Source organism: Mytilus edulis, chromosome 13, assembly GCF_963676685.1.
Source record: "Mytilus edulis chromosome 13, xbMytEdul2.2, whole genome shotgun sequence".
Classification (NCBI taxonomy): Eukaryota; Metazoa; Mollusca; class Bivalvia; order Mytilida; family Mytilidae; genus Mytilus; species Mytilus edulis.
This window is the reverse complement of record NC_092356.1, coordinates 19,998,652-20,234,853: the sequence shown is the minus strand read 5'-3', so window position 1 is coordinate 20,234,853 and position 236,202 is coordinate 19,998,652. Positions and strand designations below refer to the sequence as shown.

General features: G+C 31.8%; 9 protein-coding genes across 12 annotated transcripts; 4 read left to right on the top strand and 5 right to left on the bottom strand.

Annotated features, from left to right (window-relative positions):
• Nucleotides 1–19,862: 19,862 nt before the first annotated feature.
• LOC139500050 (GDP-fucose transporter 1-like) lies at nucleotides 19,863–39,975 on the top strand. 4 transcript variants are annotated; one of them, XR_011658294.1, is made up of 3 exons: nucleotides 19,863–19,975; nucleotides 33,586–37,421; nucleotides 39,189–39,975. XR_011658294.1 is itself a non-coding variant. In XM_071288760.1 (3 exons), exon 3 carries the CDS (start codon nucleotides 33,640–33,642, stop codon nucleotides 34,645–34,647), a length of 1,008 nt encoding a protein of 335 aa, XP_071144861.1. In that variant the 5' UTR covers nucleotides 19,892–19,975; nucleotides 21,811–22,025; nucleotides 33,586–33,639; the 3' UTR covers nucleotides 34,648–34,785. The 4 variants fall into 4 exon arrangements, 3 of the variants coding, with proteins under 3 accessions (XP_071144860.1, XP_071144861.1, XP_071144862.1); XM_071288760.1 differs by lacking the exon at nucleotides 39,189–39,975 and adding an exon at nucleotides 21,811–22,025 and having other exon boundaries at nucleotides 19,892–19,975; nucleotides 33,586–34,785; XM_071288759.1 differs by lacking the exon at nucleotides 39,189–39,975 and having other exon boundaries at nucleotides 19,877–19,975; nucleotides 33,586–34,785.
• An 11,391-nt stretch (nucleotides 39,976–51,366) lies between these two features.
• LOC139500049 (uncharacterized) lies at nucleotides 51,367–74,733 on the top strand. Its single transcript, XM_071288758.1, has 6 exons — nucleotides 51,367–51,443; nucleotides 69,721–70,351; nucleotides 70,830–70,952; nucleotides 71,954–72,020; nucleotides 72,417–72,769; nucleotides 73,216–74,733. The coding sequence occupies exons 2-5, from the start codon at nucleotides 69,722–69,724 to the stop codon at nucleotides 72,761–72,763; spliced, it is 1,167 nt and encodes a 388-aa protein (XP_071144859.1). The 5' UTR covers nucleotides 51,367–51,443; nucleotide 69,721; the 3' UTR covers nucleotides 72,764–72,769; nucleotides 73,216–74,733.
• Nucleotides 74,734–79,870: 5,137 nt separating this feature from the next.
• LOC139500995 (ATP-dependent DNA/RNA helicase DHX36-like) lies at nucleotides 79,871–115,972 on the bottom strand. Its single transcript, XM_071289934.1, has 29 exons — nucleotides 115,844–115,972; nucleotides 112,145–112,216; nucleotides 110,681–110,952; nucleotides 108,395–108,507; nucleotides 106,933–107,009; nucleotides 106,440–106,526; nucleotides 105,537–105,676; nucleotides 101,746–101,820; nucleotides 100,804–100,899; nucleotides 100,222–100,301; nucleotides 99,717–99,791; nucleotides 99,070–99,236; nucleotides 98,158–98,239; nucleotides 97,203–97,322; nucleotides 96,242–96,344; nucleotides 95,293–95,380; nucleotides 93,290–93,410; nucleotides 92,406–92,549; nucleotides 91,241–91,358; nucleotides 90,599–90,697; nucleotides 89,981–90,154; nucleotides 88,381–88,467; nucleotides 87,674–87,751; nucleotides 86,563–86,662; nucleotides 85,617–85,704; nucleotides 84,444–84,567; nucleotides 83,374–83,457; nucleotides 81,043–81,123; nucleotides 79,871–80,162 (listed from the first exon to the last, which is right to left on the bottom strand). Exons 1-29 carry the CDS (start codon nucleotides 115,890–115,892, stop codon nucleotides 80,013–80,015), a joined length of 3,144 nt encoding a protein of 1,047 aa, XP_071146035.1. The 5' UTR covers nucleotides 115,893–115,972; the 3' UTR covers nucleotides 79,871–80,012.
• On the top strand, nucleotides 115,956–141,753 carry LOC139500996 (cyclin-dependent kinase 11B-like). Its single transcript, XM_071289935.1, has 17 exons — nucleotides 115,956–116,077; nucleotides 121,029–121,231; nucleotides 122,262–122,434; nucleotides 123,549–123,723; nucleotides 124,720–124,853; nucleotides 126,281–126,436; nucleotides 126,922–127,113; nucleotides 129,802–129,882; nucleotides 130,992–131,246; nucleotides 131,601–131,722; nucleotides 132,629–132,734; nucleotides 134,257–134,378; nucleotides 134,788–134,895; nucleotides 138,289–138,405; nucleotides 138,973–139,130; nucleotides 140,184–140,373; nucleotides 141,368–141,753. Exons 2-17 carry the CDS (start codon nucleotides 121,038–121,040, stop codon nucleotides 141,455–141,457), a joined length of 2,373 nt encoding a protein of 790 aa, XP_071146036.1. The 5' UTR covers nucleotides 115,956–116,077; nucleotides 121,029–121,037; the 3' UTR covers nucleotides 141,458–141,753.
• A 5,897-nt stretch (nucleotides 141,754–147,650) lies between these two features.
• Nucleotides 147,651–179,133, bottom strand: LOC139501430 (cationic amino acid transporter 2-like). Its single transcript, XM_071290512.1, has 16 exons — nucleotides 178,991–179,133; nucleotides 175,776–175,878; nucleotides 172,371–172,494; nucleotides 170,414–170,533; nucleotides 169,813–169,941; nucleotides 168,596–168,751; nucleotides 167,496–167,635; nucleotides 160,114–160,234; nucleotides 158,273–158,495; nucleotides 155,715–155,854; nucleotides 154,492–154,594; nucleotides 153,581–153,643; nucleotides 151,719–151,879; nucleotides 150,620–150,786; nucleotides 149,143–149,251; nucleotides 147,651–148,181 (listed from the first exon to the last, which is right to left on the bottom strand). Exons 3-16 carry the CDS (start codon nucleotides 172,477–172,479, stop codon nucleotides 148,075–148,077), a joined length of 1,848 nt encoding a protein of 615 aa, XP_071146613.1. The 5' UTR covers nucleotides 172,480–172,494; nucleotides 175,776–175,878; nucleotides 178,991–179,133; the 3' UTR covers nucleotides 147,651–148,074.
• A 2,108-nt stretch (nucleotides 179,134–181,241) lies between these two features.
• LOC139500166 (putative uncharacterized protein DDB_G0282133) lies at nucleotides 181,242–185,141 on the bottom strand. Its single transcript, XM_071288906.1, has 2 exons — nucleotides 185,093–185,141; nucleotides 181,242–184,621 (listed from the first exon to the last, which is right to left on the bottom strand). Exons 1-2 carry the CDS (start codon nucleotides 185,139–185,141, stop codon nucleotides 181,242–181,244), a joined length of 3,429 nt encoding a protein of 1,142 aa, XP_071145007.1.
• Nucleotides 185,142–189,634: 4,493 nt separating this feature from the next.
• Nucleotides 189,635–194,956, top strand: LOC139501429 (transmembrane emp24 domain-containing protein 6-like). The gene is made up of 4 exons (XM_071290510.1): nucleotides 189,635–189,895; nucleotides 190,564–190,681; nucleotides 193,578–193,729; nucleotides 194,493–194,956. The coding sequence occupies exons 1-4, from the start codon at nucleotides 189,680–189,682 to the stop codon at nucleotides 194,724–194,726; spliced, it is 720 nt and encodes a 239-aa protein (XP_071146611.1). The 5' UTR covers nucleotides 189,635–189,679; the 3' UTR covers nucleotides 194,727–194,956.
• Nucleotides 194,957–197,885: 2,929 nt separating this feature from the next.
• Nucleotides 197,886–203,866, bottom strand: LOC139501428 (uncharacterized). Its single transcript, XM_071290509.1, has 3 exons — nucleotides 203,190–203,866; nucleotides 201,223–202,127; nucleotides 197,886–199,272 (listed from the first exon to the last, which is right to left on the bottom strand). Exons 1-3 carry the CDS (start codon nucleotides 203,514–203,516, stop codon nucleotides 198,327–198,329), a joined length of 2,178 nt encoding a protein of 725 aa, XP_071146610.1. The 5' UTR covers nucleotides 203,517–203,866; the 3' UTR covers nucleotides 197,886–198,326.
• An 8,323-nt stretch (nucleotides 203,867–212,189) lies between these two features.
• Nucleotides 212,190–220,068, bottom strand: LOC139501677 (transmembrane emp24 domain-containing protein A-like). The gene is made up of 4 exons (XM_071290826.1): nucleotides 219,845–220,068; nucleotides 214,370–214,487; nucleotides 213,365–213,516; nucleotides 212,190–212,845 (listed from the first exon to the last, which is right to left on the bottom strand). Exons 1-4 carry the CDS (start codon nucleotides 220,058–220,060, stop codon nucleotides 212,618–212,620), a joined length of 714 nt encoding a protein of 237 aa, XP_071146927.1. The 5' UTR covers nucleotides 220,061–220,068; the 3' UTR covers nucleotides 212,190–212,617.
• Nucleotides 220,069–236,202: the final 16,134 nt, after the last annotated feature.

Here is a 236,202-nt window from a genome sequence, read left to right as displayed (position 1 = left end):
TGGCAAAATGTCTAAAATCAATCATATAAACTCTAAGTTTCACAATCCAAAATACAGGACAAAGTGTTTAAGCCCACCATAGATACCAGGATTGAATTTTTGTATTTGCGCCAGACGCGCGTTTCGTCTACAAATGACTCATGAGTGACGCTCGAATAAAAAAATGTTAAAAGGCCAACCAAGTTAGAAGTTAAAGAGCATTGAAATTTCAAAAATGTTTTTGCCAAATACGGCTAAGTTAATTTATTCTTGAGGTATAAAAGCCTGAGTATGTCAATAATTCAAAGTTTTGTTAACAGTTTTTTTACACTAAAGACATATCTTGATTCCATTCGGGTGGGTTCTGGTTCTGTGTTTGCGGCTCCATATATAGTGCTAGAGATTTTTTACAAAATGTTATCTAGCTTCGAATGAAGCAGATTTTTGACACCTATTTATTTTTGACATTCGAAGGCACAACTAGTGTCTTAAAGATATTTTGAAATTTCATTTAAGGGAAACATCTTCAGTCCACATTTAGTCAATTTGAATACGTCAATAATTCATATCAATGTATTTTTAGATACGAAATAATGGATCAGTTCGTTTTATATTATCTATGATATGCCAATGATACCCGTTTAGGGGGTATTTTCGCGGGGTGTACAGTTTTGCTTATTTTCGCAGATAGAACAAAATCGCCAACAATAAATTTCGCCAACTTAAAATTGCACATGCAATGGTATTAATAAAGTTTTGAATCCGCAAAAGAAATAACCGCAATACTATTTTGTGCAACTAATTCTATGAAAATCGCGAAATTGTATACCAGCGAAAATAATCCACTATACGGTAGAATATTGCAAACCTTTGCATCTGTCCAGTTCTTCTTATCCTCACTAAAATAGAAGCAGTAGTATTTGAATACCTTCCATCATTTTGAACATGCTAACAAAATATATATTAAACAATGAATATTTGATAGGTAAATATGTTGAGTATCTGTTTATTGGTGTACCATATAAAACATTTACTGATTACCCTTCGGGAGCACATGAAACCATCCCATTGTCAGTTTAGCTTCGACTTGACGTTAAATATCATTGCTTAGTATTTACATTCTCTTGTTAATTGCTATTATCACTCAAGGAACATTCGTTACATTCGTTTTGTATATAAATATAACAATGCATCAATGTCCATTTTTTAGCAGTTAATATTTTGTAAGTTTGGAATGTATCACGCTTTCTACATAATAATTCTCACAACAACTCCTTTGGGTTGTCCCTATCCAAAACATCCGTGGTCGTGAATCCTATCCGTTACCGTGTGAACGAAAAGATATAACAGAAAGAAAAATTGCGTTAAAAATCTACAAAAAAGTAATTTTATCTGCTCATATTTTTTTAAGTAGAACAGTAGTTATATACTACCCCATATACTTATTGAGTAATATATTTGTAGGACTCGGATATGCGATAATTTTGCGTAACGTTGGGATATTGTGACGTTTTCAAATACAACGTTACATAAAATACAACAGGTATTCAAAGGCAGATGAATAACATTTGGTATATGTTTGCATTGTCATCTGTCCGGCGTAAATATCAGTTGAATGAATCAGACAGATCTCTACAACAACATTATAGCTATAAAATGTTCATGGACTTATTTCTTTGCATTTTACTGCACATTCGGTAGGTGATCGTGCAGAAATATTAAATGTGTACATCTCATGAAAGTTCTTTTCATGTCTTAGAGTAAATCGTTGTGTATGTCCTGTTGAAAAAAATACAATATTTAAAACATTGAACACAAATGAGATTTTCATATCCATGGAAAAAACAATGTCCGATCCTATGTAGTCAGTCCTTGCTCACTATTAAAATATTGAAATATTGAGAATATGTACGGGGTATGTGTCAAAGAAACAATAACCCGACTAAAATGTATAAACCAGTTCAAGGCCATCCAATTGGTCTTCAACACATCGATAATTACCTAACCAGGAGGTGGGCTTATGATTATGTCAAAGTTTCTTAACATTTTTTTTTTTTTATTTTTATTCAGCACTTCTATCATGAATACTTTAAAATACGTTACATTAATTTCCTGAAAATCGCATGAATAATTTGAATTCAAGTAAGTTCAAAGAAAAAGTATGTCCATTACAGGAATTGAATTGATGATTGATAGGATTTAGAGAAATGTCTTCATTCTGAAGCACAGAAGCTCTTTTCATTTCAAAAAACTACAAATACCTTTGATACCTCGAAACGGCATTTCATTTTAAAAATTAGAATATTTATATAACTATTGAAGTTCCTGAAAATATTAAAACATCATCCTAGTCAGTCACACATTTATATTTGATAAAGAAGAAAAGCCCTTCATGTGGATATGGTCTTCGCTTTTGTTTAATCATGAAAGATGTATATCGTTTTCCAAATGTCACATTTTATATGCGAATTGACATGTTTGTTGATGTTATCATAGCAGGAGACGCTCACTCAAAGCTTGTCAACCCAGAACGTGTGGTCCTGCTGCAATGTGAGTTCATACGATTCCATATGTTTTTGTTTGTTTGCTTTATTTGTCTCTGAGACGTCTTAATCAATGTACGAGATTTGAACATCAGACACTTATTGTCACCTTAATTATAAGGTATTGTACTCCCTCCAGGCCAATCTTAAAATAAACGCATACGTTTTATTGATTATTAATTGATCGAGCACGATAATCGTACTAAGACGCAGAATTCAACCAATCATAATAATAGATTTCTTGTTTCAAGCACACATTTACAAATCAAGCCTGGATTCAAGACTGTCAAATTTGGTGGTGGGCACCGTCTGTTGTACATAAATACAACAAATGTCTCTATCAACTCCATAACAGCTCCACTGACCAATGAAGGTTTCTAACTAAATCACCCAAACACCACGGTACATCATCAAATATTCCCCACGTCTACAATGGAGACTTCTTTCTTTATCAACGAGCAGTTAGAAAATGGCAAACCCTCTGATTTTGGACCGAGAACATAAACAATTCCATGAATCGAAAAACAGGTCTTTACCTTTTCCAAATGCAATAAAAAAAATTCAACTTATTGTCTTGCAAAAAGTTGAGTTGAGCTGATTATCAATGTCGAATAAAACCCCTTTCAGTTAAACCTTTTATATGAACAAATATATTTTTATCTGCTTCCTCGTTATTTAGAAAAGGACCACTCATACTCACCCTGTAAACTCAATATAGTGGTAGTTAAGAATATCAGTAACACCTGCAATCAGAATAATTGGTTCTGTTTTTTTTTTCGGGCATCATATTCATGTAGGCATCAGGGAGTTCAGGTACCTTTTTAGATTTTGGTTTACCTGTATGTAATGTTATCTGATTCTTTTTAACGCCAACATATTCTGTCATCGAATGTTGAAAAATAAAAAATCTGAAATATAACTTCGATGGTGCTGAAGTGCGGTCTTTGTTGTCGACCGCAGCTGTGGTTATATAAAGTGCCGAATACCACTTTCTCATTCAAATAACATTCAACTACAGCTTCATCTAATTGGGTTGATATTTCCAGAACCTGATCATAACTGATCATAAGAGATGCATTACCCATGTTTATTTTATTACTACAATGAGTCAAATAAACTTTCAGACACCCTATCTAGTAACATTTTGAATAAATACAAGCAATGTGTACGCAGAAAGGAACCTACATTTGATGTTTTACCTAGATAGACGTCATTTTGAAAACCAAAGATGGCCGCCATGACGGGATTGATGTTTTTGAAGCTACCCCCTCTATATGATTTAATACACCAACAGGCATGTTTTTACAAAGTTTTATGCTTGTATTATCATTTGCATGATTTGTGTGGTAAGCGGTTCAACGATGCAGCACGATGACATTAATAACATAAATACTGAAATCTAAGGTAAATTGAAAGAGAAGGGAGTCGGTAAACTAAATAAACCATAGGAACGTGAGGCAAAACAGCTGTCATATTCCTAACTTGATACATGCATTCGCCAAGCAAAAAAAAAACTTTGGGTTAAATTTGGTTCTATAGCTAGCTAAACCTTCAACTTGTGTGACAGTAAATGATATGTATCGTGTGATTTTGTCAAAACTTAAGTTGCAACTCGTTCCTCAACTCTTTTTCAAATCATTTGTTTGACTTAGCAGATTTTGAGTATTTATGTATGTGCCTCTCCCAAGTCAGGAGCCTGTAAATCAGTGGTTGTCGTTTGTTTATGTGTTACATATTTGTTTTTCGTGTGCCTTTCATAGCTGACTATGCGGTATGGGCTTTGCTAATTGTTGAAGGCCGTTCGTTCGGAGGTCTGTAGCTGTTAATTACTGTGTTATTTTGGTCTTTTGTGGAGAGTTGTCTCATTGGCAATCATACCACATCTTCTTTTTTCATATTTGAGGTTTATTTACAATGATTTAATAAAAGTCGTTTCAGTGACTCATGTTGTACGCTTCCTTGTGATGATTTAATACGTTTCCTTGACTCGACAATAATAGAAAAATAACATATGAAGTTGAGGAACATTAGGAATTGATATTCCGAAAATGTTGCTATATTCAGCAAATAGCAATATAGGTTGTTGATATATGCTGATAGCAAACAAACGTTCTACATTTACGAAATCTGGTGTTATCAATATGAATTTAAAAATGTGCCAATGAACAGCTTTGCACTATGTTAAAGTACTCATCTACAAAGACCTTTCCATCCGGAAACAAAAATACCAAACTGATTATCGGTTTAAAAGTAAATATAATAAAATACCGAAAACCGAGGAATATTAAAAACACACAGTCCCTAATTAATTGGCAAGATCAAAAGATCAAACACATCAAACGAATGGATAGCTGCTGTTTTATGACGCCAACATCAATCATGTCTGTTAATGAAACACTGTCTAAAATGGATTGGTTTAATTTGACTTACCATTTGTGCTAAACTCAAGACAATGTGTGAATAATTTTATCATAGACTTATAATGACTGCTTGGATTTCTATTTTATCAATACATCAAATTCTAATTGAAAACTGAAATACGCTTCATTTGAAATAATTCGAAGGTGACAAACTCAGAAATATCAAAGCAATTAGAGTCTAGGTCAATAGGATAGACTTAATTTGATATATTCTACTTCTTATTTGTGAATTATGTAGATAGATAAACAATAAAATGGTAAATTTTCAATAACGATAAGACAGCAATGAAAATAAAAAGTAAGGTTGTAATATCATGAATATATAACAGATTAACATGTAATTTGGGATTAATACATCACTATTCAAAGAAAATTGGTTTAATGTTTGAAATTTGAAAAAAATAAGTTTTTTGTAACTTATATAGTCTGTTTATAAAACAAACCTATCCACTTGTAATGCAGTCTTTTTTCATTTTTTATTGCCAATTTCTGATCTATTACAATTGATTCTATCAAGATAAGTTTAATTTACTAAATTTGAGGATTTTCGCTTCTCTGTTTCAAAATAACACTTTTTGCAAAAAACTACTATAAAATTCAACATTAGTTAGAATATAATGAAGAAAAAAAATAACGAGGATATAATGACATTTTGAAATATCACTAAATAATTATATGTGCATTCGTTCCCAGTACTTAAAATCCATAATCCTTTATGGGTGGATTTAACATACATAAATAATATACAAAATAAGAAAGCAATTAATGAGGTTGTTAAATTTGATATATGCTTTTTTAGTGCTTCTTTGCTATAACTATAACATATATCTTGTGTACAATTTGGAAATTAGTATGGCGTTCATTATCACTGCACTAGTATATATTTGTTTAGGGGCCAGCTGAAGGACGCCTCCGGGTGCGGAAATTTCTCGCTACATTGAAGACCTGTTGGTGACCTTCTGCTGTTGTTTTTTTTTTTTTTCTATGGTCGGTTTGTTGTCTCTTTGGCACATTCCCCATTTCCATTCTCAATTTTATATATATATATTTGTTTGTTTTATTGTGATTAAGATTGTAACACAATGTTGACTGATGTACCCCTAACATTTGACGCGTGAAACAATACTGTAATAATAAAAAATACAGTTAACAGAACTTTACGAGAATATTTTGGGTAGTTAATGGTGCTTTACATTTTTATTTAGTCGATTGTTTTCTGCATGTTTACTCGATTGTGACGTTTTGTTTGGTTTGCATTTGCATGACGGTTGATTCCCGTATCAACGTGCCGTTCTTTCTCTAAGACATCTTAGACGTTCTTGCAATTCTCTTATTTTTGTTTATCTTGATTTGTCCTCTAGAACGACTTCTATGATTGGAACATCGGTAAAAAAAACAGCTGATGGCTTCATTTATACTGAAGGAGAATAAGTTAAACCGTTTGTTTAACATCTGATTTAGTCATCTTTAGACTTTTTTGACCATTTTTGTTAATGAATCCACTATAAGTTTGTTGTTTCAAAGAGTCTGGACCAACAAATCAATATCTATTTTGAATTTGAATTATTTAGAAAGTTTGTGTTATGCCAGACCTTCCATTTATGTTTTTTTACTGATAATGATTAGTAAATAGTTATAAAATGTAACAGTTATATAATTTAATACGCCAGACGCGATTTTAGTCTACATAAGACTCATCAGTGACGCTCTGATCAAAATAGTTAGAAAGCCAAACAAGTACAAAGTTGAAGAACATAAATGACCCAAATCTCCAAAAAGAAGGAATTTGTGAAACAAAATTTTCGACCAACTTTTAATTGTATGAAGTATTTAACATTAAACATTTTGTAAATCTAGTTTATATACAGTTCTATTTAAGAGCATTTCATTAAAGATATGAAAAAAGGTACACATTTGAAAATTCTTCACAAAATGACATTTATAGAAATTATATCAATTCTTATCCAACTTGGGGTTTGAGTTCGTTCAAACATTCATAACAAATGACTGGAGCTGAACATCAGTACTTTCGTCGTGAAATTTGTCACAAATGCGTTTTTTCTTGTTCATTTGTTTTAAACAAGCGCAGTTTGTAAAACAATCTTGCATGTATAAAGCTAAAATGATACAATTATATGATGATGAAGTCCTTTCTTTTGTTCGTTTGAATATTCTGTTCAACTGTTTAGAGATACCTATAATAGATAAAAAGAAACGTTATAATATTTCTATCCTGTATTTAAACACTTTTTATGGCAACATTTATTATTTCTTGATTACACAAACAACAAAGCAGAAGACTTTATGCTTACGTGTACTTTTACTGCAACACATGCATAACAAGAGGGGTGAAAGATACCAGAGAGACATTCAAACTCATAGATCGAAATTAAACTGACAACGCAATGGCTAAAAAAGAAAAAGACAGACACAATAGTACACAAGACATATTATAGAAAACAAAAGACTAAGCAACACGAACCCCACCAAAAACTAGGGGTGATATCAGGTGCCGCAGAAGAGTAAGCAGCTCATGCTCCACATGTGTCACCCGTCGTGTTGATCAGCATACCAATAATATGCTGAAATGTACGTTTCGTCTCTGTAACAATTAATGCTGACTACCATTTGAAAACAATTTATAACTTGTTCAGTATAACCCTTTGATGATCATAATCGTCGAAGGCTTTCGATGGCCGCGTGGTTTAAGTAGTCATACTCTAGCAACACTGAGGTTGTGAGTTTGAATCCTTCAAGTATCAGGTGCGCTTGACTCTAATATTAATTGACTTTGATTGTTAATCTTCCTACCGAAGGTGTGTGATTTTCTTCGAGTGTTCCGGCTCCCTTCACCAATACAAATTGACCGCCGCGAGGTAGCTCATTAGTGTTGAAAGTGGCATTAATGACCAGATAATCAATCAATTGAAAGGTATAATTTGCTGTCATGATATATAGTTAAAATACTTACGGTCTTTGACAGATGTAATTATTGGTATGGTAACATAAATTATCATTCCAAAGGAAATCAATAGATTGTCGCATTTCAAGACAATGCTCACTTTCGTCATCATTACTCGGGTTTTTGGGATGCCAGTCTGTAAATGTGAAGGGCGTTTGGCTGGTTGTCCACATCCATACACCCTCAGTCACAATGTCGGTCCCTCCCAACCATAACGCTAAAACAAAACGATAGATAATGCAACAAATAAACTCATAAAAAATATCAGGATTGAAATTTTATATTTCAACTCAAATCAAAAAATGTTAAAAAGGCCCAAAAAAGTACGAAGTGGAAGAGGACAAAAAATTCATAAAAGTTTTTCAAAAATATCATCTTTTTTTCTTCTTCAGTTTGTTCATACGAAAACGTTTTAAAATAAGTGAATCGCGAATTTGCTTGCGATGAAGAATTTGAATTTTTGTCATTCATGGGTGCATACTCTACTGGAAATAATTTGCGAAGACTTCTTAAATACATTTTTTTGTTATGCATGTATGAAAATTAATCGTCATATTTCTTTAGACATGTTTATTATTGTGCATAATAATAAAGATTGAAAATGTCAAACAGACAAAAAGACTTTATTAGTTCAGAGACAGATGCAGGGGTCCATTTTATCGCAAAAAATATTTCGATGACATTAGATATCAACATATTGTCTAAGAGGTTATATGGTGTAAATGTAAATGATATGAATCAAAGGTACAACATATCTTTCCATGTTTATCCACTTACCAGTATCATACACGCTGTGCATGCTGTGTGCTTTTTCTCTACCAAATTAGTGAAATGTTTAAACCTCGACAGATAAGATTTTTGTTAACCTTATTTTTTTATTAATATATGTTCTTTTGTTATACATACTATTTCTGTTTTCTTCAGCTTTTGTTTTCAAAAAATCTCTCTGGGTCGATGATACAACTTCTGCTAGCATACTTGCATTGCTTTGGCAACATGACTGAAATAAATCATAGAAAAAAGTAAAATCACAAAAATACTGAACTCCGATGAAAATTCAAAACGGAAAGTCCCTAATCAAATGTCAAAATTAAATGATAAAAAAACATCAAACGAATGGGCAACAACTGTCATATTTGTGACGCGATACAGGCATTTTCAAATGTAGAAAATGGTGGATTTAACCCGGTTTTATAGCGCTAAACCTCTCACTTGTATGAGAGTCGCATCAAATGTCATTATATTTTCACTCGTTCCAAAACCCTGAATGCAGGACAAAGTATATGCGTCACGATATTTACTTAAACTTACACTTCCGATAGAAAAAAGTAAATTGTACGTATTTAACAGTTTATTCAATAGAGGTATTTATTTATGGTACCAAGATCGCTGATTAACATATGAACATCACGAATAAAATACATTATCTGTAAAATAAAGCTATCAACTATCGCAAGATTGATAGTGCGAATGTTGTTTACTTGAAAATATTACATACATCTTCTGGACGATATGTAAATACTCTCTTTTTACTAGACCAAATGACCATTAGTGGCATTTTAAGATAAGTACCAATGTGATTTATGATATATGTTTGCAATGTAGTTTTCTGTTTAAGTATACTCCCCCCCCCTTTCCAACAAAACCATTAAAAAACATAGTTTCAACTGCTTCAGCATGTTCAGCAAAGTTGAAATAAGATGTTTTCAGTTAGTCTTTGATTCATATTTGATCATATATAACCCATCTTGTATTTATGCGAGTATAGTATAAACGTTACTGAAATGCGCTTCGGATGGGACCAATTCATAAAAGGTTGCGTTTATTGAAATTGCTAGCTCACACAGTTCTTGTCTTCAAAAAGACATATCAAAACAGTTTGGCTTATTACTCTGTAACCAGGTCGCCGTAGTTTGCGCTTCTCTATAGTCATTGCTAAATATGATAATCCTTTGCTTATTCGTTGCACAAATCCACGAAATCCGGTACGATATAAGAAAAGAAACGGCTGAAGCGATTCGCTGGATATAACAAAGAAAATATCACCTATGACAAAATGATAATAGCACCATCTTAAGATTAATTATTGGTAGATGTGCATTTATTATTAGACTATTTACCGGATTTGTAATGACATAAGCAACAAGACGGGTGCCACATGTGAAGCCGGATCTGCTTACCCTTCCGGAGCACCTCAGACAGCCCCCAGTTTTGTTGGGGTTGTGATGCTTAGTCTTTATATTTCTCTGTTGTTTCTTTTGTACTATTATTTGTCTGTTTGTCTTTTTATTTTAGCTATGGCGTTGTCAGTTTATTTTTCAATCTATTAGTTTGACTGTCGTTGTATCTTTCGCACTTCTTTTACACTAAAGACATCTCCTTAATCTATGCTGATGAGTTCTGGCTCTGTGTTTTCAGTTCCTGATACACATGATACAGTGCTAGTGATTTTGGGCAAGATGTTATCTCATTTCGATTCAAGCGGATTGTGACACCTATTTAATTTTTGACATTTAAAGGAATAAGTGTCTCAAAATAAACATATCTATGTTAATATTTCATAAAGAAGAAAACTCTTCAGTTCAAAATCATATGGATGAAAGCATATTAAATTATAATACGTTAAGTCATATCAAACTGTGTTTTTTTAAATGCTCTCAAAAACAATAATATATTAGTTTCTTTTATATATATGATATGACAATGCTACTATATTGCAAACCTTGGCATCTGTCCAATTCTTCTGGTTCTGACTGAAATAGTAGCAGTAGTACTTGAATATTTTCCAGCCATTTAAACAAGCTACAACATTTTTTTGTATAAATAGATATTAAAAAATGAATATTTAATATGTAGATATGTTGACTATCTCTTTATTGGTGTAAATACACTCATCATATATACCAGGATTGGAATTTTATATATACGCCAGACGCGTGTTTCATCTTCAAAAGACTCCTCAGTGACGCTTGAATCAAATGTTAAAAAGGCCAATTAAGTACGAAGATTGAGAACATTGAGGACCTGAAATTCCGTAACATATATGAAGCTTGTTTTAATTAACCTTCAGGAGCAGCCAATTGCCACTTAAATATCCCTTCGATATCTTCCACCTCTCTTTTCCTTGTGTTTTACTTATGTTCTTAACGGTTATTAATGATTATCATTACACTAGGAACATTCGTTACAGCCGTTTTGAAATATACAAATGCGCACCAATGTTCATTTTTTGGAGGTTAAATATTCTTAGTCTTGAGTTCAAAAAGTATCACGCTGTCTGAATGATAACCCTTACAACAACTCTTTTCCATGGTCTCCGATCGTCACTGATGAGTCTTTTTTTTTTTCACAAAACGGGCGTCTGTCGTACAAAATTAAAAGCGTAGAATCTATGATGGGTTCATTTAAATAACCAAACAATAAACTCAAAAATATGCTGTCAAAGCAAATTCAGCAAACTAAACATACAAAAACAAAACATTTACATGCAAAATGTTTGATTATCATGATAAGTAACGGTTTTTATTGAATCAGAAGAAGAGCATGTAAAAAATGCTACCGGTTCCGTCAACAGGAAACGCGCATGTCCTGCTATGAAGATATCACCTGCCATAAGAATTTACAGTCATGGAATAATCGGTAAAAGCAGATCTATAATATGTCTTAAGGATGTACTTAGATGATCGTAAGTGAAATTAAATAAATCAAGAATTTAAAATAGATACTATAAGCTTAAAGAGTATAAGTTAAGGATCAAAATAATCTAAAACTATTGATAGGTCATGGAGCTCCTTTTCGAGATAATTTATAAAATATGGCGGGAAAAGGTTGACTCGGACTTTTCCTTTATCATGTTTATATTTGCATTGGTATTATTTGGGTCTCAAATCAAAAGAAAGAAAATCAAGAAACTGCTTAAATTTTGTCAAATGACTTTTTATGGATAGATATATTTAGTCTTATATATTAAAAGATAAATAGGTGTTATGGAGCAAAATATTTTACCTTGTATCGTATGGAAAACTACCAAGGAGACACACTTCCAACACCTCACCTAAGTACATTCTTAACTAGTATTAAATTACATAATTTATCTGCTATCTATGTAGTATCTTTAGGCCATTAATTGTACTTTTCACAGATTTCGTAGAATTTGTATAGTGAAAAACCTTTCAATACAAAGCTTTGTCAGTAATAAATAGTTTTATTAAGTTTTCAAATACAGAAAACAGTTATCTTTACCTGGTACATTGGTTGTCTTCTCAAATCTATTTGGTGTTCAATCTATATTTTTATTAGAGGAAAAAATAAAGATTTTTAATAAATTTTAAATACATGTACCTTTATCGGGTTCATATATTCGCCATTTTGAATCTGTTTGCATTGTCATCTTCCCGATATAGATATCAGTTGAATGTATCCAACAAATCTCATCAACACCATTGTAGCTATAAAATGTACAGGAACTTATTTCGTTGCATTTTGCTGCACACTCGATAGATGATCGTGCAGATATGTTAAATTTGTACATCTCATAAAATTTCTTATCATGTCTTAGTGTAAATCGTTTTGTACTTCCTGTTGGAAATAATACAATATTTAAAACCAAGAACAAAAACGTGATTTCAAGATCCATGGCAAAACCTAGGTCTGATTTAATGAAGTTAGTGATGGCACACTTTGAAAATATTTTTAAAAATGATGATGTCAGAGCGAGCCTATAAACATTTTATTTTTATTTTATTCAGAACTACTATATTGGATAAAGAGCAGGAATTATTTGTGCTACGTTATATTAACTTTTTGATGGATAATATGAATAATTTAAATTAAATTAACTAATTAATGTAATTTCAAAGGAAAATGATGTATATTTTAGAAATTATATTTATGCATGATAGGATTTAAAGAGACGTCTTCTGTCTGAAGCACAGAAGCTCTTTTAATTAAAAAAAAAAGATTAATATCTTTGATAACTCTGCTAGAATAGACAACTCATTTTGAAATTAAAATATTTATGTAACTATCGGAATTAATTTTATTTTTCAAAATGAATAAAAAATACAATATCTTTAATATTCAGTCGTACAGTTGTTTAACAATGAAGAAATCACCTTTGTATGCACATGGTCTTATTTTTTGTTAAATCATGAAAGACGGATGCCTCTTTCTGATTTTCAAATTTTGATTATAAGTGCGGATTCACATGGTGGTTGGTGTAATCAGAGCAGAAGACGCTCACACAAGGCTTGTTGACGCACCGTATCAGTACTCGCTTCATTGTGACTTCATACGATTGCTATGTTTTTGTTTGTGTCATTGATTTGTCTCTGAGACTTCTTTATCAACATTTATCACAGTTTATTGTACTCCTTTACATTTTCAAATTAACGCGTACTTTTTCTGGAATAAAAGGGTCTAGTAATATTCTACATGTTTTTCTCCCAAAGGATAGTAGTCATATAAAAAAGAAGATGTGGTATGATTGCCAATGAGACAACTGTAGGTCACCGTACGGCTTTCAACAATAAGCAAAGCCCACACCGCATAGTCAGCTATAAAAGGCCCCGAAATGACAATGTAAAACAATTCAATGGAGAAAACTCACGGCCTTTTTTATGTAAAAAATGAACGAAAAACAAATATTTAACACATAAACAAACGACAACTTCTAGACTACCAGTTCCTTGGCCAAGTACACAGTGCTTCAACTACCCACAGTGTCAAATAATCCTTTTAAGAAGTAAAGTATGAGAGCTTCCTATGCAACGGTCTCTGGGGAGTTGTGTTCATTATTTAAGGTTTTTTTTTGAGATATTATTTTGACGTGGCTCTGTACTTGTACATCCTGTTATATATTGTTATTGTGGTATAGTAATTTTTTGTATTCTTATCTTTCATTTTTGATAACGTACTTTTTCTATGTGCATTTTTTCCTCGTTACATTTGACGTGGCTCTGAACTTTTTTATTCCGTCATTGTGTTTCAGTGCTATGGTAAATTATGTATTCTTGTCTTTCATTTTTGCTAATGTGCTTTGTCTTTATGAATTTATATGTTTCTTTGTTACATATTTGTTTGAATTTATAGGGATTAAGATTATAACACAATGTTGAATGCTGTACCTTTAGAATTTGGTGATATTTTTTTGACGTGGCTCTGTATTTATACATCCTGTTATATTGTTATTGTGCTATAATAGTAGTTTATTGTTTTCTTGTCTTTCAATTTTGCTAACGTACTTTGTCTATATTCCTTTTTGTGTTTCTTTGTTACATAAAACTTGGCTCTGTATTTTTACATGCTGTCTTTGTGTTTTAATGCTATGGTTAATTTCAGTATTCTTGTCTTTCATTTTGCTTTGTCTATGTGAATATTTATGTTTCTTTGTTAAATTTACTTGTTTGATTTTAAAGTGATTAAGATTATAAAATGTTAACTGCTGTACCCCTATTTTTGACATTTTTAACTATTATGAATGTTTATTTTGTTCACACATCGTTATCAACATAACGGAATTGTATGCGACTGTCATACAAATGAATTGTTAAGATAGCTATAAAAACCATGCTTAATCCACAATTTTTTACATGTGAAAATGTCTGTACCAAGTCAGAAATATTGCATCGTTTGATGGGTTTGAGATTTTGATTTTGCCATTTGATGACGGACTCCCCGTTTGGAATTTTCCTCGGAGTTCGGTATTGGTTTGTTTACTTTTTGTGCGCTCGAGTCCAATCTCAGTTGACTAGGACTATCAGTTTTCCTTTCGTCGGTCGGTGGTTCTCTCCGAACAATCCGGCTAGCTCCACTAATAAAAACTACTGAATCACTAGCATGTCAACACCGAGGTTGTGAGTTATAATCCCCTCCGCGGCAGGTGCGCTCGACACCAGTTTTGATGGACTAGGGTTGTCATCTTTCCTACCGGAGGTTAGTGGTTCAGTGTCATTCCGGGCACTCTGGATTCCTCCACCAATAAAAACTTACCGCCACGAAATATCATAATAGTGCTGAAAGTTGTGTGTATCGTCAATCAATCAATAAATCAATCAAACCTTGAAGGAGGTCTCATTGTGGGGGGGGGGGGGGGGGGGGGGGGGGTTCAGATCGCGGATCCCATTTACTGTTTTGTCAGATTCCCGCATCCCGTTTACACTAAGTAAGTAAGCAATTCTCATTTATTTTGTAATTTCCCGTGTCCTGCTAGACTTCAATTCCCATTTTCTCGGCACAATAGTTTGACTTTCACGTGTCACGCTTACAAAAAATCGTCAATCCCGCGTCACGCTTAGACCCCAATTCAATGAGACATACTTTAAATAGAAGTTATATTTTTGAGAAATATAGAACTTTAATTAGAAAACTGTTGAAAAGATTAAATGAACCAATTTAATCATTTGGATTAGTCAATCAAATAATACATTTTGTATACGCCCGTCAAAATTTTGACGGGACGTATTATGGTATACAAATGTCCGGTGTCCGTCCGTCTGTCCGTCCGTCCGTCCGTCTGTCTGTCCGGCGTAAACATGTCGCACCGTAACTTGAGAACGACTTATCCAAATTTCATAAAACTTAACATAGTTGTTTCTTATGATGGTCAAATGATCTGTATACTTTTTGGTGAAAATAAGATTAAAACTTTTTGAGTTACGGCACTTTGTAAGTAAAACAGGGGTGTGATTTTTTTCACATGTCGCACCGTATCTCAAAAACGATTCTTGATTATGGCTTTAAACTTTAAACACCTCTTAGTTATATTAATCTTAATATCTGTATACTTTTTGGTGATGATTCAAAATTTTATTTTTGAGTTATTGAGTATTTTGTAAAAAAAGGGGGAGGTTTTTTTTACATGTCGCACCATATCTCAAAAACGATCTATGACTATTGCTTAAAACTTTACACATGTCTTGGTTATATTAATCTGAAGATCTGTATACTTTTTGGTGATGATTCAAAATTTTATTTTTGAGTTATTGAGTATTTTGTAAAATAGGGGGAGGGTTTTTTTACATGTTGTGCCGTATCTCAAAAACAATTTATGATTATTGCTTAAAACTTTACACACTTCTTTGTTATATTAATCTAAAGATCTGTATACTTTTTGGTGATGATTCAAAACTTTATTTTGGAGTTATTGAGTATTTTGTTAAACAGGGGAGGTTTTTTTTACATGTCGCGCAGTATCTCAAAAATAATTTATGATTATTGCTTAAAACTTTACACACTTCTTTGTTATATTAATCTAAAGATCTGTATACTTTTTGGTTTTGATTCAAAATTTTATTTTAGTGATATTTAGTATTTTGTAAAAAAAAAATAGGGTTGGGGGTTTCACATGTCCCGCCGTGTCTCAAAAACAATATATGGTTATTGCTTAAAACTTTCTCAGAAACTATTTATGATTATTGCATAAAACTTCCACACAAGACGTCGGGCGTATCATGCGCTCATGGCGCAGCTGTTTATTGTTTATCACACACGTTAAAGTCAATATATGCGGTTTTAGACTATGTTGACATTTATTTGCAACATGTTACATAGAAATGTTCATATTTCCACTCATGCGTAGCTCTATTTTTATACTAAACGCACTTTCCGCAAACAAAATCTGATATAAATAAAAAAAAAAAAATGTAAAACCACTGAAACCGTTGCAGTAAACATGTGTTACATCCTATCGTTCCTTGGACCACGCAAATACTTGCGTAAATATAACAATAATATATCTCTAACAACGTGGTATCTTAAAAAAGTTTCTTTCAAAGGTACCATGCATTGTGTATTCACATAACATATTTTCCAATTGCGGTATTTTAAGAGACGTTTATACAAAGTCATGTAAGTAAAGCTATACAGTTTACATAGCAGAGGGCCCTCATGGGGTTTTTGATTATGTGATTACTTGGCCGTTTTTTTAATGATTATTTGATTATTAAGCCAAATATTTCATGATTATTTGATTACCTAGGACTGTATTTTTAGTTTATGATTATTTGATTACTAAAGATAAGCAAATATTTAATGATTATGTGATTATATTGGCAAAAAAATGGTGATTATGTGATTACTAGGACCCCCCCCCCCCCCCATGAGGGGCCTCATAGCATGTTTCTCCAACCAACCAATTTCATAATCATAATTTCATGCTACATTTCATTATACATATGACGTCCTACGCGTGTTTGAATGGTTTTGTTTTATGAACTTTTTCTCGTCTTAAGATCTCATTTTTCTGATTAAATAATATACACATATCATACAATCCTACATCGTGGTATGTTAATCTTAGGGACTGATCATTTGTAACCTGAAGCCATGATGGTGGGAGGAAAATAAGGGGGTTTGTGGCAATGAAAGTGGGGTGTTAATTGTCCAGTTTTTCAATACTTCAGATAAGGGGCATCGAATGTTTTTGTGACCTACACCCACCTGTTTCCAAAAATATGAAAAAATATATTTTTTTACATGAAAGACATATTTTTTTCGCCTTGTTCCGATTATAAAGATTCAATTCCTATAAGATTCAACATCTCCTTCCAAGAATGTACTTTAAAAAAAAGTTAATTAACCAAATTCTTAAATAAATATGGAAACCTATAATACATGAACAATCGTGTGCGAAATTGAATGAAATTGCGGAAATTGTTAATGAGACCCAGCATATAACAGTAATATTTTTTAAAAGATTATCAAAATGTTTTATACGCCATTGGTTTTCATAATTTTTATAATCATGATATTCTTGACAACATTTTAATTATATTATGCAAATATTTTAGAAAATATATTAGAAAATGTTTTAGCGATGTATAGAAAAGTTAGTTACTGGCAGCTAGTTCAAAGCCAGTTACCACTAATAAATATGTCATGTTTTTCAAGACTAAATTAAAGTATTTAACTAGAACACATCCAACGGATTAAGTGACTGTGTGAACACATCAAAACAGACCGAGAAAGTTATCTTATGCAATGCCAGAATATAACATGTATAAGTAAACAGTACATGTGTATGTACAGGATGGAGAATCAAAAAAACATATAATGTAACATATAGTCAGTTTTGTCTAAAAATAAACAAACAAATACACGATGTTAGTATAGTCATATTAAACAATATTTAAGGATTTACTTCTGTGTTAAATTGATGACCTAGCTGGCTCTAAAATACCTGTCTTTTGATTTACCAGTTATAGATATATTAAATTATGTTCATTAAAATCTAAAACTGTAATTACCAAGCGGGCATAGCGAGGAAGTTGTGAAATATATCATCACACCCCCAACAAACACAAAAAACATCTTTAAAATGTTATTAAAATGTTGTGTCTAATGTCATGAAAATATCACAAAACTTGAAACGTGAGAAAAACACAAAATGCATGGTTGGATATATCTAAGCTTACTCTCTTTTCAGTCTGTAGTACAATAGTTGTCATCTGTGCATGCAGGTCTGATTTTTTTTTTTCGTAGTAAATTGTTTTTGTTATATTTTTGGCCGTTAGTTTTTCTCGTTTTGGTTGTTTCACATTTTTCATGTCTGCCCTTTTGTTTAAACAACATTTTATTTCAAAAAGTGCACAAAATATAATTATACAATATGAAATACAGGGATTCGGAAACAAGAAAAACTTATATAAATCCGTCTCCCTTTAACAGCTGACAAAACATGTTTAGTTTTCCAGGTGGTGATGGATTTATATTGGAGGCCTATATGATTGAGTTACTACTCAGGATTATTTACTATCAATTAATTTTAACTCTTTAAGAGCTCCAGTACATTACAGCTCCCTGAAATTACTTTTTTTTCAGTTGATTTAGATAGAATAATAGATCAGTGTTATATATTAATGTAAACAACACTTTACTCAAAAGGTAAAAACAGTATCAAATCCCCTCTGAAAAGAATGCCATTTTAAAAACTTTGGTCAATTCTAAAATAAATCAGATGTTTCTATCTTTTCCTAGTTCAGATGAGAATATATTACGTAATTTAAGAAATAAAATGGGTAGGGTTCTACATTCGTATCTGGGATAATCATTGAAACAAGAAAAGGTCGTGCGAGATCGATTATACCGTGCATCATGTACATGTAAAGATTATGATAGTGATGGTTTAAAAATGCCAAATTTAAAAGTATGTATACAGGACTGAAACTTGGATAAGAAGGCTCTATAATCGCAGTCAAAGTGGGTGAGATTAGTCTCCATTGTGGCCGGAGCGATGATAACTTGAGTTTTATTGAACTAAGTTGCATTGGGCCCGGGCCATGTAAACACCATCAAATAATTGTTATGCCAGAGTTGTTTGATGCTTGGAAACCCGTAAAATATGAAAACGAAGGTGTATTGATGAAGTTCCATCTAACTAAAAAAAAAGGGTATTTTTCAAATATTAAATATTGAAAAAAAATCACAACTATGGCAAGCCGTTGTGGAATTTACTCCCTATTTATTAATATTAAAAAATCATTTAATAATATCAAAAAATCATTTTTTAATATTAAAAAATCATTTTTTAATATTAAAAAATCATTTTTTAATATTAAAAAATCATATTTTAATATTAGAAAATAAAACCTACTTAATAATATTAAAAAATATTTATTAATATCAAATATTCGAATTATTAATATTAAAAAAATAATATTTAATATTAATAAATGATTTATTAACATCAAGGAATTGTATATTATAATAAATCCCACAACGGCTTGCCCGCATACACAACCCCTTTTTTATAGTTAGATGGAAGGAACCTTCTATGCTCAGTGATTTTTGTTGTTGTTGTCAATCTTTTTATTGGGAGCAATTCATTTATAAGTTTGCTACTTTTAATCTTGTATGTATCTTGTTCATTTCAGATCATTTCAACACTTATACAAATCATTGAACCGTTAAAACAAAATCCGGAAATAAGTTTCCGTCATTTGACTCATTAACTAATATTTTAATAATATTTAGATTATCTCCCCTGACAATTTTGTTGAAACACGCTTAGTGATTATGATCATGATAACTGAATAGCAAGAAGCAAGAAATGATTCTTTGTGTTTTAGTTGTATGTAAGTGGTTCCCTCATTGCATATTGAGAAACTCATATGCATAATTTGAGTGTTTTTTCAATATGTTACTCACAGCCAACTCTCCCGTCTCATGACAGTCACTGAGTCAGTGATTCACTGACAAAATTATGCCACAGGTAATTGTTTCTATCCATTGGAAGACCCTCTATCAATGTATATTTACGAATTAGTATATGTTGATAGTAGGTGTTCTAATGGATAGATACAAGTGCCTGTGAATTATGCGTAGGGAGTCGCTAATGTGATAAACGTATCGTTATCATTTCAACCGACCGTGTGAGTGATTTAAAGACAGTCAAGATCATTAGAATACCCAATAAATATTTATTTCATCACGGAGTTGATAGTGTAAGCAATTTCACTCACAGTGCTCAGGGACTTTCTATACTTATCATGCTAATAGAATTCTAGTATAGAACAAGGTTGGCAAAAAAGCAGTCAATACTAGTATTGACCTGTCTCACTAATTAGCGTCAAGAAAACATTTTTCATTTAATTAAAATTACAAATAAATATTAAAAGAATATGCCAAAGAAAACAATTTTTGCAATAAGAAAGTTGATATTGATAGAAAAAATTGAAACATTTATTTACATGTGTTTTAGAATAATACTATGTTTTATCTTATAATTTGTTTTTTTAAAACTCTCCTTGTACACTATAAAATTAACTTGCATGATGCATTATTTGTGCATCATTGTCAAGAAAATACAGACACAAATTGTGAAATATAAAGAAGTGAAACCAAACAAGAGGAAAATTAAATTAAAATGTGAATATTTTTTATCCTTTTATTTTGTGTATTGCCTCATTAAACATGTTAAACGATATTTATCATGTTTATGCATAGTGATTGAAGATTAAAAGAAATTAGTGACAATCTTGAGAATATGAACAGGTGTTCACTATTAACAGTGACTGTATATATTCTGGCGCTTGTAATTGTACATGTATAGTCTCACGTGTGTACAAAGTTGAAGATGTTAATTGGGTGTTATTGTAGCAATAAAACAAGGAACACGCGCCTCGTTAATCTCAGTTGATGTTCCACATTGTGTGTTATGTAAGGGTGAAGCCACATCTAATGTTGTTCCTATCAAGAACAATGAATTTTACTGTTAGAAAGGAAATAATATTTCATGTTTTTGTTTCAATAAATCCTTCAAAGGAAAGTTAAAAAATCTTTGCTTTTATTTCCATTTTATAGCGTGTGTATTTCCTTTGCTCTAACAACATGAACAAACTGGCTGAAGCCATTGAACTTGTTTTAAGTTTTGTATAAAGTAAATTGTCAACATTTCAGTCTTATTCTTGCAAATGTTAAATATCTTCAACTATCAATAATATGATAAAAAATATATATTTATCAATTTATTTCTGCACATATATTAGAAAAAAATTAAATGCATATTTCTTTACATTTGATAAAAAAAAAGTTTTCTTTTCGCTAAATATTCTTCTTGTGCTTCTTGTCGCTAAAATTATTCTTCTTGATGCTTCTTGTTGCTTCTTGATGCTTCTTGTCGCTAATTAGTGAAACCCGTATTGACCATGCCAGTGGTAAATACCGCAAATACTGGTTGATTTTAATTTTGAGTGGTCATTACTATAAAAACCACTCTCCACCTGGTCAATTACTTAAATAATGAAATATAGAAAGTGTTCCAATCATTTTTAATGCTTTTATTTCTATTTTTATTGTATTTAATGCCAGGTGATAGATAAAAACACACATGTACAACATGAAGTAACCACATTTAGTTTTATTTACCTTTAATTTTTTTAGCTTTTTAAACCCAATTCCCCTATTTCAGGACCAAAAGTTTGGGATTGTCAGAGAAAGAAATTGAGAAGATGTGGTGCAGATTCATTTATAGGAACATGAACCAAACATCATCCCAAACCTACAGATAGACAAATATGTTATATAGAGTGGGGTGCGCATATTCGCCGGGGACACAATTTCGCCGTTTTATAATTTTGAGTTGTAAATACTTCAAAAGAAGGCTGAATTGGAAGAAATATGCTGGTAACTAAGATTTTTATAACAAATATGATTTTATTTTAAACTACGACAAAATTGCGGCACTTACCGCAAAGGACCGAAAAACAGATAACAATTTTCGGCCAATTTTCTGAATGAATAACACGATTTCAAAGAAGTATTTCTTAGTAAATCTTTGACTGATGCCCTAAATTTCAGTTCTGTACACCTTTAAAATGTCTGCTATTGCCATATATAATGAAATTGATTTGAAAAATATTGTTTAAAGCTGCAGTTTTTTGGGTTTAAATAGATGTATAAAAACGGTGAATATGTGTCCCCCATTGACAAAACATCATGCAATTTCAAACACCCTTTAATCTAATTTTTCAGATGATTATTTTCAAACAAACACGTTTTCAAGCTTAAGAATATTTTGCATTTGAAGTTATCTTTATATAGAAATATCAGTATACTTCAAAAACATATAGACCTGAACATAAACTGTGGAAAACATGGAAAGATATGGCGAAAATGAGCACGCCACTCAACACTGTACCTGGCAGGACACTTTCTTTTGGCAAAGCATCTGTGGCTTTTCATCAGAATGTCTAAAGCGTTCATTGGCTGACCAGTTTCAGATGGATTAATATCAGGTTCATTTTGAAGAAGGGTCTGGCATGAAAATTTGATAAATTTAATTCCAAAAGATTGCATTGTTCCAACAGTTGTGTTATTGTCATCAATCTCGGTCCAGTCATTTTTGCCGGTGGCCGAGCACAAAATTTGTGTTGTGTATTTTTTTTCATCGATGTTAGACATTGGATGAATTTCATTGCTAATGTCCAAAAATGTGTTACTTTCTGTAAAATTTAGAGAAATTTTTCTCCACGAAATGGTCACACTTTCCGCGTTGAACATTGAATAGGACGCGTTGTGTTGCCATGTTCAAACACTGACAAACGAAAATAACTACTGCGCATGCTCCCGCATATATAATTAGCCAAGAAGATTCCACTTTCCAGTACATTCTAAAAAATAAGCCTCGAGTTTAAAATTGGCGTTGTTTTCTTTTGGGGCGATAAAAAGATCGAGGGACTAAGAATTTTTTATTTTCTTTCAGAAAAAACGGTCGGTAGGTATACAAATTAATTTTTTTCCCACATCAGCTTTAAAAACTTTTGAGTAGGGGGTCTGAAGGACGGTCGGTCGGGTGACCGGAAACACAACATTTTTTTTTTAGGCCTGAGTCTTCATCATATCTCAATGAATGCAATATCATAAATCATAATAACTAAATTTTAAATCAGTAGGAATAAGTGTTATAATAAAACATATCAATTAAATTCTTAATTTTATAAGCTGACACTTGCATAAAGATTAAGGTTTAAGTATATTTGACTTTTTATCAAGTTTTTACATCCATTTACAGTAAAAACAACCATGAAAATTTCAATCGACCAGTATTTGCTAGTATTGACCACTTGGGGAATATTGTCTGTGGCGGTAAATACCGGTAAATACCACTGGTAAATACTGGGTGTGGTATTTATTATTATTGAATTCTTATGATTTCTTTGCTCTAATAGAATTTTAAATTATCTGCCCATTGCAGATGTCTTTACTTATCAATTAAGTGTAATTTCATGGATAATGAAAATCCCATTTGTCTGTTATCTGCAGAACACTGCTCATTTACAAGCTCCTGAGGAGCAATTTTTGAAGGCCTTTAGCAACTTCTTAAGATCTTTGCACAATCAGTTTCTTTGTTGAATTAATGAGATGAAAAATTGAAAGTCCTCTGATAAAAAAAAATAAGCAAACCTATGAAAAATCATTAAAGGCATGATTTTGCATCTCGAAACTTGAGGACTTTTGTGGGATTGTAAGAAAAATTTACTATGAATACAAAATCAAGGGGAGATTATTCAAACATTATTTATTTACCTATATGTGTGTATTTTCTTTTAATTCTTCAAGTCAATAAAAATAACTTGTACAAGTAGTACCCCTGACTGACTTAGTAACAATAGCAAATGATACCACGTGTGGTGAAGATTTTCTTAATAAAGTTGTTATAATTAAGTATTAATGTTTTTTATTTGATATCACATTTTTCAATGTTTTTGAACCCTTTCACCATGTTCACTTATACTAGTTTTACCTTCCAAAAGAATCGATCTCAAATAAAAAAAATAAAAAAATGACTGTCATGTGGTTAGTCATGTTAGTTGTAATACTTAAAGTTATTTTTGATACGGAAATGTGCATGATCCTTAATAATACAGCTCTTTACTGAAAAAATAAAATATCAATAAATTTTTATTTACAGAATAAAAACAGTCTGTCAGTGGAAATTACAAACATGACAGACAATACTCACCAACCGCACTTCACGATGCATTAACAAAAACATGAATGTATACAAGATCCTAGACAAGATCATGTAAGGCTTCCCGTGAATGTCTCATGTGAAACATGTACAACTTGTCAAAAAAATTTATCAAAATAAATTTTTTTTATCTTATAGTTGCATACATGTATGTAACCATATCACATGCATATAATTCATTAAGTAATAAGTTTGATTGCCTCTAACACTTTGATATTAACTTTGGCATAAAATTATAACCAATTCTAGATTTGTATGACATGTTATTTCCGACTTTTGACCCGTTTCTTAGATAGGTTGAAAACACAAGACAGTTTTTTTTTTCAACAAATGCATTGAAATGTTCCATCGATCCAATTTATACTCAAATAAAAAAATATTTAAAGATCAAAATAAATTTCAGATACAATTATTTTATGCACAAGTATACTAGTAACTCTCAAAATATTAGACATGTCTATATGACAGTATGTTCAAACATATAAAAGGGAAAATATGTTAGTAGGTCGAAAATACAATGCACAAGAATAGATATTTTGGGATGCAAATATATGCCAGTCGACTGGGGTATAATTTGCATTAGCACTATGTATTACAGTATCACTCATACCATTTTTTTTCCCATATTTCCTCCCTAAAACATCTTTGATATGGGCCCCTGTGTATCACTTTAAAGGGGGTAACACGAATGACTGAATAATATAAAAAAGAAGATGTGGTATGATTGCCAAGGAGACAACTATCCACAAAAGACCAAAATGACACAGACATTAACAAATATAGGTCACTGTACGGCCTTCAACAATGAGCAAAGCCCATACCGCATAGTCAGCTATAAAAGGCCCCGATAAGACCATGTAAAACAATTCAAACGAGAAAACTAACAGCCTTATTTATATAAAAAAATGAACGAAAAACAAATATGTAACACATAAACAAACGACAACCACTGAATTACAGGCTCCTGGCTTGGGACTGTTATTATCTGAATAACACTTGTTATGACCCAATAACACTTGAAATTTTAATGTTAGTACATACATGAAATATTGGTGACTTTAAATTACTTTAAACATTGATTATTAAATATCCTCCGTAACAGAAGGGACATATCATTTTAAACTTGTCCATCTGTTGGTTTCTTATATCACTGTTTATTATATTGTGATTAGGGAAATGAGCTTTCAATCATAAAGTTTTGAATGCCTTATAGAATTCAGACTAGAACTTCTAAATTGTAAAACAAACAAATAATTAGTTATCTCTGTCCATTATTGTAATCGAAGTTATAAATGAACACTTTAACCTTGAATGACAGAGCGAGGATTTTGACAATTCAAAACTTTTTCAATGAATTCCTTCTTTTTTTGTTTTGTTTTATTATTGATCAAACCAAGGAGGTTATATGATCTCCTAAATCAAAAAGAAATACAGGAATTACGTATCAAATTTTTTTTGTAATCAGCGATCAACGAATTTAAGTACATGTACATGTATACCATGAAAAGTCTTTTTTCTCTATCCACTAAAATTGATACCCACGAAAATAAATGAATCCACAGTAAACTAGAGCTTCCTCAAACAAAAGGCGATGCTTAATTTTAAAAAAAACCATTTTAGCATCCATTCCTTCAACATCCTCTTTACAGAGCTAGATTACTAATGGCTATCTTTAGTACATGTATTGACTTTTTCTGGAATGGCATGTTGTAAAATGCATGATTATACATGATTATACAGTCAGAGCTCAGACATAAACAAGTCGATTTTTGTTTTTGACTTAAATAAGTCGAAACATGTATTTATTATAAAAATGTAGTTTCAATTTTAGACTTATCTAAGTCAGAAAATGACAGACTTGTTTAGGTCTATTTATGTTGGTGAAAAAACTTAATGTTACTTTGTGGCCAAACTACACCACCTATGACAGCAAAAACCTGTATGAGAGTTCACAAGGACTTGAGCTATCTATATTTAATAATTTAATTGAACATCCTTACTAAACACAGATGTTTTTCCTCATTAAGTGTGATTCCAGGTGGTTGCATTGTAAGGTTAATTAACATTATCTCCGATTTTTTAGACTCTCATTCATATTTTTCTTTAGAAGACAAAGCATTGGCTTTCAATGTTGTCATTATTTGATTTAGATGCATGACCTCCTTATAAGTATGCGTGGGTCTTGAAGTTAACCAATTTCGATCACTCATCGACTTGTAGGAGTCGATATTTGCAACTTTTTTATTCTGGTCAATTATTTCTTGTTTAACAATATTGGACTTATTCAAGTCGTAATTTGTCTGACATTAAAGGGAGACAAATCCTAAAACTTACAAGTTTAGACCTCTATGAGTTAAAAGCAGATTCAGACTTATTTATGTCTGAGCTCTGACTGTTATACGTGTAATGTTCTTCCATAAATATCAAACATTGTCAAATGCATTCTGGAATATGCTCCAATATTGAAATAAAATCTTGTTGAGGAAATTTATTACATCCATTGATGTAAACTTTATTAAATTATAAAACTGTTATAAATACAAATTGAAATGCATTTAAATGTATGTATAAAACAATCAGTGTTTTCCTTTTTTCACTAAGGTAAGGTGGGTGTTTTAAAAAAATCACTTGCAACCGGGTGGGTTTTTTTTAAATGTCCAACCGTGTTTTTTTTAGCTCACCTGGCCCAAAGGGCCAAGTGAGCTTTTCTCAGCACTTGGCGTCCGGCGTCCGTCGTCCGTCGTCTGTCGTCCGTCGTCTGTCGTCCGTCGTCGTCTGGCGTCGTTAACTTTTACAAAAATCTTCTCCTCTGAAACTACTGGGCCAAATTTAACCAAACTTGGCCACAATCATCATTGGGGTATCTAGTTTAAAAAATGTGTCTGGTGACCCGGTCAACCAACCAAGATGGCCGCCATGGCTAAAAATAGAACATAGGGGTAAAATGCAGTTTTTGGCTTATAACTCAAAAACCAAAGCATTTAGAGCAAATCTGACATGGTGTAAAATTGTTCATCAGGTCAAGATCTATCTGCCCTGAAATTTTCAGATGAATCGGACAATCCGTTGTTGGGTTGCTGCCCCTGAATTGGTAATTTTAAGGAAATTTTACTGTTTTTGGTTATTATCTTGAATATTATTATAGATAGAGATAAACTGTAAACAGCAATAATGTTCAGCAAAGTAAGATTTACAAATAAGTCAACCTGACCCAAATGGTCAGTTGACCCCTTTAGGAGTTATTGCCCTTTATAGTCAATTTTTAACCATTTTTCGTAAATCTTAGTTATCTTTTAGAAAAATCTTCTCCTCTGAAACTACTGGGCCAAATTAAACCAAACTTGGCCACAATCATCATTGGGGTATCTAGTTTAAAAAATGTGTCCGGTGACCCGGCCAACTAACCAAGATGGCCACCACGGCTAAAAATAGAACATAGGGGTAAAATGCAGTTTTTGGCTTATAACTCAAAAACTAAAGCATTTAGAGCAAATCTGACATGGGGGTAAAATTGTTTATAGGGTCAAGATCTATCTGCCCTGAAATTTTCAGATGAATCGGACCTGTTGTTGGGTTGCTGCCCCTGAATTGGTAATTTTGAGGAAATTTTTGCCGTTTTTGGTTATTATCTTGAATATTATTATCGATAGAGATAAACAGTAAACAGCAATAATGTTCAGCAAAGTTAGATTTACAAATAAGTCAACATGACTGAAATGGTCAGTTGACCCCTTAAGGAGTTATTGCCCTTTATAGTCAATTTTTAACCATTTTTAGCTCACCTGGCCCAAAGGGCCAAGTGAGCTTTTCTCAGCACTTGGCGTCCGTCGTCCGTCGTCCGTCGTCTGTCGTCCGTCGTCTGGCGTCGTTAACTTTTACAAAAATCTTCTCCTCTGAAACTACTGGGCCAAATTTAACCAAACTTGGCCACAATCATCATTGGGGTATCTAGTTTAAAAAATGTGTCCGGTGACCCGGTCAACCAACCAAGATGGCCGCCATGGCTAAAAATAGAACATAGGGGTAAAATGCAGTTTTTGGCTTATAACTCAAAAACCAAAGCATTTAGAGCAAATCTGACATGGTGTAGAATTGTTAAACAGGTGAAGATCTATCTGCCCTGAAATTTTCAGATGAATCGGATAACCCGTTGTTGGGTTACTGCCCCTGAATTGGTAATTTTAAGGAAATTTTGCTGTTTTTGGTTATTATCTTGAATATTATTATAGATAGAGATAAACAGTAAACAGCAATAATGTTCAGCAAAGTAAGATTTACAAATAAGTCAACATGACTGAAATGGTCAGTTGACCCCTTTAGGAGTTATTGCCCTTTATAGTCAATTTTTAACCATTTTTCGTAAATCTTAGTAATATTTTACAAAAATCTTCTCCTCTGAAACTACTGGGCCAAATTAATCCAAACTTGGCCACAATCATCTTTTAGGTTAGTAGTTTGAAAAATGTGTCCGGTGACCCAGCCATCAAACCAAGATGGCCGCCATGGCTAAAAATAGAACATGGGGTAAAATGCAGTTTTTGGCTTATAACTCAAAACCCAAAGCATTTAGAGCAAATCTGACATGGGGTAAAATTGTTTATCAGTTCAAGATCTATCTGCCCTGAAATTTTCAGATGAATCGGACAACCCGTTGTTGGGTTGCTGGCCCTGAATTAGTAATTTTAAGGAAATTTTGCTCTTTTTGGTTATTATCTTGAATATTATTATAGATAGAGATAAACAGTAAACAGCAATAATGTTCAGCAAAGTAAGATTTACAAATAAGTCAACATGACTGAAATGGTCAGTTGACCCCTTTAGGAGTTATTGCCCTTTATAGTCAATTTTTAACCATTTTTCGTAAATCTTAGTAATATTTTACAAAAATCTTCTCCTCTGAAACTACTGGGCCAAATTAATCCAAACTTGGCCACAATCATCTTTTAGGTTAGTAGTTTGAAAAATGTGTCCGGTGACCCGGCCATCAAACCAAGATGGCCGCCATGGCTAAAAATAGAACATGGGGTAAAATGCAGTTTTTGGCTTATAACTCAAAACCCAAAGCATTTAGAGCAAATCTGACATGGGGTAAAATTGTTTATCAGTTCAAGATCTATCTGCCCTGAAATTTTCAGATGAATCGGACAACCCGTTGTTGGGTTGCTGGCCCTGAATTAGTAATTTTAAGGAAATTTTGCTCTTTTTGGTTATTATCTTGAATATTATTATAGATAGAGATAAACAGTAAACAGCAATAATGTTCAGCAAAGTAAGATTTACAAATAAGTCAACATGACTGAAATGGTCAGTTGACCCCTTTAGGAGTTATTGCCCTTTATAGTCAATTTTTAACCATTTTTCGTAAATCTTAGTAATATTTTACAAAAATCTTCTCCTCTGAAACTACTGGGCCAAATTAATCCAAACTTGGCCACAATCATCTTTTAGGTTAGTAGTTTGAAAAATGTGTCCGGTGACCCGGCCATCAAACCAAGATGGCCGCCATGGCTAAAAATAGAACATGGGGTAAAATGCAGTTTTTGGCTTATAACTCAAAACCCAAAGCATTTAGAGCAAATCTGACATGGGGTAAAATTGTTTATCAGTTCAAGATCTATCTGCCCTGAAATTTTCAGATGAATCGGACAACCCGTTGTTGGGTTGCTGGCCCTGAATTAGTAATTTTAAGGAAATTTTGCTCTTTTTGGTTATTATCTTGAATATTATGATAGATAGAGATAAACTATAAACAGCAATAATGTTCACCAAAGTAAGATTTACAAATAAGTCAATATGACTGAAATGGTCAGTTGACCCCTTTAGGAGTTATTGCCCTTTATAGTCAATTTTTAACCATTTTTCGTAAATCTTAGTAATCTTTTACAAAAATCTTCTCCTCTGAAACTACTTGGCCAAATTAATCCAAACTTGGCCACAATCATCTTTTGGGTAAGTAGTTTGAAAAATGTGTCTGGTGACCCGGCCATCCAACCAAGATGGCCGCCATGGCTAAAAATAGAACATGGGGTAAAATGCAGTTTTTGGCTTATAACTCAAAACCCAAAGCATTTAGAGCAAATCTGACATGGAGTAAAATTGTTTATCAGGTCAACATTTATCTGCTCTGAAATTTTTAGATGAATCAGACAACCCGTTGTTGGGTTGCTGACCCTGGATTGTTAGTTTTAAGGAAATTTTGCTGTTTTTGGTCATTATCTTGAATATTATTATTAATAGAGATAAACTGTAAACAACAATAATGTTCAGCAAAGTAAGATTTACAAATAAGTCAACATGACCAAAATGGTCAATTGACCCCCTTAGGAGTTATTGTTCTTTATAGTCAATTTTTAACAATTTTCATAAAATTTGTAAATTTTTACTAACATTTTCCACTGAAACTAATGGGCCAAGTTCATTATAGATAGAGATAATTTTAAGCAGCAAGAATGTTCAGTAAAGTAAGATGTACAAACACATCACCATCACCAAAACACAATTTTGTCATGAATCCATCTGCTTCCTTTAATATTCACATAGACCAAGGTGAGCGACACAGGCTCTTTAGAGCCTCTAGTTTTATTTACTGTGGGTGCACGTGCACGTGGGGGTCACAAAAATAAAGATTGGTATACTATTCACATTTAATGGAGTTAACAAACATAAATAGAAGTAGTCATATTAATTGTCAAATAATCTTTGATTTGATTTTTTTCAACAATTTATCTCTTTTTTCTCTTCTTTCATTTACAATTTTATGCATCAGCATGGATTTAACAACAACAGACAGTTCTTTGTTTCTTTGTCCATACTTTTTGATATTATTTATCAAAATATGTCTCTTTTTAGCTCACCCGGCCAACCAACCAAGATGGCCGCCATGGCTAAAAATAGAACATAGGGGTAAAATGCAGTTTTTGGCTTATAACTCAAAAACCAAAGCATTTAGAGCAAATCTGACAAGGGGTAATATTGTTCATCAGGTCAAGATCTATATGCCCTGAAATTTTTAGAGGAATCTGACATTTCGTTGTTGGGTTACTGCCCCTAAAATGGTAATTTTAAGGAAATTTTGCTGTTTTTGGTTATTATCTTGAATATTATTATAGATAGAGATAAACTCTAAACAGCAATAATGTTCAGCAAAGTAAGATCTACAAATAAGTCAACATGACCAAAATGGTCAATTGACCACTTTAGGAGTTATTGCCCTTTATAGTCAATTTTTAACCATTTTTCGTAAATCTTAGTAATCTTTTAGAAAAATCTTCTCCTCTGAAACTACTAAGCCAAATTTAACCAAACTTAGCCATAATCATCATTGGGGTATCTAGTTAAAAAAATGTGTCCGGTAACTCGGCCAACCAACCAAGATGGCCACCATGGCTAAAAATAGAACATGGGGGTAAAATGCAGTTTTTGGCTTATAACTCAAAAACCAAAGCATTAAGAGCAAATCTGACAGGAAGTAAAATTGTTGATCAGGTTACGATCTATCTGCCCTGGAATTTTCAGATGAATCGGATAATGGGTTGTTAGGTTGCTGCCCCTGAATTGGTAATTTTGAGGAAATTTTGCTGTTTTTTTGTTATCTTGAATATTATTATAGATACATGTAGAGATAAACTGTAAACAGCAATAATGTACAGCAAAGTAAGAACTAAAAATAAGTCACTATGACCAAAATAGTCAATTGACCCCCTAAGGAGTAATTGCCCTTCATAGTCAAGTTTTAACAATTTTCTTAAAATTTGAAGATTTTCAATAATATTTTCCACAGAAAGTACTGTTATAGATAGAGATAATTGTAAGCAGCAAGAATGTTTAGTAAAGTAAGATCTACAAACACATCACCATCACCAAAACACAATTTTGTCATGAATCCATCTGTGTCCATTGTTTAATATTCACATAGACCAAGGTGAGCGACACAGGCTCTTTAGAGCTTCTAGTTTAAATTTCCCCAGATTTTAAGTGCTTCCTTAAAATCAAATTCATCTTCATTAGGCCCCATGCTAGAAACAATATTTTACAAGGATTAATGATGGTGTCTCATAATGCATCCTTGTAAAATATTGTTGCTAAGTCTGTTCCTGAGTAATGTTTTTATTCTGGCCATATGGTACTAAATCCTCTTTCACATTTGAAGTCTTGTATTTATCTTCACTTGAGTGTCTTTTCTGTTGTTTGGTCGTTTTTTGTTCAATTTCCACAACTTCAACATTACTACCAATTTTATTTAACTTATTTGGTCTGGTATTTTCTTTATCATCATCGTTTCTTTTTCCCCCGATTGATAAATGAGAACATTGAAATTTGACGATTGGACGCCATCTTTGTCAATGAAAACAAATCAAGGAGGCGCGATTAGTATTCAAATTTTAACAGTAAGGAACCGAAAAAAAATCCGGAATTTGAAAAAAAAGCCGACCACCTCCTAAAATCGAAAGGTGGTTGGCTTTCAAAAGAAGGTGGTTGGCACACCCGGCTTAAATGCCGAATAGAAAACACTGAACAAGAAGATGTGGTATTATTGCCAATGAGACAACTCTTCACAAGAGACCAAATTTTAAATGACACAAAAATTAACACCTGTAAGTCACCATACCCCCTTTAACAATGAGCGAGTCCCATACAACATTTTAAGCTAGTAAAGGCCCAGAATTGACAAGCGTAAAATACTTCAAATGTGAAAACTAACAGCCTAACATATTCATTCATCATTATGGTATGAAAATTAATATCTGGTACATGTAGATATCATTTATATTTCCTGTCCTTTATTTTACTACAGGTTTGTGTGATTTGCAAACAGATCAATGAATACATGGCAAACCATAGGGGAATTTATTCCATACGAATTAATTGGTTTCAGTTATTGAAATATAGATGTAGGTATCATCAATAAATCTAAATAATTGATGAACATTTAACAAATTGTATAAATAACTTGGAACGGATTCCAACTTCTCATAAGCATGATAAGTTGTTCAAATTTTTGTGAACTGCAGTCTTAATCATGTTAATCATGTTAATAGCATGAAATGAACACTTTAAATAGACATGACAGACAAATGACAGACAACTCAAATAAATTTCTTTTCATTTCAGATTTGAATAACAGTTGCTAAAATGCTAAAGATAAATATAAGCACTTAAACATGAAACAGATAACTCAAATGGTTTATTTTAATGATATACTTTTCATTTCAGATTTGAATAGCAGTTGTTAAAGATAGCCTTTCCAGTAACTAAAGAGGCTTAATCATGGTAGAGAAAAAATCGTCAATTGGTAAAGTCTGCTCCGTTATCATCCTTTACTGGGGAGTATCGATTTCAATGGTTTTCGTAAACAAACACATTCTTAGTGGATCATTTGGCGACAACGACGTGTCCATATTTGTTGCCTGGTACCAGTGTTTCTCAGCAGTGGTCGGGATACAGTTATGTGGCTTTATTTCAAGAAAAACGAAAATTCCTGTAAAAATTCCTAAAATAGAATGGAATTTGTTACTAAAGAAAGACTTCCTCAGATTCTCATTTGCATTTGTTGCAAGTTTGACCATGAATAATTTGATGTTAAAACACATAGGTGTCGCATTTTATCAAGTAGCACGATCATGGACTTTAATATTTACGATTTTATTTTCTCAATGTCTCCTTAAGAAGGATATAACTTATAAAGCAATCATAGCCTGTTTAATTGTAACATGTGGATTTTTCATCGGAATCGACCAAGAAGATGCTTCCGGCACTTTAAGTGTCTGGGGTATAATTTATGGAATATTTGCAAGTCTCGCTACAGCTTTAGGTGGAATTTTTATAAAAAGGGTACAGCCCATAGTTGAAGGCGATAGTTTTAAACAAGCATACTACAACAATGTAAATGGCGTCATTATATTTTTCCCACTAGTGTTAAGTACGGGACAGTTACAACAGATTTTGTATTCAGAATTCATTTTTCATCCGTCATTTTGGATATGCATGACGATATCTGGTGTTCTTAGTTTATCTATAGGCTGGGTGAGCGTTTTGCAGATTAAACATACTTCACCGATAACTCACCATGTTAGTAACACTGCCAAGTCCGTCTTGATGACAGTATTAGCTATAATGTATTTTAATGAAGAGAAAACAATGCTCTGGTGGGGTGGAAATTTTCTAGTTATTTTTGGCGTTATGTTTTATACGTACAGTCGAATGAATGAGAAGATGGATCAAGAGTTACCGGACTTGACTATCGAGCCAGAGAACAAACACAGTCATATAATTTAAGTTTTTATAATGTAGTATTTATGTCAATTTTGTCTGTAGTTCTGAATGTTTTTATGCCGGGACAAACTAAACAATCTTTGTGCCATAAAATTACAATTTTTTTCTTCTTTATTAAATAAAAATTTACATATACTGTAACAACATGAACAAAACTTATTACACATTAGCGATTTTTTTAGGTGAATTCTTGAATAGAAAAATTATGCAAATTTCCTCAAACTTGAATCTTTTTTAAATCCACATGATCATCATAATGAAATTCAATAACAAAATAATATCACGAAAATGATATGATGGCTAAGTCATATATCATGTATATAGAGAGGCTTGAAAATTAAAAAAAGAATTCGTCAATATTGGTTGGTTTGCCTTACAATCATGACAATTATTGTAGCTTAATTTGGGAAAATCTTTCGTAATTTTGGTTCTACAACATGCAAATTGACATGTTCAACTTCTATATACATTGATATACATGATATACATGTATGATGCATTTAATTTTGGAATCTTAAGGTCTAGGTTACTTCGACCAATATGTCATGTATGTAATCACATCAATATAACTTTTTGTTAACCATAAAATCTGGTAAAGTTTAATTCATTCACTGATCAGCCGATGTTCAAACAAAAGTGTCAGTATTCATGGTATTAGCAATTTTTAGTGTACCTTATTTCAGGTTTTTAAAACTGTTTTGAGCATGTTGAAGAAGGGCATTCAGAACATCTAGTCTTTATATAATATTTTGTCTTTCTAAACCATGTTAATGTTATATTTTGAGAAGAAAATACTAGAGTTCACACAATTTAAAATATAACTCTTTGGTGTTGAGCCATGATTGCAGTCTTGAAAATGCATAGTGAATAAATTGTACTCAAACTAGTATATCAACTACTCAAAATACTTCATTTGGTGTTTCTAGCTTAAACATGTTAAATGTTGTACTCCAACTACTGATGAGTAAAGTTTAATGACCAAAAGGTGTTAATTTTGCTTGTAAGGGAGATACCATTTGATTTTTATGGGGGGGCTAGGATGAAAAATTTTGTCCTGCATTTTTTTTTAGCTGTAATCTCTGTCCTGCCTTTTTTTTTTAGTTTATCCTGACTTTTTTTTACCTAAATTGTCATCCTGACTTTTTTTTTTGCAAGTGTCTCATCCTGCCTTTTTTTTTACTCAAAACTCCTGTCCTGCCTATTTTTTCAAATTTCATCCTAGCCCCTCCCCCCCCCCCCATAAAAATCAAATGGTAGCTCCCTAATTGAGGCTGATCAGAGCACTTTTAATTATGACCTTGAAAAGAGAGATCTATCACAGTGAAATAACCACAATTATCAACATTCAGTATGTCATGTGTATGTGTTGAAGATACATAGGTACAAGAAAGAAACACTTGTTTTAATTTTATTGAATTGCATTTAGTCTATTTCTGAGGTACATGTATGTGCACACTGTTGAGCAACATATACAAATTACAGCTGTCTCTTATCAAAATAATCTGTCTTAATTTTAGGTACATGTAATTTGTTTACATGTTCATGATGTTTGTACATGAACATTGATTATTACAAGAATTTACAAGTATTGATAATCATTTTTATTTTATATGTAATTTTCTATTACTCCCCTGATTAACATTTAGTTATACAATTGTCAGTTTTATTATCAGTATTTTATGATCATGTCATAACCATTTAATGTAAAGAAGTTTGTGGTATAAAATATTGTGTATTGTCTTTTATACACCACAAAAAGTTTGGGGTATTTCAACATGTTCAAATGCTACATGTACATATCAAGTTTTCCTTTATTTGAAAACTCAAATGTTATTGCAACCGTTTTCTCGAAATGTTAAAAATAATAGCTAATATTATTTTTTTTACTTTTGTTCATCAACAATGAATACAAATGTGAGTTCAATAATTCAATTTGGAGATTTCAGGAAATGCAGCATACCAACATTGTTATCAAAATGTAAAATGCAATCATCTTGATATAATTTTTGCTATGATTTAATATCAGTGGCGGATCCAGAACTTTTCCTAAGGGGGGCCTGCTCCAGTCATGCTTCAATGATTCCCTATATAATCAACCAAATTTTTCCCACGAAAGGGGGGGCCCAGGCCCCCCCCCCTGGATCCGCCTATGAATATTGCAAATTTCTGAATTTACAGTATTTAAAATTATGACAATCATTTTGATAAATGTAATTGTCCAAAAAATTCTTTATGCACTAGCTATAGTATGACTAGTGAAACTACATAATGAACTAAATGAAAGCAACTGCTTTCTATTCTGTTCTTCATCTCAAAGTTACAAAATTCAACATCACTGATAAAAGAACATTAAATTGTGATATCATTGCTTCTTGCTGAATTTTGTGTGATGTACAATGTAGATGAAAAAGCTAGTATATTATGTGGAAATACAGTGGTGCATTAAATCAATGTTAGATATGCATGATATATAGATTTATGTAAAAAAAAATAATTGAAAAAATACTATTTGACATGTTTGTAATCCTCATTTGAACAAATCTATCATGACGAATAACGGTAAAAATTCTTGCCAAATGATGTTAATGGTAATTTTTGGTGCATGACAACAAAATGTACACTTTTTTATAAGATAAAGTAACAGAAACGATAATTTGACGAAGTTTGGTAAAATTTTAACCGATTTGAAGCAAAAAGTAGTCGAAAATGACCGTTTGACGACCGACGGTAAAGGGCATTCCTACCCTCCTGTATTTTCCAAATTATTTCCATTTTTAGCTCACCTGGCCGAAAGGCCAAGTGAGCTTTTCTCATCACTTGGCGTCCGGCGTCGTCGTCGTCCTGCATTAACTTTTACAAAAATCTTCTCCTCTGAAACTACTGAGCCAAATTTAACCAAACTTGGCCAGAATCATCATTGGGGTATCTAGTTTAAAAAATGTTTCCGGTGACCCGGCCAACCAACCAAGATGGCCGCCATGGCTAAAAATAGAACATAGGGGTAAAATGCAGTTTTTGGCTTATAACTCAAAAACCAAAGCATTTAGAGCAATCTGCCCGTGATAAATTGTTCATCAGGTCAAGATCTATCTGCCCTGAAATTTTCAGATGAATAGGACATTCTGTTGTTGGGTTGCTGCCCCTGAAATGGTAATTTTAAGGAAATTTTGCTGTTTTTGGTTATTACCTTGAATATTATTATAGATAGAGATAAACTGTAAACAGCAATAATGTTCAGCAAAATAAGATCTAAAAATAAGTCAACATGACCAAAATGGTCAGTTGACCACTTTAGGAGTTATTGCCCTTTATAGTCAATTTTTAACCATTTTTTGTAAATCTTAGTAATCTTTCAGAAAAATCTTCTCCTCTGAAACTACTTGGCCAAATTTAACCAAACTTAGCCATAATCATCATTGGGGTATTTAGTTTAAAAAATATGTCCGGTGACCCGGCCAACCAACCAAGATGGCCGCCATGGCTAAAAATAGAACATAGGGGTAAAATGCAGTTTTTGGCTTATAACTCAAAAACCAAAGCATTTAGAGCAAATCTGACGCAGTAAAATTGTTCATCAGGTCAAGATCTATCTGCCCTGAAATTTTCAGATGAATCGGACATTCCGTTGTTGGGTTGCTGCCCCTGAAATGGTAATTTTAAGGAAATTTTGCTGTTTTTGGTTATTACCTTGAATATTATTATAGATAGAGATAAACTGTAAACAGCAATAATGTTCAGCAAAGTAAGATCTACAAATAAGTCAACATGACCAAAATGGTCAGTTGACCACTTTAGGAGTTATTGCCCTTTATAGTCAATTTTTAACCATTTTTTGTAAATCTTAGTCATCTTTTAGAAAAATCTTCTTCTCTGAAACTACTGGGCCAAATTAAACCAAACTTAGCCATAATCATCATTGGGGTATCTAGTTTAAAAAATGTGTCCGTTAACTCGGCCAACAAAACCAAGATGGCCGCCATGGCTAAAAATAGAACATGGGGGTAAAATGCAGTTTTTGGCTTATAACTCAAAAACCAAAGCATTAAGAGCAAATCTGACAGGAAGTAAAATTGTTGATCAGGTCACGATCTATCTGCCCTGGAATTTTCAGATGAATCTGACAACCTGTTGTTAGGTTGCTGCCCCTGAATTGGTAATTTTGAGGAAATTTTGCTGTTTTTTTGTTATTATCTTGAATATTATTATAGATAGATATAAACTGTAAACAGCAATAATGTACAGCAAAGTAAGAACTAAAAATAAGTCAGTATGACCAAAATAGTCTATTGACCCCCTTAGGAGTTATTGCCCTTCATAGTCATTTTTTAACAATTTATTAAAATTTGAAGATTTTCAATAACATTTTCCACAGAAAGTACTGTTATAGATAGAGATAATTGTAAGAAGCAAGAATGTTTAGTAAAGTAAGATCTACAAACACATCACCATCACCAAAACACAATTTTGTCATGAATCCATCTGTGTTCATTGTTTAATATTCACATAGACCAAGGTGAGCGACACAGGCTCTTTAGAGCCTCTAGTTATCTTTAATTTTATTTCTACAGATCTTCACATTCCAGAATTTTAAAGTATTATATATATTGCTAGTTTAATTATATCATAAAGTTGGAGCACCAACAGTCACCCAGGTTAGTCAAATCACCAAAATATACCAAAAGCAGGAGCTGAAAGGGCATAAGCAGGAATAAAGATTTCATATAAGCTTTAGTGTATGCCAAGTCAGGTGACTTTTGTAATTTTGATAGAAAAATAAGAAATGAAATGAAAAGTGATAGTTAAAGTAAACTCGAACACCTTACTCACCCATGGTTTGATGGTAAAGAGGGTTTTAAGTGAACATTTTCAATTTTTAACAAATTTGTTTATCATATGTGTCAAGGATTATGGCCTTATAGCCTATGTGATCTTAGAAAACCAACTAAAGGCATTTTTGTGTTTATACATAGCTTACATTATAAATTTGTATTGTAATTTCTTAAGAATTTAAATTTGAAGTTCTGTTCCACCAAATAAAAGATCCTCTGTATAACCATGTTATGACAATGTATGAAAGTATGAAGAATGTACTTGTTAATTATGTCCTATATTAATTATTTTATGATGAGTAAATATTTATTTTTTCTATTTTTTGTTACTATAGAGTTTTATTTGTTTGTATGTTACAATAAGCCACAATTACATATTCCAAACAAATCAACTTTTGTTATTTATGCATATGACACATGAAGAAGTTATAAATAATTTGCAATACAGGGGACATTCAGTGCTGTAAATCAGAATAAACAGAATTTAAGTATTCACAAATATTTACATTGTTTGGTAAAACTTGATTCTTTCTTCATGCAAATGTTGTATCAAGAAAATATAAAGGGATGACGATTAAAAAATACTGTAAATCCTGCTAAATTATGATTTATTCAATTGATTTGATTTGTTTTTATCTATTATTATAAAAAAGAAGATGTGGTACGATTGCCAATGAGACAACTCTCCACAAGAGACCAAATGACACAGAAGTTAACAAAAATAGGTCACCAAATGGCCATCATCAATGAGCAAAGCTTATATTGCATAGTCAGCTATAAATGGCCCCAAAATGACAATGTAAAAAAAATCAAACAAGACCTGTTGAAGATGTCAACTTTTCAAACAAAAACAAAAATGCACAAGATTTTCCTTCATGTTAAATTAAGACCCTTTCTCATTAAATCCTAGCTTGAACTGCTGTGTATTTTATTATTATGCCCCTGCAGTGACGGAGGGGCATTAAACTTTGCCCTTGCTTTTTTGTATGCCTGTCCATCCGTGCATCCCATAGCAGGGTTGGCAAAGAAAAACCCACCCGGGAATTCCAGGGCGGTTTCCCGGGCTGGGCAATACTCCCAGAAATGGGTTATAGTGGGCATTACTGGGCAATAGGATTTTTTAAGCTTATTTTAACACAAAATAGTAAAGACTTGTTATAGTTTCATTGTATAACAGCTAAATATATACTTTTTATACAGATAACCATTGACCATGTTGACCGTCATTTCTAGAAAATTCAATTTCATTCTCGTCTCTATTAATTTTATATGTAGGCAGAATACAAGATTTGCACATTTAAAGCGGTGCATTACGTTTGCGCGCATTACCATTACATTTGCGCGCAAAAATCATTACGTTTGCGCGCAGCTTTTGATTACAATTGCGCGCATTTTTTTGACAGGTGAACTCAGGTAAATCCAGGTAATAACACTTATTTATTTATAATTTGTTCAATTATTTATAAGTATAAGTACTCAATCCTGTTAGTCATAGTCCCCTGCTCACCAACGATGAGATGGAAGTGGGATTTCGAGCAAGATAAGTCCGTTTTATTATGCACAAGCACTAAATCCTAGAAATACATATACATATACATATGAAAATGTTAAAATGTTAAAACATAGCTGTTATCTTTAATAAAGTTAAAAGTATTGATAAATTCATTACTTTACATGTCGGTACGTGCTGAAACTCCACGTTTGTACCTTGGTGTAACTTCACAAACTAATTTGAATTATTTACTAATTTTAAAAACGAACACTATAAGTTGAAACACTTTTCATCCTGAAATATTCACAATGAACAATATATATTTTTATGAAAATAAAAATAATATATAGTCAATTACAATTTGATTTAATTTTTATTTATATTTTTACCTGAGTTTACCTGTAAAATGAGTGCGCGCAAATGTAATCGAAAGCTGCGCGCAAACGTAAAACATTTTAATCCCCAAATGCGCGCAAACGTAATGCGCCCATTTAAAGATACCCTTTAATTACCAAGTATTGTTTCAATAACCCAAACTTTAAATGCATTTTATTGCAGTGTTTAAGTGAATTGTTAATTTTAATTGTTATACATTTATATTGCTAAATAAACACCCTACAGGGTCATGCCATTAACACTTATAAAATTGAAAGGACTGATTATTGTTACATAAACAAATCTGTCTTCTAATCCGAATAATTACTTATTAATTAGTGACAGTGCATATACATTATTTAAATGTGATGTTTCTTTAATACATGTAAATGTTAATTCTTAATAGGAGCTATATTCATGATATTCATTTGAAAAAAATGATTTATTTGCTTTCTATTGCCAATCTAGACAAATGCCAAACAAACAAAATAGGGTATAAATATCTTAATAAATGTATTGCATTTGTGTTTATCACTGAATCCTCTTTAAAAAATTCAGACAAATATTTTATATTACTCAGTATTGCTTAGTATTACCCACTAAAACCCAGTAAAACCCGGGTTTTCCCAGTATTTCTCACTGGGCTGGGCAATACTCATAAAACCCGGGTTTTTGCCAATCCTGTCCCATAGTTAGTTTCTGCTCTCATACTTTAGTTTGATACACACCAAATTTTATGAAACATACATGCAATGCTTATTACCACAAAACACAGATCATATTTGAATTTGAGTGGGGTCACTTAAACAGTTCTAGATTCATTCCACTTTACAAATGGAAACATTGCTGATTTTTTTTCTGTTCTCAAACTTGCCTCAAACAAATGTTATGAAACTTATACACAATGCTTATTACCAAAAAAAAAAACATGTTGTGTGTTTGAATTTTCCTGGCGAAACTTTTTTGGTTCTAGAGTAATGCCCCTTTACAAATTGCTGATATCACCACAAAACTCTGATCAAGTACAAATGTACCAATTTTGAAGTGTCACTTTCAGTTATGTCCCTTTTTAGCTTTATTAAGCAAGCAGTGCTTTATCTGTGTCCCCTGAACAGATTCCCCATTTATCTTATTATTCAAATTATCTGTTTCAGCAGGGCACCATAATCTTGCCCGATTATCAACTACCACTACATCCTTCATTTATTATTCTGTAATAAAACAAAGATAAATATTTGTAATTAAAAGAACTGCATTTACATAGCATGATCACGAATAATACACTGATGAGGTATTTTGTGAATGAAGCAGGTTGTACCAGTAACATATATATTTAATTTTCCTAAATAGGGCAGATTTTGAAGTATCTTTCTGATAGAAATAAATATCAGCTACTTTACAAATGTTAAAGTATTTTCTCATTGTTGTTAGGTACGTGCACGTGGAAATCCGTATTCACAGATGTTCTATTTCAGTCAAGTTTGTTTTTAATTACAATAATAACACATTTACTTCACACTGAAGTTTTTATCAATAAACACAAAAAAAAACCACAGCTTTTGTTTTGTATCCCACCAAACTTATGTGTTGGATTAAATGTGTTTACTAAGACTTGTTAGAAAATGTATTATACAAACAGCACAACAAAAGGTAAACCTTCCTAGAAAGAAACAGATTGCCATGGAAAACGTTTCGGTAATAAAAGTTATGCCACTAGATATCTCCTGTGAATTGTTTAACATTTGTAATTTCGGGAACTTCTATAGCTGTCTATACAGTACTGTATGGGCTTTGCTCATTGTTGAAGGCTGTTCGGTAACCTATAGTTGTTAAAATCTGTGTCATTTGGTTTCGAGTGTAAAGTTGTATGATTGGCAATCATTCCACAGCTTCTTTTTTATATGGATAGGTGTATGTTCCTGTTAAATAATTGCTCCATTAAAATAGTAAACTTGTTAACGTTCCTTATTGTGAATCACAGATTAATGGCTAAACAGGTGAAGGTCCATGTAATTTGTTTATTCTATGAATCAAACAAAATCTACAGTAACTGTTCCTGTATTGATATTTTTCAATTAAATAATCATGAACTGTTTTTTTAATTGTAATTGTACTTCTGATTTACCAAAAGGAACCTACTTAAAATAGATATAATATAAACAGCAAAAACTGTTTTCAAAATTGATGCAATTTGATTTAAAATTTACCATTTCTAATTTATCTATTTATTTAAATCGGCACAATGTTAACATGGTTAATCATACAACTGTTGAGGAGATGTGGTATCATTGCCAATGAGACAACTATCCATCAACGTTCAAATGAAGTTGATGTCATATTTTTATCCACAATCGTTACAAGAAGCCTTTACGACTTTTTCAAACCTTTGTTTCAAGAAATCTAATACTTGAGTGTGAAATTTCCTGTTTGTTTGTGTAAAACCACTGTTTAATTTTTTTATCTATGTTAAGGAAGTTTGCTGCTCAGTTTCAAAATAAATAGCTTTCCATAACACTAGTATATATTGATAAGGGATTAATTGAGGAAACAAAAAAGCTTAAAAAAATATAGGGGTCAATGTGCTTTTTTTTTAGAGATACTAGAACACACCCGCGAAATCGCGGGCATATACAGCTTGTGAACTGTTGTAGGATGATTTTTTGTAAAAGATATTATGTATAGTGAATTTCATAAAAGGTATCAAAAGCCCTCTCCCTTTTTCCAAAGTCCGATATTTGTTTCCTTTCTGTTAAATTCAATTATTTTTGTGTTTCTGGCCTCAGACCACAATTATTCTTCTCCTTTACTACCATGCTTCTTTTGGAAAAAGTCAAATCAAATTAAGAATTTGCACCGTTTCAAACATGAAATAAATGTAACTGCTTATATATATAGACCACTATTAGTCTAATAAAATATGCTTCTAGGACAATCCATCAGTGCCTTTTCGTTTGAGAGCCTTATTAACATACCAATGGTACATTGTGGTAGGATATGAATCATGTATAAATGATCAAAACCGACTTAGGCTAATTTGAGGGGTGGTCGGAGGGGTCCTGATCCCGAAATCCCGGGCTTATAATCATGAAATCCCGAGATGCAGAATTCAAAGAAATTCATATCCCGAAATCCCGAAATCGAAAAATATATTCCCGGATTCCGTAAAGATCAATCCCCAAATCCCGAGCTTAAAAACACCCGATCCCGACGCCCCGAAAAAGGTCCTGCCTCCCTCTAATCTCTACCTTACTTTCATTTTTGCCAAATCACTATTTTCCCTTTCAACCATGAATTTTTATGCCCCATTTATGGGCATTATGTTTTCTAGTCCCGCTTCAGGTTAAAGTTTTTGGTCGAGGTAGTTTTAGATGAAGTTGTGCATGTTTTACTTATTAATATATATGCAAGTGGTATGACCTCTTAAATAGTAAACATTTCAAAGAAAACAGTGGACAGAATCAGGGACTTTCTATACCAACATAGAAAGTCCCTGACAGAATACGGAGAGTCTCTATATATTAAAGTAGTATAATCGTATTTTACATGTAGATAAACACCGAAAATAATTCTCCTCTCTCAGGAGGTATAATAATTGTGGTTCTAGCAATCTAAACACCATGATATTGAGAACGCTCTGATTGGCTTATTTATTTTTCATTTTTGTTATCGATCATACGAATGCTTGTATTTGTGCATGTTTCAAACCGGAAGTCTTATCTATGACTAAAATTCAGTCAGATGACGGAATCATATCCGGATTCCTTTTTTTGTCGTTTTTCTCCCAAAATAACTCAATCTGAATAATCATAAGAATGGATGACAAATGCGACTTTGCATGTTACCTATAGGACACAGAGGCATGATGATTGATTTATTGTGGAAGGAAGAGAAGCGACACACAAAATGAGGTCTTCTCGTTTAATAGTATAGATTAGCCATTGAAATTTTGTCGGGAAAATGTTTTCTCTTGATTTTTCATAGCTTTATCATTGACCGGTTAAAGTTCTCAAAAACTATTAAAAAATAATAAGATTTTATAAGACTTTTACAAATGGCTATAATTATACATGTAAAAGATTTATAAAAATGGGGTCCATGGGCAAATGTTTTTAAGGTATTCAAATGGATTAACCCAGAGGATTTCGAAAATCTGACAAAAATTCCAAAACATGACAAGCAAACATCCTTCACGATTGAGAAATGGGCAGCCTTTATTTCTATACTAAGGCCACACCAATTTGATTTCTTGTTCGACGGACCCGCCCGCACCTATTTTTTTCAAAACAGAATTTTTTTATTTTTTTTATATTCCCGCTTCCCGCATCCGGAAATGTAATCATGTCCATTTCCCGCACCGTTTTTTTTGTTGTTGTAAATATTATAAAAAGATATCAACATTTGTTTTTAAAATCACAGTCTAACCTGTATATAACGATTTTAAACACCCCACCACACTGTGTAAATATCTGTGAGAATATTTGTTTCAGCATGAAACCTATTTATCCAAAGTGGAAGTGTTGCGATATAAATTTATAACAGCGGAAATATACCTGTAAAGAACAACAAATTGGTTTCTTTCCCCCTTACTTATATTCCCTATCAAAAAATGTTCGTTGTTAGAGAATAAAGTACAAATAACTTCTGAAGGATTTGCCTTCAACTGCAATTATATTGTATGCTGGCGAAACAAAACTATATATAGCCGCTGCATGTTTATGCACCTGTCCTGATTGATTCAGGGGCCTGTCGTTCAGCAGTTATCGTTTGTTGATGTTGTTCAGTGGTATTTTCCCTTTTGGATATATAAATTAGATCGTTGGTTTTCCTGTTTGAATTGTGTACGCTAATAATTTTTTTGATCCTTTAAAGCTTGCTGTTAGGTCTGTATCAAAGCCCTGTGTAAAAGGCCGTACTTTGATCTGTGTTTGTTATTATCAGGTTGAGAACAACCCTCCCTCAGACAAGGGGTCATTTTACTGATGTAGAAAAGAAAATAGAAATACCAAGGATTTGTATAGTTCTTCTATACAAAACCTTTGAAAACTTAGAATTTTGTCCTCAAAAAGAGGAGAGTTGCAACATATTTTAAACAACTTTTTTCTTTTTTCCACTTATTTTGAATAATATTATAGTATTAATGAATGGGTATTTTCATAATGGCCCTGTTATATGTCCAAGGTCTGTAATAATGGTCGAGGACGTCTGTAATGGCCCGAGGCAACTTGTACTTCCCCATGATCAAGCTTTAAAGATACCAAATATCCAAGATATTAAGTTGAAAGAAGTTATGTGTTGAAAAACAGGATAAATAGTGATCCCTTTATATGGTTCTTTTAATGTTTGTTACTGGTTACTAAATTAAATAAAAAACAAAAAGGTATTATACTCTTTACAGCTTAATTTTATTAACTTTATTAAAAACCCTAACCATGGGCTTAATACAGACAAGCTGGGCATTAATACCGGGCCATTACAGAAAAACAGGGCCATTACAGAAATAACAGGGCCATTACAGAAAAACAGGGCCATTACAGAAAAAAACAGGGCCATTACAGAAAATATGTTATTTTTAATAACCAGTCATTTTTGACAATAATGTACTAAGTTGGTTAATAATAAACTGTTAAAGTAAATGTGTTAATTTAACATGGTTTAAGTCCAGGAATATTACAAAAATTTAAATTCCTGGACAAGTTTTTACCATTTAATACCAGATAGATATAGATATAGATATAGATATAGATATATAGAAAATATGAGCCCTTTTGTACAAACAAATATATTATAACTTATATTGATCCCTCATAAAACATGTAAAAGGGATATTTATAACATTAAGGGGTTGTCCCCAAACTGATTATGACTTGGATGGAGAATTGTCTCATTGTCAGTCACACATACATAGACCAGATTTAAATATTTCTTGGTGAACAGAGGGAAAAAATACTTCAGAAATTAAAGAAATGTCAAAGTACAAGTGATAAATCAAGTTTTACATGTTTTAGTATTGTCAAAACCAACTATTTTATGTTTATAAAAAAAAAATCGCTCGCCTTTACTTTTCAAGCTTCGCCTAAAAAAATTGCAAATAAAATATTTTTTTATTAAAATTTTCAAATCGCTCGCTCTCTCCAAATTTTGGAGTCCAAAAATCCGTAGAACAAGAAATTAAATTGGTGTTGCCTAATTAACTATTCAAATAAGAATGCTACTGAGTTTGGTTTACTTGCCCATAAATATTCTTCAGTGCTCATTATCCCTCCAAAAACAACAAAGCATATGGTGACATACCTGTCATGTGGCATACCCATATATATGTAAAACAAATGCAAAATTTATACGATGAAATTAACGTTCAACAATCCAATCAACCATGCAATAAATTAAATTGCATGTGCCATCACATTACAATATGTTGCGAAAGATACCAGAGGAACAGTCAAACTCATAAATCGAAAATAAACTGACAACGCCATGACTTAAAATGAAAAAGACAAACAGACAAATAATAGAACACAGGAAACAACATATAAAACTTAAGACTGAGCAACACGAACCCCACTAAAAAGTGGAGGTGATAACAGGTGCTCCGGAAGGGTTAGCAGATCCTGCTTCACATGTAGCACCCATTGTGTTACTCATGTTACTACAAAACCCGGTAAATAGTCTGATTCGGTAGGTCATATTCATGAAAAGGGAAGGGGATTGTAGTCACGACGTAAGCATGGTAAGAAACATATCCGATATCATCTGTGACACAGTTATTCCATAACGGTCAAACAACTCGTGGTGGCGTCCGTAAAATTAACGAAGGGATGATTTCAACTTCACCATTTGGAACTCTTGGTTTAATACCTTCCTTGTGAGCAGCAACCCTATATCGAGGAAATCATGATAGGAAATACAAGCGCGGGAATATCGTATCAATTTGGAGATATATACTCCGTAGGCAGGTGCTGCCGGAATGTTGCTACATACAAATGGAAAGTTCACAATCGGAAAGCTGATATCATCTCGTTTGTCGTAAAGTTTTGTTTTCAACCGACCCTCATTGTTAATTTCTCAATGTAAATCAAGATATGAGGCAGACTTGATTGTATCTGTTGAACCATTTATCTCTAGTTCGATGGGATAGATGCGTTCAACATAGTCACCATTATTTCTGTTTTTCCTGTATGAAGTCAGCCTCATAATAATAATAAACAAGTCGACAAGAAGAAAGGCGCAATTAGTTCTCATTGGAATATCGACAGTCTGTTGATAAACACGTCCTCCAAACGTAACAAATATGTTGTCAATCAAGAAATCAAGCATCTTGATAATGTCAGTTTCAGAGAATTTTTTGTTTGAATCAGAGTGATCCTTTACAAAGTAGGATTTATCCCTCCCTAAGACAAGATACTTGTATCTACGTTGGAAGTTCCTTTTTTATGAAACAAAGCAATACCAACTATTTCAATTTGTCTTTTAGTTTAATTTAGAACGGGGAATACTTGTGGAAAGTGTAGAAAAGTCAAATGTTTTAATACTATTGCAAGATGAAAGAGTCTTAGATTTTTTGCACTCTAAAAGATCTTTTGAATTTTTAAGTATCCACGTCTGATTCACACCACCTTTAGTATAGGCCGTTTCACAATAACTTCTAAGCCCGGCATTGATTGCTGATAAAATAGATGTTAATAATTTAGAGAGGTTTCATGGAGCAATTGGAAGATCCAGCAATATACCGTTGTTTGTAAGGACACTTATGTAGTTTAGGTATCCAATACAGTGATGGAAAATCCAGTTCTTCATCTTTGGTTAAAATTCCAAAGGAACATAGAACAGACCTATGTTTATCCTGGATTTTCCTCTTTGGTAAGTGTCGTGAGTGTATATATTGAGTTTCCAAGTGACTTTGTCAATACCTAATTCATTTATCAAGCAGTTTATGTAATGAGTTTTACACACAAAATCGATGTTGTTTTGGGACAACAGCATATTTGTCATGGACGTAGGACAAGTGTTTTGCATCTTTAAAGGTTGATGTAGAATGGGTATTGATAGACCCATTCAGTTTCTTAATTCTGATTTGTACCAACGACATCACAGCCGTAATCCATTTGGAAAGAGTATCTACGTCTTCCTTCTTGAAAAGTTCTTCTAATACTATTTATTATAACTGTCTCTACTATAATCTGAAAAGAAAAATTTGAAGGAAATCATACCATTGATGTGACGGTAGACTTTCCATCAACCATGGTAGATTCTTCTTTTAAAAGTAATTTTGATCATTGTTACCTCTAAAGAGCTTGACACTAAACACATTAAAGTTTGGTTCAGAATTTCAAATTATTGTTAGGATAATTCGTATTATAATTAAACCAGTACCGTTCAAACATGTTGCTTCCATTCGATTCAGCACTGTTCCGTGCCGTTTCAGATAACTCAGTTCATTGGTGTTTCATACATGTAAACAAGTCGAACCTACAAATGATAATAACAATAATACTGTCTTCCAAAAGCATATGTTGTTATGTCTGACAAATTCAACATACACACACCATATCACAAAAAAAAGTCATATACAGACATAATATGGAGGTTAGTGTTTGGGAATGACAAATCTGAGCAAATCATAGAGGTGACCTTTGAATGGAGGTCCTCAATACATAGGTATTATAACATCTTAACGAGAACAGGCTAACCTGCCAGTACACTCAGTTTTTCACTTAAAATAGTAACTTTTATAGCAGGATTAACTGTAGCCATGTGTAGATTGTTGAAACGGAGTTCCCCTCATTCAATATTTTTCCTTGTCTGCAAACGGTCACCAAGTTTTCTTTGACAGAAATTCACGATTACTGTTTAAAAATAGAAAGAGTTAAAAAAACTTTATTTGATATCATTTTTAATGCCACTTACTTATTGGAATTTATTGTGTTCAACTGATCATAAATTATTAGATAAGACCTGTCGGTAACCAATTTCTAGATATTTGAATATCTTTTTAATATTATAATATCAATATGGTCATGATGTGTCTTGTAAAGAATTATTTTTTTATTTCAGAAAGTTGTATTTAATATAACAAATTGTGTGTGATTTCAGGTAACATGTTTGTGATTTCAGCCAACATGTGTGTGATTTCAGCCAACATGTTTGTCAACAGAAATTAATCCCCAAAAATGTAGAGATTTTCAGGGAACCTTGAGTTTTGTCTGCGTGAAATTACAGATATCAGATAATTAAACATGTTAAAGTATAAGGCCTGCTGTCAAAAGCAAAGTTCATTATATAAGTTAAATACATTAAATTTTGTGTTTCAAAAGATGCTACATTTTGTGTATATCTTGAGTGGGACAAAACTTCTGTCCAAGTTATGAATCTTTCAAAGTACATCAGTCACCAAATCAGGGCTCAAGAAGGCATAATTATTAGCATCTCTCTTAATCTCATTTAAGAAAAAGGGTTTTAGAAAATTTATTGGCTCTGAGCGTCTCAAAATTCATCTATCAAAATTTATAAAATCTTTAAAAGTTCAGTTGAATTGCAATTATAATAGAATTTTATCTAAACAACAAATCTCAGATTTGTAGTGATTATTTTAGATTTTTTTAAAATTTAAAGTGCCTATATAGCTTCTAAATAAATATATGTATTCATGTTATATTACTATTATATTTCAACACATCAAAATGTACACTATATATTAAGCAGTATTTATGAGGTTTATGAAGCACTTGAAAAATTCATTCACGAATATATAAACATAATAGAAATTTAAAAAGAAAAAAATCATATTTAACTACCAGACGTATATAGATTAATCTGAGTGAAATCTGAGGTTAATATAATTAGCAGTTTTATTTGTCCTAAGTCCCTATTTTATTCATATAGTTGTAAAAATTTCAATTCTTAACATAAAAAGAGAAATTCTGAATCGCATTCGAAGGTAGAATAATGCACTCAAGTAAAAGCTATAAATAGCAATGGGTATTTCCAATTAATGGCTACGGTTAAATGTGTTACTATATAAAGAGAAGAGTATTTCCAATTAATGGTTTCCATATAATGTATGCTAGCTTAAGTCAAGAACGAAATTTACAAGTTCAATATTAACGGTATGTTCCATTATAACATTATTTAATAATTTGTATAAAATAAAGGCAACAGTAGTATACCGCTGTTCAAAACTCATAAATCCATGGACAAAAAACAAAATCGGGGTAACAAACTAAAACCGAGGGAAACGCATTAACAACGATGCAAAATGAAATTATCATTGAACAAAGTTGAAACTATATTAAAGTAACATTTCTATATTTTACTTTCGCTATTAAGTTTGTGTAGTTACTAAAGGTAAGTGTGTTCCTTTTTGTAAAACATATTTATAAACTATGTGTTTGTTAATTCTACATTGGCTAGAGATATAGGGGGAGGGTTGAGATTTACCAAATCATGTTTAATTCCGCTGCATGTCTTTCGCCTGTCTAAAGTCAGCAGCCTCTGGCCTTTGTTAGTCTGGTATGGTTTTTTTTATTTTAGTTTATTTATATGTTCTGGAGTTAAGTGTAACGTCAATTTTCACTGAACTAGTATACAATAAACGGAATATCATCTTTTTGTTTAGGGGCCAGCGGAAGCTCGCCTCCGGTTGCGAGATTTAATCACTGAGTTGAATACCTATTGGGAGTCTTCTTCTGTTTTGTCGTTTGGTTGTGTTGTTGTATCTTTTACACATTCCCCATTTACTTTCTCAATTTTGTTCTTCTCTTGCTAATGAATAAAACCTAACATTGTATTGTATTTAGCTCTCTTGGATTGGCAATTCTCACCCTCAAATCTAAACATTTAAAAGTCTTACAGGACGTTATACAGAAACGAAAAATTCAGCAATTTTACCATTTGTAAAAGGGGATATCTCTAGAACAGTAAAAGTGATGCAACCAAAATTAAAACTTGATCTGTGTGTGTTGGTAACAAGCATGTATAAGTTTCATAACATTAGCATCCCAGGTAGCACAAAAACATTTTATTGATATTTTTAAAAATATATTGCAAAATGTCATAAAAATATCATTCAAAAACATGTTTTTGACGTGATATGTCTGGCTTTACTCATGTGAATAGCATATTTTCTGGAAATATTTGTTCTGAATGTTGAAAGAGCATTATTGTTAAATATCTTGATTCTTATTCAACTCGTATTACCTTCTGGTAGATCAGCAGTATTTTCACAATTGTCAACTGATTGGAGAGCAAGAAAATTCACTCGTGACAATGAACTGTTAAAGAGGTTCTTCAGATATACTGTGAAACTGTTTACTCACGTAGTGGTATTAACCATATGTGGATTCTTAAAAACTCTAAAGAACTTCTGGATAATTTTAAATCTCGGTCTTTTTCTGAAATTAGTTCTATTAAAACTTTTGATTTTTCAACCTTGTATACAACCATTCCCCATGTGAAATTGAAAAACCGTCTAAAAGAAATAATCCACAAAGCTTTTCATCATAAAATGGTAGCATACGCTATAAATTTATCACTTTGGGATACCATAAGGCATATTTTGTTAATGAGGAACAAAAGGGTAAAACATATTACACAGAGGAACAAGTGATCAGTATGCTGGAGTTTCTTATTGACAACATATTCGTTTAATTTGGAGGTAGACTGTTTCAACAAATTGTCGGCATTCCTATGGGAACGAACTGTGCGCCTCTCCTTGCCGACTTCTTTTATTTTCATATGAATCGGAGTTCCTTCAGACACTTGTCAAAAACAAGAAGATCAAAGAAACCAGGTTATTAAATTTCACTTTCAGATATATTGATGATGTTCTTTCCATTAACAATCCTAACTTTTCTGATTGGGTTCCATTAATATACCCACCAGAAATAGAAATTAAAGAGACTACAGACACGGCTTCCTCCGCCTCATTTTTAGACTTATATCTCGAATTTGACATACACAGTCATCTCAGTACCAGAATCTATGACAAACGAGACGATTTTAATTTTGAAATTATCAATTTCCCCCACCTTATATTAGTAGTAATATATCAACTTCACCTGCATATGGAATACACATTTCCCAACTTATCAGGTATTCAAGAGCATGCAGCTCCTATTCAGACTTTATAAAACGTCACCAGTGTCTGAGCAGAAAGTTGATGAACCAGGGGTATGTCAAAGAACGTCTCGTCCTTTTTCTAAAAAAGTTCATCGGAAGATACCCAGAACTTGTTGATAAATATTCCGTATCAACTTCACAAATAATACAAGATGGTCTTGAAGTATAGATTTTGCGTACTGACGTTGGTTATCATCTTAATAACGTGTTAAAGTATTATTTTATTTGTCTTTATTAATATTACTTGTACTTTTAAGTAAGTTTTTTTAGATATTCTTTTGAAGTGACTCTATGGTTATGTAAAACATCATACTTTGAACGACAAAATTATTTCATTTATTAATATTACTTTTACTTATGGATCTTGACATACTATGAATGACAAAACTATTTTATTCAATAATACTACCCCTTTTTTTTTGTTAAGTCTGTTTTTTATGATATACATTTGACGTGAAACTGTTCTTTTGTATCCCGTCATACTTTGAATCACACAATTATTTTATTCTCAGATCTGCAGTGACATCACAATATGTAACTGACCAATCAATGATTAGCATTTTTGTTATGTAAACAATGTTGATAGGTGATGCGGATAAGATTCCTCTAGATTTTCCATAGACGTATTGCAAATTAATTTAATTGATATATATCATAACCAGTTGAATATAGTAATTTTACTCTTTTAATACTGTTAAAGACACTATATACTATCTCCAATTTGATTTTTAACATACTATAACCTCTGGTTAAAAAATAATCGGCAATATAAATAATCAGTTATCCCCTTCAAATAGATGAAAAATCTAGAGGATTCCGGATTTCATCACCTCCTGACAAGTGTAAATGCCAGGATGTCCGGATCTAAGAATTTATTATTATTACTTCTACTGTTAATGATATGAGCGTCACTGATGAGTCTTATGTAGACGAAACGAGCGTCTGGCGTACTAAATTATAATCCTGGTACCTTTGATAACTATTAAGTCTGTTTTTTGTTAGGCAGTGTCACTGGAGTTTATAAAAATTAAAGAAGCAAGTAATAAATCAATTAAAACCAATTATAAAAGAATCATGTAACTGACTAGTTAAGATTTCTTCTTTGATCTGCGGCTGCTATAGACTGCGAATTTCTTTTATACAATTGTATGAAATTTAACGCCTGATAGTTCTGTACAAATCTTTCTACTTCATTATAAGTCTGAAATGTCTTCCCTACAGTTATAATATCACTCTCTTCCATTTTAAGAATATTTACTAACTGAGAAAAAACTGTTCACTTGCCTATATATATATGTGTATATTTATAAAAATTAAGAGTAGTTTTAATCAATTTATTCACTAATTGCAACAAATTCCGTATATATTTCACGTTTCATTCCCGATCCGACGGCATTTTATTATAAAACCAGATCTGGGTACGTGCAGCTATGAAAGGCATTTTGACTATTCATACCCACATGCCGGTACGCGCAGACACTGCCTTTTTGTTATATCTACTTTACGTGACTCTGCATTTATGTATGCCGTCAATCGAACGACAAAATTATTTTTATGTCTACCTGTGCGAATTTCAAACGCGCAATTTTACACCAGTACTGAAAACCTTCTATCCTTTACGGGTAGACTTTTCATAGATAAATTAAGTCGTATAAGAAAAGCAATATGAGTATGTTAAATTTTATGTATGCCTTTTTGTGCTTCTTCGTTACATTTGTTGTTTTTATAGTGATATTATATTAAGATGATAACACAATATTCATAATTGACTGCTGTATGTTTGTTTTGTTCATGCATCGTTGACAATGTAATGGAATTTGATGCGACTGTCATACAAGTGAGAGGTTTAGCTAGCTATAAAACCAGGTTCAATCCACCATTTTCTACATTAGAAAATGCCTGTACCAAGTCTGGAATATGACAGTTGTTATCCATTCGTTTGATGTGTTTGGACTTTTGATTTTGCCTTTTGATTTTGGATTTTCCTTTTTGAATTTTCCTCGGAGTTCAGTATTTTTGTGTTTTTACTTTTGATTTGTAAAGATGTGAAAAAATTGAAACTATTCTCAAATTGTATTTGTTGTTTTGGGCTGGTTTTAAATATTTTTTGTTTGTGCATAAAGTTATTCAATCATTAAGATAAATACATTTAAATGACTACACAGATTTGAAAATATTAGATAAAGAGAATGAAGAGCACATCTTTTTTGTTAGAACGTTGGAATAATATAAAAGATAAATTTTCATTTCTGTGGTATATTAAAGGGGGAGATAAGTATTTAATACGTTAGCATATTGTTGGCACAATGTTGGCTTATATTTCAATATTGGCATGAAATATCAACAAATTTGCATAAAACTTTGGTGATCGTTTATATTTATTGACGTGAGCTCCCTTTCATTTTTTAATATATTTTAGATTTAAAGTTTGAGTGCAGCAGATAGGTGCAATATATAAAAAAAAATTGTGGACTTCATGTTAAAAGCACCAAATTTTGCTCAAACATACTTCTATCTATACTCTTTAATTTTAGATATGGAGGCAAGCTGAAAAAATAGTCAATTTCCGAGTAATGGGGTTTTATGCATAAAAAAAGGCATAAAAGGGGGATTTCTCAGTTTTCGGCCAATAACTCAAAAATACTTTCAACGGTTCTCCTGAAACTTTAATTAATTGTTGATATCTATTGATGTAAGCTACCTTTAGAATTTTATAAATTTTACACTTTACATTTCCGAGTTATGGAGTTTTATTCATTAAAAAGAAGAGAATTTACCTGTTTCAGACAACAACTCAAAAATGCTTTCAGACATTCTCATGAAACTTTGGTGAATTGTTTATATCTATTGATGAAAGCTTCCTTTATAATTTTATAAATTTAAGATTTTAGATTTCTGAGTTATGGGGTTATATTCATTAAAAAAGGGGGTATTGTTAAGTTTTCAGACACAAAACTGCTGTCAGCAATTCTTTGTCCTTGTCAAATATTTAATTACAATCCAATTTCAGACCCGTATCAAGCTTAAATATAGTGTCTATTTTTGCACCAACTCTTTAGGTTTAGACCTCTGTGTGCGTATCAAGCTGCGCTCAGCGAAGCAGTTGTTTTATAATGTTACACAAAACAATTCAAACAAAAAAGAAATAACTGATGTATACAAATTTTTGCTTTTCAAAAATTTTGAATCAACAGCAGTGTTAAATATGAAATGTTGTATGTCAGCTGATTTGCTGTTCTTATCATGTTACTAAATTGTAGGCATTTGATATCCCAAGATCAATTGGCCTAAATGACTTCATTGAACAAAAGACTCTTACTCTGTAGGGCTAAACTATGGTGTAAACAAAAATATTTTAGTTCCTTTTATAAACACCAAAACAAAAACAAAAACTTAGAAACTTGACAGAAAAATAAACATTGTACTTTAAGGCTAAACTATAGCAAAACCATAATCTAGTAAATACATGTGGCACCGATATTTCTCTTTTTCATTTATTCATTTTTCAGATCACTATTTCTTCAGTATAGTATATCCACTACAAATGTCCCAAACACGTCACGAGGAATTGCAGATTTTTTCAAATGTGCATCATTTTTTGTTCTGCATACATGCCTAGTAGTATCTCAGCCATTTAAAATATTCTCCTCTTCCATAGTAATTAAGTTCTGTTATTGTATCCATAAGTACACCTTCCTTTGAACTTTTGTCCATGTTAGTAACTCCAGTTTGGGTTATTTTCTTCCTCCAAAAATTAATCCAACTGCTTTCTTAATTTCTGAGAAAGAAAAAAAAATGAGTTTTTTTAGAGGTCAAGTTTTAAGTTTTTAGTGCCAAACTGTCTGTTTTTCATGCAGGTTTCTGGTTCTTAATTATTACTCTAGCTTCCTTCACCAATTGAGAATTGCCATCATGCTAAATTTAAGAAAGCTGAAAGTTGCTTTAAATTCCAAAACCAATAACGATTACAGTACTCCCGGTTCTTCTGGTATCTGAATGGGATTAATTTGTGCCTTCATAACTGTGCTAATTTCCATATAACCTTACATTTTTAATATTAAATGAATATAATTTAACACAGATTTATAGTGAATAAAATTATCAGCATTTTAGGTACATGCATATTATTGGCACTATCTAAGATAGATTTGAGTAACTTCCCTTTAGTTGTAATTAATAAAAAAAAGTCTTATATGTTGAAATACAGTAAATTCAGAAATAATTGCGAAGTTTTTATTATTGCGAATAATGCGACAGGGTAATAATCGCAATGATAAAAACTCAAATTTTGAAAATTTGTATATGAATTAACCTGGATTTTTCTCAATCTTGCAAAAATCAAAATAGCGTGTTAGTCTAAAATGGCAAAATCGCAATAATACATACACGCAATACTTTCTGAATTTACAGTAACCTAAAATTTATTAAAAGGAAAAGAAATGTTAACTATTATTATTTAGTCTTTATAGATTGATTGATAGAAATTCTAGTTACAATCTGATGACAATACAGATCCAGTGTCGACATTTTGCTATGATCTCACAACATCCATTTCTTGTTTCCGTTGCATTTACATGTATTGTGATATAATTACAGCAGTCAATAAAAATTGTACCAACACATCATCATGACAAAACTAGAGGAATTTAAAAGGTCTTCAAACAAAAAGAAATTATCTGTATTTTAATTAAATTGTAAAAACTGGTACAGACAATCCATTGTCAAAAATATTTCAAACACATTAAACAAAACTAAAAAAAAAAATTACGCAATTACCTTTTATGTTTTGAACCTGATAATGTGTTTTTGTGTTTTTGGAGCTACATTTTTTATGAAGGGTGCCAGAATCTTACCAAACCTTTTAGCTGTTTTAAGAGTACAGGTCTTAGTGAGAAAAGACAAATACTTTCACAAGCACAGCTGTTTCAGCAGGGTACACTTTTTTATCAGATCAATTAGCTAATAATAAGTGATAAAAGAAAATTACCTTCACCAGTGCCGTTGTTTCAGCAGGGCACAAGCATCTTACCCAACTCTCAACTACCACTACATCCTTAATTTTATTATTCTGGGAAAAAAACCAGAGAAATATTTCTTAAATAAGGTGAATTTTCATTACATGTACATGCATGGTTAGGAAGAGGTTTTTTTGGAAAGAGAATGTACTAATCAAATTATTTAGCTCTTCACAAATTAAATTTTATAAAGAAAAGAATTTGAAAACTACCATCAAAATGGCAAATGTTTATTATATGTAAATTAATAACTATTTATGGAATATTAAACATGTTAAAGGATTTTTTTTCTCACTAATATGCAAGCTTTTATAACTATTTTGACTCCCTTTGCACATATATAGCCTTAATAACATTTTTTGACAACAGTAATGTGTAGTGGAACTTTTCGTTTAAAGCTTAAACATCCTTTGATGTACTAACCAATACTTATATCTGTAAAAAATAAAGAAATAAAAATGACATACAATAAACTTTTATGTCACATCAAACCAACAGGTTACACAATTTGAATAGTAAACATGTTTGTATCAGAACCTCAATGTTATGACGCCAGATTAGTAATCAACCATGATTTATTTTTCTGTATAAAGTCTGACTATTATCTAAAAAGTTGGACAAAACTTAAGAATTTACTGTCCAGTCTTTAAAGAGATGCTCAGATCAGAATGACTGTTTCAGTTTGAAAAAAAAATTACAATTGGCTAGGATCGATGCTATTTAAATATTATCTGACCTGCATATAAGACTATTATTAATGCGATATAACGCAGATTTTATAATATTATAAGTGGGGTCTTCGAAATGGTTGGTATTACAGCTGGACAACATGACAAAGCGTTTTTTATATACATTTAAAATACAAACTTTAAGATAAAGACCGAATGATAGATAAATTTATACTTGTTTTAAAAATGAATGCATCAAAACCTTTAAACGCAAAATCTTGAACCCTCAATGTCACATTTGATACTGACAGTTCATACACATATAGCTAGTGTGACAGGTAACCTTTGAAAAGATAATATCTCAAGGTTTTCAATGATCATGTGTAGATAAACTCGTTAACCTAAGATAATGTGTGTTTATTATATGTTAAACAAAACAGTAATTTATTTCTATCGTTTGTTCGGTCAAACTACCTACAAATTACTGGTCAGTATAATTGAACCTGGTGATACCTGGTGCTGAAAATGTTACTTCATAAAAAAATAAAATCAGAAATTACAATATAAAAACATAGACAGATAAAGTGTAAGAATTTTATGAATTAAGCCATTACTTATATGGTTCATCGTGTTCAACGTAAAATGAGGATGTTGGTAATGTATTAAATGCGCTGGTGGCTTTGATGCGGATAAAAGCGATACTATTAAAGTTAAGTAACTTTTTTTCTAATTTTAAGCACCAAATATTGTATTGCACGGAAGGAACCTTTTTCAAGGACAGAAAAGGAGACGGTTTCACAAACACCTCTTTCCAGTTTTTCGTGTTGCAGATTTTTTGACATCATATGCAATTATTAAGATAAATAAAAAGCTACTTTTGGCGATTTGTTCCTGTCTGATTTATATGTAAACTAATTCTAGAGATTAACTGAATGCCAGTTTCTTCATTATTTCATATGTATTGGTTTTAAAATACATTTCTTTCAAACGGATTATTATATGTCGCTCAGGCTTTCAGAGCAATAAGTACTGAAAAGCTTAAGGAAACAAATCATGTTCATGTGAAAAAGAAAATACTTTCCAGCTTCTTCTTTATTTTTTACATTTTTAACGCGCACTACTTAAAACAAGAGTGCACACGCTGAAATGTCTTTATTAACCATTGATATTATGTTATAATACTAAATATAAAGCTTAACTACAACTATCATATAAAGTTCAACTGAGGTAAAGGTCATATAAACCAACGAAAAATACATGCCAACCTTAAAATCATTCAACACACTTAATATAGTTGACCTATTGCTTATTATTTCTATGAAACAGAATTTACCGAGAAAACTGAACCTTTACCAATGAACCATTAAAATAAGGTCAAGGTCAGCTGAACAATTCCAGACAGACATGTGCAGCTTACAATCTTTCCATACAACATACAGCAAATATAGATGACCTTTTGCTTATAGTTAAAGAAAAACAGACCAAAACAGACAAAAACACTGAGCAATGAACCCCAAAAATGAGGTCAAGGTCAAATAAAACAAGTGAGACTGATTTGTTCATCATAAAATATTTCCATTCACCAGACCAATTGCATATAGTATTCGAAAAATAGAAAAAAAAATCAAAGACTTAACTATTACCACTGAGATATGGACTTGAACTGCAAAACTTATCCTTGTTCACTGATCGTTGAAATGAGGTCGAGATCAAGTGAAAACTGTCTGACGAGCATGAGTACCTTGCAAGGTACGCACACACCTAATATGCTTAGCATATTGCTCATAATAAGAGAGAGAAATTAACATTACAAAAAAATCTTCACTTTTTTTTACAAGTGGTCACTGAACCGTAAAAATTAGCTCAAGTACAATGGACATGTGATAGACGGCAACTTCGTAACATATGGCATCTATATATTACGTATGAAAGATCCAGGTCTTCTATCATCTGAAATATTAAGCTGTTAAGTAGTGAACTAACGCCGCCGCCGCCGGATCACTATCCCATTGTCAAGATTTGTGCGGCGACAAAAGTCGCAGGCTCGACAAAAACTAAACTATTAGCAAAATGAAATACCTTAGGTTTATTTATGTCATCATTTGGAATTTGTTTTTGAATTTAAAATTTTCTGATAAAATATGAATTATAGACACATCTTTACTAAGTCTTGTGTTAATAAATGCATCATACCCTTTAGACGCAAATTTTGATACCACGATCGACACATTTCATTTCGGATGAAAAATAAGATAAATAACCAATATGTTTTTACTAAAAAAAACCTGGCATTCGGTAAAATTCTATGATAGGAATTAACTTTTAAATAAATCATACGAGAAAAACTCGCTAATTTATGACTTGTAGTAGATTTCAAAAGTAGAATAAACGTGTACTACTGACGCATTGACTGATTGAGAGATAGAAATAGTTCACCTCCTAAATGTAAGTAAAACGTCAAGTTAAAAGACTTCTTTCAAACAACGTAGAATTTTACATGTTTAAGTATTATTCGATTTATACACTTTACCAACATATCAAATTTAGACTTGTCTTTAAGGGCCTGTTACTTAAAATGATTTAAAAAACACCGGGTATTTCGATAGTTAATTGACATTCACTCTTATATCATTTGATAAACTGTTCTTAATAAATAAAACTTCTACATTCTCGTTTGATAATTTTCTTTCAATATATCTGTTATCTTTTTGAATCAATAATACCTTAACAACAATATTATGTCATGTTCACGAAGATAAAAACCAAAGGGTATTTTCGTTAAATGGCTACTCAATCAAGAATGTATGCAAGGTTATTTTGAAAAAGAAAACATACACAAGTTATATATGACAGGTTTGTGACTTTATGATATTGTTTAATATTTTTAATACTTCACCAGCAACTTAAATAACACTGAAAAAACAACCAGTTATCCTTCGGAAACTTTCACTTTCACTTTCAATTATGTGTTGCTACATATTATTTGGTTAGGTTATGTAGACTTTTGAAATGTAATGCAACATTACAGGTACTTAATAATCGTAAGCATTTCTCCTGAGCTTTAAGTGATGGTATAATATGGAAAGGACGGAATGTGCACAGACCAAGAAGACACATGGTCCCCTTGGTATTGTAGGTGGTGTGTTTTGATGAGGAAAACAATTATTGGTTTGTGAAATTACCAGGTTTTTATATCAGCTGAGAAAAAGGCCCCCTAGATAGAAATATACAGTATATTTATTGTGAATGTGCATGAAATGTGTGCAAACTGAAGCCAACAAAAACAAAACTATACAACAGACTGTCTAAGAAAACAATTCACCACCCTTCAATTATTTTTTGTTATATAAAATGAAATTCTTTTAATGAATTGTTACACATATCGGTCAAAAAGATCTTATTTACAGGATGGTTGTAGAAAATACAAAATTTAATCCTGGTTTATGTAATGAGTAAATTTATTACATGTTAAACAAGACAGTTATTACTTTATATCTTTTGTTCGGTCAAACTACTTATCTGGTCACTATTATAGAACCTATATATACCTGGTGCTCAAAATGTTACTTCATGAAAAATTAAATTGACAAGTTAAAATGTAAAAACATAGACAGGAAAAGTGTAAAAAAATTATAAATTAGGTCATTACTTATATTTTTCATCGTTAACAACGTAAAATGAAGGTGCCGGAATGTATGAGACGGCTGGTGGTTTTCAAGCAGATCAAAGCGATAAAATTAAAGTTGAGTAACATGTTTTTCTAATTTTAAGCACCAAATATGTTATTGCACGGGAGGAACCTTTTTCCAATACACAAAAAGAGACGGTTTCTCAAACACAACTACCCAGTTTTTCGTGTTGCAGATTTTTGGACACCATATACAATTATTAGAATAAATAAAAAATACTTTTGGCAATTTGTTTCTTTCTGATTTATATATATAAACTAATTTCATAGTTTAACCAAATTTTAATCCCGCTGCAAATGTTTGCACCTGTCCTAAGTCAGGAATCTGATGTACAGTAGTTGTCGTTTGTTTATGTTATTTATATGTGTTTCTCGTTTCTCGTTCTTTTATATAGATTAGACCGTTGGTTTTCCCGTTTGAATGGTTTTACACTAGTCCTTTGTGGCTCTTTAAAGCTTGTTGTTCGGTGTTCGTGTTGAAGGCCGTACATTGACCTATAATGGTTTACTTTTATAAATTGTTATTTGGATGGAGAGTTGTCTCAGTGGCACTCACACCACATCTTCCTATATCTATCAGTTAAATATTTTGTTTTATACCTGCACATCATTTTTTTTCACTTACTATCATGGTCCGAAAAAGCCATGCTTATGGTCTAATGTACCACAACGTGGACCTAAATCACCGAGCAGACATCCATGAAAAGTTTTCTCCGAAGCCAACACGTGGCGATCACGTATATTCAAAGTTGGTGAAAAAATTGATTAAAAAGTTTAGGAGTCGGTGGCGTCAGGTAAATCTAAGATGGAGGTCTGCTCTGTGATTCTAGTCCATGATTTGTTGCGTTAGGTCAAAGCCATGACTTCCTCCGCGGAGACAACAATAATTACTAAAAAGGAAACAAATCATGTTTATTTGAAAAACAAAATACCTTCAAGCTTCTTCTTTATCTTTTACATTTTGAACGTACGCTACTTAAAACAAAAGTGCACACGTTGAAATGTCTTTACTGACCATTGATATTATGTTATAGTCCTAAATATAATGCCTAATGAAGTTCGCCTGTCATGTTTTGGGATTTTTGTCAGATTTTTGGAATCCTCTGGTTTTATCCATTTGAATGCATTAAAAAAATGGCCCATTGACCCCCATTTTTCTTTTTATAAATCTTTTACATGTATAATGATAATTCATCTGTAAAAGTTTTATAAATTTTAATTATTTTTTAATAGTTTTTGAAAACTTAAACTTGTCAATGATAAAGCTATTAAAAGTCAAGAGAATATTTGCCCGCCAAAATTTCAATGGCGATATCTCGAAAACAAGCTCATTGAACTATATATTTGTTTTCTCTTTTAATTCCATTATTAATTCCCTATCAATATAAGCTAGTGTTTTGAAAAGTTGATTATTTTAAAACTGAGAAGCGAACTTTCTTAACTACAACTATCATATAAACTTAACATGATCCAGAAAACTGGGGTCAAGGTCATATAAACCAAACGAGAAATACATGTCCACCTTACAACAATTCAATACACTTAATATAGTTGACCTATTGCTTATAGTTTCAATGAAACAGAATTTACCGAGAAAACGGAACATTGACCAATAAACCAAAACAATAAGATCAAGGTCAGATTAACAATGCCAGACAGACATGTAGAGCTTACATTCTTCCATACAATACAACATACAGCAAATATAGTTGACCTTTTCCTTATAGTTAGAGAAAAACAGACCAAAACACACAAAAACTAAGAACTGAACAATGACCTTAAAAATGAGGTAAGTCAAATAAAACCTATGAAACTGACTTGTTCATCAATAAATATTTCCATACACCAAATATAGTTGACTTATTGCATATAGTATTCGAAAAAAAGACAAACCATCAAAAACTTAACTTTAGCCACAGAACCATGAAAATGAGGTTAAGGTCAGATGACACCTGCCAGTTGGACATACACCAAATATATTTTACCTTTTGACCTTTAAAACTCAACCTTTTTCACTATTCAATGAAATTATGAGGTCGAGGTCAAGTAAAAACTGTCTGACGGACATTGGGACCTTGCCGGGTTATAGTCCTCAATATAAAGCTTAACTACAACTATCATATAAACTTATCATGATCAAAACAACTGAGGTAAAGGTCATATAAACCAACGAAAAATACATGCCCACCTTAAAATCATTCAACACACTTAATATAGTTGACCTATTGCTTATTATTTCTATGAAACAGAATTTACCGAGAAAACTGAACCTTTACCAATGAACCATTAAAATAAGGTCAAGGTCAGCTGAACAATGCCAGACAGACATGTGCAGCTTACAATCTTTCCATACAACATACAGCAAATAAAGATGACCTTTTGCTTATAGTTAAAGAAAAACAGACCAAAACAGACAAAAACTAAACACTGAGCAATGAACCTCAAAAATGATGTCAAGGTCAAATAAAACATGTGAGACTGATTTGTTCATCATAAAATATTTCCATTCACCAGACCAATTGCATATAGTATTCGACAAATAGAAAAAAAAATCAAAGACTTAACTATAAACACTGAATCATGAAAATAAGATCAAGGTCAGAAGACACCTGCCAGTTGGACAAACACCAATATAATAGACCTATTGCTTATAGTATCTGAGATATGGACTTGAACTGCAAAACTTATCCTTGTTCACTGATCCATGAAATGAGGTCGAGATCAAGTGAAAACTGTCTGACGAGCATGAGTACCTTGCAAGGTACGCACATACCTAACATGCTTAGCATATTGCTCATAATAAGAGAGAGAAATTAGCATTACAAAAAACTTCGTAACATATGACATCTATATATTACGTATGAAAGATCCAGGTCTTCTATCATCTGAAATATTAAGCTGTTAAGTAGTGAACTAACGGATCACTATCCCATTGTCAAGCTTTGTGCGACAAAAGTCGCAGGTTCGACAAAAACTAAAATATAAGCAAAATGAAATACCTTAGGTTTATTTATGTCATCATTTGGAATTTGTTTTTGAATTTAAAATTTTCTGATAAAATATGAATTATGGACACATCTATACTAAGTCTTGTGTTAATAAATGCATCATACCCGTTAGACGCAAATCTTGATACCACGATCGACACATTACATTTCGGATGAAAAATAAGATAAATAACCAATATTTTTTTTCTAAAAAAAACCTGGCATTCGGTAAAATTCTATGATAGGAATTAACTTTTAAATAAATCATACGAGAAAAACTCGCTTGTTTATGACTTGTAGTAGATTTCAAAAGTAGAATAAACGTGTACTACTGACGCATTGACTGATTGAGAGATAGAAATAGTTCACCTCCTAAATGTAAGTAAAACGTCTAGTTAAAAGACTTCTTTCAAACAACGTAGAATTTAACATGTTTAAGTATTATTCGATTTATACACTTTACCAACATATCAAATTTAGACTTGTCTTTAAGGGCCTGTTACTTAAAATGATTTAAAAAAACACCGGGTATTTCGATAGCTTATTGACATTCACTCTTATATCATTTGATAAACTGTTCTTAATAAATAAAACTTCTACATTCTCGTTTGATAATTTTCTTTCAATATATCTGTTATCTTTTTGAATCAATAATACCTTAACAACAATATTATGTCATGTTCACGAAGATAAAAACCAAAGGGTATTTCCGTTAAATGGCTACTCAATCAAGAATGTATGCTAGCTTATTTTGAAAAAGAAAACATACACAAGTTATATATGACAGGTTTGTGTTTTTATGATATTGTTTAATATTTTTAATACTTCACCAGCAACTTAAATAACACTGAACAAACAACCAGTTATCCTTTGGAAACTTTCACTTTCAATTATGTGTTGCTACATATTATTTGGTTAGGTTATGTAGACTTTTGAAATGTAATGCAACATTACAGGTACTTAATAATCGTAAACATTTCCCCTGAGCTTTAAGTGATGGTATAATATGGAAAGGACGGAATGCACAGACCAAGAAGACACATGGTCCCCTTGGTATTGTAGGTGGTGTGTGTTTGATGAGGAAAACAATTATTGGTTTGTGAAATTACCAGGTTTTTATATCAGCTGAAAAAAGGCCCCCATAGATAGAAATATACAGTATATTTATTGTGAATGTGCATGAAATGTGTGCAAATTGAAGCAAACAAAAACAAAACTATACAACAGACTGTCTAAGAAAACAATTCACCACCCTTCAATTAATTTTGTTTCTATAAAATGAAATTCTTTTAATGAATTGTTACACATATCGGTCAAGATGATCTTATTTACAGGATGGTTGTAGAAAATACAAAATTTAATCCGGGTTTATGTAATGAGTTAATTTAGTACATGTTAAACAAAACAGTTATTAATTTATATCGTTTGTTCGGTCAAACTACTTATCTGGTCACTATTATAGAACCTATATATACCTGGTGCTCAAAATGTTACTTCATGAAAAATTAAAATGACAAGTTAAAATGTAAAAACAGAGACAGGAAAAGTGTAAAAAATTTATAAATAAAGTCATTACTTATATGGTTCATCGTTTACAACGTAAAATGAAGGTGCCGGAATGTATGAGATGCGCTGGTGGCTTTCAAGCAGATAAAAGCGATAAAATTAAAGTTTAGTAACATTTTTTTTCTAATTTTAAGCACCAAATATGTTATTGCACGGGAGGAACCTTTTTCCAATACACAAAAAGAGACGGTTTCTCAAACACAACTACCCAGTTTTTCGTGTTGCAGATTTTTGGACACCATATACAATTATTAGGATAAATAAAAAATACTTTTGGCGACTTGTTCCTGTCTGATTTATATATATAAACTAATTCCATAGTTTAACCAAATTTTAATCCCGCTGCAAATGTTTGCACCTGTCCTAAGTCAGGAATCTGATGTACAGTAGTTGTCGTTTGTTTATGTTATTTATATGTGTTTCTCGTTTCTCGTTTTTTTATATAGATTAGACCGTTGGTTTTCCCGTTTGAATGGTTTTACACTAGTCCTTTGTGGCTCTTTAAAGCTTGTTGTTCGGTGTTCGTGTTGAAGGCCGTACATTGACCTATAATGGTTTACTTTTATAAATTGTTATTTGGATGGATTGTTGTCTCATTGGCACTCACACCACATCTTCCTATATCTATCAGTTAAATATTTTGTTTTATACCTGCACATCATTTTTTTCACTTACTATCATGGTTCGAAAAAAGCCATGCTTATGGTCTGATGTACCACAACGTGGACCTAAATCACCGAGCAGACATCCATGAAAAGTTTTCTCCGAAGCCAACACGTGGCGATCACGTATATTCAAAGTTGGTGAAAAAATTGATTAAAAAGTTAAGGAGTCGGTGGCGTCAGGTAAATCTAAGATGGAGGTCTGCTCTGTGATTCTAGTCCATGATTTGTTGCGTTAGGTCAAAGCCATGACTTCCTCCGCGGAGACAACAATAATTACTAAAAAGGAAACAAATCATGTTTATTTGAAAAACAAAATACCTTCAAGCTTCTTCTTTATCTTTTACATTTTGACCGTACGCTACTTAAAACAAGAGTGCACACGTTGAAATGTCTTTATTAACTATTGATATTAAGTTATAGTCCTAAATATAATGCCTAATGAAGTTTGCCTGTCATGTTTTGGGATTTTTGTCAGATTTTTGGAATCCTCTGGTTTTATCCATTTGAATGCATTAAAAAATGGCCCATTGACCCCCATTTTTCTTTTTATAAATCTTTTACATGTATAATGATAATTCATCTGTAAAAGTCTTATAAATTTTAATTATTTTTTAATCGTTTTTGAAAACTTAAACTTGTCAATGATAAAGCTATTAAAAGTCAAGAGAATATTTGCCCGCCAACATTTCTATGGAGATATCTCGAAAACAAGCTCATTGGCCTATATATTTGTTTTCTCTTTTAATTCCATTATTAATTCCCTATTAATATAAGCTAGTGTTTTGAAAAGTTAATTATTTTAAAACTGAGAAGCGAACTTTCTTAACTACAACTATCATATAAACTTAACATGATCCAGAAAACTGGGGTCAAGGTCATATAAACCCAACGAGAAATACATGTCCACCTTACAACAATCCAATACACTTAATATAGTTGACCTATTGCTTATAGTTTCAATGAAACAGAATTTACCGAGAAAACGGAACATTGACCAATAAACCATAAAAATAAGATCAAGGTCAGATTAACAATGCCAGACAGACATGTAGAGCTTACAATTCTTCCATGCAATACAACATACAGCAAATATAGTTGACCTTTTCCTTATAGTTAGAGAAAAACAGACCAAAACACACAAAAACTAAGAACTGAACAATGACCTTAAAAATGAGGTCAAGCCTATGAAACTGACTTGTTCATCAATAGATATTTCCATACACCAAATATAGTTGACTTATTGTATATAGTATTCGAAAAAAAGACAAACCATCAAAAACTCAACTTTAACCACAGAACCATAAAAATGAGGTTAAGGTCAGATGACACCTGCCAGTTGGACATACACCAAATATATTATACCTTTTAACCTTTAAAACTCAACCTTGTTCACTGTTCAATGAAATGAGGTCGAGGTCAAGTAAAAACTGTCTGACGGACATTAGGACCTTGCCGGGTACACACATACCAAATATAGTTCCCCTGCATTCTCTATTAGTTGTAATAATATCATTCAAATAATATTGAGAATAGAAATAAGTAATGCGTCAAAGAGACAATAACCCGACCAAAGAGCAAAAACCAATCGATGGCCACCAATGGGTCTTCAACGCAGTGAGAAAAGCCCGCACCAAAAGGCATTTATAACACTTCATAGTTCATATCTTTTACTTAAAGGATGGATATAGAGGACCGTCGGAGGTACTTTATCGTAGGATCAGTCATCTTTGAGATTGTTCAACCACTGTTCAGGGCCAGATTAGAAAAGGACTACTCGAATAAAGGTCTGAGGTCATTTCAAGCTTTTCTTTGCACTCTACCAGTATTACACATACTGTTTCATTTACGACACAGAAATGCCTACTGTTGTAAGGACAATATGAATTGTCGCAACAACTCAAAACTTCCGCTGATTTACTGCCAGTGGGATCTGTTGTACACTGAGAATCCAGGCCAATCTGGCCACAACTGTCATTGCAAGTTCATAGCAAACCCTGTCCAGCTTAATGATCTTGATATAACTTTAGCAACTTTAATTCTATTGAATTGCTGCCATCTTGGAACTTCTGAAGAAAACGCTATTCGGAAATTACGTCGTTACAAAAATGACTATCTCAGCCACAACACAGAAGGTAAAATAAATGAGACAGAATATAAAAGCCTGTGGACAGACCTGACTAATTTTGTCCTACATCTAGATCCAAATAAACAAGATGACCTTATCAGGATAGAAAAGAGACCACTTGATGAAGGACTGTGTAATAGATACAGTATAGATCTTTTGAATATTCACAAGAAACTGAATGAGGCAAGTAATTCTTCTGCCCAGTTAAAATTCGAAAAATTTGATATTGAAATGTTTAATCTTTTGATTGTGTTTGTTTATCAAATCAAATCAAATTGAATCAAATATTTTATTGTCGTATAAACTTTACCGTTTGTGACCAACATGTATTAACACAATAAATATACATACATACATATCAAGGGAATACATCCTTTCGATTTTTTTGAAGAGGATGAAGAACCTGACCTTAAGTATGTGACTTTCACCTAAGATAAATAATGTTGCTAAAAAATATATATTATTGTGAAAAAATAGCATGTTTTAGCAATGAATAGTCAAATTCCACGAAAAAGTTGTATTAATATTTAACCCGCTCAGAGAAATATACAGACATTGCATAATTTATACATGCTAATATATTGTCAAATGATTTTATTTCATCTGCTTTATTTTGATTTAATATGAATAATTTATAGATTTTTAACCACCCTTTTTGCAGATGGGCACTCAAATTCAAGGAATTAGTTGTGGTATGCAGATGATTGGCCCTCAAATTCAAGGAATTAGTTCTAGTGTGCAGGTGATGGGGTCTCATATTCAAGGAATAACTTCTGATATACAGGTAAGACTATTTCTTTTAATATTTCAAAACATAAATTAAAAGAATATTGAGTTTTGTGAATGTTGCATCTTTTTTTTTTTTTTTAAATATTTTGACAAATTCGAATATTTGGCTTATTAATGCATAGTCTATGTAGAAACCTAAATATAATTGAAACATTGTAATATATTGTCATTCATATATTTAAGGATCATAGCTCACTAGCAATTACTCAACCCTAGTTATGGCTGGATTAACATAGTATTGTTCGATATATTTCATCGGTGCCAACAGTGGTACTAACATGTCCTTTATATTTTCATCCTGAGAATAAATATGGATTACTTCAAACATAAAACAATGCAAAGCTGTCTGTCAAAAATAATTATGTTAGATAAATATACAGGGGTTGATTTTTAAAAACTAGGTTTAACCGTCAGATTCTGCATATTATGTTTGTTCCAACTCAGTCTTTTTTTCTAATTCAGTGGTGTTCATTTTTGCTGTCTGTCATATTTGTTGATCATTATGTGTTATTTTTTTAAAGAAAATTTCTTTTTTCAAATAACTATTGCTTCATATATAGTCACTTCAGTGCCTTTTAAAGCTTACTACAATGTATCTGGTATGGATTTAGCTCATTTTTGCAGGACTTAGTCTTAAGCTTATGATGTATAGTCATGTCTTGGTGTTTGTATTTGAAATTTGTAACTTTGGGAAACTTACTACCTATCCTTACTTTTATTCATTTTTTAGAAATCTGCACAAAAGACTTTATTCCTCATGAAAGAAAACACTTTTTACATAGGATTATCAAACAAGTGAATTAAACATTTCATGATTCTTATAATATGTATAAGGTACTTTTGGAATTTTGGGTTCTCAATGCTATTCATCTTTGTACTTGGTTCGCTTTATAACTATTTTGATCTGACACTGATGAGTCTTATTTATACAAAACGAGCGTCTGGCGTATTTAATTATTATAGTGGTACATTTGATAACTATTTACTATGTTGCAGGAATTATTGTGTTACCAAAGAAATGCAGCCACGTGTCAGTACTGCAAGAAAACGTTGATCGAGCAAGGTGAGACTGTTTACCGTAACTTATCATGCCAAACAAACTTTAAAATATTATTTTGTCCAAATCATTCTTGTATTGATAAGATATTGTGGATTCATTTATTTTTCGTCTCTACCAATTTTTGTGGATATATATGATTTTTTATGGGTGTTTATTTTCGTTGTTTACCTAATGTTTGCATTACAATGAACCTTTAAATTTGTAGTCTCAAATATCAAATTAACGAAAATCAGTATCCCACATATAACAATGAATCCACAGTGCTTAACTAATAAAAAATCATAATTGTCTGAAATGTTCAACTAAACAGTTAAATTTGATAACTTTCTGTAGTTGATCTAAGTAAAACATAACCTGGTGTGATAACTTTATGACAAAGTTTATTCTTATGTTTCATAGGCATGGATGGAAGAAAATTAAATTCTTACAAACTTGGACAAGATATCTTTTATCAAGATGGTGAAATTGATCTAAAGTCTTTTCTCAATGACCATGACATAGACAGGATAGCAGATGTAGTAATAATGGATGATGGTAGACTTGTGATGTGCTTGCATGACCAGAGCAAACTCCTAATCTGTAATACAGATGGATCAAAAGAAGCAACCATACCAGTCAAGGATATGCCATGCTCTATCACAGCTGTCAACAACTTTACAGTAGCTGTAACTTTTTTTCAAACTTTCATTACTCAACTTATAGCTTTGACATTAACAATAAACCCACACTTAAATCCATACCAGTAGGTCCGAGTACACAGTTATCGTCCTTTGATTTTCGTTGTCCACGAATATAGTCCTTAGTGTGGACAGTGTGTTACTTGCCAATTTTTGTTATCCCCCTTCCAAATTTATTTCTCCATGTTTTATGCCTCATATAGCAAGTTGGGGGTTGAAATGACACTGTAAAAAAAATTGGGTCATAAATATTAATGTAAAGAAGTGATTAGGTCCAGCTGAAAAAGGTCAAAAATTAGCACTTCGGAAGCTGTCAAAAGATTTCAAGACCCCCTTAACATAAAATTGTCCATATTTTGAGTTAGAGCTGATGAAGTTTTCTATAATTTTGATATAATTTGTCCCAAAAGTAGTACAACACACTGTAAAAATATTATTGAGAAAGCGCAGGTGGGATTTTTTTAATTTTCATTTATTGTCTAAAAGAAATGCACTACGAAATAACTGTGTACTCGGACCAGTACCTGGACTATTAAGTTCTGGGATTACAATGATAAAAAACCAGATAGTAGTAGGTGTGCACAGGAGGTTATTGATTGTCGATTATCTGACAGGGGAGATATTACAAAATATAGAAACACAGTACAAACCATGGGGCATACATTCTTCTAGTGACAAAATATTCTTCAGCGATCACATGCGAAATACAAAAAACCTACACTGGTACAGTTTTACAGATGATAATATACACACATTAACATTACCATCCGTTCCATGGTCAATGACAACACTGCAAGATGGTAGTCTGTATGTTCTCTGTGTAAATAGATCTGTACAACATGTATCAACTAATGTGAAACAGTTCAAAATTTTCAAAGCAAATCAATTTCAAGGCTTCAGTGATTGTTACAAGATACGATATAATTCAAAACAGAAAAAAATGGTCACAGTAAATATAAAAGCTGGAATTGTCAAAATTCTTCATGAAGTATGAAATACGGAACTTACATATATAATATTTTTTTCTTATAGACTCAAAAGGACTCATTCACTAGTAACAGAAACAATGGTCCAAATAAATGAATGTCACATTTCAAAATACAATACAGTATTTTTTGTATCTTAAGATTTCTTCATCAGTTTTATATACTATCTTCTTTATCACTGTAATTAGATTTTTTAATTGGATATTCTGAGGTCAATCTACATAGTAGGTATTTCGAAAATCTCATTTATTGACAAAAAAATGAAATTTTAACCAACTTTGACCAATCAATTTCAACCTACACAAATATCATACTAATATTAAAATTATGAACTGTTGTTTAACGATTTTCAACAAAAATTTTCAAAAATACTATTAATGACAAAGTCTTTTGGTGTAATTAATGTCATAAAGTTGCGTAAAAATTTGACAAACATGTTAATGCCTTATTTTCTTTATCCTTTTACAGTATATGAATTTGAATTATCCATCAATAAGCAAAATGTAAGAGTTATATATTTGAGTTTGTAGCTCTATATTTTGTAGACTATTTTAGTGCTTCCCTTTACTCAAATATTTTTGTTTTCAGCTTTTTTATTTTGTGTGTTATTTTATAAATTTTGGCAATTTTGTTTTCATGTCTCTCAGTTATTTGTTTGTTAGTTTTTTTTTAAAGCGTGCTCGACATTGATGATTATCATAATTGTAATCTGTCTCAATGCATTCACTTTATATACATAAATATGTATTTGATTAAATGTTAATCAATGCGTGACATTTCTTTTTTCTGAATTTAGCTTTTTAACCGATATTTTAACAAGAGGCTCTCAAGAGCCTGAATCGCTCACTTGAATGTTTTGCTTAAATCTTTCATCAGTGATTATTTTTTGCTTTTCAGTATATATTTATGTATGGCTTAAAACTTTTATTGAAATGTTCTTTGTATCTGTCATATTTTCTTCAAAATCAGAGAAATAATTTTATACCTAGGTTCCATTTTGGCCATAGTGGCTATGTTTCTTGACATACAAGAAAATAAAATATACAATTTATACTAAGATACACTGCAACTCATTCAGCCCAAGTTTGGCTGAAATTGATTCAGCTGCTTCAAAGGAGAAGATTTTTTAAAGTAAGCAAACTAAATGAACAAATTGTGAAAAATTATTTAAAAGGGCAATAGCTCCTTGCCCTTGATGTTTACAAATGTATACCCACAAATGCCTCATGTGAAATTATAAATTTTGAATATACATTGAATAACAAAACTTCTTCCTATGTGACGTTTACATTTTCTAATGTCAAACATGCGAAGCAATGCATGTTTTTTTTTTAATTTGATAGATTTATATATGCAGCTTTCTGTGCTTGTTTGTAAATGTTTGTTTGTTTGTTTGTTTTGAGAATGTAACACAGTGATGACTGCTGTAACCATATTTTGACTATTTTACCTATTATGTCTGTCTTGTTCACGCATTGTAAATATAACGGAGTTAGATGCGACTATCATACAAGTGAGAGGTCCAGCGCTATAAAATCGGGTTCAATCCAGCATTTTCTACATTGGTAAATGCCTGTACCAAGTCAGGACAGTTGTTGTCCATTCGTTTCATGTGTTTTATCATTTGATTTTGCCAATTGGTTAGGGACTTTCCGTTTTGAATTTTCCTCAGAGTTCAGTATTTTTGTGATTTTACCTTTTCCTTAACATGCTTAAGGGAACAATTGACAATTTTGGTCATGTGAACTTACTTGTAGATCTTACTTTGCTGAACATTTTTGCTGTTTACAATATTTCCTTAAAATAACCAATTATTAGTGGCACCAATCCAACAATGGGTTGTTAGATTCATCTGATAATTTCAGGGCTGACAGAGCTTGGCCTATCAAACATTTTTAACTCTCATCAGATTAGTTCTAAATTCTTTGATTTTTGAGATAAAAGCCAAAAATTGCATTTTATCCCCACGTTTTATTTTTATCCATGGCAGCCTCGTTTTTTTACGAAACAGAAAGAAAACCCACAAACTTTATTCTAGATACTATTAGGATCATTCAGCTTAAGTTTGGTTGGAATTGGTTTCGGAACGGTGAGCTAAAAAGTGTGGAAATTGGGAAGACACATTAAAAAGATGTTATGTTAGTAAACTTAAAAGTTTTATCCATATAAAGTATAGTTTCCTATATCCTTATTCTTTAGACTTATTTAATAATATTGATAAACGTGGTATACATTCTTTATTGTTGTTTCAAAAAACTTTTAAACTTTAAAACCAAAGACTCATTTCCTTAGTAGATTCATCTCCTCTATAATATTATGAAAGTTATTCATGTATAAGTCAATTTTGTGCCTATCAATATTTAAAAACTTGATTAATAACTATCTAATTTTTATTTTCAAATATTTTTATGCGACAGTATAATTTGTATAGATGTATATATAAAAACTATGAATTCATAAATTATTGCAATGATTTTATTATTGCGAAAAAGGAGACATGGTTATATTCACAATAATTTAAACTTGTATAATTTCATAAAGTTCCATAAACATTTGACAAAAGTTATATTGCCTTATCATCCTTCGCCTTATACAGCAACTATCAATCAATGAGCAAAATTTAATGGTTATAGAAAAATACGTAGCTCAATGTCGACTATTTTCAGTGATTCCCTTTTTTCTTTGTTTTCAGCTTTTTTTTTATTATGTTTGTGATTTCAGAAATTTTTGCAATTATAAACCAAATTTGACTTGTCTCTTTGCTATTTTTGTTACATTATTTGCTTCTTTAAAGCATTTTTTAACTTTCAGGATTATCATAACTGTAATTAAATATGTTCCAATACATTATCTATACATACTTATATTCATACTTTTGAATCAATGTTAATCAGATCAGTGTGTGGCGTATACATGTTATATTTTTTTCTGAAGTTTGCAGCATTGCTTTGCTGAATATTTTGAAGAGAATATGTTCAATCTTGTAAATAGTGGAAGCACTTTGTCAGTAATTTAATATGTAGGATGCTAATAGTGGTTGAGCGTGAGAATGATTAGGTTTAAACATTTGTATGATTAAAACCTGATATGTGTAATACATTTAATTAATGATTTATGTTAATGCAGCATTAATAAGAATTCAATTGGTATGTGAGTTCATCGCTAATAGAGTTCATCTAAAAAAGAAAAGTTACTATAGAAAGACTTCTAAAAACATATTTAACTGGAAGAAAGGAATTGGAACAATTACAAATGGCCTGACTAGAGTCAATAGCCAAATTATTATACATGTATGTCATTACATTTTAACATAGACTATACAATTAGATGGCAGAGGGTATCTGCTGCACCATTTATTCTTCCTGAGTTTTTAAGTTTGAATGTTGAATCAAGTTTTGTATTTTTGCAGGGCGTGAATACGTTAAACTTAGTATTCTTTTTGCATTATCTTTCACTGAATGGTCTTCTTCTATGTATCAAAGATCAAAAGATAGCAGATAACTTAAAAAAAATGTATTAAATTTTTTTTATATGTTTGACATATGAACAATTTAGAAAATATGATTTGGAAATTACCAATAGGACTTTTTCAGAGACAAAAGTTCTGATTATCCCACATTATGTTATCGTGTTATATGTAATTGTTATATAAACATAAGGAGATATGTTGTTTGTTTTGCAATATCAAATTAAAATCAATTATTGCATGAGTATACAAGTAGATGATATCAATTTTATAAAGGTAAATATAAACTGTTGAATTAGTCATCTGTCAAAATGCACTGTACATGTATATTATATATTAAGTAAACAAAGACATCTGTAATGTAAATATAAAAAAGGAGATGTAGTATGATTGCCAATGATACAACTGTCCACAAGAGACCAAAATGACAGACATTAACAACTATAGGTCACTGTACGGCCTTCAACATTGAGCAAAGCCCATACCGCATAGTCAGCTATAAAAGGCCCCGATATGACAATGTAAAACAATTCAAATGAGAAAATCAACAGCCTTATTTATATAAAAAAATGAACAAAAAACAAATATGTCACACATAAACAACCAACAACCACTGAGTTACAGGCTCCCGACTTGGGACAGGCACATACATAAATAATGTGGCGGGGTTAAACATGTTAGTGGGATCCCAACCTTCCCCCTAACCTGGGACAGTGGTATAACAGTACAACATAAAAGCGAACTATTAAAATCAAATTTAAAAATAAAGTTTACTTAAAAAAGTAATTTGATGAGAGAAGAGAACCACTAATTACCGAGAGAATTATTTAAAAAAAATTGTTAATGAAATATGCATATTTCCCCTTCTTTTTGACGCATGTGTGAGCATCAGACTGAAAGATTTGGAGACTGATTTGAGGGAGAAAAAATACATACTCACAATGTTACATAACCTTTACCTCTTTTGTATCTTATAATTAGAATTTACAAAACTTACATTATTAGAGAGCAAGGCTTGCAACAACCTTCATTTAAACATAGGAAGAAGAGGTATATGTGGTACAAATTGGAGAGCAAGGGTATCTCTTTGTCAGCTGGTCCCTAATTTTTTTTAAATGTTTCAAGTAGATTGACACACAAGAAGTAGAAGTTTCATGTCCTTTGTATAATATTTTGCTTTTGTTTGACTTTGTATCAATGTATTTACTTATAATCTATAACCTATGAATATGTGTAAACTCATTGTTTTGAAGTTTTGAATCTATTTCAACCAATAAAATTCAGTTTCAAGTTCTTTTGATTTGTACATTGGATATGTCACTACACATAAATAGAAATATTTCTTGTGTATAACTGACTTATGAATTAATGAAGAAAGATAACTCTCCAATAGGAACAGATATGTTAGCATTATTCATAACAATGCATACAGAGCAACTCCTTTTAGGAATAGCAACTATTTGGAAAAAGTATATACTAACACCATGACAACACGAAAAATCCATGTTACAAATGTTTCTAATATCATCAACTTTCAAAGGCTGTTAATATTTACCATACCTAACTTTAAATCAGGTTATCTACTTTTTCCAATAGCTAGTTTTGTGAATATATTGTTGTTCATATAACATTACACAACTAGTTTACAGAAAAAAGAAATTACTGATAAATCCATTTTTTTGCTCTTCAAATAGTTCAACATTGGTGTAAAATGTGAATTGTTTTTTTGTCATCTGATTGGCAATAACATGATATGATTGTGCTATTCTAATCATATTCCTACAACATTATAGCATTTTATAACCCAAGGTCAATTGGCATAAATGATGTCATTGAACAATAGTACTTATGGCTAAATTAAGGCAATCATTTTTTTAAAACTAGTTCAAAATCCTGAGGTTATGAATTCTGATCCCATACCTTGCAGGTGAGTTTGACTTTAAAGATGTAGGTTCGGTAAGGTCCTAAAATGGCCCCCTTTTTTAGCTTATAAATTTCAAATTAGAATTTATTGACCAATATCACAATGAAACATAGCTAATATATAGACTAAATAGAAATAAAGGCATTTTTAGAAAATTTACAATCCTGCGTTTTATTTATGACGTCACAATTGTACTTATTTTGATTTTCCACCCAAAAGTCAATGAAAATGGGTAAATTCCTATCGATTATTGGACAGGAAAAATAGAGCGCATACGTCGACAACAAAGATCTTTTTACAATAAGACATTTGGCATGTATACTTTGAATATTTAGTTTGTCGACGCCTGCGCTTCATGTTTCCTGGTCCTAAATTTGGTTGAAATTCGCCCGATTTTGTCAAATATTGCCAAAATCTCTTGTCTTCACCTTTTTTGGATGTAGAAATCACGCTTTGGAATAAAACTTTGACAAAAATAGTGCTATTAAACTTTCTCACATGTCTTAAAGTCAACTTTAATCCTTTTTCATCTTGTTACATTAAACTTGATGATCGGGGCCATTTATGGCCCTTACCGAACTTACTCCTTTAACTAACTAGGATTGTCAGTTTTCTGACAAAAATCGTGTTTCTCTTTGAGCTTTCTCGGCTTTTTTGTTGTTTTTCTTTAATGCCCCCCTTCAAAAAAAAAAAGAAGAAAACTGAGAACTTGACAGCAAAATGTATATTACAAGCTAAACTATAGAAAAACAATAGTAAACAGCACTCAGCATGGGTTTAAATAATCACAAAACAGACAGTTTCTCCTTTTCATTTATTCATTCTTTAGATCACAAATTCTTAAGAATATCCACTACATGATTCCTTGACCCATCACCAGGTATTGTAGATTTTCCCCAGCTTGCATCATATCTTGTCCTGCATTACATGGTTTACAGGATCTCAGCCATTCGAGATATTCTCTTCTTCCATAGTAATTAAGTCTGTTATTGCATGCATTAGTACACCTTCTTTTGAACTTTTATCCCAGTTAGTAACTCCTGTTTTTGTTATTTTTTCCTCCAAAAGTTTATCTAACTGCTTTCTTAATTTCTGAAAAAAATAAAAAAAATAAAAGTTTTTTTATGTTAAGTTTGAAGTTTTTTGTGGCAAATTGCCTTTTTTGGTGCAGGTCTGTTGTTCTATCTTGTAACCCCAGCTTTCTGCACCAATCAAAAATTGACATCATGCTAAGTCAAGAGAATGAATATTGCTTTAAACTCCAAAAACCAATAAAATTTGAAGTACTCCAGGTACATCTGGTATCTGAAGGGGAATAATTTGCACATTTAAAGCTGTGCTAGTTAGGATACAACCTTACATTTTTAATATAAAATGAATAGAATTTAACACTGCTTTCTAGTGAATAAAAACTCTCAGCATTTTAGGTACGTGATTAGCACATTCTAGGATAGATTGAATTACTTCCCTTTAGCTGTTATTTAGAAAAATGATATAGATATTGAAATACAATAATTATAAAAAAAATATGGTTTAGTATTTTGATTTGGTCTTGATAAAGTTGCAATATGATTACAATACAGATTACTTGCCAACAGTTTTCTATTAACAATCTCACAACAGTCATTTCTAATTTCTGTATTTAATTTATGATGGTTATTACAACAGCCAATAACAATTGTATCTTTTGAAGGTGAATCATCACGACAAAACCCACAAGGTCTTCAAATAAACAAAAAAGTATCTTTAATTTAATCAAATTGAAAAAAAAATGGTAAAGCCAAACCCTTGTGAAAATATATCCAACACATTAAAAAAGACAACATATTTTTTTTCAATCCATCTTTATATTATGAGGCTGATAAAGTTTTTTGCAGTTTGATTAGCTCAAAAGTTTAAGAATAGCACCAGAACCTTACCAAATCATTTAGCTGTTCTAAGAGTACAGCTCTTAGTGAGAAAAGACATTTACCTTCACAAGTACAGCTGTTTCAGCAGGGCACCAGAATCTTACCCAATTATCAATAACCACTACATCCTTCATTTCATCATTCTGGAAAAAAAAACAAAGAAAAAAAAATCTTAAATTGTGTGCATTTCCATTTAATGTTTGCGAAGAGGATATTGAGAATGAAGCAGGGTATATCATTCAAATTATTACGTCCTTAGCAAAACAAATTTATATATAAACAAGAATGTGTCGAAGAATATGGATGCCCCATCTGCACTATCATTTCCTATATTCAATGCACGGTAAAATTGGGATCAAAACTCTTATTTGGCATTAAATTACCCTGACCAAAAACTTTAACCTGAAGCAGGACAGACAGACGAATGGACGAATGAACGGAGGCACACATCCAAAAACATAATGCCCCTAAATGTTAGATTTTTATATATATCTTCCTCCCAGAATGAACTGTGAGCTTCTGCTCACTGATGATACCCTTACCAAAATACTTTACAGTAAACAGGAAGTTGTTGAGTGATGAATCTCAAAACACATCACACAGAATAGCTGACTTTTATAAACCCTGAAACCAAATTTCTGAAATCCTTGTAATTTGTTCCTGAGAAAAATGCCTAGATTTTTTTCAACCAGGATGTCATTTGTACAATCATGTAAGTGTTCAGCAAAATGAAAGTTGTTGAGAGATGAATCTAAAAAGGCATCACAGGGTAAAGCTGACTTATATAAACCCTGAAAGCAAATTTCAGAAATCCTTGTAATGTAGCTCCTTAGAAAAATGTGATGAAAAATATTCATGGGACAGAGGGATGGACAGATCAACTGACAAGAACCAGGCCCTATTCTTTATAAAACTCAACTAAAATTGACGAAACCTGATTTAAGCTTCAACAATACCTTCGTTCTGAAATAAATTTAACCCTTGTCGTGCGGGGGCCGTAATATTACGGCCATACCCAGAATACCGTTATTTTGGCATCAATGGCACTCCATACATTTAGAGGTCATCGTAATACCATTTATTTCGTAGTGTATGAACGTTTCCTCAATCTGAAACTATTCATGTCATGTTTCTCACTTTAAATATTCATTTTGAGCTCAAATACGAACTTCAAAATTTGATATCGGACAAAATTGGGTTTTTTGGAGGGGTGGGCTTACCTTCAAGGTCTGAATCACGGAGTTCAGAGGATTGAAACCTTGACAAATACCGTTAACCTAAAGGCACATAACGACTGGTCGTGTCTATTATCAAAATACGCCGAGGAAACGACTACTTCCGGTTGCAAGTCCAGTTAAAGTTCAAAATTGGAAAAATTCCGAAAGGAGTAAGTTCGGTAAGTGCCATATTTGGCCCCAATTATAAAGTTCATGGTTACAAGACAATAATTGTTTTAAGTTGCCTTAAAGACATGTGAAAAAGTTAAACAGAGCTGTTTTTGTCAAAGTATAATTCTAACACAACGATTTTTACATTCCAAAACGGTCAAGATAAGGGATTTTGGAGAAATTTGACAAAATCAGAGGGATTTCAACCAAATAAAGGACCAGGAAACATAGAGCGCAGGCGTCGACAAGTTTAATATTCAAATAAGACATGTTAAATGTCTTCACAAACATTATTTTAAAAGATGTCGACGTATGCGCTCTATGTTTCCTGTCAAATAACCTTTGGAAATTTACCCATTTTCATTGATTTTTTCGTGAAAAATCAATACGAGTACAACTTGTGACGTCATACTGAAACGCAGAAACGTAAATTTTTAAACAAAATGGCTTATATCCTATCTAGTCAATGTATTAGCTATGATTTATCGTGATATTGGTCAATAAATCCGTATTTGAAATTTACGCTAAAAAAGTGGGCCATTTTAGGACCTTATCGAACATACTCCTTTGGTGAATTTTGGTGCAAATGACCTTCTTTACACTGATGAACCCAGATCAGTTTCACTCCGACCTAACAACTGTTGTGATAAAAGTGTTCACCCAGGTGTCCACGCTACATGTAAACTACAGATGGATGCATCTGTTAGCATCTCTCGGACTTACAGGTCGAGAAAAAGAACGAAAAAAGTTCAAAATTGACGCTTTTTGTACCTGAGGACCAACTTTGGGGCAAATTCCCGACAAAAAAATCTTATTTGGGGCCTTAAAGGTTATCAAGGCCTTGGGATACGCTGGACATCTCAAAATCGCCAAAAAAAAAAATATTTACAAACTTCTATACCCAATTTGTTTTGGCATATATGTGGTCTTAACAACCTTTTCACAGTACAAACTTGTAGAGGACCTTTTTTCCTAAAAAAAACCAATATTGTTTGGAGTACTTACCCATAATTGTTCTTCTGTGCTGATTTTCCCTCCAAAAAATAACAAAGCATATGGGGAAATACCTGTCATGTCGTATACCCATATCTGTAATAAGGTAAATAAATAAATTAAATACAACAATAAACATGTCACATCACTCTATATCAGGTTACAAAATTCTCCTGATAGCTAATAAGAAAAAAATTGTAGGAAATTAAACAATTAATGTGAAATCATTATATATCAACAATATGTGTAAACATAAATCAATTTCTAATAAATTGTAAATGTATATGTGCATTTGTATAAGGTCGATTTCTATCAGACACAGGTCATATGTTGTTTTTTTTCCAAATGTAAAATAGACCTACAAAACTGGAACCATGAGTCAAGTTATATACAAGGGTTAAATAAAATATATCAATGATTGTTGAAGCAACTCATAGAAAACAATTTGCTTTCGCAAATTTTTTGTTCTTCCCTCGCCGGGACTCGAACCCATGCTACTGAGATATCCTGACACCAAATCGCCTGCACTGTAACCGACTCGCCAGACCACAAGACCACCTTCAAGTAACATGGGTTCGAATCCTGGCGAGGGAAGAACAAAAAATTTTCTTTCTACAGATCTAACATTGTTGGGTTGATGTTTAGACAAGTAGTATTTACAGAATGTACACAGCCATGTATCACCATCACTGCTGGTGATCCGATGGATAAATCTGTTGTAGAAATGTCTCTGGTTCAGACGTACTTATATATATATATAAGTCTATCGGGACCGCTACAGTGCAGGCGATTTGGTGTCACGATATCTCAGTAGCATGGGTTCGAATCCCCGTGAGGGAAGAACAAAAAATTTTCAAAAGCAAATTTACAGATCTAACATTGTTGGGTTGATGTTTAGAAGAGTTGTATAATATATACGTATTGCTTGAAGATTTCAATCTTTATAACAAAGCATATGTAAACGTTTATATAATCATAGCAAGCAAGCAAACCAAATTTTTATCCTACAAGCATTAGGAAATTAGCTCTAACCATGCAGGGATTTTACATCATCATAGACAAAACAAGTGTGAGTAGTTTACCTTAGAAGTTTTCATGATTGTATGATACACAAACCACTTGGACATGAAGACTTTCTCATTAGCATTCACTGACTTTGGATGAGCAGCAACCTTCTGACCATCGTGTAACATTAAACTGGGAGATCTTTAAAAAAGAGATACTCATTATGTTTAATTTTAAAAATATCTATATATTTATCTCACCATAAAGCAAACCTAAAGACTACTATCTTATAGTTATAATAATGCTCTGTTTAAGTTCTGGACATGCCTGCCTGTTTAAAGATGCAATACCACCAAATCATAGAGTGATACATCTATTTGCATAAAAAAAAAAGTCTAAATAAAAAGATTGCCTTGAATTTTACCGTTGTAGGAATTTATCTTACATTTCATTGCAGTAAAAATTTGCAGAAAGTGGCCGCATTCGTGTTCATTCTTGATATTGAAATGTAAGTTGTGTTTTATGATAATACATAACATATATAAAGTTCGAGGATGAACACGGATGCGGCCACTTTCATTTCAGACAAAAAAAAATATATATATGAAAAGTGACAGTTTTTGACAAATTTGATAGAATTTTCATATTTAAGCTAGAATCGGAGCATTTTAATGAGTGAATCAGTTACAAAACTTAAATTTTTGTAAAATTTTTCACAAAAAATAATTGATTCAATTGAAATAGACACTTAAGTCTTTAAAAAGTGTTGAACATCTTTCGTCAGATGAACATGAAATTTGATGTCAAAACCGGCCCTTACCGGACCGGACCTACTCCTTTGTGGTTTTTCTGTACCCACGAAATTCATGGACAAAAATTGGTATCCAACGAATATTAATGTATCCACAATACATAAAAAAATCAAGTCTCTTAAACATGTTAAAAGTTTCAGTCAAGGTTCAAATAGATTTAACTTTAACATGTTCTAGTCCTGAATATATTCCAAATGCTACACTGTGAAAGTTTGACAAATCTATCATCTATCCTTTCCAACAGCTGTCAACTTCAGATCTAGATTTATCAATACTTAATAATCATATACAAAATTGACACAATTAATTCTTTATAATAACAATTAAAATACTTAGGTTGCTTTTTGAGCAACTGCATTTGTAAATTTATTATTATGTTCTTTACAAAATACTTTAATTTAATTTGAACTTTTCAGCATTATATTTTTCAATACATACTTTTCCATTGATCGAGGAACGTTTGCCAGTTTAGCTACATTTGGATACAATCCTGCACATATCACAGCTTTTACTAATCCAATATTATCTAAAATGATACACAATATACACAATTTTATTTTTTTATTTTGATAAAATAAAAATGAGAATGGAAATGGGTAATGTGTCAAAGAGACAACAACCCAACCATAGAACAGACAAGAGCAGAAGGTAACCAATAGGTCTTCAATGCAGTTAGAAACTCACGCACCCAGAGACGTCCTTCAGCTGGCCCCTAATCAAATAACTATACTAGTTCAGTGATAATGGATGTCATACTAAACTCCGAATTATACGCAAGAAACTAAAATTAAAAATCATACAAGACTAACAAACAAATGCCAGAGGCTCCTGACTTGGGACAGGCGCAAAAATGTGTCTGGGTTAAACATGTTTTTTGAGATCTGAACACTCCCCCTATCCTCTAGCCAATGTAGAAAAGTAAATGCATAACAATACGCACAGTAAAATTCAGTTCAAGAAATGTCCGAGTCACATATATGTTCACATATCTTTTTTGAATTGACTTTGCAGAGAAATTTTTTGATAATAGTGTGCCTGATAATTAAGTGTTTCTCTAACCTTTACACTTTTGACAAAATTCAATAAATATAGTCAATTAGAACTACAGGGTAGGCATTTTGAGGCATTAAAAAATAGTAAGTATGGAAACTCTTCATACAAGTACTTGTTTTTTTTATTTTGGTCTAATAAACAACTTTAACTCTTATAGATATCGTTTCTTCAATTTCAAGCACTAAAGGAAAATCTATACTTTGGCCTATAATGGTTTACTTTTATAAATTGTGACTTGGAAGGAGAGCTGTACCACATTTTCCTTTATCTATCAATTGTTAAAAAAAACCATGAAAATCTGATGAGTACAATGTTCAGACAATAGCATTACCTGAATTTACATTAACTTCCTTATCTCTAGGATCTCTATTGGCAACAAAACCAAGATCATGTAGTAATTCAGCAAACTGTCTTTTCATATCAGCCAGCAACTGCAAACAAAATAAAAAGGCAGTTATCTTATGATGGATAAATTTTTCTGCAATTTAAAATGCCAACTATAAAACTGAAGGCTGCTTCAAAAATAAATGTATGGGGATCGGAAGGCACTTTTTATTTGACACCACCATGCCTAAATTTTTAATTAGACATTTCCTTTTAATGTCCAAGCAATACATGTATAACCATTACACATCAAATTTTAGTAAAAGTGCCTTCAGACACCACTCTACTTTTACTTTCTCTGCTTGTATAATTATAATAAATTTTAGCATATACGTTTTTGAATGTGAGTATCATTATGATAAAACCAGAGGACCTGAAAGTCTGTCAAATAAAAAGCAAATCTGAGCATTGCCAGGTCTATGCATTATAACATTTTAATCAGGTCGAAAATAACTTTCCCATAATTTTGTAGCCTTGTACAACCAAAAATATTTGAAGTTACCCAAAAGATGTTTTTTTGTTTGATTTAGTAATAAGGTTGCCAACATCATGACATCTTTTCCACGTTCCAATTTTGATATATTGAAGACTGAATTTAAGCTTTATAAACGTGAAGATGTGGTATGATTGCCAATAAGACAATAATCCATAGACCTAGAAGGGGGACAACTTTCTCTAGACCATGCAACACATAGCTGTACCATACAAGGGCCTACACCACAAGCAAGGAGACAAATTCTACAGCATCCACACAGCATGATTTAGTATTATTTTGATGTTATTGTCTTGTTGGGGTTGCGTTTTCATTGATGTATAACTCATATATCCTTAAATTCAAATCTAATATCAAAGCTAGTGGAGATTCATTATCATTCTAAGGATAACAATTTTAGTGGATTTTGTGAATTACTAATCTAAATGTTCAATGATGTGCAAAATTTCTATTGAATTTCTAAAGACAAACCACTTATTAATTGAAATCTATGAAAATAAGAAAACTCCTCAAAATGCATATTAAAAATTGATCCAATAATGACTATATCCAGCAAAGTACTTACTTTTAATGTATTTCCAGATAAAAAGTTGTCGTAGCAGTATTGTCTGTCATTTCCTCTTGCTTTAGATCTTTCCCATCCCTGAAGTAAAATGTTCAATATATTCTTTAGCTATTTTTAGAAACTATTTATTATCTAATTATTTCAACCAAAAACTTGGCTTTTTTGCCTATGTAAAAATGAAAGGATGTTGTATGATTGAGACAGCTATCCACTAGAGACCATATGACGTAGAATTTAGCAACTGTTAATGTACAGACTTCAATAAGAAACCCATACCACATAGCAAGCTATAAAAGGTCTTGACATGACAATTTATGTAAAACAATTCTAAACAAAAAATATCAATTATCACCTTTCTTGCTATATATTGATCATTGAATGACAAATCTTATTCATGTATCATAGTTTACTGCAAGATATGATCACTGATTTACTCTTGAAAGAAGAATTTTCATTAAACCAATTAGCTTTGTTCATATAAATCTCCTTTTTGAAACTTATTTATAGTCTAATCATATGTTTTTTGTTGAAAATATGTCTGTTCTTTTTAATTCAACATTTTTTTGAATTCAATGCCTTGATTTTCTATGTAGGGAGTTATTGTTGAGATTAAACTGAAATATAATTTGCATGGCAAAGTTTTGTACTATTTTTCTATTTAAAATCTTACAAAAAAAATCATTTTTTAAATATCAATTCACAGATACCTGGAAAGCATTAATCAACATGATATGATCGCTTTGACTGCCTTCAGAGAGTCTTACTCTTGTTCTATCAGCTTCTTTCTCTTTACCCTAAAACATATAAAAGACAATAGCATTGAAATAGTTTGTATTCTGCATGGCAAAGTTAAAAAAAAAATTATTACAGAAACACCATAGTCATATACAGTTAACTCTCTTTGTCTCGAACTCGGTTGACTCGAAATTTCGGATGAGTCGAAGTTTTCACGTGGTCCCGAACTTTATTTCATACAAAAGTATATAATTCGACTCCTGATGAGTCGAAATTGGATGAGTCGAAATTTCGGTTGAGTCGAACTAAATTTACGGTCCCAAGGTTAACAAAAGCATTCAAAATTCATTTTTTATCTCGAACTAATACACATATGTCAAAACATGACCTCCGGGATTTAAATGGATTGAAGAAATAATCTGACAATACACGTGTAATTAAATTTCCGGTCACTGACCACTGTATTGATTTATGACATGCTATTTCCATGAGTGTTTACCTAAGATGATCTTTTATAGAATTTTGATAAATAATTAGTGATACATTGTTAATGTTCATGAAAAAGTATTTAAAATGTTTACAAAACAATTAATTTGTGATTTACATTAATGAGCTTGGGTGTGTATAAAGTGAGGATTATGGCTTCCGTTGATGATCACCTAAAAACTACTCAAACGGCGTCTTTGATCTTGTTATATATTTTCTTTTGAAAAGAAAGAGTGAGATAAAACAAAATGAATAGAAATCAAAATTTTCTTAAATCTTTTGTATCCGAGAATAAACAATTTTGTCAGCTATAACCGACCTGAATAACGAAACTATCGATTGGAAACTACTCTCTTGGAAAAGCCATAGGATTTTTTTTTAAATTGAAACACTTGAATAAGTAAAAAAAATGTCATTATAATAATAAAAGACTGACATACAAATACATCGATCTGATACTAGAATATCGATCCCCTTGCCATATTCACCCGTATTTATTTTAGCTTTACCAAGCCAAGCAAGAGTTGTGTCCCTTAGATTGTCGAACTTCCGGTGTTCGTTTGAGTCGAACTACGTGTATCTTGAAATATTTCTCTGGTCCGGCTGACTTCGACATAACCAGAGTCGACTGTAGTTGCATAATCCTTGTTTAAAGCTGAAATTTCATGTAAATACGTGTTGAAATGGCAATTTAAATTTTTTGTAGCAGTTTTATTCCAAAACTTGTAGAGATAACCCTAAATTTGAATAATTGACACAGCCATCAGAATTTGACCTTTCTAGACACCATATTGTTTAATCTTACATTTTACTGTAGTGTTTGTGGACTCGTTATCTTTTTTGTCTTTTTACTGTTTTCATAACTTCTCAACTTATGAATTTCATTACCATTACGGTACCTTCTTTGTTTTATTTCCTTACAAAGAATTACAGTAAGAAGAGTAGAAATAAAACTAAAATTGAGAAAGGAAATGGGGAATGTGTCAAATCGACAACAACCCGACCATAGAGCAGACAACAGCTAGTTTACTATAATATTACTTTATGAGGATGTCCTTTATATATCTTATAACATCATAAATTTACCAGAGGAATATAGAATGCATCTTTAAAACTAAGACTGGCAGCAACAATACAGACAGGGTCTAAACACCCAAACATAGCACCAAACAGGATCATCTTCCCAGATTGTGGGTCCACTGGCATTCTAGCAAGGTGGTAGCCTAGAGGTAATAAGTTCTCATCTTCATCCAAAGCTTGCTGAAATAATACAACTCAATGAAATATAGTTTTACTGTATTTTATAAATATTTCATCTGGAATTTCCAGAGCCAGAGCAAAAGTCAACACAACTAGAGAAGTATATATACAAGTGGAGCTTTATAACCAAAAGGACATAAAATGCATGGGTTATACTTTAAATGGACAGTTTTGTCAGAGCAGTTTCAACCTCAGTTTTTGATAAAAGGCATAATTTGGGAACTAAGAATTAATCAAAATAATCAAAATAAATCAAACCAAATGTTAAAAAATATAAAACTCAATAAATATTTTAGACAAAATAAAATAAAAAAAACTATTTACCAATACACGACAGAACTACAAGATTTATTTGATATATTAATAATACTGTTTGATATTTTGCATTCGGAGGGACCAAACAACAGGCCTTAATACATCTTTACCACTGAAATATATACTCACAAGGTTCTGTAACATAGCAATAGATTTGTGAACAGCTTGTAAAGAAGGTTTCTCCATAGCTTTGTTGATGAAAGGTTCTATTTTGCCTAATTTTAATAACTGAAATAGAAAACATCTGCCATGAAAAAAAAGTTATAAATGTATTCAAAATTTACCAAAAGTGTGTAGTGCTTGTCTGGCATCTCTGTTGTATAAAAATTATACAAATATATACAATGATCTTCAAATAACATCATAAACAGCAACAATTAATAACAGATAATTGCTCATTGTTGAAGGCTGTACAGTCACCTATAGTTGTTAATTTCTGTATTAATTGGTCTCTTCAGGAGAGTTGTCTTATTGGCAATCATACCACATCTTCTTTTTTTTTAAACAGTATGACTTTGCTTTAAACTTTTTAATAATCACAGAATATTATTTGCTTTGTTATGTTCCTTAAGAAAAATCAAACATGCAGTGTATGGGAATATTCACATATTTATAGACCATAGAGTGGCACCAAAAATGCACCAGATTATTATGTTTGTTGTAACTATACATTGATGTCAAAGAAATACAAGGTTTCAGGGTTTTTTTTGCCATTGAAGTGTGTAAGATGTGCCCCATTCACATAAACCCTTCATTTTAGCACATACATACCTTTATCTGCAGGCAGAGTTCCTCTAATCTTGTCCTCAAAATTTCAGGTGGTATATAATCTCTTAATTCAGTCTCTTTTAAACTTGTAAACAGATGAAAACAATGGCCAGCTTGTACTCTATAAAAATAGATTGACATATTTAGAAGAAATAGAAAATATTCTATATAATCATTTTTCTCCTGTCTTTATTTGGCTTTTTTTTTTTAAATCTGATAAAAGAAAGCTGAAATGGAAGGAGAACTGATTCAAGTTCATCTGAAAGATTTCTAAGATGTGCTTTCCTTTAAATATGTTTTGTCATGCTTCATAAAGAATGCAATATTACAGCAGATTCCATTGAGTGTGTAGCCAAAGGTAATATCTTTGGTTAGCTTGCTTGTTAGCTGAACTGTGAAGGTCATTGTTAGGTTAGGTAAACTACCCTCCTTTAAGAATAGAATAGTCCGACAGAAAACCAATCCATCTGTATGTTGGACTATGCTACTTCGAAAGGAGGGTAGTATACCTGACCTAGTAATGACTTCAAGGTTCAACTAACAAGCAAGCTAACCAAAGATATTACCTTTGGCTACACACTCAATGAAATCTGCTGTAATGGTTGTCATTTGTTTGCTTTCTGTCTTATTTTTCTTTTATTATCATAATATATATAAGCATTAATATAAAGACTGTTGGTTTTTATCTTCAGAATTTTGTTTGTAGTCATGCCAAGTCCATTTAAAGCTTACTATACAGTATTGGTTTTGATCATTGTGGAAGGTCCAATGTTGACCTAAAACTGTTTTAATAACCTCTTTCTTTTCTCCTATAATTAAACTTATTCAACATAGATATGTGAAAATCAGATTTAAAACTGTATGGTTTGCTAATATACTGGTATATAACTAACTTCTGTATTATTTTTGTTACAGTAAAATGGATGTTTAAATGTTCAGAATTGAATTTCTTATTGCTCTAATACTGCAGCCTATATTTTTTTTTCTTTGACCCGGATATGTGTTTTTTTTTCTTTCAATTTGTATAACATTTGATTTGGCAGGCAATAAATTCAATCATTTTAAATAATCCTTATTTGTTATTCTTTGGAAAATGACATTTTTTATATAAAAAATGCGAGGATTTTCTTCCTGAATATTGATAGACTTGCACACAGAAATAACTTACCTTCCAGCCCTACCACGTCTTTGTCTGGCGTTTGCCCTTGACACCCATTCAGCCTCTAATGTTGTCATATTCTGTTCTGGATGGAAGTCTTTCACCTTAATTTTACCACAGTCAATGACAAACACGACATCATCTATTGTTATACTACAACAGAAAAACATTAACTACTGTTAATATGAAAATCAAAAGGGATTATTTCCACACTTAATTACACCTTATGTAAGAATCTTGTGTTTTGCTTGGTTGATAGCCAGTGTATTTTTCACAAATTGACTGTTATCAAATGAATATCGTTCATTTTTTAACACTGCCGGGGTATATGCAAAAAAGATATGCCTTTTTTACCCTCTCTACTGTGGTATTTTGCCAAAAAATACTCTATCCGACTGGACGCTTGTAACGTCATGATCATCAATGCGTTTTTGAACGTTAACATTCGGTGTAATTAAACAGATATAGCATGTTCTTGAGGGGTATTTGCGAAAAATATCAGTCTTGAGAATGAATTTCCCTCGCTTGCAAAATTTAACATTCTCCTCGACTGGTTATTTTTCGCAAATACCCCTCCTTAATATGATATATCTGTTCAAAATTCATTATTCACATGTTCAAATATCATAATTGGAATTCGTTTTGCCGAAATATTAATACTGACAGAAATAAAACAATTTATATATGATATTTTTTTTCAGACTATTCCATTAAAATTGTTATGGAAGGAGGAAAGAACTTACATATTCCCTCACAAACAACATGCTGTCTATGACAAGTTTTAAATACATTAAATGGATATAACACCTTAAATGCCCAAAGACCCATTTCACTAAAAAGAAATTCCTAGAAGTTTCTACCCACCCATATCCTTTTAAATGGAAAATCCTTACCTGGTTTCAGCAATATTTGTTGCTATGACAATTTTTCTCACACCAGGTGGGGGTCTGTTAAAGACTTCTTTCTGATTAATGGTAGGCATCAAAGAGTGTAATGGAATAATCTTAAATTTACCTACAAAAAAATTCAAAATAAATGAGGATCTCAAAATGTCAGGAGGACAATTGAAAAATGTATTAAACAGACTAACTGACTGCTAATTTTTGATGGCCCTACTGTGGCCTGTGTCGTTACATCCATGTCCTCAAGTTTTTGGTGGATAGCTGTCTCACTTGTAATCCATTTGTTTTACTTTATTGTTATTCAAAAGTATTTAAATCAACAGTGCTAGGGATGGAAATATATGACCTCATATACTCAATGTAGAGTACGCTTTAACCAATATGGAAGCTTTGAAAATAAAATTTTCAGATTAAGAAGGCTATAGTATTCCAAATATCAATATTCCGATATGAGTACTTTTTCATCATCATACTTAATGAAAAAAATTGTTCTTAAGTCAACTCAATAATCACTGAAAAATTGGACTCATAATGATGATAATGATGAATGCTTGAATCTAGATATAAAAATATCAATGCAAAACATGTCCATTAAGGTGGTACCCAACACCTTCACTAAAATTAATTTGGCTCGTTTAATTTTCACAAAATTTTGGCAAAGTATTTACTTTGACCATTTGACAAAAATATAAAAAAAATCAAAAAATTTGAACCAACCAATTTATCAGAAATATTACACTGGTTATTATCAGTTTGACAAACACTAATTTTGATCATTGAGAAGCTTAATATTCCCTTAACAACCCAACGTAATTAAAATGTTTAGCCGATTTTACAGAGTTATCTCCCTGTAGTGTTAGGTATCACCTTAACCCTTTCAACGCTATACACGGCATATGCCGCGATGACGTACGCCGTTCGCCACTGCTATTCGCGGCATATGCCGCGATGAAAAAGGATTTTTCATAAGGACTCTTAAACCATTCGGTTTTCATTCGGGTTCTCTCTAATTTTTCCTCGTTTGAATCTAGGATATGCAAGGTCTCATTTGCGCTTGAAATCCCGACAATTTTTATAGTAAAATCATGCAGTAGAAGGAAAATAGAAGGAAAATAAAAACAAATATTTTGACAAATGCAAATGGCGGAAATCGGAAACGAAGCTGTAAATATGGAAAAATTTCAGCATTTCCTTGGCGAAACTTACAACGAGGATTAGTTAAAAGGTTTCTTGTTATCTCAATGTGTTTATTACATAAAATTCGTGTGGGAAATATGATTTGATCGATCATTACGAGACGTAGAAAAAGGGGGGAAAACGGAGGTTGACTGAAATTTTTTAGGACGGAGCTATTTATTTGTGCCACGATTACATAAAACGTTATGTATGGTACAATACGCTACGGAATCGGGCAACTGGTGTCTTCTTTACAATATGGCAGATAAAACAACAAAATAAATGAAGACTAAAAGTTGTTTTTATTCAAAATTCAACACAAATGTAATAAATTACACCTGTTAATTACCTGAAAAGGCAGGTAACCTGATAAAAATTTCAGTAAAATAATTGCCTAACATTACAGTTCATGCTCTCCTGAGCATTTTTCATGCAATAACTTTCTCTGTATCTCATATAATAAAAAAGATACAGCAGTCTGAAAAGGAAAATACTGTTCTAATGAATGTACTAAAAAAAAATGCAGCAGCAGCAGCCATTTTTCTATTTTTTTGTGTAGCGTTGAAAGGGTTAAAAGATCAATGTTGCATAAAAAACTTTTAAATAAAAATTGATTACTTTCTTATCAATGGAACTCAGGTTGATAGTTGTTTTTATTAGCAATCATACCACATTTCATCCTCTTATTTTCATAGTACTAATCTATAACATATATAGAATTTGAATAGTATCAACTTTTAGTAACAAGGGTATGAATAAAAGGTGTTGCCACATATTTTTCTATTTTTAGATACATTGTCTGCCTATGCAATCCTTACCTGATGTAAACATTCTGTCATTATTCAATAACTTATGTAATTTACTGATCTGTTCCCAACCAGGAACAAACACTAAGATGGCTCCCTCCTGTAAATAAACAAATAATTATCTGACATTGTTTTAATTACTTTTTTTTCTACTGTCTGTAACTGTTATTGAAGGTACATCATTATTTGTGGGATACCAATTTCAAGAATTTCAGTGGTATACGTTCACAAGGAAGTATATATAACCTTGTACACAGACTTCATCAAATTTACCAAATCAAATATCCATGAAAATAAATGAATCCCCAGTAAATAGGTTCTATAAACAGGATCTGCCTACCCTTCTGGAGCATACAAAGATGTAGTTTAGTCTTTAGTTTGTAGTAATATGTACACTTGTCTTTTTATTGATTTTCATTTTTTGCCATGGTTTCTCTTCGACTTATAAACTTTTATTAGCTTTTTTATATCTCCTTCCTCTTTTTTTCGACTTGTATGGAAATAAAAATTATAGAATGCACTTTGGCATGAAAATACGGATTGTTTGTGTTATTAAAATTTGCTGTTACAAAATGATAGAAATTATTATAAATTAAGGAATGTATCTCCCTCATGCAAAGCTCTGATTCCTTTCACGGATTTGGCTATACTTTTTGGACCTTTTGGATTATAGCTCTTCATCTTTTATATAAGCTTTGGATTTCAAATATTTTGGCTACGAGCATCACTGAAGAGACATGTATTGTCGAAATGCGCATCTGGTGCAAGAAAATTGGTACCGTTAATTTTATTAAACCAACATAAATCAATAACCCTCCTTAAATTGTACAGGAATTTTATTAAACAAACTGTGATTAACACTATTTCAACAAAAATCTTGATTAGAATCTTATGTTTAAAAAAAATATTAATTTTCCTAGCTTTTAAATTTTATGAATTTGTAAAATTTGTAAATTCGTACCTCCAACTTATATACAATGTGTCTGATCAGACTGTGAATCAGGTCCAGGTCTATAAGTTCCAAATCCATATCCTTCAGGGACTGAATTGTTTGTCTGGAGTACCTACAACAGAACGTTGTACAGATAAGATAAGGTCTGTTAGTGTTTGGGCCATAAACGTATTTACACTTTTGGTATTTAGCTGAATCTTGTCTCCGAATGACCTTAGATCTACTCCGAATCACCCTTTGACGTCAAGCAACAATCACTTTTAAATTGTGACGTCAAATATTTTAAATTATGATGTCAACGTATACAGGAACCTGTGTGATTTTACGTAATGGCGGAAAAATTTCCATACAAGTGTAAATACGTCTATTGGTCTTGTTGTATTGTGTTTGCTTTTCAGTTCAAACCATAATTGCAATTTTGTTTTGAATAATATATAAGATATTTTTGATCAAACAGTTTGCTTAACAGGTACTAGAAGCCTTTTCAAATAATACTCCAAGTATGATACTAATTATTTTAATATTAAATAAATAGAGAATAATATACATTGACATGGGACACAGTTGATACCCCTGATTGCATATACAGTTATAAAGTGGCTTAACACAGAAAGTGTTCAAGTGGCTACCCAAAATTCTAACTTGATCTGTGTTTTGTTGTAATAAGCCGTGTGTATAATTTCATAAAAGTTGTTGGCAGAAAGCTAAAGTTAGAGAAAACCAATTTTGGGAGATTGGTATGGATAAAAGGACATACCAATGGGTAACACTAAATGGCCCCTTCTGGTGATGACAGGGGTATAAAAGTTAAAGTTTGAATTTATAACATTGTACACATCCAATTAAATGGATAGTAATTTACTTTTAAATCAAGATTTGATGTGAGACATAAAAAGACCCAGCCATGAAAAGAAATAAAGAATATTTTAATCTATAACTATCTAAAAATTCAAGAAAACATTTCAGTTACCCTTCAAGATTTCTGCACCAGGCATCCATGTTCCATTGATTCAAGTCTGCTTCGTCCCTGTCCTGTTTGAATTTTGGTCCATGACGAACCTTCTTCTTTTTAGCTGGAGGCGGAGAATACCTAAAAAAAGTTTTCTCAATTGTTTCATATTTCTCATGTCTTGGCCTTTCTTTGCTGACTGTATGTTTTTTTTTTCATTATTAAGGTGGCTCGGGCCTATTCAAAGTTTCTATCAGAAGTGCCGTATTTTTTGTTATTTTATTCTTTACAGAAAGTGAATCAAATTGGTCGAAAAAAAATAGGGGGTCACGGACCATTTAAGCTCAAGATTTACTTTTAAACAGGTATGTGAAAGGGACCATTTTTCAATGAAATGATAGGGAAAGTAGTGTTGACATATTTTTATCGGAATATAAAAAAAACGCTCCATGACACTTGTAACTGTAATATAAAAAGCTGAAATATAATTTCAAAGAATGAGCAAATATAAAACATAGGTCACCGATAAGGAAAAAAAAATAGTTTGCCTTAAAACCCAAATTTTGGCGGGAAAATGGTGAAAATAGGTGAAATGTCATTTTGACCCTTTAACAAATACGGATAATAACGAAAATATTCTATTAGTCGCATTACAACAATGATTTAACATTTTTAATCAATCAAAATATTTAAAAAAATAGTTCCGCGCCACCTTAAGGTCCGTACCATTGCCTATCATTGCTTACATCTATTGTATTTGAACTTTGGAGTATAGTCCTATCATTTGCAATCATACCACATCTCTTTATTTTTACATCAGCAATAAAGAAATTTAAAAAAACATTGAGAAAAGGGAATAAAATCAATTTAGTAGGACCTGAATATCTATTGGTATAGGGTAAAAACAAATAACAGTTCAATTTTTTGGCTTGAACACTTTTTACATGGGCTTTTATCTAACAAAACCATATCTTACTTTGTCATCTCTAAGACATCTTCCAATCTGTATTCTGTAACTGGGAAGGTAAAACCTGGGATATTCAACTTGGGACAATTATCTGGAAAAGAATGGAAAATTTGCTAAGATTATATTGCATTTAAAAACAAATCAAATATTTAGATTTTCAAGGTAAAAAAATTTTTTTCTTACTATTATTTTGATTACAACTTATGTGGATATTTACTCCCTGAGATTACTGCCAAGCAATTGGACAGGGCTTTGGTAGCTACATAAATGTTATGTGCATATAATACAGAGATGTCTCACATGGCATTTTCCTAAAATAATTTGATAGGAATATGCAAAGTGGCTTTCTTCATGGAGAAATTTTGGTTTATTTATGGCATGTTTGAGGTTTAATATTTCCAAATAATTTGCAAAACTTTGAACGAAAGGTGATTTTGTTCAATCGCTTCTTTTGTAAAGCATTTCCTACTGTGTAGACTTTATACATTTAAATTGTATATTATTTTATCAGTGGCAGAAAGAAGCACATATTTTTCTTTATACCAATACAACTGAATGCACAAAAAAAATCAACTGTGTACAATTTAAAGCAGTACACAATCGATTGAAAAAAAGGGAAAAGAAATGGGGTTAATGTGCTTGATTTTTTATTTTATTAGAACTAAAAGCAGAAAACCTCATTTCTAAAAGCAATATAAAACATTTTTGTTTTTTTGGCTTTCAGTGTAAAGCCCACCTGATGTAGGTGAATCCAAAAATGTATGGTGCACAACTGAAATCGCCTAGGTGTACAACCATGTGCATTGAACTAGTATATTTATGTTTGAACTGTTTCTTTAACATAACATTGAAAATTTCTAGTCATGCATACATAAATCTTTAAAAAAATACCATGAGACGGAATATTCTACTATAACATACTAAAATACTTTGAAAATTGCTCTGCATTTAATGTTGCACTCATCAATATAATTTTCAAATCTGGTCGCTTTGGTAACAAATCTTTCAGAATAATCATCAGGAAATCTGACAACAAATCTCTCTCATGAATCTCATCAATTATAATGTGACTGGCCCTGATCAAGGATCTGAAAGATAAACAAAACTCCTATGACTCAATAGATTATTCAAATGAGCTTCTTATGTCTTCTTAGCTCATGTTGCTTTCTTACCAACAATGACATTTCAGTTAAGTCTTGTTTTTCTTTTTCTGATAATTCTTATGTGATTTTCAGATCTACCAATACTTGAATGAGATTGGTCAATTAGTATTTCATTCTTTGGTTTACACTTCAATAGATCATGTTGCTGCAACTATTTCCATCATCCATTTAAATACTGTACATGTCAATTTCAATTTGGTATATCAATGTGCTATACATGAAAGAATAAAAATGATAAAAAAACAATTGCTTAGGTTGAGAATTATGAAGATTATACAAATTTTTTACAGAGGTTATTCACGTGTAAACTGGGCCAATGCTGTCACAAACTTTAACTTTTAAGAATATTTTTTGTTATTAAAAATTGTTTTCCATCTCATGTAAAGATTTAAAAACAATACTTACGGGTCTGATTCTAGGTATTTGATTAAAATACCAGTTGTACAAAACAGTATAGAGCCTTTACTTCTTGGGGTTTCTCTAAAATATAAAGAAAATTATATAAGCAAACCTGAAAACTAATCAATATTATATGAAATATATTAAAACTTTTTCCCTTTGATATCATTATATAATAGTAGATGGAGCATACACATTTCTCCTCTAAGAAAACTAAGCCTATTCAAAAATAAACCTACATAGTTTCATATTTCTGTTATTTAAACCACAGGAAAAAAAGAAATAATATGCACTCAATATAATACACAGATGCTAGTATAGGTGACAACAACAAATGGACTTCTAGGAGCTTCAATTTTACAATTCAACGAAAAATTGTGATTTACCAAAAATATATTTTGGAATGACATTAATCTTTCATTACGCAATCTTTTTAAAATGGAGCAAGAACTAATTGGGTGGTATTAAAACATTTTAATCTAAGAATAGAAAATATATACATAAGAATAACCTTTCTAATCTTATTGAATATCCCACAGAATTACCCTTCCCACAAGCCTCAGCTCTCTCGTCAGCTACTCTCTGTGCTACCTGAAAGAGAAAATAAACAAGAGTAAGTTGGAAGTAAAAATTGGTAACGGTATTCAAGCTAGTTTTCTGGGTTTTCTGATATTTTTTGGTAACTTGTAATATCTATATATTAATGCATGAACTACTACATCAGGAACTAATTACTTTTTCAGAGCAGATGAGTTCCTTCTCATTTTAAGCATTGGACATTGGTGGCCAAGGGGTCTAACTAGTCAAACTAATGTATCACTAGTCTTTCAACTTTGAGATTTATAAAGTCAAATATTGTACGAGAAATGTGAACTTGAAACCAGTCTTAATTGACTAGGATTGTCAGTTTTCTTACCGATGGTCATAGTTCTCTTCGGGCACTCCAGCTGCCTCCACAAGTAAAACCTGACCAACGAAATAGCACAATAGTGTTGTAAGTGGCTTTAAACACCTATATATCAATTGTGTTGCTAAATTATTAGTTTTCTTTCAGGTTTGACCCATTTTAGTAACCTTTAACTCTGAAACTTACCGACACAGCACTAATTCTTCTTGGTTGTGTACAAATAATGTGACATTTTGACCCCTGGCCTTTCTGAATACAGTCATCTAAAAGAAACTGTGGAACCTACAAAACACACAATTATATATAAACATCATGATTGCTATTATAATTCTGTAATTACATTATTGTGTTTAATTACAGTAGTAAAATAAGTGTGTCCTATATATTGTAATAAATGTATATTAATAAGTTTTGATACACCTTATCGCTATTTGGAAATCTGTTCAATTGACCCGAGAATCTGTCCCGCTTGAACTTTTGACATCATTCAGCAATCACTTTACTTTTTTGGCGTCAGATATTTTCTGTTATGATGTAAACAAGAATGTGTCCAAAGTACACGGATGCCCAACTCGCACTATCATTTTCCATGTTCAATGGACCGTGAAATTGGATAAAAAATATAATAAGGCATTAAAATTAGAAAGATAATATCATAGGGAACATGTGTACTAAGTTTCAAGTTGATTGGACTTCAACTTCATCAAAAACTACCTTGACCAAAAACTTTAACCTGAAACATGCACTTTCATTTTCTATGTTCAGTGGACCGTGAAATTGGGGTCAAAAGTTTAATTTGGCTTTAAAATTAGAAAGATCATATCATCAGGAACATGTGTACTAAGTTTCAAGTTGATTCGACTTCAACTTCATCAAAAACTACCTTGACCAAAAACTTTAACCTGAAGCGGGACAGACGGACGAACGAACGGACGGACAGATGGACGGACGGACAGACGGACGGACGGACAAAAGGACGCACAGACCAGAAAACATAATGCCCCTCTACTATCGTAGGTGGGGCATAAAAAATTACAGGAACTTTTGTGATGTCCAGTAATGGTGGACAAATAGCCATAATGACTAGTTGTGTTGCCAATTCATCTGAATTTTTAAGGACAAAATTACCTGTGTAGTTTTACCACATCCTGTTTCTCCACTGATCACAGTTACTTGACTAGAATACACCACAGACACAACCTCCTACAATAAAATATATGTCAACTGAAAATCTTTGTTGACAGAATTTAATTTTGTATCATATAATACCCTTTAACACTATTCTAATAGACACCTTACAATAGTATTCTATACCAAACAAAATTTCACTGTGCTTAAACGACTGTGGGTAACTTAAGTTACCCACAGCCCAAGATGGCGGACTCTAAACTCGTTGATATTTAATTCATGCAAAATGTACCTTTTGCGACGTTTTTCATGCAGAATGTAAATATTTATAGGATTATTGAATAAAGAAATGACTAACAATTACCATAAATTTGTTAATATAGAGTTCACTAAAGCGCAAGGTCAACTTTAAAAAATGCATAAGATGTCCGTAACTTTTTGATTGAAACTAAGCAGACTGTCCGTAACTTTATTTTTAGATGTGGGTAACTTTTGATTTAAAATTTTAAGAATTATAATTTCAACAATTAGAAGACAATTAACATCATATTTGTAACCTTCACGGCCGTTTATACTACTCATTCACCATCAAATGTGATTTTATTAACGCATCATACTTACACCACAAACTTTTATGTGGGGTTTGTGGTACTCCATCCTGGTTATGGTTTGAACTTTTATTTACTGATGTGCGTCTTATCGACGTTTTTCGCTTGTCAGACCAAGGCTTTTCCATACTCTTTAATGATTTGAGTTTAATTATATGTTTGCGGTTTACCTTCACCTCTGTTTCTTTCTATGTTTATTTTGCCACAATATCCCAGTGCGCAACGTCCCAGTGTGTTCAGATTGACACCCCTTTTATTTTACTGTCAATGCTGATGGGATTTGTTTTTTGTGGGGATGAGAGAAAAGTGTTTTTGGCTTTTTCAAAAAGACGGAAAAAGTTTGTGCACTTAAGTCTCGTATAGTCTATCCACTGCATGCCTGGGCAATTTGGGTTCCCCTCCAAAATCCCGGATTCACGCTACCCTTGTCGTTGCTGGCAGAAAATCAGTAAGTGTATACATGCTACATGTATGTGTAAAAACATACTTGTGTAGTCTACTTGTTCAAAAATAAAAAACAAACAATGATGTTTCAACAGTTTATCTGCTATGATCGGAAACAACCCTCCGAACTAGGCGATTCACTTACCCCGATTTTATACAAAATGAGATCGAGTTTTGCGGATTTATCGTGATTTTTTTCATATTTTTCCCAATTTTGTCTTCCATCGATACAATGAATTATATCATACTAGACATCTACTTCGTTTTGTGAATATGTATTCGATGCAATCTCTATCATCAGTTTAAACATTACATCCGCGTATGTCGATTCTTTGAAAGTTACGGACATCTCTATTGGTATGATGAAAAAAGTTACGGACAAGTTGTTTTGAAGTTACGGACAGCCTAAGTGTTTTTTAAAATCGTGCTGTGATCGTTTATTTTGTAGAATTTAATCACCTTTCCAGTTTAGGGGTTTCCCTGAACGATTAATACAACTTTTAAATTCAGTTGTTTAATTGATGCATTCATGGTATTGTTATTCTATAGAAGAAAAGTATCTAACCAATGTAAGGCGGCTCCATCTTGGGCTGTGGGTAACTTAAGTTACCCACAGCCGTTTAAGCACAGTGAAATTAAATGGTTTTTGAAAACATATTTTTAGGCTCCACTTTTTTATGGTTTATCTTATGGTTATTTTTATAATTTGCATTTCTTAAAATATTTAAGCAAACTAACAATTTAGTATTTCCTATGGTTTATTAGTCAGCTTCTAAACCCAAAATTCTCAAAACCATAACCTATAAATAAATCATATCTTTTTATATGAGCTAGTTCAATAATTTTGAAAATGTCACAGATTACCTGATAATTCAACAAACAATAGTTTCAAAAACTTACAAAACTCTACTGAATTTGATGGCAATTTTTATTTGACCCTACCATGCATAAATATTTAATTGGATATTTCTTTAAATGTTCAAGGAAGCTCTCTTAAATAACCAGCACCTATCAAATTTAAAAAGAAGTGCTTTCTGACCCCCCATAAAATGAATTCTAGAAAAGCCCTAATGTTATCTATAGCAGAAAACTATTTCAATAATTGAGCTGAAAAAAGTACTTTTAAATCAGAAATTTCTGTAAACATTATTATTGCATAGGATGGATTATAATGCTAATTTGAGGTTATGTTTAATACAAACAATAATAATGCTATCAAAATTTTTAATGCTAATTTCTATTTTTTGGAACCTAACATATCTTTTTCTCAAAAATAAACAAGAATGTGTCCTCAGTACACGAATGCCCCACTCGCACTATCATTTTCCATGTTCAGTGGACCGTGAAATTGGGGTAAAAACTCTTATTTGGCATTAAAATTAGAAAGATCATATCATAGGGAACATGTGTATAAAGTTTGAAGTCGATTGGACTTCAACTTCATCAAAAACTACCTTGACCAAAAACTTTAACCTGGAGCGGGACAGACGGACGGACGGACGGACGAACGAACGGACGCACAGACCAGAAAACATAATGCCCCTCTACTATCGTAGGTGGGGCATAAAAAACAGCGCAAATATTTCTAAATATATGATATACAAAACAATTTTTCAAGCTTAATGTTTTTGGCATTAATATCACACTACTCTTTAACCCTTTCGCCGATGAGTCCTGGTTTACCGGGATTCACGCTTCAGACAACTGACGATGAGTCCCGTTTTACCGGGATCGGAATACATCTTTTATGTTTCCCGCTCAAAACAGTGCAAACATGAGTTATCTTTCTTTGATGAATACCCGGATGAAAGTCAAAACATGGCGCTTCCGTTTGTTGAAAACCGTGTCAAAATCAGACGAAATTTACGGAATTTACGAGAATTTGAAATGAGGGAACAATTTTTTTGAAAGAATATGGAAGAATTGAAGTCAAACTAGTATACTTTTTTGACATAAAATGTCGTTTTATGTACAAAACACTTGGAATGGACATCGTTCAGTGTGAGGAATTTGTACAGCCTCATAAAAATTTTCAAAAGTTTGCCGTTTTGGGTTAAAAAATTACGATTTGGGGTCAAAGAGCAGAATTTTGAGAATTTCACCTAGATAATGCCGAAAATTTGAAAATTTGAATATTTTATGAGGAAAAAATTATCAAAACATGAATAAAACTGTTAACATGGTGTTAGTGAATGAAATAAATACACAAATAACTACAAACAAGTTTTTATTGACATTTATTATGAAGATCTCCCACTTGAGCAATAGTAGCCAGGGAAGCCATCGTCTCAGAGTAGCTTCTGTCTGGGCAGCAATCGGTGAAAGGGTTAATACAAATCTAACAGTAAATAAACTCATTATAGATACCAGGATCAGAATATTGTATTAACGCCAGACGCGCATTTTGTCTTAAAAAGACTCATCAGTGACGCTCGAATCAAAAAATGTTTAAAAGGCCAAATAGAGCACAAAGTTGAAGAGCATTGAGTACCAAAAATTCCTAAAAGTTTTGCCAAATACAGCTAAGGTTATCTATTCCTGAGGTAGAAAAGCCTTAGTTTTTCAAATATTCAAAGTTTTGTTAGCAGTTAATTTATAATTATGAACATATCAATGATAACTCAATTCAACACAAAAGTGCTGACTACTGGGCTGGTGATACCCTCGGGGAAATAAATCTCCACCAGCAGTGGCATCAACCCAGTGGTTGCAAATAAACTCATCATAGTTTATACTGACCTCCCTCATATTATAAGAAGGTAATTTCTTTCTGAATTCCATCATTCTTAAATACCGAGAGTTTTTACTCTTGTCGTTTAATTCTTTTATCATTTTCTGATCATCTAAAGATATTTCATCTTCTTCACTTGTGTCCATTTCTACAAAATGCAAAAAATAAAGAGTCTCAGTTAGTACATAGTGTTTGAAAATATTTGAAAATATTTAAGCAATTTACCTTTCAAATTAATTATATTTTATATTCATTAAAAACATATAGATATAGACATTTTTCCACTATTTAATTTCCAGTTCCATATGTGAGGCTCCATGTTGAAGGGTGTACTTTGACCTATAAATGTATACTTTTTACACATTGTGACTTGGATGGAGAGTTGTCTCATTGTCACTCATACCACATCTTCTTATATCTATATATATGACGCAACTGTTCAAGTCTTCAAATTTAGATTGAGTGCTGGCTTATGTGTTTAATCCTGCCACATTCTGTATGTGTATTTCCCAATTTAGAAGTCTAATTCAGTGGTTGTTTTTAATACTGTCTATCATATTTGTTTTTCATTTTGTGTTTTGTACATAAATCAGCACATTGGTTCTTTTATTTGAATTGTTTTTCATTTTGTCATAAATAAGGTATGGATTTTGTTAATTTTTGGTTGATAATTTTCTCATTTGACAATCATATTTTATCTTCTTTTTTTCATATTGTGTTGATGTTGAAACTGATTTTAAGAACATAAAAAAAAAGTATAATGTGAAAGATAATTTAATCTTTGTGATATTTAAATTATATGTAATGACTTAGGACTTTCCTTAACCCTATGTTAAAGTGCCGATTGAATGGAAGGAACATTTTTCATTTTTCTTTACAAGTTCACCTTACCCTTTATATGTTAACCTTACCCTCATCCCATTCCTCTAATATCAAATCCTGTTCTTGTTGTGTTAACTTAAACATCTGATCTAAGTCAGGAACCTCCGTCACTTCATCTGAAAGAAAACAAATGATATGCTTCACATCTAAGGATCTCACATTAATCTGCATTATAACTGTCCCAAAGTCAAGAATTGCTAAATATTAGGTAAATTCATTTTCAATATTGATCAATTGATTGAAGCATGTTTTGTCGAAAGCGAAGAAGCATTAAATTATCTAATTCTTATAGCTACAACCATGAAATTTAAAGATATATCAAGCTTTTCGTATGTTTTTCAATGTTTTCTATTAAAATTGTCAATGATAGCATGTGTAGTCATAGCTGATATATTTCATACAAAAATTGTTGTCAGCCAATCATGTTACAGATTTTAATGAAACATACATGCAACTATTGTGAAACATACCTTCCTGAGTTAAATAAAGTTTATCTGATACTTTTCCTATTGTCAATATTACCTTCCTGAGTTACATCATCTGTTTTATCACTGTATGATGAAGAGGTAGCTTCATTTCTGTGTCTGTCGGGTCTCTTACTGTTACATATATAAAACATTTAAACTTTTAAGAATATATGTGAAATCCATGCAAATGATGAAGATCAAAGTAATTATAGTTCAACGTAGATCTTTTACAATGAGAAAAACCCACACTGTACAGTCAGATTTTTAAAAGTTTCTACCAAAAAAAAAAAATTTCATGACTGACCTACATGATTTTACACTAGTCATTTTTGGGCTCTTTAGAGCTTGCTGTTCAGTGTGAGCTAAGGCTTCATGCTGAATGCCATACTGAGGCCTATAATTGTCAACTTTTTATACATTGTGGCTTGGATTAAGAGGTGTCTCATTGACATTTAAACCACATCTTTTATTCATAATCAAGCAAATGAAAGGAAAACAAATTAAAAATACAATATATATAAAAAAAAATAGGAAAAAAGTACAACATTTTTATTAATATAATACTAATTGAAACAAGTGAAACTGCAAGCTACTGTTCACTGTTGATACCCCTGCCGCAAGGGGATAATTATGTAAGTGTTTGTTAAACAGGAAGTTGTTGAGTGATGAATCTGAAAACACATCACACGGTAAAGCTGACTTGTATAAACACTGAAACCAAATTTCGGAAACCCTTGTATTGTAGTTCCTGAGAAAAATGTGACGAAAATCTTCAACTTTGCTATCAGGTGTAATATGATAAAGTGTTTGGTTAACAGGAAGTTGTTGAGTGATGAATCTGAAAACGCATCACACAGTATAGCTGATATATATAAACTCTGAAACCAAATTTCAGAAATCCTGGTACTGTAGTTCCTGAGAAAAATGTGACGAAATTTTTCAACTTGGCTATCAGGTGTAAAATGATGCAAGTGTTTGGTTAACAGGAAGTTGTTAAGTGATGAATCTGAAAATGTAACACACAGTATAGCTGACTTGTATAAACCCGAAACCAAATTTCAGAAACCCTTGTATTGTAGTTCCTAAGAAAAATGGGACAAAAAATTTTCAACTTGGCTATCAGGTGTAAAATAATACAAGTGTTCAGTAAACAGGAAGTTGTTGAGTGATGAATCTGAAAACGCATCACACAGTATAGCTGACAAATATAAACCCTGAAACCAAATTTCAGAAATCCTTGTATTGTAGTTCTGGAGAAAAATGTGACGAAAAATAATCATGGGATAGATGGATGGACAGACAGAGGTAAAACAAACAGTAAACCCCCCTTTTTTCAAAGTGGGGGTATAATTAAAGTACAAGCACATTAATATGGCAATAACTCATCATCTAACCAGTGAATTTCCTACCTTCCCATATCAATTCTAATGGAAAATTTTACAACAATTAAATGAAATAGTCAAACTCAACATTAAAAAATAATGTGATATTACTCCTCAGTTTTATATGAACATTACCTGCCACTGAAGGAGGCTCCTGAAGAAAGTTTATCATCACTTTCCAAATTCTCGATATCAGCTAACATTTTCTGTATGTGATCTTCTTTACCCTGCATTGACACTTCTGGTCTCTGTAAAACAAAAAAATCTGCATACATGTAAGGAACTATTTGACTCAAAAGTATAGAGTCCGGAACCTGTTGTACAGCGATTGTCAGTTGTTGATGTGGTTCATAAATGTTTTTCTTTTCTTTTAATTTTTATTGATTATTAGATGGTTTTTCTGTTTGCATGATTTTAGACTGGTCAATTTTGGGGCCCTTTACAGTTTGCTGGTCAGTGTCAATCGGTTTTTAAGGATGTACTTTGACCGATATAAAAGTTTACTTTTTCCAAAATGTGACTTGGATGGAGAGTTCACATCTTCTTATATCTGTAAGGGAGTTATAAATAGCTTATATTTAATGATTAATTTACATGCTTTTATAGATGCTTTGAAATGTACTTGGATAAGAAGACTTTTTAAAAACGATTGTAAATGGCGAAATATATTTTTGTCATATATATGTTGATAAAGATAGATTCTTTAGTTGTGGTAATAGCTATGTAAAGCAACTAAAGCAAAGTATTAAGAATAAATTTTGGAAAGATGTACTGGGTGCTTGCATTGGCAAATGGTAATTGAAAAAGAAATGAATGTGCACGACTGGGAATATTTTCTTTCCAGTCCAATTCGGATGAATAACCTATTCCAAATTGACAACAAACCAGTGTTTTTCAAAGACTGGCATAGTAAGGGTATTCTACATGTAAATGATATTGTTGGGGAGAATGGTACCTTTCTAAATTTTTATCAATTTCAGAAGTATTTTCAGATGGATATAGACATCATGAAATATAATAGCATAATTTCTATGCTAACTATAAGACTTCCAAAAAAATTAATAGGGGAGATTATAAATTAGTATCTCCTTTCATACCATCAGTAATAAAGACCATTCTCAAAAGCAAAAAGGGATCTAAAGATATGTATTTGGTGCTAAACAAAAACAACACTGTTCCTACAGGAGTAAAAAGATGGGAAGCAATTTTAGTTTTAGAAAATCAAAACTGGAAAAAGATTTTTCAACTACCATTTGCTATTACAAAAAATACTAAGCTACAATGGCTTCAGTATAGAATTAATCAGGGTTTCCGCTGGCGGTCGCCATTTTCGCAATTTGCGAAAAAATAATAAATGTGGCGATTCAATTAATCATAAAATTCTGGCAACAAATACGTTTTTAAACAAAATCATTGAAAATTGGGATAGTGCAAAACCCATACTGTACTTTTTGTAAGACTGAACTTGAATCAATTGAACATATACTGTGGGACTGTAATTATGTACAACAATTTATTGAGCAAACTGAAATGTGGTTTCTCCAGAATGGTATTAGTATACCATTTACACATGATATTTTTTTGTTTGGAAATTTATCACGAATGTACAAAGGTGACCCTCAAAACAATATTTTTCTCTGGATTAAACAATATATATATAATACACGATATTTTAAAGGAGAATTAAGTTTAACAGCATTGATTGAAAAAATAAAGCATCATTATATTTTGGAGAAGAAGATATCAATTAAAAATAAATGTTTTGACAAGTTTAACCAAGCTTGGTGCATTTACCAAAAGGCTTTACAGGATAATTTAGTGGATTAGCAACTACAAAATTAGCAGACATCAAACTAAATTATTTGTATCTTTTTTTCTTTTTTTTTTTTTTTTTCTTTTTCTTAATCATCTTTTAATTTTTTTTATTTATTAATTCTCTATACTTTTTTTTGTATGTCCTTTTTAATAAGACACAATTATAAAATCCCAACAAAATGTTGTTTTCCAGTTCTATACATTTTCTGATAGATTGTATTATATTACATTCATATATGAACTAACTGTTTGATAAATGTACTGTCATGACTGTTGTATATTATATATGTTGGATAAAAAAAAATAAATAGCTTATATCTATGTACAGATCTTGTGTCCAAACTTCACTACCAAGTATATGACAACACTTTGTTCTACTTTTTTTTCTGATATATTTACGTCCACCAATGAAATTTCTGCCTCAAAATTTTGTGAATAACTACTGCAATACTCATGTTTCTCCAAAAGATCTTCAAAACAGAAAGAAGAAAAAAACGTTTTCATATCCTTGTAAAAAAATTAAATACTATGAATGTGAAATCAACATGTATCTGTTACAAAACTATAAGCAGGTTGTGTAAAATCTATATATATAATTAACCTTACTTGTTCAATTTCTTCCCTTTGCTTTTTTTCTTTTCCTTGTCTGGCATAAAATAATCCAATTTCTTTTCCTCTCAGTCCTGGTGGCCTGCCACCACGACCTCTACCTCGACCTCTAAAATCTCTTCTATCATGATTTCCGTCATCATACTGTCTGTGACCTTGTCTTCCATCATCATACTGCCTGTGACCTTGTCTTTCATCATCATATTGCCTTTGACCTTGTCTTCTTTGGCGATGACCTCGCCAGTTGTTATGTCCACCTTCTTCTTCATCTAAAATATATAAATCATCAATATTAGAGGGGGTAGGAGAGGTCCTGATCCCGAAATCCCGGGTTTAAGGTAGATTCATGGTATACCGCCATCTTGGATTGTACAATCACAGTACAAAATCGGTCTAGTTATTTGCCCAAATCAGCGAATTTGGAAACAGATTTGCAATTTTATGGTTAGACTGTTTATTTATATAAAGAAAACTTGTTAATTCATTATTATTCATAATATTTTAACAAATATCAACCTTTTGTGGTTTTTAAAATCATTCTTTTCAAATGAGCCATTTAAGGGGAGATTCCTCTTTTAGTACAAAATTTATACTGGGCTAATAGGGAAATTTTTTATTTTACTTGTGGCAAGAAAACAAGTTTGGTGACACCATGTTTTCTTTTTATTTTCTTAAAACATATTATAAAACCTATCTTCTCAAAATTTATTTCAAAATTCTATCTGATAGAATTTTTTTTATGCACTCTTATTTGTTTTTTTGTGAACAAACTAACCAAATTTAGGCAATTTTCAACGACTCGTAGCTTGAAAAATAGCACGGTGACCCGTACTTTTTATTATATTTCTGAAAAAGCATAGTAAAATCTTCATTTTGGCAAATTATAAGAAAATTCTGTCTCAAAAAACATTTACTTATGATCTACCTTCAAAACACAAAATCCCAAGGTCCCGAATTTAAATAAATTTAAATCCAGATTTCCCAAGATTCGAAAAAAGAATTCCCCAGATCCGAAAGGGTCAATCCCGAAATCCCAAGCTTAAAAACAAGTCTGAAGTCCCGATAAAGGTCCTATCCTCCCTCATATTAGGAATGACAACTTTTGTTTGAACAATCTCTGAAGGTCACACTGCAGGACACAACAAATTTGATTGTCATTTGTTTATGTGTTACATATATTTGTTTTTCGTTCATTTTTTTACATAAATAAGGCCGTTAGTTTTTTTCATTTGAATTATTTTACATTGTCATGTCGGGGCCTGTTATAGCTGACTATGTGGTATGGGCTTTGCTCAGTGTTGAAGGCTGTATAGTGACCTATAGTTGTTAATTTCTTTGTTAGTGATCATTGTTTTGTCTCTTGTGGAGAGTTGTCTCATTGGCAAACATACCACATCTTCTTTTTTTATATTTATAATTTGATCATAAGAAAGTCATAAATTGATCCTTAGAAGGTCATACCTTGATCGTGATTACCGGGTCTGTCCCTTATGTATCCTCTTCTTCCCCCACCTCTACCTCTATAATTCATTCCTGAAAAAGAATTAGACATACATCATGTATAATGTGTTTATTTAAGTAGCCAACACATTAGGCAACAAAGGTTACCACATTTTTTTAAAAATAATTTAACATGTTTACCTTTTATATATATATATAAGCCAGGGGCGGATCCAGGATTTTGGAAAGGGGGGAATAGTATGGAAACTTTGCCCAGCGTATGTACGTAGCGAGGTGAAGTTTTTTTGGACCTTTCTTTGGTTGAAAAACATAAAATAAAATAAGTGTAAATGATGCACTTTTGTTTATGGTTCCTGATGTGGGGCATATATATTTTATAGTTAAATTGTAAGTGTTTGACATTTTGATAGCGTATTCTCCCCATTAAATGTTGATCATAAAATGATTGGATGGATCCAAAGCAATATATTTGACGTGGGACTTGTAAGTAAAAAATGGACATGGAAAATTCTTGTCTGTTGTATTTTTAGTTAGCGTAACCTCACAGATTTCTTGTTGTAAATAAGATATATGCTGGGCTATTATATGAAATTTACAATACGACCGACACGTGCACGAGTTAAGAAAGACAAACAACAATTTTTATCCAAATGTATGGTTGAAATGTTTCACCCAACAGTGGAAGTGACAGGTTCCAAACCAACCAAAAGCTAGGAATTAGTCTGAAATGGCAACGAATTTATGAATGACGATCGACAAATGGAGTCATAAAGGCCACACCTAGCAGGTTGCAGGCAGGCCTTGAAAAAAGTATTTAATATATCAGTTTGGCGAAACAGACATTCCGGTCAGATATGGGATGTACATGTAACCCCCGGGCCCCAAATAAATTACGCTCGTTTTTTATTTATCCTGTTCATTTAATGCTAAATAATGTTTTGGGAATTTTTTGTTTTCTTTAAAAGTAAAATTTATCAGTTGGTAGTAAAAGTGAATATACTGTGTATATTGTATAAAACAATGATTTAAGTTGATTCAACTACTATTCTGGACAAAGAAAGATAACTCCAATTGAAAATTTCTTGCTATTGCACAATATTGTGCAATTAAATATTTCTTGCTATTGCGCAATTCTGTGCAATTGAAAATACTTGCTTTTGTACAATACTGTGCAATTGAAGATTTCTTGCTATTGCGCAATACTGTGCAATGGAAAATTTTTTGCTATTGCACATTACTGTGCAATTGAAGATTACTTGTTATAGCTGAATACTGCATGTGCAATGGAAAATTTCTTGCTATTGCACAATACTTAATAGAATAATTTTGGATCCTGATTTGGACCAACTTGAAAACTGGGCCCATAATCAAAAATCTAAGTACATGTTTAGATTCAACATATCTGACATGAAAGAAGCCCAAGAATTCAATTTTTGTTAAAATCAAACTTAATTCAATTTTGGACCCTTTGGACTTTAAAGTAGACCAATTTGAAAACGGGACCAAAAATTAAGAATCTACATACACATTTAGATTTGGCATATCAAAGAACCCCAATTATTCATTTTTTGATGAAATCAAACAAACTTTAATTTTGGACCCCGATTTGGACCAACTTGAAAACTGGGCCAATAATCAAACAATCTAAGTACATTTTTAAATTCAGCATATCAAAGAACCCCAAGTAATCAATTTTTGTTAAAATCAAACTAAGTTTAATTTTGGACCCTTTGGACCTTAATGTAGACCAATTTGAAAACGGGACCAAAAATTAAGAATCTACATACACAGTTAGATTCGGCATATCAAAGAACCCCAAGCATACAATTGTTGATGAAATCAAACAAAGTTTAATTTTGGACCCTTTGGGCCCCTTATTCCTAAACTGTCGGGACCAAAACTCCCAAAATCAATCCCAACCTTCCTTTTATGGTTATAAACCAATTCATTGATTTCTATTTACTTATACTAAAGTTATGGTGCGAAAACCAAGAAAAATGCTTATTTGGGCCCCTCTTTGGCCCCTAATTCCTAAACTGTTCGGACCTCAACTCCCAAAATGAATCCCAATCTTCCTTTTGTGGTTATAGACCTTGTGTTTAAATTTCATTGATTTCTATTAACTTATACTAAAGTTATTGTGGGAAAACCAAGAATAATGCTTATTTGGGTCCTTTTTTGGCCCCTTATTCCTAAACTGTTGGAACCAAAACTTCCTAAATCAATCCCAACCTTCCTTTTGTGGTCATAAATCTTGTGTCAAAACTTCATAGATTTCTATTCACTTAATTAAACTAAAGTTATAGTGCGAAAACCGAGATAATGCTTATTTGGGCCCTTTTTGGCCCCTAATTCCTAAACTGTTGGGACCAAAACTCCCAAAATCAATCCCAACCTTCCTTTTGTGGTCATAAACCTTGTGTTAAACTTTCATAGATTTCTATTCACTTTTACTAAAGTTAGAGTGCGAAAACTAAAAGTATTCGGACGAAGACGCCAACATGATACCTGAATATACGACCACCAAATTTTCAATTTTTGCGGTCGTATATAAGATTATTGCTTTCAATCCAGATACGGCCAGCATTTTTGTTTCAGCAAAAATCATGCTCAGAACTTTTTATTTCAAATATCTCAGACCATTGCACTCTGACTGCCTCCTCAAACCAAATGGTCTATACCTTAAACTTTACATCTATCTAGAGCTTACTGACTTTGGAACATTATTCAGCTATTTTATTAATAGGCTCGGGTGTGCATTAAACATGCTTTCGTATGTAAATAATATTGCTGTATACTTTTTTTTCCTGTCAGAGAGTGACATATATTTCTGTATATAGAGTATTACTTTCTGTTTGGTGGAATTGTGAAAAAGAAGTCAAATATGTTCTTGCTCAATCTTTTGTCGCTTTGAAGGTGTTACATGTATGCTTGTCATCCTCAGCCTATGCAATGTGTTACTTGCGAATTTCACAATGACTGAGTGATTTTTTTTTCGAAGATAAGATAAGATAAGATAAGATAAGAAAACTTTATTTTGATTCGGCATGAGTACAAATAAGCAACACAAGCTCTAAGGAGCTTTTGACCGAATATAAAAACATATAAATAACATAAAAACAGTGCATTTTGAAGCACTGGTCAGCTTCACCCTAGCGAATCACATGACTGACTTTGACATTATCAAAAATATATTACATAAATACAAGCGAAAAATATCTTTATATAAGTAAAGAATTGTTGCATGAAAATTAAATACACGGGAAATGGATAAGTTCACGAAGTCTAGTCTGATTACCAGTCATTTTACACCAAAAAAAAGTGCAAGCAAAGGAGGGGCGTACGCCCTCTACCCGCCCCTCAGGATCCGCCACTGTAAGCTTACAGTTTGAAGATGATGCACTAAGCCAATGAAGGATTATAATTTGCTTTAAGCTTATGTTTGAAAATCATATCATCCTGTTTTACACACATGCCTTTTAATACAGAGTGAAATACTAGGTCACTAATACAAGTATTCTCTGTGAAATCCCAACTAACACAGTAAAGTATAGTATAAATCAGCAGACAAACTATGGGTATAAATTTGGCACTGCTAAAAGTATTCTGTAAAAATGGTCACACCACAACCATTATATATATATATTAATAGGCCATTAAATGTTTGTAAGACTGGTACATCTGTCTGTATGTACTCACTATGTATTATGTTGTTCTTTACGCATAGATTTGAAAATATTTTCAGCATGTTCAACCATAGTTGTCTGCTTTTGATCTGAAGAATAGTCTCCCCTGGTACAACTCTTCAAACGGAAGTTTCTAATTTTCTTTATTTTACACACTTCCGGTTTGGAAAAACGTTTTTGATTATTTATTTCGACTTGAATTTTAAAAACGCTCAGATTTTCAAGTTTAAATTCAAATCTTTATCAGGTAAAATGTTATTCTTTTAAAAAGATATCGCAAAACCTATATAATGTTAAGTCTTTCTTCTGAATCTTCTTCATGATCATGTTTCTTGTTCAACTGTTCCAAATTATTTCAAAATGAAAACAAAAAATGTTACAGTAACACGTTAAAAGGTTCAGAAGAAATTGATAAATAATGCTGTGTTTACACCAAATAAGTTACTTTGATTATCTTACATAACCCTTTGACATTGTCATAATGTCATTTAGGGAGGGGGGATAGGACCTTTATCGGGACTCCGGGATCGGGTGTTTTTGAGCTCAGGATTTCGGGATTGACCCTTTCGGGATCCGGGAATTCTTTTTTTCGAATTTCAGGAACTCGGGATTTTGTGTTTTTAAGCCCGGGATTTCGGGATCAGCAGTTGTCAAGCTGAACTGCTAAATCTACAGGCCCGCAGCTCAATTTTTAATTTTTTTTAGTTAGATTTTGTTGGGCTGTATGTCTAATTTTTACAGGCCCAAGAGCAATTTTACCTGCCTGGGCTGCCACTCGGCATGAAGACTGGGATCAGGACCCCTCCTACCCCCTCTCTTTAGGGGCCTCGCTGGCAGAGTGCTCTAACTTTCTAAGTAATGTAATCACTAGCCTGTCAACACTGGGGTTGTGAGTTTGAACCACGCTTGTGTGTTTGCACTGGACTCCAATCTTGATTGACTAGGATAGTCAGTTTTCCTATCGAAGGTCAGTGATTTTCTCTGGGCACACTGGCTTCCTCCACCAATAAAATCTGTCTGCCACTAAATAGCCTAAACATGCTAAATGCAGTGCTTAAAAGTGACGTTCAAACATCAAATCATAATGTTTTTTACAATGTCAGAAAGTGAATATAACTTTTTTTTAAATATATCAAGACACAATTTTTTTACTGTACATGTACATAGTGTTAAAGGTACCTGCAGGATGTTTGGTTGTGATGTGGCACTCTGCTGTGCCTTTCTTTACGGCAAATTGCCCTTCTTCTTTATGAAAATAGTTGGCTCCATGCCACTTTTCCAATGTATTTAACCCTCTTGCTGCAGGAGGGACACATGTTGGTGTGACGTCATATATCGAATGACATTATTGTTGGACATCTGATGTCACAGACGTCAAGCTTTCAATTTTTCTGGCACAGGAAATGCATCCTTGAAAAAAAACTGGCAGCCAGAAGGTTAAGAACACCCCACCGTTTTTTTTTTTTATCTCCGTTCTGTGATTCACATTTTCAGCAAGAACATTTTGAGTTATTTCCCTTGGAACAAAATTCAAAATTTTAAGGACCGACATCTTATTGAATTTTATAATTTTTTAACAGTTTGAAGCAGCAGAGTACAAATATGATTCATGATTGAATTTAATAGAGACAACATAGATTTGTACCTCTAGAAATTTAAAATGTTGTCAAATTAAAAGGGAACCAGGCGCTTGTTTGATATATAATTTTATGATAACATTACCACTGATAATTTACGTAAACAATCCAATGTTTGTTTATATTTCCTATTTATACTATTCTGAGAGCGAGACGTTGGGTTGGTGTGAATATACGACTATTTTATTCTGTTGTTACCTTAACCCTCTTGATTCCTGAGGGATACATGTGTGAACACCAACTGTGCCGGAGGGACACAAATGTCCATGTTTTAATTTAAGGCCAATTAAAATTAATTGATAGATTTTCATCCCCGCCCACCCCTCTGAAATCTTCCCGGCCCGATTTTTTTTATTTTTGAAAAAATTACGATTTCCGGATTTTGTTCATTTCCGTTACCGGTAACCATCAATAATTTCGTTTCAATCAAACTTCCTGTTTCACAATTTCGGTTTTCGTATTTCTTAGAGTATTCTTACTAAATTATTAAGTCGATATATTCTGCTGATCTATGATGACAACATCATTTACCGAGAATAGAGATTGATTACGAGAAAGGCATGAAATATTCGGGTTACGAGTAATACCCTGTGTCCAAGAACGCAAATCGCCGTATGTCACAAATGTTTGTGATTTAAATTATAGAACACCTTGGATTTTATTATATTTATACAATAACTTTGTGTCAAGAAATTTGGACTGTGAATGAAACCCAACAAGCTTAAGAATCGTGGAACACATTGGTACAAAAAATCATGACTGGAATAAAGGAATTAACACAAACATGAACTTGTTAGATTGGTGACCGTATATTGAGTTCAGAAAGTCGACAAACATACGCATTTTTAACCGGATTTTTGTGACAAAAATGTCGGTTATTGATTTGGGGATGTACGGCGGGCAGGCGGGCGGCCGGCGGTTGGGCGGGCGGGCGTGCGGGCGTGCGGGCAACAATCAAATGTTGTCCGTGCATTAATTCATGAACCGTTCAACCAAAGCTTTTAAAATTTTAATATGTTATTCCTGACAACTATACGAAGGTCAAGTTCAATAATGGCGATTTTGAATTTTACCGTTCAGGAGTTATGGTTCTTGAAAGATTGTAAATGGAGTTGTCCGTGCATTTACGCATGAACTGTTCTACCAAAGCTTCCCAAATTTTAATATGTTGTTACTAATGAAAGAATGGAGGTCAAGTTCAATAATGATGAATTTGACTTTTACCGTTCAGGAGTTATGGTTCTTGAAAGATTGAAAAATGGAGTTTCCAGTCGTGTCCGTGCATTTATGCATTTACTGTTCTACCAAAGCTTCCGAAATTTTAATATGCTGTTACTGATGACAAAATGGAGGTCAAGTTCAATAATGACGATTTTGACTTTTACCGTTCAGGAGTTATGGTTCTTGAAAGATTGAAAAATGGTTTTTCCCGTCGTGTCCGTGCATTTTCTCATGAACCATTCAACCAAAGCTTTTGAAATTTTAATATGTTGTTACTGATGACAAAATAGAGGTCAAGTTCAATAATGACGATTTTGACTTTTACCGTTCAGGAGTTATGGTTCTTGAAAGATCGTAAAATGGCGTTTCCATTCAGGTTGTTGCATTTACTCATGAACCATTCAATCTAAGCTTTTCAAATTTTAATATGTTGATACTGATGACAAAATGGAGGTCAAATTTGATATTGACGATTTTCACTTTCACCATTCATCAGTAATGGTTCTTGTGATATTGCCAGGACACAAATAAATGTTAATAAATCTGGTTTGCTGTCGTTGTGACAGCCTCTTGTTAATTTATCAATTTATTGCAAGCGGTTAGCCCTTAGATTTAGATTTAGCCATGCCTTCCGATTTTTGTAGACAAACAGCAAACATCATCTGTCCCAATACCCACAATAGTCATTAAACAACTTTGTGTTCTGCATTGTAATTATATTCGCATCTTGCATATTTAAAAGGACCAGTCTTATTTTTCAACACTGTTTGAGTTTTCATTTTATTCTGTACTTATAATACTTTTGTTGCATACCAATGCATTTGCTTCATTTTATTAGGACAACAAACGATTGCTTAGAAAGCAAAATATAGTTGGTGTAGGTAGTCCAACTGAAGAGAGCATTTCTCCATGTTTCTGCTGTTTACTATAAAATAGGTTTCTAAAGCCGCAATTACATGTAGAACAGTGGTGGCCAATCAGAGATATGTATTTAAAGTATTTTGATGTTGGATGTGTTCGGATTGATAGTTTAGTGTTAGATGCATGATATTTTTTATTAGTTGTTAGTGGCTTTGAACTAGCTGTAAGATAACTGCGAGTACTCTCAGATCTGTTCCTAGTGTCTTTTTGTTATCGGGATCATAAATGAGACCGTTAGTTTTCTCTTTTGAATTGTTTTACATTGTCATATCGGGGCCTTTTAAAGCTGAGTATGCGGTATGGGCTTTGCTCATTGTTGAAGGCCGTACAGTGACCTATAGTTGTTAATGTATGTGTCATTATTTGGTTTCTTGTGGACAGTTGTCTCATTGGCAATCATACCACATCTTCTTTTTTATATTAAGCATTTGAAAAATCATACAAAATACCTTATAAAATTGAGAATGGAAATGGGGAATGTGTCAAAGAGACAACAACCCGACCAAATAAAAAACAACCGCAGAGGGTCACCAACAAGTCTCCAATGCAGTGAGAAACTCCCGCACCTGGAGGTGTCCCCCAGCTGGCCCCCAAACAAACATATACTAGTCTAGTGATAATGAACGCCATACTAATTTCCAAATTGTACACAAGAAACTAAAATAAAAATAATACAAGACTAACAAAGGCCAGAGGCTCCTGACTTGGGACAGGCGCAAAAATGCGGCGGGGTTAACCATGTTTGTGAGATCTCAATATACCTCTTACCAATGTAGAAAAGTAAATGCATGTATTTACATGATATAAGCTTATTATTACACTTGCATATATGAATAACAAGTGACAAGAAGGTTTCATATGAAATAAAATTTAAAAAATAAAATCCTCCCACCCGCCCCATTTTAAAAAAAAATTTGGATGAAAATCTACTAATTAATTTTAGTTGGCCTAAGCAAGCTTCTCCTCTTGCTGTATCTTTTTCAAATAAAAGACAAAAGATTTTAAACAGGTTTATATTTTCTTCAATGGAACCCAAATGTAACTGTCATTTTGGCGTGAGGTCATATATCGGATGTCTGACGTCACAGACGTTGAGCGGTCATATTTTTTGGCACATGAAATGCAACCTTGAAAAACAACTGTTAGCCAGATTGAGGGTTCATAATAATATTGCTGAATTAGTTTTGAATAGTTCAAAATATCGACAACGTTTCATTAAATAAAAAAAACACAGATAGAAAAAAAGATGAAATGCAGAATCTTTGAACATATCCTAAAACTATTTGTACAGTTATGACCTAAGGTAGCTTTGATTGGTATAAACATGCAAGATCCAAAAGGCATTGATATTACAATTACATGTACATGTACATTTTACGTTGAAAAAATAATATAAAAAATAGCCTTTTTATTTTTCAGTAAGTCAAAATGACAGATGCTAGTGGAAGTAGTCCTTATGAACAAGGGGAACTTGAGTCAACACCTGAGGGAGGTCAGGCTATGGAAGAGGATGAAGACAGTGTCAGTGAATTATCATTGTCTGTTCACTCTAAAGAGGCTCTAGACGAGGAGGAAAATGATCATCATGATCATGAGGAACAAAAGAAAGAAGATTCTGGCAGGTACATGAGAAAATTATGTACTGTTACTGTTAGTGATACAGTGAACAAAAAATGGTGAATGAATCCACAATGTAAACATGTAAACTGTGGGTTCATTATACTAACAGAATTTTGTTTATTATGGACTGAGGCCAAATAAAAATATATGTGTGGTTCCAGTAACCCTACCATGCCTACTGTCCCTACTTTTTTGGCATAAAAATAGCTTACCCTAAAGATTTTATTGTCATTTTTCATTAAGCACTGTTAAAGTCAGAATGTTGCTCCCATAGACACAGGGTAAAAAAAAAACCATAAAATAAAAAAAAATCCCTACCTACCTACCCTAGCTTTTTTTTCAGATGTAACTGGAACCACACATACTTTTTTATTTTGCCTAACAGAATTGTTTTAATCATGGACTGACGGAAAACACATTTTTGTGGATAATTGACTGCTGTGGTTTTGACAATGTCTGTATACATGTATACAAGCTTATAAAAAATGTATACATTGTTGAACAATTTCAATCTTGTTGATACATTTGTACTTTAAATTATTTATTCTGATACTTTTTACCATGTTTTCCTACTAGATGTTAAAATATATGAATAAGTTAACATGCAACATGTGCAATAGCAACAACATAACATATGACATAATGACATTGCTTATGCATACACACAAATGTAGTACATGTAGCATGTGTAGTATGTGATCAAGCTGATTGACTAACTTAAACATCGTTAAAGTGACTGTGTTAACTATAATTTTAAATAAGCCTTGCTGCTTTCACTGCTACATAAGTTATGTAAGTATACATCAATAATTGCCAATGTCTGTCTTAATTTTTGAGTTGGGTCATTGAGGTGTATGTACATTAGGAGTGTTTTAAATAATCTGTGTTAACTATAATTTTAAATAAGCCTTGCTGCTTTCACTGCTACATAAGTTATGTAAGTATACATCAATAATTGCCAATGACTGTCTTAATTTTTGAGTTGGGTCACTGAGGTGTATGTACATTAGGAGTGTTTTAAATAATTTTCAGGGAAGACCTTGGCGGCGAAGACAGTGATGCATTAGATATCAAACCACCACAGACACATGCAGGTCGCAAGGAAAAAAGTCATAAACATAAACGTAAAGATGATCACAGGAAAAACAAGAACAAACATGACCCAGATCGTGATCGAGACAGAAGGAGGGTGAAAGAAAAAGAACGTATGTAATAAAAATAGCTTTGCCTTTATAAGTTTGATTGGTTTCTATTTTTCTACCTTCTTCAGTTTTTACATGTTTTATCTTCTGACAATTAAAAGAAAATAAATTGTAATACAAATGTACCTTCATTTTACACAATTTTCAGTCTTACATGACTTAATATGAGGCAGGCATTACCTGTGAAAGGGGACGAAGTCTGTATGAATTTTTTTTTGTAACTTAAATATTTGTTAAAAAAAGAAACGGAAATACAATAATGTTTCTGATGTTGGTTCGGTTATTAGGGATTTTACTTGTGACGTTATTTAAGTTATGACAATATGTTCAATGTAAACAAATAAACACTGCATCAGGTAACGTCAATTCATATCAAAGATAAAGAATTATTAAAAATGAAATATTGGTATTGTGTTCTTCGAGTTCCTATATTTTACTAGACTACTCAAAGTTTCACTACAACGAGACCAGAAGAAGGAAGTAGATTTCTACGTTCTGCGCAAATGCGCAAATTCAAAACACGACAAAAAAAAGTTTGAACCATTTTGAGTTCATTAGTACAATGAAAATTATAATATAATGTTATAATAAAGCTATTATTTGTTGGACATTTAAATTATTAGTATGGAATCCATGACAATTGGTATCTAAAGAAAAATAATTAATCTACAGTACTTAGGTTAACAATGTTAACAGTGGAGATAAAAAAAAAAAAGAAAAGGCTGTGCGATTGCTTATAATTGCTTAAATTCACTTCATTTGAACTTGGATAGTTGACTCATCAGCAATTTTCCCATATCTCCTTATTTGTGCAGAATTAATTTAGATTTGGTTGGTAAAATTAAAATTTTGCTCAGCTGCATGTGTCTGTTCTAAATTTGTGCAATATCATGAATATAGGACCTTACCTCTCAACATTGAACATAAATCTTTAATTTGGGAGAAATGCTTCTTGAAAAATACAACTCAGAAATTGGAAAAATTAAATTTATCTCAGAAAAGTCAGACAAATACAATATAAAAAATAAAGTTTACTCTGGTTTCTTACTGCTACTTTATAGATTCTTCAATATGAGTATGTGCCTTCAAATTAAGACTGAAAACATTCTACTTTCAGGGTCCACAATCTCACTAAAATCCACAGCAGAAAGACCACAATATGCAAGAGACAAACATGTTGTCAGCAAGAGAGACTCCTACCAGGATAAAATCAAGGAAAGAGAAAGAAGATTTAGAGATAAACAGACCTTGCAAAGTGAAGAAGAAAAAAGACTAAGATCTATCAAAGAAAGGTTTGTGAAATAGAAAATAAATAGGACATAGGGTATCCATTTATGACTAAAACAGAACACAAATAGGATATAGGGTATCCATTTATGACTAGAAATCAGTACATGCACATCTAAAAAACATGAAAAACAAAATGAACAGCACTCAGTTTCAAAATAAATAACTTTTCTGAAAACTAGTATGTCATGTATGTATCGATAAGAAATAAATTGAGGAATCAAAAAAGCAAAACAAATATAGGGGTCAATGTGCTTGTTTTCGAGATATAAGCCATTGGAATTTTGGCGGGAAAATGTTCTCTCTTGATTTCTTATTATAGCTTTATCATAGACCAGTTAAAGCTCTCAAATAATATTAAAAAATAAATAAAATTTTATAAAACTATTACAAATGACTTATAATTATACATGTAAAAGATTTATCAAAAGAAAAATGGGGGTTCATGGGGATTTTTTTTTAAGGCATTCAAATGGATAAAACCAGAGAATTTCGAAAATCTGTCAAAAATTCCAAAACATGACAAGCAGACATCCTTAATTGCTGTTCTTCATCTCAATAGTCACAGTGAGAACTTCATTGCAGAGCAAAAAACTCTCACCTCACAAGTTTAGGATGGTGATTTGAGCCAAATTCTTTGCAAACTGACTGTTTGTCCTAGTTTTGTTTTATCCAAAGGGTTTTAAAACCAAAGCTTTTCCATAAAAGATGCTAGCAAATTAACGACCAATTGGCACACAGTTATCCAGTGATTTGGAAAGTTAGAATGCCTGCTAACAATGATAATGTTAAATAATAGAGAGAAAAAAAGAAGCATAAGTCACCAAAAGAATAAAAAAACCCTACTGTAACCTGAAGAAAATCAACAATACCATTTAAACAATGAAAAATTATAACTTGTGGGGGGAAAATGTTGTTTACTTGAAAATACACATTATGATAGATATCATTTTTGGTTTGTTTGAGTTCTTGATTTGATTTCAAAATATTGTAATTTTCAGAGAGAGATTAGAACTAAAAGAAAGGGAACGAGAAAGAGACAAACGACTGAGAGAAGATAGAGAGAGGAAAGAAATGGAAAGAAGAAAGAAAAGAGAAGAAGAAAAATACAGAGAGGCACAGGCTAGATTAGAAGGTATTATGTTTAATTTGGTGCTATTCGTTTTAGATATAAAATATGTGTGTATTTTTGTGTTTATCTAAGAAACATCATTATTATTTATATAACTAATCATCAAGATTATGAATGACTTATAATTTTGTTTGTAATTAAAATGTACTTCTGTTTTAATTAATTTACATATAGAATTAAGTACATCCCCACACTAGCAGAACTAGTAGTGTGGATGATATAACATAATTACAATTACAATGTTAAACCATTTGTCCAACAAAAGTCATTGTCTCATTTTTCAGAGAAACAACTTTACAGAATTTTAACTTCATTTTTGTCAGCAGCTTGACAGTATGAGTTCTAACTTGTGACAAATTAATGGAATTGTCAGATATCTAATTCCTTTTATCCCTTACTTTGAAATTAAGAGTGGCCATATGCTGAGCCCTACAACACTTGAATTCTTGTTTTTACTTAGGCAAATGGCAAATGGAGCATTTAATGTTACCTCTGTGTGTCTGTTTTTCCGTCCTACTGTACATTTGTCCATCAGTCCCATTGATTTTAAGGTAAAGATAAAAACCCTATTTTAGGTATAAGAACTGACTTGATATCTAAATCTTCCAAGGCTTATCATTACCTGTTGGATACACAAAATACAGTGCATTGATCATAACATTCTATACATCCTATCCATGAAAATTTACCTCATTGTTTACAGAGATTTATCAATGTAAATATATACTCAGATATTTAAGTCACAAACCAATGTTACACCTGTCAAGAAAATTACATAACTTTTGCAAGGTGCAGGAATCTTAGATCTTTCTAAAAGTATAAATGATATCTTTGTTATAGTCATCTTTAAAAATTGGAGTTATCTTCCATTGTCCAGAATTGTAGTTGAATGCTTTTATTAACAATGCAATATTTAATTTTGCTTCCCACCGATGAATTAACTCAATCTTTCGAATACCCCTTCAGTGTTTACAAGCACTTTGATTACTTTTATGTGCACATAGTAGGCACTGGGAGGATTAAGGTGGTACCTAACACTACAGGGAGATAACTCTGTAAAGTCAGCTAAACGTTTTAATTACATTGTGTTGTAAAAGGAATATTAAGCTTCTCAATGATCAAAATTGGTGTTTTTCAAATTGCTAACTAACCAGTGTAATTTTTCTGACAAAACGGTTGGTCCAAAATTTTTAAAACTTTTATATTTTTGTTAAAGTGTCAAAGTAAATACTTTGACAAAATTTTATGAAAATTAAAAGAGCCAAATTAATTTTAGTGAAAGTGTTAGGTACCACCTTAAGTGTTACCTCTGTCTGTCTGTTTTTCTGTATACAATTTGTCCATTTTTGTTTGTTTGGAGCTTCATCAGTGGCATTCATGTTTTCAGACACATCGTTTTTTTATTTACTTAAATATTTTCTCTATTGTAGCATATCGTTCAGATAAAGACAGAAGTGAAAGAAAATCAGACAAATTATCAAGTCAACATAGAAGTAGAAGTAGAGACCCAAATCGGAGAGATGATAGAGGGAGGGAAGAAAGATCTCGTCATAAACATAAGTCACCTCAACTGTCTCAACAGAAAGGTAAATAACAGTTTTGGGTTGAAAAAAAATAATTAACCCTACACACTACAGGGAGATAACTTTGTAAAAATCAGTAAAATGTTTTAATCACATTTTATTGTTAAGAAAATATTAAGCTTCTCAATGATCAAAATTAGGGTTTGTCAAACTAATATATATATTTATATCCAATGAGTTTTTTTCCAATTATTGAGGGTTAGAGTTTATTGAAATTGTTTTTATTTTTTTCAAAATTTGGTGGATATTAAAAGAGCCAAAATAATTTTAATCAATATGTTTTGGACCATCTTAAGGAAATAATTAGTATACAACTTCTACAATAATGGTTAATTGACTAGATTATTTGCATAGTTTACGCTATTACATGTAACAGGGATTGAAAACTAATTATTTAGTCCCTTGAATGTGGTTTCGATAAAATGGCGGTTTCAGTCAGCTTCACATCTTTTTCTACTATAATTTATGGGGTGTTCTTTATTTTGCAGAAAGAAGACAACCAGAGAAGAGAGAAGTCCAAGAAGAAGAATCTCCCAAGAAAGAAACAGATTTATCATCAAAACCTGAGAAGAAAGAGACAACTGAAGAAGAAGTAGAAGAGGAGGAAGAGGCAGAAGGAGGAAGTGAAGAAGAATCAGAAGAAGAAACGGATTCAGACTCAGAGTCTGATTCTGAATCAGGTAAATGTTTCTTTTATAAAAAAAAAATTAGAATAGGAGACAGATACAAACTTCAAATTTTATCTTAACAGATTTTGAAATAAAACATGGACTTTGGATTCATGATTATTAGTTGGATACCAATTTTGATTACTTTTATGGGTATAAGTACCCCTGTGAAACACAAATTTAAATGTTCAATGGAGTAAAAAATATTCTATTTGCATATCTATGCATTCTTCGGCAAAACCATAATTTAAAATATCAACGAAAATAAATGGATCCACAGTATAAAGGAAATTCAGAATAGGAGTCTGATTTAGACTTGAATTCTTACATTTCAGGGAAATGTATATAAATTTGAACCTGAAAGTTGAAAAGTTTTAACACAAAACATTGGCAGTAATTGTGTTGTGATATATCACTAGTATCATTCCTTATCAAATCAATTATTGTATGCCATATAAGAATATAACTGCACGAGGAAGATGTTATTTTCTTAAGAGGTCTCATAAACTATTATTTGATTTAAATATATATTATATATCATAGGAAAATAATTTAATCAGGGATCTCCATGGCCTGTTTAACGATGGCACCATTGTTCAAATGTCTTGCGCCATCGTCAAATGACCTGCGCCATCGTTAAATTGTCTTCCGCCATTGTTCAAAACTATTATCGTTTTTATAGCCTGACACCATTTTTTTAGCAATTATAATCAAATGCATGTAATTGCATAACCCTCAGGCCTTTTTTATATTATAATCCAATACAGTTCTAACGCCTGGGGGATATCCGGATTAAGATTGCTAATCACTTGTACCTGAGCTTGTACAGGTAGATCAACAAACCAGACAGGAGAATACTCTATGAAGATAGACGATTCATTTGTCGAATTATTCAACTAAGTTTCCGCAAATGCTATGATAATTTAGATTAAATAAATAAATTAATAATCCAGTTACAAAGAAAACAGTTTAAGAAGTCCAACACGTGCTTTTATTTTGACTTATGCAATCAGCATCCCCCTTTTTTGAGAAGTACAAAATAAGACGTAAAACAGTAATTATTATTTCATCGCAAATAACTCGAGTACTGCTGTATTGGAAAGATAATATAGAATAACTTTAAAAGTTAAAAAGTAAAAACTTTTATTTCCTGTAAAGAAATATCGTATCGTTATTCCAAATTCATTTCGTAGTTTACAATCAAATTGATACATCCGCGTTTCCGGTTTCTATTCAGACTCGAAAGATGCATGTTGCATAGCATCAAATTGCTAGATAAAGTCATTAAAAACCTTTTCATTTGTCAACGTTTGCTTTACAAATCTCTTCAACCTTTTACATAACCCGTACGAATCATTTTGTTGTTGCTGCAAATCAGCCATACCAGTAATGGGTTCATGACTTCTGAATTTGACAAGTGTGCGTGAAAAATAAGCTCTACATGATTTTTAACCCCAAAACAATTACAAGAAATAGCAAGAAAACTACATGGGCACCTTCATGACAGCTTTTGGTCATTCTCGACTAAAGGGGGGGGGGGGGGGGGGGGGCATGAAGGCTTGGCCTTTGAAGGTTACAAACGGCAGTTATTGAAAATATTTATACTTCTTTTTACAATGAAAATTCAAATAAATATAATTTAAATAAGCAATGAATTAGCATGTTCACCAATCCTTATGTGGAGGGATGTTATCCTTTTGATCGTGCTACACTGTACGGCGTACACATGGTTTGTGATGGTGAAAGTTCCTCCATCGTTCAATTTTCATCCATGGAGATCCCTGCTAATGTTTCTTATTTTTATTATTTATTAATTTTTACATTATATATATGATGTCAACTACTGTTTTCGAATAATGAATTGTGAAAGGAACAGGGGCAATAATGCCCCTATTTGGCCTTAAAATTGCTGCAAATTTAAAAGTTATCATACGTATTCTTCAATTACTGAAAACTTGACTTAGATACAAGGTTTTCAGAAAAACAAATGTGACATTGTACAAGTTACCATGGCAACAAATCATGACTAAATTTGCATATTTTGTTAAATTATGTCATTTTCCTTGTTTTTCATCAAACTTTTAGTATGTTTTTGATTGAAAACGTATGTGAGCACCCAAGAAACAAGATTATGTCAATAGTTATAATAAAGCTTCTGTTAAATTATTTTGTTGTTTCTTGGCTGCGTACGATGTTTCCACAACGGAAATAAAGATAGAAAACTGCATAAATTCTGTATTTTTCATCGTTTTTGTGAAAAAAGTACACATTATGATGTAATTGTGACGTCATCAGATAAAAATCTTGCTGTTTTTCATTTATATTTCTTGACCCTATATATATTTCTTAACGCTATGTGCCAATTTGAAATAGTTATCAAACATTTTATTTTCTTGGGCCAAAACCAGGCCTTAATGCCCTACTCCTTTTTTAAAGTATTAAAAACGTTTGTGACACGTACATGAAGAATGTGAAGAACAAACATTGATTAAAAAGGTGGGCTGGGCAAAGGCTAAAATTGTATTTTTATTTGGTATAAGTTGAAAAATAGAACATAATGTGATGGTTCATATTGTAGCTTTAATATATAATATCTGTATTTTTATTAATTAAGCACCTTCTGTAAATATTCTGTGTCATATTGAATTTTTGATAATGGATGAATTATGATAACTTCATAATTTATTTATATGTTTACAGAAAGTGACAGTGATAGTGAAAGTGAAAGTGAGGCTAGCAAACAAAGTGAGAAGGAAGAAGAAGAAGAAGTTCCACATTTAGGTTGGCATATAATATCAACAAGTTATATAACATTGTCAATAAAATCATTATCATATTAAATAAAAAAATTCAATGTATGAAATTCATTAAAATGATTTTTTATCATGTTTATTGTCTTAGTCCTTTACAATTTAGGAACAGATACTAAATTAAGTATGGGAACTTTAACATTTGAATTAGGTGAGGTCTTTTATTATATTCATGTATAATTTAATGTACAATTTATTTCTAAAAGTGTAAGTAGAATTTCATATCCAGAAAATTGATTTGCTGATATTCAATAGCAAATTTTTCAAAATTGCATATTTTATCATGTTGAATCACTTTAATAATTGGCAATATCGTTGTTAGTCCAAAGTATTGTGGATTTCAATTGTTCTCTCTAGGTACTCTCTGGCTTCTTCCACCAATTTAAAATGACCCTCATTAAATTGCCAAGAGTGTTGAAAGTGGCATTAAGGATGTACTTAGGCGAGGTTTTGGAATTTGTGTCAAATGTTCGGACTCCATACAATACAATGTAAAATATTTTGCCCCATAACACCCATTTATTTTTTTATATAAGACTTAATAGCTCATGAAAGGTCATTTACCAAAATTTTAGAAGATTCTTGATTTTCTTTTTTTTGTTTTGAGACCCAAATAACAATGCAAATATAATGTAAAAGTCTGAGTCAACCTTTTCCCGCCATATTTTAAATCTCAAATATCTCGAAAAGGAGGTCCATAACCTATCAATTTTTTTAGCTTATTTTTTTCCTTAACGAATGGTCTGCCGGCTTATAGTATCAATTTTAAATTCTTGATTTATGAATTTTCACCTAACCTCACCTAAGTACATCCTTAAACACCAACAATCATTTATCCGCAGTGTGATTACTGTAAATTCAGAAATTGTTGAAATGTTTTTATTACTGCGAAAAATGAGACAGGGTTATAATCCCAATAATTTAAACTCGCATTATGAAATTTTTTAAATGAATTAAATAAGATCTTTTTCAATATTGCAAAAATTAAAATCACATTTTATGCTTAAATGACAAAATAGCAATAATAAATGCAAACAATAATTTCTTAATTTACGGTTATACTTGAAATTTTTCCTTCAGAAAAAGTGAAATCTAAGTTTGATGACCATTCTGATGTTGAGAGTGAGACCCACTCAGTCCACATGAGTGACCAGGAAGATGACCAGTATTATTTAGAAGCCACTCCCCCTGACTCACCTGTAGAGTTATTGCCTGACCTACCTCCATATTTCCCAGCAATACAAGGATGTAGGAATGTAGAGGAGTTCCAATGTCTTAATAGGATTGAGGAAGGAGCATATGGTGTGGTGTATAGAGCTAAAGATAAAAAGACAGGTAATAAAGGGTACCAGTTGACCTGTTTTAAAGGGGATTTAACAAAGAGATAGGTATTAAAGGATTAGAGTTTGATTAGAAAATAGAATAAAAATGCAAAAGATAAGAAACTGTAAATGACGATCATAATACAATCCCCCATCCCAACTCAATTTGCACCCTTGCACCCCTTTTGTCCGCCTTTTGAAAATTATATGATCTATTCATATGCAGACTCAAAACTGAGATATCGAATGATCCATAAACACATGGAAGGCTGTTAGATTAAAAGAGAAATTATGTTATGTCTAATTATACTAAAGTTATTAGTATGTAATATATTTACAAAGAAAAATAAGTTTAACTCTGTTACAGATGACATTGTTGCTTTGAAGAGATTAAAGATGGAGAAAGAAAAAGAAGGTTTTCCAATCACATCACTGAGAGAAATTAACACACTACTGAAAGCTCAACATGTAAACATCGTAACAGTAAGGGTAGGTAATAGGTAAAACAATTATGGAGGATCAAATTTCAGTGGTCATTCTTTAAACTATATTCAATACAAGTACATGTTGAAGTGAATGTGAACCCTGATTTGTACTCATTTGTAGTTTTCTCTAGTAAGATGGGCACAATTTTTAAGTCTTTAAAATTGAAAAAACTTGATATAATATTTCTACATAGTTTTCTGTCAGCCAATTTTTTATGCCCCACCTACGATAGTAGAGGGGCATTATGTTTTCTGGTCTGTCATCCGTTCGTCTGTCTGTTCGTTCGTCCGTCCGTTCGTCTGTTTGTCCTGCTTCAGGTTAAAGTTTTTGGTCAAGGTAGTTTTTGATGAAGTTGAAGTCCAATCAACTTTAAACTTATTACACATGTTACCCATGATAAGATCTTTCTAATTTTAATGTTTCACAGTCCACTTAACACAGAAAATGATAGTGCAAGTGGGGCATCCGTGTACTATGGACACATTGTTGTTTATGATTTATATTCACGTTATTTTTCTGTTCTTGGAAGTCATTGAAATATAATGAAAATAAGTTGGTGTATTATGCTCTTCAAAGTTTTATGCTGATTGAATCATTCCTTTTTGATTGCTTAGCTTAGTGAGCCAGAAATCTGTGAGACATCTTTTTTTTTTTTTAACTTTAAAAAAAACCTTTATTTAGTGAATAACTTATTAATCAAAATTCTATTAAATAGGGTAATTTTGAGTAGCAGAAAGAAAGAAAATATGAACTAAACAAAATGTTGACATGATTTATTGAATGTCATTTACATATTTTATCAGAAGAAAGAAGTATTTTTTCAACTATTGCAGTTAATGAGCATGTGATATTAAAGGTTTGTTCAAAATTGAGATGATTTTGTTTTCAATTCATTATTTTAAAATTCAGGAGATTGTGGTTGGTAGTAATATGGACAAGATATATATAGTAATGGACTACGTGGAACACGATCTGAAGAGTTTAATGGAGACAATGAAACAGCCTTTCTTAGTTGGTTAGTATCTAAAAATAGACTGACACAACCTTTCTTAGTTGGTTAGTATCTAGAAATAGACTGAAACAACCTTTCTTAGTTGGTTAGTATCTAGAAATAGACTGAAACAACCTTTCTTAGTCGGTTAGTATCTAGAAATAGACTGAAACAACTTTTCTTAGTTGGTAGGTATCTAGAAATAGACTGAAACAACCTTTCTTAGTTGGTAGGTATCTAGACATAGACTGACACAACCTTTCTTAGTCGGTTAGTATCTAGAAATAGACTGAAACAACCTTTCTTAGTTTGTTAGTATCTAGAAATAGACTGAAACAACCTTTCTTAGTTGGTTAGTATCTAGAAAAAAAACTGATATGTATTTAGTAAAACAAACATACATTGTACATTAGACTTATATAACTTCTGAACTTACTGATACATAGACTCTGACTTCTCTTGAACTGAATTTTAATGTGCGTATTGTTATGCGTTTACTTTTCTGCATTGGCTAGAGGTATAGGGGGAGGGTTGAGATCTCACAATAAAATTGAGAATGGAAATGGGGAATGTGTCAAAGAGACAACAACCCGACCAAATAAAAAACAACAGCAGAGGGTCACCAACAGGTCTTCACAAACATGTTTAACCCCGCCGCATTTTTGCGCTGTCCCAAGTCAGGAGCCTCTGGCCTTTGTTAGTCTTGTATCATTTTAACTTTTAGGTTCTTGTGTACAATTTGGAGTTTAGTATGGTGTTCATTATCACTGAACCAGTATATATTTGTTTAGGGGCCAGCTGAAGGACGCCTCCGGGTGCGAGAATTTCTCGTTGCATTGAAGACCTGTTGGTGACCTTCTGCTGTTATCTGCTCTATGGTCGGGTTGTTGTCTCTTTGTCACATTCCCCATTTCCATTCTCAATTTTATTGTAAGATGAATTCTACGCCAACAGTGTTTATATGTTGGTTCATTTTAATTTGATAACATTACCAATTTCAATAAAATTGAAAATGGAAATGGGGAATTTCTCAAAGAGACAACAGCCCGACCATAGAACAGACAATAGACCTAGTATTTATTTAGTAAAACAAACATACATAAGACATAAGATTTACACGAACCTATCTAGATCTTCTGACTTTATACTAATGCATGCATTGTAAGATGAGTTATATTAGTTGTTATTAATTTGAATGGCAATGAAGATGCACTTATATTAGATCATGCAATGAAATACCCATGAAAAAAAAATGTCCCTCCTAAAAAAATTGATACACATGAAAATAAATGAAACCACAGTTCATTGATTAAAAGTTTGATTACATTCTTAATTTCAACAACTCTCAACTAGTTATTTTGTAATAATCAATTAAGCAGGCTACTTGTTTCTGCATCTGTACGCTTGTGTTACAGGTAAATCAGAGAACCTTAAAGAATGTTATCGTTATGAAGTTAAATTTTTAAAGTGTGCATATATCTGTGTATAAAAGTGTGCATATATCTATGTATAATCATGGTCATTTAAGTGTTTGTTTTTTTTCAAGGTGAGGTTAAAACATTACTGAAGCAGTTGTTGCTAGGTGTTGCTCATCTCCATGACAACTGGATAATACACAGAGATTTGAAAACATCCAATTTATTACTGAGTCACAAGGGCGTACTTAAAGTGAGTGAATATTATTTAAATCAATTTGTTTGATAGATATAAATGTCTGTTCAATTTTCAATGAATTTAATAAACAACCTTTTAAAATATATAAAGTTAAATTATTGCATCAAATTAAGATAATCAGTTTTATCATGTTTAATTAAATGTTATAATGTTCATATTAACTAAATACAACTTTTTATTAATGTTAATAATTAACTATTAATATTATAGATACCAGGATTAAAATTGTGTATGCCAGACATGCATTTCGTCTACCAAAAAACTCATCAGTGACGCTTGATAAAAAGTGAATATAGATTGTGATATCAGAAAACCAATATTACCTAGCTTGGTAAATATATATATGTATTAAAATACAAATTAATGTGGTATTAAAGTATTTATAAATCTATTTGTGTTTCAGATAGGAGATTTTGGTTTAGCCAGAGAGTATGGAGAACCATTAAAACATTACACACCTGTTGTGGTAACACTGTGGTATAGAGCTCCTGAACTCTTACTTGGGATTAAGGTAAATTAAAATAAGACAGTACACCCTAATTTAAGCACCCCATGTGATTTCATCGTAATTTTTATATCTTATCACATAAAATTCATTGTTATTATAATATAATTTTTGTTTCGCATTTCATTTATTTTCACTACTTTTTTAAGTATAAAATTCTGCGGTAAATATAAATCATCCTGAAAGTGTTAAACTTTGATATTTCCTAATAAATATATCAAGAAATTTAGAAAAGCACAATATTAAATCTCTGTAAACCATCCTATAGGGCTAACCTCAAAAAAGGTTTCAGGAATATAAAGTTGTTTTTTCTCTTTGGCATTCATTTATATCTATTGTATAATTTAGTAATATTCCTCACCTATAGATATATGGTCAGTAGGATGTATATTTGATATCATTAATTTTTAGGAATATTCCACACCTATAGATATGTGGTCAGTAGGATGTATATTTGATATCATTAATTTTTAGGAATATTCCACACCTATAGATATGTGGTCAGTAGGATGTATATTTGATATCATTAATTTTTAGGAATATTCCACACCTATAGATATGTGGTCAGTAGGATGTATATTTGATATCATTATTTTTTAGGAATATTCCACACCTATAGATATGTGGTCATAGGATGTATATTTGATATCTTTATTTTTAGGAATATTCCACACCTATAGATATGTGGTCATAGGATGTATATTTGATATCATTAATTTTTAGGAATATTCCACACCTATAGATATGTGGTCATAGGATGTATATTTGATATCTTTATTTTTAGGAATATTCCACACCTATAGATATGTGGTCATAGGATGTATATTTGATATCATTAATTTTTAGGAATATTCCACACCTATAGATATGTGGTCATAGGATGTATATTTGATATCTTTATTTTTAGGAATATTCCACACCTATAGATATGTGGTCAGTAGGATGTATATTTGATATCATTTATTTTTAGGAATATTCCACACCTATATATATGTGGTCATAGGATGTATACTTGATATCATTTATTTTTAGGAATATTCCACACCTATAGATATGTGGTCAGTAGGATGTATATTTGATATCATTAATTTTTAGGAATATTCCACACCTATAGATATGTGGTCAGTAGGATGTATATTTGATATCATTAATTTTTAGGAATATTCCACACCTATAGATATATGGTCAGTAGAATGTATATTTGATATCATTATTTTTTAGGAATATTCCACACCTATAGATATGTGGTCATAGGATGTATATTTGATATCATTTATTTTTAGGAATATTCCACACCTATAGATATGTGGTCAGTAGAATGTATATTTGATATCATTATTTTTTAGGAATATTCCACACCTATAGATATGTGGTCAGTAGGATGTATACTTGATATCTTTATTTTTAGAAATATTCCACACCTATAGATATGTGGTCATAGGATGTATATTTGATATCTTTATTTTTAGAAATATTCCACACCTATAGATATGTGGTCAGTAGGGTGTATACTTGATATCTTTATTTTTAGGAATATTCCACACCTATAGATATGTTGTCAGTAGGGTGTATACTTGATATCATTTATTTTTAGGAATATTCCACACCTATAGATATGTGGTCAGTAGGGTGTATATTTGATATCTTTATTTTTAGGAATATTCCACACCTATAGATATGTGGTCAGTAGGGTGTATACTTGATATCTTTATTTTTAGGAATATTCCACACCTATAGATATGTGGTCAGTAGGGTGTATACTTGATATCTTTATTTTTAGGAATATTCCACACCTATAGATATGTGGTCAGTAGGGTGTATACTTGATATCTTTATTTTTAGAAATATTCCACACCTATAGATATGTGGTCAGTAGGGTGTATATTTGATATCTTTATTTTTAGGAATATTCCACACCTATAGATATGTGGTCAGTAGGGTGTATACTTGATATCTTTATTTTTAGGAATATTCCACACCTATAGATATGTGGTCAGTAGGGTGTATACTTGATATCTTTATTTTTAGGAATATTCCACACCTATAGATATGTGGTCAGTAGGATGTATATTTGATATCTTTATTTTTAGAAATATTCCACACCTATAGATATGTGGTCAGTAGGGTGTATACTTGATATCTTTATTTTTAGGAATATTCCACACCTATAGATATGTTGTCAGTAGGGTGTATATTTGATATTATTTATTTTTAGGAATATTCCACACCTATAGATATGTGGTCAGTAGGATGTATACTTGATATCTTTATTTTTAGGAATATTCCACACCTATAGATATGTGGTCATAGGATGTATATTTGATATCATTAATTTTTAGGAATATTCCACACCTATAGATATGTGGTCAGTAGGGTGTATATTTGATATCTTTATTTTTAGGAATATTCCACACCTATAGATATGTGGTCAGTAGGGTGTATACTTGATATCTTTATTTTTAGGAATATTCCACACCTATAGATATGTGGTCAGTAGGGTGTATACTTGATATCTTTATTTTTAGGAATATTCCACACCTATAGATATGTGGTCAGTAGGGTGTATACTTGATATCTTTATTTTTAGAAATATTCCACACCTATAGATATGTGGTCAGTATGATGTATATTTGATATCATTTATTTTTGAGGAATATTCCACACCTATAGATATGTGGTCAGTAGGATGTATATTTGATATCATTTATTTTTAGGAATATTCCACACCTATAGATATGTGGTCAGTAGGATGTATATTTGATATCAGTTATTTTTAGGAATATTCCTCACCTATAGATATGTGGTCAGTAGGGTGTATACTTGATATCTTTATTTTTAGGAATATTCCACACCTATAGATATGTGGTCAGTAGGGTGTATACTTGATATCATTTATTTTTAGGAATATTCCACACCTATATATATGTGGTCATAGGATGTATATTTGATATCATTTATTTTTAGGAATATTCCACACCTATAGATATGTGGTCAGTAGGATGTATATTTGATATCATTAATTTTAGGAATATTCCACACCTATAGATATGTGGTCAGTAGGATGTATATTTGATATCATTAATTTTTAGGAATATTCCACACCTATAGATATGTGGTCAGTAGGGTGTATATTTGATATCTTTATTTTTAGGAATATTCCACACCTATAGATATGTGGTCAGTAGGGTGTATATTTGATATCTTTATTTTTAGGAATATTCCACACCTATAGATATGTGGTCATAGGATGTATATTTGATATCATTAATTTTTAGGAATATTCCACACCTATAGATATGTGGTCATAGGATGTATATTTGATATCTTTATTTTTAGGAATATTCCACACCTATAGATATGTGGTCAGTAGGGTGTATATTTGATATCATTTATTTTTAGGAATATTCCACACCTATAGATATGTGGTCAGTAGGGTGTATATTTGCAGAGTTTTTAATGATGAAAGCTTTATGGTCTGGGAAATCAGATATTGACCAACTCAATAGAATATTTAAGGTAAGTTTTAGATAGATATGAAGTATGCATGTTAATGTTTTTTTTACCAAATAATTGCCTTTGTATACGAAAAAAATATATATCACAATTTGTTCATTGAATGTTAAAACATTGACTGAATAAGCATTTGTAGTCTGACATTTTTTTTCCCTTGAAAGATGAAGTCATGCATTGACAAATAAGAAATTTGTGATTCTCAAAAGGCACTTTTAAACTATTTGCACAAAATGCACTTAACAACATTGTTTCAGACGGAAAACAGTACCTGCTAGCTTATAAAACCGCAACATGTCCTTTATAATTGTATACTCACAATTCTGGCTGAACAACTTAATCAAAACTGCCTTAAAATGATATTAATAAAAAATGTCCTATAATCATCTGATAAAAAGCAGAAAACTGCTGAAATATTACACTACTCTTTTATATGCATTAAATGTGCTATAGTTAGCACTTTTAAAAAACTCTCAGAAAAATATTTTTGTGGTAAAAAATTGGCCAGAAGAGCTGAAGATCTAAAGCAATAGATTTAAATTCAGTCACATTTTACATAATGCCTTTTTTCAGGATTTAGGGACACCTAGTGAAAAGATATGGCCAGGCTACAATGAACTTCCTGCGATAAAGAAGTTGTCATTTGGAAGTTTTGCTGACCATCCTTATAATACACTAAGACAGAAATTTGGATCTTACCTGTCTGATGCTGGTTTTAATTTACTCAATAGGTCAGTATATTTCTACATTTTACACTGTTGTATTGTTAACCCTTTCTTCCATAATGACGCTTTTTGACGCCACCCCCTTTACTCCATAATGACGCCTTTTGGCGCCTGTGTAGTACCTCAGTTGAAATGCTTTGACTACAAAATGTCTGCATCAGACTTAAAAAAGTTTGTATCCAATATGAAAGAATATTTATAAGAATATCTGACTTGAATTTCATTGATGAAGTATTCCTTTTCACAATGCATTAATACTTTAAACCTGATGATATTTTTTATTGAAAAAAATCCTTATGCGAATCAAGTATGTGAAGAAAAAAATCTATGGAGGAAAGGGTTAATGGCTATACCAAAAAAAGATACAATATTTATACAAAGCAATAAATCTGTGGAAGTTCTCATACTAATTATTCAAAACAGGTAATATTGCAGGGGTATTTAAACTGATCATCATATTTTGTAAAATAAGGAATATTTTTTATTTTCTAATTAGAAAAAAAGAAAATACAGATTAGTGGTGTAGTTTAAATGGCACATTGTCAAACAAAGCACTTTCAGGTTGCACTAATATCATTACAATTTTGAAATTAGAAACTTCTGCATCATTATGGTGAAGTTTGGTTCCACAAATTGATGAGCAATGATATAAATCACCCAAGTACTATAAAAAAAATACTGTCTCTTTTGACTAGATTCATTTATTGGGAACCAACTTTCATGGATTGCTGTAAACTTATATTTTTCTGGATATATGACTTCCATAGATTTGCCAAAGTCTCCATACAACCTGATATAAAATTTGTAACTTGTTGAACATTTAAATTCATGGTTCACCCTGGACTCACAAAAACCATGAAATTTGGTATCCAAAGAATATTACAATGAATCCAGATTCAGATATAAGCCAGGGCTTTGTGTTAGAGACTGTACTTTGACCTATAATGGTTTACTTTTTTTATAAATTGTGACTTGGATGAAGAGTTGTCTCATTTGCACTCATACCACATCTTCTTATATCTATAAACAATGAATTAAATTTATATCAATCCATTTCAGATTTCTGACATACAGTCCAACAAAACGAATTACAGCAGAAGAGGCGATGAAGGTGGAATACTTCAAAGAATCCCCAGATCCTATAGACCCTTCAATGTTCCCAACGTGGCCTGCTAAGAGTGAACAACCAAGGAAACATCAAAACTCACCTAAACCGCCATCTGGTGGCAAAGCTTACAACAAATTATTGGTAATTAAATACTTTGTGCTTACTGTAACAAGTCTAGATATAAGTTTTTATTATATTTTGTTACCATTTAAAGCATTTAATTTATTTTGTTGATAATACTGCACCTATATGTATTAAGTTAATATGGTTTGATGTCACGTTAACAATATTTCACAGAAATGTAAACTGTTAAATTGGCAGTGCATCATTCATATGGGGACAAAGTCTCCAATTATGGTAGAAAAATCAATAAGAAAAAAAAAAAAAAAAAAAAAAAATTCCAATGTTATGAATAAATACACTATAACCCTCCTTGTAGATTTATAAGTAAATTCAGAAATATTTTCATTTTCTATTATTTCAGTTTATTAAACTTGACAAAATTTGAGATATATTGTTTTGATTTCAGGATTCTGTATACAAATAGTGCTATTGGAATTTGACATGTTAGATTTTTATTTTGCGAAGCTCATCTTTGGAAGAAAACCATTGCACAACTTTATGAAATTAGATTTTGAATTTAAAGTATATAATGAAGCGTGAGAAATTATGTCATTTCCCCCAAAATTGCACAATTTCAACAGACAACTTTCGATTTTGATGCATTTCCTTCAAAATCTTTGGTTTTAGTGAATATCATTCGTGCATTTAAGAGCATCTTCACTTTTGGTTCCAAGTTGTTGGAAAAATATGAGGTTATATTGCACGAATTATTCGGCAAATTGAATTCTTATAATTGACAATGAGCACTGCTGTCTTTAAGTACCAACTGTTCAAACATTATTTCTAGTTCATCCTTCACAATGACAAACACTAGGACACCTGATGAATGTTTATAGTGTAGGGATACAAGTGATCCACTCTCCCCTCTATCTGCAGGTGAATGACGTCATAATAAAGGCCAACATAATTGATGATTTTTTCCGGTGAAGACACAACTTAAAAGTAGTCTATAATTAAACAAGGTGTTTTGTGATGACAACAGCTTCAAATATTTTTTTGTATTTTTTTTCAGGGTGATGATGATGACAATATAGGATTCCATTTAACCAATGCTTCTAGCGGTGTGTCAGCAGTCGGACCTGGATTTGCTCTCAAATTCTGAAGACACAGATCACATATATCATTAGAAAATTATATAAGACATTCTTAAGAAGTTCTCTAGTGACCAGCAATTTGAAAAAAATTCTTGACACAGTGCTTGTTTTTGATGCTAAATATTTTAGATCATGAAATAACAATTAGACTAGTGTAATAATGATTCTTCAAATAATTTATGAACTGTTGGAACAAATTGGATTTCTTAAAGCCTGAGTTGTGTTCGAATTGTTGTTAGAGATTGAAGTCTCTGCATTGTATATAAAAAATCATGTTTAATAAAAAATGAAAATAATTTTTAAATGGATCATACATTATTTACAAAGGATTTATATCAGGTAGTGATAGTGATGATACTGTCACCAGTTTTGTTTCATATAGGGCAACAACTAAATTATTGATGTCATGGTGGAAATTTGAATATGAGGCTAAAGAGTATAGACCCAATTTTATACTCCAATTTGATAAATATAAAGTGATGTGATATGATTGTGGAAAAGACAACTACCAGTATCCAAGTTTTCTAAATGAAGTAGATGAAGGCAAAAATGGGCCATACAGTTGACCGTTATGGAATAACCGTTTCACAAATGATATCGGATATGTTCCTTACGTCGTAACTACAGTCCCCTTCCCTTTCATTAATGTGAACTACCGAATTAAGACTATTTACCAGATTTCTTATCACATAAGCAACATGACGGGTGCCACATGTGGAGCAGGATCTGCTTACCCTTCCGGAGCACCTGAAATCACCCCTAGTTTTTTTGGGGGTTCGTGTTGTTTATTCTTTAGTTTTCTATGTTGTGTCATGTGTGCTGTTTTTGTTTGTCTTTTTCATTTTTAGCCATAGCGATGTCAGTTTGTTTTAGATTTATGAGTTTGACTGTCCCTTTGGTATCTTTCGTCCCTCTTTTCTAGAAGTTCATATTGGAAAAGAAAGCAAAATATGATTTTCCAAAGGTTTTAACCCTGTATGGAATCATTGCTGTCATGTACAAGGCTTTCAATAAGTTTTAAAGAAATTGAGGTGACCAGATACTTATTTATTACACACATATGTATTTTGAAGTAAAATGCAAATATCAGAAATCGGTAGTTGAAATCCTTTGCCCGCCCTCCTTGGTAGCTGTGCAGTCTGATCAACACCAAGTATCCCACAAATCTTTTCTACTCCATCTAAAGCTAATTACCGGCACAAGTCTGATATCAGACAGGTCTGAGAGAGATCAATAAAAAAAACTTTGAATAGAAAAATCTAGAGTTTTTGAAACTGCTTAGAGATAAACTGAGATTGGATAGATCAGGCGTGTAGTATGATTGGAGAAGAATATTGAAAGATAAGACTGCATTTGCAGCATTAAGTTTTATTCCAATTATAATAAAATGAGATTTTTTGGTTCAAAGGACCTTAAATACATACTATATGTACTTTATCCCTTCAAAAGGTGAGATTTAATTGGTCAATAGATAAAAACATGCAAGATTTTTTGGTGTCTGATACTTCCTTTAAAGTTAGAGCTATTAGCTTAAAAAAATAGAAATTGACCACTCTGAAACAAGAATTAGCTCTCCAGTGACAAATTGAACGCATATTCAGAACAAGCACATGTTAATATATTAATATGAATCCTGCTTTGTTCCAGACTAACATGCTGAGATGTGTTCTTGTCGAGCCTTCAACTTTTGTCAAAAAAGTGAGGCATAGCGATCCTTCATTCGTCATAGTCGTTGTCATCCACAAATATTCATTCTGTGGTTAAAGTTTTGGAATTTTAATAACTTTCTTTAACTATCCTGGATTTCTTCCAAACTTGGACAGAAGCTAGTTTATGATCAAAAGCTAGGATCTACAGGAAATTTTGTTAAAATTTTGTACCTGTTTATCCGTATTTTACTTATAAATGTACTTAGTTTTTCTTCCAGTGAACGTTGCATACAGTCTGCAGTTAAAAGTTTTTAAATCATTTATTAAATTCAAAAACTATCCTGGATTTTTATCAAACATGTACAGAAGCTTCTTGCAATCAAAAGATAGTATAGAGAGGATTATTTAATTTATTCTTTTCCTCATTTTTGTTGAGCATGCGATTTAAAACAGCAAAAGTAGGCAAAGCACTGGGTTCCTTGGAACCCTGCTACATTTAATCGAGGGTGGTATGGTAGATATCATGAATTAATTGCAGCAACAGTTATCTCCTATTGGCTTGCTGTAAGACATGAGTTACCTTATTGAAGGTTCCTTGACGATGGCAACATGTGGAGCAGGATATCTTTACCTTTATATCACCCCTAGTTTTGGGTTAAGATTGATGTTACTCAGTCTCAAGTTTTTTAAGATGAACTGTTTACTGTGTACTGTTTGTTGCATTTTTAAAATTTTTTGCCATTTTCAAATGAGGGGGGATAGGAGGGGTCCTGATCCCGAAATCCTGGACTTAAAAAAACGAAATCCAGAGGTCCCGAATTTAAATAAAGTAGATCCCGAAATCCGAAAAAAAGGATTCTCGGATCCCGAAAGGGTCAATCCCGAAATCCTGAGCTTAAAAACACCTGATCCCGGAGTCCCCAAAAAAGGTCCTATCCCCCCTCTCAAATGTCCCTTTGGTATCTTTCACCTCTTTTGTGTGATTTAATTCAAATTGTTTCATGTGAATCTACCACCATATTCTATTGTTTTTTCATATTTTTTTTTTATTAAACTTGATATATCTTGAATGCATGTTTATTCAATGGCATTCTCTCAATAAAATAATGAAGAACTGAATAACAATTTAAAAATTTTATTCAACAATGATCTCATCACAGATATTCTTAAATAAATAATATATTCAAAATAGACTTTAAAAGGAAGCTTATCTCTGGTGCACTATTGGTCTTGTATACATGCATTCTTAAAACTCATAAAATTAACCTTAAATCTTATATGTTTGTAAAAAAAGTCCATTTGCATATTCAATTACTGATTTGATTCTACTACAAACTTTTAGCACAAGTTGTTTTCCTTTGCAAATTGTTGACTGGTTTTACACTTCAGGATGTACTTAGGTGAGGTTTGAATTTGTGTTGGATGTTCAGACTCATTGTTGTTTTTCCATTCAATACGAGGTAAAATATTTTTCCCCATAACACGCATTTTTCTTTTCGTATAAGACAAAATAGCTCATGTAAGGTAATTTGCCAAAATTTAAGCAGATTCTTGATTTTTTTCTTTTGATTTGAGACCCAAATAATACCAATGCAAATATAAAGTAAAAGTCCGAGTCAGCCTTTTCACGCCATATTTTAAAAATCAAATATCTCGAAAATGAGTTCCATGACCTATCAAAATATTTAGCTTATTTTTTTCCTTAACTTATGCTCTTCTCGTTTATAGTATCAATTTTAATTTCTTGATTTTATTAATTTCACCTAATTACATCCTTAACATAATGTGCTGCTGTCCATACAAAGCATGATCAGTTCAAAGTGATATGTAAGGTTTAAATTAATTTTCAAGCAAAAATAACTATTAATTTGGAAAGTTTTTAGCTAAATAAATGATTGCATGAAATGAAGATTTGTAAAACTAAGATTATGCTCAGATAAATTTTGGCATTTCCAGTAGCTCACCATTGTCAACGAAAATGTATGTCCCTCCTAAGGGAAGCATCTCTTTAAAAAATTAATTTCTTATTATAGTCAATTACGGAACTGTTAAAAAGACTATAAATGTAAAGGTTTGGTCACCGTGTTTTATTTAGATTTATTTTTGTATTTCAAGTTTGTTATTTGTCTGTATTAAAGACCAAAAGAGCACCTTCCTTTTAAATCAGTTTGTTTTCTATCTTAACATTATTATCAATAACAAGACTTCCATCATTGCATCTTGCCTTACATAATAAATAATACAATTTAATATCTGAAAAATTAACAAAGAAAAAATAACAGTATCATGATTTACTGTAAATTCAGAAGCTTTTGCATGAAATGATTATCATTATCACTGTGATTGCTGAATAACTGACAAAAATGAAAATTTTGCGAAATGCTTTCAAAATTTTAAATGAGAGTTCTTATTTCTGCGAAGAATATGCTGCTTAAAATTAAAAAAGATAGCAAAAGTTTCTGATTTTACAGTAAGAGCACTTAGTTCAATATTACATATAACTTGATTACCTAGTTGAGTTAAAATTATGAAGTTTTACAATAAAAATCAATTTACAATGACAAAATGATTAAGTTTCATAATGACACAATATTGTTTGTTCTTTTTTATCATAAAAATTAATGTAACTAATTGGTTTTCAGATTCTCCATTTGTAGTTAAAATGTTAATAAGAGTAACAGGAGCATTTTTTAGGCTAAAATTACATATCTGTAAATGAATAACTTTCTAATATCATTTTCATTTGAATAATAGTGTAATAATATAGGGTTATTGCATGAATATTGGGGAATATTGTCCCTCGTAGAATTTTATATTGCAGGAGCTTGCGAGTGCAATATATGTTCTACAAGGGACAATATTCCCAAATATTCATGCAATAACCCTTTTATTGTATAGCAATATAATATTTGAAAGTAAAAATTGGTTTAAACTAAGATTTTGTCGTTAATGATGTCACGAATTTTGAAGATTTTTTGCACTAGTGCAATATTAGAATTTATTGCACCCTAACTTTTGGTTACGTTCTGTGGAAAATATTATATTGCTATACAATAAAATAAATTATATGTTCCCTCATTAGGGAAACAAATTCTACCATTTGATCCAGTAGATTATAATAGCTATCAATTTGTCCCTCAGCTTGGACTAACATATTTTTCTATTAAAAGGATTTGTATTACTGTAAATTCAGAAATTATTGCAATGTTTTTATTATTGCAAAAAATGTGACAGGGTTATAATTGCAATAATTTAAACTGGCATTTTGAAATTTTTTATATGAATTAAACAGGATTTTTTTTCATGTTGCAAAAAATTAAAATCGCATTATAGTCAAAAATGATTAAATCGCAATAATAAATGCACGCAACAATTTCTGAATTTACAGAAGATATATATTGATAAACATGTAGACCCTGAAAGAAAGAAGGCACTAAATCAACAGTCATATAAAAAACAAAATCTTGTGAAAATACAATTTGACAATCATCAGTGTTGTCCCTGTAGTCTTTAATGTGATGCTGAATACAGGAGTTCATGGTTTTGTTAGCATACAAGCTTATAGGAATTTTTTATCCTGTGAAAATTCATTTTGTGGTTAACCTTTAGGAGATAACTGCATTGTATTTTAAGCTCCGACGGCATCAATTGGGAATTGATGGTCGCAAATTAAGTTTACTGGCGATGCGTTAGGGGAGACAGCAAACTGGTATTTGCAACCATCAAATCCCAAATTGATGCCGTCGGAGCTTAAAATACAATTTTGTTATCTCCATTCTAATGACACTGACAGAAAACAACGTTAAAACATGTATTTAAAATCTGTCATATGCCGTCTGCGCTTGTGTGGACGTCCCATAGCATCAATTGTCAATTGATGCCATGTAAGAAAGTGACGCTATCCAATCAAAATGAACGTTACAAACTTTTTTGCATTAGAATTACCAATGAATGCATGAAAATTGGTACTCCATGATTAATAATGAATCCATATATTTGGGATTCAGGGGCACTGATAGTTAACTCATTACTGATTATGATAATAGTAAATGTGTATGCATCCCTTTATCAGAAATACTTTATGCAAATGAAGGAATATATGTTCATATACAATAATATAACATCTGATATGCAAGAGAAAGGAAATTATACGTGTTATGAATTCTTGTGCAAATATATGAATTATTAATTTAACAGATATGGAATTAAGTAGAGTCTACTATTAAAGCTCTTAAGAGTATTAAACAATATCATAAAACATTATAATTTATGACTATAGTTGCCGTCAGCTGAAATTCGTAGCGGTAATCGGTAAAAATAATCTAAACTATCAATCGCGTTCAATCGAGATATAGTTTTTCACATTCCATTCATAAATCGCAAAAAGAAAAAACACTACTGACCTACCTTTTAAGTGATCGCACTGTAATAATCCTGACCTTCTCATTATTAGATGATTTTTACCGATAACCGCTACGAATATCAGCTGACGGCGACTATATATACACTAAGAAATTTCTAGAACACAACTAACATGAAATAAAATGAAGAAATCGTTGTACATTTATTTTTTGTGAATACTTGACTACATGAAATACTGCATTGAGTTGCACAAACTAATTTACGAGCAAATTTAGATTTGTGGCTGTAAAATTAATGATTGATGTTGGCAAGTATTATTCAAACACCTTTCATATTATTCTCCTCTATTGCAGGTCCAAATTTTGTCAAATCAAAACAGACATTAAAAACAAATTAAATGCATAAGAAACAATAACAAAACATGATTATATAAAATCTACAATACAATTTGGCAGCATTATTGCATTTTTTCGCAATATTAATAACAGTCGTTTTTTTAAATTATCAAATCTTATATTCAAAGAGATGATCATGATGCTATAAAAAATACAATTTTAAAATCTGTATAAAAAATATACAATTTTGGCACAACCTTAATTTATATTGTAAATGATTTAATCCTCGTGATCAGATTCAGATTTTTCGTCTAACAATGGAACACTCTGCCCACTTTTGCCTTCTGAACTGTTTCGTATTCCATATCCAAAATATATAGCAAAACCTATAAAAAGGGAAAAGAAAATAGGCATAAAAGATAATATCAATTAAATAGAGGAGGGTTGGGCACTCACAAACATCTTTTAACTCTGTATGTGCCTATCCAAGTTAAGAGCCTGTAATTCAGTCTTTTGGGGTTCATTTCTGCCATATTTTGTGTGTGCATTTTTTAACATTTAATTTTGATGGTTTTTTTTTGTAACAGACTATACAGTATAGGTTTTGCTCATTTTAGAAGGCTGTATATTTGATTTCACACTTTTGCTTATAAAGTCTGTAAACTAAGCCTTCAATTTTTATTTGAATTTGTTACACATTTGAATTTGTGGTTCATCTGTACTAAAAAATCCCACAAAAATTGGTATCCAACAAATAATATTGAATCTACAGTATATATATACTTTTTTTTCAACCTCTACTTTTTTTACAAACCCAGTATATATGGCAAATATGATCCTTTTAGTCAATTGATATGGATATGAAGTCCCCAATTATGGTAGAAAAATCAATAAAAAAAAAAAAAAAAAATCGGGAAAATTTCCTGAATTTTTCATTCTACTAATGAACTCAAAATTGTTAACTTTTTTTCAGATCTACTTCCTGTTCCGGTTTCCCCCCATTTGCACAGAAATCTACTTTCTTTTCCAGTCTTGTTTGCATGAGACTTTGTATAAAATATATATTTATCAGTCTAGTAAAATATAAGATTGGAACTCAATACAAATTCATTTTTAATAATTGTTTGATATGAAAAAAACATTACCTGTTGAAAGCGTTTCTTTTGTATACATTGAATATGACTTCATGACTTAAAAAACGTCACAGCTAAATCCCTAACAACAGAACCAAAATTGGGAACGCAATGGTGTTTCCGTTTCTTTTATTAACATGTTTGAATTAAAAAAAAAAATACAAACAGACTTCGTCCCCATTCACAGGTTATGCCTGCCTCATATTAAACTCACCTACTGCCATCCATACGGCAAATCTTATCCATGTAGCTGTTGATAATTTCATCATCAAGTAGATGTTTATAAAAATACTAATCACAGGTAAAAATGGCAACAATGGAACCTGCACAAAAAAGGAAATTTTTTTTAGATTGCAACTAGAAAGTACAAAGAATACCACATTGATACAACTGAATTTTTACTCAATTTGTATTTTCAGGAAGCTAAATTCCATGAATTGAAGAACCCACGAACATGTAACTTTTGTTGACAAACCATGAAAACTCATACCCATAAACAAAGTACTCACAGTATTTGACACATAAAATTATATAATTGTATGCAGTTTTTCATGAAATTGCAATACATCACTGTTTTTGTCCAGTCTTTTTTTTGTGCCTGTCCCAACTCAGGACCCTCTGTCCTTTTTAGTCTTGTAATTAATTTTGGAGTTAAGTATGACATCCATTTTCTTTGAACTAGTATTCATTATTGTAAAGGGGCCAGTTGAAATCCACCTCTGATTTTTTTTCTTTTTGCTGTGTTGAAGACCAATTGGTGGCCTTTGGCTGTTTCCTACTCCTCAGTTTGGATGTTGTTTCTAACACATTTCCCATTACCATTCTCAATTTTATTTAAAAATCCAAATAATCAAAGAACACATCAATTTCTGAATTTACAGTATTCTGTGGATTCAGTTATTTTCATGAGTACCCATTTTCGTGGTTTTAGGAAAACTTGCATATTCATGGATATTTAATTTCTTGGTTTTGGCAAAGTCTGCATACATTCCTTTAGAAAATTAGCAATTTGTTTAATTTTCAAATTCGTGGTTCCCTTGTACCCACAAAATCCACGAAAATTGGTATCCAACAAATATTATTAGTTACATAGTGTGCTAGTGACCTAATACGGTATATATGGGGTCAGTAAATTCCATATGGGGTGAGAGCGAAGCTTGAATCCCCATATGGAATTTACTGACCCCATATATACCGTATTACGTCACTAGCACACTATGTAACGAATTTATCTTACCGACTATCTTAACGTGTGAAATTAAGACTAGTGATTCTCAAAATGAGAAAGTGTACTAAGAAAATACTTCCATTGATCCTACAAAAACAGATGCCAACAATAACGACTTGTAAGGTTTAAATGTGTTTTATGAATTTTTTTCAATCTTAATCATCAATTTCTTTGTCTGTTGGAACATTTAAGATTTTTTCTCAGTACCGTTTTGTTTTTTATAAAGGGACATAACACCTTTACTAACCGTGTATGAAATAAGCCCCGCCCCCTTCTTACCTAATAAGGAATATAAAGGGACGTAACTCCACTACTAACCGTGTATGAGATAAGCCCCACCTCCCTACTAACCTAATATCAAATATACACGGTTTGCACGCAGACGCTTTTAACCAATCATATTCCTGGAAATGTATAGGAGGTAAGATAAAAATGAATCCACAATTTTTGACAATTAACTTACCTTAAAATGTATAGGATCTTGGTTTTCTGGCTGGACCCATATAGAATACACCATTACAAATATAGCAATGGCAAATATTAAAGCTAAAACAATAGCCCATGGTTTACTGTCTGATATACTCTCCTCTGCTACCACCAAAATGAGGCTTAAAATTACTATTAATAAAACTGAAAAAAAAAAATTAAATGAGAATAAATGGGGCTTAAAATTTCTTAATATATATTTGATTTGTTTTGGACTCCACATACCAGTACAATTTTTGTTTTCTGTTATTTCTCAGGCTATTGTTTTTCTATGAGGTATGGCTTCAAAGTTTATTATTTTGCTTTTATCAAATGTTTATAGCTTACTATAAAATATGGGTTGTTCAGATGCTCAACACTTAGGTCTTCGGTTTTCTCATTGGAAATCTTGTTGTCTTTATATAAAAGCGTTTGATTTATAAATAATCAATCACTTAAGAATGTTCAAAGCATGTCTTTATACAAGAGTTCTCTAAATTAATAAGGAGCATTGTAAATTCAGAAATTTGTGCATAAATTTTTTTTGGCAATTTTAAAATGACACAACTGCAAGATTTATTATAGGGATTTCAAGAAATGCTGCACAGAGAAATTGAAATAACAATTTTAACGTCAAGTTTTTTAATTTGACAATACTGCCACAGTTTTAGAAAAAAGTTGCAAAAGCTATTGAATATATAGTACTCCATGCATGACCTTATACAAGTGATTTGTAAGGGGTTCGGACATGTTTCTATTGGATATTTTATGTGCTTTATTTGAATAATTTCCAACAAACCTTTTACATTTAAGGAATGACTGTAATATTTTTTCTGTCTATGAAGAAATAACATAAAAAATTTGGTGCACACTGAATAACGCGCGTAGCGAGTTATTTAACAGTGTGCACATTTTTTAAGTCATTTCTTATAATTTAATTCTAAATTCCATTTTAAACCGTAGAAAACCATGAAAAAACGTTGATGACATCACGGTCACATGACTAAATTATGTCTATGGGCTCATAACAAAATAACGTCAGCCAATTAGAAGACGCATTACATCCAAAATTAAATTATTGCAATATATATATTTACCTATAATTGCTATATTATACTCTGTGATTTTTTCTGTTTCTATCGTTGGAGTCTTCTGATTTGAATCTCTTAGAAACATCTTTTTAATATAACTGCTAGTATTTTCTTTTTTCTTACTTGTGTTCCCTAATAAATGGCTTTTGGAGGAAGTATCATGTTGACTGAAATTATATCTCAAAATGTACAAATGTAAAAAATATGTGGACACAAAAAATTATCTTGCCATTTTATCTTTCCAGAAAAAAAGACTTCAGTAGACATGTAACACAACACATGGTTATTTGGAATAGCAGTTTATTAAAGCTGGTCTGGACCAGTGTCCAAAACGGATGATCTCCCCTATACAGTCAAATATATAAGTATATATACAGAATATAAACAGTGTAAAGGTTTCTATTAATTTGACCATTATAGTCTTAAATCAAAAGATACAGGGATGAATATCTATTAAGTTGACTCTAATTGACATGTTTTGACCAACCTGGAAATTGATGTTTGAAGAATACATGTATGTCCAGTGTTTTAACTAATTGTTATTGCTACATGTCACCACCTGGTCTGCACGTAAATATGTTATATGTAACGTAGCGGTCAATTGAACAACCTTTTACAAGGTCATGATTTTCTTAATAGATATTCCCCTGTATTTATTTTATTCAATTAAGGTGGTACCCAACACTTGCACTAAAATTAATTTGGCTCGTTTAATTTTCATAAAACTTTAACAAAAATATAAAAATGTCAAAAATTTTGAACCAACCGTTTTGTCAGAAAAATTACACTGGTTATATAGCAGTTTGACAAACACCAATTTTGATCATTGAGAAGCTTAATATTCCTTTTACAACACAACGTAATTAAAACGTTTAGCTGACTTTACAGAGTTATCTCCCTGTAGTGTTAGGTACCACCTTAAATAAACATTTTGAGAATATATGATCATAAATATAAATATAAATAATATATTTTAAGCCCATCATATTGTCACAGACATAAATGTCAAACTCAAAAGTAACATTTAAGATATACTGAACTTTATGTCACAGTTGCATAGTTAAATTATAATGTCAATTTTTAAAATGTTAGATCTGATGTAAAATATTTATTTATCACTTAAAACAGATGGCTCATTTCAAAGCATAGACATTTTCACATATGAGGTTGAATTTTTAAAGTAAAATATGAGATTAAATTTTCTGTTTTTATGTAAACCCCCAAAAAGTCATTTATGATATAGCTTCTCAGCATGAAAAGTCAAATATTTGTTCCCAATGAAACTCAAATCATTGCACTAGAAAAACAATGGGTATGGTGTATCCAACCATGACACAATAGTGTATGTGCAGCTAAAAACACAACAAAAAGCAAAGGAACAGCACTTTTATTGTTGTTCTTCATCTCAAAGTCACAGTGAGGCATTCAAAATGGAGCAAAAAAAACTCTTGCTTAACTGCAAGTTCAAGACAGTCAGTAGCACCAGCTTAAGGAGGTAGACCTAGGTTAAGGGAAACAACTCTTAAAATCATCAGTACGTTTGTGTCAACCATTTTTAAAAATTTATTCTAAGCTTCTAGGTTACATAGATTATTTTCAATCTGTTTCAGGTAAATGCTTAAAATACATTGATGAACTTGACTTTTACAAACGTACTGATGATTTAAAGAGTTATCTCCCTGAACCAAGGTCTACCACCTTAATGGGAATTATTTGCAAAAAAATTTATTTGGATAGACTTTGTAAGATGAAACACCACCAAATAGGCCTGTAATATGTTGAAGTTTTAATTTTACAAAGATTGCAAAAAAAATATAGCCCTTTCTAAAATGACCTCCTTTATACATTATGCATTAAATATGACTTACTCATCTCCATCTTCAATATAAACTTCAACTTTATGTTTGAATGAAAAACACTTTACTTTATATCTGAAACATATAAAAATCAAAATGATAAATATAAAGATTATCATAAATGAGTGAAATATATATCTTTAACATATTCTACTACATTTTCCAAAAAAGGTCTATCGGTAGTTTATTGTATTCATGTTTGTGTTTTTGATTCATTCATATTTATTTGCCTATCTGAATGTACATATAATTTTGTAATCTTATAATTAAAATGAAAATGAATTTATATAAGAATATGTCTCTTTAAGATTCTTATCCGGTTTTTGCATTACCTTTTTCTTGTAGTTTTGCATAATTTTTTTTTTTTTTTAATAAATATACTCTTTCTAAATTTCATGCAAATTACTGATGCAGTATGATTTGTCTCCCCTATTCAAAAAACCATTCATTAGAGATTTATTTCCAGTAAACAATTTATCAATAAAATGAGTAGAGAAATGAGACAAACATTTGTGGTATAGCTACAAACAAGGCTACTTATTAACATATATAAAAAGATTTGACAGTTAATTTTTATTTCAAATATTCATATTAAACATGTTGAAAAGCATATACCGTAACTGACAATTTTTTAACAGCTAGTACAATTTATTTTGTTAAACATGTTAAACTGAGCTTGTAGTATTTCTAAATGATATAAACAATCTTTCATGTTTCCTATCCATGTTTAAAGTATTACATACTCTATAATGGTTTCATTTGATTTAAATTCTGTCCTATTTGTAATAATAAAGAGGAGATAATCAACCAATAAGAAATAAACAACATTTTATTCAAGAGATTATCTTTATATATCTCATTATTGAATAAAATGTGAATTGATTCTTAAACAATAAAAAAACATTAAACAGACCAGTTCATACCTTAAAATTAACACACAAACAGCTACTAGTGTATAAGCCAGTAGAGTTCCTATAGACATCATATCTACCAGTTCTTGTAAGTCAAATAACATTGCCATAACACCTGAAAATTAATTTGCAAAATAGATGAGCCATCACAATTTTTGAACAAGTCAATACAAAGTAAGGCATCAAAACAAAAAATATTAAGATTCTATATTTATAACACAATTGCACAAGTTAAAGAGAGCTGTGGTGTAGTGGTTACTGCATCGGACTACTAACACAAAGGTTCCTGGTTCGATTCCCGTTTGGGTTGAAAATTTCAGGAACTCAATTTTTGGCTCTCCCTTGACACCATCTGCAAGTATGGTCTTGAGGAAACAATGATAGTCCGTCGGAAGGGGACGATAAATGGCTGACACATGTTAAGAGAGAGCCATATTTCTTGCACATTAAAGACACCCTTGTAGATTTCGAAAAAGAGTAGGCTAATGCCGCTACAAGGCAGCACTCGCATTCGCAAAGTGGAAAGGGATTAATATAAGTTGCAAAACTTGTTTCCAAATCCACTATAAATAAATATGTTTAAACTAAAAGCTAAAACACAGTTTTACATCTACAGGCATAACAATGAAATTAAAGTAGAAATAGGGAATGTGTCAAAGAAACAAAAACCCTAACAAAGAGCATACAACAGCCAAAAGCCACTAATGAAAACTTCAATGAGGGTTGATGGCTATGAAAGTTTAAGTACATGTAGCATTTTATTGAATGAATTTTCAGGCCTTGACCATATTAATACGACAGAAATAGACCAAAATACTGAGCTTGATTTACAACATGCTATTTCCTGACCGTTCATAGGAAGACATTATAATCCCTCTACTCAGACAGGCAAGCAGCAAATACCAATTTTAAAGTTTCAGGTTTGACCCCGTCTGGGTTTGAATGCATAACTTGCATAAATATTTTTTCATTTAATCAACTTTCGATGAGACCACTAAGATGGAATTTATAATGTCATATACGGTAATATCAAACAGAATTAACCCCACCACATTATGTATGTGCCTGTCCTAAGTCAAGAACCTATAATTCAGAGGTTGTCCTTTGTTACTGTCTTACATATTTGGTTTTCATTCATTTTTTGTAAATAAATTAGGCCATAAGTTTTCTAGTTTGAATTGTTTTACATTCAACATTTCAGGGTTTTCATATCTTCATTTTATATTAAATCGTACCTGCCAGTAACCCTGAGATGAACGTGGCTATTAATGGAGTCTGAAATCTCTTGCTGACAGTAGATAAGAATCTGAATACTAATCCATCTGATGCCATGGCATATATCACTCTTGGTAATGGAAACATGGCTCCAAGTAAACTACAAAATAGATCTAAAGCTTAACAATGTTTGTTTAAAGGCATATGAAACTTCAAATTACGATATGTTTTCTGTATGCCGTGAACTCTGCGTGACCTTTCTCGTAAAAATCCTGTGATTGCAATAGGCATGGATGTTATACATGTGCTCAATATCCATGCTTCTTTGTTGATTGTTTACTAAGGGGCCAATTGGTAAGCTACGGCTTCAAAACACGACAATTAATTAGCTGCCATATTTTCAAATCATAACAGACAAAGATAATAAAAAAAAATTAGGATATGATATGGATGTGTAAAAAATGATAAAATCATGCACAGAAGACAAGTTTATGATATTATAAATTCAGAAATTATTGCATGCATTTATTATTGCAATTTTGTCATTTAAAACTTAAATGCAATTTAAATTTTTACGATTTTGAGAAAAGTCCTGCTTAATTCAGGCCTAAATTAAAACATTGTTTGTTTGCCCTTTTCCGATCCTATGTTTTGAAACAGGGTAGGTAGGTAGGTCAAATATTTTATTTTTTTCCGCAAAAAAATAACTTGACTCGGTATATTTTTTTTCATGGGTAGGCAGGTAGGTATAATATTTTATTTTATAGATACAAAATCTGCATAATGTCATTTTTGTCTGTTTTGCTTTTGCTAATAAGTTTCTGGGACAACGTTTTGAAAAAAAAAATATCATGTAGAATGTGAAGTTAATTCATATGGCTTTTTTTTTGCACTACTATTTTGTTTTCAAATATCAAAATAAAGAGCTGTGTCGCATATTTTCAACGTTTATTTATGCCTGGAACTTTGAAGAGTTTTAAATTGCACTAATATTCTGTACTACATACCTTGTGCGCTTACCTCTACCTAAAGGTTTTCTGTAAGAGATAACTTTTTCCTGGTTAAATATGTCGGGGCAGACATACATTACTATTAGGAAAAGTCCCTAGAGTGTTTAAATGTCCGTGTGTGCCCATGTTTCCAATAAAAATGCTACAAAACTTCAACTCAATTGTCACGTATTTTACATCGCATTTATAAATGATTTGTATGGAAAACTTTGGCAATTTTACTGCCAAATATTCTCCACTTTACAGGCTTTTTGCACCTTTGGTTCATGTCAGATATAAATAATATAGCAATGCTGGTCGAAGGCATCGTTAACCATGATAATCATCCTGATCTACGGATCACAAAAGGCCATCCCTACATAAAATACAACGGCCGTTTACACAAAAAAGTTTGTACACACGTTAATAATTTTGTATTAAACAAACTTTTTTGTAAATAAACCCTGCTCTTCAAGTATAAAGATGCAGAGTTAACGTACGTCATATCATTATTTCAAAGCGTTTAACATCGATTTCAAACAAATGCTTTGAAACTCTATGCATGCTATATGCAAGTGTTCATGTCAAACGCTCACATGATACCAAACGGACTAGACCTTATACGATAAAGATAAAACCCGAGGATTCCGGTAAAAAAGTTTTGAGCGGGAAATACAAATATAAGATTTTTGGTAGGACGAAAAAATAAAATAAAATAAAATCTTGCTGGTAAATACAAATAAAAGATTTTCAGGCGGAACAAATTTATAGGGTCGGTCGGTAAAGGGCAAACAAACAATATTTTAATTTAAGCCTCAGATAAAATATTACAAAATGCGAGTTTTAATTATTGCGTTTATAATTCTGACGCATTATTCTCAAAAATAAAAACCTCGCAATAATTTCTGAATTTACAGTATATACATGCATTGGTTCAAGAATTGGATAACTATTATTTTTCGCCAGTCACTCCATTCATATGACTCTAATTGGACATGAGTATACAATTTGATGATATGATTTAAAATTGATATCATAAAAAAATTGTAAGTTTTCCTTGTAAATAGGCCAATTGAAATAACCCAGCCACAGTCTGTATGTGCCTGTCCCAAGTCAGAAGCCTGTATTCAGTGGTTGTCATTTATAATTTTTTTTTTTCATTATTGTTTCGTAAATATATCAGATTTAGTTTCTCATTTAAATTGTTTTACATCTGTCATATGGAGCCTTTTATAGCTTTCTATGCAGTATGAGTTTTTCTCATTGTTGACAACCATACGTTGACCTATAGTTGTTAACTTATAATATTGTGTCTCTGATGGAGAGTTGTTTAACTGCATGGTAATCATACCACATCTCCTTAGGGCTGTTCCAGAAAATACTATATGTCTCCCCCAGGGAAGGCAACTTTTTTTACAATTTTATATGGGTGGTTGTAATTGAAATACCAAAATGCAATGGGGATGTTGTTTTAATTTATTTTGTTTAGGTGGAGGGAGGGGTTAAAAAAAACTCCATCCCTTGGGGGAAATACTATTTTCTGGAACAGCCCTTATTAGTATATTGTCTTCTGATAACTTTACACTTACCTTGTGGAAAGACCACAAACAGCACCAACAGCAATAACATATTTAGCCACATCCCATCCTACATCATGGAACACCTCCGGTAATGGTGCATCACTGTCAAGATCATAATAAGGCCACATCAAGGTCAATATTATAGACATTCCAGTATATGCCAGGAAAATAGTAAATAATGACACAACAATACTGATTGGTATAGCTTTCTGTGGATTCTTCGCTTCTTCTCCTGTAATTAGGAAAAAATGAGGAATGTGTCAATTGGAAAAAGATGATGCCCATACTTGCATAAGTGTATACAGAGATATATATAACAGAAAAAAGTGACACTTCCCAAATTGGTATTGTATCTATGTTTTGTGGTAATAAGCATAATGTGTATAAGATTCATTACATTTGGTTGAGGCAAATTAATGTAAGTAAGAGAATGGAAACCAAATAATTCAGCAATATTTCCATTCATGAAGGGGCATAACCCATGAAAGGTAAAAATGACACAGCCCAAATTCAAACCTGATCTGTTTTTTGGTAATAAGCATTGATTTTAAGTTACATAATAACATTTTGTTTAGGCAAACTATGTTTGAGAACAGAAACCAATTTTGGGACGTATGGACACACAAGGGTAAAACTGAATGCACCCCTTTGCTACAGTAGGGGCATAAAAACTCTGAGTCTCAATATAAAATAAGGAAATGTGGTATGTTAAAAATGTCAAATCGGCTTTATTGTTGATGCCACTAGAAACACATTATCTGCTTTCTCTTCCAAAGCACCATATCATACCCCTGGGGTATTTAGTTTTCAGTTTTGTCTTTAATATCAAAGGCTGACATTATTTTTTTTATTTTTACCAAGGCTTATGGTATTGTTTTACTTTGAATTCTGGTTTAAAATAAATTTTCTGAAGTTCTAAACCCAGTCAAATTTTGTAATTAAACTAACAGTAAAATATATTGCAAACACAATATCAGGCTTTTCAAAAGTATACTGTGAAAGTACTTTTACTCGTCGGATACCAATTTTCGTTGTTTTCGTGGATGACTTTATCCACGAATTAAAGTGTCCGACGAAATAAAACAACATTGTCCAAATCAAGACATCGAAAAACCTCCATAGGTAGGTTGTTTGACTACTGATATGATCTAGAGAATACATTAAACAATGTCAAATCTGAGAATACTTTAATAGAAGTCACTGAACTACAATCACATGCAGGATTATACCCATTTAATCTTGCATATAACCTAGACTTTACAACATTTGATCTTTTAATTCTTATAAAAATATTTTTGATAGATGAAAGTCAGATATCCTGTATTTATATGCTAGTATGATAAAGTGTTCATTTTATATCCTCATAGTTCTCGTACATATGGGAAATATTTATTGCATGCTGGGCTTGATTTTGATGAGAATTATTTGACAATTCAAGATACGTTTATAGCATTTATTTAGGTTACTGTTTTCTTAAGGTGACATGTTTATGGCCTAATTAACACCTTTGATGGTCTTTAATCTGTTGATCACTTTATCATGGGTTAATTAGTGTTATCACTACAATTTACACAGGGCAATGTTTACTTTGAAATTTCCTACAATCCAGACTATTTGTAAACTGGCTTTAACTTTTTTTTTTTTTTAGAAAAGTAAAATCCACGATTTTAAAAACCCACGAATATGTAGATATTGCTCAAACCACGAAAATTGATACCGACGAATTAAAGTACTTTCACAGTACTTAACTTCCATATCAAATTAACTGGGAACAGCCTATACTTAACCTTAAGATTTTAAATGTCTTGTTGTGTAGATGTCAAATCGAAAATTCCTCCTTTTAAACTAACCTGTCGTTGCTATACAATCAAACCCTACAAAGGCATAAAAACAGGTAGCTGCTCCTGCCATCATTCCAGAGAACCCATAAGGCATAAATCCTCCTTTCCCATAAACTGTAGTGTTACCAATCTGCAAATATAGAGCAAAAACAGAGATATATATATGTAGGACTCAAATCTATGGCGGGTTCCAGATCTATGGCTCCATATATAATAATATTTCTAAAATGCCATTTAAGAGAATCCAAAAAGCTTTAAACATTCTCCTTTCCCATAAACTGTCGAGTTACCAATCTGCAAAGATAGGGCAAAACAGGGATTATGATATTATAATAACTTCGTTGTTTTAAGTTCAGCAACATGAACCCCACCAAAAACCCAATGTTATAAAATTAAGGGCTCAGTACAAAATTAATTACCTTATTTCTCCCTAATAAATCCTTTCTTCTAAATTAATCAATTATCCCCCCTTTAAATTTTCGCTACACTTTCTACTTTTTAAAAGTAAAAATTTCTTTCTGACTTTCAATACACTGATTACTTAGGTTCTAGCAAATACAGTTGTATTTAATACAGCAAATCAAAATCCAGGTAAGTTTTTTGGTTTCTGGAACATATTAGCTGCATATAACATATAACTTTTATAATAAACATTCTAATGCAACAACGTTTGTAACGTTCATTTTGATTGGATAACGTCAATTCTTACATGGCATCAATTGACAATTTATGGGACGTACGCGCAAGCGCAGACGGCATATGACAGATTTTAAATACATGTTTTAACATTGTTTTCTGTCAGTTTCATTAGAATGGAGATAACTGTATTGTATTTTAAGCTCCGACGGCATCAATTGGGGATTTGATGGTCGCAAATACCCGTTTACTGTCTCCGTTTACTGTCTCCGCTAACGCGTCGCCAGTAAACTTAATTTGCGACCATCAAATCCCCAATTGATGCCGTCGGAGCTGAAAATACAATACAGTTATCTCCTCAATGCATCTGCAGTATAGTTACTAGTAGGTCCAGACAGGACATAGAGTTGCAGATACTTAAAACTTTCCTTGATGTATTCGGGTTTGTATTGTACTCAGAGTAGATTTTATGATGTAAACATGGCTAATAATACTTTTTAATTCCTTTTGATGAACAGTATTAAAAAGAAACAGACCAGTTAAACTTAAACATTTAGTTGACCCAAGGATTTGTACAGTGTCACTATAAAAATCCTTGGTTTACCTAAATGATCCTAAGAGTTATGACATTGAATGTTTAGTAATATGTAATAGCAATCATCAAAATGTATTAAAGGTAGATATAAAAGGTTTAAGCCCCTAATGCAGCTTTATTTATGATATAAAATGCAGTACAATTTCGTCACATAAGGAATTATCTCCCCTGAATTTGTGTCATATTGTAATTTTTTTTTAAAAGCAATGCTGTATTTTTTCTGATAAAAAACAAATTTTACAGAGTAAGAAAACATGTTTTAACATCTATGTTGACAGTTTGATATATATTTTAATAATAGATTATACTGCTTTTGTAAGTGATTTTATATAATTAAACCAGGGTGTATTATGCACTACAAGGTTTTAAGTATACATTGAACCATATTTTATTTTAGATTGACCAAAAATCGCGCGGATTTACCAAATAGAAACATTTTTGACCTGTCAATAAAAAGACAGTACAGTTGAAAATAAATAAAAGTAATTGACAAGTACTGAGCTTGATGCTTTTTATTTTCTGAAACTTTGGTTTTAGTAAATGTGTCATTTGTGGTTTAGGGGCATCGTCACTTCCATTCAAATGTTGTCGAGTGAGTGGTAGGAAAACTATGGAAAACTATAATGTAGGTCTTTATTCTTTATTCGGCAAATTGAATTATCATAATTGACAATCAGCACTGCTGTCATTAGTAAATTGTGATTATATAAGTACCTACAGAACAACCATTATTTCTAGTTGATCTTGCAAAATGACGACCACTAAGACGCTTAATGAACATTAATAGTGCAGGGGAACAGGCGATCCCCTCTATCTGGTAAAGGCATGCATAATTGACGAGATTTTTCCGGTGAAGGACAAACTCGAAAGTGGTCTTTTGGAAACTTAAGATAAGCTGCACTGTACATGCAAAATCAGATGACTTTAAAAAAAGAGCCAAAATGGCAAATTTTCTTCTTTTCTTTTTATACATATTTTGATTTTATATTGTGACATGTCAAAATCAAATATGTTTAATTTTAAAACTTATCAAACTAAATCACTTGAGGATTTATTTTCATAAAAATTTATAATATTCAATTGTTAAATTATTTGTATTGAATAATCAGTTATTTCACAAAAAGCTTTGAAAATCGGGTAATACCATTTCTCTAACTTTTGCACTATTTTCACATTTCTTGATCAGTGTGAGAAAAATATTTCTCCTCACTTGTGAAAAATATGTTTTCGGCAAATGATTGGTCGACATTTTATTGTGACGTTAAATTTTCTTGGTTTCTTCTGAATTTTCCTGTTGTGAGGTCATGAAAAAAGGCGACCATGCCTGATGACGCCACATAAATAGTACACAGCTTTGTTTCAATCTTTGGAAAAAAAGGATAAAAATCATTAGAGAAACAGATTCCACCACTATAACTCGTGTATTACGATATTTCTCCACTCTCAACAGTTAAATTTGAATTATTTAAAAAGCTTGGCAAGCCTCGCGCTAAAGCTTAGTTGATATATATAAACTATTGATTGCATAAAGAGTTAAATTACTAAAAGCAGGAACATATATATTGACACTATTCCCAGTCAAAAGGGACCTTAAAAGAAAAGCCAAACATACCCAAGAAGATGAAACCTAACAATTTCTGATTAATTTCTGAAGTTGTCAGAAGAAAATTGAAAATAGAAAATTGCAGTATTATACAAAATCGACATTTCCTTATTTGTTTTATCATATTCCAGTGATATATTAATAGATTATTATTGGTCATCTCAATGAGATGGATTTTCTCGCTTGAGCTGGTACAGCAAAAGTGAGAAAAGCAATTGAGTCAAGATGGTAAATAATCTATTAATACATGTATATCATTCACTATATGTTACCTTGATAATTATGACAACATTTTCAATTTCATTGACAATGGCATGTGCGCTCTTAGTTCTAGTGACAATTTATCATATGGCTTGATCTTATGTGCTGAGAAAGGAATTAAATGATCAGTCAGTAATTAAAAATTTTGAAGAATAGTGATAATAACTTTTATTGTGATCTCTGGTTTATTTAAATTTCGGGTCACAATTTTTTGCTATGAAATCAGGACAGAAAAATGCATTAGGAAATTCCTTATAAGTTTTTGTCTGTTCAGCTCCTCATTATAATGCATTTACTGCTGTGTGACATTAGGCATGATTTAAATAAACAGGCATTCTTAAAAACTTTAAATGGCCAGCTATTGTAAAGGATGTCGTTTCTCAACAAGTTTGACCATACTTAATTAGTTTGACAAGAATAAACTACAAAGATATTTTTATGAAATAAAATCTTCATGAATATAGATTAAGGAGAATTAGATGTGAAATTTTGAACATGTATTTGCAAATCACAAACGAATTCCAGTGTGGTCACTATGTCAATCCAATTATGATAAAATGGTGAGTTTTGAAGTGTTTTAAGACCTTAATCAATATCTGTGTCCCTCACCTGTGTAGTATCTACTCATTTTGTTTGATATATATACTGTCTATACAAGACAGGCCAAATATTTTTCTAGAAAAACCAAAGGGCTAAATAGCCCGCTTATTGTTAACTGCTTCAAGGTTTTGAGAATATAAGATCTATTGGTACACAAACTCACAGGCTGGTTAAATTTTATAAAGCTATTTACAAAAGCAGTGTTATCTTTTTCTGGAACATATCAAACTGTCCAAAATAGCTGTTAAAAGATGTTCTTTAATTCTATAACATATACCTTTTATTTTTTAAAATATACAATTGCATTTATTTATAAATTATAAAAATACACCAATTCAGGGAAGATAACTCATTTTGCAAATTATTTCAATGAAAGATACAGATGGATGAATATGAAAGTCTTTATTATAGGAGGTTTATTGATTGGTCAGTATTATTATATTAGTCTATAGTAATCCTGTTACTGACAGTGAGAGATCCTCATGGGTATAATCAAGGTCATTTAAAAAATAACCTAGTACTATAAATATTTGATCAATTTTTGTTTAGGGAATTATATTATAGAGGGTACCTTTATGACGAAAAACTGGTGAATATTCTTGCAAAATAACTTTAACAGTAATTTTTGGTGCATGATGATAAAATGTACACTAATTTCTTTTAGAGGATGAAAGGTCCACTGATTCTGGACAAATTACATCATTTTTTTCCAAAAATAACGGTACTGATAATTATTTATAGAGTCCTCTGATGAATCACGATAAGGATATTTACAAATCACGTTAAAATTTTTAACCAATTTTATGCTTACTGTAGCCGAATATAACTGTTTGACACCTGATGGTCAACAGCATGAAGGAAGCAATGTTTTAAGTAATCTATTCTAATTGGTGTTTTATATTTTACAGAAATATTTAATTCCAAAAAAAACCCATGTATCCATATATAAGAAGGGGGAGGAGAGGTAGTCAATTATAAATATAAGACTTTAAGAAAATGAATAAAATAATTTAGTTTTTATTAATTTTAGCACTGAATAAACAATGCATCTAAGAGGGTAGTTAGTCATGCCTGCCTTCACAGTCTCACTAGGCCTATGTCAAGCCTTCAGCTGGCACCTTAAAAAATATGTATACTAGTACGTGTACAGTGATTATGGACGTCATACTAAACTCCGAAATTATACACAAGAAACTAAAATTAAAAATCATACAAGATTAACAAAGGCCAGAGGCTCCTGACTTGGGACAGGCGCAAAATTGCGGCGGGGTTAAACATGTTTATGAGACCTCAACCCTCCCCCTATACCTCTAGCCAATGTAGAAAAGTAAATGCATAACAATACGCACATTAAAATTCAGTTCAAGAGAAGTCTGAGTCTGATGTCAGAAGATGTAACAAAATAAAATAAATAAAATGACAATAATACATAAATAACAATAGACTACTAGCAGTTAACTGACATGCCAGCTCCAGACCTCAATTAAACTGATTGAAAGATTATGTCTTCATCATATGAATATCAGGCACAATCCCTCCCGTAAGGAGTTTAGTATCATACTATCATAAAACAAGAGTGCACACCCTGAAATGTCTCGCCTTTTATACTAATCATTGAATTTATGTTGATAGTCCTAAGTATAAAGCTAAGCTTTATTACAACTGTCACATAAACTTAACATTAACCAAGATAACTAAACAAAGACCAATGAACCTTGAAAAAGAGGTCCAGGTCAGATGAACCATGCCAGGCAGACAGGTACAGCTAACAATGCGTCTATACAACATATATAGTTGACACATTACTTATAGTTTAAGAAAAATAGACCAAAACACAAAAACTTAACACTGTGCAATGAACCATGAAAATGAGGTCACGGTTAAATAAAACCTGCTCTACTGACATAAAGATCATAAAATATTTCCATACACCAAATATAGTTGACCTATGGAATATATAGCATTAGATAAAAAAACCAAAACTCAAAAACTTAACTTTGACCACTGAACCATGAAAATGAGGTCAAGGTCACATGACATCTTCCCACTAGACATGTACACCTTACAATCATTCCATACAACAAATATAGTAGACCTATTGCATATGGTATGAGATAAACAGACCAAAACACAAAAATTTAACTATAACCACTGAACCATGAAAATGAGGTCAAGGTCAGATGACACTAGCCAGTTGGACATGTACACCTTACAGTCCTTCCATACACCGAATATACTAGCCCTATTGCTTATAGTATCTGAGATATGGACTTGACCACCAAAATTTAACCTTGTTCACTGATCCATGAAATGAGGTCGAGGTCAAGTGAAAACTGTCTGACAGACACGAGGACCTTGCAAGGTACGCACATATCAAATATAGTTATCCTATTACTTATAATAAGAGAGAATTCAACATTACAAAAAATTTGAACTTTTTTTTCAAGTGGTCACTGAACCATGAAAATGAGGTCAAGGACATTGGACATGTGACTGACGGAAACTTCGTAACATGAAGCATCTATATACAAAGTATGAAGCATCCAGGTCTTCCACCTTCTAAAATAAAAAGCTTTTAAGAAGTGAGCTAACACCGCCGTAGCCGCCGCCATTGCCGCCGCCGCTGCCGCCGCCGCTGCCGGATCACTATCCCTATGTCGAGCTTTCTGCAACAAAAGTTGCAGGCTCGACAATATATGAGAAGAACATAACCCGTGTCATGCCAACAACTGTTTTTTTAAATAAATGTGTTAACTCTATAAGCCTGCTAAAGAGTGTGTTTTTTTTGGTTTTATTTTTTCGATTTTTTTAAAATTTGGATACTTTCGCACTTTCACACTTTCACACTGGTTAAACATTGAATTAAATTTTGTCATTTTTAGTCATAACTGCCAACTTCTGAAAATCTCTACAAGAACATGAGAAGCAAATGTCATAAGTGTCTGAATATCATATAGTTTAGAGTATATATGTGCTGAAATGTAATTTAAACCCTTTTAACTTTCTGATTTTAAGTATTTAGTTAACTAAAGGAGGATTTCAAAATTCATTGAGCACATCTCATGGCTGAAATCCTAATAAATAATGAAAATAAGAAGGTTCGTATTGTGAGGAATTTAATTTTGTACCTAATTTGAATTTTAATGGTATTCTCATGTCTATTCGATATTGTTGTGAAACAAAATCCTGCAAACAAGCAAAATGAAAAAATGTGCTCCCCATTGCAAATTTAGATACAGGGTTCATCTGTCGATATCAGCCTGTACCCTACAAATCCACGAAAATTGGTGCCCTCTTTAGTAAGGGCTGTTCCAAAAAAAATGTATTGGGGGGTTGGAAGACACTTTTTATTTGACTCCACCATGCATATATTTTTAATTAGACATTTCCTTTGAATGTTCAAGCAAGATAACCACCGCCCATAAAATTTTAATAAAATTGCCTTCCACAGTGGCGGATCCAGAGGGGGGGTTCCGGGGGTCCGCACCCCCCCTTTATTTTGGCCGATCAATGCATTTGAATCGGGACATATGTTTGCACCCCCCCTTTGCCCTGGGCTAGCACCCCCCCTTTCGAAAATTCCTGCATCCGCCACTGTTCCATTGTAATACCCCAACCCACCGCCATACAATTAATTTTAATTATGGAAAAGCCCTAAAAATGAATCCACAGTAAAATCAATAAATAAGACATTACCTCATTTCTGGTAAGACTCCAGTTATGTGTATCAGCCTTAAATGCTCCACAAACAATGACATAGATAACAACTAATAAATTTACTCCAGTAAATATGTTGTTGAATGTAGATGATTCTTTCACACCAATTGCTAAAATACCTGAAAAACATAACAAAACAAAATGCCTAAATTTATTGATTTTTGTTTTTCATCAATATACTTGATAAGATTTAAATCAGGAATACACCTTGTCCCTACATGTCCACCATGACTGGACATCACAAAAGTTCCCGTAAAATTTTGACGTCATAATAGATATCTGACACCACAATGGAAAAGTGATTGTTGTATGACATCAAAAGTTCAAGCGGGACAGATTTCCACCAAAGGTGTATAGATCCAGGATCTAAGAAGATGGTTTATCATTTTTTATGTTGTGCATATTGATGTTTTCCTCCGTATCACCGTTTATTCATATTCTTAACAATTTATTTGGATTTTATCTAGATCTTCAGAAATTTTGATCTTAATGTCTCATGGTCTGAAACATGTCTATTGTTGAAGGTTAAATTTTGAATGGCTATTGTATTGTAGGGTTGTCTCATTATTGTTTCCTCATATATTCTTTCATTCATTCAGAAAATTTTTAAGCATGAAAGTTTTAGTCTTTTCAGGCATTAGAAATTCAAGATGGTCGCTATCAAAAATTGGAAGCTTCCATGTGATTATCAAATAATTCCTTTTTGAAACCTAGGGAAAGCATACAATTATAATTGTAATCAAAAATAATGTAATTAAACATTGTGTTCCTCATCAATAATGTCTAGATGAAGAAACCAATTGTTAGTACCAATCTTATAACAAAATACCACCAAATTCCTTATTTTCAAAATTAGCTTAAAACTTATAATACTAAATGCATCATACTTACAGAAATGTCATGCCAAAAAATGCAGAAATGTGGATAGAAATGGAATTCAAAACTACATGGATACTAACAGAAATAAAATACCTAGGCAGCACTCGCACCCGCAAAGTGGAAAGGGATTAATATAAGTTGCAAAACTTGTTTCCCAATCCACTATAAATAAATATGTTCAAACTAAATAAAATACCTACATGTAAGCAGTAAAGTAATACCAAAAGCAAAGAAATCAGGATAAGGTGACAGTCCTCCAACATTCATTGGCATGTTGTCCTCGAAGAAATGCTGTATGGTTTTGTTGATTAGGGAATCAAAGTAAGAACTCCATGCTCGGGCAACACTGGCTGTACCTATAAAAACATATTTGTTGGAAAAATGGAAAGACTAAACATTGAACAAACTCTATTGGTAGAATATGCATAGAAATACAATGTACTATGAAAAGAGGAATAGGGAGTCAAATGGATACCTCGTAGCAATTATAATTGAGTTTTACATCATAACGCTTTAAAAACAAAAATGTGTCCATAGTACACGAATGCCCCACTCGCACTATCAATTTCTATGTTCAGTGGACCATGAAATTGGGGTCAAACTTATAATTTGGAATTATAATTACGAAGATCATATCATAGGGAACATGTGTACTAAGTTTCAAGTTGATGTAACTTTAACTTTATCAAAAACTACCTTGACCAAAAATTTTAACCTGAACTTTGCACTATCATTTTCTATGTTCAGTGGACCATGAAATTGGGGTCAAAACTATAATTTGGCATTAAAATTAGAAAGATCATATCATGGGGAACATGTGTACTAAGTTTCAAGTTGATTGGACTTCAACTTCTTCAAAAACTACCTTGACCAAAAACTTTAACCTGAGGCGAACGGACGCACAGACGGACGACCAGACGGACGGATGAAACGAACGGAGGCACAGACCAGAAAACATAATGCCCCTCTACTGTCGTAGGTGGGGCATAAAAATTAAATTTTATAGCAAGAATATGGATCAATAGGACACTTGTTAACATGGCCTGTTTGCACTACATGTATAACATTTTGCTTTCAGTGAACCTTGAAATCTTGGTCAAATCCATTATTTGGCATAAATTTTTAACAGATTACTTAAGCTTCATAATGAACATTCCTGCTTAGGTTCAAGTTGGTGTGACCATTACTTTATCTAACCAATGGTTCGTTCTTTTAACCTGATTGGTGAACTGTGAAATCAAGGTCAATAGGCTTATTATGGATATTCATGTACATGTACATTTAAAAGTGTATATATATAAAAATAATATATTTTCTTAGTTTCAAGTTGATGTGACCACAATACCATGAACAAGCATGAAAATAATTCTCTTTACCTTAGGTATGATTAAAAATAATAAAATAAGCAATGGTATACCTATGACATATTCTAGTATAAGATTCCATCCAATGATAAAAGCAATGAACTCTCCAACTGTAACATAACTATATACATAGGCAGATCCTGTTTTAGGTACTCTTGCACCAAACTCAGCATAGCAAAGCCCTGAAAAGGAAAAATAAGGTACATATTTACTAGGGCTTTTAATATCATGGTTTAAACAATATTAAATTACATCCTTTTCTTGATTGCGATGCTGTGGATTCACATTGAGGGTGATGCTAGCTAGCATTGCCTACATGCAAGAGACACAAAAGTTAGTTTTATCTAGAGCAAAAACCTTTTTTGTTTTGTTAGCCTCTTCTGACTTATCTAGCCAGCCATCATAAATTCTTTTTTTTTGTTTGTTTGATCAAATTTGAAATTTTGGGAAATCTGACCTACTTACTTCTTTTTTCCAAATTCTTCCGTTCAATATTTTACTTTTTACAGTATCACTGGTCTAATTTGCATCATCAAAATTATATCACTTTTATTCATCCTGCTACTTTCACTTGACGTTAAAACTGGACATAAAAGGGACAGTCTCCCCTCGGAGTCATAAAGCTTTCTTGAAAATAAATTTGTTCTCACTCACCTGCCAAAACTGATGCCACAGCAGCTATGAAAAATGATAAGACAACAGCAGGTCCTGCTTTCTCCTTGGCAACCTGTCCAGCAACAACATATATACCAGCTCCTAAGGTACTACCAATACCTACATGTATGTTAAGTAAAAATAAAAATACAATTTTAATCACATTTTTTTCTTTCACATGTTATTTGATATATTATATAGGGTATAGTTCAGTTCATATTTTGTAAGATTTTGTATCATATCTAGCTTTATACATGTCCTGTGTTTGAATTTGTTTGTTAGCTTTTTGGTCATGAATGTTTGTCTCTAATATTTAATTAACTGTGCATTTGTATTCAGATATCGCAGATCAAATTTATTCGTTCATTGTTTAATCATAGGTTTTTTGATTGAGTTAAGTCTGCCAATTGATATTTTATCGTATGTTTTTCTTTGTTGTGATGTTATGCTATTGTTTCAGAAAAAGGGAGAAGGTTTGGATCCATTAAAACGTTTAATCCCGCTGCAAATGTTTGCACCTGTCCTCAAGTCAGGAATCTGATGTACAGTAGTTGTCGTTTGTTTATGTAATATATATACGTGTTTCTCGTTTCTCGTTTTGTTTTTATATAGATTAGACCGTTGGTTTTCCCGTTTGAATGGTTTTACACTAGTAATTTTGGGGCCCTTTATAGCTTGTTGTTCGGTGTGAGCCAAGTCTCCGTGTTGAAGGCCGTACTTTAACCTATAATGGTTTATTTTTTAAATTGTTATTTGTATGGAGAGTTGTCTCATTGGCACTCACACCACATCTTCCTATATCTATTATTATAGTAAACACTATTTTAAGATAATATTTTTTTTTTTTTTTTTTTTCAATCAAACATTGGCCAGTTTCAGTTTCAAAATCCTGTGAAGGAACAAAGGATTATGGGTTAGACATAATTTGACACTAAAACGAGAGTAACACAGTCCTACAAAAAAAAATTCAACAAATTTTGATTTTGTGTTGAAAATTCCTGTTGAAAAAATGGTAGTCACCTAGGACATTAATCATTGCTTGATATTATTTTCTTATGATTGGAAAAATGGGCAGAATTTAAATCACCACGTATATTTGAAACTTGGATCTTCCCTCAAATAAATATTTCAAGAAGATCCTGAAAATAAATAACTGCAAAGTTTGCTAGAAAGAAGTTAGTGTTAGTTTTGTACTATTGTAGTGAAATCAGAAAATGGTCCAGCAAAAATCACATAATTATCGATAATTGCAACAACATTAGAGCGTAATAAAGTGTGTGTGAAAATAAGTTAGTTTACAGTATACAAATTAAGGGAACTATATATGAATAAAATGAGTTGCAGCTAAGCTAGATTACAAACAATAAACGGTATATTACCAAAAGAAAAAGACCAAACACTCTGTTGAAGTCCAGGTAACATGAAACAAAATACACAAACAACAAAAGCTTAAATTCAGCATTACAGCGGATTCCATTGAGTGTGTAGCGAAAGGTAATATCTTTGGTTAGCTTGCTTGTTAGCTGAACCGTGAAGTCATTATTAGGTCAGGTATACTACCCGCCTTTCGAAGTAGCATAGTCCAACATATAGATTAATAGGTTTTCTGTCGGACTAGTCTATTCTTAAAGTAGGGTAGTTTACTTCACGGTTCAGCTAACAAGCAAGCTAACCAAATTTATTACCTTTTGCTACACACTCAATGGAATCTGCTGTAAATAACCTGGTCTATTAAAGACAATGAGTAAAATCAAGGACTCCAGTCATAAAACTTAACTTAGTACTGTTCAAAATGCTATATCCAGCATTTCAATTGGTTAAAATCGGAGTCAATAATTTTAAAACCACAAGGTCAGGTGCTGAAGAGAATTTAGCATCCACTGCTCTGTAATAGTGGTATGTATTGATAAACTACTCTTTACTGCATGTCATGCTTCATTTATTTCTGGATACTTACCTAAAGCTGTCAAATCAAATGTATTTAGAACTCTGTTTAACTTAGTATCTGTCACGTTTGATATGTCTATGTACTTCTTTCGTACCAGTTTCCCAATGAATCCACTCATGTTTCTTTAAGAAAGCTGAAAAAAAATACAGATAATTCTTATATCTATCAAAATTAATAAAAAATCTTCATATAATTAATTTGCTGTTTAATGTGTACCAGTATTATTGCAGTCTTTGTGATTGTTCACCAGGGCACTAACCCAGGCTTCAGGTTCATGCTTTTCTCTGACTGTTTATGGTGTTTTTAACATTTTCAAACTAAATCCATTGGATGTGTACTGATTGACATAATTTCATTTTTAGTTTTTGTTGGTTTTGATCTCACTTTCAGTACCTACAAGTTCTCTGAGATTATGGTACTTTGTTTTCCACTTCCTGTTCTACGTTCTATATGTGGCTGTATTACTTTTGTTGGGTTTTTTTTTTTTTTTTTATTGTAAATTAAACCTGGCCTGTATAAATTTGTACCACATGCCAATAAAAGCTACTATACTTTGATTCAATTCCCCTTAATTAGTCTAGATACAAGTTGAGAACTTATATCTAATAGAGACCATCAAACATTCTCCAAATAACTGAAATATTAAGATATGGCATTTATAGTGTCCATACTATTAACATGACAGGTACATCGATCATGTACATTGTAAATTAACAAACATAAAACTGGAGTCTATGTCATCCTCACATACATGTAGATGAAACACATATATATACTGTAAATTCAGAAATTAATGTGAGGTTCTTATTATTGCGAAAAATGCGACAGAGATGTAAACGCAATAATTTAAACTCGCATTTTGAAATATTTTGTAGGAATTAAATAGGATTTTTTTCAAAATCGTAAAAATTAAAATTGCATTTAAGTCAAAAATTACAAAAATCGCAAATATAAATGCACACAATAATATCTGAATTTACAGTATCCAAAATTGTAGTTTTTACACAATTTATATGTCATCAAATATGTTAATAGTACCAATATACAAATGTATCCATAAATTGTAAATCAATTATGTGTGTCTCTCAAGTGAAGAATGAATTAGTCAGTACTCAATTAAAAGCAAGGTTTGTACTTTGCTGATATAAAACTATCATAAACTAATTATGATAAGGTAATAAATGTTACATACATACATGAAATTCAACTTAATTATTTTCTTATCTAACCATAAACATTTTTGTACTTTTTTCATCTTCATTGAACAAAAACAGATAACTAAAGTTCAAGTGATTTCCTTAGGTATGAAATATAAAATTTACAGGCCTGTAGTCAAGTCGTTTGTAAAGGGGCATAGTTATGATGCTCTGACTTTAATAGTCCTTCAATATAAATCTAAACTTTTCACAAAAAAAAAATTGTGTCATTCTGTCAACTCTGACTCTTGAATCTTCAGAGTTGAATGCAATATATTAAATAACAAGAATGTGTCCATAGTACACTGATGCCCCACTCGCACTATCATTTTCTATGTTCAGTGGACCGTGAAATTGGGGTTTAAACTATAATTTGGCATTAAAATTAGAAAGGATTCATATCATGGGGAACAATTTTACTAAGTTTCAAGTTGATTGGACTTCAACTTTTTCAAAAACTACCTTGACCAAAAACTTTAACCCGAAACGAACGGACGCACGGACGAAGGGACGGACGAACGAACGCACGAACGGAGGCACAGACCAGAAAACATAATGCCCCTCTACTATCGTAGGTGGATCGTAGGTGGGGCATAAAAACCTTGACTCTATATCAGTTAATTCAGGTATTATCATGGTTATGGTAATATGTCTTACATACATTATTTGAAGACATATATTTCAGTCTTTTGACATCACTTTTACAAACATCATGAAGTCATGAACATACATTTGTTATCCCCATTTGAAATCAAGAGCACTTTTTCTCTTTTGGCTGTGACAACTGCTTTCACGCCTTGTTGTCATTTTTTTGTTAAACCAGTAAAATGGGATTGATAAAGGATTTGGTTAAACAAGAAAAGTGTTCTGGACTAAAAATTTGTAAATATTAATGGATTATAACTACTATAGTACTTGTCACATCATAACTTTTTTATCATTTGTCTTTAGGGATGTTGTTTATAATATCTGTGAAATGCTTTTAATTCTCAAATTATGTTTGTTTTTAAAATTACAAGTTGATGTTACTGTATAATACGCTTTGATATTTAATGATTGGTCAATCAATACGTCATGATATATCAGTGAGTTCTGTTAAGCATGTTAAGTTTACTGTCTTTTTTGTTACTTTAAAAAAAAGTACATGATTTTGTCATAATATAAAAAAGAAGATGTGATTTGATTGCCAATTAGAAATTTAAAACTCTCTACAAGAGACCACAATGACACAGAAATGAACAACTATAGGTCACCATACGGCCTTCAACAATGAGCAAAGCCCATACTGCATAGTCAGCTACATGTATGTATAATAGGCAAAAAAATAACAATATAAACAATTCATTTTTCTATCTAATTTATATACAAGTAACAAACAAGCATGTGTCCCAAGAACATGGATGCCATTTCCACACTATCATGACTATCATTTTCTATGTTCAGTGGACGGTGAAAGTGGGATAAAATCTCTAATTTGTCATTAAAATTAGAAATATCATATCATAGGGAACATGTTTAATAAGTTTCAAGTTTCAAGATTGGACTTCAACTTCAACAAAAACTACCTCGACCAAAAACTTTAACCTGAAGCAGGACAGACAGACGAACAGACGGATGGACCGACATACCGACGGACACACAGACCATAAAACATAATGCCCATAAATGGGGCATAAAAATTAATTCATAAACAAATATATGTATAAACACATAGTTTGACATAAACGAACGACAACCACTGAATTACAGGCTCAGTGAGTATACTCTCGGTCAGACTATTGATGTATTGGCATGTAACCAGATTAACTTTTGGCCAGATTGGTTTGGGACTGGAATAGCTGTGGAACCGTAACTCTTATAGTCTTTTTTATTTATTTTTTATTTTGCTGACTTCCGCAAATAGTCAAAAAATAACATAAGGACCTTATAAGAGCTACAGTTACGCAGCTAGGGCTGGAACAACCTGATATCCCTAGCTAGTACTCAAACGGTACATAGAGAATATTAGTAAGTTTATCTGTTTACAGCCGGTTTTAACAATGATTTACCCACCCTGGAACAGTATATGTCAATATATATGTTCCTGACCCACCTGAGAGGATTCTATATCCTGCCGATCGTGGATCAAGTGGGTTAATTGTTATAGTATAATGACAAAGCATACAATATTTTAAACTAATAAAATTTGTTATGATAATCACAATCAGTTGTGTTTTACCTGGTTCTTGCAACTACTTTTTCTTGGAAATGTTGTGTTTGTGTACTAACATCCGTGTTACTGAGTTGACAGATGGAGTTATACTTGTCAACACTCGTTAAACCTAGTAAAAGATTAGACGAAGAAACTTAAAAAAATAATTTCTGTTTATCTCTCTTGATAGTAAATTGTGTTGTCATCTATCTAAAGCACGTGAATAAAGTAAAATCACACAACAATATTGCACTTTGGACGAGTTGGGAAGAAAAATCACGACAACAACCTTACTTCCGGTTGTTTTTGTTTATTAAACAGAAGTACGCCAGTTCCTCCGTTCGATACCCATTTTGATGAAGGTATTTATATTTGAGGAAACTACTATTATGATAGAGATAGAACAGTTTTATTTTAACATTTTAATACCAAACCTGTATTCGTAAATTAAAACATTATAAAAACCTATATCTGTTATAATTATTTGAAAGAAAAAATCTATATACTTTTCTCCTTTACTTAGTTCATGATGTACAGTTTATGCGCTTTTAAATTTGACCCTGCTAAGACGGACAATTTTCTTTGTAAGAGTTATCTCCCTATTCACTGTTTATCAAATGTGTGCATCTCCTTCGTTACAAAAAAGTTATCAACAAAAGTCTTTTAACAAATTGTTCGATACATCCTCAGGAATTTTTGACTAACTTTGATTGAAGTGATTCCATGAAATTTTATATGAGCTATCTACCCTTTATCAAATAAATTTGTTGTTATGTTTTTTTTTCAAATCATAAACCGTTAACCGTGTAACCCTGGTATCTTCTTATTTGAGGTCCCTAGGTCCTAATTTAATGAGGTCAAGGTCAAAAGTCAAGGTCAGGTTCTAAATTGTGACTTTTGTTTGTTTTTGCATTTTCTCCAACACTTTGAAATATGTACATATAAAAGAACAAGTGCAAAATGTTTGCTTTATTGTTATTTATAAGGATATTTTACATTTAGTCTGATACAATTTAATGGCATCTTATAGGAGTTAATGCCCCTGAAATGTCTTTAAATAAGGTTATTTGAATATAACTTCAACTTGGTTCATTAAAAAGCCATATGACCTTTTACAAAAGGTAAGGTGACATATGACCTTGAAAATGACAACCGAAAGTGACCTTGAGAAAACCGGAAGTACCCACTATTGGACTTTATTCATATAAAAGTACTCAGAATCCATATATATTTTGTAATATCATGAGATACATAAACTTATCACTTAAGACTAGAAATGACTTTCGATAAACCGGAAGTGGCAAATTATCTCCCGTTCTACACACAAAAGTATATAGAAACTATATATTTTTGAAATAGGTGTGAAAGAAGCTATCATATCTCCCTTATTTCATTCAAAAATATATAGAAACAATTTATTTATCCTATCAGTATAAGGAAACTTATGATTGAATGCCAATTTTTACATTAAAAGTAAACTGGAACTAGATTCTTTTCAATAGCTTTGATGTGGAAAGACAGAGAACAATTGGTTTTTAATTTTATTTGCATGTCTTTAATCGCTTACATGAATTGTATACGCCTATTATTTTTTCATTGGTAAAAGGCTATACATATATATACAGAGCTTGTATTATAGGTTTATAATGTATCGAATTTTATTTTTCTCAACCCTTTGATGTTTTATAATCTCACTTATGAGTACTTATTGGTCATCCCTAATGGCCGACTTGTTTTGTATTTCTATGAAGCAGAATTCCTACAAAACTTTTCAAAGATACAAAAAAACACGTCTTGCCAAGTACTTTAACTACATGTTCATGACAATATATGTAACTGAACTTTTGGCTAAGTTTTCATTCATATCATTGAAAAGGGACATACCCAGCAGATTTGCGCTGCCACATTCTCGGCATATTTTTTTTTAAGCGTTTAATCTACAAAAATGATAAATCTACACTTTTCATGATACATGACTTGTGTGATCCATACTTTTGATTTGATAGTTTTTTTTTCTTATCACGTTTGCTGGCATTTAAAAAAAAAGAAACAGGAAGGACAAGTTGTAAGAATTTTTTTTTTTTTTAAAGTATCGATTCTGAATTGTACTTTATTTTGAAATGACTGATATGTTGCCGGTTAGCTCAAAAACCCACATTTCAGTTAGAGCTTGCATCTAACCAGAAGTTTTCATTTAATTTCACAGTCATGAAGAGGATGTCCGTCCACTAGATATTTCATCATCTTAATATTATGTCTTTGATCTGGTATACTGCAGTGAACTCGTTGAAGTTGACACTAAAAATACTACTGAAACTAGAAGCCTTAGGTATGTCTTTAAGTTTCATATATTCATTCTTCCCATTGTCATTTTCCAAGTTCTCGCAACCAGTATCGCTACGTTTGAAGTTCATTCAATCCCTACGTTTTTTACACTAAGTCTATATATTCAAAATGGAATAGCAAGACTTTAATATCTGTAAACAACTTCTGTCTTTTATTTTCATCTGAACAACAGTAATTTACAAATCTTTTTAAGCATAATTGGACCACACATTGATTGTTTTAAAACCACCACCAATGAATCTGCTGGTTTTGTGTGTGTGAGTTTTGAGACGCTCAGTCCTTATAGTTTTCTATGTTGTGTCTTGAGGACTAATGTTTGTCTTTTCGTGGTCGTCGTCGTCTTTTTTATGCCTTTTGTCCCCTTTTGTTACATGGTCTGTATGTCGTTAACACATATTTTTTATTGTCACTTTCCTATCTTATGTCTGTTTTTTACAGCTGGCTATTGCATACTTAAGCTTGTTCATTCATAAATACACCGTATCGATCAATATAAATCTATTATACCAGAGAGGTTCGGGTGTAAATGTAAATAAAATCAATTTTGAAATATGAATAATATTTGGAATTCAACAAAAAAGGTAAGAATACAGGCATTTCCTCTGTCAAAATGTTTTTATTTAAATTTTATTCGCTAAAATTAGCTATACAGCTGTCCAATTTACGTTTTTTTTTTATTATAAAAGATGACCATATTGAATGAGTTTTTTGCTCATCATTCAGCCCCGTCCTATACCTGTTGTTTGTTTACATTCTCCCTTTTGATTTCAATGATGGATGGTTGTCTTATTGGCAACCAAACGACAAGGGTAGGTTTTAACGACCTTGACTTCCTTTGAGGGTATTGGCAACCATATACCGCACATATTTATTAATATACATATATTGAATCTTACTTATATGAAAACTAAGTCATAGATTATGCAGGAACTTGGAAAAATTAATGAAAATCAACTTTTAACTTTCCACACATATATCTGCAATAATTTCCTGTTTCCTCTTCTTCTTCCGTGTATACGAAAAAAATCAGCATGTTGATAATTTGTCGGCGCATGCTTGATCACCGTGTTAATTCGTAACAAGTTTTTTTTAGGTTAGATTTTTAGATATTTACAGTTTATCTATAATTATATAATTTGTTAGATTATTCTGTAGACGTTCATTTCTGTTATCAGTATTGTATATATATTACCTATATGTTCTTATTATATATACTTTTGCACCAAATTATTCTCTATTCTTAAGGTTTTTTAAAACTTTAAATAGGCTCTTTTTGTCATAATTCTCAGTTCTGAAAACCAAATCCCAAAAAGTTGTGGCGCAAAACTGACGTTCTATATTATAACAAAACAATTTACGAAAAACAAATAAAACAGACATAAACCGACGACTACCACTAAACTAAAAACCACTAAAAACCAATATTACAAAATGAATTACAATGAAACCTGTGTAAACAGTTCCTCTTCGAGACAACTAATGTTTTTCGGTTTTGGCAGATGTTCGGTTTTATCATGTTCACAAAGAAAGAAAGAAACAAACAAATATCACAGCAACAACAACATTGATATGATGGTGATTAATAATATGTTTGGTTTACACAGGTTTCGGTTTATGCAGGATTCTGTTTAGCCAGGTTTTACTGTATTTTCATTCTTATTTCAATGGTTTATAATGCATACATGATCTTGAACCTTTCACTTTTACTACCATTTATACTATAGACTAGTGCATGTACTAAATGGACGACGTGGTGGGATTCAATCTTTTATTTCAAGTTTAATAAAGCATACTTTGTGACCTATAGTTGTTTAAATTTCTGTGTCATTTGTGCTCTAGTGGAGAGTTGTCTCATTGGCGACCATACCACATCTTCTTTTTTTATAATGGTATTATTTTTTTTACGTTTAAAGCACTTTTTTTATGTTTATTCAATATTTTTCATTCTCATTTGATATCGAAAAGTTATAAATTTTGTCTACGCTGTGCATAAATATGAATAAAGGCTGGAATTGCGCAAACATTTATATTCGATATGAATATTCACGTTTTGTCTATTATAAGACATCGACTTGTCAATAAAGGCAACAGTAGTATACCGCTGTTCGAAGATCAAATATCGATTGACACAAAAAACAAATCCGGGTTACAGACTAAAACCGAGGAAAACACATCAACTTTAAGACGAAAATAACGAAACACTGAAGTGAACAAAAAACAAGCGACAATGCAACACAGACAAATGTTCTCCATAGTCTCCTACTGGTTTCACTGTTTCATAGATATTTATGGATAAAGGTTACCATACCAAGCTCAAATATCGCATCACATGGCACCATTTTATCAAAAGGGATAACTAAATTTTTTTACAAGATGAAATATCTGCAGTACCTCAGTTTGTTAACAGTCAATTAACAAAAATACTCTCCTCTGAATAATGTTTTGCTGAGAGAACATAATGTTGTTTTGAGTTTGACTTATATTTTTTTTTCGTATGGAACCTCTCTTTTATTTTATGAACTGTAGTTTAACAGTTCATACGGTTAAAATTTCAATGTTTTGTGTTGAGCCACAAGTCGGAAACCAAAAACTGTTGAATTTTACTTTTGTTGTTGTAACTGCCATGGTTTTTGATTCCTTGTTACTTGACAATGAGCAATTGGGTATAAACACCACCACATTCTAAAGGTGTTTGTCCCAAGTCAGGGTCCTGTATTTCAGTGGTTGTAGTTTGTTGCTGTGTATCATGTTTGTATTTGTTCATAAACGAGGTCGTTAGCTTTCTCGTTAGAATTGTTTAATATTTGTCATTTCGGGGTCTTTATTGCTTGCTATATATGCGATATGGGGTTTGGTCATTGTTGAAGACCGTACGGTTGCTAGCCTTATATTTGCTAACGTCTACGTCATTTGGTCTTTGAGGGAAAGTTGTCCTATTGCCAATTGTTCTACTTATTTCTATATTAGGTATATATGCCAATAAATAACAAACAATGTATGATTTTTCACGGATTTGTATGTTTTGATTAGACCACACTTGCGAAATGAAATACTCATGTCGATACGTTTCAAAATTAGTTTGCATAGTTTATTTACACGTGTATACACACATTTGCCATTTATTAACTCAAACTAGTACACGCAGTCCTAATAGCTTTTGCTACTTGATCCTCGTTTCCTTTCAGCACCTCTCGAAATCGGCCTATATCGTATATTTCTATTATCACGGCTTCCATTATGTTTGACGTCATATTCGCCATCACGGCTATCTAATCTCCTCGGACTTTCTTTCCCATACTTATCGTTTCCACCGGTACCATAGCTATTATAGCCATTGTTCAGATAACTATCATAAGTATCGTACCCTGTAGCTTGAAACCGGATATTTTCACTGTCCCTGTTATAACTGTTTTTGCTGTATTTACCATAACTGCTTTGGATCTGATTATCAATACTGCGCATGTCATAAATAGCATAACTGTTTAGTCCGAAATCCAAATTATCGTTTTTTCCAGACGTACCATAAGTGTTTTGATTTTTACCTGTGTAACTGTCTTTGACAATGCTATATTCGTCATGTCTTTTTTTATTTGAGCTGTCATATCCTTGACTGAAGCTTATATATCCCTTATTGTTGGAAGCATCATCTCCCTGCCTGTAGCTGTCATAATCGACCTGACTAGAGCCCTTATAGCTCGGGTTATAGGTATCATATACTTGTGAACTGGGCCTTGTATATTCGAGGCCGTAACTTTCGTATCCTTTATTAGGGGAATCATCATTTCCCTTAGGTTTGCTTTCATACACTTTTTGATTGTAACTGTTGTATTCGTTATTGCTAGTACTTTTGTATCCTTGATTGACTGGATCATATCCTTTCTTACTGGAAACTTCGTATCTTGATGGTTTGTTTTTGCTAGAGCTGACATATCCCTTTTTACTTGAAACTTCGTATCCTGTTGGTTTGTTTTTGCTAGAGCTGACATATCCTTTTTTACTTGAAACTTCATATCCTGTTGGTTTGTTTTTGCTAGAGCTGACATATCCTTTTTTACCGGAAACTTTGTATTCTGATGGTTTGTTTTTGCTAGAGCTGACGTATCCTTTGCTGGATTTATCAATCCCTTTCTTACTTGATACAGCATATCCCTGTTTGTTGCTTCCAAATGGTTTTTGGCTAGAGTCATATCGGACAAATTCGTCATCATATCCCTGCGTATTGCTTCCATATGCGTTATTGCTAGATGCGTCATATCCCTGGTTGTTTTTATCATACACTTTACTGGAAACATCATACCCTTTACTGGAAACATCGTATCCTTTACTGGAAACATCGTATCCTTTACTGGAAACATCATATCCTTTACTATTGCTTTCATGTGTGTTCTTGCTAGACCCGTCGTATCCAAACATGATATCGTACCCCTGGTTATTACTAGAACCGGCATACTTTTGAATTGAGGTATCATACACTTTCTTACTAGACGTGTCATATCCCGGATTGTTGCTTCCATATGCGTTCTTGTTAGAACTGGGATATCCCTGACTTAAGGTGTCATATCCCTCTAGACTGGAATCAACATATACCTTCTTACTGGAAGCATCATATCCCTGATTGTTGCCCGCATATACTTTCTTGCTAGAACTGACATATCCCTTCTGACTGTCATATTGTTTAGAGTGTGTGTCATATCCTTTATTACTGGAAACATCATATTTCTGGGTGTTTCTAGAATTATCAAAGCTCAAAGGGTATGTACCATACCCCTTCTGACTCGATTTATCATATCCCGGATTGCTGTTCACATATACTATCCTGCTAGAACTGTCATATTGTATAGGGGATGTGTCATATTTTTTCTGACTGGAAACATCATATCCCTGATAGTTGCTTCCATATGCGATCTTGCTAGGCCTGTCATATCCCTTCTGACTGGAAACATCATATTCCTGTTTGTTGCTTTCATATGCGATCTTGCTAGGCCTGTCATATCCCTTCTGACTTGAAACATCATATCCCTGATTTTTGCTTTCATATGCGATTTTGATAGGCCTGTCATATCCCCTCTGACTGGAAGCCTCATATCCCTGATTGTTGCTTTCATATGCGATCTTGGTAGGCATGTCGTATCCCTTCTGACTGGAAACCTCATATCTCTGTTTATTGCTTTCATATGCGATCTTGCTAGGCCTGTCATATCCCTTCTGACTGGAAACATCATATCCCTGTTTGTTGCTTTCATATGCGATCTTGCTAGGCCTGTCATATCCCTGATTTTTGCTTTCATATGCGATTTTGACAGGCCTGTCATATCCCTTCTGACTGGAAACCTCATATCCCTGATTGTTGCTTTCATATGCGATCTTGGTAGGCCTGTCGTATCCCTTCTGACTGGAAACCTCATATCCCTGATTGTTGCTTTCATATGTGATCTTGCTAGGCCTGTCGTATCCCTTTTGACTGGAAACATCGTATCCCTGATTGTTGCTCACATATGGCATCTTGCTAGAACTATCGTATCCCTTACTCAAGGTGTCATATCCCTTCTGACTGTAATATTGTGTAGGATATGTGGCATAATCTTTATTACTAGAAGCATCATATTTCTGGTTGTTTATGGGATTATCATAACTCGCAGGGTAGGTACCATATCCTTTCTTATTAGAATCATCATATCCCTGATTGTTGTTATCATAAGCGATCTTGTTAGAACTGTCATATGTTTTAGTAAAGGTATCATGTCCTTTCTTACTGGAATCATCATATCCTTGATTATTGCTTCCATATGCGATCTTGCTTGAACTAACATATGATGGAGGGAAGGTAGCATACCCTTTCTTAAGAGGAACATCATATTCCTTATTGCTGCTACCATATGCAATCTTGCTAGAACTGTCATATGGTATGGTAAAGGTATCATTTCCTTTCTTACTGGAAACATCATATCCTTGATTATTGCTTCCATATGCGATCTTACTTGAACTGACATATGATGATGGGTAGGTATCATACTCCTTCTGACTTGAAACATCATATTCCTGATTGTTGCTACCATAAGCGATCTTGCTAGAACTGATATGTTTTGAAGGGTAGGTATCGTATCTTATCTTATTGGAAACATCGTATCCTTGGTTGTCTCTTCCATATTTGATATTGTTAGAACCCTCATATATTGGTCTGTAGGTCTCATATCCTTTACTGCTAGAGTCATCATATACATAATTTAAGTTATCATATCCTTGCTGGTTAGTCCCATACTTATTCGTCTCGTAGCTATCATACCCAATTTTGTTTGGACCTTTAGATCCGGTAATACTCAATGATATGGGCTGGTAATATTTAGTTTGGACCTTATAATCATCATATCCAGTGGGCTTGTATCGGTCTTTTTTGGAACCGCGTTTGCTGGATGCTAGAAGTTTATGATTTTTTATGACATCTTCATATCCTGTGGCCCTAAACTTGATATTTCCCCTAGATTGTTTGTTGAAGGTTTTACTGGTTTGCTTGTCTAAAGATGTAATACCTTAAAAAAAAAAATAGTGAAAAAATCATATGACAATGAGTGCATTCATCATCAGCTGGCTAATGTTTTTTTTAATATGCTTGATAATTCAAGTGTCTACATAAACTTAATTAAAAAAATGACAATTCAAAGCAAACCTATGTAACTACTGGATGGAGGATTTTTTTATTATTCAATTTATCAAAATCTTGAAACCAATATTTTCAAACATAAAAAAAAAATAAGTACGTCATTTTCGATATTTTGAAATTGTAATTCAACAAAACTATAATGTACCTTACGTTTCACGTTAGAAAGGGTGTGTCCGAATTTCTTGTTATATGGGAGGAATTGAATTTCGACTTATATATTAAGATAATATAATTTGAACTTGGTTTTCTATTCTCACAAAAAGTGTGCAATTTTGTTACTTTGAAAATAAGTAATTCTGTTTTTATATTTGTATTCCAGAATCACACAGTTTGCTTTTACCATAGTCGACACATTGTAAGACTAATGGTAATGGTAAGGGAATGCCCATTTAAGGTGGTACCTTACACTACATGGAGATAACTCTGTAAAATCAGCTAAACGTTTTGATTACGTTGCGTTGTTCAGGGAATATTAAGCTTCTCAATGATCAAAATTAGTATTTGTCACACTGCTATATAACCAGTGTAAATTTTCTGACAAAACAATTGGTTCAAAATTTTCAAAATTTTTATATTTTTGTTAAAGGGTCAAAGTAAATACTTTGTCCAAATTTTATCAAAATTAAACGAGCCAAATTAATTTTAGTGAAAGTGTTAGGTACCACCTTAACTCTAAAAGAGATAAGAAATGATTATGATTTGTATTGCCAAAAAAATGTTCTGATTTCAAACCTAGAAGAAAACATATTTTAATCGAGAAAGGGAAAAAACGTCAATTATAGTTTTTGCCAATAAATAAAATGTTAATTCTTAAACAACAGTTCGAGGCAAACAAATAAATAATGTGATGCTTGTGTGGTATGAAAAATAATTTCAAATGAAAACAATCATATCCTCACAACGCTCTAAAAGTTAAATTGCCGTTCCCGAAAACTCGTGTCAATAGTATGATTACAAAAGAACAAAAAGTAAATGTTTTGTTTGACGAGTACACGTCTGGATAGAAAAAAATAAATCTTTAATTTGGTTTTGAACACTTGTGACCTTATATACATGTATATTGAATAACAGACATAATTTTCGTTATTCTGATTTTTCGATAAATCTTCGAACCCCATCTAATTGGTAATTCCAAGTCTGTTCTTTCAATTATTTTTCCGGTTTATTGGTAAAATAATTGACAATAATTATCAAAAAAATATATTATATCTAAGAAAACGTTATTAAAGCAAGCATCATAGTTTATGCAAACTCACATTTAATGAGAAATAACATACCAATGCAAAAACGAATCATTTTAACAATCTTTTTAGTTTTAACATTGTCTGACCTTTTTAAGACTTTAACCACTAAAAAGCTTACTGAACTGTATATGTAGTACTAATCGTTGAAGACTGGTGGATTGTTGTCTCATTGACAATCATACTACTTCTTGTGGTTTTTTTTTTTTTTAATGCAAACAGTATTAAACGCCATGAAAGTACCTCTGTTTTCGATTACAGAGAACAACATCGTACTAAAGAAAGGAGAATTTTGTGTTTATGATAATTATTGATAAACGGGCAATTTATCTCTCATCAATTCAAAAGTAAACCAGTTTATATCTATAACAGTTATTTGATCTGAACAGTTCTTAATAGACTGAATATAAGATTAGTAAGTCATTTTAAGTCTTACCGACTTATTTTAGACTTATCTACTGCGGAAAATTCGGTATTGTTCAGACTATTCGCTTGCAGTCAACTAAGATCCTTCCATTCTATGTTCAGACTTTGCAGTTGTTGTTATTTACCTGTACATTTCAACATCGATATCACACTTGATTAACTGAAAGCTACTGAATAGTACTGAATTGACTGCAAGGACGCAAAGACACCCGGAGAGCTGTCTGATTAACACTCATACCACATCTTCTTATATCCATGTAACAAAAATGAGCTTTAATGAAGAGTTTTAGTCGCAAAGTAAATTCAAGTTTTATTTCTGTCCCTATCAAATATGCCTTTATTTTCGATCGTTAGTCCATGTTTTCCGACCATCATCCCAGACGGCATCTACTACAGCACTTATTTACCTGTTGTATACATTGTTAATTTGTTCTCGGTTGAACATGGCTGATATATTTGCTACTGGACGTTAAGCAACAAACACAATGAATAAACAATTCAAATATATAGTAGAATAATGAAAAAAAACAGTATTAATCTTACCTTGGACAAACAGTACTATGACAATTCCAAGGACTAACCCCTTCATGATTCTATGATGGTATGCTGACCAGTAGTCTATGAATTGTCCTTTATAGTGGTGGGTCGGGCATTCATATTGCACGTAGAGACATTTAAATTAATTATGATCAATTTAATTTTTTTTTAAATTGTGCAAAACATTGTTTTACAAAGCTTAACAACATACTTTACGATGATTGAAAAGTCTTAAATTAAATTAAAAGTGTAAAACGATGCATTTTATGTAATTAATTAAACTTTATTGAGGCATCCTGCAGGATTAAACAAATTCATAACCTTGAAATTTCAAATGTTTTTACGTATTTATACATTTGTTGCTTTCAAGTATTTTGGGTTAGTAACTTAGAACGTGTAACCTACACGTTCTGGATAAAAAACGTTTCGAACAATGAAATTTATAAGGGTAATTTTCATTGAACTAGAGTATTCGTTTCTATAATCAACCTTAAAAATCCCATAGAATAAAACTTAATAGGACTGATGAAATACCCAGGTTTTTGTTTGTTTGTTTGGTTATTCATTTTTAAGTTTTTTTGTTTTGTTTTTGTTTTTTTTGGGGGGAGGGGGGTTTACTCTCAACATTTCCACCGAACAGAAAAACACCGTACGAAAAGGTCAATCATAGACTAAGTACTCATTTTGCCATATTTTCTACTGGTGGACCATTAGTCCCCGAGAGTATCACCAGCCGAGTTAAGCTAGCATTTCTGTATATACTGGCTAGAAAAGAAAAGACGAATTTTATCATTTATTTTCCTGTTACAAAGTGTTAGAACTTAATTTAAATTCAGGAATGCATCTTCCTCATGCCAAGCTCTGAATCTTCACCTTGCGTTGGATATACTTTTTTTTTTTTTTTTTACTTTTTTGTATTAAAGCTCTTTATCTTTTTAATAATCTTTTGATTTTCCAATATTTTGGCATTGAGCATCACTGAAGAGGCATTTATTGTCGAAATGTGCATCTGCAGAAAAAAATATACCAGTAATGTACATGTACCAATAATAATAAATAAAGGATTCAGTTACAAGTGCTGTTTTGATATTTGTGATGTGTGTTTGCCGTCTTTTGCACGTTTTCCTCCACATCTCTTTGTATTCATATTTTGTTTTATTTTTTTGTTTTTCTAAAGAATGTACAAGGCGGTTGGTGATCTGGTTAAATTTGCCGGAGTAGTTTTAGACGAGTTGTTATTGTTAAAGCTAACGGATGACGGTGGACGCCGGACGACAGACGATAGCTAATTTGATCTTACGAAACTATTCTGTCCAGACATGGCTACATATTTTACCATCCGGCACAATCAAACGGGCATCAAACTTTTGCAAGGGGTTTTACTGCCGGTCAGAAGGGACTGTTTCTATTCTCGGTCACACGTGGGACCCATTAAAAATTAGTATATATCATGATCACGGTTGAACTCCTAGATCCCTCATTTTTGTAAATGTTAGATGCGACTGAAATAAGTACATCAACTGAATCAAAATTAATACTTGTTTTGTGAAAACATGTAAAATATCTTACTTCACAAGTTAAAAATATTTTTATCTGTTCCGATTATATCAGCTTTTCAACATTACTACATGTATAATATTTTATTTTGTTTTTTTCGAGCATCAGTGAAGAGATGTTTATTGTTGAAATGCGTATCTGATGCAGGAAAATTGAAGTTTAATGTGGTTTTCAAAATATGTGTCTCATCCATTTTCATGAAAAATTAAATTACATTCACATTAATTTTATCGATCACTAAATTGAAAAATAAACTTTATTCAACTTCTTAAAGAACTGATGATCTGCATTTGCACTTTAAATATTATGTTATACTGGACATATGTATGCTTTATTTTTTAGCTGCTAAATATGCTTTGATTTATAATGCAAACCATTGAATCATGATTGATTTAACTTGTTACTGATCCGACACGTTCTTGTGATGTATGTAGTGCAACTGTATCCTTTATTATCTAACATTATTGCGTCAAAGATCAAATAAACTTGGTTTATCGGAGAGAGGTCAAATGTCGTGTAAATACAAGATACGTTAAGTTAATATTGAAACATGGCGACTTTCTAGATTGTCTAGATTAAGGCCCACACCTTGAACAGTTGGATTGGATTTGGGGTTTATTATTAAAAATGTATGAGTGCTAATAATTTGTAAACAAAGAGTGAATAAGTACTGATGAAAAAGTTGTTGAATCTCTTCAAACTGATAAGACCCCAAAATTTGACCGGTTGTAAAAATATGTTCATCTGGATTTTTATCACACAGAAAATAATAACCACAAATCCGCGCTTTTTACATATTTTTTTCAAAGAAGTTTTACGTTAGGTTATTTAATGTATTATTTACCATCGGGTTTGGTCATTTGATTATTAATGTCTGTAATAAGAATCGAAAACATGAAGAAGTGAAATCCAGGTTTTTTTTTATAGAGCAAGTATCGCAGCGGTTTTAAGTATTAACTGTTGAAGAATGGAATATACAATAAATTTTAGTGAATTAAATTTCCGACGAACATATCAGTACAGCAGCTATGGGCTAATGCGAGTAATTGTCGTAAATTAAGCTTATAATATCTCCATGTGAATTTTTACAAATGTCATATATTGATTTTAGTTGTATAAATTATTATCTTTAGGCTAACTAAATACACGAATGATACGTGTACAATATGGGTCCTATCTATTGTGTCCTATTTGTTTATTTGATTTTCTTGTTGCTTGTGTGTTTGGATGCCGAACAGATTTTAGACAAACAAAATGATGATTTCGATTTCGACGGATTGCCAGGAGTTACGTACGAATTTAAAATAGAAGTTTATTCCGGACGAGAACAATGTTTTTATCAAAAAATTGCCAGTGGAGCGACTTTGCATCTATCATTTGAGGTAAATCATGGTAGATAACGATACGTTAGTTGATAGTTATGTCCTTTGAAGCGTGCGTACGTACGCTATTTTAAAAGTTTCATGCGGCATAGAGTACACTTATACAAATACTGTTCGCATATTTAATTCACATTGGAACTACTGCAGAATATATACAATTGTACTCATGTTTAAAAACGACTCTTATTTTGCTAATTTCATATTGGTATCCGAATATAAATCGTACTTCAACTGCAACAACTTAGCAAAGTGAGAGAATTTACTTAATGTCAAATCGTATTTTATATGTAATTACACAAAATATAAATATATTTATCATAATATTTCGTTTTTATTTGAAAACAAATTATTTTATATAAGCAATTTTACATTACAAATACATCTAGCTGTGTATTTTTACTGAACACTAAAATATAAGACGCAATTGTAATTCGGGTAAATTTCACGTATCAAATACGAAAGTTACAGAAATACACAGCGGAGTTGAATGAATCCGGTGAATTTCACGTACATGTAATGCAAAGTTTCACGAATATAATCTACTTTTCATTAATTCACATCTAAACAATAGCTTGAAAAGTTATGAAGGACACATTCAAGTATAGAAAGGAGATTTTTTTCTGAATATAAAGTAATTAATCTGAAGTTACTTATTGTTCTTTGAACAGGTACTACGCGGATCAGATAGACTAGTTGATGTGTTAATATGGAACCCCAACAGGAATATTCTGGACTCCAAGTATTCCGTATCGCAGGGTTTATTTGAAAAAGTTTTAAGTGTTGAAGGTAAATAACTTTTTAAATTATTTAATTGTGTTTTTATGAAGCTTACCGTGTATGCGCCACTGAGACACACGTGCAACGAATAAATTTGTTTTAAGATACTGTTTGTAATTTCTCGACAGCAGTATTGAGGCCCTCAGTGGGATGTAATCACATAATCACATTTTTTTGGCCAAGATCATCAAATAATCATTATATTAACAGGGTATTCAATAATATTAATACAGTCTTAGATTATCTAATGATCAAATAATCATGAAATATTTGGTCTAGTAATCAAATTACTACTTAAGGAATGACTGTAATATTTTTTCTGTCTATGAAGGAATAACATAAAAAATTTGGTGCACAGTGAATAACGCGCGTAGCGGGTTATTTAACAATGTGCACAACATTTTTTATGTTATTTCGAATAAACAGAAAAAATATTACAGTCATTTCTTATAATTTAATTCTACATTCCATTTCAAACCGTAGAAAACCATGAAAAAACGTAAATGACGTCACGGTCACATGACTAAATTATGTCTATTGGCTGATAACAAAATAACGTCAGCCAATCAGAAGACGCGTTACATCCAAAATTAAATTATTATAACATGTATAAAACTGACAGGTAATCACATAATCAAAAACACCACGAGGAGGCTTATTATTGATTAAAAAATACGGAGATGCGATATTTATATATGAGACAACTATTAATTAACAAAGAAAAAAGATGTGAACAGTCACAGGTCACGATTTGGCCTTCAACAATGACATAAACTCATAACGTATGGCAAGTTATTAAGAGGATATCAATATGGCTTAATGTATAACAAAAGTAAATAGAGTACAACAATGCTCGGATTTATACTACAACAATGATCGAAAATATAAAACAAGACAGATCCTGACTTTGAATCGATATGAGAAGCAGGCTTTTTAATTTTTCTCTTTAGATTTGCTTGCAATACCGAACCTTGATAAAATAATGAACATAAGAAGATCCGAAAAGGATTTCACAACCATATATCTAAAAACAAACTAACTAAAACATAACAAAAACAAAAAACTAAATGAGCATCACGAATCTTATAAAAATAATGACGAACTTAGGAAGTGGCAGCCGTTGTGAATGTACATGTTTCATGATATATTATATAAAAAAAACAAGACAACAAAAACAAATAATAACAACGAGAGAATTAAAAGACAGAATAATAAAAATACATTTTGTAGTTACAAAAAGTTTATATTTGCTAATAATTACATAAGTTGTATGTTTCATTATGATACTTTATTCTTATTGGCTAGCTGCACATCACATGTTATTCCGTAAGCAATTGCATTGCTCAATAAAACTTTTCATTCATGATAACACGTGGTCCCACAATAAAGTGCACAGGTGAATTAAATAAAACAATAATAAATAAAGGCAACAGTAGTATACCGCTGTTCAAAACTCATAAATCCATGGACAAAAAACAAAATCGGGATAACAAACTAAAACCGAGGGAAACGCATTAAATATAAGAGGAGAACAACGACATAACACTAAAATGTAACACATATAGACAAAATCCCACGAGAATAACAAATATAACATATATATATAACATCAAAACCAAATACATGAATTAGGGATAGACAAGTACCGTGACACGTCTTATCGCAATGTGAATTTACACTCAAAAATAAGAGAAAACAAACGACACAACGTTATAATGTAATACACACAGAAACGAACTATAATATAACAATGACCATATTCCTGACTTGGTACAGGGCATTTTTAAAGGAAAAAATGGTGGGTTGAACCTGGTTTTGTGGCATGCCAAACCTCGCACTTTTATGGCCATGTGAAATATAACATCAAAATGACAACACAGGACTACAATATAAATAAATTGGAGAACACAACTGACAAAGAATCACACGAACAACAGCCAACAAAAGGCAACAAGTTCAAAATTTTAATACGCCAGAAGTGTATTTTGTCCACACAAGACCTATGTGTGACGCACAGATACAAAAGTTTGAAAGCCGAAACGAGTACAAAGTTGAACAGCATCGAGGACCAAAAGATCAAAAAGGTTGTGCCAAAAACGGCAAGGGTTTTCGGTTAAGTTACCGTTTCGATCCCTAACATCACTGGTAATAAAATTCGTGTTTTCATGATCATTGCTAAAAAAATGTAATTATTAGAATTGAATTCTTCTTTTTGTAACTTCATAGAGTTGTAAAAGCGTTGACCGTGCGCACATTTTTAGTAAGCGCTTCATACAAAATGTACTTCGGTCAACGCTTTTACACCCCAATGAAGTTACAAAAAGAAGCATTCGATTCTTAATTAAAGTATATATATTTCGTTTGGGGTTGTATCATATTTTCCCCCCGGTTTATATGATCCGTTCACCCTATATTCACTCTTAAAATTCAAAAGTCTATCTAAAATTGAGGGTACATTTTATGTGGCCTTCCAAATACCGTTTCGATCCCTAACATCACTGAAGAGACATTTATTGTCGAAATCCGGATCTGGTGTAAAAAAATATTAAAACCTTATGTTTGTGGCATAACATCGTGGCCACAAGTTAATTGTTTTCTGTTTAGTATTACATTTATATATATAACATTCATTTTGTTACATCTTGTGATCAATTTTATTTGGCATCGCCAATAGCAGTCAGCAGGGTTCAAGAACATCAGTTGTTCGACCTGTTAGTCAAATGTGTTTTGTTTAAATATGCTTCTTCACTTTTTTGGTCTTTTGGAAAATGTTGTTTGTGCTACATTTAGACCCTTCTACAACGAAATATGTTTTACATGCACATGTATAAAAATTGCGGTTTTTATCCAACGCAATCATAGGTTTGAACGTAGTTTTCAATTTAGATTCGTTTATATATTACAGGTATATATACAATATGTATAGACAACGTTGCTAGCAAGTCCATGTTTGGCTCAAAATTGGTCTATTTCTACCTTGGGACATACTTAATGGCTGATTGGGATAAATACCTCCAGGAAATAGAAGGAGTCACCTCCACGGTTTCGAACTTTACTGCAAGTATTTACGATTACTTTCATGTATTTGTTCCTAAACTTCGACTTTATTTGATTCGAGCGTCACTTATGAGTCTTTTGTAGACGAAACGCGCGTGTTGCGTACAAAATTTCATTCCTGGTATCTATGATGAGTTGATTTCGACAACAAATTAAGTGCTTTTCAAAGTTTATTTTGATTTTTTACAAGTTCGGACACACAGTTGTGTTGTCTGATGAGCATTTTTTTTTATAATAAATAGAAAATAATACTTGTGTTTATACCTTCAGAAAATGAAAATGCTCCACACCAAAATTATAACAAAATAATGACACAAATAACCTTGTGAAAAATTTGCTTCTATCGGTACTAAGTTTTTGAAATTTGACATGAAATGACACATAATGCTTTTTGTGTGGAACGAAGTTCAGCGTAGTTTTGTATGAATTTTAGAGAAACACTAGCAGTCCTAGTCAATAAAGATTTGATTCAAACTCACAACTACAGCGTTGACAGCCAGGCTAGCGATACAGTATAGATATACTGTTTAGACAACTCGGCCACCGAGGTCTTTGTTTGTTTTACGAGAATCGGTTGTACGGCATAGAAGATTGAGACAAACAAAGAGGAATGGTCATTTTTGTTTACGCTAAATACATTTGTGAAAATGTTTGTTTTCCTTTTCCTCTTCCTCAAATATATTCTTTTTTCAAATGCGGTTTAGTTAGTAATAACGAAAAAAAGGAACTTCAATTATTATATTTTTATTTTTTTTATTTTTAGAGGACAGTTTCTTCGGTCCAGAACTCAATAGAGGAAGTGAAAATACACCAAGCATATACCAGAATGAATTTAGTAAAAGACTTTTATCTCATCATAGGGAATAATGACTATGTAAAATGGTGGTCCATATTTCAAATATGTATCGTCATTTGTACTTCCGGTTTTCAGGTCTTCTGCTTGAGGAGACTTTTTAGAGTTCCGAATATTTCAGGGAAGTCAAAACCACGTGCTTAAACAGAAGAATTTTAATCTAAAACTCTAGATTGGTCAATTTGTTCGCCATGTTTTAAAAGGCACTTGAAAAAAAACCTGGATAAACATACTTTCTGGATCATTTCAGAATAACATATATTCGTGCAAGGAATCAAAGAAAGATGAAATCAACTTCCTAAGTTATGTTGATATTCATTTTTTACACATAAGTATAGTACAAAATGGAAGGTAAATAAAATGTTGAATTTGAATTTTTCTTCCAATTCTTTATTTTTGTATCTTCTCTGCTTGTGGCTATCAAAACATAGTTCACATTGTATAGTTGGGATTTATTTAGTTAAACATGTTATTTGATACAGTATAGTTTATTTTGCGTATACGAGATATATATTCTGCAATCTCTGCTAGTAATATAAGTATCAACAATACTCTTGCACTCTGTTAAGCCAGTGTACTTACAATCAAATCATACATTAACTAGGGGTTAACTAATAATTTTCTTTCAGCTTGTCAATTCTTTTTTTGATTTCATGTAATGCTATTATTAAAAATGATTTTAAAAGTGTTAAACATGTTGAATGCCAAAGTTTCTCAAGAGGTTAATCTAAATTATAGTCAAAGAAACAAGGTATTTCAATAGAGTAGTCCTAGTATAGATTTCTAGACATATTAAGTTATATTCATTTTAGTGTTAATAAAATTAGAAAATACGATGGGCGCACCAATATGATATGTGAAGTACAGTTTCTGCTTGTTTCAGTTAAGGAGAGTAAGTAAAGGGGTTACAGAAAACCCAAGTGAGTTAGCTCCTTAAAACCAGCTAAGTGTTTTACCCAAAAAAAGTATATAGATATCAAGCTTCTAAATGATCGAGAAACTACTTTATATCCATTAAAATTCTTGTAAATAGACAACTTTTGAGTTCGGTGCATTTCCGTCAAAAACTCTGGTTTTAGTGAACGTCATTTGTGCATTTAGGGGCGTCGTCACTTCCATTTCAATGTTGAGCGAGTGGTTGGAAAACTATAATTCTATATTGTACGAATTATTCGGCAAATTGAATTCTCAAAATTGACAATCAGCATTGCTGTCATTAGGGAATTGTCATAATGTACCTACAGAACAACCATTATTTCGAGTTTATCCTGCACAATGACGATCACTAAGACGCTTGATGAACGTAAATAGTGCAGGGATACAGGCGACTCCCTCTATCTGGTAAATGACGTCATAAAGGCGCGTATAATTGACGAGTTTTTGCCGGTGACGGATGAACTCGAAAGTGGTCTATTGTGCGGTTTAAACATCTTGAAATTTTCACATTTTGTCAACTGGTCAAAGTTAACATTTTTTCTAAATTTTATGAAAATTAAACGAGCCAAATATACTTTAGTCGAGGTGCTGAGTACCCCCTTTAGTTGAGTAAGCCATAGCACACTGGAAACAATGATAAGTTTTTTTCTTTTACTAAAACAACTACGCGGACAATACGCAAGGAACATTTAAATAAAAGCAATAGTAGTATATCGCTCTTAAAAAGTCATAAATCGATTGAGAGAAAAATCCGGGTTACAAACTAAAACCGAAGGAAGCACATCAACTATAAGAGGAAAACAACGAAACAACACAAAACTGAAGTGCAACAACAAAAACAAAGAACCAATCAACAATGCAACATACATAGAAACAAAATATTTGATAACATCTGCCAATTTCATGACTTGGTACATGATATTTTAAGTAAAAATGGTGGGTTGAACCTGGTTTTATGTCTAAACCAAATCTCGCGCTTTATGGTAATGTTACATATACCGTTAAAATGATTTAACACTCGATTAGAAACTAACAACACTAGGCAGAACAAATGGCTACAAAAATAACAAACTTACTAAACACAACACGAAAATAACCATAAATAGCCTATGGTATATATGAGGTGCTAATGAATGGGGATAAGATTGGAAATTAAAAAAAATTGGGGATCAAAATGTCAAAACAAGTCAAATTTGAAAGAAATGAAGATAGATAAAAAAGCAAAACAAGTTTGGGCTTTCTATGCTTTTGGGTACTCGCTGTATCCTATTTTTAAGTAAGATGTGTTTCTTAAAGTATGGGAAATGAGTCATTGGTAATTATTTACTAACTTGTTATTAGATGCATCCGTAAAGTTCCAGACCATTATTATGCTCAATTATATGTACCTGTGGTTTTGGTATGTTCTTATAACATGGACTTCGTGTATTCGGAAATAATTCTATTCATTCATCGGGAGTAGGATCGAATTTTAAATACTTATACTGTTAAGAAGTCCGTATTTAATATCTTCTCCTATTCGGGACATGTACCCTTCCGGTGCACATGTGATCACCCCCAGTTTTTGATGGGGTTCGTGTTGCTTAGTCGTAAGTTTTCTATGTTGTGTATTGTGTTCTTTTATTTGTATGTTTGTCTTTTTCTTATATAGCCATGGCGTTGTCAGTTTATTTCGATCTTTTAATTTGACTGTCCCTCTGGTATTCCAATTCAATATCTCATTCTAGCCAACATAATTCTTTTCTAAATCATTAGAAAACTAATGAATACCGATATTTTTTACGAAGTAATTATAAGATGGCGTAAATATCGTATGCATCTAATAGCTCGGCATCGTGATGCGAGGCAAACATTGCATTAATTAGCTAAAGCTTCTATAATACAGATATTTTAAAAGGCTGTACGTATTCTGTGAACCCAATATGTTCTGTTGCGAATCTATCGCAGTTATAAACAAATCATGCTTCTCTATGACTTTTTGTTCATGGCAAATACAAATTCTTAGATAAATGTCACACTCTAGGAAAAGAGGACGGGATTAATGATACGACAAGTTGAACTCGTCGGTGAGAGTACATCTTTATTGTGTCATATCCTTTTGCAAAGTACGTACGATACATTCCTTTTTAAAAGAAGATATTACAAAATGTAGTATATACGTTCAGTTATTCTTTTATAGAAACTAATTCACGCAATCTGGCTTTTTGTTTAAAATTGATGGGCATGTTAAAACATTTCTGCGATGACCATCTAATATTAAGAGGGGGGAGGGGTCAGGCAAGTGAAGATCAAGTTATTTTAAAGGGAGCGTCATTCAATACGAGTGAACATATATTATGTTAAATTTGGCGTAGATTGAGGCGAAAGTTTTTCGGGGACTCTTTAATGCAACAAAATCTAAACAAAATGGGCGACGAAACGTAGGCCTACTACGCCCTCCTAGTCTGCGATTTGGAAGAAGAATGATTCTTTATAATTTATTTTCATGTGTTGCGTATTCATAATGTTTTCATTTCTTTACTCTCAATGTTTATTCAACTATTACCAAATACCTTACGGAATAACACGTGATATGCAGTTAGCCAATCAGAATAAAATATTATAATGAAACATACATCTAATGTAATTGTTGATCATAATCCCGTTTGTTTTACAAGAAAGTTATAAGATTTGCCTTTTTTTTAACCTAGGCAGACAAAAACAACATTGTTATTTGGTGTGTTCAATTCCATCACGGAGTTTTCGTGTTAAATGAAAATCAAATTAACGGACTCTTTTTCTTCTTAAAAGTTACTATCGTTAAACATGTTATAATTTGTCAGATGTTTTACGTTTAGATGCAGCCCGTTTCGAATCAGAAACCGGTGATGAAATTGAAATTGTTCTTATATATGGATTTAAACACGGTGTCATTCCAGATCTTGTACCAATACGATCAAGAGCATCAGACACTTTATAAACTAAATAGCTGCTTCCAGAATTCAATGATTCGGAACCAGATTCGTCAGTGGAACCAGCCACAATAACAAAAGCTGCCAAGCCCGTTTCCACGTCTTCTCCAACACACACAATAGCCCCACTGTCGCCTCCTTTTGCGAAGTCTTTGGTGTCTACAGTCAAATACAATAGAGATCCTTCATCCTCGAATCCAATACACTTGCCTTTTCGCAAACAAGGTTCTGTTGCGCCCCATTTGTATACATTTTCATTTAAAATTTCTGATAAGTCCCCTCTGAATATTCGGCCGTTGATAAATTCACCACCCGTCGTTTTGAGACCAAATGTACAGGTTAATGTTCTCTCAGGAGAAACCTGAACCAGCGAAAAGTCGATATAGGGATCATTTTTGTCGTGTTTGTTGCAATCTGAATAGTTAATATATACGTTCCGTCCGAGTTTTGAATTGTCATCCGGTGAATATGCATGTTCTTCATCCCCAATTACATGCGCACAAGTTGTAAAGAAATAGGTGCCTTTATTATCCTTTAGAAACATACCCAGTGATCCATACTTTCTTGGCCCATCCGCTTGCATCTCAGTTTCTTTTTTATTTATTTTGCTTCCCTGTTCGAGTTTAGAGAAAAGGGTTATTTTGCGTTCCTTATATTCAATACGTAATTTATATTTCCCAGGAGGATCATTGAGATATTTTTTTAGAAAAGCAGAAACCGCTTTCTTTCCTGTTTCGTCATTGGTTTTTAGATTAACACATATGTTGTTTTCAATGCATCCAAATCCTTTCACATGAACATTTCTGAAAAAAAACATGATGATAAGATATGACAATTATCATGAAAACAATGTAAGTTGTGTTTACTTGAAAAGGCATCAGATAACAATTGATCTTCCTACATGTATGAATGATTAAATGAGTATATGATATTTGGTATTTTTGCTAACTTTTCAGAATTATGGGTCCTTATCTTAAGATTCGTACTCTATTTGACCTTTATAACATTTTTGTTTCGATACTCGAGCGTCACTGATAAGTCATTTGTAGATGAAACGCTCGTCTGATTCACAAAATGGTGAGTCAAGTTTCTATGATGAGTTTAATTTATTACAATCCCGAGGATATCTCTAACCATGTAGTCAGCATGAGATGACTTTTCGTTTAAATGTTCGTGATTATAAATTAACTGTTTATAAAACTTAAATTGTATTTGGCAAAACCTTTTAGAATGTTGGGTCCTCAATGCTCTTCAACTCGTTTTTTCTTTGGTCTTTTTAACTTTTTTGATTCGAGGGTCACCGATGAGTCTTAAAAAACAAATCGCGCGTCTAGTGTACACAATTTTAAACCTGGTATCTATGATAAGTTTATTAATGATAATAAACGAAGTTTGGAGATTTAATGGTTTTGCTCAGTTCTTCCTCTTCTTCTTTAATGGTATTGTCTGTAGAAGTTCTCATAAGCCGCAAATCAAATGTTCTAAATTTTCTGGTGAATGCTAGTTTTACAAGTTGTGTCCTATAGTATATGTAGCTTATTTACACGTCTTTTGGTTTCTGGTGGGAAGTTGCGTCATTGGCAATTATAACACATATCCTTATTTCTTTATCATAAGTAATATAGTTCAAACACTTTGGAAGTATCGGAAAAGCTAAGTTAGTTTGAAGGTTGGGTTGTCTCCGAAGACTGTGATATACTGGCATAGAGTAAAGGACAACATGATTTTATATACTTTGCACCAGCGTCCAGTAACATTAAACATTCTTTGTTAATGTATTGTTTATCATTGTTTTGTTGAGACTTGTGGTTGATTATCTATTATAGCATTTTCGCATGATTTATCAGAGATAAGTATCTTTCCTGTACAGATTTATTGTATATAAAACTAAGGAAATGTGTAAAAACATACCATAATATGCTATAAAAGGCCCCGGCATACCATAATGTGAATTAATTCAAAAGAAAATCAACGACTTAAATTAAGGATGTAGTCAGGTGAAATTAAAAAAATCTAGAATTTAAAGTTGATACTATAAGTCAGAAGAGCATTCATTAGTTAAGGAAACAATAAGGTAAAACTATTGCTAGGTTACGGAACTCATTTTCAAGATATTTGATTTTTTAAAAAAATGACGGGAAATGGCTGAATCGGACTTTTACCTTATATCTAGCATTTGCAGTATTTGGGTCTTAAATTATAAGAAAATAGAATCTCCTTGAATTTTGGTTAAGACCTTCTATGAGCTATTGAAGTCTTCTATGAACAGAAAAGTGGGTCATATGGGACAACATTATTTACCCTGTATCGTAGGAAAAAACCCAAGGAGTCCGACTGTCTGACAAAAAATCCTAAACCTGACATGATACATCCTTAATTTATTTTATGTACCTTCCTTTAGTCAACTGATCGGGAATAAAGGGAGAGGCTTGAGATATAAAAAAAATGTAATCCAATCACAAGTTTATGTGCCTTTCCCATGGTAAGAACGCCAGGAACACAAACAATTAAACATTAAATCGTTTCATTTGAATTGTGAGTAATCAAATATGTTTTTACAGAGTTCACAAAACGTATTAAACAAACAACGATATTATTGTATCTACAAGGATTAATACATGCAAAGAAAACAATGATTGGCAGTTATACTGGTATCAAATGTGCATCACGAATAGATGTTTTTAAAAACAATTTTTTGTATCATTTTTTTTTTCAAGAATAATCAAAGACGTTTATTAATTTTGTATTCGTACCTCATTGTTACTGTCTTCCATTCATGGATTAGTAAGCTATTGGCTCTTTTAAACCATTCATCAGAAATGCTTTCGAGGAAAGCTGATATTTCTGAGTTAAAATTGATAACAAAACGTGTGACAAAACTGAAAAGATCCGCATAAACACCTTTTGCAATCTCGTTGTAGTCCTTCCAACATAAAACATCTCCACACCTTGCGGAATACGTGTGTGTAGTATTCGTCTTCGGCGCTGATATGCGTGTCGTCGATGCACAATTGACTTGTAATATTTCCTTTGTCATACTTCTTGTTTTTAATAGAGTACTGGATAGTTCTTTTGGCGTACATCTTTTGAAGGCACCTCTTTTGTCTTTTTTTAAATGAAGTATCCTTTTCTTAAGATAAGTTTCAAGTGTAGTTTTTATTATTTGATCGAGTTTTTTACGGTTTGTGAATTTAATACAAAGAAGGTCTTTTCGATCAATTTCGTTTTTAAGCAGATGTCTCAAATTCCTTATGTTTGTTTGATTTGAATTTTGCAATGCCCTAGTGCATATTTCCGATTTTGAAATAACTTTCTCAAATGATTGTACATGAATATTTTTATTATTTTTTAAATCTTTCATAGATTGAACGAAACGGAGCGATTTGTTTTGAATTTTATGTACAAGGCGAATAAGACTATCAAGTAGACAGACACCTATTCTAACTGGAATTTGATCGTCTTTCAGCCAAAACATCTTCTTAAAAATTTCATTCTTGCCTCTGTTTTTGCTGATTCGAGAGTTAAGTTCGCAGCTTAGTTTCTCAAGTTCTTCTGTATCATCAGTGCAATCGCTATCCGAAGCTTTGACAACAAACACAACGTTTTCTCGTATTTCATTTTCATGAATATCGTTCAATTTATCTATCAGGTCCATGTCCTGTAAATATATAAACACGTTATCCCTTGATTTGTCTATTAATTATGCACAGTCAAAGTCATAAGTTGATGATATTAATTATATTTATTATGTCTTAACAGTAATACATTTGTAGTTCATTTGGTTTTGGTATGCTGGTGCAATTTAACCACACATTTGTAAAATAAAGATGCTTCTTATGTGAGTTTATGGTGGAGTTCAACAACATATGCTATAAGTGTAGTGTTAGCCGTTCTTCACAGCTATTATTCTATTGCAATAACAAAATTCAACAATTGAAAATTTTTTTTTTTTTCACAATTTTCACAAAAATATCGAACTACAAAGAAAACACAAAACGAAAAGTCCCTTATGCATGTCAAAATCTAAAACTCGAACCCACCAAAAGAAAGGAACACAACCGTCTTGGTACATGCATTTCCTTGTATAGAAAGTATAAAAAACCTTCTTTTATAGCAGCTAAACCTCAAATTTATGTGACAGTTTCATAACCGGAAATTAAAAAAACAACAGGATATACATAAAGGCAACAGTAGTATACCGCTGTTCAAAACTCATAAATCTATGGACAAAAAACAAAATCGGGGTAACGATCTAAAACTGAAGGAAACGCATTAAATATTAGAGGAGAACAACGACACAACATTGAAATGTTACACACACAGCAACGGACTAAGCATTAGACAAAATCCGATGAGAATAACCAATATAACATCAAAACCAAATACATGAATTTGGGATAGAAAAGTACCGTGACACGTCTTATAGTACACTCAAATACAGGAGAAAACAAACGACACAACAGAAACACAACGTATATACAACATACAAAAGAAAAAGAAAAAGTACAATAAATCAAAATACAAATCAAAATACAAATCAAAATATGCATTTACAGTATATACAACGCATTTATCCAAAAAATGTTAAACAGAAAAAAACGGAACATCAGCTCCGAGAATATGAAAATATCTATGATATGGAAACAGAACATGCAGAATGCTTATGAATAAAAAGCGCATTTCACAAGAATAAAACATAATGAATTTGTAAATGACTTACTTTCTCACTTAGTTGATAGTTGTTGTGTTTTCGTGTTGGATTTAATAGGACAACTATAGCCTTTGGTCTATTTACATTCTCTGTCATCTGAAAAACCTTCTTTGCCGATACCATTTTCCACTGGTTATGAGCACCAACTACGAAGTCAAAATTGTCAATATCGAACGACGTAAGTACGATGATGCGAGGCTTTCGAAGAATGTTTTTAATTTCTGAAATGCCTTTTTTCTTCATCAACGGTTCGGCATATTTTATAAATGACTTTTGTGTAAGCCAAAGACTCGTGTAAACCTCGGATTCAACCTCAAGTTCATAACATGACGCCATTTTTGTAACCGGAGAACAGCTAAAAGATATTTTAGCCTAGATCATGTAGATTATCAATGGTCATCGATAAAACAACTGTCTGCAATGCTAATGGTTTATTCTGATTCCTGTTTAATAAATATATTATCTTTTTCTTACTTTATTTGATAATGTGACAGGTGATATAATAATTTAACAAAAGTAGTCCCTCAGATCAAAACGAAGCAAGAGGTTTGTAATATTATCCCAAACAGTGCAGCGTTTTGTGTTGTGCGATACAAAATACTAGTTAAATGGTGATGCATTTACCTCAAAAAGTATAACATGCCAATTTTATTGATGTGATTTTAAACATAACAATGAGTTTGTCAAATAAGGCTAATGCATAGTGAGTACACAAAAGCTAAACAAATTTAAACAACAGATTTAAATCATTGATAAATGGATCTATAGAAGTATAAAAGGTAAAATGAGTAGTGATGTAAATAGACGCAGATTTATGTACATAACATTGACGTTTATCTTAAACGGCTGTTGCATTATGAGTCCATAAAAAAACTAAACAAACAGAAACAAAAGAATTCAACAGCATTTCAAAATTGATATTTTAATCAATGTAGTAGGATGGAAAACCCATTACGTAAAATTTCATTGATCTTATATTAAAATGATGTTTTACGTTATCACCTTTCGATTTTTTAAATATTTTTTGTTGAACCATTTATGGTAGTCCATTTTACTTTCAAAAGTCTGGATTTCCATTAATTTTTCGAAAAAAAACCAAACAATTATGTGTGAATAAAACTTTGAAAAGCCAACAGACAATTTAACAAAAATCGAACAAATATTTTTGATAGAAGTTTCAAAAGAGAGTATTATTGCTACAGTTTACCCCTCAACCCCGATTCTAGGTATGATTAGTGTTGCTCAGTTCTTTGTTTGTGTTGTAGTTTATTTTTACTTGTTTATCTTTTTCAATTGATCATGGTATTTTCTGCTTTTCTTTGATGTTTGTATTGTCTCTTTTTTTTAGTAAGAAGTACGTGAATTTAATTGACTATCATTTACATTTTTATGAAACTATGTGTGGAACTTTGTATTACTGCTGAAATGAATTACACCTCAACCATCTAAAACCTGAGGAAAAGAAAACATAATACGACAAATATATATTCAAATTCAACCCACACATGTGTATACTAGTATTCAATATACGTACATTGTCGGAAAATATAAAAAGTAAAATCACAACAATACTGAACCTCGAGGAAAAAGCAAAACGGAAAGTCCCTAATCTAATATCAAAATAAAAAGCTCAAACACACAAAACAAATTGATTATATTCCATTTTCAATAAACACTGGGCCGGCCCTTGAAGCTTAAGTTGTTCAATCGTCATAGTTAAAACGTGGATTGCAAGGAGGACACCACATTGAACTTTTTGGCAAAAATAAAAATCCATTTCTATTTGAAATTAATTATATAGAGGAACTGTCAAATAAAAATGCGATTAACTAATTTCACAGTACCATCAGAAACTTCACTGATATAGCGATTATAAGTTTTGGTGTTCTTCCAACCACTTGAATTTGTTTCAAAACACCAAATACATAAGATAGAAAAAGAATATGACCTACTGTAAAATAAGAAATTATTGCGAGCACTTATTATTGCTATCTGGTCATTTAAGACTAAAATGCAATTTTATTTTTTGCGATATTGAGAAAAAATAATGTTTTATTCATATACAAAATTTCAAATTGCGATTTTATTTTTAAAAAATAAGACCATGTCGCATTTATCGTTATGATTAAAACATCGCAATAATTTTGAATTTACAGTATTACATGGATGATCTATTATGAAATGATATTGCCAACATACCGCATGACAATATGGCCTCTTGAATTGTGTTTTAGATCATCTCGTGTTTATTGAAACAGCACTCCTAGTTCGAAGGAACTAAGAGCTTGTCAGTTTGAAAAACAAAATACAAAATTTAAGATAACATTAATTGATTTCTTATTTCTTGTATTAACCAAATCATGATTACTATGTGTTGTTAGTAAAGAATCATCTGTATAGCCAACATTTGTTTTCTCAAAATGTTTTGTTATACTACACTACTACTACGGTTACAAATTTTTATAAAACTAAGGCTTTTCTGTCTCAGGCATAGATTACCTTAGCTGTATTTGGCAAAACATTTAGGAATTTTGGTCCTCAATGCTCTTCAACTTCGTACTTTATTTGTCTTTTTTAACTTTTTGGGATTCGAGCTTCACTGATGAGTCTTTTGTAGACGAAACGTGCGTCTGGCGTATATACTAAATTTAGTCCTGGTAAATATGATGAGTTTATTTTGTACCCTACGGATATAGTGAAGTTTCTGCAACACGATTACGGCAATTTGATGTTGAACGTAATTAAGACTAATGTGTAACTACAGTTTTCAAATAACATTAACATGATCAAGGATCCATGAAAACGAGGACAACATTTCTTGAACCTTGTCATTCGGAAATTCGAATCATAATATTTAACATTTAGTTGATAAATTGCTAATAGTATCTGAAAAACAAGCCATATCACGAGCATGTACAAAGATTTATATTATAAATATTGTTGACTTATAACTTAAAAACGTATTCAAAAAATATATAAACTTACAAAAAAATGAAAATTTGGTCAAGGTCATCGAAAATATGCCAGTTGCAAACTTTAGACCATACACTATCTTAATAAAACATACCAAATAACCAGCTTTTCTTTTTCCTGTGACATAAATATTGATACACAAAGAGTTTAGATTTTCACAAATTTATCATACGCAAACCTATACACACTTTTTTTTTACAAAGAAACAGTATATAATTATTTTTTAATATTTGATTAATAAAAGTCACGTATCATTGCTTTCTTTCTTTGTAATAATCTATTAGAACAATGAAACCTGTCTTATCATGAATTTGAGCAAATGACATACATTTCGAATATATCTGAAATCGCATTTGAATATTTACAAAAGACTTTCACTCTGTCAGGGATTTTTAACGTTCAGACGTATCTTGATTGTCACCAGAGACTGGTGATGATATAGAAATCGTTCTTGTACATGGAATCAAACATGGCTTCAGTTCAGAAACTTTATCAAGAGCATCCGATTCTTTATAAACTAAATAGCTGCTTCCGTTTTTTAAATCACTTGCTGATTTGGAATCGTCCGTTGAACCGGCTACGATAACAAAAGCCGCTAAGCCCGTTTCAACGTTTTCGTCAACGCATACGATTGCTCCGTTGTCGCCCCCTGTTGCAAAGTCGTAATTATCTACAACTAAATACAATAGGGATCCTTCATCTTCGAATCCAACACATTTGCCTTTTCGCAAAAAAGCTGCTGTGGCGCCCCATTTGTACACATTCCGCTCACAAACTTCTGACAAGTCCCCTCTAAATATTCGGCCGTTGATAAAATCACCAACCGTCGTTTTGAGAGCGAATGTCAAGTTTATGTTCTCTCAGGAGAAACTTGAACCAGCGAAAAGTTAATATATGTATCATGTTTGTCATTTGAGTTGCATTCTAACTGATGAATGAACACATTTTGACCCAGTTTTGAATTTTCCTCTGGCGAATATGCTTGTTCGTCTTCTCGAATTTCATACGCACAAGTTATAAAGAAATATGTACTGTTTTTGTCTTCGTGAAACATTCCGAGCGATCCGTATTTCCTTTGTGTTACTGTCGACAGGATTAGAGGAATCTTTGTAATCATTTCTGTTGAAAATAATTTCATGTCTTGTCAAATAAATGTATAAAATACTCATCTTTGCTTCACATGCTTTTTTTGTCAGTGACCTTTTGGGTGTTGACCGTTCTTTTGTCATAATTCTTGTTACTCTAATTGATGATTCATTTGTTGTGCGGTTATTTCGCAAATTTAATTGTTTTTTTTAAACAATGGCATCCTTTTTTTAAGAAATATACCCAAGCAACTTTCAATTTTTTTTCTCGAGCTGACATATTTTGTGACCATTTGAAATTGGAGTGCCGACAAGAAGATCTTTTCGTTCAATTTCTTTCATTAAAAGCTTACATAAATGCCGAATCTGTACACCATTTGATATTTGCGGTGCCAAATTGTATATTTTGAAGCCTGATTTTGAAATAGTTTTCAAAGTAATTTATAAGATAATCTTTATTCTTTACTAAATCTGTCAAATTGTCATTAAAAGTTGGATTCTATCATAAATTGTATTCATGATACGGATCAGACTGTCCAGTAAACTGTCCAGGAACTTGGACGTCTTGTAATACAACAATCCTCTTGAATATCTCATTTTGACTTCCCTTTCTGATGATTCTTGTGTGTATTTTATAGCTTAGTTTCTCAAGCTCATTTGTGTCATGATTTATATCTTCGACATGGTAGACTACATTTTCAGCGTGTTCAGTGGTGTTGTTTAAAATATTTAATAATATTAGATCGTACAATGGAATTTATGTATTATACATAAATTCGGTTATTCTAGTAAAACGTTTAAATCTCGTCCGTTGCAGTGCTTTATTTGTCTTTTTATATATAGTTGTTATGATGTATAGTTTTAACGTGAAAATTTTACGGCAACGTTCTTTTTAACTTTGAGTAGCAAGAGAGAAGACGTAAAATAATTAAAAAGAGAAGTATTTTGAAAATACCCACCCTTCCTCTACTATGTAAATAGAGATATTATAAAGACATTATTTTCATTTTATTTTATAATATACTAGTATACGAGAAAAAAATAATAAAGAACATGGTCGTTACTGGCATTTTTGGGTAAAGAACTTAGTCATCCCGGTTAGAAAGAACATACAAGATAGTAGCACATATGTTAACCAAAATAGTTCCTATGTATACATGTAGCTGTAGCCTTGTCGTTACTTCTGCTGGTTGACTATAAGTACTCGAGAGTATCATCAGCTTAGTAGTTAGTTATTCGTTACTGACACTGACCTACGATAGTAGAGGGGCATTATGTTTTCTGGTCTGTGCCTCCGTTCGTTCGTCCGTTCGTTCGTTCGTCTGACTTCAGGTTAAAGTTTTTGGTCAAGGTAATTTTTGATGAAGTTGAAGTCCAATCCACTTGAAACTTAGTACACATGTTTCCTATGATATGATCGTTCTAATTTAAATTCCAAATTAAAGTTTTGACCCCAATGTCACGGTCCACTGAACATGGAAAATTATAGTGCGAGTGGGGCATCCGTGTACTATGGACACATTCTTCTAACAAACTATTTAAAATTGACCGTTTATAATTTTTGAAATTATATAGAATATAAGGTTTCAACTCCCTCAAGCAAAGTTGGATGGATTTGCAATTTTGTTAAGATTATATTTGATTTAGAGCTCTTCAACGTGTTCGGTCCTTATACATTCTTAGCTTTCAAATATTCGGTTTCTGATGAAGGTGAATCTAGGAAAAGCGCTTCGGATGCATCAAATTGATAACGTTTTGTTTTCATTTTGTTTCAATGTGTCAAATTAATGAGGGCATATTTGCTCTGTTAACTCGATCAGAAGCAAATGTGTTGTACTACCAAGCTTCTGGGAACCTAAATATTGCAAATAATATGCAAATGAATGCATGTTGATTTGTTATGGATAAGTCATACCAGACTAAAGTTTAGTTTTGACATGAATGACCTTCATTCTATTAAAAACTTTAGACAAAATAGTTAGGAATGATTGAATTTGCAGAATTTAACATAGAAAGCAATTAATTATTCCTATTACCGGAAAGGATCTGAATTTCTAATTGCAGTAATTACACCGCTCACAATGGAAATTGGTAATAGCTGTTAGTTATAATGAAAGTTAAACATAAACTTGTTTTGTCAAAAAATATGTAAGTGTCAAATTATTGCAATCAAACTGCTACAGTATGGTATTTAGCCTTTTAAAGTCATTTAGCATGCATGCAGGTATAACTTAATATTAGTTTCCAATGTTTGCAATACTTTAGACGGAAATCAATAAAACATATATATTAAGGCTGGTTTATAGCCAAACAATAGCATTTGGTCAAAAAATCTTGTGAGTTTTTATTGGGTCTATTATTGTATTATTTTATGACTTGGCATATTATTATATAAGAATTTCAAGATAGTACTTAATGTTCAGTTTTCAACCTGTTATGGTCTATTAAGTCTTATATGAAAAGATAAATGGGTGTTATGAGGCAAAATATTTTTCTTCTCAATCGAATTCCGAGACACTTTTGTTTTAATACCGGTAAGAGATATTTTGTCTGATTTGATGTTAATGAAGATATTTATGATATTGAGTTCAGTATGCAGTTTAACCGGAACGACAAATACATTGTCTGTTGACGGAAATAACAATGTACTCTGCAAGAAATAAAACAATTGCAACAATTTTATGATGTGTCTATAGATGACACTTACATCTTAGAAATTTATTTAATACATACCCTTACCTCTTACGCTTCAGAGGTAGTATAATATAATTTCCCACCCGTCATCTAGGTCGATAATTTTGCAGAACCTAATTTTTGTATCTATTGTTAATCTGTATGTATTCTTAATATGATTGCAACGTTTACCACTGATCAAGCAATCAATCCCTTCTAAAAAGATTATGAAGTTAAATATAAAGTATTTGATGGCACATCATAAATTAAGAATATTGTAAAACGATGTGGTTACAAATTCAAAATTCATAAACGCATAAGAGACAAAGTAGATGTAATAAGGATTGGTGCTCTGTTTTTCTAAACATAAATAATCGTATTTCATTGAAGGTATGATTGAAAGCTTTAAAAGCAACACGATTTACAGTTATCTCAGGTTTCCAAAGTTATAAGTTGTCGTTTTGATATATTGTAACAATCGGAAGAAACACAAATCATTTGTGAAGACTGTAATGAATTGATTAATTGTAATCATAAATATCCATTACTGTATTTTTTAGACATTCAAAATTCGAAGTCAACAAATTGTTTCTTTTTTTTTTATTATTGTAAAAGTACAATTATCTAAGATGAAGATTTAGGAGTTGCCTTTTCGATATTTTGTTATAATTCAATAAAGTTCATTTGTAAAGTTCATTTACGGACGCCATCACGAGTTGGTTGACCGTTATGGATTAACCGTTTCACAAATGATATCGGATATGTTCCTTAAGTCGTAACTACAATCCCCTTCCCTTTTATGAATATGACCTACCGAATTAGGAACACGACGAGTGCCACATGTGGAGCAGGATCTGCTTACCCTTCCGTAGCACCTAATATCACCCCTAGTTTTTGGTGGGGTTCGTGTTGTTTATTCTTTAGTGTTCTATGTTGTGTCATGTGTACTATTGTTTGTCTGTTTGTCTTTTTCATTTTAAGCCATGACGTTGTCAGTTTATTTAAGATATATGAGTTTGACTGTCCCTTTGGTATCTTTCGTCCGTCTTTTGTAAAAAAATATAATTTAATGATTTCTTTTCAATCATAAATATCATTGCTGTATTCTTTTAGACACTTCGAAGTCATTATTTTTGTTCTTTATTATTGGAAAAGGAGTGGTGCGGAGATATGGTGTATATTTCAAGACACTTTAAATAATACTCAATTCAGGAAAACAGTTGATTTACAAGAAAATCTAAACAAAACCTGTTCTAACCAGTTCACACCAGACATTAAAACAATAAAAAAATATAATAAAAAACGAATCTATCCCAAAATACGTATTCGGAAGGTGTAAGCTCAGCCATCATGTCGCCAAGAGACTTTTTATGAAATACTCTTTTTTGTACTTTAAACTGGTAAAATGATAAATTAATGGGAAAATGTTATCGAAAGCCTCGAGTCTGGAAAACTGCACTCCTTGCATGTCAAATAACCGTTGCGACAACTTTTCCGCTATTCAACATGTGCTGATTGTTCAATGGTTGCCAACATGTCCCACTCTTCATTTCCAGTCAAACGGATCTTTAGCACTATTTATTACTTTTATTGTCATTTTTTTGGAATCCTTCCTCTGTCGCATCCTGACGTTAATTTTGAATCAGTTCCGCGTTGTTGTTTTTTGTCTGTTGGCTTTTCAAATTAAAGAGTTTTATTTTGTTGAAGTACGGTACATACGTACAAATGTAAGTCCTTTCTTGTCTAGAATTTCGAAGATTGAAATGGAGTATGAACTTTGAACTGGTTTATTTATAAAAAGAAATAACACCTTATACATGAGGTGAATACCAATATCCCTTGAGTTAATGAAAAAAGAGAGGCGACAGTTACAATATTGGACGATAGATGTAGTCTTTCGGAACACCGGATGTTATTCGGAACACTTCAGTTCTTTCTATTACCACCTTTCAAATACATGTACAATAGCTTCTATGACCACCAAAGGAAACTAAAGATTGAGCAACACGAACCCTACCTACAATCAGGGATCATCTCATGTGCTCCTATATGGTAAGCAGATCGAGGTCAGGATTGTGGTTACAACGATGGGAGCGTATCAATCGTCATTCGTGAAACATATATTCCGTACTGTCAAGCAACTCAATATTGCACTCGTAAAATTTACAATGGAATCACTTTTATTTCACAAATTAGAGTAAGAAAATAGCATATTAGTTAAACACTTCTTGTCTAGCGATATATATTTGTACATTAAAAAGTGTTCATGAAACACGTCAATGAGCCGAGAAATATTTGCAGGATGTATTAAATCCACCGTTTTCTACATAAGAAAATTCATGTACCACGTCAGGCATATAACAGTTGTTTTCCATTTGTTTGAGATGTTTAAGTTTTTGATTTTGCCATTTTATAAGGCTTTCCAATTTGAATTTCCTCGGAGTTCGGTAAGTTTGTTAGTTTATATTAATAAAAGGTAAATGCAAATTGTTTTTAATCCATTTATTACAAAAAATCAACAACGGTACCAGTTTTCAGTGTCCTCCATACGTTAATATTTAGTCGTTTTGCGAACGTTGGTATCACTCCAATTCTTGAAATTTCATATTGTTTATCCTCTTTATTTCATTATCGGTTGTAATTACACACTCATTTAAAATATTGTGTTAAAAAAACCTTCTAACAGATAAACCTTGTTCTTTTGTTTTACGAACTAGGTTTTCCTGAAACATGTGGAATTCTGAAAAGTCTTCTTACGCAAAATACCTGGAAACAGGAAGTGCAAACGATAATAAGAATTTGAAAAATTGACCACCAACTAATGTAGTCGTTTTTTCCGCGGATGAAATAGTTATCTTTAACTACATTCATTCTTATATGGGCTTGATGCTGTTTGACTGCTTCAATCGAATTCTGAACGGATGTGACTGTCCTCTGAAATAAAGGAGTAAAATGAAAGAACGATGTAGTGCAGATGTTAGAAATATTAGATTCCATAACTTCGACAAGTGTATTTAGATATTTCTCCACTCGAGACAGTTTTAACTAGTGATGAGAAATATTTTTCCCACAATGCTCAGGAAATGTGAAAATAGCACATAAAGTAGAGAACAGTAATTTTTCAATCATCTGTATGCCTTTTAAGTGTTGAAAATGGAAAATTATTTTGAAGTTTGTGTAGTACTTTGTGCTAAATTAAGAATGATATCACTCTTTATACGTCCATATATGGCATATTGTATGCATAAAGACATACAGTTCTTTGTTATGTTTACATCAAACAAAGTATAGTATTCAGACGGCTGTAGGACTTTACATACAGAGATACATATACATCTTTGCATAATTAAAACAAAAGTATTACACAAAGAATATAAGTATGCACAAGGAATATTTTCAGTGGCGTTTTATCGTGTAAAGAAAATAAAAAAAAGTGATAAATATATTTCTTACAGTGAAATTAGTTACAGTTGAACTGACACTTTCGATTTCTTTTTGATACTGGTACCAGTCGCTCATTATATACGTCATCATGTAAACATAAATCAACTTGGAACCATACATATTTCTGCTAACAAAATTATCTATACATATCGTATATATTCCTGCAATATATAAAATAGAAAAAGTTCATTTTCAGGAAATTTCTATTTCCAGTTTGTCTTGCACCTTCATATATTGATATTTTGCAACCGCTACTGTGTGTTATTATAATGTAATGCGATGAAGTATAGCCAAATTTAATTACCATAGATGTATATATAACAATTGTATGACTCTTCAAATTTGCTGCTCAAAGGAGGATGAGTAATAAGATCTTTACCAAATTGAAATAAAATAAAGGTAAAAATTAAATTTTATCAATTGATTTTGAAATTTTAGTCGACCTTTAATCGGTATATTACTCTTCTGTTTTTGTTTTTTCTGTCTTCTTTTTAAAATGCAAAAGTGTGAGGTATGTATTCAAAATAAAACTCCAACACATGAAATTTAAATATAACGATCTACAAGTATCTTTGTCAGTCGTAGGTTATTTAAAAAAATGTACATTTTATTATTAATTTTCATAAATGTAAAATAATCCTGATTTTTGTATCAGAAAATACAAATGTCTTCGATTATATTAAGCTACACAAACAGATAAATTAAATATTATGTTTTTGGCTAAATTAGACAAACATAGCTTACAATGCACCTGCTACTTGCTTCGATTGCGTAGGAATGTCGTAATAAGTAATCATAAACTGGAGTCTAATATCCCGTTTTGTTTGAAAAGTTACTTCAAATGAATATATACCAGAGGAAATATCACATTCCCAAACTTATCGGGTCAAACAATTATAACTCAAATAGCAACATATTTAGTTGCAATTAATTACTTAATTTTGAATTTAAACGACTGATTTATTGTATCTTTTTAACCAGCTTACGTTTATAAATCATATCATAAACATATACCTTCAAATGTAATTTTGTTCTCAAAATAACCACTGGCTACCGAATGTTTCGCATCTACTTGGTTATTGTTAGGATCCCATATAACTACATCAACCAATTTATCAGAACCACGTAAAACCTGGAATAAAACAGAAGGACGAGAAAATTTGTAAAACAGAATATTTTGATAAATATATATTTGCCCTGGATCGCTTCAGCAAAGGTGAAATTATCTCGAACAAACTCGCTGTAAAATGCAAGTGTTCGTCCAGGTAGCAAGACAATTCGGAACCAAGATAAATCGACACCAAGGTCTATAAAGAAGGTTATAGTAGCATCGGTAATTTCTGTTATTTAATCGGTCAAGCAGCAGTTACCAGGTAGTCGACTCTTGGTCAATATATTGAGTTCGGATTTGGCGAATGTTTCAATCTAGAGTTATCTGAGTAAGTGGGAGATATTATCGACTTATTGTGCAAATCGTGATACAAGTATGAAATTTGATATATGGGTAGCCTAAATGATAATTAAATAAATTCAGCTGCTGGCCATAAAAAAAATAATTTTTTCAAGATGGCCACCACTCATTTTGCAAATGGCGTCATATCCAATTGGTTACATTTCGTAAATCTTTTGAAAGCTGTGTAATAGATATAATCCAATGTAACTTTTGATAAAGGTTAAATTACTGTTCCTTAAGTACGAAAAAACAATACCTACATGAGAAAAAAGTCACTTCCGGTCCCCAATTGGCGGAAAAACGTGGAAAATGTCAATTTAATCATTTCTATTAACTTAACAAGAGATATCACTGACTTTATTAAGTTAAAATGCATATATAGTTTGTTAAGAAAGACAGGTTGTTTATCTTATAATTATCTGACAGTTATAAATTCACACACAAAGAATTCCATTTATGGTTTCCAGTTGTCATTGTTTTTTTTCTTCAATCCAACTCCTGTGCTCATTACTTCGTACACGAACGCATAAATCAGGACGAGCCCAAACATGTCCACCTTGATATGCTTCTCTTGTGGTGTGCTCCGGAAGATTAAACTCATTTGCAAGGAAGCAGCGGCCTTATGATGCTATTCCGCCTACCACAGGTAATGATAATGATTTTGTGGTAAGCTCAATAGTATCGTATTGAAAACGATTTTAATCGTGCTTTCTTAACAGCAAACGGTGATGTTTCCGTATATGATGCAAACACATACTTGTATGATGTCCATGTCTGTGTCTTCATATAAAATCGGGCAAAAACGTGTTACATCACTTTCCGATGAAATGCCGACACAGTGTCACACCCACTAAATGCATGGACGAAAGGAAAAAACTGCTACACGAGGACCAAACGCATTTGATATGACATGAACAGGAAGCCATCGAAAGTCTTTATTCCTTCAAAAACCTATCCACAATTTGTCCACACATAAATTTACGAGTACTGCAATTCCTAATACTACTACGTTCTATGTCAGTACTACTTAAAATTACTTTTTACCACCAATTTCAGCAGCATGCTTATCCTGGACAATCATTCGTGTATTTGCTTTTTCGTGGTTACAAGGGTATAGCTGGGAAGTATCCGTATTGCAATTGCAAAGATTATTTTCACCTTGAGTAGCATTAGCATTTTCATTAGTCTCTAAAGATATCATTCGCATATTCATCAAATATATTTGCATTAATTGGTGGCAATAAAGTAACCATCGCTGCCCCACCAACGATAAATGCGTCAGATAAGTTTATTGCAAATCGCAGAATGTTTCAAGTATACCCATTTGCTGAGATTTAGTACCACATCCTGTCACAAAGACGGATAGAGAAACAGTTTGGTTTTTATGGCTAAAGAAGAAATGAAAAGTCTACAAAAGAGATCGCAATCAGTTTTCTGGTTCTCTAGCTTTGTTTATTGACAAAGAAGTTTCCAGTTTCATTTTATGGCTTTTATATGGAAATGTTCTTTATCATCTGGTTAAAAAAAACATATTCTCCTTCGTTTCGTATTTGCTTCAAAAGATCGTACTGTTTGAACCCAATATCTTGGAGTTAATATATATATCTTACCTACTTCTGAATCATCAATTTCGTTAAAAGAGTCAATTTTGTGAAAATCTGACGACTCTTCTAGAAATGGATTTCCAAACTCGTTCATCACTGTAGAAAACCTTTAAAGTTTTTCGCAGGAATGCGTTTGTGTTTTCGTAGAGTCTTCATGACGTCATTCATATGTTGTAGAATTACTCAAACCAATAAATCTTTCAATTTCATCTACCAGTCTACTAACTTCTGGTCCAGCTACCATATATCGTCTCGAAGGGATCTACGATTAAACGTATGGTACCAACATCGCTGTTCACGACTCATTATTCTGTTTGTGCCTGATCAGTTGTAATAAAAATAAACTTGCTGGTCTTACGTACAGTACAAATTACGGTTTTTTACCATTTCGATTTTCATTGCCACCTGTGGGTGATGTTCATGAAGGGAAGCCATATCTTGGAGATGGATCGGTAACCATCGAGCATAATTGACACGACCAAGACCAAGATTGGTATCATGCTTGATATGGATTGTTGGTAAAGTACGATATATGACTTGTGAAATGAGCGAGCTACCGAAGGCACATGAAGTTCTTAATTCATAATTGAACGCCAGATATTAAACTGTGGTCGATATGACTCTCTTTCCTAACACCCGTTAATTACATTCTTGAACGTCACACAATCATGAACTATATTTTCTGTGTTAACGCTTTCATAACGGCTGGCATTATCAATTCAAGCAAACCACATACAGTTATCTGATGCGAGTGTCTATTTCTAATTACATTTGACCATATATGAAAAGCATCTGTCATTCTAGGTGTTCCAATATCGGCTTCAGTGAGGGCACATTTCCATCCACTATCACGCAATATACCACTCAGAGTTTTAAAACAAGCCAGTTCAATGTATAATACACCAAACATAGAAATAAACGTATGTTCTCCGTACAAATCTAGCCATTCCAACTGAAATGTCTTAGCCAATACTAAAGGGGTTGCAGCTATAATTGATGAATGCCTGACATTTAAAAAGATAACCACCCTTTTCCCCTTATCCATGAAATGCTAGATCATTGCAACTGAATGAGCGTGTTTTTAAACAGTGGCATCAAAGAAGTAACACTGTATACTCGAACAGGAGAGCCTAGATGCTTAGAGGAATGAATGACGACCAAGATATGTTTAAAGAATTCAAATCCTTATCTGTTAGATGAAGTACGATTTCCATCATTGTGTCCTTGTAGTGCATGTAATTCGTTCTTTATTTATGAATAAGTAGCGAATGCGCGAAATTGTTAAATTCATGACATCATTAAAAATTTCAAAGCGCTAAGCATGTAATAAATAGAGCAAATGTTTGTCTGTGAATTTTGTAAGATGTTCACGCATGTGCAAACCCAGAACATGTCAAATATTCATTTCTAGTATATACGTCACATGTAAAGAAGGTATCCATCCCATTTGATAATATTTTTTACTAAAAGAAGGTTCAAGAAAACGTTTTCCAGAAAAATAAGCATTTCAATCTGGAAAAAAGGTCATTTTAGAAAAGGTGGTGGCCATTTTGATAAAATGAAATTTTCTTAAAGCCAGCAGTTTTTTTCTTAAAAGGTATATAATAATGATGCTTCGTGCTAATTTTCATGCTTGTATCATGATTTGCACAATTCCCTTGATTTTGCTTGCTAATATCTTCCACTACGTATACATTGGTAATTTATACAGTTAAGTCGGCCTCATATCTTGACTTACATCTAGAAATTGACAATGAAGGTCGGTTAGAGAAACAAAATATTACGACAAAAGAGACGATTTCAGCTTTCCAATTGTGAACTTTCCGTTTCTAAGTAGCAACATTCCAGCAGCACGTGCATACGGGTAATATATCTCCTAATTGATACGATATACCTGTGCTCGCATTTCCTATCATGATTTTCTTGATAGAGGGTTGCTGCTTACAAGGAAACTATTTAACCAAGATTTCCAAATAGTGAAGTTGAAATCATCCCTTCGTAAATTTTACGGACGCCATCACGAGTTGGTTGACCGTTATAAAATAACCGTTTCTCAAATGATATCGGATATGTTCCTTATGTCGTAACTACAATCCCCTTCCCTTTCATGAATGTAACATATCGAATAAGACTATTTACCGGATTTGTTATCACATAAGTAACACGACGGGTGCCACATGTGGAGCAAGATCTGCTTACCCTTCCGGAACACCTGAGATCACCCCTAGTTTTTGGTGGAGTTCGTGTTGCTTATTCTTTAGTTTTATATGTTGTGTCATGTGTTATTTGTTTGTCTGTTTGTCTTTTTCATTTTTATCCATGGCGTTGTCAGTTTATTTTCGATTTATGAGTTTGACTGTCCCTTTGGTATCTTTCGTCCCTCTTTTGAGCAAAACCTCTTCAAGTTGAAAAGTTTAGAAGGCAAAATAACACCATAAAAAGAAGGTTAACCTATTCAATAATAAGATAATCCTGGGGTTGAATTAAATAGTTGCTACTGGACGTTTACAAACACACAAGTCAATCAAATGCAATCCGAAAATTTATCTATGGACTATTACACGAATAGGAAGATTAAGAATTTTACTTTTACTTAATTATAAATTTGACAAGATAGTTCCATTTCGGCAATTTTGCTTTAAACTTTAGTTATATACATGCCTGGCTTTCAATTATATAGCGTATCATTCCTGGTGAAGGTCAATGTAGTGATCGCTTCACACACACGGTTTATAAGTGGAATGGTTACATAATAAGCTGATCGCGGTACGTAGGGAAATATGTTGCTACGTTAAGCCTTAAACATAACCAAAAAATATTTTCCCTCGAAATTATGGGCTATTGATACCAAAATAAGTTAAACCAGTCATACCTGTGTTAGGATGCCAACAAAAAAAAATCGCAAAAATGGACCCCAAATCATTGTTTTGCGTTATCCATGATTACGGCAGCAATTTTGAAAATTCCAAAACTAAATAACATTTCAATATTTGCCGGTAAACATTAAAATTTTTTGTAAAGTTTCATTCAGTTTGAAGCATTTAAATTTTTGTTCACATTTTTGCATTTTCCATGGTAACGACGGCCATTTTGGAAATTCTAAAGTCGAAGTGCGGCTTCATATGGTGCTACTCATACTAATCTATCATCGTTTATTATATTTTATGTGGTAGCATTAGTCTAACATAGATGTTCTAGGATATTCAAGTTAAATTAGTTTTCTACATGTTCTACGAAGAGTTCATAGGAGAACTGAATCGATCCTCATCTAGAAAAATTCAAATTAAACTAATATTAACTAGACTTAGAGAATATATAGCGACAAGCACAAGCCTTCACATAATAGAAAAATCAAACAAATGCGCATATTTCGATGCGCTTGTTAAGATTCCAAAATTATGAATATAAGAAAGGTTACCTGTTGTGTGTTACCTCAAAAGATAAATGAAGAGTAGCTTCGTTAGCTATTTTTTGGTAAAAACACTGTTCCCGTCCAGAATAAACTTCTATTTTAAATTCATACGTCACTCCTGGTAATCCATCAAAATCAAAATCTTCGTTTTGTTTGTCTAAAACTTGTTCAGCATTTAAACAATTAAATATCATTAATATCAAGTGTTTTGAAAGGATTGACGATAAAGACGCCATATTGTACAAGTTGGTATATTTAGTTCGTTTGCTGATAATAGGTATAATCTTAATATATGGAACATTTGTTCAAATTCACACATTTCCATTTAAATACCAGACAGTTTGTGTAGTGATAGCATTTTCGAAATTTATAAATGAAAGGCTCAGTAATTATCGCTGTCTTAGTCAACCCACTGTCCTGTGATGAGTCTATATATCACGATAATGACCAGTTTTTCAAGAACTACTTAGCCAAGAAAAGCATTCATCAAGTATTCGAATGAAAGTATGACATGATAGTGATTTATACTTCTAACGTTTAACACAAGTTTTTATTCATTTTATGTTATTTAAATATATAGCACTTTAGTAAAAGTATTTTTTCTCGACATTTCAGGTATAGTCACGCAATGGTTTTTTTCCTTTTAATTTCCATGGTTTACATTACACAAAAACGTCTTTAACTACCCTTTATATCTCTCACCTTTACTGTCCTACACAGATCACGTATTATTGCTGTTTTAAATATAATAGCTAATACGCTAAATTAGGGAGAGATATGGTATCTAAAATTTGATAAGAGATAAGCAGACAAAACACACAAACAAACAGTTTAAAACTGTTTTGATTTGTCAATGTAACATATTTGTATTGTGCTATATAGAAAACCGTACGGCCTTCAACAATCAATTACTCCTATTTGTTCATATATCATTTTCTGTTCACCAATTTCCTATTAACAATTAACCTAGATTGACTATATAATACGTATAAGATTAAAGCTAACAGCAGTATCTAATTTTTCAGTGTTACAACTGAGAGTACTCATGAGCAAGTCTCGCTAAGCTGTTTTTTAAAGACTTATATATGATTTTTACCATCTTTACACTATACAACAATCTCATATTATTGATTAAATTTATCATACTCAAATTGTGGCATTTGAAGAAAGTACTTTATAGATATCTATTTTGGTGAAATTATTTTGCTTTGTTGCTGTCTAGATTTGCGATTACCATGTTTACGCAAGATAAGATTGCTGTTTTATTATATTTTGCCGGGCGCAACAATTCGTTGTATTTCCGACGTGATATGTTTATAAAATGGTTTATGTTTATGTTTCAGAGGATTCTTAGGAATTAACGTGCCATTGACAGGTGTTTTCAAATGATGCACAACTGAATAATATCTTAAACTAAGAAAGAAAGAACTATTTGAAAACACCTGTTAATGAAATCTTATTTTCTTTAGAATCCCCTGCAAAATAAACATACACTATTTTATAAACATCCAAACCATCCTTCTGGTAAATATTTGAAGATCAAAATAGCTTAGGTATGACGCTATATAACATTTGGCAAAATTAAAAATCAGGAAGGATGCAAACGAAAAAAGGTGTGTATTTGCTCACCTGAACCAAGAACTATTTGAGCAAAAAAAAACCCCCAAAAACAGCATCAATCAAGTATTCGAATAAACGTATCCGTATTTTGACTTGATATTGATTTATTCTTCTAACGTTGAACACAGTTTAAATTCAAATTTCAGGTTATTTAAATATAGCACTTTATAAAACAAGTTTGTTAGACATTTCACTACAAACCATTAAAAGTCTGAAATGGCCTATATCTGTACTAGACTGTACTGATTTTTACTCGACCAGTCTGAATTCGTCCGAGATTTACTTGATAATACTCGACTGTAGTCTGAACCATACTTAACAGTCTGGATGTGTACTTGGCCAGTACTTAACCATTTTATAATAGTCTGAACCGTACTCGACCTAGTCTGAACCGTACTCGACCTAGTCTGAACCGTACTCGACCTAGTCTGAACCGTACTGGACCTAGTGTGAACGATACTCGACCTAGTCTGAACCATACTCGACCAAGTTTTAACCAACCTAGACCTATTCTTTGTATCTATCAACTGAATTTTATCAATTTAGGATTTTTTTTAAATAAAAATGAAATTTGAACAACAAATTGACATTAAAAATGTATTCAATACAGTATTGAAATTAAAATTTCACAAAAATCAATCATAATATAACGTCAACACAATATTAATCAACACTTACGTACAAATATATATCAACTTTTAAAATATAAATAAAACAAGCTGATCACATAATCTAAAAAAATGAATTGTGACTAACAAATGACTAATATTTTCAATATTTATTCAAAATTTTATGAATACTTCGGAAGTATTTTATGGTAACTGGACTATTTTCACCATTAACTTAAACCTAGTAAAGATTTAGGTTTTTTTTATTAATATATATATAAAATAGTATATAAAACAACTTAATAAATTTTAAAAAATGAGAGCTTAATTGTTTTGTTTTATTAAACCAAGAATTTAATGTAATCATGATAATAGAATTTCCATAGCAATCCTTGATAACCTTTTTTAAAAAAGAAATGTATTCCAAAGTAACAGTAAAAATTTATTTCAATTAATTTAAGTAATTTTTTTTTTGTCAAATTAACATGGCATACAGAAAGCAATTTAATATGTTCTAATTACCTCAATACATGTGTGTTTTACAGGTAAAAAGAAAGCCCTATTTTCTTAAATGCGTGTATTACTTATCTAGTAGATACATGTATATTTGAAAGGCCTTGTTATTTAACTTAAACAGGATGTTGCAAATTTGAATCAATGTTATTTAGAATTTAATACCTCTGACCAGGTGTGATCTTATTTATGAGTTTGCCACAAGAAGAGGTTATTCTTTATATTTCACCACTAATTAGAAAAACAATTTTATTTATTTATTTAAGGTGGTAGACCTAGGTTAAGGGAAATAACTCTTAAAATCATCAGTACGTTTGTTTCAACCATTTTCAAAAACATATTCTAAGCTTCTAGGTTACATAGATTATTTTCAATCTGTTTCAGGTAAATGCTTAAAATATATTGGTGAACTTGACTTTTACAAACGCTTGACTGATTTAAAGAGTTATCTCCCTTAACCTAGGTTTACCTCCTTAATATTATCCCTTTTTGATATAGGTTTTATATAATATATTTTTTTTTCATCCTTAATATAATCATAGATATATTTCTAATATAAGGTTAAATTTTTTTTATAAATTTTTTGGCTGTTGTTTTATGTGTCATTAAATAGAAATTTATTTTAACAGTTAAGAAAGTAGAGTTTTTTGGTCTAGTATGGTTCAGACTGGTCGAGTACTGTTCAGACCTTTGGTTAAGTATGGTTCAGACTGGAAAAATATGTCGAGTACAAGTCGAGAATGTGTTAAGACTGTTTCAGACTGGTCGAGTAATAGTTCAGACTATTTTCAACGGCAAAGATAAGGGTCAAGTACGATTCAGTACAGTCAAGTATGGTTCAGACTGGGGTCGAGTAATGTCAAGTAAAAGTCAGACCAATTCAGACTGGTCGAGTAAAAATCAGTACAGTCGAGTACAGATATAGGCCATTTCAGACTTTAATGGTTTGTAGTGTTTATAAGTATGGTCTATCAATGTGTCTTTTTTTTATGATCATGATTTTATTAAGACAAACATCTTTAAATATCTTGTTATCATTTTAAATATTCTGTCACTTTTCATTTCTAGAAAAATACAAAGATACGTATACCAAGCGAGCCTTCACGTTAATTGATCATTAAGAAAACAGCATAGTCACACAAGACGTCCCAACACTACACAGAAATAGTAAAATATGAGAAACACGAATCCTACTAAAACAGGGCTTAATTTCGGTTTTCTGCAAAGATCAACAATTCAAGCAACAATGGGGCACCCTACCGTGTTTAACATATTATTATCCATTGAGAAATAAGAGTCAGGGAAAATAGTTTACAATGGTGTAATTTCTATAGCCACCGGAGAAATGATTTCTTTTTTAAATGACCTTAATACACGATCGAATGTACCAATTGTGCCAAAGTTCTGGTAATAATAGGAATAGGAAGATGTGGTATGAGACAACTCTCCATCCAAATAACAATTTTATAAAAGTATACCATTAAAGGTCAAGGTACGGCCTTCTACACGTTGCCTTGGCTTACATCGAACAACAAGCCACAAAATGTCCCAAAATTACCAATGTAAAACCATTCAAACGGGAAAACCAACGGTCCAATCTATATAAAAAAAAAGAAACGAGAAACATGTTTAAATTACATAAACAAACGACAATAACTGTACATCAGATTCCTGAATTAGGATTGGTGCAAACATTTGCAGCGGGATTAAATGTTTTAATGGTACCAAACCGTTTCCCTTTTACTGAGACAATACTATAACATCTGTTATAGCAATTGTATTATAATGTCTTACTATACAAATCATTGATGACATTTATAATCTATCACAATTTCAAACAATTGTTCAAGGTAGAAACGGAGAGATTATAAACTGTGAAAACAGTTGCATCATAATTTGTAGGAAGAACAGGCGCTGCATGTCTTTAACAGTTTACAGAATTCAGAGAAAAAACATCTGTAATGTATATATCGTCCTTACAAATAATTATATAAATACACTTTGTAAATCAGAAGAGAAAGTTTTATACATTTAGGTTTATAATGGAATAAAAGTAAGACCCTTAAGCAGAGTCCAAAATGAATATCTATTGTATCTTGTGTGTGTGTGCGCTGTTACTTGTACCTGAGACTAAAGGTGATCCAAAAGGTTCTCAGGCAGAATCTTTGATCACTTGTTCAAAATATGATTTTGAAGAAAAAGTTTTGGAAAAACTAGTTCGTATGGAGCTTAAGATAGAAATGTTTGACGAGAAGTTTAAAAAATGGGAAGATTCAATTTCAACAAAGTTATCAAAGTTTGAAGAAAAAATGGACTCAAACGACGAAACAACTGAAAAATTTCAAATAAAAATGAATAATATGTCCCAATCTTTGGAATCTAAAGCGCAGAAACTTGCGGAAGCTGAACAAACAAGAAGTATTGAATTTGAATCAATGCAGACTACTCTCTTGCAGGACCGAGAAAAGTTCAACCATTCTTTTATTAATATTGTTGAAAACCTCCAAACTGTTTCAAATAAGAAATTGCAAGACTTGATTGTACAACACAGAGCAGGTAAGATTGTTTTTATACGATTACAAATTATATACGTATTTATATTGTTTCGATATTTATAGAATATTTTTATTTTTTTTTTATTATTTCTTATCACAATTTCGTTGATAGCACAACTATTTTTTCTGAAACATTTATGAAAAGCCTTAAAATGTTATGCATTTGAATTCGGTTCCAAGTGTTTGAATTGGTTCCAAGTACAAGTACAAATACGAATACATTATTTCTTACATTTGACTATAATAAAACTACAATTACATCGAACATACATAAAAGTTCCGTGTTACACTTTTCAATTCAAAACTTTTTTAAAGTTTTAATTTAATTTTTTTTAAATTTTTATCAAAGTTTTGTGTTATATAAATTCAAAATAAGTAAAACAAAAAATTAAAAACTTCGTTTAAAAAATAAATTGTTAAGATATTTAAGCAAACTTTATCAATACTGAACTAAACGTTCAGTTTTGATAATTTGATTTTTGAAAAGTTAAATGTTTTGATTTATGAATAAAATTTAGGCAAAGGGAAAGTACGAAAGAGCTTTAGTTTTATTAAAAGAATAATTAAGCAAAAATTTCAAACTTCGAAAAATATCTCAATCGTTACATAACAATATTGATAATTATCTCATGCGCTACGCGCATTTTTGCGCATTTATGAATAAATGTGTTGCTCGGTCATTCGTCAAATATTTTTCTATATTTAAATTATTAGGTTAGTAATCTATAAAACAAATATAAACTATTTGGTGATTATCACGTTAGGTATACTATCATCCTTTCAGAGAAGACTAATCCGACAGATAAAGAGTCTATCTGTCTATAAGACTACAATGCTCCGAAAGGAGGGAAGTATACCTAACCAAATATTAATTTCGCGGTTCAGTTAGCAAGCAAGCTAACTAAAAAGGTTTCATTTACCTTAGCACTCAATGCATTTTGCTGTAAATAATATCTTTTTAAACTAGAAAATAAAGTATCATTTATATAAACATATGTAGAACTTGTAGAATATCAACTTATTGATTTTATACACTATTACTTTACATCAACATAATTACAGTTCGATATTTCATGCATAAGATTATTTTTGCTAAGCTATCTGAATTATATGTTAACATGGCCCTTAAGTTGTCGGGTTTTTCTTATGGTTTTACAAATGAATTATCTGTGTTCATTGTTGAAGGCCGTACGGTGACCTATAGTTGTTAATTTGTTAATTTCTGTGTCATTTTGGTCTCTTGTGGAGATTTGTCTCATTGGCAATCGTACCATATCTTTTTTTTTATATCTAGCAAAAATTGACAGTATTTATGAATTTCTTAATTTTTATTATTGATACATAGTTTTGTCTATGTCACTTTTTTTAAGTAAACTTCATTGTAACTAATTATGGTATATGTTTTTTTTTTAAAGCAGTTGGACAAACAACCCAAAAAGCTAATTAAGGAATCCTCATAATATTTGATTAATGAACATACAACCTAAAAATATGTGTTACTATCTCATCGCTTTTTTTGGGACTCTGTCACACTAAATTTTACATGTGTGCCTCTTATACTACATGCACGTTGCGTTGCGTTAGAAATTTTAATAAGTAATTTGTTTTTCTTCTCAAAACAGATTTAAGCAAGATGATGGCGAAGAATGACGTCATTGCATTCTCAGCATACAGATCCGCATCGCAATCTTTATCGTCTGGTACAATTTTGCATTTCGACAAAATATGGACAAATATAGGAGATGGGTATGATCCAAATACTGGAATTTTTACAGCACCACGATCCGGGCTTTATCATTTAACATCTGTATTGATGTCAGGACCTAATATATTAATTCTTCGTTTATTCGTCAACGACACTATGAAATCAACGCTATACCTTCAAAGCGCGTATGATACTAGTTCATTTGACGTTTTGCTAAGTTTGGAAAAAAGAGATACTGTTTCCATTAAAAGTGCTGGAAGTTATCCAATAAATAGCAGTGGTTCCAATTACATTTCCCTTTCGGGATATATCATTAAATGATATTTGATATTTGATGATATTTAAATATGGTTTTGTCAAAAATTGGATTGTTTTTGAAAATTTTCAATTTTATTTGTGTCTGAATTTATATCATTTAGAAGAAATTAATGTTCTTGTAAAACGACTGTGTACATGACACATACGTACAATATAATAAAATAATAAAAAAGCGTACTGGTTTAAATAAACCACTAAATTTGTTTTCAAAAGTATGTTTATATTGGTGTCGTCCATCCGCATTATATTCCATTCCCTGGTACATAACAAAATGTTCTATCTATTAATCACTATAGAATCAGTGCAAAGGTTTAAAATATCTGTATTTTCAACACAAAAACATAGTCGGTTAAATTATTTCAATAAAAACTTCAATTTTAGAGTTAAAAACTACAATGCAAAAGTATATTAAACGTATGCACTATCAGAAAGTGTATTATCCAATTAGCATAGGTAACTTTTTCCGAATATGAAAACTATTTACCCATACTCGTCCATATTCAATAAACAGTGAAATATTTATGTCAGAATTTGGAAAGTAAATATTTACCAGATTTGAAACAATATGGTAGTTAGATTACAAAACTAATTTCAAAAATTACATTTATTTAGTTGTACCGATTCACTGTATTGATTTAATGCTTCGATTTGATTTACAAATTTGATGAATCGATTAAATGATAGTAAAGGTACGCATGCTAAAGTTAAGGTTTCTTCACCAACTAGGCGGTCATGTGGTAGAGTTCACACCTTTGGTAATTAATAACATAGGTTGTTGGTTCATCTAGGTCAACCAAAGACTTAATTATTGGTATTTCCTACGCTAAGCACACGACATTTAGGAGTAAGATTTAAGACTGCTCCCGTGAGTCAGAATGTGTTCATGGAATGTTACATTTCTTCTTGTATATTGATCGCTTGTGAACTAGTCAGAATGAAATTTCGACTGATGTTTTGGACGAATTTGTATACTGATACAAAACTCAACATAAATGTAATACTTATAACTTCCAGTGTATGTTTTGTATGTCATATATATGATATTTACACTCGAAACACTACATAACTACCTCACCTTATTCAGACTGGGAATGAAGTATACGGCTCAGACAGGAAATAAGAACCCAAATCTGTTGCGAAGTCTTAAAAACAATTATATTACACTGGAATCAATGGTGTCAACATCATTAACCATTTGGATCTTTATCATGTTAGATCTGAAAACTGAATACTGATGCATGTCTCAACATTAATATAAGCTTACAAAAGAACTTTTTATTTCATATGATACACTAACATTGTAGTTCTTAACAAGCTGTATATAAATAAACTCATCATAGATACCAGGACTAATTTTTTTATATACGCCAGGGCTTTCAGGGTCATACTCAAGTTTTCGACACTATGTGTACTACCGAACTACATCAACATACATGTATTCAGCAAACATTCTCATACTTAATAAAGGGACCATATACTATATGTTTTCCTGATATTCACTATATATTTTCCTGATCTTCACAAAGGATATATTTGTAACCCGGATTTATTTTCTCTCAATCGATTTATGATTTGTGAACAGACATATACTACTGTTGCCTTTATCATGTTTATATATGGACTCTCATGTTCTTTGTCAATTATTTTATACTGGAGTACCCTGGTTTCAACAATAATTACCATTTTGATCTTCTTTGTTTTTGTTAGCAAAGGATAAAGGCTCATATTCCATGTCAAAGTAGCAAAACCATTTTAAGATCACACCAATAAAACATTTATACTTCTTTTTGTCTCAATTCTGTCTTATTTATGTTTTCGTAAAAAATCAATTTTACTTAAGAAAAGTCAAGGTCAGATATTTTGTTGATAAAATCCAAGTGTTCATGATGTACAACAATTTTGATAACAAAATAATATAAAGATAGAAACGTTTGAAAAAACATCTGTTCTTGACTTATTATCATTCACGGCAATCCAAACAAACCACAACATATAATAACATTATTTTCTATACTAGAAAATCATTCATTCGGTAAATAGTTGAAATGAAAATATGTATGACATAATATTACGTATGACGACTTCTACAGCCAAGAAGTCTGTAAGATATACAAAGTTTGCTCACCTGAACAAAGAATCCATCCTTCGAGTATTACAATAAAAATATGCATGTGTTAACTACATATTACTTTTCCCTATATTTCACCATGGAATGAAATATATCTAACTTTAATGAAAATAAAATCCTTTTCACTTCAAATATGGGTTTTTCATACATGTACGTCTTCTTTTATTTGTTCCATTAAATTCGTCAGCTGTTAATACCAAAGAATTATTAAGATTTTGTTTAGAAGGTAATTTAAAAAAAGGGAGAAACCACACAATGAGATATGAACACACCACGTTTTACCCATGTAAGCATCCGATGACAAATCATCGTTGTAGCTATTCAACACATAATGCATATACGTTATCAAAATGTGAAGAGAAAATTAATTCAAACGACGTTATAACTGAAACATTAAAAATGCAGACCAAAAACAAAGTTGACATATCTGAGGAACAGATGAATAAAATGACGCAATCTTTGACGTCTAACGTGCAAAAATTTAATGAAGCTGACATACCAAGAGATAGTGAATTTAAAGCAATACAGACACTTTTCTGCAGGACCATGAAAAGTTTAACCATTTTACTACAACATTGTTAAAAACTTCCAAACAGTTTCCAATGAGACCTTGCGAGACTTGATGGTACATAAAGGCAACAGTAGTATACCGCTGTTCAAACTCATAAATCCATGGACAAAAACAAAATCGGGGTAACAAACTAAAACTGAGGGAAACGCATTAAATATAAGAGGAGAACAACGTAACAACACTACAATGTAACACACACAGAAACGGACCAAGCAACAGACAAAATCCCACGAGAATAACAAATATAACATCAAAACTAAATACATGAATTAGGGATAGACAAGTACCGTGACACGTCTTATCGCAATGTGAATTTACACTCAAAAATAAGAGAAAACAAACGACGCAACGCTAAAATGTAACACACACAGAAACGAACTATACTATAACAATGGCCATATTCCTGACTTGGTACAGGACATTTTTAAAGCAAAGAATGGCGGGTTCAACCTGGTTTTGTGGCATGCCAAACCTCCCATTTTATAACCATGTGAAATATAACATTAAGATGACAACTCAACACCACAGGACTACAATATAAATAAATTGGAGAATACAATTGACAAAGAAACACACGAACAACAGCCAACAAAAGGCAACAAGTTGAAAATTTTAATACGCCAGAAGTGCATTTTATCCACACAAGATGTACTAGTGATGCCCAGATACAAAAGTTTGAAAGCCGAAACAAGCACAAAGTCGAACAGCATCGAGGACCGAAAGATCAAAAAAGTTGTGCCAAAAACGGCCAGGGTTTTCTGTTAGTTACCAGAACATCCTTATCATTTAGAACAATTTATACTTTTGCAAAAAGTAAATTTATAAAATTAATAAACAAAAGCTGTACATGATAAAACTGAAATATTAACTAATTACAGGAAACAACTGAAACACATTACATAACCAGACATTTGCAACACAAAATGTAGACACATCCGAATATGTTTAAACCTCAACGCCAAGTGACGTCATATTTGAAATTGTAAAAAATGACAAAAAAATGATGACGTCATTTGAATTTGTAAAACAGATCATCAGAGAGAAGGTAATATTATTATTTTTACCATTTTGCAAGTTTTTATTTTATTTCTATATTAATAGTTCATTTATCAATAATTTTCTCTTTAAGCAAAACACTGTTTTAATATCTGGTGTATGTGCATTTTTGTTCTTTCCAGAAATAATCAAAGAGGTTCAAATCGGTTGCAATCGATTTAATATTTTTGGATAAAAAAATAACATTGTTGTTAAATCTTTTTCGTTGTGTTTCCTGCCAAACCTATATGCTATATTGGGGTCAATATTGATTTTCTCTGAAGTTTTTTTATGAAGCAATTAGGGAAGCATCTTTTACAACTTAAGCTCGTTCATTATGAAAAACTATACAGTCTTTATGGTTCATTATAATACTTCTTCTATGCTCTCTAGGCCTCGTTCTTAACATTTTCAAATTCAATTATCGAGCAAGGACACATATCAAATAAGGATCACCGTCTTAAACTATACAATACATATAGAATAATAGGTAGTTTCGTTTTTGATACTGACTTTTTCATGTGGAATACCTTTACGAGCCCGTTAGGGCGAGTTTAGATATTTCACCTGAAATAGTCAGTATCAAAAACGAAACTACCTATTATTCTGTTTATCGGTAATTATGACGTCACACAATGTACTGCCTAATATTTTCAGTGATACAGCCAGTACGTTGATACTCAAAAATATTAGGCAGTAACATCAGAGGGAAAATATACGAATTACCGATAAATTAAAATATCGTTATTCTATATAAAAACCAAAGAGTCGGAGACATAAGCTAGATTTATGAAACAAATATAATATGTGATGTTTAGTGATTATTTTGATGTGGATAGTACTGTGAAAAATGAAATGTTTTTGTAACGTAAAACTTATAGAATTAACATAAAAACAAATATAATATTTTCTTATTGATTTGTTGCATAATATATAATAATTTGCCTTAATTAGACATGTTACCTTCTTAAGTTCATGTTTATAAATAATACGTTAAAACGATAACATCACTTTTTGTTTTTCTGTAGCATTTGCCCAAAAATTGTGTGACGTAAGAACTTTCAAAATATCTTTTGAGGACTATATAGCTACCTTAAAAAAAAAGCAAACAAAATACATCCAAGTAAGAAGCAAATGTCAAATCTTCAATTTTGATAAAGGGAGATAACCCAAAATAACACCAAGATGAAAAGGCAAACTGCACATTTATACAAACTCTAGTCATGAAATATATATATTTATGAGAGCTGCATTGTACTAAGTAGGGTCTGTGTAGTTCATTCTCACACATGCTTGTTTCAATGTATGTACTTATTTTTATTAATAGTGTCATAATTTTTTTTACTTGGATGCATTTACATGTACCTGTTTACATTTTCAAATATTAGTCAAAGTCTTTACATACTATTTTGCTTTCACACAAATGGGATAAATTACTATTATATAGATCAACTGTCAGAATTTAGTCAATTCTAGGTGATAAATTCTCTTATATCTTTTACTTTAATTTCGATTTTTTCTTAATATAATGTGAATACGTACAAAGAGAGACTCTTAACTTCCAAATTTTCCATCAAACCAAAATTATTAAGTTACTTTCATCCTGTTTTTTGCATTCCATTATTTAACACAACTGATATATTGTTGTATCTAAGAAAAATTAAGCCTCTGATATAATAAGGATTAACCGATTTGAAATGTATTCATAAAATTTTTTCGTACAAAAATGACAGTGCATCATAAGCCTCTAAAAGCTGGTTAGTATTACTATACATGTGAATTGACTGCAGCTTATGTTTAAAGTTATAATATATCGTATTTCATGTATATGTACCAAGTTGTACTTTGAAATAGAATATCTATCTATCTATAGAGCCCTAACGGAAATTGTGCGATTCTAGATGTCACTCTGCATGCATGTTGTGACATACAAAATCATAAGAGCATCTGTGAAATCAAGATTTGGCAGGCAAAGCGATAAGATGTATAAACACCCCTATCCTTAATTATTCGGGTTATATCATTCTAAATTGTGGAACATAATGTTTTAAACTAACAGTTAGTAATTGTTTGTTTTTCTTTCTTCTTTTCAAAACAGATTTTAACAAGATGGTGGCGAAAAATGACGTGATTGCATTCTCAGCATACCGATCTACATCGCATTCTTTATCTGCTGGTGCAATTGTGCATTTTAACAAAATATGGACAAATATAGGAAATGAATATGATCCAAAGACTGGAATTTTTACAGCTCCACGATCCGGTCTTTATTATTTCACATCAGTAATCATGGTGTCTGAAGCCAATAGAATAGTTCTTCAATTGTTTCACAACGACTCTAAAATATCATCGAGTGTCATGAATAGAAGTTATTTAACTGATACGTTTGACGTTTTGCTAAGTTTGAAAAAAGAGATACTGTCTCAGTTAAACGTTCTGGGAATTATGTAGTGCACAGCACTGGTGACAGTTATATTTCATTTTCGGGATATATCATTAAATGATAATTTTAATATTTGCTGATATTTGATTTTGTGTTGTCAAAGACTGGTATTGTTTTACATAAACGAGTTTGTTAGTTCAAATTCGTGTATTTGAATTGATATCATTTTGAAAATATAACTTTTTAATGTATTTATCAATCGACATTGTACTTCACATGTTCTCACAATATTACATTAATTATGGTTCATGAGAAAATTTTGAGGTGAAAATGCAGCCATTTTGGACGAAGAATCTACATGAACCTTAATGTAGAAGCATGGTCGTCCAATACAACGACGTGGTTTATATAAATCACTGAATTTGTTTCTCAAAAGTATGTTTGTGTCGGTGTTCTAAATCAACATTAAATTTGATATCCTAATAAATTTTGCAACCACAATTAATCGTCATTTCTGTTACTCATGCTTGAAGGCTCTATTGTATCAGTAAAAAAGTCAAATATTTATTAAAAAAACAAACAAGGCAAACATTCAAACAGTTAAAATGATAAACTAAAAGAAAGGTTTTGGTGTTCACAACCGAAATGCCCCCATTTACCTAAATTAAGGAATGCCATTTCACACTGAATAACGCGCGTAGCATCACATTTTTTATGTTATTTCGAATAGACAGAAAAATGTTACAGTTTTTTCTTATAATTTAATTCTAAATTCCATTTTAAACCGTAGAAAACCATGAAAAAAAGTTGATGACGTCACGGTCACATGACTAAATTATGTCTATGGGATGATAACAAAATAACGTCAGCCAATCAGAAGACGCGTTACATCCAAAATTAAATTATGTATTCATTAACTTTTTAAATTACTACAAAAACTTATTATGAGGATCAAATTTGTCTTTTTTAAAAGTACCAATTAAATGTATCGATTTAATGTACCGAATTTATGTATCGATAAAATGAAAATAAAGATACACATACTTATGTTTAGTTTTCTTTGCAGCCTCGGCGATCACGTGGTAGGGGTACTCACGTTGGTGTAATTGAGATCATATGTTGGATCTCCATCCGGGTCAAACCAAAGACTTTATTTATCTTTTAATCTTCGAGAACACGTCATTGAGGCGTAAGAACAATGATCTGATCACTCAGAGTCAGAGAGTGGCTTGTCGGCTTATGAGAGCGTAGATTAGAAATTTTGACGGATTTACATATACGAATATGTACAAGTATACTGATACGTAATTGAACATAAATAAAAGACTTACAGGGTCACATATATGATTTTAACACTCTTTTTACAATATATTACCACCTAGACATATTCAGATAGTGAATTATATGTAGGACATATATACAATAAATATGAGCCTATATCTACTTTGGGGTACACATAACAGTTCTAGTTAACTGGGATGTCTTAAAGGGCATACGATACGGTTATAGTGGAGGTCACGACTTTGCTTACATAAAACGTATAACATTTCACCAACAGATGCATTGTTTGACTGATTTTAATCGTAATCTTAAAACGAGACCTTTGAATGTCACTGTCACCTCTTTTTTTTTTTTATATAAAGGATATTTTGCTTGATTGTGTCAAGATTGTTTGCTTACAGCAAACTTTATATCTTTGAATTCGTGAATTTTTAAGTCCCTTTGTAGCTCTTTGCACTTTGTAGGTTTTAATGGGTTACTATATGATTTCTTCTAACTGTACACTTCTTTACAATATCTGCGTATTCAGAAAAATCTTACAGTTGGTAGTATGGCTAAAGATGACAGTAGACTTTATGTTATTCGATTCGGGATCCTCACATTATATTTCAACTTCTCATTTCACCTGAGCTGCTATACACATGGCGTATACGACACAGACAAAGACTATCAGCCATGTACGAATAACAATTTTTGTTTACTAGCGAATCATTATTTCAACATTATTTACTATTCTGGTCTTATTCGTTTTTGTTCACAGTTCTTCAATCAAGTTGAAAACCTAAATTTCATGATTAACCAGTATAAGTTACTGCTGCAAGATATTCATACTTTGGGAAGCTGTTATTTTTCTCTCTCTGTCTTATTTACACGTACGAAACAATCCTTTATATTCATGCAATGATAGCTTGGTTAGAAGAATTACCTTCTAACACCTTACATGACTTTGTATCAATTTTTTTTTAAATGTTCATGCTGCATAGAAAACATCAATATTTTAAGACTTAACCATTTAAAAACATTTATTCATGGCTTATATTTTCAAAGGTATCCAAACAATCATAAATAAATACCATTCTCTGTATATTACAGAGCCAGTCATTCAATAAATATTTAGACATGGAAATAGATAATGCATATTTACGTATTAATGACATCAATGGTGTAACATATGTCTACTTTGATGACAGATAGGCTGGAATCGAAATAAAAGTTGCTCACCTGGATCATGAATCCTTTGAGCCAACAATACCATTCTTTCATGATATGCATATTTGGAGTTCAAGTGTTTATATGATTTTCTGTACATAAACCAGCTTCAATTAGATTTTTTAATCCATGACATACGTTTTACCTTTCTTGTAACGAAAATACCCTTTTCAACTTCAGCAAAGTACACCCATGTCATACATGTGCATGCACGGCTTTTTTTAGTTGTGAAAATGAAAGTTCAATTAAATCAAGTATCTGTTATCCATCTGATAACTTTATTGCTTGATAAAAAAAGGTAATAAAATACAAAAGGGGGGGGGGGGGGGCAATGCATTGATGATTTTAAAAAAGGAGACAATACAAAAGTAGAAAAGACAAACATCAATCCACAAACAACATCTCGACATAAAACGATAAGCAATACCTTTTCCTTTTGGAGAGGAGAGGGA

What these genes read in the sequence shown, in the direction of transcription:
- LOC139500050 (XM_071288759.1), top strand. Translation starts at nt 33,640, where the DNA reads ATGGTAGAGAAAAAATCGTCAATTGGTAAAGTCTGCTCCGTTATCATC.
- LOC139501430 (XM_071290512.1), bottom strand. Translation starts at nt 172,479, where the DNA reads ATGAGTGGATTCATTGGGAAACTGGTACGAAAGAAGTACATAGACATA. An exon ending in TATACTAGAATATGTCATAG is followed by an intron (nt 168,752 to 169,812) that starts GTATACCATTGC and finishes ATGTTTTTATAG; the next exon opens with GTACAGCCAGTGTTGCCCGA. An exon ending in TGATTGTATAGCAACGACAG is followed by an intron (nt 158,496 to 160,113) that starts GTTAGTTTAAAA and finishes TCCTAATTACAG; the next exon opens with GAGAAGAAGCGAAGAATCCA.
- LOC139501429 (XM_071290510.1), top strand. Translation starts at nt 189,680, where the DNA reads ATGGGTCCTATCTATTGTGTCCTATTTGTTTATTTGATTTTCTTGTTG. An exon ending in CTTTGCATCTATCATTTGAG is followed by an intron (nt 189,896 to 190,563) that starts GTAAATCATGGT and finishes TTCTTTGAACAG; the next exon opens with GTACTACGCGGATCAGATAG. An exon ending in AAAAGTTTTAAGTGTTGAAG is followed by an intron (nt 190,682 to 193,577) that starts GTAAATAACTTT and finishes TATATATTACAG; the next exon opens with GTATATATACAATATGTATA.
- LOC139500996 (XM_071289935.1), top strand. Translation starts at nt 121,038, where the DNA reads ATGACAGATGCTAGTGGAAGTAGTCCTTATGAACAAGGGGAACTTGAG. An exon ending in TCAACTGTCTCAACAGAAAG is followed by an intron (nt 126,437 to 126,921) that starts GTAAATAACAGT and finishes TTTATTTTGCAG; the next exon opens with AAAGAAGACAACCAGAGAAG. An exon ending in AGAAGAAGTTCCACATTTAG is followed by an intron (nt 129,883 to 130,991) that starts GTTGGCATATAA and finishes TTTTTCCTTCAG; the next exon opens with AAAAAGTGAAATCTAAGTTT.
- LOC139500166 (XM_071288906.1), bottom strand. Translation starts at nt 185,141, where the DNA reads ATGGGCATTCCCTTACCATTACCATTAGTCTTACAATGTGTCGACTAT. An exon ending in CTTACAATGTGTCGACTATG is followed by an intron (nt 184,622 to 185,092) that starts GTAAAAGCAAAC and finishes TTTTTTTTTAAG; the next exon opens with GTATTACATCTTTAGACAAG.
- LOC139500995 (XM_071289934.1), bottom strand. Translation starts at nt 115,892, where the DNA reads ATGCTGAAAATATTTTCAAATCTATGCGTAAAGAACAACATAATACAT. An exon ending in ACAAATATTGCTGAAACCAG is followed by an intron (nt 92,550 to 93,289) that starts GTAAGGATTTTC and finishes TTTCTGTTGTAG; the next exon opens with TATAACAATAGATGATGTCG. An exon ending in GGAAGTTAATGTAAATTCAG is followed by an intron (nt 85,705 to 86,562) that starts GTAATGCTATTG and finishes GTATCATTTTAG; the next exon opens with ATAATATTGGATTAGTAAAA.
- LOC139500049 (XM_071288758.1), top strand. Translation starts at nt 69,722, where the DNA reads ATGGATATAGAGGACCGTCGGAGGTACTTTATCGTAGGATCAGTCATC. An exon ending in TTCACAAGAAACTGAATGAG is followed by an intron (nt 70,352 to 70,829) that starts GCAAGTAATTCT and finishes CCCTTTTTGCAG; the next exon opens with ATGGGCACTCAAATTCAAGG. An exon ending in GAATAACTTCTGATATACAG is followed by an intron (nt 70,953 to 71,953) that starts GTAAGACTATTT and finishes ACTATGTTGCAG; the next exon opens with GAATTATTGTGTTACCAAAG.
- LOC139501428 (XM_071290509.1), bottom strand. Translation starts at nt 203,516, where the DNA reads ATGGCGTCATGTTATGAACTTGAGGTTGAATCCGAGGTTTACACGAGT. An exon ending in ACTATCAACTAAGTGAGAAA is followed by an intron (nt 202,128 to 203,189) that starts GTAAGTCATTTA and finishes ATATATTTACAG; the next exon opens with GACATGGACCTGATAGATAA. An exon ending in TGGAAGACAGTAACAATGAG is followed by an intron (nt 199,273 to 201,222) that starts GTACGAATACAA and finishes GTTTTTTTTCAG; the next exon opens with AAATGTTCATGTGAAAGGAT.
- LOC139501677 (XM_071290826.1), bottom strand. Translation starts at nt 220,060, where the DNA reads ATGGCGTCTTTATCGTCAATCCTTTCAAAACACTTGATATTAATGATA. An exon ending in CTCTTCATTTATCTTTTGAG is followed by an intron (nt 214,488 to 219,844) that starts GTAACACACAAC and finishes GTTTTATTCCAG; the next exon opens with GTTTTACGTGGTTCTGATAA. An exon ending in CAACTGTAACTAATTTCACT is followed by an intron (nt 212,846 to 213,364) that starts GTAAGAAATATA and finishes CCTTTATTTCAG; the next exon opens with AGGACAGTCACATCCGTTCA.